Source organism: Bubalus kerabau, chromosome 12, assembly GCF_029407905.1.
Source record: "Bubalus kerabau isolate K-KA32 ecotype Philippines breed swamp buffalo chromosome 12, PCC_UOA_SB_1v2, whole genome shotgun sequence".
Classification (NCBI taxonomy): Eukaryota; Metazoa; Chordata; class Mammalia; order Artiodactyla; family Bovidae; genus Bubalus; species Bubalus kerabau.
This window is the reverse complement of record NC_073635.1, coordinates 18,816,960-19,105,317: the sequence shown is the minus strand read 5'-3', so window position 1 is coordinate 19,105,317 and position 288,358 is coordinate 18,816,960. Positions and strand designations below refer to the sequence as shown.

At 40.4% G+C, this 288,358-nt stretch overlaps 4 protein-coding genes across 16 annotated transcripts; 3 read left to right on the top strand and 1 right to left on the bottom strand.

Moving 5' to 3' along the window:
* Positions 1-101,229: 101,229 nt before the first annotated feature.
* Positions 101,230-144,139, top strand: RCBTB2 (RCC1 and BTB domain containing protein 2). Of its 9 annotated transcripts, XM_055542117.1 has the most exons (15): positions 101,775-102,560; positions 110,406-110,504; positions 115,050-115,132; positions 115,445-115,495; positions 121,478-121,633; positions 121,861-122,011; positions 123,037-123,203; positions 123,750-123,908; positions 124,037-124,144; positions 125,140-125,282; positions 130,491-130,681; positions 131,192-131,318; positions 132,945-133,084; positions 137,201-137,331; positions 142,886-144,139. In XM_055542117.1, exons 4-15 carry the CDS (start codon positions 115,445-115,447, stop codon positions 143,024-143,026), a joined length of 1,665 nt encoding a protein of 554 aa, XP_055398092.1. In that variant the 5' UTR covers positions 101,775-102,560; positions 110,406-110,504; positions 115,050-115,132; the 3' UTR covers positions 143,027-144,139. The 9 variants fall into 9 exon arrangements, with proteins under 9 accessions (XP_055398099.1, XP_055398096.1, XP_055398095.1 ...); XM_055542120.1 differs by lacking the exons at positions 101,775-102,560; positions 110,406-110,504 and adding an exon at positions 101,261-101,379; XM_055542118.1 differs by lacking the exon at positions 110,406-110,504.
* Positions 144,140-146,887: 2,748 nt separating this feature from the next.
* Positions 146,888-264,684, bottom strand: RB1 (RB transcriptional corepressor 1). Of its 5 annotated transcripts, none has more exons than XM_055542113.1 (27): positions 264,390-264,684; positions 261,504-261,630; positions 239,095-239,210; positions 236,664-236,783; positions 229,883-229,921; positions 228,809-228,876; positions 226,473-226,583; positions 223,953-224,095; positions 221,448-221,525; positions 218,918-219,027; positions 217,879-217,956; positions 215,431-215,518; positions 209,640-209,756; positions 208,153-208,209; positions 208,038-208,069; positions 207,876-207,952; positions 206,701-206,897; positions 165,051-165,169; positions 161,795-161,940; positions 160,165-160,310; positions 159,421-159,525; positions 158,828-158,941; positions 158,567-158,730; positions 156,429-156,459; positions 153,594-153,736; positions 153,031-153,080; positions 146,888-149,315 (listed from the first exon to the last, which is right to left on the bottom strand). In XM_055542113.1, exons 1-27 carry the CDS (start codon positions 264,524-264,526, stop codon positions 149,245-149,247), a joined length of 2,784 nt encoding a protein of 927 aa, XP_055398088.1. In that variant the 5' UTR covers positions 264,527-264,684; the 3' UTR covers positions 146,888-149,244. The 5 variants fall into 5 exon arrangements, with proteins under 5 accessions (XP_055398088.1, XP_055398084.1, XP_055398087.1 ...); XM_055542109.1 differs by having other exon boundaries at positions 146,888-149,284; positions 264,390-264,681; XM_055542112.1 differs by lacking the exon at positions 264,390-264,684 and adding an exon at positions 263,787-264,033 and having other exon boundaries at positions 146,888-149,284.
* On the top strand, positions 179,683-181,946 carry LPAR6 (lysophosphatidic acid receptor 6). The gene has a single exon (XM_055542115.1). The coding sequence runs from the start codon at positions 180,503-180,505 to the stop codon at positions 181,526-181,528; it is 1,026 nt and encodes a 341-aa protein (XP_055398090.1). The 5' UTR covers positions 179,683-180,502; the 3' UTR covers positions 181,529-181,946.
* LOC129624824 (caskin-1-like) lies at positions 264,525-278,314 on the top strand. Its single transcript, XM_055543113.1, has 4 exons — positions 264,525-264,529; positions 264,567-264,958; positions 265,902-266,027; positions 277,685-278,314. The coding sequence occupies exons 1-3, from the start codon at positions 264,525-264,527 to the stop codon at positions 265,949-265,951; spliced, it is 447 nt and encodes a 148-aa protein (XP_055399088.1). The 3' UTR covers positions 265,952-266,027; positions 277,685-278,314.
* Positions 278,315-288,358: the final 10,044 nt, after the last annotated feature.

Sequence of the window (288,358 nt, the reverse complement as noted above, 5' to 3'; positions counted from 1 at the left end):
TAAGCTATAACACGCACTTGCACCTTCCAAGCTAAAACATCAGTCATCTCCTTAAACAGATAAGGTTAATGGTTAGTCACCATCTCTGTGGCTATTCTATGGGCTATCCACAAAATAAGCACCAACTCATAGTTTTTCCTCTGTTGCTCCTAACTCTTACATGATCCAAGTTTCACTAACGTTCCCACCTCTTCACGCCAGACCACAATTCTGAGAAAAGCCCTCTACCTAAGTATTTCCAGAAAATCCCTGGGGGTGTTTCACAGAAGTTCAGGTCCCCTCAACTCTCTGCCACTTCTAGTCTCTTCATCAGTCTCAGCTCCCTCTGCTGGGCATTGCCGCGTCCTTGGGGCCAGCTGACCTGGGTGGACACCTCTGCCTTTTTCTTTCAGGAGTGGTCACCTAACCTTGAGGGGCTTAGCAGTATGGTTGACTGTAGCCAAGAAGTGGACAATATGTCTGTTTCTATACTTCTTTAGCATGCTTAGCTGTTCAGTCATGTCCAACTCTTTGCATACTATTTACAGACCCCATGGACTATAGTCAGCCAGGCTTCTCGGTCCAAGGGATTTTTCAGGCAAGAATATTGAAGTGGGTTGCCATTTTCTCCTCCAGGGGATCGTCCCAACCCAGTGATTGAACCTGAGACTCCTGTGTTGCCGGAGTCCAGCCCCGGTGGATCCAGGGAATTTGAAGAGGGGACAGCGTTGGCGAGGATCAGGAAACAATTGCTTAATTAAATGTTAATTAAGGATATAAAGAGTGGTTAAATAAGGATAGCTCATTGAGGAAATTCAGTGGAGAAAAGAGGCTGAATAATTCAGCCAGAAGGTGAAAGAAAGAACAACATGGGGAGACCAAGTTTTGGTGAACAAGGCCCGCACTTTATTTTCCAAAGTAGTTTTTGTACCTTAAGTTGTGCATAGAGGATAATGGGGGAAGGGGTAGAGTCAGCAGTAAGCCAGGCTTTCTTCCTGCAAACTTATCATATGCAAAAGTTTAGGTGATTTACATCATCTTCTGGCCCAGAGGCCTGTTAACATTTTAAGATCCTTTTTTCAGAAAACTTATTTTTCTCTAAAGGTGATTATTCTAAAGTCAGGCACCACCCTCCGAAAGCATTAGATAAAGTTGCATTCCTATAGGGCAAAGGTGTGGTGGACTATAACAAGAAAAAGAATTAACTCAAGGGTCCAAGGTTACAAACATTAAAGCTACTACTTACATTCCTATACACCAATTATATTAATCAATACACTGCCAGGGACACAGTAGGTAAGGGATATGGAAACTTGGCAGCAAACAGTGGCCCCACAAGTGAAAAACCCTTCACCAATACAATTTCTAATCAATCTTTCAACCGCTCAAAGGAATCTGTATTTAGACAGTTTAGAACATCTCATGCCCCTCACGGTTGTGAACTAAAACATTCTTGTCATACCCAGGAACTTTACTACCTGGAGCTGTAATTTAACTCTTTTTCAGTGAGAGGTGGTGGGGGACAGCCCCCCATAAAGTCAGAGGTGTTGGTGAGAGCACAAAGCAGTAAAGTAGGCAGACTCTGGTTTTGGGGGTAGATGCTCGAGAATTTCCAGGGGGACTCCTGAGGCTCGATCCCACCTTTGCGTATGCCGAGCCTCCTTCCTCATGACCTTTGCCAAGGGCAGAGTTCCTCACGCTGGCTCCTGGCACTGTGCCTCCTGCCTTGCGTGCAGATTCTTTACCCACTAAGCCATCAGGGAAGCCCATACTCCTTTAGAAGAACACCAAACAATGATGTTCATCCCCCAATATGGTAACATTTTCAGTGAAACAATTCTTTCTGTTGGCACTTAGTGTCCACCTCCTTTCCTGTCCTGCCTGCATCCCCATGATTCCTTCAGATCTGGACATGGGAAGCAGAGTCATGCACCATATTGGGAATTACACCTCCTTCCATGGATGTGGTCCGTGTGACTGAGGCAGACTCTCCTTGCCTGGGTCCTGGGGAATTCTTGCTGAGGAGGCTTGTCAAACCTCTTCGCAAATTAAATTTTTACTGTGCCTGTCTATCAGGTTTCCAAATGTGCTGGACCTTTTGTGACCCCCATTGGTGGATAGAACTTAGGATCCTGTAAATTCAAAGCACCCTGTAAAGTTGATCCCATGACTCTCTTCTCATAAATAATGGAACAGGCTTTGGGGAGATTAAGAGATTCATTCAAAGCTCTGTAGCCATGTCTTGATTAATTTAAAAAATCAATTAAGGGACTTCCCTGGTGGTCCAGAGGTTAAGAATCTACCTTGCAATGCAGGGGTCTAGGATTCAATCCCTGGTAGGGGAGCTAGGATTTCACATACCCAAGAGCAAGTAAGCCCACAGGCCACAAATAGAGAGTCCAGGTGCCACAGCGAAAGATCCTGTATGACACAAAGAAAATTCTGTGTGTTGCAGCTAAGACTGGATGCAGCCAAATAAATAACTGTGTTTAAACTTAGCAACTTAAATAAACAAATAATAAAATGCCAATAACAGGTCACATTTTCAGGCCTAATTAATCAGTCTGACTGGACTTCAGGCATTGGAATTAAAAAAAGCCGGATAATTAATTAATACAGCTTTTGCAGTAGAAGATTTTAAAACTGGTGACTGAGGGTCATTGTAGTAGGGGGTGCGACTTTAGAGATCTGGATGTTGACGTCAGTGGGGCAATTGTCTCGACTCCGTGTTTCCACAATCACACCAGATGCTTCTACGGCTGCCAAAGCTCGGGGAGAACTCCACTGGAGGAAACCTGGTTTGTTTTCCTCTTCATTTTCAGTACAAACACACTGCTCTGAGGAACCATTGTGAGACATTTGATTTAAGGCTGAAGATTAGGATGCAGGCCTGGTGTCCAACCATGGCTCCCCGGACCCCGGCGTGAATGAAGAGAGTGATTACTCTCAGGCAGCCTATGAGGACCAAGGCAATCCACAGTCCCAGAGTCTGCTTGGAAGTAACACAGATGGGAAATAGGAAACCTCATCACTCTGCTTCTTAGGGGAGGACGATAAAAGATGGGCGAGTAAAAGGAATTCCAGATGAAGAATGTTTAAGCTTGAAAGTGAGATCAATTACTCAAAATCTTTATGAGTGTACCAGTCCACTGTCTCGACTGCAAAAGAGAGAAACCAGCTTTAGAAGCTTAAGCAGAAGGGGATTCTGTCAGAAGTCCAGCTCCCATGGAGGACCTGAGAGAATTGTTAGGATGGCTAGAGAACCAGGCTTGGAAGAAGGGCGAGGAACAAAGGGCACCCAGCCACTCATCGCATCTGGGTCATTCAGGACTGCCTGGGCCGGGGGAAGCTGCTGCCGCTGCTGCCCCTGAACATCCCATGGCACCCCAGGCCTGCCCCCCAGCCCCCGCCACCACCAGATACTGGCCTCTCTTACTGCCCAAGGGCTGCTGGGCCCTGGACAAAGGGAGCCACTACCGCCACCAGAGCTGATTCCAAGCTGCTCTTGTTTGCATACCTCACTCCACCTTGGGCCAGACTTGGGCCATGCGCCCCCCTCGGTAGCTGCTGAAGAAGCAGGAAAAGCACCCACCTGCCTTTTCAGCTCGCCCACTAGTGGGTGGAACCCTGATTCCCAGCAACATTCACCCAGCACCTAGTTCCTTTGACCTGGGAGGGGGGTTCAGACCATTGGTACCCACTGTACTCCTGTCTGGGGCTTCCCAGGTGGCAGTATGGTAAAGAACAATGCGGGAGACATAAGAGACACAAGTTCAATCCCTGGGTCAGGAGGGTCCCCTGGAGGAAGGCTTGACAACCCACTCCAGTATTCTTGGCTGGAGAATCCCATGGGCAGAGGAACCTGGCGGGCTATGGTCCACGGGGATGCAAAGAGTCGGACATGACTCAAGTGACTTAACACGCACACACATGCTCAACTCTTAGGTCTGCCATACTAGAGTACCACAGATGTTGGCTTAAACAACACAGATTTTTTCTCAAAGTTCTGGAGGCTGAAAGCCCAAGATGAAGGTGTGGATGGGCTTGGTTTCTCCTGAGGCCTCTCTTTCTCTCTGGGAACTCACTGTGCTGTCTCTGTGTGCATTCACATTTCCTCTTCTTGGCACCCCTCTGGTGGTCCAGTGGCTAAGACTCCACACTCTCAGTGCAGGGGGCCTGGGTTCGATCCCTGATTAGGGAACTAGATCCCACATGACTCAACTAAGATTGAAGATTCCGCATGCCACAACTAATACCTGGTACATCCAAACAGAATTAAAATAAATAAATTTTTAAAAATAGAAAAAAGCATTAAAGGAAATAAAACAATTCTTCTCTTACAAGGACTTCAGTCAGATAGGGTCCTTCCTAATGACCTCATTTTAATTTAATCACAGCATTAATGGCTTGATCTCCAAACACAATCACATTCTGAGGCACTGGGTATTAGGCTTAAACACGTGAATTTGGGGGTGGACACATTTTGGCCAGCTGGAGAAGGAACTGGCTACCCACTTCAGTGTTCTTGCCTGCAAAATCCTGTGGCTAGAGGACTCTGGAGGGCTGCAGGCCATGCTGTCATAAAAAGAGTCGGACATGACTAAGTGACTAAGCAACAATAATTCAATCAGCACCCTCCCAAACCAAAAAATGTCTTAACTTTGTGAGTAAAAACAGAGACAATAAGTAGGAATGGGGTTGATATGGTGGCTCCCTGGTGACTCAGATATGGCTTCCCCAGTGGCTCAGACAATAAAGAATCCACCTGCAATGCAGGCAACCTGGGTTGGGAAGATCCCCTGGAGGAGGGCATGGCAACCACCCCAGTATTCTTGCCTGGAGAATCCCATGGACAGAGGAACCTGGCGGGCTACAGTCCATGGAGTCACACTTAGCACTGAAGCGACTTAGCACACACACACACACACACACACGCACAAATACTACCTAGGTTAGTGGTTATTACTTTTATTTCAGGAAAGGTAAAAGAGGTCCCATGACTTCCTTCTTGGTTTTCTTTTATCCTTAGAAAGAGTTAACATTCAAGGACAGAATTAATTCCCTAGGACCCATCCACATACCTAAAATTTTGGCCAGAATTTTAAGTATTCACACAAGTATTTTCAAACGGTACAAGCTTCTCCAGCTTTAGGACCAATTTTTGAAAGTGTTACAGCCTGGCTTGTGAATATACGTACATGTGAAAGTTGAGTTACTGGTTCAGTCAACTCCTAGCCTTCGAGAAGAAGACAGAGTCTTGAAAGCAGGAGAGAGAAAGAGAGATCAAGAAAGAGAGACTCTCAGATCAGGAGCCAAAGGGAAAAGACACTTGTTTTTGCTATATAAACAAACCAGAAACACAAATAATTACCCGCCTTTGGTTAGTAAGGAAGTTGCCCAGCAGCGCCTCCTACAAGGGTGAAGGAAACCTGAAAAGTGTAGACCACCAAGGTGGGTGAGGAGAGACCAGCCTGGCTTCCTGAAGCCTGAGGGCCTGCTGAGAACACAGCACATCTGGGTACCCTGTTCTCCAGCGCACAGCAAGGGCTGGGCACCGTCCCATCTGAGCTGCATGGAAGACGGGAAATGTTTTTGGTAGGGTTTGGTTTGGTTTGGTTTTCCTTGAGCTCTGGAACCTCAAGAGAATGGAAAAAGGCAAATCCAGAGTCAGGTATGTCCAGAACCAGAGGCTCTGGAAGGCGTGGAGGAGGCACCAGAGGCCGGGGGAGGAGGGAGCCACCGGCTCTCTCACAGATGGCCTGAATCTAGGGACGCTTCCCTGAGAGAACAGACTGCCTTTTCAGAAATGAGTCAGATTCATGGCCATCAAATAGAATTTCTAATTTTAGGCAAATTCCTAGGAAATGACCAAGTTGAATCTTCAGTGCTAATCATCATCTTCTCTGAAACTTTTGAAGTTTTTTTTTTCCCATTGTTTTCCTTAGAAATCTGCCTTGGTGTTCAGCTTAGGAAATGGATAAAATTTCCTTCTTTGGAACCGAGCTGAATAGCTTTGGGACAGAGACAACCCCCAGGTCACTTGATGCCACAATCCTGGTTCCACTGCAGGACCAGCTCTTATTTCTCTTTTGTTATATACTGACCTCAATGGCAGGTGAAGGAAGAAAGAAAAATACAATTTGAGGGAAAGTGACACCAAAGCCAGTTTCCCTCTGCCTGGAATGTCCCTCTTCCTGCTTGATTTCTTCTCATCCTTTAGAGCTTGGTTTAAATATCACCTGCCCAGGGGACTTCCCAATTGCCTGTCTACCATAGATATATCCCCATGACAGGTGATGGTGGGCCATGGTCTCCAGATATGGTCAAGCATCATTCTGGATGTGTTCAGTGAGGGTGTTCTCGGAGGAGATGCACATTTGGCCTATGACCAAAGCAGGTGGCTTCCCTAATGCAGGTGGACCTCAACCAGTCAAAGGCTTGAAAGAGACAAAGGCTGACCTCCCAGGAGCAATGGGGAATTCTGCCAGCAGATGGCCTCCAGACTTCATTGGCATCATCAGCTCCTCCCAGTTCTAGAGCAGACTCAGATTGCAGGTCTTTCCTGAATCTTCAGCCTGTTCCTCTCCGACCCCCGACTGCATTAAATTCTGGACTCCCCAAGCCTTCACAGTTGGGTTAGCCAATTCCTTAAAGTAAGTCTCTTTCTGTCTATGTGTGTGCTCAGTCGCTTCAGTCATGTCTGACTCTTGTGAACCTATGGACTGTAGCCTGCCAGGCTCCTCTGTCCATGGGATTCTCCAGGCAAGAATACTGGAGTGGGTTGCCATGCTCACCTCCAGGGGATTTTCCCAACACAGGGATCGAACCTGTGTCTCTCCCATCAAACTTGCATTGGCAAGTGGGTTCTTTACCACTAGTGCCACCTGGAGACCCCTTCTGTCTATATGCACACATCCTATTGGCTCTGTTTTTCTGGAGAACCCTGACCAATACACCCTCTGTGCACACACACACCCTTATTCTTTTCCTCAGTCTTTGTTCACGTCCTTCAGAAGCCCGCACCAACACGCAGCTGTGTTGTTCAGTGTTTCACCTGTTTCTTCAGTGTCTTTACCAGACAAAAGCTCCCCCAGGGCTGAACAGGTCTGCCTGCTCTCCCTGCCTTGTGAACACGTCTGCCTGCCCCCCCTGCCCTGTGAACAGGTCTGCCTGCCCCCCTGCCCTGTGAACAGATCTGCCTGCTCCCCCTGCCCTGTGAACAGGTCTGCCTGCCCCCCGTGCCCTGTGAACAGGTCTGCCTGCCCCCGCTGCCCTGTGAACAGGTCTGCCTGCCCCCCTGCCTTGTGAACAGGCCTGCCTGCCCCCCTGCCCTGTGAACAGGTCTGCCTGCTCACCCTGCCTTGTGTTCTCAGAAGTGCTGGGAACACAGCAGATGTAGCAGATCTTCATTGAATGAGTGGATGGTTAAGCTTATCTGATAGACTATGGGCTAGGGGAATTCCTATATGCAAATCCAAGTTCTAACATGTGTGGGAGTATTGTTTTAAAACTACAGTGCATATTCAATAAACTACATACCTAGGGGAAAAAAAAAATACAAGACCTCTGGTGGTCCAGCAGTTAAGACTCCATGCTTCCACTGCAGGGAGCACATAGTCCACCCGTGGTCAGGGAATGATGATCCCACATGCCATGCAGCATGGCAAAAATATATTTAAAAATTTTAAAAATGATCACAACCATAGTGAGGGGCCATTTCATACCCACAAGGATGGATGACTGTAGTCTCACATACACACAGAGCTAATAATAACAAGTGTTGGTTAGGAGATCAGAATGCCAATGGTGCAGCTACTGAAAAACAACTTTTCAGTTCCTTAGAAAGTTAAACATAGAGTGATCCTTTGACCAGAAATTCCATTTCTTGGCTATACCCAAGGGAGATGAAATTTATGCACAAATGTTCATAGCAGCCTTAGTCATAATGGCTAAAATCTGGAAAACAACTCTATGTCCATCAGCAGCTGAAAGGATAAACAAAATGTGGTATATCCATATTTGGACACATCGGTGATGGTTGTACAGCCTTGTATACTTACTAGATGTCCCTGAACTGCATACTTTTAAATGGTGAGTTTTATGGTATATTAAATGTCTCAGTTAAAATAATAAAAGGCAAAAAAAAAAAATGCTCTCAAGAGATGAGCTCTGTGGGATTCATGTGCAGAATGTAGCCTCAAGTGAAGTGGAAAGTACAGCATCCCAACCACTCCCTTAAGCCCCTCTACCGTGGGGATTCCCTGGTGGTCCAGTGGTTATGACTCTGCACCTCCACTGCAGGGAGCCTGGGTTCCATTCCTGGTCAGGGAACTGATATTCCTGAGAGCTTGGGGCACATTCAGAAACAAAAAAAGACCCTCCATTGTGTAAGCAAGGGCATCTCTAAAATGAGGGTTACACTTACTGGCATAAGGATGGTAATATTCATACGATTCTCTATTTCTCGTTTTGGCCTGTGAATACGCTTAGAGGTGAGTTGTCATTCTCAAGACTCAGCCATTATTTTTTAGATTCATTTATTTGTTTTTGGTTGTGATGGGTCTTCACTGCCATGTGCAGGCTTTCTCTGGTGAGCGGGGACTGCTCTTCGTTGCGGTGTGAGAGCCTCTCATTGAGGGACGTCTTGTTGCAGAGCAGGGGTTCTAGGAGCTGGGGCTTCAGGAGTTGCTGTACACAGGTTCAGTAGCTGAAGCTCAGGCGCCCTAGAGTGCAGGCTCAGGACTTGTGGTGCGTGGGCTTAGTAACTCTGAGCATGTGGGATCTTCCCAGACTAGGATTGAACCCGTGTCCCCTGCGTGGGGAGGCAGATTCCTATCCACTGTGTCACCAGGGAAGCCCTCACTTAGCCATTATTTAAGAAACTGTAGCTGTAGCCCGTTTGAAAACCACGAGTCAAAACCCACAAGCGAATGTAACAGTACCAAGTGTGGCTCTTGGGAAATAACGCTTTCGGCTGCCCACAAAAATAAAATGAAACTCCCCACTTTGTCAGCTTCCTGGAGGAGCACTGGAGACATTTATCACAAGTCCAACCTTGACCACAAAAGCCAGATTCCCTGCTTGTCCCCACCCTCTCCACTGCGTGCTCTGGCTACTTCCCGTTGCTAAGTCTGCCCCGTGGTACCCTGTCTGTAAAGGCAGTGGAAGACAAGCTGAGTGCAAGATTCAAATCCAAGTTTGTCTGAGGATAGGGTTGGAGAAATTGGGCACTGTGTTATTTAAGCTCACAAGTGTCTGTATTCATTTTGTAGCACTGTCCAAGGAAAGGACTTTTCATTTGGGGTACGTTTCTCAAAAACTATTACACTTCCAATGTTCTCTAATTTTGTGTCAAGCCCAAACATCTTGTTATTCCTAACTAACGATTACCCTCAACCCCTCATTTCTGACAGTGCGTCTGTGTTTCCCATAGGTGAATTTAAACCATTTTCTGTTCAGAAAGGAACACTTACCAAGCTATGACATCAGGACCCATCAGCCAGCGCTGGAGCAGATGACTGAGTGCTTGGACCCAAATAACCAGAGAAGAACAGCCTCTATCCTGGCTGAACCACCTGTCCCCAAGGCGATTCCACACCTCCAGGGCAGGTGTCAGAGCTTCAGGCCGCGGCCTCTTGGCCTGGGCTGTGGCTCTATGTTCTTTGGAGCCAATACAATGCAGCTGCACATGTTCACCAGGCACCTTTCCGTCTAGTCAACCCTGACCCTCCAGTCCCGGGCTGCACTGGACACTGCCTTCACCCTCCCTCGATGCCAGGACCTCTCATGGGGGACACAGCTAGATTTCTCAGTCTGACTTTGGCTGCTGGTTTGCCTTCACTTGACTCAGTGTTGGGTTTTCACTCACTGGTGACAGCAGCCAGCCCTTCCTTTCCCTCCACTCTCACTTCCACCCCTACTCCTTGCCTGTATACTTTTTAAGATGATAGTGATTAGCATTGTTATGACAACAGCCAACATTATTTGGTGTTAATAATGTGTTTTACATATGATTATTTCTCTAAGCCTCACGAAACTCAATCAGGTAGACATCACCTTTTTATAAGGAAATTTAAACAGAGAGAGACAACAAAAATCCCCAACGTCATATAGCTAATGGATGGAATTGTCAGAGCTTGAACCCAGGCATTTTCCCTCAAGGACTCGGGCTGCCGATCTGACTGGATTTCACCATGTACGCTCCCCTTCCCACACCCACCCCGCCCACCGACGACCCCAATTTTTCTTTGTGACAATAGATATAATGGCAAATATAACTGTTACCAATGGATGGCATCACTGACTCGATGGACATGAGTTTGAGCAAGCTCAGGGAGTTGGTGCTAGACAGGGAGGCCTGGCGTGCTGCAGTCCATGGGGTTGCAAAGAGTCGGACACGACTGAGTGACTGAACTGAACTGATCATTACAACCAGGAAATAGGTCACTACTTGTTTCTACTGCCCAACTCAAATTAGAGGCACAAGGCAAATTAAACTATATTCTGACTGTTGTGGATATAATCTACTCCTTCCTTCCTTCGTTCATCCCTTCATTCCTTCCATTTATCCTTCCAAATAATAGACTTGGGACAAGATGGTGACCTCACAAACATGGGGTCATGGGAGACTGTGTCACACAGCAAGCACAAGATCAGCTTTAGCATCTGCTCACTGACCAACTAGTCCAGATCTGGTGATTTACCAGTGGCGGATGCAGGCGAACACATCCTCAAAGGTCACTGATGGTGATGTTTCTTCACTTCTTTGGAAATGTCTAGGAAAAGTTGGTTCTCCTGTCATTCCAGTAAAATCATGCAACGTAGATTGGGACTTGAACCCATGGTCCTTTCATTGAGATCACACATCTGGTCTTAGGACTTAATGAAGCTCAGGTTCTTCATGTCTCATCACAGAAAGAATTCAGTGAGAGACAAAGTGGTAGGTAAGAAGTGGATTTATTTAGAAAGAAGCACACTCCACAGAGGAGAAGGCAATGGCAACCCACTCCAGTACTCTTGCCTGGAGAATCCCATGGACAGAGGAGCCTGGTGGGCTGCGGTCCATGAGGTCGCTGGGAGTCGGGCGTGACTGGGCAACTTCACTTTCACTTTTCACTTTCATGCATTGGAGAAGGAAATGGCAATCCACTCCGGTGTTCTTGCCTGGAGAATCCCAGGGACGGGGCAGCCTCGTGGGCTGCCATCTCTGGGGTCTCACAGAGTTGGACACGACTGAAGCGACTTAGCAGCAGCAGCAGCAGCACACTCCACAGACAGAGTGTGGGCCATCTCAGAAGATGAGAGGCCCTGAAATATGGCATGATTAGTTTTTATGGTGTGGGTAATTTCATAGGCTAATGAGTGGGAGGATTATTCCAACTATTTCAGGGAAGGGGTGCAATTTCCCAGAATTAGGCCACCACCTACTTTTTTGGCCTTTTATGATCAGCCTCGGGAAGATCCCCTGGAGAAGGGAATGGCAACCCACTCCAGTATTCTTGCCTAGAGAATTCCATGGACAGAAGAGCCTGGGGGGCTACCATCCAGGGCGTTGCAAAGAGTTGGACATCACTGAGCGACTAACGTTTTCATTTTCAGAACTGTTACGATGTTTATGAGTGTGTTATTTAGTATTTGCTGTATACTAAGGCTCAAGGTCTCCTGAAAGTTGAATCCTCCACCATCTTGAATATAGTTAATTCTAACCAGTTTTTGTCATGTCCTTTGGCCATGTCATTCTTTTAAAGGATGTTTTCTTGCACTCTTCCTGTTTCACCAATGGCTAGAATGGTCCTTAGCATTTCTATACTGGTTGGTCAACCACAAAGACAGGGTTGATAAAAGAGAGGGGGTGTGTGGTACATCTGGATAGATTACTACTCAAGACCAGTGTTTTATCCATTTTGGTTTCTATATATAACCAGTTTACCCACGAGTCTAAACTCGTGTGTCTAAAACATAAGATGATTCTATTTTTTCTAGGAATTTTGCCCAGCTGGCCTTGTCAAATTTTACCAATGGATAGCTCATTCTTTTGGGCTGCCTTTGTGGCTCAGCTGGTAAAGAATCCACCTGCAATGTGGGAGACCTGTGTTCAATCCCTGGGTTGGGAAGATTCCCTGGAGAAGGGAAAGGCTACCCATTCCAGTATTCTGGCCTAGAGAATTCCATGGACTGTATAGTCCATGGGGTCTCAAAGAGTCAGGCACGACTGAGGAACTTTCACTTTCAGCTCATCCTTTATTGATATCTTGGCTAAATTTTATAATTCTTCAGGGATTCTTGTTTTGAAGAAGTCTCATTTCAGCATTTGAAACTCACTTCTGTTCATTTCAAAATTTCTGTCTCAAAAGTCATTCCAAAAAGTCACTCAAAAAAAATTTTTTTTCCTCATCCTACTTGTACCGAATAAACCTGGCTTGGTTCTTGGGGTTTGTGAAGTTAAATGCAATTTTTACAACTGTGGTTGAGAGCAGGTTTGAGTCTCCCAGCAAGATCAGATTTTATTTATGAGACAATATTCCCAATCACGTGACCCTGTAAATTACATTAGTTCCCTCTTCTCCCTTCTCGTTGTCCCCATCCGCACCAAAGATCCATCCCATTACCTCTTGCTCCTGGGGTTCCTCTTTTCTGCAGGTTAAATGGCTTCAATCTGATATCAGTAACATGATTCAAATCTGGTGATTATCTCTAGAGTCTCTTTGTCCTACCAGAAACATATACATCTTTGCCTGGTCAAATAGTGGGTTTCTCTGGCAGTTCAGTTCAGTTCAGTTCAGTCGCTCAGTCGTATCTGACTCTTTGCGACCCCATAAGTTGCAGCACGCCAGGCCTCCCTGTCCATCACCAACTCCCAGAGTTCACTGAGACTCACATCCATTGAGTCAGTGATGCCATCCAGCCATCTCATCCTCTGTCGTCCCCTTCTCCTCCTGCCCCCAATCCCTCCCAGCATCAGAGTCTTTTCCAATGAGTCAACTCTTCACATGAGGTGGCCAAAGTAATGGAGTTTCAGCTTTAGCATCATTCCTTCCAAAGAAATCCCAGGGCTGATCTCCTTCAGAATGGACTGGTTGGATCTCCTTGCAGTCCAAGGGACTCTCAAGAGTCTTCTCCAACACCACAGTTCAAAAGCATCAATTCTTCGGCACTCAGCCTTCTTCACAGTCCAACTCTCACATCCATACATGACCAGTGGAAAAACCATAGCCTTGACTAGACGGACCTTTGTTGGCAAAGTAATGTCTCTGCTTTTGAATATGCTATCTAGGTTGGTCATAACTTTCTTTCCAAGGAGTAAGCGTCTTTTAATTTCATGGCTGCAGTCACCATCAGCAGTGATTTTGGAGCCCAAAAAAATAAAGTCTGACACTGTTTCAACTGTTTCCCCATCTATTTCCCATGCAGTTCAGTGGCAGAGAATCTGTCTGCCAATGCAGGATATGTGGGTTTGATCCCAGAGTCAGAAAGATGCCCTGGAGAAAGAAATGGCAATCCACTCCAGTATTCTTGCCTGGGAAATCTTATGGATGGGGGAGCCTGGCAGGCTACAGTCCATGGGGTCACAAAGAGTGGGACATGACTTTAAGCGACTAAACAACAACAACCCCTATACTCCCCAAACTCGTTGTTCTACTCTAATTTTTTCATCTTGCACCGCATCCTTTCACATATCATATAATTTACCAATCTATTATGTCTTCTCCCCAAGCTAGAATGTGGGTGCCTCAGAATGGGGGTTTCTGGCTGCTTTGTCCATGAAAGTTGACACACTGCTGCTACTCTACTGCTAAGTCACTTCAGTCGTGTCCAACTCTGTGTGAACCCAGAGACAGCAGCCCATCAGGCTCCCCCATCCCTGGGATTCTCCAGACAAGAACACTGGAGTGGGTTGTCATTTCCTTCTCCAATGATGAAAGTGAAGTAGCTCAGTTGTGTCCGACTCTTAGCGACCCCATGGACCGCAGCCTACTAGGCTCCTCTGTCCATGGGATTCTCCAGGCAAGAGTACTGGAGTGGGGTGCCATTGCCTTCTCCAAGTTGACACACAGAACTTAGTCAATACGTGCCGCATGAGAGGGTAAAAATGAATGAATGATTCTATTGGGACAAAACTGATTCCATAACAAGGCATTTTAGGGCAGATAATTCTCCTCCCAATGGCTTGTAAAGACTAAATTCTTTGGCCAATGTATTTTTAAGCTATATCTCCCAGATCCAATTTAAACCAGGATCTTTGCAAGTTAATCAAATGAGCCTTAAATTAGAAAATATATGTACATTCAGCTAACACTGTTCCTGGTGCAGAATAATTTCTAATAAATTAAGTTTCTAACCCCCGTTTCCTAGAAGCACCGGATTTTATTATCCTGAAGGAGGGTGGAGGGCCTCTTTAATTTGAGTCCTTCTCGTGACAAGGACAGATTTATGTGGGGCCATGGCATCAGATGGCTCCTGGCACTTACACCAGAGACTGCTCTTCCAGACTTGCTAGCCTGACAAGCTGACGACAAGAGTGAAGACATGACAGATGTTGACATGATGCAAAGGCAGAGCCATAGCTGTGATGTGTGCAAATTCTGGGTTCCTGCAGCAAAGAAGTTTTTTTCTTCCTCTTCTCCCCCTTAGGTTTTTTGTTTTTTTCCAAAAAATGCTTTATTATTTATTTATTTGGCTGTTCCAGGTCTAGTTGTAGCTTGTAGGATCTAGTTCCCTGTCCAGGGATTGAACCTGGGCCCCCTGTAGTGGGAACTCGGAGTCTTAGCCACTGGACCACCAGGGAAGTCCCTGCAACAGGCCTTCTTGCTCCACTGGGGGAATAATTTTCACTGTTAAAGACCTGGTCCTGGCCCCCCAGTGCCCTCTGGCATTTTGTGTCAATGCATGGCAGCAACATAGAGGACGCAGAGGAAAGAGACAGTGGTTGTATTCACCGCCATGTACTGACACAGTGAGGGCTGCTTGACACAGGCTCCCACCGTGGGACCCCCAGGTCCTGGGACTGACCTTTCCAGAAGGCAATGAAGTCATCCAACAATAACAGTCTTAGTGGAAGGAGATGTGTGTCTCTTGAAGGAGAGCTTAGGTACCTCACTTGTTCTGATTCATTCTTGTCTTTTCTTAGCGTTTTGCACTGAAATCATGTGAGATGTCATAGACTGTCCCTCTGAAGTTGTCCTCCATTTATGGTCACCATGTCAATAAAATATAAAACCATACCCTGGAACCCTTGAAAGCAGTACCGTACCTTGATGAAGCATTGAAATTCTTCTAGAGCTTCCCTGGTGGCTCAGATGGTGAAGAATCTGCCTGCAATGCAGGAGACCTGGGGTTCAATCAATCCCAGGGTTGGGAAGATCCCCTGGAGAAGGGAATGGCTACCTACTCCAGTACTTTTGCCTGAAAAATCCCATGGACAGAGGAGCCTGGTGGGGCTACAGTCCACGGAGTCACAAAGAGTCAGACAAGACTGAGCAACTAACGCTTTTGAACAGGAAAAAAGATATGTCAAATTAGTAAGACATCTCTCTCTAATGTGTATACATTATCTCACTCCATCTTCTCAGGCGGTGGGTATTACTATTTTATAGGTGAAAACAATGGACTGCATAAATTGAGAAAAAAGGCATGATTTTGATATATTAGCTTTTTAGTGCTCCATAGAAAATGGCCACAAACTTAGTGGTTGAAGACAACAGAGATGCATCCTCTGAATTGAGAGAGTAGCATTGACTTATATACAGCCGTTGCTATTGTTCAGTTGACAAGTTGTGTCTAACTCTTTGGGACCACACAGACTGTAGCATGCCAGGCCTCCCTGTCCCTCACCATCTCCTGGAGTTTGCTCAAGTTCATGTCCATTGCGTTGGTGATGCCATCCAACCATTTAATCCTCTGTCATCCCCTTCTCCTCCTGCTTTCAATCTTTCCCAGCATCAGGGTCTTTTCCATTGAATCGGCTGTTCGCATCAGGTGGTCAAAGTATTGGAGCTTCAGCATCAGTCTACTGCCATGTATAAAACAGAGAGCTAGTGGGAAGCTGCTGAATAGCACAGGGAGCTCAGCTCAGTCCTCTGTGATGACCGAGATGGATGGGATGGGGGAGATGGGAGGAGGCTCAAGAAGGAGGGAACACATGTATACTTATTGGCTGATTCATGTTGTATAGCAGAAACCGACACAATATTGTAAAGCAATTATCCTCCAATTAAAAAAGAAAGAAAGAAATGTATCTCCACCCAGATTGCAGGACTTCCAGAAGTCCTAAATCAAGGCATCAGCATGTTCTTTCTTGCAGCATCCAGGAAGGAACCCTTCCTTGCCTCCCTCCCAGCTTCCAGTGGCAAGAGCATCCTAAGCATTGCTTGACTTGTAGGTGCATCACTCCAGTCTCTACCTCCCTCTCCACAAGGCCTTCCCCTCTGTGTGTCTCTGCATCTGTTAAGTCTCCCTAGCCTTTCTCTCGGGACACCAGACTTTGGATTCACATCCCTCTTTGAGTTGGGATGGTTTCACCTCTAGATCCTTAATTTACTGACATCTGCATGTACTCGTACTCATGCTCAATTGCTCAGTTGTGTCTGACTCTTTGTGACCCCATAGACTGGAGCCCGCCAGGCTCCTCTGTCCATGGGAGTCTCCAGGCAAGAATACTGGAGTCGGTTGCCATTTCCTTCTCCAGGGGATCTTCCCGACCCAAAGATCGAACCTGTGTCTCCTGTGTCTCTCCTGCTTTGGCAGGTGGATTGTTTACCACTGAACAAGCAGAGGAAGACCTCATTTTTGAATAAGCTCATATTCACAGAAATCAGGGGTTAGGACTTGGACATATCTTTTCAGGGAGGACACAAATCAACCCATTATAGTCATGAAGAAGTGGCAAAGCCAAGACTCAAAACCAATTCTATATAAATTTAGCAATTCTGAGTCACATAGGCTTCTTCAGTGATTCAAGAGGAACTTGCATAAACCACTCTAGACTTACAGCTACACTTCAAGACAAGTTCCTTTTCTGGATTGTCTTCCTTTCCTAGAAAAAAAGTTTTCCTCTCTGCTTTTCCCATTACTTCAGTTCAGTTCAGTTCAGTTGCTCAGTTGTGTCTGACTCTTTGCGACCCCATGAATCACAGCACGCCAGGCCTCCCTGTCCATCACCAACTCCCGGAGTTCACTCAAACTCACATCCATCGAGTCAGTGATGCCATCCAGCCATCTCATCCTCTGTCGTCCCCTTCTCCTCCTGCCCCCAATCCCTCCCAGCATCAGAGTCTTTTCCAATGAGTCAACTCTTCACATGAGGTGGCCAAAGTACTGGAGTTTCAGCTTTAGCATCATTCCTTCCAAAGAACACCTAGGGCTGATCTCCTTCAGAATGGACTGGTTGGATCTCCTTGCAGTCCAAGGGACTCTCAAGAGTCTTCTCCAACACCACAGTTCAAAAGCATCAATTCTTCGGCACTCAGCTTTCTTCACAGTCCAATTCTCACATCCATACATGACCACTGGAAAAACCATAGCCTTCACTAGACCAACCTTTGTTGGCCAAGTCCCATTGCTTAGCTGGATTCAAGTGGAATATAATCTGAGTCAAGTCCTTCTGTGAATTTCTTGAGAAGTATGTGGGGGGTTATTCTAATGTTAAGTATGTTTGGCAGAATCTCTCCTCCTATAAGGAGCTGAAATTGTTCTGAGAAAGAATCTGGGTTCACACGACAACAGAGGCCCTGGCAGACACTGAACCAGGAGGGAAAAGACCTTATTTCCAAATAAAGTCTTACTGAATTTGTAAAGATGCTCCTGACATGGGAAGGAGTGCTTTAGAACTATCTGTTGTGTCTGATTTCTTTAACAACAAAAATTCATTTGGATGCTCTGCAATAAAGCAGGGGTCCCCAACCTCTGGGATCTAATGCCTGATGACCTGAGGTGGCGCTGATGTAATAATAATAGAAATAATAATAAATAAATAATAAATAAATAAATGTAACACATTTGAGTCATCCCCAAACCACCCCCTTCCACCTGCGGAAAAATTGTTTTCCATGAAAACTGTCCTTGGAGCCAAAAATGTTGGGGACTGTGCAGTAAAGGATTATTTCAGCAATTCTAGATTGTCCAAACCCTGCACATTTCAGAGACATTTCACTTCCAAGGTGGCGCTAAAAGAACCAGACTGCCAATGCAGGAGAATTAAGAGATGCAGGCTAGATCCCTGTGTTGGGAAGGTCCTCTGGAGGAGGGCATGGTGACCCACTCCCATATTCTTGCCTGGAGAATCTCATGGACAGAGGAGCCTGATGGGCTACAGTCTGTAGGGTCACAAAGGGTCAGACATGACTGAGGAGACTTCGCACGCGTGCAGCACACACACACCTCGGGTCTTCAGCCATGACAGATAGTTTATGCAAACAACTTGACTTAGGGAACCCTTGGGCCACATAGCATTAGCTTGGTCTCTGCAATTAGGTCAACCACACAAGCAGTCAGCCATGCCTCTGTGATAGAACCCCAATAACAACCCTGGACCCCAAAACTCAGGTGAGCTTCCCTTTTTGGTGATACTTCATGTCCACTGCCACACTTCGATGCCTAGAGAATTCAGTGTTCACGTGACCCCACTGGGAATGGACGACTGGAAGCGTATGCCTGGTCTCTCCAAGGATTCATCCTATGACCCTTTCTCTGTTGTCAATTTTAGCCTAGATCCTTTCACTGTAACAAGTCCCAGCCATGATTATAACAGCTTTGCTGATTTCTGTAAGCCCTTCTAGTGACCCACTGAACCTGATGCTGGGCCCCGGGAGTCTAAAGAGGACCCCCGAACACAGGAACTATTGTCTAATAAAAGTCCGTAATTTTTCAAATAGTGCATTGTTTCCTTTAACATTTTAGTTCTGTCAACGTCCTGCTAAATTACATCCGACACTCCATTACAGTGAGAATTTCTCCTTTTTCTGTTCATCTTTACATCTCCTTGTCCCCACAATACACATACAGAGCTTTGAATGTACTGTGTGTCCAATGAGAAGCGACTGGAAATGACGTGAAATCTGAGACCAGACTGAAGAAAGCTCTCCTATCACTGGAGCTGACTTGCAGGCCATAGGTGAGCATTGTTGTCAATACTGGGCTTCCCAGGTGGTTCAGTGGAAAAGAACACCCCTGCGAATGAAGGAGAGGCAGGAGACATGGGTTCAATCCCTGGTTAGGAAAGATCCCCTGGGGGAGGGAAAAGCAACCTACTCTAGTGTTCTTGCCTGGAGAAGGCAATTCTGGGAATAAGCAACTTCTTAAATTGCAGCCTTGAAACAGATGCCTTGATTCTTCAAGAAAAGCAGCAACGTCTTCAATGGATTTTTGTTTTACAACTAGAATTTTACTGGACTCTTTGAGGTTGGTCAAAAGTCTTAGAATAAATAAAACTGGTTGACTGAGGCAAATATTAAGTCTCTCTAGCCATCTAGAGCTAGCATACTTGTTAGGGGTCTCTGTTCTTTTGCTTTGAAAGAGAATAAAAAATTTTTAACACATAATGCCAAGTGGCAAACTGCCCAACAAATTGGGCAGTGGTCACTAAAACAGAAGGCTAGAAGCATTTTACATAGCGTGGAAGCTGTACTCTGCCATCCAGAAATACTCAGCATTGCTTCTTTGTTCATCTGTTTGTTTTTTCTCATAACAATATCTTCACTAGCAAAATTGTGGGTAAAACATTAACACAAAAGGGGTCGATTAACTGATTTTTGACAGGGACACCAAGACAATTAAAAGGGGAAAGAATAGTCTTCTCAGCAAATGGTGCTGGGGACAAATGGAAAGCCACATGCAAAGGAGTGGAGCTGGACCTTCACGCCTTCACTAACAAAAGCTAACTCAAAGGATCAATGTAAGACTAAAGCAAGACTTAAGAGTATAAAACTCTTAGAGGAAAATATAGTGGTTAACCTTTGTGACCCTGGATTAGGCAATGGTTTGTTAAATATGACACCAAAAACACAAGTGACATTCGGAAAAATTGACTCAGAAAAATAACAGCACCAAAATAAAAATTTTGTGCACCAAAGAACACCATAAAGGAAGCAAAAAGACAAGCTACAGGATGGGAGAAAATATTTGCAAGTCATACATCTGATAAGAGACTTGAATATATGCTATATAAAGAACTCTTACAACTTAATAATAAGAAGAGACAAGACCATTTTAAAATAGGAAAGGGACCTGAATAGACATTTCTGCAAAGAAGATATGCAAATAGCCAACAAACACATGCAAACATGCTCAACATCATTGGCCATCAGAGAACTGCAAATCAAAACCAGAATGAGATACCCCTTCATACCCACTAGGATGCCCAGAATCAAAAAGTCAGGTAATGCAAGTGCTGGCAAGTACATGAAGAAATTAGAATCCTCATGCACTATTGGGAACATAAAATGGTGTAGCTACTTTGGGAAATAGTCTGACAACTCTTCAAATGTTCAAAAATAGAGTTCTATGTCATATGATTTAGCAACTCCATCTCTAGATATAAACTCAAGGCAAATAAAAACATACTTTGGTCCATTTGGGTTTTTACAACAAAATCCCATAGCCTGGGTGATCTAGACAGCAAGCAAATCTATTTCTCACAGTTCTGGAGGCTGGAAGTCTGAGGTCAGGGCACCAGCATGGTTGGGTTCTGGCAAATGTTCTTTTTCTTATTTATAGATGGTATTTTCTTACTGTGGTCTCACATAGCAGAGAGAGAGAGAGCACGCGCTACAGTCTCTTCTTATAAGGGCACTAATTCCTTTAATGAGGCCCCATCCTATGGCATAATTACCTCCCAAAGGCCCCACATTCTAATACTATCACATTGGGAGTTAGAATTTCAACCATTGAATTTTGGGGGTACACCAACATTCAGTCCATAGCAACACACATCCACGCAAAAATTGGCATGCAAATGTTCATAGTGGCATGATTCTTAAAGGCCCCAAAGGAAGAACAACCCAAATTTACCATCTGATGAATCAATCAATAAAATGTGATCTATCCATATAATGGAATATTACTTGGAAATAAAAAGAAGTACTAATACATGTTGATGGCTCAGCCAGTAAAGAATCTGTCTGCAATGCAGGAGACGTAGGAGATGCAGGTATAATCCCTGGGTAGGGAAGATCCCCTGGCGAAGTTAATGACAACCCACTCTAGTATTCTTGCCCGAAAAACCCCATGGACAGAGGAGCCTGGCAGGCTACCATCTAATGGGCCACAAAGAGTCAGACACCACTGCAAAACTGAGCACTAATACACGTTAATGTACTAATACTAACACATGTGATATGGATGAACTTCAACAGCATCCCGAGTGAAAGAAAACAAAGGGCCTCATGTCATGTGCTTCCACTTACATGAAATGCCCAGAATAGACAGATCTACAGAAGTAGAAAAGAGACTAGAGGTGGTTGCCTAAGACTGGAGGCCATGGGGCAAGGGTGGGGGGTAGTGATGGCTAAGGGATGTGAAGTTTATTTTTTTGGGTAATGAAAAAATTCTGAAATTGATTTTTATCATGATGGATGCACAATTTTGTGAATATACTAAAAGTCATTAAGCCATGCACTCTAGACGGGTGAATGCTCAGAATGTGACTATTTCTCAAAAATATTTTTAAGTTGCCTATTAAAAAAATATGAAGGTTGAGAAAAATTTCAGAAACTGATGACATGCAAAAATATAAATAAATAAATCACATAGGTTAATCCCTCCTCCATATCTCCCAGCCCAGGAGAAAGGAAGCAGCTTTGCTGTGCCCATCATTGGTGCCAAACAAGTCTTGTAAGTCCGTCAAGATCACACAGCCAGTAATGGGGAGGGCAGGCCCCCTTGAGGAGGGACCTTTTTGTTGGTTTGTTTAGTTGCTAAGTCATGTCTGACTCTTTTCAACCCTATGGACTACAGTCCACCAGGCTTCTCTGTCAATGGAATTTCCCAGTCAAAAATACTGGAGTGGATTACCATTTCCTTCTCTAGGGAATCTCTGACCCAGGGGATAAACCCAAGTGTCCTGCATTGCATGTTGCTACACTGCTAAAAATGTATACTGTTCCTTTTTATCCCAGCTGTCTCCAAAGGGGTCTTTGGCTTTTTACTGAGTGACTGTGAACAGGGGAAAAGGAAATAACCAGACATTCAGGGGTCACTGGACACTCAGTTCACTTCAGTTCAGTCACTCAATAATGTCTGACTCTTTGCAACCCCATGAATCGCAGCACGCCAGGCCTCCCTGTCCATCACCAACACCCGGAGTTCACCCAGACTCAAGTCCATCGAGTCAGTGATGCCATCCAGCCATCTCATCCTCTGTCGTCCCCTTCTCCTCCTGCCCCCAATCCCTCCCAGCATCAGAGTCTTTTCCAATGAGTCAACTTTTCGAATGAGGTGGCCAAAGTATTGGAGTTTCAGCCTCAGCATCAGTCCTTCCGATGAACACCCAGGACTGGTGGACCCTAGCTCTCAGTTAACACTAATTCCGGGAGACCCAGCACCTCACTGTGGCTCACCAGTTAGAGTCAAGGCTTATGGAGGTCAGGTGATCAATGATATTTTAGCTCAGGTCTGTCTCACAGTGGGTCCCTGAACTCATCCTGTGGTCATCTCATTTTGAGGAAGCATAATTGCAATAGACGTACACAGCAGCTGAGGGAATCCCCATGGGAGTGGGAGCCCGCACTGAAATCTAGATTTGTTTGACTCCAGAATCTGTGTTCTCTCCACTCTGCCAGATGTCTGGAGGGCAAGACAGCAAATTATTAACAAGAGGCTCCAGCAGCCCTGGAATTTATGCCTACTTTCTGCATAATGGAGTTATGGCCGGTGATCTGGTTTGTCAACACAGAGCAGACTGAAGCAGCAAATTAGAAGGGATACAAATTAGGCAGAAATGTTCTGCTGACAGCCATGAGGGATGAAAGCCCTCAGTGGGAGACAGAAGCTGCAGAAAGGCGGGAAGAGCTCCTCTTGCAAAGGGCAAAGCAGTCGCTAGGTGTGGGGCAGACTGCAGCTCCGCTCCTCCCCACCCCGCCATGCCCCAAGAGCATCCTCATAGCAGCTCCTCTCAAACTTGAGTGAACTTCACAATCACCTAGGGGAGTTCTTGTTGTTGTTCAGTCACTCAGTTGTGTCTGACTCTTTGTGACCCCATGGACCGCAGTACATCAGGCTTCACTGTCCTTCACCATCTCCCAGAGTTTGCTCAAATTCATGTCCATTGAGTCGGTGATGCCATCCAACCATCTCATCCTCTGTTGTCCCCTTCTCCTCCTGCCTTCAATTGTTCTCAGCATCAGGGTCTTTTCCAATGAGTTGGTTCTTCACATCAGGTGGCCAAAGTGTTGGAGTTTCAGCTTCAGCATCAGTCCTTCTAATGAATATTCAGGACTGATTTCCTTTAGGATGGACTGGTTGGATCTTCTTTCAGTCCAAGGGACTCTCAAGAGTCTTCTCTAGCATCACAGTTCAAAAGGTGGGGAGGGTCAAAAAAAGTTTCCCAGACCCCACTCCTAGGATTTCAGATTCAGTGGGTCTCAGGGAGCTGAGAATGGGCCTTCCTAATGCATTCTGGGGTTGCTGAGGCTGCTGGTCCCAGGACAGACTTTGAGAACGGCCAACCTAAGTGTTCATTGGAAGGACTGATGCTGAAGCTGAAGCTCCAGTACTTTGGCCATCTGATGCAAAGGGTTGACTCACTGGAAAAGACCCTGATGCTTGGAAACACTGAGGGCAGGAGAAGGGGATAACAGAGAATGAGATGGTTGGATGGCATTATTGACTACTGACATGAGTTTGAGCAAACTCTGGGAGATAGTGAAGGACAGGGAAGCCTGGAATGCTGCAGTCCACATGGACACAAGGAGTCGGAAATGACTTAGTGACTGAACAACAGCAACAACCTAGAGACTAGCCCAGCTCATTACCAGGTGTTCCCAATAGTTGCATCTTTTAAAGAAAGATGTGATTATGCCAGGTTTCCGTGTTATAAAGCAGAGGTGTACAAAGCTTGTAAAATAATTTTGGTCAAAGCTAGTCAGAATAAAAACTGGGACATTTAAAGAGGTAAGGTTTGGAAATTGGGAAGATTCACTCCTCAGGAGCCCTGCACATGGATCCCCTGAGGAGGGGGAAAGACGTCCCTCATCCCTTTGGCCATCCTCTCCCCACCCCCACCCCCATCCTGCCATCCCTGGTCCCTGCTCCCCAACCTTGCTCTGCTTCATCTCAAAGCATCTCTCACAACTGGAAGCTGCATTGTGCATTTATTTGTTTACATGCTCATGGTCTTTCTCCCACAGAAAGCAAGATCCATTAAGCCAGTCTCATTTTATTCTGTTCACCAAGGGTCCCCAGAATCGAGAACAGGCCTGGAACCTGGCAGGCTCTTGTTGTTCAGTCACTCGGTCTTGTCTGACTCTTTGTGACCCCATGGACTGTAGCACACCAGGCTTCCCTATCCTTCACCATCTCCCGGAGTTTACTCAAACTCATGTCCATTGTGTCAATGATGCCATCCAACCGTCGCATCCTCTGTTGTCTCCTTCTCCTCCTGCTCTCAATCTTTCCCAGCATCAGCGTCTTTTCCAATGAGTCAGTTCTTCACATCAAGTAGCCAAAGTGTTGGAGCTTCAGCTCCAGCATCAGTCCTTCCAATGAATAGTCAGGTTTGATTTCCTTTAGGATTGACTGGTTTGATCTCCTTGCAGACAAAATAACTGTCAAGAATCTTCTCCAACACCACAATTTGAAAGCATTAATTCTTTGGCATTCAGCCTTCTTTATGATCCAACTCTCACATCCATACATGACTACTGGAAAAACCATAACTAACTAGATGGACCTTTGTTGGCAAAGTGATATCTCTGCTTTTTAATATGCTGTCTAAGTTTGTCATAGCTTTTCTTCCAAGGAGCAAGTATCTTCTAATCTCATGGCTACATTCACCATCCACAGTGATTTTGGAGCCCAGGAAAATAAAGTCTGTCACTGTTTCCATTTTTTCCCCATCTATTTGCCATGAAGTAATGGGACCAGATGCCATGATCTTAGTTTTTTGAATGTTGAGTTTTAAGCCAGCTTTTTCAGTCTCCTCTTTCACTTTCATCAAGAGGCTCTTTAGTTCCTCTTCAGTTTCTGCCATGAGGCAGGGTCTTAGTTAATAGTTATAATGAGGAAAACAATGTTTTGTGAAAATTTCGGCTAAAGGCAGGGTGTATGTGTGTATAATGTTTGTGGTGTGTGTGTGTGTGTATGTTTGTGGTGTGTGTGTGTATGTTTGTGGTGTGTGTGTGTATAATGTTTGTGGTGTGTGTTGGTGGTGCATTGTGTGTTTATGTGTATAGTGTGTAATATGTGTAGTGTGTGTGCATAATGTGTGTTGTGTGTGTGTGTGTATCATGTGTAGTATGTGTATACTGTGTGAAAAATATGTTTGTGGTGTGCAGTTTGTGTGTCTACATGTGAGTCTGCATGTCTTGAGAGGATCAGGGCCAGGAAGAGGTATAATTGTTGGGTGGCTACAAGTAAAGGAAAAGGACTCTCCTTTTTGCACCTCCTTTGAGAAAGTGACGTTTGAGGAGCGTGGGAAAGGAGTGGAGGGAAACCATGGATTGGGAAGAAGCTGTTTCTTTCTCCATCTGTTTTCTGAGAGCGAAGCCCAGCTGAAGAAGGGCAGGAACCCCTCGTAGGTTTTTCCTGGTGCTCCTCCTCCTCCCCAGGCCTGTAGTCAGGAATCTAACTCCTTTGCTCACTTTATCCATCACCCAGTTTATCCAACCCCGAGTCCAGCATCTGTTGGGGAAAAGAGAAGGTGTCTGAGACTGACTGTCAGCTCAGAGACTCCTCAGTGCAGCTGAGAAAAAAGCCAAGTGTCTGGTGGTAGAAAAATACAAAAAGAGAAATGCCCCGCACCACTCCTCCTCTCCCCTTGTCTTCCAAACAACATCCTGTTTTCCCTCGCTGTTACTCTCCAGAGGATCCCACACATACCTTCGACACAGAAAGTCAGGGGTCGGCCTTCTCTGACACAGAAGCGATCATAAAGGTCCAGGAAACAGAGGTCACTCTCCCAAGTCAGCCGCAGATCCAGGACCAGAATTCAACTCTGTCCATCAAGAGAGCTTTCTGCTACCCACCCTGTCACTGCAGACTTGGAGTGCCTGTGGAGAGAAACTGCCCCGTTCATCTGATGGGCACCATAGCTGGTACAAAATAGATCTCAAGAAGTAGCTAGGACCAAATAGGAGAAAACATACTATCTTTTCCTCCATATGCCCTGCAAGAGGCAGTGCGATTATGGATGACATAAGAAACATGTCTGGTGTGGTTAAAGAGAGAAAGGGACATGAGAGAGAAATCACAGGACATCCAAGCATCGAGTAGCTAAGGAAAATCAACAGGATGGGGTCAGCCTTTCCAGGCTCTTATACATTCTTTGTGTCTGGAAGCTCAATTTTGGGACCATCTCAAGCTAACAAAACTCACAAGAGACCAGAGGGCAGGTAATTCGTATTTAGTGTGCAGGAATGACTAGGTATCTGGATTAGTTCATCAACCGTTCTCTCCCTGTGGGAAGATTTAACTGGGAACCGTATCCCCTAGCTGTGTGTCCCAGTCCAACCCCTAGCACAGTGACTAATCACTTAAAATTATTCTTCCTGTTAAGTAAGGTCCGAGAGGCCAGGCATATTTGCCTTTCTTTCTTATCAGTGTATCCCAAGCACCTAAAAGAATGTCCATCACATAGCACATGATCAGTGAAGAGCTCTGTAATCAACACAAAATTAGGACAAGGAAATTTGCACTATTGGCAGCAAGAGGCTTATGTGGATACAGCCATGTCTGCTAAGAAAATACAGCTGCCAAGCAAACCCAATGGGTGTGTGTCCATGGGCATCTTCATTGAGGGTGTTGAAGACACTGATTAGCCCTAGCTCCCTGACCTCCCTTTACTCTGCAGATCTGCCTTTGGGGTGTCAGATTATTTCTTTGGACAAGGTATAAGCCAGTTCTCTCTTTCTTGATTACATCCACCTTCCAAGCACCTGCTGCTGCTGCTGCTGCTGCTAAGTCGCTTCAGTCGTGTCCGACTCTGTGCGACCCCATAGACCGCAGCCCACCAAGCTCCCCCATCCCTGGGATTCTCCAGGCAAGAACACTGGAGTGGGTTGCCATTTCCTTCTCCATCCAAGCACCTAGTGACTACATTTTGGCACCTGGCCACCTTGCTTGAAAGTGGGTTGAGGCTTTCTAGAATCTCCCCAACTGCTAATTTTTTCTCTTGGCAGGGAGTCAGTCCTTTTCATGTTAATTCATCCTTGTTTCCCCCAAAAAGGGCAACTGAGTTTCCAAGTTCAAAGCTCCCAGTGATCTAGCCATTGTCTGTAGCAAGTATTCAGAGGGAATCATGGGACAAGCCAGGAAATAAAAAACCCTCCAAACAAGAGATTCTCCTGAGCAACTAGCTGTCAGGTCTGCCATTCATTGTCAAGTATAATTAACCTGCTCATAATATCTTACAGTGTAACAACATTCTTATACATGATATCACTCTCATTTTTATTATTCAAGTATCACTGACACACACACACATGCACACACATCAATATCAATGTATATCATATATATAAGATGTTATGGAAAAAGTCAAATGAACATTTTGGCCAACCCAGTGTATATGGATAACCGAATCACTTTGCTGGACACTTGAAACTAACACAACATTGCAAATCAACTACAATTTTTAAATTTTAAGAAAAAAAATACAGTTGACTTACAATATTAGTTTTATGTGTAGAATATAGTAATTCTTTATTTTTATAGAGTGTACTCCATACCAAGTTATAAAATATTGGCTAGGGCTTCCCCGGTGGCTCTTTGATAAAGAACCCACCTGCCAATGTAGGAGACAAGGGTTTGATCTCTGATCTGGGAAGATCCACATGCTAAGCAGTAACTAAGCATGTGGGCCAGAATTACTGAGCCTGTGCTCTAGAGGCCCACATGCCGCAATACTGGGACCCCGGGTGCCCTAGAGATGCCACCGCAACAAGAAGCTCATGCACCCCAACTAGAGAGCAGCCCACGTGCCCCAAAACTAGAGAAAAGCCCATGTAGCAACCAAGGCCCAGCACAGCCAAAAGTGAATACATAAATAAAATACTTTACCAAAATAAAAAACAAAATAAAATACTGACTATGTTCCCTACACTGTATATTATATCTCTGAAACTTGTTTACTTGATACGTAGAAGTTTGTACCACTTAATCTCCTTCCCCGATTTTGCCCCTCCTCCCACCACTCTCCCCTCTGGGAACCACTCATTGGTTCTCTGTATACACGTGTTATCGCTTGATCTGATGCTCATATAACCACCTGTCATAGATACAGTCAGGATGGGTGAACCATTCCACAGAGGAAGACATGGCAGCAGCTTCACCGCCTGGTCTAAGCTGACTCTGCTACGGAAGAACAGAACTGGAGTCTGAGCTGACTTTGTAAGACCCCAGTCTAGCAATCTTCCTTTATGTCCTCTCCCTCTATAAATGGAGGATGTCATTAGGATGAGGGGAAGGTAGTGACTGAACCCAGCGGTATGTCCAGGTCCTAAGGAATAAAGAGACCAGCAAGATAGAAACTAAACTACCAGGTGCCCACAGTGCTGAAACCTCCATTCTGCCCCTACCCCCATCAGCATGCTCCCCCAGTCTTTGTTCTGAGAATCCCCCCAAAGTGATCGTCAAGGAATTTAAAAATTATAAATCCATGAGGATCAGGAGAACCCAAGAGGAAACAATGATAGACAAGAACTGCCCACCTAGTTTTAGAAGATGCTAAAAGATTGTGGAGATCCTGAGACTTTTATTTGTGTAGAACTTAGATCAACTTGGGCTTCCCTTGTGGCTCAGCTGGTAAAGAATCTGCCTGCAATGTGGGAGACCTGGGTTTGATCCCTGGGTTGGGAAGATCCCCTGGAGAAGGGAAAGGCTACCCACTCCAGGATTCTGGCCTGGAAAATTTCATGGACTGTATAGTCCACGGGGTCTCAAAGAGTCAGACAGTCGACTGAGCAACTTTCACTTTCACTTTAGATCAACTTAATATGATGACACAGAAAGTTGCATAATAAGACAAAGAGATATTTGAGAAGCGGTAAGAAAATTTGGTATCTGGTGGTATAATATCTGACTAATAGGACATGGGAGAAAGAAAGAACTGAGAAAACAGAGCAAGGAAATTTTAAGGAAAGAGAATAAAAACTTTTAACCAGGCTGAAGGATATAAGACTCTGGGCTGAAAGGAGCCCACTAAATATCCAACACAATAAGTTAAAAAGGACCCCCACAGCACAGCATCATGAAATTTCAAGAACTCTGGTATTAAGAGAACACCCTAAAAACCTCCAACCAAATATAAGTTCTAAGAATCAGAATGACTTTGGACTTCTCAACAACACAAGAAGCTAGGATACACTAAATATTTCAAAATTCTAGGAACTCAGTCTATCAATTGATACGTGGAATTGAGGCATTTTCAAATGCACAATGATGAGAAGTTTTGTGTCTCGTGTCTGCTTTCTCAAGAAGCTATCAATCAAAAGAGTAAATGTGAGAAGAAAGGGAAAGATGAATACAGGAAGAAAGGGCAAGGCCGTGGATACAGAAGACTAGCATCCCAGAGAGGAGAGCAGTCAGGAGGGGCACCCTGATGCTGACAGGGTGAGACCACCCCACTCCCAGCGGGGCTCCAGAGGAATAAAAGAAACAGATACATTCCCTTGTGGCTTTGATCATGCTCTACAGATTACTTGGCCGCTTTAGGAAGAATTAAAGAGTGGCACGAAAAGATAACCAAATAATAAACGGGAGACAAAGATTAACTCTGGACAATCTAAATACGTATAAGAAGAAATGCAACGGTTGGCTCAGCACGGGACGTTTACACAGCACTAATAAAGAACATTCTAAATATGTGTGTGCTCAGTTGCATCATTCGTGTTCAACTCTCTGTGACCCCATGGACTGCAGCCCTCCAGGCTCCTCTGTCCAGGGGATTCTCCAGGCAAAATACTGGAGTGAGTTGCCATGCCCTCCTCCAGGAGATCTTCCTGACCCAGGGATTGAACCCATGTCTCCTGTGTCTCCTGCAGTGCAGGTGAATTCTTTATCCACCGAGTCACCTCATAGCTAAAAACAAAACAAAAAGCTTATGATATAACCTAATTGACAGCGGGAGGGAGGAGGAGAAATAAGGTAGGGATGCCCGGCAGCTAAACCCTCATCGACTGCAACAGGACAACAATAGCTACCATCAGAAACTGACAAGTCGGGAAAGAGCTGTATATGTATATTCCTTAAAAATGTTCAGTTCAATAGCAGAAAACTAGAAGGGGCTTGGAAGGGTTGAAGGTCATGGCCTTCAAGGAGCAGAAATGGAGAGACAGAAAGACAGAAATGTGAAGTAGAGAGCCACTGGTATTTGTCTTAATCTCTTAGTACTACTGGACTTAATATGTGTGTATATATACCATGGATAAAAGTGAAAAAAGGCACAGAGATAGCTAGGGAATGTGGTGCATTATAAAGAAATTTCCTGTGAAAATGGCTGGAGTCAGCAAGCACCCATATAGAATTTAAGATGCAAGCTTCAGCTGTTTGAATAATGCCCGCTCAGGGCTTCCCTGGTGGTCCAGTGGTTAAGACTCCGAGCTTCCAATTCAGGGGCTGCTGATTAGATCCCTGGTCGGGGAACTAAGATGTCACATGCCACACAGTCCAGCCAATAAATAAATAGATAATATGAAAAATAAAAATGCTCACACCCAGTGCCCCTTGTGCCCCACACTGAGCCCAGCACTGTTACCACACGCCTAGCTCTCAGCACAAAATCTCCCCTCACACTCCACCTATTCAGTGAACAAACTGTTTGCTCTGCGAATCTGGGCAATAAGGGTTTTCTCCAGGAGATTTGTACTTTTCCATAGCAGATGAAGCATGTCTCCTACATACCCCTAAGGGGATATTTTGTTGACTCAGCCCTTCTGGTCTTTGCCAAGCATCCCAAACTGTCAGCCTGTGTGAGTTCTAGAACCTGTAGGACTGAGTTATGACTTTCATGGGCTCAAGGCACTTCACCTTTGTGGCCCCTTCCTCCATTAAAAAAAAAATATATATATATATATATATTTATTTATTTATTTATCACGCTAGTGTAAAGGTTAATATAAACAATCTAGATTCATTGTTACATGTGTTCATTAAGATTTTTTTTTTTTTTTTTTTTTTCTGATTTGAAGAGCAATGAAAACCATTTTCACTGGTCCTGAGAAATGGCAGGAAGGGATTAGCTGACCTCAACACTCTACCACCCTCTTCAGGTTCTGGGAGAAAAGTGTCAAAAGGAAATAAAAGACAAGCATCAGACGAGACAAAGTCATGGTCAAGTGTAAGCGGGTGTTTGTTAAGAAGTTATTATGTGTGTTGTGCTAAGCAATTTGCAGGCACATCTCTTTGAGGTCCCTCAGTCTTCCTGTGACATGGGCCCCATGTCCACTGATATCCCAGTGGCTCCTGAGGTTAGATTTTGTGCTTAAGTTCAACCACGCCATCAATGGTAGGCAGCCCAAGGTGTGTGGCCACCGAGTCTGCCTCTTCCCACCTTGCCTTCAACCTTTCTGGGGTGGTGCAGGTGGTGGGGGCCATGCACCTGCTCCTGTCACCCTCTGTCTGAGTCCTCCTTTCTCCACCATACACCTTACCTTGCATGGAAAAGAGAAATAAACATCAGTGTGCAGTAGGAGTGAAGCCAGAATCTGATATACTGGGAAACTCCATGAGTGCATGTTCCTTTGTATCTTCAGAGATCAGAATGTTGGTGACATTTTTTCCCCCCTCTCTATCTAAGATTCCTTATCAGCACCTTGTGTTCCCATTTCAGTCTGTATCATCAGCCGGCCTTGATGGTTGGTCACCTTTTGTGGTACCTGAATGGTAACAAGGCATTAGCACAAAAAGAGTTCCCCCTTACTCTGAGAGACAGTTTTAGATGAAGTCACAGCCAGCCAGTAATTCCAACTCCACCTTATTTTCGTTAGCTAGTACCCATGGAAGAGAAGCTATGACAAACCTAGACAGCGTATTAAAAAGCAGGGACATCACTTTGCCACCAAAGTCCATATAATCAAAGCTATGGATCTTCCAGTAGTCACATATGGATGTGAGAGTTGGATAATAAAGAAGGCTGAGTGCCAAAGAATTGATGCTTTCGAATTGTGGTGTTGGAGAAGACTCTTGAGAGTCTGTTGGGCTGCAAGGAGATCAAAGCAGTCAATCCTAAAAGAAATCAAACCTGAATATTCATTGGAAGGACTGATGCTGAAGCTGAAGCTTCAACATTTTGGCCACCTGATGCAAAGAGCCCACTTGTTAGAAAAGGCCCTGATACTGGGAAAGACTGAGGGCAGGAGGACAAGGGGGCAACAGAGGATGAGAGGGTTGGATGGCATCACTGACTTGATGGACATGAGTTTGAGCAAGCTCCAGGATATGGTGAAGGACAGGGAAGCCTGGCGTGCTGCAGTCCATGGGGTTGCAAAGAGCCGGACACTACTGAGTGACTGAACAACATTACCCATGTCTGTCTGTGAAAGGGACTCAGTGAGAAATGTGACAATTTGCATTTATATGGAATCCCAGCATTAATTAACCAGAACACTTAGCTACGTGATAAATCCTTCCCTGAAAGTCAGAAAGCTAAACCTTGTTTGAAAGAATGATTTGCGCTGCCACAGAATCTCACCACAGGACTCCTGAGCCTCACAACCTGAGGAAATCATTCTCTGTGGGAAAACCTGTCCATTTATTCCCACAAGGTGATGTTCCTTTCCACTCTGGCTACCCTCGTACCCACCTCTGTACCCACGCGCTAAGCAAAAACATTATGATTAAAAAGGAAAAAACGGGACTTCCCTGGTGGTCCAGTGGTTCGGTGGTTCAGTGGTCCTTCCAACGTAAGGGTTGAGGATTCAATCTCTGGTCAGGGAACTAAGATCCCACATGCCTCATAAACAAAAAAACAGAGCATAAAATAGAAGCAACATTGTAACAAGTTCAATAAAGACTTCAGGAGCTTCCCTGGTGGTTCAGTGGTAAAGAATCTGCCTGCCAGGCAGGAGACACTGATTTGATCCCTAACTGGAGAAGATCCCACATGACACGGAGCAACTAAGCCTGTGCTCTAGAGCCCGTGTTCAGCAACAAGAGAAGCCATCGCGATGAGAAACCCGCGCACCACAACCACAAAGTAGCCTCCGCTCCCTGAAACTAGAGAAAAGCCTGCGCAGCAACAGAGGTCGAGCACAGCCAACAAAAAAATTTTGAAAATTGTTTTAAAGAAGGAAAAAGATTTTTCCTAAAGTAAACAAGAAACCACAAGAGGGTAGGTTGAGTCACAGAACACCAGCGTGACGCCAGCTGCCACGACACACAGCGGAAAGCTGTGAGGAAATGACCAAGTGAAGGAAAGGCGGGCCTGAGGCAGAACCTTGGTAAGAGACAGAAAACTTCAAGAAATGAATCTCTGTGATGAACATTGGGGTTGAGCCCCAAACTGTTCACTGAGGGGTTACCTCAGAGAAATAGTTCAGAGATGGAGGCTGTTGGGGTTGCAGAAATCACTTCGTATTCTTCTGGAGGTTTGAAATATTTGTTAAACAAAGAGCATGTATAGGTTTGATTACTTTCAGCTTGGCTTCCCTGGTAGTTCAGCTGGTAAAGAATCCTCCTGGGTTCGGGAGGATTGGGTTTGATCCCTGGGTTGGGAGAAGGTAAGGACTACCCACTCCTGTATTCTGGTCTGGAGAATTCCACAGACTGTACAGTCCATGGGGTCGCAAAGAGTCGGACATGACTGAGTGACTTTCACTGTTAGCAGAATAGAAATAAAAGAAATTAAATGATAGCCATGGGAGGCCTCCAGGCCAAAAAAAAAAAAAAAAAAAAGAAGAAGAAGAACAGAGAAGCCGGAGACAAGGACTTGAATTCATCTTTCAGCTTTCTGCTTCTCAGAGTCTTCGTGTGAAAAATGCAGAAGTTATGGTACTTCTCTGCCAGGTTTACCACAGGAAGATTCCAGCAGGTGATAAGTGAAGAAAGCATAGGGTGTCTTTTCACGTAGCCCTTATCACTAACCCCCCTAAGTCTATGGAGGATGGAACATGCTATGTCCCCAAACACAATTTGCCAAGGATTTTCCTTCAGGCCGTGACTAGGCAATGTGAGGGTCCCAGCCTTGAGGAGCTGCCCAGCAGACATGAGATCCAGGCAACCTGTCAACCAGTAGCCAGGACAAAGCTCACAGACCCACGGACACGTCACCTACACAGGCGTGTACACACACTCACTGGTAGAGGCGAATGTGGAAACATCCCCTGACACCTTCATTAGGGCCCAGAGTGAGGCGACTGAGAGGTCAAAATGGGAGCCTCAAAGATACACAAAGAGGGGGCATGGTGCTTGGGGCGGGGGACAAGGTGTTGCCTAGAAGCAAAATTCAGCCACCAAACTATCCTGCAGAGAGAGGGTTCTCTCTGAATTCCGGGGGTCCAAGCAAAGTTGCCATTAAGCCCCAGGTTGCCCTTTTCCTTCCTTTCTCACCCCTCAGCTTCCCCAATGGCTCAGGGGTAAAGAATCCGCTTGCACTGCAGGATAACGCAGGAGACCCAGGTTCGATCCCTGGGTCAGGAAGATACCCTGGAGGAGGAAATGGCAACCCTCTCCAGTATTCTTGCTGGGAAAATGCCGTGAATGGAGGAGATGGGAAGGGCTACAGTCCATAGGGTCGCAAAAAGTCAGACATGACTGAGTGGCTGAGCACGCAGCACGCACCCCCAGCCATCCACACAGACTAAGAATCACCCCACATCTGGCTACCTCCTGAAGAGACGTAGAAGAGAGAGTTTGGGGGAAGAGAGATGGGGGTGGGGGGAGAAAGTCTAGAGTGGGGTGGTGGCGGAACCTTTCAGGCTTTCACCTAGAGCTCCGTGGGGAAATGATTTGCATCATTCCTGGTCACGCTAATGACCAGCGTTGCAGACGTCACTGGAATTTTTATTATACTCTTTGCTGCTCTGGAAAACTGTGTTTACCAGGCCTTGATATGTTGGTTCTTGGTGTTAAACCAAGTTGATTATTTAATCCTCCCCCTTGTGTAAGGAGAACAGATTGAGTAGCACATTCACGCTGTCAGGACACATTCTTCTCATCTGTAAAGGGGAAACTTCTCATAAATGAAGGCTCTGCCTTCCAAGATGGACAGGAACAAGCCAGACTGTGCTCAACATGTTCAGTCCAGGAGAAATAGTAAAAGCTGGGCAAAAATTCATAGGTTGTGTTTTGAGGTATTGCTGGCATAGAGGTTAAAAAGTTCTGACAAGTATTATTAGTATTCTAGCATCAAGGATGCTGGAAAATGTCAGGCTCTGTGGACCATCACTCAGTAAAACATCCTGAGGCTGCTTCCTCAGGTCCACATACCATGCCAGAAGCTCTGTGATAGAAATCCTCCTCATTGTGGCTTGTCTCAGGAGGTGCTGTGGAAAGCATAATGGCTGAGAAACAGCTGAAAAAGACTTCAAGAGACACCATCTGGGACAACTCCCTAACATCCAACAGACATGTGTTCTTGTCAGCGATTGTAAGTGAATGGTACCTGGGGCTGGAGAGGTGCAGTGACTCACCCAAGGTTACACGGCCAGTGATGGAGAAGCTAAGGTGAAAACTCTCATCTCTGCCTTCTGTGCATGCCCTTTCCCCTTCTCTGTGGCTTCCCTAGCCCAGAGAAAACTTGGGGGTGATTTCCTGGTCAGTGTGAATTGCTGCCACTCAGCCACTATCCACAGATTCATCCCATCCACCTACCCTCCGATCCATCCATCAACTTATCCATCCATCCACCCACCCATTCATCCATCCATCCATCCACCTACCCATTCATCTACCTATTTATCTACCCATCCATCCACTTATCTAGTTCAAGAAACATTTACTAAGGACCTACTCTGTCCCAGAGTCTGTATTCTCCAGCAGTTGGAGGTAGAAAAATAGGTAAAGAGGCATCTTCTTCCTTTGGGTGTCCGAGGCTCAGTGGGGAGGCCCACACATACTCACCCACCTGCCACACTTAGACTCAAGCTAATAAGAATAGAGGCTTGGATGAGGCAGACAAGATGGGGTGGATAAGGGAGGGGCGATGTATAAAGAGCTGGAAAGGAGAGGGCTTTCCTACTAGAGGCATGGGAAGAAAAAGCACCAGGAGTGGTCTGAGAACGCAAGAAGACCACGCTGTCTGGCTGGGTGGAGGATACAATAAGTAATCCGGGTTAACAGAAGCCCCAGTAAAGACAGATTCAACGCCCTGTGACCTCCTGGCTGACCCTGCTCCTTGGCAAGTAAGAGAAATGTGGGGGACAGGATGGGACATGAGGTTGGTGCTGGGCTATGTGGACCTTGAATGTTGGAGTTGGTCATCGAGACTTGATCCTGTGAGGGCGTCCCCTCTCCCTGTGTCGGAGTCATGAATCAATCCGGGGAGATCTGTGTGACTGATATCCTGTTCCTAAGTGCTTCTGAATTGTTCTTTCTACCTAGCTTGCTTCTAGTACTCCCCTGAGGAGGTGGGCAGGGGGCGGATTCTGCCTCCTTCATCCTTCATCCTTCACGTCTTCTGCCCCAGTGTGTACCCCTGATCACTTCCTGATTGTTGTTTACTCGTGGTTGTTTTTGAACATCGTGTGCGGCCAAGTTATAAATAACTTATTTCATTTAAGAAGTCTAAGTACGCTTATCCACCTCACTGATACACGCTTGTTTCTGATGGTACAAACACTCTCCTGTCATTATACCTTCCTGTTATGTATCCCCACGCAGCTAATCGGTGGCCCATTCTGCTGGTTCTGTTTCCTTGTGATTAGCTCCCTGTTGCCTCGCAGAGTGTGACCCCAGCTCGTGTTAGGCCAGCTAACCCAGAGTCTGTCAGCAGGTTCCAACACGGACTGCTGCAGACAGAGGCTGGCCATTGGCCGAACTCTTGGGGAGGGACTGCATGCAGCCTTCCTGTGGGCAGGAATGCTTGACAACACTTAGGGCAGAAGCCAGCCATGAAGACTTTGGTTATCTCTGATTTCAAAACCATGCCCCAGATAATTATGTTAAGTAAAGAAAAGGAAAATAAATTGCCTTCTCCAGATGCTTAAAAGGTGAGGGGCTAGGACTTCCCTGGCTGTTCAGTGGTTAAGACTCTGAGCTTCTACAGCAGGGAGTATGGGTTCGATCCCTGGTCAGGGACCTCAGATGCTGCATGCCAACTGACCCCAGAGCAGATATTACATAACACCAACAATAAACAGCCAGAGTATAAGCTACAAAAACAAAACAATACAAAAATGCAGCCGCTTGGAAACTGAAACTCTCTCTCCTAAATTTTGGATCAATGAGAAATCAAATATGTAATCACAGAACGTTTGGAAGAAAAAAAAAATTATATGAACATTTCATATTAAAACAAAGCAAACTGATAGCATTATTGTGTCATATTAAAAAACATAAAAAATAAATGTGAGGGCCACCTTTACTTCATACAAGCACCACTTAGCTACAGGGTCAATACCAAGTGGCTGTTCTATTCCTGGATTCAGACCTCATGGGATTCCATAGCTCACACAGATAAAGGGTTTGAGAACCAGTGTCCTTCACATCCCATGGCTGAAATAAAGGATTTTTTTTTATTTTTTTTTTAAGAAAGTGAGACAAGTGGGGACAGAGATGGAAGTGGGGTAAAGAGAGAAAGACAATCATTAGAGGAATTATGAGAGAAGAAAATCCACACACGTCAGGATTGTCACCAATGAGAAGTGGATCATGTGTTTTTGATAACTTCTGATGGAGGGAGAGCGCATGTTCTTTTTCGATAAGTGAAATATCTATGTACTTTATGTACATAGATACGGGTTATGTAGCCTTGTTTCCTGCTGTGAGAGAGAAACAGAATAAAAGAACGTTCCAGTGGTTATGAAAATTAGGACGGTTGAATACCCATAAGGGTTTCCAACAAGATGCCTCATTGTATTCACCTTCAGAAAAATAAGGAATAGGTTTTTTGTGTAAGTATATCCCAAATATTGTATATTTAAAATTTTTTTGTTGTTAATCTGAAATTAAAATGTAACCAGATATCCTGTATTTTCATCTGTTAAATCTGACAACCCTACTCTTGCATTAAGAATGAAAACTCTCAATAAGCTTGACATGAGAATGGTGTTTAGAATATAAGAGAAAGGTCAGCAAGAGGTCATCCGGGGAACACCACAAAGAGCTTTTATTCAGGATCTTGAATAAACACCCGGTAAACCGCGAGCTTCTTGCTCCTATGAAAGGCTGGTTCTGTTTCTTGGCAGGATGAAGGCTGCCCTCAGTAACCCCAGTTTATAGCCTGATTGGAAAACTCTCTCGGATTAGAACTGGTTTCCATGGGAACACCCTGGCTGCCCAATACTTAAGTGCCTGGCATGCATTGCTTATAGTAGGTGTTCGGGAAGAAGGGGAGGTTGGGTGAGAGAGCTGGTAGATGAATTCTCTCAACTTTAGCATCAGAAAAGTGGCTGACTTTTTAAAAAATAATTAAGCTTTATTGTAGTATAATTGCTTTACAATGCTGTGTTAGCACCTGCTGCACAGCAAAATGAATCAACCATACATGTACATATATCCCCTCCCTTTGGGGTTTCCCTTCTACTTAGGATGGGCTTCCCAGGTGGCTCAGCAGTAAACAATCCGCCTGCCAATGCAGGAGACACAGGTTTGATCCCTGAATCAGGAAGATCCCCTGGAGAAGGAAATGGCAACCCGCTCTAGTATTTTTGCTGGGAAATCCCATGGACAGAGGAGCCTGACAGGCTACATACAGTCCATGAGGTCTCAATAAAGTCAGATATGATTTAGCCACTAACAACAACCCATTAGGGACACCACAGTGCCTTAAGTAGAGTTCTCTGTGCTACACACTATATTGCCAACAGCCATGTATTTTGTACAAAGTATGTGTATTTTGCGGAGAAGGCAATGGCACCCCACTCCAGTACTCTTGCCTGGAAAATCCCATGGACGGAGGAGCCTGGAGGGCTGCAGTACATGGGGTCGCTGAGGGTCGGGCACAACTGAGCAACTTCACTTTCACTTTTCACTTTCATGCATTGGAGAAGGAAATAGCAACCCACTCCAGTGTTCTTGCCTAGAGAATCCCAGGGGCGGGGGAGCCTGGTGGGCTGCCGTCTATGGGGTTGCACAGAGTTGGACACAACTGAAGTGACTTAGCAGCATATGTATTTTGATAGTGTATATGTACCAGTTCCAGTCTCCCAGTTCCTCCCACTCCACCCCTTTCTTTCCTCCTGTGTGAGCGTGTGCTCAGTCGTGTCCAATTCTTTGCAGCTCCATGGACTGCAGCCCACCAGGTTCCTCTGTCCTTGGAATTTTCCTGGCAAGAATGCTACAGTGGGTTACCATTTCCTCCTCCAGGGGATCTTCCCAACCCAGGGACCCAACCCTTGGCTCTTGTGTCTCCTGCGTTGGTAGGAGGATTCTCTACCACTAGCGTCATCTGGGTAGCCCACCATTTCCTCCTTGGTGATTGTTTAGTAAGACTAATGAGCCATCCAAAATGTTTCTGTCTGCACTCACTGGCCAATGTTCAGTTTTTTAAGTATAAAAATGGGCAGATCTTCAGACCAGGTCACTCAGCAGCTTAGTGGCAGAGCTGGGACGAGAAGAAGAAACAATCGTGCTGTACCATATGCCTTGGCACATGTTTCCATTCAACAGTTTGCTTTCTTACTTGATAGCTAAGATTTTTCATCCTCATGGGGTCACATAAGACCACACTTTTCCATAGGCATTGTTCTTTACGCATCATGTGTAAGACAATTTACACAGCCTCCATTTTCTCAATTTTTGGCTTGTTTGGTTTGATTTATTTTGGAAAACCGTCACACGGTGGAACCATTCCAGCTACTCTTTTTATCTGCAGATTTATGAATATTTAAATGAGCTTGGTCCCTGCCAATTTAGATATGATTTAGGTAGAAATTTTTATCGCTTCTTCTAACTTCCATGTATCCAAACTCCATTAAGTGATGGTACATGACCATCATTTAAATCTAATTCACAAATTTAGTTGGGAGTTAGAATATGCTTAGGGAATTACCCTGAAGTTTGATTTTATTTATTTCATTTAATTAACTTATTTATTTGATTTTATTTATCTTATTATGTTTCTGTGACTTTGATAAAATTTAGAAGCATTCCCAGAAAACATTCATTTTTGGGTACTTAGCATGTTTCAAAATCTACATCAATAAATGAGTCTGAGTTTTGAGCAGAGTATCTCCTTGCTGTTCAGTCACTTAGTCGTGTCCAAATCTTTGCAACCCCTTGGACTGCAGCACACCAGGCTTCCTTGTCCTTCACCATCTCCCAGAGTTTGCTCTAACTCATGTCCGGTGAGTCAGTGATGCCATCCAGCCTTCTCATCCTTTGTTGCCCCCTTCTCCTTCTGCCTTCAACCTTTCCCAGCATCAAGGTCTTTTCAAATGAATCAGCTCTTCACATCAGGTGGCCAAAGTGTTGGAACTTCAGCTTCAGCATCAGTTCTTCCAATGAATATTCAGGTTTTATTTCCTTTAGGATTGACTGGTTTGATCTCCTTGCTGTCTAAAGGATTCTCAAGAGTCTTCTCCAGCACCACAGTTTGAATGCATCAATTCTTTGGTGCTCAGCCATTTTTGTTGTCCAGCTCTCACATCCATACATGACTACTGGAAAAACCATAGTTTTGACTATACAGACCTTTGTAGGCAAAGTAATGTCTCTGCTTTTTAATATGCTGTCTAGGTTTGTCATTGCTTTTCTTCCAAGTACCTCTTACAGGAGAGGAAAAAAGAAGATAAATCAGACTGAGCTTCCTGGTTTTCCCTTGAGGCACAGCCTTCCATCGCTCAACTCAGGTCTACAGACCTAGAAGCTCCAGGAAGGGCCTCACAAATGTCACCCAGAGGGTGTCATCATCATCCCTGACAAAATCCCTGATCACACTCACAACTACTTTACCTCACAGATGCCTTTGGCTGGAATTCCAGAAGAAACCACCAAGTTTCAGAACTTTTGTCATCCTTGAAATGTGTGATGAGAAGAAGTGCTTGCTTGGATCTGAGAAAACAGAATTGGGCATTTACGTGGAAGGTGTATTTTATAAACTCACACAGCAGTGGTGTGGGATGGCCCTGGGACCGGAAATACTTTCAGAGCCCATGCTCCATACCAGATATTGAGCTAGACATCTGGGAAATAGAAAGATGAATTTGTCTCTCTCTTCTCAAAGGATCATGAGACATATAGTTAATTAATTATAGCACAAGGCAAAATACAAGGCATGTCCTAAAAAAGCACAAAATATCATAGTATTAAGAGGAAGGAGAGGGACTGCCCTGGTGGTCCAGTGGCTAAGACTCCGTGCTCCCAATGCAGAGGCTCAAGGCTCAATCCCTGGTCAGAGAAATAGATCTTGCATGCCCCAACAAGGACCTTAAAAAAAAAAGTGAAAGTTGCTCAGTTAAGTCTGACTCTTTGCAACACCAATGGACCATAGCCTGCCAGGCTCCTCTGTCCATGGAATTCTCCAGGCCAGAATACTGGAGTTGGTGCAGCCAAATAAGATAAAAAATAAATAAATATTAAAATACATAAATAAAATTTAAAAAAAAAAGGAGGAAGGAGAGAGGATTGTACTGGGGAATAATCAGAAAACAGTATTTTAGCCTTGAAAGTGGCTTTTGATGACAAGACGAGGATCCAGGCAAGCTAATTTCTAACAGGGGACAGTATAGGGTGTGTGAGAAAGCACATTTCAGTCTTATCAGTAGGATGCAGAGGACAGTAGTAGCTGAGCCTAGAAAGGTAGGCTGGGGTCAGGTGGTGCCGGGCCTGGAATGGCTTAGTCTGGTGTTCAAGTTCCCTGAGGCAGAGAGTAGATTATCCTCACAATCTCACGCTCACCCAGGCCCTCTGGCTTCATCACCTATGTCCAGCCTAGGCTCTTGTCCCATACATATGTGCAGAGAAGTGCTGGACGGTGGCGTTAATTTTTGCTAACTAGCTAGAGACCAAAAGTTATCATCAAATCTTCGAGAGAGACAGAGAAGAAAGAGTTCCTTTCTAGAAACATAATCTTTAAACAGAGATATCAATCTACCAACAAAGGTCCATCTAGTCAAAACTATGAAAAACCATAGTCACGTACGGATAATAAGTTGGCTTGTAAAGAAGGCTGAACGCCAAAGAATTGATGATTTTGAACTGTGGTGTTGGAGAAGACTCTTGAGAGTCCTTTGGACTGCAAGGAGATCCAACCAGTCCATCCTAAAGGAAATCAGTCCTGAATATTCATTGGAAGAACTGATGCTGCATCTGAAGCTCCAACACTTTGGCCACAGATGTGAAGAACTGACTCATTGGAAAAAACCCTGATGTTGGGAGAGATTGAAGGCAGGAGGAGAAGGGGATGACAGAGGATGAGATGGTTGGATGGCATCACCGACTTGAAGGACATGAATTTGGGCAAGCTCTGGGAGATGGTGACAGACAGGGAAGCCTGGTGTGCTGCAGTCCATGGGGTCACAAAGAGTCAGACACGACTGAGCAATTGAACAACGACAACAGCTTTTAAACAATGACAGAGGCACATCACAAGCCTGCCCTCCAGGTGACCCCAAAGGAAAGCCATTGCCTGTAAAGGCCAGAGCAAGAGTGGAGGGAGAAGAGGAGCCAGTTGAATACGAGTGACTTCTTAGAGCCTGGCTGTGGTCAGAGTGTGGCTCTCCAGTGACTGTGCTCCTCAGGGGAATTAGGTCAACTGTCTGCACACTGGAGGACGTTACCCCTTGGGCCAGGCCACGGAAACTATTTCCCACATCCTCAACATCTCTGTTGTACTGCCCCAGAAGTAGATGTGGGAGCTCAGCCTGTGCCCTCACTCTTGTTTACGTCTCCTCGTCACCCTTCTCCCACTTAACAAAAGAGAGAGAGACACCGCCGACCATCCCACATGTCTTACCACATACATGGTCCCAGTGTGTGAAAGCATGCACCAAAAAAGCCAGCAAAAGGAAACTTCAGATCCGAGAGAGGAAAGTCCCATGAGAACAAAGCAGAAGGAGCTTTCTGGAAGGAAATTCTAGCCGGGCAGAGCAGCCACCAGCCTGCCCTCCCCAGCCGCTCACCTGCCTCGGTATCCAAGACAAGAGTGCCACGGTCACCATCACAAAACAGTTTCTTGAATGGAAAATGATTGAGTAAACTTTTTTTTTTCCTTGTCAGAATGCAATTTTAATTTGTCCACTGGCTTGACAGTGGGGGCTGACTTTGCCCATGAGGAGATTCAGGGGGCATTTTTTTATCCATTTTATTTTACTTTATTATTTCATTTCATTCATTTTTATTATTTCAAAATATATGTATTTTTAAAATGTTTGCCACCCTGCATGGGGTCTTAGTTTCCTGGCCAGGGTTGGAACCCATGCCACCTGCAGTGGAAGCGTAGAGGCTAAACGGCTGGACCAACAGGGAAGTCCCTAGATGTCAACCTTATAATGTGCAGGGGGCGCATAATTGCTCACAACTATTTTATGGAACGTAGAAAGGAAGCTTGAGGATCCCTGTGTTAGTCCCTCAGTCGTTGACCCCATGGACTGCAGCACGCCAGGCCTCCCCATCCATCGCCAACTCCCAGAGCTGCTCCAAGATGGAGGGAAGCCTGGCGTGCTGGAGTCCATAGGGTCACAAAGAGTCAGACATGACCTTGCAACTGAACTGAACTGAGGGATCTTCAGGATCTTCCCTGGTGGCTCGGATGGTAAAGAATCTGCATACAAAGCAGGAGACCAGGGTTGGATCCCTGGGTGGGGAAGATCCCCTGGAGAAGGGAATGGCTACCCACTCCAGTATTCTGGACTTGGGAATTCCATGGACAGAGGAGCCTGGCGGGCTACACTCCGTGGGGTCAAAAAGAGTCGGACATGACTGAGGGACTAACACAGGGATCCTCAAGCTTCCTTCCTAAGTCCCATAAAATAGTTGTGAGCTATTATGTGCCCCCTGCACATTTTAACGTTGACATCTAGGGACTTCCCTAGCTGTTTAGTCTCTACACTTCCACTGCAGGTGCCATGGGTCCAACCCTGTCCAAAGGACTAAGATCCCATGTGCAGTGCAGTGTGGCAAAAAAAAAAAAAAATTGAAATTGAAATAATAAAAATGAGTGAAATGAGATAAAATAGTAAAGTAAAATAAAATGGATAAAAATCTCAGTTTTAGTGATTTCTATAGATAAAGATCCCTAGACCTTCAAGTTCTCTTCAAACTAACCAGTGTTGGGAAATATATTAACATAAACTGCTGAGCTGAAATTCTAGTTTTATACTGAAGAGGGCAGCATTGCTAAAATGTTACAGAGCTGAAAAAATATTTTTCGTAATGGTTCTCTCTAAGCTAACTCATCCTGAAGGAGATCAGTCCTGAGTGTTCATTGGAAGGACTGATGTTGAAGCTGAAATACTTTGGCCACCTGAGGCGAAGAGCTGACTCATTTGAAAAGACCCTGATGCTGGGAAAGATTGAAGGCAGGAGAAGAAGGGGACGACAGAGGATGAAATGGTTGGATGACATCACCGACTCAATGGACATAGGTTTGGGTGAACTCCGGGAGTTGGCGATGGATAGGGAAGCCTGGCGTGCTCCAGTCCATGGGGTTACAAAGAGTCGGACATGACTGAGCAGCTGAGTTGAACTGAACTGAAGCTAACTCTCCTTATTTGCTTTCAGATAATAAGCATTTGAAGGCTTGAGGAGAGAGTAGCTGTCTTTTCAGAACAGAAAGGCGTCTGTGTCAAGCACATTTTTTCAAGACTGAAACAGTATTATTATTATTATTTTTTTTTTTGCTTTAAAAAATTTTTTTTCTTGAGTTCCAATAGCAAATAGGTGCTCAAAAAAGTGCTTCCTTGGTAGTTCAGCTGCTAAAGAATCTGCCCACAATGCAAGAGATCCCAGTTCGATTCCCGGGTCGAGAAGATCTCCTGAAGAAGGGTTGGGCTGCTCACTCCAGTATTCTTGGACTTCCCTGGTGGCTCAGATAGCAAAGAACCCACCTGCAATGATCCACCTGCAATGCAGGAGACCTGGGTTCAATTTTTGGGTTGGGAAGATCCCCTGGAGGACAGCATGGCAACCCACTCCAGTATTCTTGCCTGGAGAATCTCCATGGACAGCGGAGCCTGGCGGGCTACAGTCCATGGGGTTGCAGAGTTGGACACGACTGAGTGAATAAGCACAGCACAGCTCAAAAAAGTGTTTGATACTTGGATAGTCAGGCTACCTCCAACTCCAGGGAAGTTTTTGGTTAAACACGCAGGATAATTTTGTGTCGACATGACTCCCAGGCAAGGCTCACCCACGTCCTCAGAAAGCCCACCTCACTCAGATTGCTTGAGCCTAGCAGTGCCTGGAGAGGTCAGACACAGTGTGTAATTAAAGAGGACTTTGGCACTGGCTGACGTGCAATGGCTAAACATGATTACAGCTGCTTACAGTTCTCGATGTCTCCAGGAAATTGTGTTCTGATGTCATTTCACTAAGAAAATCATGTGGTTTCCTTATGGGGAGTTAATTATTGCCAGGTCTTGAATAAATTATGGTCGAAAATTTACACTGAAAGCACAGATAAAGCATGTAGACAGATAATCCATGGCTCACATTGAACACTGCCCTGTCAGGAACTGGAAGCTTCTTCAAAGATGAGACGGGGAAGCAAGATGAAGTTGAAAGAAAAAGCGTGAAGTAATGAGTTCCAACTCTCAGACTCTCAATTCCTCTTTTTTTAATTTTTATTTTTAATTGGAGGATAATTGTTTTGCAGGGTTGTGTTGGTTTCTTCTCAATTCCTTTCTCCAGTGATGCGTCCACTCCCAGCTAAGTGGCTACACACTTCTCGTTCTAGGTGTAAAAACTGCCTTCCGGCAAGTTTTAACTTGTGAGTGTTGGTTGCCTCCACTAGGGTATTTGAATATTAAATGGAACTGAATTAGATGATTTTGCTCCGAGTAGAAGGAATTCCAGCATCAGAGACAGGTGTGGGAGGTAGCTTTTCCAGAGGGTGAGTTCTGTTGCTGAGATGGCTGGGCAGGTGTGAAAGGAGCCCTCAGACTCCACGCAGCCCTTCAGACGTCTCATCAGCACCTTGGCACCGCCAAAACAGAATGTCAGGTCAAGGGATCTGCTGCTTTCAAGGCACTGAAAGTTTCAAATATAATCTACAACAATCAAACCACAAAACCAAAGGCGCAAGGTATGCATGCCTGTGTCTGTGTGTGTATATATGCGTATATATATGTATGTGTGTATATGTGCATGCATGCTCAGTCACTGAAGTCATGTCAGGTCCGTTTTGCAATGCCATGGACTGTAGCCCGCCATGCGCCTCTGTCCATGAAATTCTCCAGGCAAGAATATTGGAGTGGGTTGCCATTTCCTCCTCCAGGGGATCTTCCCAGACCAGGGACTGAGCCTGCGGCTCCTGTGACTCTTACATTGGCAGGCGGCTTCTTTACTACTGAGCCACCTAGAAACCCCTGAATGTATATATACACACGCATAAATATCATATCAATACTATATACGATATATTGGGTATACATATATTTAAGCACACAATTAATGCAAAACTATAATGCTTGCTATACCAGGAACTGTATATCCTACCAGGAAGGAATCTGTCATCACCACCACCAAAGGCAAACAGTTATTAATTAAACGTCCGTGTTCACATGGCATTTTTCTGAGCATACAAAACCTCCTGCAGCTCTCCCTGAGTTTACCATTGTGTTAAATACCAGTGTGGGCCCTTCCATAGAGGGAGAGGCAGACAGAAATGAACAACAAGGACCAGGAGTTGATCAAATTAATATAAACACATTCTGTGGTTGGTGGAGACAAGCGTGAGGACAGCATGACATCCTGGCCTTGGCTGGGCCCTATTTTTTCATTTAATACATACTACTTACGATCTTGGTTAACTGCTAACCTGACTTATTCAGGTCTTGGCTTATTCCAGACTAAACCACTGTTTTCCTGTTTCCAGATGTGTGTGTATGCTCAGTTGCTCAGTTGTGTCCAACTCTTTGCAATCCCATGGACTGTAGCCCACCAGGCTCCTCTATCCATAGAATTTCCCGTGCAAGAATACTGGAGTGGGTTGCCATTCCCTTCTCCAGGGGGTCTTCCTGACCCAGGGATCGAACTGGTGTCTCCTGAATCTCTTGCATTGGCAGACAGAGTCTTTACCATCAAGCCACCTGAGAAGGTGATGATCCAGATTTACTGGTAAGCTGGCTTATTCAGGTTCTGGCTTATTGCAGACTAAACCACTGGCTTCCTATTTCCAGATGGCAACATCAAATACACAGAATGAATATTTACGCTCTCCAAAAATTCTTGTGTTGAAATTCTAACCCTCAGGGTGTTGGTATTAGGACCTTTGAGAGATGGCATTTTTCTTGAAAGGTTATGAGAGTGGAGTCTTCGGGAAGGAGATTAGGAGGCTTATGAAAGAGACCCCTGGGAGCTGCCTCACCCCTTCTACCATGTGAGGACACAGCAAGAAGTTTTTCCATCTGTGAATAGGAAGTGAGCCATTGCTGGACATCAAATCTGCAAGGACCTTGATCTTGGACTTCCCAGACTCCAGAACTGTAAAAGACACATTTCTGTTGTTTAAGTCATGCAGTCTAAGGTATTTTTGTTATAGCAGCTTGAACAGACTAAGACCCAAGGTAAAGGCCATGTTTATTATGCATAGACTTCAGGCTCCCAGAAACTAGTATTGTCATCTGGGTACTGAAGAAAGGGACCCAGGAAACTGGTGAACTGGAAGTCTACTGGAAAATTGCTTCTAGTTTACCATTAACTGGAAAACTCAGTCCTAGCCCAGCTTAAATAGAGCTGTCGCCAGAGTGGTCTCTAAGTCAAGAGGGCAAGGGGAAGGAGGGAACAAAAGACATTATAGTCCCATTCTTCACCCTCAATAAGACTATTCCAGGGGATTAACCCCAGAGATGCCAGGAAGACAGCATCTCTGACTCTTAAGAGGGAACGTTCAAGGTTAAAAACCACATTCTAAACCTCAGCAGCATCAAGCCAGGCTCTACCCAGGATAACACATACCCCTAGGAAGAAGTGGGGGCTTCCCTGGTGGTTCAGATGATAAAGAATCCACCTGCAATGCGGGACACCTGGGTTTGATCCCTGCGCCAGGAAGATCCCCTGGAGAAGGGCATGGCAGCCCACTCCAGTATTCTTGCCTGGAGAATTCCATGGACAGAGGAACCTAGAGGGCTACAGTCCATGGGGTCACAAAGAGTCAGACACAATTGAGCAACTAACACTTTTTAACTTTTGGAAGAAGCATCGCTTGCCCCAGGAACCCAGGAGTCCACCCTTCCAGGCACTTCCTCCGTGACTCAGATCCTAGGATGTTTGGCGACCCTTGGGTGTGATAATGGCTTTGAAGCTTGTGAAAAATTAGTTGAAGAGGAAAGACGTCAGCCCCACACACCCCTCCCCACCACCCCAAAGAATGAAAGGTCTTAGAAAGGTCTCTAAAGAATACAATGACCAGACACAGAGCTAAAGAGCTTAGTGTTTTGATTCTTACTTTTTTTTCAAATAGTCATGGCTTCCTTTACAGTCTCAGAGGGAGTCTGAAATTCACCCAAATTCTTAAAATAAATACAATTTAACTTAGGAAAATTACTGTATGTCTGACATTTTCAGAAGAAGATAGGGAAGGATCTTTCTACACAAAATAACAATAATAAAATGATTGAATTCATTAAAAACCCTGTATCCGTTATTTATATGTATTATATATAGTGTATATCTATAGCTATATCTGGGCTTCTCTGGTGGCCCAATGTTAAAGAGTCCACCTGCAGTGCAGGAGACCCAGGTTTGATCCCTGGGTTGGAATGACCCCCTGGAGAAGGAAATGGCAATTCACTCCAGTATTCTTGCCTGGGAAATCCCATGGGCAGAGAAATCTGGCAGGCTATACCCCTTGGGGTAGCAAAGAGTTGCATAGGACTGAATGTCTAAACAGCAACAATAGGTATCTGTATCTGTCTAGCCTGAAGAGAAAGGATACTAATAAGCAGGACCCCAGTTATTCCTGCTAGGCATTTTGTAACATCACCTCCCTTAAACCTCCTAGACAATCACATGAGGAAACGAGGGGTTTGCCAAGATCCGGCAGCTGATGAAATCAGGTGGGATTAAATGTAGATCTGATGAGCCAGAAGCCAGTGTTCTTAGCTGACTCTGTTCCACCAACTTCCTGGTCATACTCAAAGTGGGAAAAAGAAAGGTTTCATGAAGATCTTCAGAAACAATAGAAGGCTATTGCATCTGATTGGTATCAGCCTTTGAAAGTAAGTATCACTGGTGCTTACCAGAGCTTCCCTTGTGGCTCAGATGGTAAAGAATCTGGCTGCAATGCAGTTGACCCAGGTTCAATCTCTGGCTTGGGAAGATCCTCTGGGGAAGGAAATGGCAATCCATTCCAATATTCTTGGTGGAGAATTCCACGGACAGAGGAGCCTAGTGGGCTACAGTCCATGGGGTTGCAAAGAGCCGGACACAACTGAGTGACTAACACTTACTTACTTACTATCACTGGTAAATACAATATCCATGGTTTATAGTTAACATTGTTTCCATCTGTGTCTTAAAAAAATTTTTTTTATTAATTAATTTGGCTGCACTGGGTGTTGGTTGGGGCACATGGGATCTAATTCCCTGACCAGGGATCAAACCCAGGCCCCCTGCCTTGAGAGCACAGAGTCTTAGCCACTGGACCACTAGGGAAGTCCCTCCAACTGTGTCTTAAAGGGAGGAATGGAATGGGAGAAGGAAAACGGGGAGGGGAGGCCAAGAGTTAAAGCAGCTTTGAAATCTTTGACGAGTCTACTCTTTGTCCCACTAGGCAAGTGGAGAGCACACTTTCTGGGAGAAAAGTCAAGTCATTCCCCACGGCACATCACTCCCCGAGAACAACTGGTTACCTCCTTCAGAGGGAGGCATGTGATTCCTGCTGGCAGGGTGAAGCACCTGGCTTCAGGAAGGATGAGACACTCGGAGATGTAATCCAGTTCATTCTAAAGACCTGGGAAGGGCAGCCTTTAGAAGGCCATTCCTTGCTCCACAAGCCCTGAGGATTTGAATGCCAGCCAGAATGACGCCAAGGAGCCTTCCTCTTTCCTGATGGCATGGCCGAGAAACCTCACTCCAGGGACCGGCTTCCTGGCCAGATGTTTGTCATCCACACCTGCAGACCTTAGGAAACCTAGGGTGACCTCAGTAGGTGCAGCCTTGACTTCCTTCCCACCACCACCCCTGAGATGTGGGAACTAAATGAAAATCCACACTGGGACCGTCCGCTCAAGCAAATGGGTCAGGGTGGAGAACTTCCTCGCTTTATGGCCAGTAAGGCAGGTGTTGGGCCGCCTCCTGGCACATCTGATCAAAGGACAAGACCATCCAGGCAGTGGGTCAGGCTGTTTTCTTGCAGGATGGTGTGGTGGGGCTTCTATTTTGTGGCTCATCCGGAAGCAGATAGTATTTATGTATTTATTTAGGCTGTTCCAGGTCTTTGTTGCAGCCTGTGGGGTTCTCTAGTTGTGGCTCAGTTGCCCTGAGACATGTGGGATCTTTCTGGACTAGGAATCGAACCTGTCCAATGCAGGGACTTCCAGTGTCCCCTGCATTGGAAGTCAGTTCTTAACCACTGGACTACCAGGGAAGTCCCAGATGGTTCTGATTCTCTAGTGATACTCCCAGAGCCTGTGCTAGAGCAAAGAAGCCACCCCGTTGAGTTCTTGGATGTTGGATTAAGCCAGACAATCAGACAGCCGCCTTTGTGCACTGTATTTTCTTAGCCTCTCCTAAAAGGACCATTTCTGAACTAGCCTTTCATAGACTGCCCCCTTTTGCTTTAGTGAAACTATGCCAGCTGTAGGACCATTTCTGTGATACCACTAAGTGCTAAGTCAGCTTAGTCATGTCCCACTCTTTGCAGTCTTATGGACTGTAGCCCACTAGGCCCCTCTGTCCATGAGATTCTCCAGGCACGAGTACTGGAGTAGGTTGCCATTTCTTCCTTGAGGCGATCTTCCCGACTCAGGGATCAAACCCACGTCTCTTATGTCTCCTACATCGGCAGGCAGGTGCTTTACCACTAATGCCACCTGGGAAGCTGGTGCTACTAAGGATGTGGCCCAATCCAGCTGACAGCATTGATCCCCTTTTTCAGGCCTGTTGAGAGAGATGCCTCTGGGTTTGAATAACCAGAAAAATGTGTGTTTCTCCTGAATGTGAGCTTGTTTTCTTTTCTGGGCATTATGAATCTGGTAACTTACAGAATTTCTCTCTTTACGTTGGATGTTGGGAAATTCAAAGCTAAATACGTTGCCTACTTCCAACAACTTGCACAGTCCCACAGGGCATGTATTGTCTGTATGCTCTTTGCACTTGTATTCATCCTGTTTTCCTACCCTTGCTTTCTTTTTGCCCTAATTGCTTCATCTCTTAGTTGTTGTTGATCACATTGGATATATCCTAAAGGTTCCCTGTATTAGTCAGAGTAGGCCTAACATCACAAATGGCTCCAAAATCTCAAAGCAGTAAGTGAGGATGACCTCTGACTTGGGCTTCACTGGTGGCTCAGTGGTAAAGAATCCACCTGATAAGGCAAGGAGACACAGGAGGCATGGCTTTGATCCCTGGGTGGGGAAGATCCCCCAGAGAAGGAAATGGCAACACACCCCAGTATTCTTGCCTGGGAAATCCCATAGGCAGAGGAGACCGGTAGGCTACAGTCCACGGGGTTACAGAGTGAGACACGACTGAGCAACTGGGCACACACACACGGCCTCTCACTTGACTTAAGTCTAATGCAGCTATTACGTGGTGATTCCCCTCCTCAGGAACCCAAGTCCTTTTCACCATGAGGTAGAAAGATAGGAAGCATATCAGAAAATTGACTGCTTTAACCTGGAAAGCACACACCATTTCTTTGCACTTTCCATTGGCCAACACTAGTCACACAGAGGCAAAATTTCTTGGAAATATATTTCCCAATTGGGCATGCTCTTCCTCCAAGCAACTCTATATGGGAAGGAACATGAATCCTTGATGGTCGGCTATCCTTTCTCTGCCACACTCCCTAAATTGTTCTTGGAATAAGAAAAGTAAACTAACTCAATAGACTCTAGATAAAAAGGAAATTTCTCCTTGCCAAAGAACCAATCACTCCAAAAGTAACCAGAATTGGTGAAGATCTATGGCTGGACTCTATGCTGGGTACTGTAGGTGACACAAAAAGATGAGTTAGACAGTTCTCGCCTTCAAGCGGATTGCAGTGTTTCGTGTACACCTTCTACACTTACCCTTCAATAGTTAGGAGATGTAGCCTCCCTCAAAATCGTTCTCTAGTAGAGATATCATTCTACCAGATATCCTGTCCTCATCAAACTCTGTAAAGAGAAGACTCAGACGCGACAAGGAGCTAGCTTGTTCTGCGGCATAAACCAAAGGCCTTCTGAAGCCACCTTTAGGGCAGCCAGTGAGAAGCAAGGAGGCGGGCACTCTTCATTTCTGGCCTTGGGTAAAGGGTTTAATTTCCTCTTGCCTGGATTCCTAACCTGTAAACTGGAGATAATGATGTTTGCCTACCTTGCCCTCAGAATTAATTAGTGGTTGTGTTGCGCTTTTTGTCTACAGATGAAAGGCTTTCATGTGAACATCATCATCATCATGACCATTATTACCCTGGGTCCTGAAGATAAAGTGATGGAATTCCCACACAAAGTTTCCAGGAGACTTGACCTTTCTAACCTTTCAGTCTCCTCCTCTACACTTTTAAAAAGAACTAACCCACTTTCCCCCTCTTTCTGACCTTGCTGTCAAGGACTGAGGAAATGAGAGCTAGTCCTCATTTCTTAGAGACCTGTGTTTCACACACCCCAATGACGATGACTTTCTCCCAGCAATCAAGACTATACCATTTCAACCACTCCCCGAATCCAGATGTAAGAGATAGATCAGAAGACAAGGGAAGGGAAAACACTTAAAGAAACTTTTTAAAACATCTTGGAACTCTTCAAAAAATTATTTCATTTTTTTTTTCCTCACAGGACATCTAACTACATATATTGACCTTTTCTATTTACTTGATGACATTATAAGAAAAGAGTATTATATCCTTTCTTCCACGTAGCTCAGTGGTAAAGAATCTGCCTGCCAATGCAGGAGAGGCGGGTTTGATCCCTGGGTCGGGGAGATCCCCTGGAGGAGGGCATGGCAACCCACTCCAGTATTCTTGCTTGGATAAACCCATGACAGAGAAGGCTGATAAGCTACAGTCCACGGGGTTGCAAAGAGCCAGACATGACTGGGCACGCATGCAGAGGCACAATTATTTCCTTTGAACTTAGTACCATGGGCTGGATCCCAAGTTCTAGAGAGCTTGTCTGTCTCTGAACTCAGTAAAAGGTCAAACTCTGATGTGAAAACTGGAGTCCTTCCAGGGAGATTGACAAGGCTTTGGACAACATCCTACTTTTGGAAGTGGGAGCTGGGAGCAGAGGTAGTATGGGTGAGGAAGTGATAGGAGCAGCACCAAGAAAATAGGGTTATCAGAGAAGAACCTGAAGTTTCCTTGGTACCTAGATTTAGTGTTCCTGAGCCAGTGCTGAGTTGGTATAACCCAATAGGGACTTATATACAGTCCCAGTTCCCAGGACTAGATTAGTCGGGGTCTTGATATTTCTGGGACACCAATAAAATAGAGTAGTTTGCTAAAGCAGTGTTAATCCTTTCACTTATCATCAGTGCTGGTACTTCCTCATTCTAAATGAGCCCTGAAATGTGAAAGCTGGTCGGGATTGGAAGAGCTGGAATGAGTCAGCTACCCCTGTGATTCCAGCCCCAGCTTGCCTTGTTTCCAGCGACAAGTTGCACAACGGGATTAAAGTTTTGATTCTGAGTTCTTGGTGACTCATATGCTTAGTCAGGCAGTAATAACCATAGCAAATATGTTTATGCCTCTTCCTGTGTGCTAGGCATTGTTCTACCCCCTTGGCATGAAATAAGTCATTTAAACCACCCTAGGAAGCAATTTCTATTATTACCCCTACTTTAGAGATAAGGAAACAGAGGCAGAAAGGGTTTAACTGTCTTATGCAAGCTTTCAAGGCCAGGCAGAGGCAGAGCCAGTCTTTGAAGCCAAGCTATCTATACTTGGAACCCCTAAAGTACAGTGACGCTGCTGCTGCTGCCGCTGCTACTGCTGCTGCTAAGTTGCTTCAGTCATGTCTGACTGTGCGACCCCGTAGACAGCAGTCCACCAGGCTCCTCTGTGCCTGGGATTCTCCAGGCGAGAATACTGGAGTGGGTTGCCATTTCCTTCTCTAATGCATGCATGCGTGCTTAGTCTCTTCAGTCGTGTCCGACTCTGTGCGACCCCATAGACGGCAGCACACCAGGCTCCTCTGTCCACAGGAGTCTCTAGGTAAGAATACTGGAGTGGGTTGCCATTTCCTTCTCCAACAGTGACTCTGTGAGTGTTCATTTCTGTGTTGTGAAGCATTTTTCTGCATCAGGAAGTCAGTCCCTATTCCTGGACTGAATTTAAACAATCTGTTTTTTTTCCACAAGTTGGAATTTTCATACCTACAGAAGACCTGCAAATACTGGGTTGGCCAAAATGTTTGATTCTTTGGCCAACCCAGTATGATCAACCACAAAGCAGGGAAAAGGTGGAGCCCAGCAGAATGGATGCCACTGAGTGACCACGCGGTACAGACAGAAACACACACTGGGGTGAAAGGAGGGTACTGAGGACACGGGTCCAGTCCTCCCATGGCCAAGACAGGGTTTTGTTTTGTTTTGTTTAAAAAAACACTCTAAACCAAGATGGAGATATCTGTTGCTGATGAGAAAATCTCTCAGAAAGTAGGAGAGACAAGAGGTCCTTTTAACAAATGGTGCTGGAATAACTGGAGATCCACAGGCAAAAAAATAACACCCCAAATTAATTTAAGCCTGCTGCTGCTGCTAAGTCACTTGAGTCGTGTCCGACTCTGTGAGACCCCATAGATGGCAGCCCACCAGGCTCCCCCGTCCCTGGGATTCTCCAGGCAAGAACACTGCAGTGGGTTGCCATTTTCTTCTCCAATGCATGAAAGTGAAAAGTGAAAGTGAAGTTGCTCAGTCGTGTCCAACTCCTAGCGAGCCCGTGGACTGCAGCCTACCAGGCTCCTCCTTCCATGGGATTTTCCAGGCAAGAGTACTGGAGTGGGGTGCCATTGCCTTCTCTGAATCTAAGTGTAGATTTTACACTTTTGGCAAAAATTAACCCCAGATGAGTCATAGACCTAAATGTATATGCAGAACTATAAAACTTCTAGAAGATAACACAGGAGAAAATCTAGGTGACCTTGGGTTTGGCATAACTTTTAAAATAGAACACCAAAGACACAATCCAAACCGATGTCAGACTTCATTAAAATCAATATCTTCTACTACACAAAAGACGTCGTTAAGGGAACGAGAAGACAAGTCGCAGATTGGGAGAAAATGTTTGCAAAATGTGTATCTGATAAAAGGACTTGTATTCAGAATATACAAAGAACTCAAACCCAACAATAAGAAAACAAACCACCCAATTTTAAAAAGTAAAAGGTGAACAGACACCGTACCAAAGAAGATATCCAGATGGCAAACATGAAAAGATGCCCCATATCATATGTGACTGGGGAACTGCAAATTAAAATAACTATGAGATACCACTGTACATTGATTAGGAATAGCTAGCATCAAAAAGAAAAAAAAAAAAAAAACCAACACCAGCAAATCTGGAAAAGATGCAGAACAACAGGACCCCCCATTTGTTTTCGTTGCTGGTTGGAAGGCAAAGTAGTACAGCCACTTTCAAAGACAGTTGGGCAGTATCTTAAAAAGCTAAGCACAGTTCATATGTCAGCTCTCTCTCAATAAAGCTGCGGGAGACAGTCTTGCCACAAGATTCAGCAATCATGTTCATGTTTACCCAAGTGAGTTGGAAACTTGTGTTGTACACAAAGACCTGTACACGAATGTTTATAGCAGGTTTATTTATAATCGCCAAAAATTGGAAGCAATCAAGATGTCCTTAAACAGATGAATAGATGAATAAACTGTGATCTATCCAGATAATGGAATATTATTCAGTGTTAAGAAATGAGTTATAGAGCCATAAACAGCTTTATAAGGCAGAACCTTTAATGCATATACTAAGTGAAAGAACAGAGAAGGCAATGGCACCCCACTCCAGTACTCTTGCCTGGAAAATCCCATGGACGGAGGAGCCTGGTAGGCTGCAGTCCATGGGCTCGCTAAGAGTCGGACACGACTGAGTGACTTCACTTTCACTTTTCACTTTCATGCATTGGAGAAGGAAATGGCACCCCACTCCAGTGTTCTTGCCTGGAGAATCCCAGGGACGGGGGAGCCTGGTGGGCTGCCGTCTATGGGGTCTCACAGAGTCGGACATGACTGAAGCGACTTAGCAGCAGCAGCAGCGGCAGCAAGTGAAAGAAGCCAATCTAAAAAGGCTACATACTATATGATTCCAACTATAAAACATTGTAGAACAAGGCAACACTAAAGATCTAATTTTAAAAAAAAATCAGTGCTTGTTGGAGGGAGAGAGGGATATAAATGGATCACAGGTGATTTTTAGGACAAACTATTCCTGGCACGCTGCGATTCATGGGGTCGCAAAGAGTCGGACACGACTGAGCGAATGAACTGAACTGAACTGATTCTGTATGATATGATAATGGTGGGTATATGGCACGTATTTGTCAAAACTCACAGGCCTGTACTACACAAAGAATGAACTCAGATGAAAGCTATGGACTCTAGTTAGCATGTCGGTTCATCAATTATAATAAATGTTTCACACTACTGAGAACTATTAACTATAGAGGAAAGTGAAACAGAGAGGAACAGGGAAGGTGGGTGCATATGGGAACCCTTTACACAATCTGCTTGATTTTTCAGTAACTAAATTGCTTTAAAAAGTAAAGTCAGGCTTCCCTGGTGGTCCAGTAGTTAGGAGTCAGCCTTGGCATGCAGGGGACACTGGTTCAATCTCTGGTGCAGTAAGATCCACACGCCACTTAACAACTAAGCTAATCTGCTACAGCTACTGAAGCCCATGTGCCTAGGGCCTGTGCTCCATAACAGAGAAAAGCCACGGACCACAATAAGAAACCTGCACACCACATCTAGAGAGCAGCCCCCACTCACCACAACTAGAGAAAAGCTCGTGCAGCAACAAAGACTCAGCACAGCCAAAAATATAAGTAAAAAAATAAAATGATGAAAGTTTTTTAAAAAGTAAAGTCTTGGGAATTCCCTGGTGATTAGGGCTCTGTGCTTCCACTGCAGGGGACACAGGTTTGATCCCTGGTGATTGGGTGCCTTGTTGTGTGGTCAAAAAAAAAAAAAAGAAGCGGGGGGGAGTCTTAATTATTAAAAGGGGGAAGTACAAATGATGAGAAAATTGAAGGATTAATTCAGAAAATTCAACATCTGGCCCACCATTATAAGGACGCAAGTTCAGCATTTGGAGAGATTTTGTCTCTTTGGTTCATTGTTATGTCCCAAGAGCCTAGAACTGATTCTGGTATACCAGAGCTAGGTATAAAACAATGCTGTATAAAATATATTTAATATATATTAAAATATATAAACAATGCTAGGTACTCCAGAAAGAAAAAGCAGAGAAAATGGAGAGGACAAATTTATTAAGGAAATAATACATTTCTCAGAACTGAAGTATCCTCTGAAACAGAAAAATGAGGGACCAGAGGGCCAACAAAGCATGTTACCTGCCACTTCAGAAAATCCACAATAAGAAAAGACCCTGAAAGTTTACAGAAAGGACTAAGAAAGATTTGGCATTGGGTTTCTCGACAACACCAAAATCTCCACGAGAATGGAGCGACGTCTTCCAAATTTTGAGGGAAATCTCCAACCTAGAAATCTCTGCCTTGTTAAAATATTAATTGAATATGAAGATAAAATAAAGTCTTTTTCACACCAGCAAGGGCTTCAAAATTTCTCTCCACCAGCTCCTTCTCGGGAGCTTCCCTGGTGGCTCAGCAGTAAAGAATCCACCTGCATGCAGGAGATGCGGGTTTGATCCCCTGGTGGAGAAGATCCCCTGGAGAAGGAAATGGCAACTCACTCCCGTATTCTTGCTTGGATAATCCCATGAGAGAGGAGGTTGACGATCTACAGTCCACGCAGTGGCAAAGAGTACCTCCTATTCAGAGAGTTCCAGAAGGATGTACTCCACCAAAGGAAGGAATTAAACCATGAAAAAGGAAGGCACAGATTTTAGGAAACAGAGGCTTCAACACAGAGTGTGGACAAAGGAAATTCCCCAGGTGCTGACGAAGAAAAGTCAAGTCACACTGGAGAGCAGACCCAGTGAGCAGCCAGTCCCAATCGGAGCCAGGACAGAGGGGTCTCTATCTTTTTCTAAGTATGTACATATTCATGGTCATGTAAATACAAAATGTTGATTTAACCCCAATTTCAGAAATGCCCATATAGGGAGGTAGAGAGTGAAAGTGGGAAGGTGGAAATGAACTAAAGTCTCTCTGCTGCTGCTACTGCTGCTAAGTCGCTTCAGTCGTGTTTGACTCGGTGCGACTCCATAGACGGCAGCCCACCAGGCTCCTCCATCCATGGGATTCTCCAGGCGAGAACACTTTAGTGGGTTGCCATTTCCTTCTCCAATGCACGAAAGTGAAAAGTGAAACTGAAATCGTTCAGTCGTGTCCGACTCTTTGCCACTCTGTGGACTGCAGCCCACCAGGCTCCTCCATCCATGGGATTCTCCAGGCAAAAGTACTGGAGTGGGGTGCCATTGCCTTCTCTCATTCTATAGTAAAAAGTCAACATGTAATGCTTATGATTGAAAAATTGATAAAAAGCCACACAGCCCATTTGGTTAAAATATGGAGGTTATTACTTTGAAAACACCATCAGTTTCCTGTAGAGAGGAGGCCTCTGGATGGGGAAGCTGTCTCTCATTAGAAAGAAATATTATGATGTTCTTTGTCTTTTGAAGCTATGACATGTGTTATATCTTCAAAACACAAATTCAGTTAAAAAAAAAAAAAAAAAAAGAGGAAGAAAAGTTGTAGTAGTAACTCCAAAAGGACTCAAACAGATATTTAAAATGGATAACCAACCAGGACCTACTGTACAGCACAGGGAACTCTGCTGAAGATTGTGCGGCAGCCTGGATGGGAGGCAAGTTTGGGGGAGAAATGGAAACATGTACATGTATTGCTGAATCCCTTTGTCATCTACCAGAAACTATGACAACATTGCTAATTGTCTATACTCTGAGTTCAGCTCAGTTACTCAGTTGTGTTCAGTTACTCTTTGCGACTCTATGGACTCTAGCACACCAGGCCTTCCTGTCCTTCACCATCTCCCAGAACTTGCTCAAACTCATGTCCATTGAGTCAGTGATGCCGTTGTCCCCCTTCTCCTCCTGCCTTCACTCTTTCCCAACATCAGGTTTTTTCCAGTGAGTCAGGTTTTTGCATCAGGTGGCCAAAGTATTGGAGCTTCAGCTTCAGCATCAGTCCTTCCAATGAATATTCAGGGCTGACTTCCTTTATGATTGATTGGTTGGATCTCCTTGCAATCCAAGGGACTCTCAAGAGTCCCTTCTCCAACACCACAGTTCAAAAGCATCAATTCTCTGGTGCTCAGCCTTTTTTATGGTCCAACTCTCACACCCATACATGACTACTGGAAAAACCATAGCTTTGACTATACAGACCTAAAATAAAGTAAACTTTTTTTTTTTAAGGACTCAAGCAGGGTCCTTTGGGCTGTCTGCTGATTATATGAGGATGGAGAGGTAGTGTACAGGTGACCTGTCCATCCCAAATTCCTTCTTTGGGACACAGAACCCAGATTGTATCTGGGGTCGAGTAGTAGGCTCATTTTGGTATATCAGCAACATCATTTTTGGTCTTTGCTCTCTGCCTCTCTGACTTTGAATCCTTCACAGGTTTGAAAATATTGCAATCATACCTTAGCAAGAGGGACAGATCCACATTTTATGGGACCTAAAACTTATATGACTTTGGAGATCCTTGCTAAGAAAAATAATACAAAGGAATATTTACTTATTATTATTTACAATGAGACAATATATCACAATTCAAAATGTTTAAAGCTGTTGAATACCCAAAGGCTAAAAATCCAGAGAAGTGATGTTACATTTATTAATTATCTCCCTGACACACCCTTAAAATAATTTTTTCCTATATTGTTTTGGATGCATAATCTTTGATCCCTATAACAAAATTTTATCATATTTTTATGGAGAGAATAGAAACATAATTCAGTCTTCTCTCTAGCAAGGTTGATTGAAATCTTTTTTTTTTTTTTTTACAATTGGTTGCTTAGAAAATGTTTTCTCTGGTATCTAAATCATTATTGGTAAAGCCATGTACACGTTTAATGTTGTCATCTTGAATATTGAAATGTCTTTTTGTTCTTTTTATTTATGAACTACTTCAGACACCTTACTTTTGTGGTATTACTTCAGACTTGTTGCCTGCAAACAAAGGAATTCTGATAAATGTTGTTGCATGCGATTTCCATCAATACAGGAAAGGGAAAAAAAAAAAAATATATATATATATATATATATATGGGCTTCCCTGGTAGCTCAGCTGGTAAAGAATCCACCTGCAATGCAGGAAACCCCGATTCAATTCCTGGGTGGGGAAGATCTTCTGGAGAAGGGATAGGCTACCCACTCCAGTATTCTTGGGCTTTTCTGGTGGCTCAGTGAAGAATTCGCCTGTAGTGCAGGAAACCTCGGTGTGGAAGATCCCATGGAGGAGGGCATAGAAACCCACTGCAGTATTCCTGCCTGGAGAATCCCCATGGACAGAGTTGCCTGATGGGCTACAGTCCACAGGGTTGCAAAAAGTCAGACATGACTGAGTGACTTAGTGTGCACAGCACATGAACACACACACACACACAGTGTATCATAATTCTCTATGCTGCATTTTCAAGTATATTCCTGACAAGAAAGAGCATGCATTTTGACTAAACTTGTTTGAGAGCTGAATCTTGCATTTACTGAAGATTGGAAGAATGTTCCCCATTTCATATCTTCCCAACTGAAGGATGTTTTTCAGTTCCAACCTTTCAAATCTTCTCCTTCACTGTTCTCATGCTTCCAGTGCCAAATGCCACAGGACTTTCCATGTCATGAAATGGCCTCTGTCCCCTGCATCTTACTGTCACGACTCCCAGCCAGTGAACAATAGGAGTAGCCCTTAGACATATTCAGCAGAGACCACAGCATTCAACAATATATATCACTAAACCCAAACTACATGTATCTCCAGCTCAACTTCCTCCACAAAGCCCAGGGAAAGCCACAATGTCCCCACCAGATGGGAAAGAATGATGGAAAGGAAATCAGAGAAGAAACAAGGTCTTTACTGACTGGTTAAAATATGCCTTGCAAATTTTATTGTTTTTAAAAACCATATGACCATGAGGCTCTATTTCTAGAGCCTTAGAAGGCCCAGTGCAAAGGATATGCCCTGTAGTTTAAGCTTCACTCCCTCTGACTGGCAATTAGGCAGAAAAATGGCCAGCACTCCAGTCCTTCTGCCTTGATATGAAATGTCACAGCTTCTGCCCTGAGGCCAAGGAATGGGGAGGTTTGGACTTGGGGCAGGTGAAGAGGTAGGGCTCATGCCTGGCTCACCTGAGCTGACCCTGGCTGTGTGGCTTAAGGGATGTGAGCAGAGGACAAAGGAGGTCACCCTGGAAGCACTTTCTCTGCCAGGTGGCAGGGGAGGAGGCAGGGTGGGGAGTGTTAAGGGAAGGCAGGAAAGAAAGGAAAACCTGGTCCCTAACAATCACTAGCAGGCACCAGAGAAAGTCTCTTCTGGCATTGGATCTTTGATTCACATCACTAGGATAATCAATTCATTGATTATTACCATTTTTTCTGAAGACAGCCATCTCTGCTGTATTTTTTTTTTTTTTTGGAAACAATATATTTAACTATATTTATTGTTCATGCCCCTTGAATTACTCTTTAAGGGGTAGAGCATATTTAAAAAAATATTTTATAATTTGTTTTTTTTAATTAATTTATTTATTTTGGTGAGTGAAGTTGCTCAGTCATGTCTGACTCTTTGCGACCCCATAGACTGTAGCCTACCAGGTTCCACCATCCATGGGATTTTCCAGTCAAGAATACTGGAGTGGGTTGCCATATTTATTTTAATTGGAAACTAATTACTTTACAATATTGTAGTGATTTTTGCCATACGTTGACATGAATCAGCCACGGATGTACATGTGTTCCCCATCCTGAACCCCCCGCTCCACCTCCCTCCCCATCCCATCCCTCAGGGTCATCCCAGTGCACCAGCCCTGAGCACCCTGTCTCATGCATCAAACCTGGACTGGCAGTCTATTTCACATATGATAATATACATGTTTCAATGCTATCCTCTCAAATCATCCCACACGTGCCTTCTCCCACAGAGCCCAAAAGTCTGTTCTTTACATCTGTGTCTCTTTTGCTATCTCGTATATAAGGTTGTTACCATCTTTCTAAATTCCATATTTATGTGTTAATATGCTATATTGGTGTTTTTCTTTCTGACTTACTTCACTCTGTATAATAGGCTCCAGTTTCATCCACCTCATTAGAACTGATTCAAATGCATTCTTTTTAATAGCTGAGTAATATTCCATTGTGTATATGTACCACTGCTTTCTTATCCATTCATCTGCTGATGGACATCTAGGTTGCTTCCATGTGTTGACTATTGTAAACAGTGCTGCAATGAACATTGGGGTTCACGTGTCTCTTTCAATTCTGGTTTCCTCAGTGTGTATGCCCAGCAGTGGGATTGCTGGGTCATATGGCAGCTCTATTTCCATTTTTTTTTAAGGAATCTTCACACTGTTCTCCATAGTGGCTGTACTAGTTTGCATTTCCACCAACAGTGTAAGAGGGTTCCCTTTTCTCCACACCCTCTCCAGCATTTATTGTTTGTAGACTTTTTGATAGCAGCCATTCTGACCGGCATGAGACTGTTCCTCCTTGTGGTTTTGATTTGCATTTCTCTGATAATGAGTATTGTCGAGCATCTTTTCATGTGTTTGTTAGCCATCTGTATGTCTTCTTTGGAGAAATTTCAGATTAGTTCTTTGGCCCATTTTTTTATTGGGTCATTTATTTTTCTGGAATTGAGCTGCAGGAGCTGCTTGTATATTTTTGAGATTAATTATTTGTCAGTTGTTTCATTTGCTATTATTTTCTCCCATTCTGAAGGCTGTCTTTTCACCTTGTTTATAGTTTCCTTCATTGTGCAAAAGCTTTTAAGTTTAATTAGGTCCCATTTGTTTATTTTTGCTTTTATTTCCATTACTCTAGGAGGTGGGTCATAGAGGATCCTGCTGTGATTTATGTCAGAGAGTGTTTTGCCTATGTTTTCTTCTAGGAGTATTATAGTTTCTGGTCTTATATTTAGCTCTTTAATCCATTTTGAGTTTATTTTTGTGTATGGTGTTAGAAAGTGTTATAGTTTCAATCTTTTACAAGTGGCTGACCAGTTTTCCTAGCACTACTTGTTAAAGAGATTGTCTTTTCTCCATTGTATATTCTTGCCTCCTTTGTCAAAGATAAGCTGTCTATAGGTGTGTGGATTTATCTCTGGGCTTTCTGTTTTGTTCCATTGATCTATATTTCTGTCTTTGTGCCAGTACCATACTGTCTTGATGACTGTAGCTTTGTAGTATAGTCTGAAGTCAGGCAACTTGATTCCTCCAGTTCCATTCTTCCTCAAGATTGCTTTGGCTATTCAAGGTTTTTTGTATTTCCATACAAATCATGAAATTAGTTATTCTAGTTCTCTGAAAAATACCGTTGGTAGCTTGACAGGGATTGCATTGAATCTATAGATTGCTTTGGGTAGTATACTCATTTTCACTATATTGATTCTTCTGATCCATGAACATGGTATATTCCTCCATCTTGGAGAAGACTCTTGAGAGTCCTTTGGACTGCAAGGAGATCCAACCAGTCCATTCTAAAGGAGATCAGCCCTGGGATTTCTTTGGAACGAATGATGCTGAAGCTGAAACTCCAGTACTTTGGCCACCTCATGCGAAGAGTTGACTCATTGGAAAAGACTCTGATGCTGGGAAGGATTGGGGGCAGGAGGAGAAGCAGACGACAAAGGATAAGATGGCTGGATGGCATCACTGACTCAATGGACGTGAGTCTCAGTGAACTCCGGGAGTTGGTGATGGATAGGGAGGCCTGGCGTGCTGTGATTCATGGGGTCGCAAAGAGTTGGACACGACTGAGTGACTGATCTGATCTGATCTGATTTGTGTCATCTTTGATTTCTTTCATCAGTGTTTTATAGTTTTCTATATATAGGTCTTTTGTTTCTTTAGGTAGATTTATTCCTAAGTATTTTATTCTTTTCATTGCAATGGCGAATGGAATTGTTTCCCTAATTTCTTTTTCTGTTTTCTCATTTTTAGTGTATAGGAATGCAAGGGATTTCTGTGTGTTAATTTTATATCCTGCAACTTTACTATATTCATTGATTAGCTCTAGTAATTTTCTGGTGGAGTCTTTAGGGTTTTCTACGTAGAGGATCATGTCATCTGCAAACAATGCATCTCTCCTGTATTTGGCTGAATGTGTTCATTCTGTGGACTGTGACAACAACAGCTTGCCATCAATTGTACTTTGGATCTGTCTCTCCTGTCATCAATTGTACGTGCAAAAGAAATATAAAAGGATATTACTGGTAGACCAAGGAAAATATAATGAAGAAGATGATTTCAGACAGAAGGTAATATATTCTACAGTCAAACAGATATTATTCTTGAAAGTCTGTTTATTTCTGGCTCTTGGAGGAACAAGGGGCTTCCCTGGTGGCTCAGTGGTAAAGAATCTGCCTCCCAGTGCAGGAGACATGGGTTCAATTCCTGGACCAGGAAGATCCCCTGGAGAAGGTAAATGGTACCCTACTCCAGTATTCTTGTCAGAAATCCCATGGATGAAAGAGCCTGGTGGGCTACAGTCCATGGGATTGCAAAAAGTCAGGCACAAATTAATGACTGAACATGCTCTTGGAGGAACAAACATTTTTAGAGGTTTAATTTGTGCCATTTGTATTATCTCCTTTAATCTCACAATAATCCTGAGAGGAGGTGCTATTAGTTGTATTTTGTAGAGAAGGACACAAGCCCACGGTAAAATTAAAATGTTTGGGGTCTGAACAAGATAACACAAAGGTTGTCTGACTCCCAGGCTGTGTTTTCCCACCACCTCACACTGATCACAGAAAACCACCCATAATATCAAGTCCCCGGGCTGGTCAGTGTCCTCCCCACTGAAGGGATTGGTGTCTAGGCCTGTCACGTTCTGAGCATCCGGACCCTGACCAAAGCAAAGAACCTATCTTGTCCTTTACAGGCCTGCTCAGAGCTTGCAGACTGATCCTGACAACTAACTGATAGATTTTATTCTTTTCCCTGAAGAATTACCCCTATTCTCAGAAGCAAGCCCTAGAACTAAGAAAGGTTGTATAAGACTTCTTTTATTAATAGAAATAGTTAAAAATTTCATTTTCAGATTGCAGATTAGGGAGTTTTGAAAGTTAATAATGCTGAGTTGGATGAGTTTTTTCAAAAAATCCTTTCATTTTGAAGCTATTGTAAATATTATAGAGACATATTTTCACTCTATATCCTGGGAAACTGTCAACCAAACACTGGCTTCCTTCTCTGAGTTCTGGTGTCTGAAACAAAAGCTGATATTTCTTGCTTGCGTGCCTGGTTGTTTTTCAAAACGAAACCAGAAGATTCTTAGCCTTCGGGCAGCGCTAGTAGCCACAGACAGCTGGCAATTCTGCAACCACAGTGAAGAGGTTAGGGGAAACTCCCACTAGGTCCCACACACAGATCCGCTGTGTATGCATGTTTATACATATTTTTTAGTGAAGCACAAAATGTAGACTCAGAGAAGCACAACTGCGGTTACACACTGAACTATCTTCCTGTCCTACTTTGTGATTCACTGGACAAGTGGTTTGGGGGCTGAGAGAGGAGGGGGCCAGGAGCGTGAGCCCTTTGATTACATCAAAGCTTTAGAGACGTTTCTGGAAGAATAAGCAGATTGTCTTCATTTTCTAAATATGTGTATATATATATATATATATATATATATATATATATATATGCTGCTGAGTCACTTCAGTCGTGTCCGACTCTGTGCGACCCCATAGACGGCAGCCCATCAGGCTCCCCCATCCCTGGGATTCTCCAGGCAAGAACACTGGAGTGGGGTGCCATTTCCTTCTCCAATGCATGAAAGTGAAAAGTGAAAGTGAAGTCGCTCAGTCGTGTCCGACCCTCAGCGACCCCAGGGACTGCAGCCTACCAGGCTCCTCCATCCATGGGATTTTCCAGGCAAGAGTACTGGAGTGGGGTGCCATTGCCTTCTCTGATATATATATATATATATATATATATATATATATATATAACATATGTCAGGCAATGGAGACTGTTGCTTTTTCCCACACAGTCGCATGTAGCTATTTCAGTCTCCATGGCAGGAAGAGGTCCTTGAAGACCTGTATGCCTTGTCCCATAAAAGAGTAGAAGCAATCATGATGCCAGATCCATGCTGGCAAACCTCAAATGACTTTTTAAGAAATTAATTAATTTAATTGGAGGATAATTACTTGACAACATTGTGATTTTTTTTTTTTGCCACATATCAACATGAATCAGCCACAGGCATACTTGTGTCCACTCCCACCTGAGCCCCCTACCCACCTCCCTCCCCATTCCGTCCCTCCAGGTTGTCAAAGAGCACCAGCTCTGGGATTTTCCACAGGACAACAGTTATCATCATGGGGACTTCCCTAGTGGTCCAGTGATTAAGGCTCCATGCTTCCACTGTAGGGGATGTGGGTTCCATCCCTGGTTGGAGAGCTAAGATCCTTTGTGCTGCACAGCATGGCCGAAAATAAGAAATAAATAAGTAAAAATTTTAAAGTAACATAGAAACTATTTTAAAAAATGATCATCATGTTTGGAGACATCTTTCTCATGGGGAGCCCAGTGAATGATAGCCCTGTCTTTGACCTTTCCCTCTGAGTCCCTAAATCTCACTAGCCACAGAACAGTGAGGCATCTGCTCCTAAGTCTCCCTCCCTAGGGCCCCCTCATCCCACTCGATGCCCCAAAACTCTCTGATGGCTCTGGGTTGCTCAGAACCCCCAAAGTGGGGCACAACTTTGCTATTCCCTGGCTAGCAATATTGGCCTCACCTGGGGGCTGGTCAGAAATGCAGCATCCTGTGACCTAGCCCTGACCTGCTGGATGGAGTCTGCATCCTAACAGGACCCTTGGTGACTTGTGGGCATGTGTGTTTGTAAAGGGCTGGTCTACACTATTTTCATAAGGGTACAGCTGAGCCTTGTTACCAACTCACATATGACCTGGGGCAGGTCAGGACATACCTCTGGGCCTCAGTTTTCTCATTTGTGAAATGAAGAAGTAAAACCATCCTCAGGTAGCTCCAGAGTCAGGCCAACCACTCACCTCTGGGTCAAATGAGTCAACCCCCCACAAGCCTTAGTCTGTGCTCAGTTGCTAAGTCAAGTCCGACTCTTTGCAACCCCATGGGACAGGCTCCTCTGTCTATTGGATTTCTCAGGCAAGAAGGCTGGAGTGGGTTGCCATTTCCTACCCCAGGGGATCTTCCCAACCCAGGGACTGAACCCACATCTCCTGTGTCTCCTGCATTGGCAGGCAGATTATTTAACACTGAACCACCAGGGAAGTCCTTAGTTTACTTATTTGCAAAATAGCAATATTAAGTTCCCATCTGATGGGGCTATTGTAGAGAGGGGGATGGATGAAAAAAATCTGTATTTTTTTCCTGTTGCTGCTGTAGTAAGTTATCCCAAAGTTAGTGGCTCAAGGAAAAAACACTTTTAAATTACAGTTCTAGAGATCAGAAGCCTGAAATGGATGTCACTGGGCCAAAACCAAGGTGATTACCCACCAGATAATCCAAAACAATCAACCCATCTCACTGTCAACTGATTAGTAACCTTAATTCCATCTGCAGCCTTGATTCTTCCTTTGCTGTCTAATGTAACATAATCACAGACTCCAGGGATTGGGACACAGACATCTTTAGGGGGCAAATTTTGGCCACCACATGGCATTAGGGAGTTATCACTGCCTGGCAAGTAGTCAGCACTCAATAAATGTTAGGTGTTTTTATCCTGTTTTATAGGAGCAGAGCAGTGGAGTGGCTGTGTTTTCATGATGAAGTTGAAACAGAGTAGGACCCTACGGGCCCTGTCCTCCACGTCCTCAGCCTGCCCTTTGTCTGTGAAAAACTCTAGCCAAAGAATAAGTTTAATCAGAGAAGTGAGAAAATGCAGAAGCAAAGGAAAACAGTCCAACAAGACTAAATAATAATAATAGTTTGGTCATTAAGCAAAGTCAAGGACCTTTGGTTCCTCCTCAAAGGCTATAGATAAGATTCTGAGCTATGTCCTATGAGCTGTCTTATAGATATTACTGAAACCCCCACCAGGTCAAAGAAGTTCACTACACAATGACCAGACTATAAGCCATGACATAAGTTGCCGCAGTTCTGAGAACTGGCCTCAAGGAAATGGGAACAAACCAACCCTGGAACTGAAGACTAACTGTACTTAAAACAATCAAGATGACACTGGCCAGACCACTGATGACCAATTTGAAGATGACTGTCGGAGCTGACGGTACTGTTTCTGCATGTAGCCCCCTCCCTGAGCCTATAAAAGCTTTTGCCCCCTGATTGTCAGGGTAGGGAATTGACCTTTGGACAGAAGTCTGCTGCTGCTGCTGCTAGGTCACTTCAGTTGTGTCCGACTCTGTGCGACCCCACAGACGGCAGTCCACCAGGCTCCACCATCGCTGGGATTCTCCAGGCAAGAACACTGGAGTGGGTTGCCATTTCCTTCTCCATCTCCTTAGTTGCCAGCGGCCAAAATAAACAAACTTTCCTTCCCACCAACCTGGGAAGGCTTTTGAGTGTTGAGCAGCCAGACCCCACTTCCTGTCACAAACTAACCAAGACTGTTTCCATAGATGTGTCTTCTGGTTCTGGCTTGTCTTATCTGCTACAACTTTGGCTCCTGTGGTTAGACACACATCCCTAACTAGGGGGCTCCCACACCCCCTGACGAGTCAGCCACATCCCATGTCTAAAGCTTGAGAAGCTTTCATGTATACGTGTGGATAATAAGTTACAGCTTCATGACAGTTACAGAGTTCCCTGAACCCATTATCTGAGTTTTCTCCTGCAGACCACCTATCCTCTATCATGTTCATTCATTTGAGAAATACTGAGTACCTCTCAGGGGCTTCCCTGGTGGCTCAGTGTTAAGGAGTCCACCTGCCAATTCAGGAGACACAAGAGACACAGGTTTGATCCCAGTGTCAGCAAGATCCCTTGGAAGAGGAAATGGCAACCCACTCCAGTATTCTTGCCTGGAAAATCCCATGGACAGAGGAACCTGGCAGGCTACAGTCCATGAGCTCACAGAGTTGGACACGACTTAACGACTGAGGATGCATGCACCAGTACCTTTCAGGTGCTGGGCACCAAAGCTAAAACAAGGTTGAGAGGGCTTATCTCCATTTGTCAATAGAAACCTATGTACCTACAGAGGTGACATGGGAGCTGCCAACAGGGTTCAGAGGGAATCTGGGAGGCCCTGGCTTCTCCGAGCCTCACTTCAACAGAGCAGCTTCACAAGAGACTCTATGGCCATCAGTGCAAAGACTTTAGACCAATTCTTTGTATTATACTTGGTTACCTCTCAGCTATATAACATCTGAGTGCAAATCATTGAACTCTTTAACAAAGTATTGTAGAGAATCAATCATAATTGTTTTGTTTTTTTTTTTTAAAAGCAGCTTCAATTTTTTTTCTGTTTCACACAGTGGAGTTCTGTGTAGTATTTTGTTTAAAAGCAGAGTCCGCTTTCCAGGACCTGGCACTCAGTGTACTCAGTTGCTCACTGTCCGATTCTTTGCGACCCCTTGGACTATAGACCACCAGACTCCTCTGTCCATGGAATTTCACAGGCAATAAAAGTGGAGTGGGTTGCCATTTCCTACTCCAGAAGATCTTCCTGACCCAGGGATCAAACCCACGACTCTTGCATCTCCTGTATTGGCAGGCAGATTCTTTACCACTGCACCACTTGGGAATCCCTTGGCACTCAGTGGACCCTTGCAAATAAGTAAAGCTCTGTGTGTCTGCAAACCACTAATCTAGGATATGGGGCCCCTTTCCAGCTGAGTCTCCTGGGTTGGCCCCTGGGTTTGCTAATGCTGACGCCCCAAGTTCTCTGGTCCTGAGCCTGGAAATGCCTTCTCACCTCAGCTCAGTTGCACAGCTTCCCCTGAGTGCCTTGAGCTGCTCTCCCTCCTTTGTCCTCACTAGTTTTGACTTCCTCTCTTTTCTTTCCATTTCTAGGCACCACCCTCCACCATCTTTTGGTCCACTTCTGGTATTTCTGGAGCACATGTCGCCCCTCTTACCATCTTTCTGTCTCCTGTCAGTTAAATCCTGGTTTATCATCATAGTAATCAGCTCAAACCCCCGGTAATATTTGTTGCCTTCTTCTAAAAGGGATTCAACCTGCCCTGCTTCCTGGGGGAGAGGAGAAATCACCCTCCTCCCCTTTCCAGCGCTGCCCTCTCCCCCCTCATCCATACTCCACACTCCCTCCCCCGCCTTACCATAGAGCAACAACAACCCTTACACAGGGCTTCCCCCGTGGCTCAGTGGTAAAGAATCCACCTGCCAATGCAGGAGACACAGGAGACTCGGGTTTGATCTCTGGGTTTGATCTAGGCAGATCCCCTGGAGGAGGGCACGGCAATGCACTCCAGTATTCTTGCCTGGAGAATCCCATGGACAGAGAAGCCTGGTGGGCTAAAGTCCGCAGGGTCACAAAGAATCAGACACGACTGAGGGACTAAACAACAACAACCCTCATACAGCTCTTCTCCGCCCCAGGGGATTTGAAATTACTTAAATTAAGCTGTTTCATCATTCCCTTCCAATCACTTCTAATAACACCTTATATTTATAGCTCTTTTGAGTTCACAAAGCTCTTTGACATTATCGCATTTAATTTGAGCCTCAGACGCCCGTATGAGGTAAGCAAGGCGGTGACTTTTTCTTCTCTTTTTGCAGAGAAGGAAACCGGCTCTGGGTGAAACAGTGCTTTGCTGAAACCGCTGCAGTAAAACCAGCTGCAAGTTGAGGTTTGCCCAAGCACAACCCTCTCTGCACTGTGTATTCAGCCTTGCATCCAAGAAGTAAGAAGGTTCAGGGCCTGTTTCATGTTTGTTTCGGAGGTGGAATTGGCAAAGGAGCAAGTTGCTCTTGATCCTGCCTGTGGCTGTTGGAAAACTTGCCTCACCCTCCTCACATTAGTTGCCTGTTGAATTTGGAACCTGAAACAAAGAAATCTTCCGTTTGCTTGTTTGCATTTTATATTGTTTCCTTTTTTGACTTCATAGAAAGGGAAGAAGCTGGAAACTTGCATTTATGTCATAGTTAGTCACTTTAATTAGGCCATGACACTTGAAAATTAAGCCAGCTTTGTCATGAAAAGCAAGTTTCACGAAGACACATAGTTTGGCAATATTCTGCACAGCACACCCTTGACCTGCCACAGAATAGAAGGGTAGTTAAGATACCATATCTGAATTATTCGGTAACAGAAATAAATTCTTCTGGTCTCAGGACTCCAAATACTAAGAAATACAAATGTAGGCTGTAAGGGATCACTAGACAGTCAGTTCCTGTCATTTCTGTTCCCTCTCCTCTGCCTTCCTTGGAGAAAGCTGTACAATTTGGGCTGTTCTCAGAACCTTGGAGACATGTGAAGTACTTTGTATTTTCAAACTTTTTTTTTTTTTTTGGTTAAAATTCATACTGAAAGAAACGACAGATTACACCTTCAGAGCCAGGCAAGAGGGGGTGGAAACTGTTGTATTCTGCTTGGGAAAAGTGGTCACCCTAAAAGCTAATCAGTTTTCAGATCAGCTTTCCTCTTACTGAGTCAGGCTGGGAGCAGAATAAGAAATAAATGGTTCCAAACTTGAATGCAAAACAAGAAATACCTCTGACTAGATGGTACTGAATTGAATGAATGAATGTAGAATGCTTTTCCATCAAAGGAAGAACCAGGTGGTTCTGGATTAGGAAGAGAGGAGTCAGTGTGATTCAGTCATGACTTAAATAAACATATATTATAATTTTCCCTGCTGAAGGGCCCTAGAAACAATGACACCTCAGTAACAATAAACACACCATGTGTCCAGATATTGGTTTCTAAATGTCATTCCCCTGGATTTGTAATGAAAAGGAACAGTTTCAGGGCTGGGGAAGGGAATACAAGAAAAGCCTTTGATATGCCAGAAAGTAGAAAAGCAAAGACTTGCAGGTATTCATAAAAAATATCATTCAGGGACTTCCCTGGCAGTCCAGTGGTTAAGACTCCATGCTTTCATTGCATAGGGCACAGGTTTGATTCCTGGTCAGGGAACTAAGATGACTCATGCGACACAGCTTGGCTGAGAAATTTCAAAAAAAAGAGACAAGATCATACAAAGACATTCATGAGTCTTAAATGCGTATTGGTCAGTGAAAGAAGTTGGTCTGAAAAGGCTACATACTGCATAAATACTGCATAATTACATTATGTAATATTCTGAAAAATGCAAAGCTATAGAGAGGCTAAACAGAGCAATCTAGGGTGGGGAAGATTGACTGAATAGGTGAAACACAGGGAAACTATTCTGAAAAGTAAAGAATTTTTTTACAACACAAAAAATCACTTTGAGACTTATCTGTTTTCCAACTTCAGACTTTACTGTATAGAATTTTCTAAAAGGAAAGAACACACAATATACTTACATATGTATGTATTATAGAATATATAGGAAAAACTGAAAACTGCAAGTGTTGATATGTAGGGTTTATAAATGCATGTAGGCAATATCTTGGGAGATAGAGTATAATAAAGTTTCAATACATATTGCAATTTGTTTAATAGACTGATTCATTTGATTCAGACATCACCTTAGGTTCCATGGAAAAGAGAAAGTGTTACTCGCTCAGTCATGTCTGACTCTTTGCAACCTCATGGACTGTAGCCTACCAGGTTCCTCTGTCCATGGGATTCTCCAGGCAAGAATACTGGAGTGGGTTGCTGTGCCCTTTTCCAGGGGATCTTCCTGACCCAGGGGTCTAACCTGGGTCTCCCATATGGCAGGCAGATTCTTTACGATCTAAGTCACCAGGGAAAGTTTCATACTAAATTGTAAATAGACTGAATGAAGTTTAATAACAAGTGCTGCTGCTGCTGCTATGTCGCTTCAGTCGTGTCCGACTCTGTGCGACCCCATAGACGGCAGCCTACCAGGCTCCCCCGTCCCTGGGATTCTCCAGGCAAGAACAAGTGCAACTGAATTAAAAACAGAGTTTCCCTCTCCATCATGTCCTACCCCACTGCTGCAAAAAAAAGTGTCATAAAACGTAAGGGACCTATATGTCACAGACCCTGGGGCATGAAAGGCCAGAATATCATTGATGAGGCTGTCACTCTGCTTGCACCTATTCAGAAATCTAGAACCCACCTGTAATGCCTCTGAGAAGGGGACATTTTTATTTACTGTGAAGTCAAATGGACCCTGTCAAATGAGCCCATCTTTCATGGTCCCAGTTGTAAAGGTGTCTACAGAAGATGTAGAGATGGACTATCACCTGAAACCTACAGAAATTCAAGCCTCACGCTGCTCCTGGGCTAAATCTCATGGTCCTCTGAAGAATAACTTCCTCACCAGTGTGCCTCATCTAGGGTACACACCCACACACCCTTACTCACATTTACACACACTCACATACGTTTCCCCCTTTTCTTCCCTGAATACTCATTTCCAAGGCAAACTCTGCATCGCACCATTTGTTTTCTTTCTTTCTTTCTTTCTTTCTTTTTTTGTCTATGTAAGGAGCATGGGGACAAGCTTACAGAGAACTGCAAACTTGTGCAGAGTCAGTATTTGTAAAACCTCTCAAAGTGACTCTTATCACTATCAAAATAGACTAGGTCAGCAGCCCGAAAAGGAAGTAAAACACAGAGGAAGAAAGATGATCTTCTTAAACCAGCATAAACATCCTTATTTATTTGTCGTGGCCTCTTATTATCATCACTTTTCTTTGCTGGAATAGCATGAATATTTTTTTCGTGAGCTGTTATCACCAATTAGCCCAGAAAAAGGATAGCACTTATTTATCACTCTTTCTACTTTCTGCCTTTCTTGTCACAACCATTTTCAATCTCTTTCCAAGATACTGGTTGGCACCATGTATCATGTCCTCCCTTGGACGCTTTTACCAGCAACACTAAGAGAATCTATTACTTTTGTCTTCCTGGCGAGTCACACAGTTTATTAAAAGCATCTCAGGGCCAGTGTGAGTGCAGTTGACTTAATAGTTGATGAAACACAGAGGAAGTTTTTTTTAATTAGGTGAAGGCACACATGTCTTTATGTTAAAATTCTTTTGGCCACTATCCCTGGTAGTTCAAGCGATGTTTAATATGACAATTACCCTTAAACAATTCAAGCAATTTGGGTTTGGCTGCAAAGGAAGGAACTGATCACTGGAAACTTTACAAAATAATCAGGGAAAAGATTACTCTCTCTCAGTTCTCTACAGAATTGGGGAGTGTTAGAGCAGGAAGGGACTTTGGGGGGTTGTCCATTTTAATTTAATTTGATTTAATTTTAGAGATGAGGAGGCTGGGGGCCAGGGAGTTCTGATTCCTCATTGAAGGCTAGCGATTAGCGGCTGGACAAAACAAATTTGACCCAGTGTTTTTCCATTAAACCATGGATTTGTATTAGTTTTGGACTTTCAGACAAGAAAGAAATATGTTTGTTAATTAAATTGCATCCATATTACAATCATAGTGCTGAATATCATAAAGGTCTATAGAAAAATGTAACCAAAGGGCATATGGCTCTAGGCCTTAAACACTGATTTCTGGGAATATTTAAGTGCCTTCAAGTTCAGTAAGGGATTCAGAAGAAATCATAGTCGACATTTTCTAATTTCTTTGAAGAATAGACAGCGATAGAAACTGTTTTGGTTAACAGATGTGTGTGTGTGTTCAGTCATGTCCAACTCTTTGTGGCCCCATGGACTGTAGCCCACCAGGGTTCTCTGTCCGTGGAATTTTCCAGGCAAGTTTACTGGAGTGGGTTGCCATTTCCTACTCCAAAGGATCTTCCTGACCCAGGGATCAAAACCGCCTCTCTTCATTTGTAGAAGGATTCTTGACCACTGTGGCTCAGCTGATAAAGAATCCGCCTGCAATGCGCAAGACCTGGGTTCAATCCCTGGGTTGGGAAGACCCCCTGGAGAAGGGAAAGGCTACCCACTCCAGTATTCTGGCCTGGAGAATTCCACGGACTGTATAGTCCATTGGTTCCCAGAGAGTCTGACATGACTGAGATACTTTCACTTCACTTCACTTCACTTCACTTCTTTACCACTAGCGCCACCTGGGAAGCCCCTTGGCCAAGAGAGGAGACAGTCAGGTATTGCTGGGAACTAAATGTTTTCTGCCAGTTGCTCTTAGTTTCAGTCATCTTGAGATGCCACTGAAAATGGGATCTATGGGAAGAATTAAAGGCATGGAGATCATTATGGTTGAGAGGTCAACCATTCTGGATAGGGATGGAAAATGATATTTCTTAATATCTAAGTCACTGGCAAGGCCAGGAACTGTGGTCAGGAGCCCTCATTCTGCACCCTCTGTATATTAACCTTACCTGTCTTCTCCTGTGTTATATTAATATATTAATTATTATATTAATACTACCATCATCAGGCTTCTCCTGTTATCCAAGTAAAAGGAACTGTTAGGTAGGTAGAATAGGGAAAAGGAGTCCAAAATGGCGGTGGCTAAAAGACAAGGAAGGTCAAAGGAAGGTCCAAGGACCAGAGTGAAGACTTCAGGCAGAACAAACAACACTCCTGGCTAAGCCCAATTTGCATAGGGCAGGCCCAGGTGGAGGAAAAAACATATAAAAGGAGGAGCCAAAGCGCTTTCTCACAGACTCTCTCTCCCGCATGCGTGCGCTCTTTTCTTTCTCTCTCTCTCTGTCTCACTCTCTCTCTCTCCTGCCATCTTCTAAATAAAATGGAGCTGTAACACTGATTTGCCTAAGAGCTGTAGCACGGTTTGTCCAAGATCCGAGAGCTGTGATGCGCCAAGGGCTTTAATGTCCGTTGCTCCAAATCTTTGTTGTGCCGAGACAAAGAACCGAGGAACATACGCTCGCGTGACAGAACCATTAAAAAATCATTTGGGGGAATTTCTTTGTGGTGCAATAGCTAAGACTTGGTGCTTTCCCTTGTAGGGACCCAGTTCATCCCTGATTGGGGAACTATGATCCAGTAAGCCACATGGTGCAGCCAAAAATAATTATTTTGGTGTTCTCCCATACTTTGTTAAAATTTGGGCATATAGGAAGCTCTTCATTTGTGTTTTACTTTTGTTATCAATTATTTAGTTGATTTGGAGAAATTGTACCAAGTTTGGGTCCACCAATTTGTAACCATAAGGTAGACCAGTTGACCACATTGCAGAATGGAAACCCACACCTGGAACCTCTCCAGGTAGTCTAAATGTGAAGCCACACTCCTTGTGAGTAACCACCTCTGAGGTTCACCCCTAGTTCTCACTGCCTCTTATTGAATCTCTCTCATGTATGTTTTCTCTTTGTTTTTCTCTCAGGTTAGTGGTGCTTCCTGTAGATAAGGCACTAAACATCTCAAGTCAGAGTATATCACTCTTTTTGCTTTACAGGTTACATTCAGCAAACAAGACATGCTGGTCAATATAAATGCCTCTTGCATTGGATTTGGCTTCTGATTTATCATTTTCAGTGTCAGGATAATTACGGATTTGCTTTCAACAGCAGATTCATCTATCCAGTGGGTCATTAACTCCATTTCAATGAACACTCACTAAACACCTTCATTGAGCTTACTGTTCTGACAGGCACTGTAGAAAACACGGTCTCTTCAGGCAATAGAATCTAATTTATTTAACTTGTCATATTATTGTAATTTAGATGTGCTTCCTGTAGTTTGCTCATTTTATCTTCCATTTCTCAGTTTTTTAAAACATCAGAGCAATAAGTAGGGCAATAGCTGCTTAGTAAATTTTTTTATGCACATTATTCTTCTGCTTCTGAATTTGTAAACTAATCAATTCATATACTAATCTGCTATGGATCTGTGTTATTTAATAAAAAATAAACCTGAAAATAGTACATTAATATTTATCAATGTTTAACTGACTAAAGTCAACCTTATATATATATTTAAATTAAGTATCACTGTAAACGATGGAACCATAAAAAATTCCTGAACATTTTGGGTCAGATTTTTCAAATCTGAAAGGAATGAAAAAGCTTGGGTTATCAGCAGTAATCTTTTAAAACTCAGGGTGCTTGAAGGACAGCCAAAATTATAATGAGCTTGAAGCAAATTATCTAATTAATCTTGGTTGATGCAATGACTGTCCTAGCTTGTGAAGCCACCTGTCTCCATTTGAAGATGTCAACATCAAAAGTGAAACATTTACTGAGAGCCTACAATGCTTCAGGCAGTGGAGAGGAAAGCAAAATGAAAGGACCTCACTTTAGTGAGCTTATAATTACAAGGGAAGTAATGGGGAGGGTATTTTAGGGGAGAAATAAATAGAAATAACAAGATAATACTGAGCAAGAAGAAAGTTTAGGATGAGCTCAGGAAAATAATTCCTATCAAAGTTCTCAGTGTAATCACTGGAGACATTATAGTGTATAATGTTGTTGGGGTTATTAATATTAATCATAGTAATCATCATTTCTTATGAGTGCAGCATACAGAACAATTCTGCAGTGGTAGGATGATGGAACAGATAGAGCTGAACAAGGAAGGCTGTGCGGTTTATGAATTCTAAGAACAGAAGGATTTACGTACTTCATTATCAGAGGTAAGTGCTGCCTGACCACATCCAAACACGTGTCTTCTTTGCAACTCTACTCTTTTAATTAAAGAAGATGATCCTTAATGTTACTGACTCACTTGAAAAAAACACTACATCCAAGAATGTTCAGTTATCATTAGTGGGGAGCATGTGTATCCATCTTCCTGTTTTCTTTCATCTTTAAGAAGTAATCAAAATACTTACAAAATAAGTTTCTCTTGTTATTGTGCATAATTATTTGCTTATCTTGCAACTATGTGCGAGATAAATCAGGTGAAGAATAAAGAATGGAACTTTAGTAGAAAAACTAAAGAAATTTAGATGACCAAATCATTTTTCATTGAATTTTTTATTTAAAAAATTGTAGATACACATACAATTATAACAAATAATACAGAAAGTATCTTCAACTCAGTTTCCCTCAACACTTTGCAAAACTGTAGTATAATATCACAACCAGGATATTGACATTGATACAATCCACTGACACTATTCATATTTTCCTAGCTTAACATGTATACTTAATGTGTACTTAATCTTATACAATTTAATTACATGTAGGTTCATGTGTCTATCACCACAGTCAACATGTAGAACATTCCATCATCACAAGGATCTCTCCTGTTGCTTTTTATTAGTAACATCCAACTTTCCTCTCACCCTGTTAATAACCCCTGGCAACCACTAATCTATGTCCTATTTCTAAAATGTTGTCATTTCAAAATTATTGTCTAAAGGAATCATACAGAATTACCTTTTGAGATTGGCTCTTTTCACTGAGCATAATTCCCTGGAGATATATCCAAGTTACTATTTGTATCAGTAGTTCATTGCTTTTGATTGCAAAGTAGTATGTCATGGTACGTATGAACCATAGTTTGTTTAACCACTCACCTGTTGAAGGACATTTGGGCTGTTTCCAGTTTTTAACTATTACAGAACACTGCTATGTACATTCATAAACAGGTGTTCATTATGTTTGTCCAAGAGTGCAATAGTTAGATCAGATGGTTACTGCATATTTAGACTTATAAGAAAACATCAAATTGTTTTCCAAGTGGCTGTACCATTTGTAATTCCCACCAACAATGTATCAGTGATCCAGTTTCTCTGCATCCTTGCCAGCACCTGGTGTTGTCAGTATTTTTAATTTTAGCCATTATTGTGGGCGTACAGTGATATCCCATCATGGTCTTAATGTGGATTTCTTGAATGGCAAGTGATGATGAACACCTTTATATTTATTTGCCAACTGTATGACCTCTTCAATAAAAGTGTCTTCATGGCTTTTATCAAAAATTATCATGACTGACAAGGGTTTATTCCAGGAATACAAGAATGGTTTAAGACATGAAACCCTATTAAGATAATTTTCCACCTTAATAAAATTTAAAATAAGGGATAATCTCTATATATGTTCTCCTCCAATTCAATAAGATTAGACATTTATCTATGATGTTTAAATAATTGAAAAGAATACTTTAGAAATTAGGAACAGAAAGAAAATTTCTTCAAGTGATAAAGGGTAATTATCAAAAATCTGCCACAATTATAATACTTAGTGAAACATTAGAAGCATTCTATTTAAAGTCAGGAAAATCACAGAGATATCACCATTACTATTTCCATTCAACTCAGTTCTAGAAGTCTTAGTCAGAGCTAAAAAAAAAGAAAGAAAGAAAAAGAAAGAAAATGGAAGGGGAAAAAAATCAGTTCCAAAGAACTTGATTGTTCAAACAGTGCATCCAAGAGAATCTACAAATTTTTCAAGCTAATAAGATGGTGTGTTACAAGAGCAGTATTAGAAAGTCAGTGGCATTCCAGGACACTAACAATGACCAATCAGATTATAATTAAAAAAAAAATGTCCATTTACAAAATGCAATAGGAATACAACTAACATGAAATATATGAAAAAAATATGAAAAACCTTATAATGTATTACCTAGAAACATAAAAAGACCTAAATAAATACGGAAATAGACCATGCTCATGATTTGGAAGACTCACCACAGTGATGTCAGTTTTTCCCCCAAATTAATCTACAGATTTAATGTTTTATCTTGGGCTTTGACAAGTTGAGCCTAAACGTCAGGGATCGAGTCCAGGTCTCCTGCATTGTGGGCAGATTCTTTACCATCTGAGCAACAAGACAAGGCTCTTCAGGACAGCTAAAAAAATTTGGAAGGAAAAAGTAGAAGAAAGGATAAAAATATGTAAAAAGATATCACCTTTTCAAATACCAACATTTATTATAAAACTATAGAAAGGAAAACAATGTACCATTGACAAAGGGGCAGAAAAATAGGCCAATTAATCAGAAAAAAAAATGTCCAGAAAAAGAGCTTGGCAAGTGTGCAAATTTGATAGCTAACAGAGGGAGCATTACAACTCAGTGTAGACAAGATGACTAATTAATAAAGGATGCAGGAACAATATGTTATTGTAGGGAGGGAAACGTTTAGAACTTCATCTCATTTTGTACACACGCTCAATTATAGACAGATTAAACACACCAAAGCCTTTGACTGTGTGGATCACAACAAACTGGAAAATTCTTCAAGAGATGGGAATACCAGACCACCTGACCTGCCTCCTGAGAAATTTGTATGCAGGTCAAGAAGCAACAGTTAGAACTGGACATGGAATAACAGACTGGTTCCAAATCAGGAAAGGGGTACATCAAGGCTGTACATTATCACCCTGCTTATTTAACTTATTTGCAAAGTACATCACGTGAAGTGCAGGGCTGGATGAAGCACAAGCTAGAATCAAGATTGCCAGGAGAAATATCAATAACCTCAGATAAGCAGATAACACCACCCTTATGGCAAAAAGAGGGAGGAGGCAATGGCACCCCATTGCAGTACTCTTGCCTGGAAAATCCCATGGATGGAGGAGCCTGGTAGGCTGCAGTCCATGGGGTCGCTAAGAGTCGGACACGACTGAGCGACTTCACTTTCACTTTTCACTTTCATGCATTGGAGGAGGAAATGGCAACCCACTCCAGTGTTCTTGCCTGGAGAATCCCAGGGATGGCGGGGCCTGGTGGGCTGCCGTCTATGGGGTCGCACAGAGTTGGACACGACTGAAGCAACTTAGCAGCAGCAGCAGCAGCATGGCAGAAAGAGAAGAAAAACTAGAGTTTCTTGATGAAAGTGAAAGAGGAGAGTGAAAAAGTTGGTTTAAAACTCAACATTCAGAAAACTAAGATCATGGCATCCAGTCCCATCACTTCATGGTAAATAGATGGGGAAACAATGGAAACAGTGAGAGACTTTATTTTTTGGGGCTCCAAAATCATTGCAGATGGTGACTGCAGCCATGAAATTAAAAGACGCTTACTCCTTGGAAGAAAAGCTATGACCAACCTAGATAGCATATTGAAAAGCAGAGACATTACTTTGCCAACAAAGGTCCGTCTAATCATGGCTATGGTTTTTCTAGTGGTCATGTATGGATGTGAGAGTTGGATTGTGAAGAAAGCTGAGTGCCGAAGAATTGATGCTTTTGAACTGTGGTGTTGGAGAAGACTCTTGAGAGTCCCTTGGACTGCAAGGAGATCCAACCAATCGTAAAGGAGATAAGTCCTGAATATTCATTGGAAGGACTGACGCTGAAGCTGAAACTCCAATACTTTGGCCACATGATGCAAAGAACTGACTCCTTGGAAAAGACCCTGATGCTGGAAAAGATTGAAGGTGGGAGGAAAAGGGGAAAACAGAAGATGAGATGGTTGGATGACATCATCGACTTGATGGACATGAGTCTGAGTAAGCTCCAGAAGTTGGTGATGGACAGGGAGCCCTGGTGTGCTGCAGTCCATGGGGTCGCGGAAAGTCAGACATGACTGAGCGACTGAACTGAACTGAAAGACTCTAATATGCAAAGTAAAGCTCTAAAACTTACAGAAGATAAATTAAGAGAACATCTTTGCGACCACAAGGTAAAATGTATTTCTATACAAGACTCAGAAACCACAAATCATAAAGGAAGTATAATTAAATCTGAATATTTTCAAATTTAAAACAAGATATTTAAATTTTAAAAATAAGTATAAATTAAATTTGAATATTTAAATTTAAATGTAACACATGATATTGAAAGGTCAGAGATTTGGAGAAGATACTTAAAATGCATGTCTAACAATAATTCAACAGTCAAACTGTGAAGAATTTCTAAAAATCAAGAGGAAAAGTCAAATAACAATTGGATAATTGGGGATGCTAAAAGAATAAATTCAAAGAAATGTATTAACATAAATACAAAAGGATGTTCCAACTGATCAGTAATCAAGGAAATGCATATTAGAACAAGGAAGTATCTTTTTAGATCTGTCAGATTGGCAAGAACTCTCAGAATATCAAGTGCTGGTCAAGATGAGGACATTTCATATAGTGTTGTCAAACTCATGAGAAACTGACGCAACCACTTTGAAAAATAATTTTGTGTTGTCTGATAAATTAAAGTTGTACATGCCATAAAGGTCTTCCCTGGTGGCTCAGATGGTAAAGAGTCTGCCTGTAATGCAAGAGACCTGGGTTTGATCCCTAGGTCCGGGAAATCCCCTGGAGAAGAAATGGCAACCCACTCCAGTAATGTTGCCTAGAGGATTCGACAGAGGAGCCTGGAGGGCTACAGTCCATGCGGTTGCAAAAAAGAAAGAGACGCACACGACTGAGCAACTAATACTTGCACTTCACTTTTTTCATGCACCGTAAATCCAGCAATCCTAGTTTTCAGTACATAACCATGAGGGAATCTTGCACAGTATTTAAGGAGGTATATAAATGGATTTTCATCACATCATTGTTTGTAATAATGCAGTATTGAAAATATTTAAATATTCATAATTGGAAAATAGATAATTGTGATATCTAGTTGAAGCACATGAAATTGCTGCTATTCAACCATTTGGATATTGTTCAACTTAATAAATTTATAAAACTGAGTATTATACAGGAGCTAAAATGAGTGAACTAAACCAATCTGATTCACCATGGATAAACCCCTAAAACAAAATACTAAGTCAAAAATTTATGCTATAGTATTTATGGTATGATCACAAGCACATTCAGGTAAAAATTATCATCTTTCAGATAGAGGATCTATGCATAAAAATAACTAGAAGTGTTTCAAAAATTCAGAGATTTTTGAAGATGGCGAAAGGGTTCATTGAGAACTGTGTGGTTTATGCTCATACTGAAAGTAGTGATTCCCCTGAAGGAAACCATAGCATTGTTAGACAAGAAAACAGGCTCTGTGTGGCCCCAAGTTACAAATGTTCACTGTACTCTTCTAGTCCCTTACTTTATTTCAGTTTATTTCATATTTACTAGTTGATCCATTACTGGATATTAATCCAAAGAGAAGACAGTAAATGATTCTATGTAGAAGACCGAAAAATCTCCAGTGGTAGAAAATAAATAGATGTTATTAATTGAAACAGAGAAGGAAATGGCAACCCACTCCAGTATTCTTGCCTTGGAAATCCCATGGACCAAGGAGACTGGCGGGCTACCGTCCATGAGATCGCAAAGAGTTGGACACAACTTAGGGACTAAACCACCAACTACCACCATTAACTGAAAATCTTTATGACAACATGCTCCACCTGTTTCTAGAAATTCCTATGTATATCATATCAATCCTAAACTTATTTTAAGTAAAGATTAAGATTGACAAATTCACTTTCATTGTTCCCCTTCTTTTCTTTGCTCACGAGATTAGTGATCCATACATGAGATTTTAAAAATAAGTCCTCTAGTTCTTAGTGATAAAGAGAAAATGCAACAATACCACAAATGTGAATGAATTTTATTTCGTCATATCTAAAATTCACTATGTGTTCCCTACCATATGTCACTTCAGCTGTGTTGACCCAGGGATTGGCAGGCAGATTCTTTACCACTACTACCACCGTGGAAGCCCATCAGAACAATCATCTCCAAGTCCCAAGTACTGAAACCAAAATAGGGAAGCTATGGGCTTTCTCAGGATTGTCTATTTGGGGCAGCAATTTCTCTGAGTTTTTAGGGAGACGTGGGAGGCATGTCTGAGCTGTGACCTAGTTTGAGTGGCCCCACTGTGGAAAGGAAAGGGAAGGAGGATTTGAGGTCAAGGGAACCAGGAAGACTGGTTAAACCAGGGCCTGACATTCTGATGAATTTAGTAGGTGACAGAGCTCGGTCACAGATGGAGGTCACAAGAGTCAGCTCTGCTGCCAGAAATGAGTGTTGAGACACCAAAAGGACCCTGAAGCCCAGAGCTGAGCCAGAGGAGAGCTACTGTCAAATCCTAATTAGAGAGAAGAGCGAAGAGATCGGAGTTAGAAGTGGGTTGAGGTGAGAAGGGAGTTTCCGAGATTACGGGCCACAGCCAGAGGCAGGCAGTATGCACCACAAATTCCTAGTTTCTTGATGTATCTCCTGCTTCTTTGGCACCCCTGTTGTTAACCACTGACTAACAACCGATTCCTAATTTGCCTAAAGCCTCACTGTTCATTTCTCCTTTCGTGTGTATTAGTCACTCAGTCGTGTCTGACTCTTTGCAACCCCAGGGACTGTAGCCTGCCAGGCTTCTCTGTCCATGGGATTTCCCAGGCAAGAATACTGGAGTGGGTTGCCATTCCCCTCTCCAGGGCATCTTCCCGACCCAAGGATCGAACCCGGATCTCCTGCGTTGCAGGAGTCCACTGGGGAAAGGACGGATTGCCATTTGGTTTGGTGATGTTGAGACTAGGGTTCAGAAATTCATCCATAACCCAGGCTTAGCAGATCCAGGGAACAGCGCCAGAATTTTCCTACAAACTTCTCTCCTAATTTTAATTTTAGGAACCCTGAAGGTGGCCTTATCACAGCCCATTACATGGGTAATTTTATTTCAATGTGCAAAAAGAGTCAGAAAATGGGTGAAGGGGGTCAGTTGTAGGGTGATGGATGGAAAGTAGACCTTTGGTAGTGATCTCTCTGTTATAGATACAGAATATAATCACAGTGGTGTACACCTGAGACTTATGTAATGGAATATTACCTATTTTCAATTTTTAAAAAAGCTAAAAAAAAAAAGAGAGACATTTCATTGTGTTCATTTCACTATGATATATTTGAGATCATCAGGTCAGACTATACTACCAAGCCTTGGAAATATCACACCAGGCCCTGCAAAATGAGATCATGAATTGGTTTCCAAGTTTTCTCTAGTGACTTGGATCTGAGGTCCCAAACCTGAGCTAGGAACTAGCACACTAGATAGAAATCTCAGAAGGGAAGGGGATTAAATAGACACTGGTACTAAATAATCCAGTCTCCACAACCTGACTTCTAGGTGGGACTCTTAAACTCTCCCACCACTGACCCATGCCTTATGTTTTTACCCGAGGGGATGGCATTCTTGACCCAAAGTAGACCTGAGATCCTAAATCCTGAATGGCTTGGCAGGAAGACAGTCTCAGCCTTTCCTCCAAATTTGCTACAATATTTCCTCCAGGGGCACATTGACTCTGACTGCTGTGGTAATGTCAGTTTTGAGTCCCTACCGTTTAAGCGTTGTTTGTTGTTTTAGTTGCTCAGTCCTGTCTGACTCTTTTGTGACCCCATGGACTGTAGCCACCAGACTCCTCTGTCCATGGGATTTCCCAGGCAAGAATACTGGAGTGGGTTGCCATTTCCTTCTCCAGGGGATCTTTCCTACCCAGGGATCCAGCTGGCGTCTCCTGCATTGGCAGGCGGATTTTTTACCGGTGAGTCACCAGGGAACCCCAGAAAAGCCTTAGGGAGGCCTTGTCTAACTTCTGACCAGATTTCAGAACAGCCTGTCCCCTAAAAGGCAAGTTGAGTGAAGAGCCAGTGGTATAGGAAGACCCCAGACAACCAGGCCCATCACGAAGCTATAAGAATGCTCCCAGGGGAGGGTATGAGCAATGTCACCTCACTGAAGACTCAGGGCAGGACAGGGAGAAGACACCAAGGCTATAATATGGTCCTTGGATAGATGGCCTGCTGTATTTGTCCTGGGGTCAGGGCCACATCCCTGTGTCTGTGGGGAGGTGAGTTCTACTGTCAATCATCAGGTGATGAGGTGGATCTATTGCAGATATTTGCAGGTAACCTGGCTCAGAGTTTCACCACTTCCATGCTGCCTGCCAGAAGAAAGCTGCTCCTCCTTTAGAGCTCCGACCTGAGGGTGGACAGAAAAATGCTTGCTCTCTGTTACCCTTCCCACAGATGAAGTAAATTCAGCTCTGCCAAAGGCTCCATGGTGTCGAGAGAGAACAAGGGAGAGATGACCCCAGAGACCATAGAATGTAAGTGTTTGCTTAATCCCTCTTTTCTCCTCTCCATCCCCAAATGACCTCTCAAATTCATGCTTGCATTGTCTCCTCTAGACTCCAGGGGCGCTTCTCAACTCGTCCCCCTGCATTTATCTGCCCCTTCATGCCATCGCCCAGACCATATCTGATCTCTGTTAAAAATTCACCTGTGACCTCAAGAAACTGCCTTTCTAGATTCACCTCCAGCTTGTCCCCCCGCATGCCTTTGTGGTGTGTCTGCACTAGCTCATGAGGTCTGTGAGAGCAAGGTTAGCTCGTTCACTGAATTTGCCACAGCATCTATGGTAACACAGGGCACACAGCACGTGGGTCATAGATACATGCTGATTCTATTTCCTTTGTCCACTGTCATAGTATGGCCCTGGCTCCCTGTGTTGAAGGCCTGGTGGAATCAGCCATGCAAAGGGTAATTAACTAAAGGAAAAAAGGTTCTTCTTCCATTTTACTCTGGAGGCCAAGAATATTCTTAAAGCCAAAAAGATTTTAACATCTTTTTGGCTTTAAGAATATGTAATTTCTTGGGAGAATTAAAGATGCCTAACAAATACACTAGACCATTCAGGTATGACCTAAATCAAATCCCTTATGATTATACAGTGGAAGTGAGAAATAGATTTACGGAACTAGATCTGATAGAGTGCCTGATGAACTATGGATGGAGGTTTGTGACATCGTACAGGAGACAGGGATCAAGACCATTCCCATGGAAAAGAAATGCAAAAAAGCAAAATGGCTGTCTGCGGAGGCCTTACAAATAGCTGTGAAAAGAAGAGAAGCAAAAAGCAAAGGAGAAAAGGAAAGATATAAGCATCTGAAAGCAGAGTTCCAAAGAATAGCAAGAAGAGAAAAGAAAGCCTTCCTCAGCGATCAATGCAAAGAAATAGAGGAAAACAACAGAATGGCAAAGACTAGAGATCTCTTCAAGAAAATTAGAGATACCAAGGGAACATTTCATGCAAAGATGGGCTCAATAAAGGACAGAAATGGTATGGACCTAACAGAAGCAGAAGATATTAAGAAGAGGTGGCAAGAATACACAGAAGAACTGTACAAAAAAGATCTTCATGACCAAGATAATCACGATGGTATGATCACTCACCTAGAGCCAGACATCCTGGAATGTGAAGTCAAGTGGGCCTTAGAAAGCATCACTACGAACAAAGCTAGTGGAGGTGATGGAATTCCTCTTGAGCTCTTTCAAATCCTGAAAGATGATGCTGTGAAAGTGCTGCACTCAATATGACAGCAAATTTGGAAAACTCAGCAGTGGCCACAGGACTGGAAAAGGTCAGTTTTCATTCCAATCCCTAAGAAAGGCAATGCCAAAGAATGATCAAACTACTGCACAATCACACTCATCTCACACGCTAGTAAGGTACTGCTCAAAATTCTCCAAGCCAGGCTTCAGCAATACGTGAACCGTGAACTTCCTGATGTTCAAGCTGGTTTTAGAAAAGGCAGAGGAACCAGAGATCAAATTGCCAACATCTGCTGGATCATCAAAAAAGCGAGAGAGTTCCAGAAAAACATCTATTTCTGCTTTATTGACTATGCCAAAGCCTTTGACTGTGTGGATCACAATAAACTGTGGAAAATTCTGAAAGAGATGGGAATACAAGGCCACCTGACCTGCCTCTTGAGAAACCTATATGCAGGTCAGGAAGCAACAGTTAGAACTGGACATGGAACAACAGACTGGTTCCAAATAGGGAAAGGAGTACGTCAAGGCTGTATATTGTCACCCTGCTTATTTAACTTATATGCAGAATACATCATGAGAAACGCTGGGCTGGAAGAAGCACAAGCTGGAATCAAGATTGCTGGGAGAAATATCAATAACTTCAGATAAGCAGATGATACCACCCTTATGGCAGAAAGTGAAGAGGAACTAAAAAGCCTCTTGATGAAAGTGAAAGAGGAGAGTGAAAAAGTTGGCTTAAAGCTCGACATTCAGAAAACGAAGATCATGGGATCTGGTCCCATCACTTCATGGGAAATAGATGGGAAAACAGTGGAAACAGTGTTAGATTTTATTTTGGGGGGGCTCCAAAATCACTGCAGATGGTGATTGTAGCCATGAAATTAAAAGACACTTACTCCCTGGAAGAAAAGCTATGACCAACCTAGATAGCATATTGAAAAGCAGAGACATTACTTTGCCAGCAAAGGTCCGTCTAGTCATGGCTATGGTTTTTCCAGTGGTCATGTATGGATGTGAGAGTTGGACTGTGAAGAAGGCTGAGCGCCAAAGAATTGATGCTTTTGAACTGTGGTGTTGGAGAAGACTCTTGAGAGTCCCTTGGACTGCAAGGAGATCCAACCAGTCCATTCTAAAAGAGATAAGCCCTGGGTGTTCTTTGGAAGGAATGGTGGTAAAGCTGAAACTCCAGTACTTTGGCCACCTCATGCGAAGAGTTGACTCCTTGGAAAAGACTCTGATGCTGGGAGGGATTGGGGGTAGGAGGAAAAGGGGACAACAGAGGATGAGATGGCTGGATGGCATCACTGACTCAATGGACGTGAGTTTGAGTGAACTCTGGGAGTTGGTGATGGACAGGGAGGCCTGGCATGCTGTGATTCATGGGGTCGCAAAGAGTCGGACACGACTGAGTGACTGAACTGAACCAAACTGAACAAATATAAATTTCTTACATGTAGGTTAACAGGAGACTACTTATTATTTTTACCACTAAGTGAAAATTGTGCCAATTTTATTCTCTTGGTAACTGGGAAATGTCTCTCTAATAAAACGCATGTTTTTCTCAAAGTTTTTTTTTTTTTTTTTCTTCAGCAGGATAACTATGTCCCCCTGGGCTACAGAGTATTGTTAATTATAATGATAAGATACACAAAGGAAAAAAAAAAGGTCAGGAAATGCTTAAAAGTCTCCAACAAATGTTTACCAGGAAATGTTATTCCAGAATCAAAACATTTCCTGTCCAATGATTATGCCATGGAGAAAAATCATGTGATGCCAGTTATGGGGTCTTATGAAAATAATTTTTCTGATGAGATATATTTATTTGTAGCAAAATCATTACAAATAACATGAGCTAAATGAGAGTTGGTCACTTTTTTAAAAAGTTTATTATTCACATCAAAATCTAAACCTCAAACCTTACAGAAATATATAAGGAATAAATTGGAAATTCACCATCTCACCACTCAGAGATAACCACTCTCAATATTTGTCTTAATATTTAAATGAACATAATTCCAAGTGTGTGAATGCTTAGTCACTCAGTCATGTCCATCTCTATTTGACCCCATGTACTTCAGCCCTCCAGGCTCCTCTGTCCATGGAATTTTCTAGGCAAGAATACTGGAGTGGGTTGCCATTTCCTCCTCCAGGGGATATTCCTTACCCAGGGATCGAACCCATGTTTCTTGAGTCTCCTGCATTGACAGAAAGATTCTTTACCACTGAGCCACCTGGGAAGTCCTTGGACTGAAAGAATATCAAACCAGTCAGTCCTGAAGGAAATCAACCTTGAATATTCATTGGAATGACTGATGCTAAAGCTGAAGCTCCAACACTTTGGCCACGTGATGCGAAGAGCTGACTCATTGGAAAAGACCTTGATGCTGGGAAAGATTGAAGGCAAAAGGAAAAGAGGGCAGTAAAGGATGAGATCGTTAAATAGCATCATCGACTCAACGGATGTGAATTTGAGCAAACTCCAGGAGATAGTGGAGGACAGAGGATCCTGGTGTGCCACAGAGATTCTTGAGTGTCTGTGTCAGGACTGACTGGGGCCAGGACCCTGAGAGGAGGAAGATGTGCAAAGAGGAGAGGTCAAGGTCATGAATCCAGGGGAGTTCAGGACAGAGGGAGAAAAGGGTCAGCCTGGGGCTGCCAGCCAGTCCCCTTCCTGTGCAGACAGAGTGTGATCAGAGCCCAGGCCACGGCGGAGAGTCCCAGAGCTCTGGGAGAGCAAACATTCCAGTCCATGGGGTCACAAAGAGTCAGACATGACTTAGTGACTGAACAACAACCAAGACCAGGTAGGTCTTGGTGTATATATATAATAATAGGTGTATCAGCAACATACATAGATATCTTTCCCTGTCAATAAGTCTATAACTGCAGTGTGTATTCATAAGCGTGCATGAATATCATATGTATCCATTGGGATGTTCCAAGCTTCAGCAGCAGCTCTTCAAACATCAAGTCCTCAGGTGACAATATGAGAAAAGCCTGAAGGGAAGAGGGGACAGCTGAGTGGGTGGAGAGGTCATTCTTTAATGTGAACTTTCTCATAAGTGTCTACATCCAGGATTAGCCACCTGCCCACCCTAAACACTGCCAATGAGAAGGCACTGATAAAATGTGCTCACAGAAGCCAAGATTTCTTCTCTGTGACTAATTGCATTGCTACCTAAATGAAACAGGGTTCTGTGAGCAAGAAAACACATGAGCAATGAAACACATGAAGCAAGCTTAAATCCATGAATTCACAATGATACCAACAGACAAACTCATTTGATCACCGTTGGAGACTGTGAGTGAAACAGCTCATTATTTTGCAAACTAGCAAATTAAGAAAAAGAATTAAATGCTTCCCTGGTCTTCCTGTATCACTCAGAAACCAACTCATTGAGGAAAGTAGTTTCCTTTTATAAAAGTGTTCCAACTAATAGATGGAAGAGAAATGATGGAGGTAGGATTATCACCATTTATAACACTAGATGCTAATCTAATCAGTAGATTGAATTCAGTATAGTATGGATATATACACTGAGCATCAACAGTTACTAACCTCAAACACCTCTTGATGGAAGGACACAACATTATCTAAGAAGTTATCTTGCTGGGAAAAAAAAAACCTGAATCTAACCAAGACTCTAGATCAGGGGTCCCCAGCCTCCCGGATCTAATGCCTGATGATCTGAGGTGGAGCTGATGTAATAATAAAGAAATAAAGTGCACAATAAATGTTAATGTGCTTGAATCATCCTGAAACCATCCCCTCTACCCATCTGTGAAATAACTGTTTTTCACAAAACTGGTCCCTGGTGCCAAAAAGGTTGGGGACTGCTGCTCTAGATTATCAGTGACCAATTTATGGGAAGTATGAAGAGTGCATTCAGGAAAATCCAGAATTTGGAAAATCTAGAGGACAAAAGGAGAAGGCAAAAGGAAAAGAGGGTAGTAGAGGATGAGATGGTTAGATAGCATCACTGACTCAGTGGACATGAATTTGAGCAAACTCCGGGAGACAAGGAAGGATGGGGAAGCCTGACCTGCTGCAGTGCATGGGGTCGCAAACAGTGACTGAACAACAGCAACAGCAACAGAGGACAAATAACTTAAAAATTTCAAGGAAATGAAAGTAACTGAAGAGGGAACCTGTGCATTAGAAGAGACAAGACGTATCAACCAATTGCAATGTGTAGACTTTGAGTCCTGTGTCACCCAAACTGTTAAAAAAGTATATAAGGCACTTGTGAGGTAATTAAAAATTTGAACTCCGAAAGGATGTCTTCTGATCAAGAAATCTGTGAAAGGAGGGTAATATTTCAGTTACAATTTTTTACAAAAGAGTTCTTATCGTTTAAGAACTTTTACATACTTATGTATTGAAATATTTAATATTCAAATTGAAATATTTACAGATGAAATGACAAGATGCTTCAAAATAATATGGTGATGGAGAGAAGTATTGATAAAACCCATTTTGGCTGTGGATTGCTAATTGATGAAGCTGAATGATGAATGCATGGGGGCTTATTAATCATTTTTTCCATTTTTGTACATGTTTGAAATTTTTCCTAGTACAAAGTGAAAGAAAGAAATGAGGAAAGAAAGAAAAAAAAGAAGGAAGGAAGGCAAGGTGGCTTTTAGGTAGGCCACCAATAGTATTCTTTTACTTTAATTTTTCTAATTAGGCTGTTTTTCCTTTGTGATGGACTTCCCCGGCGATCCAGTGGTTAAGATTCTGTGCTTCCATCAAAGGGGGTGGAGGTTTGATCCCTGGTGGGGGAATTAAGATTGCATATTCCACTGCCCACCCCTACCCAAATATTGTGATTTATAGCCATCTGCATACATCTTTTCACATTAACAGATTCCTACACACACTACACACACACTAAGTCACTTCAGTCGTGTCCGACTCTGTGCGACCCCAGAGACGGCAGCCTACCAGGCTCCCCCGTCCCTGGGATTCTCCAGGCAAGAACACTGGAGTGGGTTGCCAATTCCTTCTCCAGTGCATGACAGTGAAAAGTGAAAGTGAAGTCGTTCAGTCGTGTCTGACTCTTAGCAACCCCATGTTCTGCAGCCCACCAGGCTCCTCCGTCCATGGGATTTTACTGGAGTAGGGTGCCATTGCCTTCTCCCAACAGATTCCTAAAGGTGGGTTTATTAAGCCAAAAATAAATTTAATACATAAAGTCAAACTGCTTTCAAAAGGGCTCTGCCAAAATACACTTTCAAATGGATTTTTAAGTTATTTCAATGAAAATATTGAGACTTTTATTAGGATAGCATTAGACTTACGAATTAATTTTAGGAAAATTGACATCCTTACATTATTGGATCTTCCTCTCTAAAAACAATACAATATTCTTCTCTATTTTGCCTTCCTTGGTCTCAGTAGTTTTATAGTTTTCTAATTTATTTTTGTATATTGATTTTGTAACTGGCTATGTTGCTAAACTATTATTTCTAAAAGTTTTTCAGTTTCTATTCTTGGCTGTTCAAGATCTATTTCAGTTAAGCCAAAAGTATGAATGATTAAGGTGGTGTTTGACAAGGAGAACCATAAAAACTCAAATCCTTCTGAACCTGCTTTTCTTTAAGGTCCCCAAGAAGAGTACATGAGCACAGACACACAAAGAAAGCAGGGCACTGTTACACTCTGATGACTTTCGCCGGGAGCCCTGAACTCAAGCAGATTAGGCTACACTGTCACACTATGGGCTTCTCTGGTGGCTCAGATGGTGAAGAGTCTGCCTGCAATGCTGGAGACCTGGGTTTAATCCCTGGGTCAGGAAGAACCCCTAGAGAAGGAAATGGCAACCCACTGTATGTGCCGACATGACATAAACAAAACAGGCATGGAACCATGATCTTGGCTCTTGCCTCTGCAATGCAGGATTAACACAAGCCAGAGCACCTGGTCAAGAAAAGCATGTACTAGAGCATTAAAGCATTTGCTCCAATGCTTGGGGAGTTGGTGATGGACAGGGAGGCCTGCCATGCCACAGTCCATGGGGTCACAAAGAGTCAGACATGACTGAGCAAATGAACTGAACTGAACTGAATAGGGTAGGGAAAAGAGGCTGTGAGCATCCCTCAGCCAAAAAAATCTAACTTCATCATCAATAAATAATGATAAATTATCTGTATCCTGGGAATTCCGTGGCATCCAGTGGTTAAGACTTGGTGATTTCACTTCCAGGGTCTGGGTTGAATCCCTGGTAAGGGAACTATGATCCTGCAAGCTGTGAGACACATTTAAAAAAAAATTTTTTTTTCCTCTGTGTCCTTTTCAGTCTTCAGTTCCTTACTTTACTTTCTTATCTAATTGTAACCATTGTTTTATTACTATATTTAACGGACATGCTGTTAGGATTTCACCATTAAACATGAAGCTAGTTTTCAGTGTGTGCGTGTAGCCTTTTACTAAAATTTCTTTTTATCAAAAATGAATATCATGATTGAATTATATCAAAGATATTCTCAGCATCAATCAAAACATACCCTATTCCTTTAGCCTGTTTTTAAAATTGCACTACACCTTTATGATGCTTTTGCAGATACCTTGTTTTTTGTTTTTTTATAAATTGAAAGTTTGTGGCAACTCTGTGTTGAGCAACTCTTTTGGCACCACTTTTTTCTTCCCAGCAGCATTTGCTCATTTTGTGCCTCTGTGTCACATTTTGGTAATTCTCACAATATTTCAAACCCTCCACGAGAAACAGATTATGACTCACTGAAGGCTCAGATGAGATTTAGGAGTTTTTGTCCTTTTTTACCCACTCCAGTACTCTTGCCTGGAAAATCCCATGGATGGAGGAGCCTGGTAGGCTGCAGTCCATGGGGTCGCTAGGAGTCGGACACGACTGAGCGACTTCACTTTCACTTTTCACTTTCATGCATTGGAGAAGGAAATGGCAACCCACTCCAGTGTTCTTGCCTGGAGAATCCCAGGGACGGGGGAGCCTGGTGGGCTGCTGTCTCTGGGGTTGCACAGAGTCGGACACGACTGAAGCGACTTAGCAGCAGCAGCAGCAGCATTTAAGGTATGTACCTTTTTAGACATAATACTATTGCATGCTTAATAGACAACTGTATGGTACAAACACAACCCTTATATGCAATGAGAAACCAAAAAACATGCAACCCACCCAGGCATACCTTGGAAGTTGGCTCCCAGATCATCACAATAAAGCAAAAATTGCAATAAAGTGAGTCACATGCATTCCATGGTTTCCCAGTGCACAAAAAAGCCATGTTTACACTATACTGCAGTCTTTTGACCTATTATTATAGAGAAATAGGTTAACCAATATTTTCTCAAAATCTTCTCAAATTCATCTTTTCCTCTGTCTTTAAGCCCACCCCACTGTCACACTGAGTTCAACTCTTCTAACCAGACTGCTGGAAAAAACCTAAAGTTCTGAGAAAGTGAAAGTGTTAGTTACTCAGTCATGTCCAGCTCTTTGCGACTCCATGGACTCTAGCCCACCAAGCTCCTCTGTCCATGGTATTCTCCAGCCAAGAATATTGGAGTGGTTTGCCATTCCCTTCTCCGGGGGATCTTCCTGATCCAGGGATCGAATGTGCATCTCTTGTGTCTCCTGCATTGACAGGCAGATTCTTTACCATTGTGCCACTTAGAAGCCCATTTAAAATATTACACAGATTCAAAACACATGGTGAAATCAGATGCCTGCCTACAGCGCTAATGGTACTCTAAGGAAGTTGGTCTCTACATATTTAATCATTTTATTTATTCACTTTTGGCTGTGTTGGGTCTTCTTTTGGGCTTTTCTCTACTTGCGGCGAGCAGGAGCTACTCTCTAGTTGCAGAGTGCAGGCTTCTCTTTGTGGTGGCTTATCTTGTTGTGGAACACGGGGTCTAGGGTGCACAGGCTTCAGTAGTGTGGCACATGGGTTCAGTTGTTCTGCTGCATGTGGGATTTTCCCAGATCAGGGATTGAAGCTGTGTCTTCTGCATTGGAAGATAGATTCTTCACCACCGAGCCACCAAGGAAGCCCTCTACACGTTTTTGATCAGGTACCATGACCACCAAAAATAGGCACTATTGTCAATTTCCATGTTAAATACTAGTAAAGTTTGAGTTCTTAATTTAGACAAAAATAGAGGTATTCTAACAATTTCTTTCCGCAATCCAACTGCTCTATGTGTCAGATTTCTTGCAGGAAATTTCCTACTTTATATTCTAGGAATATATTCTATAATCAACACTTACTGAATTCTCTGTTCTAATCATTCTTGCAGTAATCTCATCTTAACATCAAATTCCTCATTAGCAATATATTTCAGTGGCTGAAATCACAGACGGTCTCTACTATATACTTTTATTTTTTCATCATTTAGGAATAATCTCAGGACTAAAATCTTCGGGACTTTAAAGACATATGTATCTTATTTTAAAAATACCCTATCTTTTAAAAATTAGTTACTAATTTGTCAGCAGTATTATTTCTGCAGAGAAAGGACTGTTATATAGGTTGATTTGTAAATTCTGTATGACATTCCGTATGAAAGTTTTTTTTTTAATTTTATAACTTTGCTTTCTAAACAGTGACTCAAATCCCTTGCATGAGTGCTAAATCGCTTCAGTCATGTCCGACTCTTTGCGACCCTATGGACTGTAGCCCACCAGGCTCCTGTGTCCGTGGGGATTCTCCAGGCAAGAATACTGGAGTGGGTTGCCAAGCGCTCCTCCAGGCGATCTTTCCCACCCAGGGATCGAACCTACTGCTAATCAAGTCTACCACACTAGCAGGTGGTTCTTTACCATTAGTGCCACCTGGGAAGTCCCTGAATCCCTTAAAATGCCTTAAATATAGTATGGATACAGGCATAAAGAGGCAGGAAATGGCGAGTGTTTGAGTAAGAAAGAATTCCTGTTTCATGAATCAACTCTAAACTTGTTTAATGATGAATTTTAGCTTTGGTGGTGATCAAAGGAAAAGTCCTTTCCTGAACAGAAAAATAAGTGATTTTTAATGAAGACTCAATGTTATGGTAATATGCGACAAGGAAAGCAGGAGGGAGAAAACTGGTTGACCAGGTATTAAAAACAAAACAAAACAAAACGTGACTTAAAGCCTTTTTGGATTAGTATCAATCACACTTAAGACTATGCCAAAGCCTTTGACTTTGTGGATCACTACAAACTGTGGAAAATTCTTCAAGAGATGGGAATACCAGACCATCTGACCTGCCTCCTGAGAAATCTGTATAGCAGGTCAAGAAGCAAGAGTTAAAACTGGACATGGAACAACAGACTGGTTCCAAATTGGGAAAGGAGTACATCAAGGCTGTATATTGACACCCTGCTTATTTAACTCATATGCAGAGTACATCATGTGAAATGCCAGGCTAGATGAAACACAAGCTGGAATCAAGATTGCCAGAAGAAATATCAATAACCTCAGATATGCAGATGATACCACCTTTATGGCAGAAAGCAAAAAAGAACCAAATAGCCTCTTGATGAAAGTGAAAGAGGAGAGTGAAAAAGTTGGTTTAAAACTCAACATTCGGAAAACTAAGACCATGGCATCCAGTCCCAACACTTCATGGCAAATAGATGGGGAAATAATGGAAACAGTGAGAGACTTTAGTTTTTTGGGCTCCAAAATCACTGCAGATGGTGACTGCAGCCATGAAATTAAAAGACAGTTGCTCCTTGGAAGAAAAGCTATGACCAACCTAGACACCATACTAAAAAGCAAAGACATAACTTTGCCAACAAAGGTCCATCTAGCCAAGGCTATGGTTTCTCCAGTAGTCATGTATGGATATGAGAGTTGGACTATAAACAAAGCTGAGCACTGAAGAATTGATGCTTTTGAACTGTGGTGTTGGAGAAGGCTCTTGAGAGTCCTTTGGACTGCAAGGAGACCCAACCAATCAATAGTAAAGGAAATCAGTCCTGAATATTCATTGGAAGGACTGATGCTGAAGCTGAAACTCTAATACTTTGGCCACCAGATGGAAGAACTGACTCATTGGAAAAGACCCTGATGGCGGGAAAGATTGAAGGTGGGAGAAGAAGGGGAAGACAGAGGATGAGATGGTTGGATGGCAGCACCGACTCGATGGACATGAGTCTGAGTAAGCTCCAGAAGTTGGTGATGGACAGGGAAGCCTGGTTTGCTGCAGTCCATGGGGTCACAAAGAGTTGGACACGACTGAACAACTGAACTGAACTGAACACTTAAGAGGTATGTCTAACCAGGCTATCAGGTCCAGGAGAACTGGCACAAACCATCCCAAATGAAAGTAGACTATGGATTCATGTTTATGTTTAGGTCTTTTCATGTAGTAGCAAAGCATATTTGAGGACCCAAAGGCACATACTGTGTTAGTCACTCAGTCGTGTCTGACTCTTTGGGACCCCATGAACTGTAGCCTGGCAGCCTTCTCCATCCATGGAATTCTCAGGGCAAGAATACTGGAGTGAATTGCCATTCCCTTCTCCAGAGGAACTTCCCAACTCAGGGATCAAACCCTGGTCTCCTGCCTTGCAGGAAGATTCTTTACCGTTTGAGCTACAGAGAAGTAAAAGGAACATAATCAAGGTTAATTTGATTCCACAAACAATTCTTAAGCATTTTGTGATACATACATAATAAGGCAAGATCTATCCCCTCAAGGGTGCTTCCCTGGTGGCTCAGACGGTAAAGCGTCTGCCTGCAATGCAGGAGACCTGGGTTCGATCCTTAAGTCAGGAAGATCCCCTGGAGAAGGAAATGGCAATCCACTCCAGCACTCTTGCCTGGAAAATTCCATGGATGGAGGAGCTTGGTGGGCTACAGTCCATGGGGTTGCAAAGAGTTGAACAAGACTGAGCAACTTTGCTTTCTTTCTTTCTTATGCCCTCAAGAGTTTCACAATCTAGTGAGATAGAAACATCACAAGTAATTGTATAAGGAAGGTAAGTTTAAGTGATAACCCCACCTCATCTGGCCACCCTCCCCCTTAGATAAACACTCTTGAAGGAGTTCCTTTTGATTATCCTTTTCAAATCAAAATTCCAAGCTGAACTTCCCCTTACAGTTTTATTAGTTTATATCAAAAGGCCAAAAGGGGGAATTCCCCAGCATTCCAGGGCATGGAATGTGGTTAGGCTGTTGGGCTTTCACTGCCAGGGCCTGGGTTCAACCTCTGGTCAGGGAACTAAAATACCACAAGCTGAGCAGTGCACCCAAAAAAAGCAAGCCAAAGGATAACTAGTTGTGTGGTGGGGTGGGGTGGGGGGACTTTGTCTTATGCAATGTCGTCACTTCTGCTCAGCTCATATCCCATAAAATCAAATAAATGCAAGCCCCGTGTGGCTCAGAGGACTATGATCTGATGATAGACATAATGCCTGCCAACTATAGCACCTGCCATAAAAGTGGTTAGATGTTCCAGAATGATGCTTCTTCAATGATATGACAAAAGCCAAACCACACAAAAGACTGACATGGTCATTCTGAGTTGAAATCTCAGTTACTCCATGAGGCTATGCTGCTTGTGGTAAATCATTTGAACTTCGAATCTGTGTCAAACATTTCTGATGTGTGCAGCAGTAAGTGGCAGCTTGCAAGCAAACAGCAGTGAGCGGTGGCTGGAAGCAAGGTCTTCGTTTCCCAAACCGGGAGCCCTAACCACCGGACCACAGAAGCCAGGAGTTAGGGCTAAAAGTCCCTAGTCTTGCCTGCCTAGTCAAGAACAAATTCAGATGAGGAGGCAGAAGGTAAAGAGTAAAGTAAAAAGTTTATTGAAAAGAAAAATACATGCGGAAAGGTACATGGGGAGCTGAGAGAAAGAATCACGCCTTTGGGAAGTTTAAATCCTTCATAAATGAGCAGTTTTCTGGGTCTCAGACCAGTCACATTGCTCTGCCCCCCTCTGATTATTTTGTCTCAGGACCCTCCCCTGGGGTGCCCATACACACCCTAGCTAAGATGGATTTCTGAAATGAAGGCTTCTGGGAGGAGCAAGGCTCATTATGGCCTTGAAGACTCATTAGCCTCTGACTTTTGACTACAAGGAGCCTTTCTGCACATGTGCAGTGTCTCCCTTATCAGATAGGGCTCCCTTATGAGACAGGGTTTGGTTGGTTTTTTTTTTTTTCCTTTCTTTGTCCTCGCAATGATTATTCCCCTGAGGTGAGAGACAAAGACTGGCTATGTATCCTGTTTTTGTTGGATGTGAATTCCTCAACTGGAGCCCATCTATCTCTTATCTCAAAAATTGTAAGCAGAAGAGTGACTGATTGTAAATTTCCAACCTGGAGCCCATCTATCTCCTACCTCAAAATCTGTGTTAAAAAACCAGTGTAAAAGAAACCAGTTTACTTCATAGGAACAGCTTAACAACATCAGTTACAGCGCATTTTATCAATACCAAAACCCACTTAGGCCCAAAGTCACTGTAGCAAGGTGGAAGAAATTATTGCACATTATAAAGCTGTGAACCTGGCTGCAGTGCAGGAGACCCGGGTTCAGTCCTTGGGTGGGGAAGATCCCCTGGAGAAGGGAATGGCAACCCACCCCAGTATTCTTGCCTGGAGAATCCCATGGACAGAGGAACCTGGCCGGCTGCAGTCCATGGGGTTGCAGAGTCGGAAACGACTGAGCGACTAACAACACACACATAAAGCTGTGATGCATTTTACGAAAATCTACGAAGACCAAGAGAAGTGCAGTGTAATACAAGAAATGACTGCAAATCAATAAACGGAGAGCACGGTTGTTCCAAAGGACCCAACGTAACCTTAACGTACCTAGGTCACCGCCTCAGCTCGCATCACTCATTATTTCGGCCTTTGGATTAGAAAGGTATAGGACTTCAGCCCCACAGCAGTGAAGGGAAAGCAGGGAAACCGTGTAGAAGTGATCTGAACTCCCTAATGGAGGGACCACCAGTCGAAAAGCCAGCTCTGGCTTGGGAAGAGGTTGCCCCAGCATCTTTTGTGCGCCTCATCCTTCCGGGTCAGGCATCTCCGAATTCCCAAGACTTTGGGGACCAGAAGCCTGGAGAAGGTGGGGTGTGTCCACAGGGGAATCCCTGAGAAAAGGGCAGAGGTGCACACAGCGGGGTAACCGGTGCCCAGTCCTAGGGGTCCGTTCACAGGCGAGAAAGGGGGCGGGGGCGGGGGCGGCAGGGGGGCAGCGGGGAGGAGGGGCGAGGCGCCATCGCCCGGCCCCCTCCCCTCCCCTCGGGTCCGCTCCCCTCCTCTTCCCTCCGCGATCGGGCATCCGGGTGCATCCCGCCGAGGCCCAGCTGCTTCTGGGGGAGGCGCCAGCTGGATGTTGCGCCGGTCCCCCAACCGAGCAGTAACGGCGACCCGGGAGGCCGAGCGGATGTGGTTTGGGCCTGCGTTGAGGTAAGGGCAGAGGGGAGGGCGCAGGAAGCCAGAAGGGGGCGCCGGGCTCGAATCCGGCCTCTCGCAGGTCCTCCCAGCGGGAAGCCACCTCTCCCCGCCCCCCGCTGCCCGACCTCGGGGCGCGGCAGCTGTGAGAGTAGCCCCTGGGGCGAGAGCCCCGCCCGAGGCCGCTTGCTTAGGCGTCTCTGCGCGTGCGCAAGTCCTCCGGCGAGGCCTGGGCGCGGGGCTCGGGGGCGACAGTCTTGCCCAGTACTAGGGCCCAGGTGCCGGCGCGCGTGCGCACAGCCGCGGGCGGTGGCAGGTCGCGCGCCCCTGGGATCGTACCCCGACCCAGGTCTCGTACCCCGACCCAGGTCTAGGATCGAGGCGGCGTGAGGTGCGCATGCGTGAGTCGCTGGCGGAAGTGGCGCGGCTCCGCGAGGGTCGCGTGTGGCGTCTCGCCAGGGCTCATCACCCGCCTGGAGGCTTTTCCTCCTTATGCCAGCGCGGGTGAGGCAACTGCCTCGGGGCTTCGCCTTCCTTTCCCGCTCTCCGCACCTCCTTGAAGCTGCGATTTTCGTTTCCGTCACCTCAATCTTGGGTTTCCGCCCTGTACATCTCTATTTCCCCCAGCTTCCGGCCCCGAACCGGCTCGCTAAACTTACTTTGCCTTCAATGTTCGGTCCTGATGTCAAGGGATAGTGCAGGAAGTCTGAGTAAAAGCTAGGCCAAGCTGTTTGGGAACTGCTGTGGGGGGGGTGGGGAGAAATAGCCTTCAGTCTTTATTTTAAACTGGAAGATACTTGCCCTGGAAGCAGAGATTTTTTGAGACGCTGAAAACTTTCCAAGTGCTCCGCCCAGGTGGAGAAAGAACTTCCTGCCCGAGTTGGAAGGCGAGTTCAAAGGGAACTTTTTGCTTTTTGTTCTTTGGGAAATTACATAATATGGCTGAACAGCTCGAGCACAGGACTGTAACAAAACGCATGTCGAAGAACTGACTGGTACTGCGCTTGGCGACTTAATCTTTGTCAGAGCTGAGTAAAAGGGAGTAGAGTTCTCAAACAGAGCTTTGCCACGAAGATCTTTCCCCCTGACTAGGAAGTGACAGTCACTGTTTGATGTTTATTGAGCCTCCTAGCTTTGCACCTTTCTAGTACTACGTTCCTACTTGGCTTTGCACCTTCCTGGGCAGTGGTACTTAGGTCAGTTTCATGACTCCTGTGTGTTCTTGGAATGATTTTTAACAATATTGCTGTGTGCCTTGTAATCTGATATGATGTGCTGATACAGCTATTTGGAGGCTGGAATAGAAGCATTTACTATCAGAGAATCTGAGTACTCCAGGTGAAATGTAATCTCTCTTTTCGAGGGCGTTAGGCGATACACGCGTTATTAAGTGTGGGTAAAAGCAATAGGGGGCTTCCCAGGTGGCGCTGGTGGTAAATAATCCATGTGCCAGTGCAGGAGACCTAGGAGACCCTGGTTCCATACCTGCGTGGGGAAGGAAAAGGAAATGGCAGTCCACTCCAGGATTCTTGCCTGGAGAATCCCATGGAAGGAGGAGCCTGGCTGGCTACAGTCCATAGGGTCGCAGAGTCTGACAGGACTGAAGGGACTTAGCACCCATGCACGCAAAAGTAATGGATACCACATTCTTGCACACTCCACTCATTCTGCACAGGCCTTACTGTTGTTTCTGGACTTACCAAATCTGCCTCCACCCTCAGCATTTTCTCCATACTCAAAGTTCACTTAACCCTTCTACCCAAATCTGCATGGCACCCAACTTCATTAATTGGATCTCAAATTAATTGCCATCACTTCAAAGGTGACTACCTCATCTACAAAGGCACTTCTGTCACTCACCATCCCCTAGGCTTTTTTTTTTAATCCTCTATTTGGCTTTGTAGCACTTATCACTCTTTTTTTTTTTTTTTTAACATTTATTTATTAGTTTATCTGCCCTGGGTCTTGGTTGTGGCACTCTGGATCGTCTGTCTTTGTTGCTGCATGTGAGATCTTTAGTTGCAAAATGTAATCTCTTAGTGGAGTTTTGTGAGATCTAGCTTCCTGACCAAGGATGGAACATGGGCCCCCTTCATCGAAAGCATGGACTCTTAGCCACTGGACCACTAGGGAAGTCCCAGTAGATTTTGTTAACTGTGCACATGAAATTGGTATTTAGCTTTAGAATATTTTATACTGAAGCCACAATGTAGATTCATTCATTCATTCAGAAAACATTTTCTGAGTGACTAGTTTGTATAAGATTGTCTTAGGTGTTTAGAGTATGTCAGTGAACAAAATAGACAAAGATCTCTTTCCTCTGGAGCTTAAATTCTAGCAGAAAATGATTAACAACAAACATTTAATTATTTATTGTGCTAGAAAATTTTAAGTGCTATAAAAAAATGAAAAAAAGGAGAGCAGAGAAAGGGAAGTGAGAATTTAGATGTGGGTTGCAATTTTAAACAGCGTGGTTATGCTAAGTCTGAAGGATAAACTGAAGGTGACGTTCATGGTGGAGAACTGATTTTTAGCATTGAATTATCCTTCTGGGAAAACTTTTTTCCCCCACCATTCTCTACTTAGTGTTTCATGGGACCACCACAGCATGTCCATTGTGGCTAATGTAACTGTCCTTTGTGATAGGTGAAAAAAAATCTTTTTCAAAAACTTCACAATATTCATGGTTTTACAGTTTAATGCAGCACATCAGATGAAGAGAGTGGGCTTCTTGAATGGATAAGATGAGCCAAACAAATACTACAGATGGGTGGAGGAAAAATGTGTATTCTCTTCACATTTTACTGCACTTTGCAATTGTTTTCTTGATGTCCCTCTGACTATGGATGACCAGGTGAAGTTGTTTTGTATGAATAGTCATTGATTTTCTTTATTTGAAACTGTGTTGAAGAGTCACCTGATATGACATCATGCTTTAAGGTACTAAATTATTGCTCTTAGAGGTTTCTCAGTGAACCAGACAAGCCTGGCCAAATTGCAGTACATAATTAAAGGATGCTTAGAGAAAGGCTGATGGAGAGGAACAGTTTTAGAAAGTGAAGTGTTTTTCCCTTTGGGTCCTTTACTTAAGTGGATTACAGACACTGTGTTTAAACATCAAAAGCTATTAATCTAAAACTATAAATGTAGAGTACCCAGGGGATTTGCTGATGACTCTAGGAGTTTGTCATATTTAATTTTGGATTTATCACATGGCTAAAGTGAAATTAAAATGCCCCTAGGATGCTGTTACCTTTGAGGTTTACTGAAATTGACTTCCTGTAAATCAGAATTGACCAGGAAAGATTTGAGAATCTCTTTGAAAGGGAATGGAATTATGGAATGGAATGATCAGGGTTGCAGTGTGACATCAGGGACTCCTGTTCAAAGCTGAACATGGAGGGCTGAATGAGGTGTTTTGTTTTTTTTTAAATATGTTTGCTTGTTTGTTTTTGACTGCACAGGTCTTCACTTTTGTGCAGGGGCTATTCTTTGTTACCATGCCCAGGCTTCTCACAGCCGTGGTTTCTCTTGCTAGGCACACAGGCTTCAGTAGTTGTGACGCACAGGCTGAGTTGCCCCGTGGCATGTGGGCTCTTCCCGGCCCAGGGATCAAACCTGTGTCCACTGCATTGGCAAGTGGATTCTTAACCACTGGGCCACCAGGGAAGCCCTAAATGAGGATATTTACTTAAAAGGAGCAGGTAAACTTCCTTCTCTGAAAGGGATAGTCATAGTGTCCTTCAATGGAAGGCTGGTAGGATCCTCCTTGCTTTCATTATTCAGAAGGGACGTTTGTCTGATTCACGTGGCGAGCTCATCTTAACATGAAAGTCTCCAGGGAATTTAAGACATAACAGTTTTTTTCAGCATTAATCTGACATTGGAGTGTACCTTTTATATATCTCAGCCTTGCTGATCTAACCTGAACTCATATCTAGTATGTATATGTCCCCATGGAAGACATTTTGAGCTGACATGTACCAGTGGATGATAGTATGTGAGTAAATCATGAATTGTGATCACATTATAATATATTCTGTATTATGCTGAGTGTATTTGACTGAACAGTGTGAATTGCAAATGGAAATGAGCCAAGGCCAAGGGTTGTTGGCCTTGTTGAAGGCCATGTTAAAGTTACATTGTGGGGCAGAGATCTTTAACAGGATCCTATTTAATAGGCATGTTAAAGGGCTTAAAAAAATTATATTAGATCTATAAGGATCTAAATTTCAAATGGATTTACAAATGTCTCAAGTACCTGTTCATTTTAGCTAGTGTGTGAAAGTGAAAGTGTTAGTTGCTCAGTTGTGTCCGACTCTGGTTCCTCTTTCCATGGTATTCTCCAAGCAAGAATACTGGAGTGGTAGTCATTCCCTTCTCCAGGAGGTCTTCCTGACCCAGAGATCAAACCCAGGTCTCCCGCATTGTGGGCAGATTCTTTACCGTCTTGAGCCGCAATCTAAAAATATTTGTATAGTTAATGTTGATGATTTTTCATATTTGAAAGTGGCACTTTTGCCGTGCTTCTCTGAAAAGATCAATGCTGATAAGCTCGGTAATCTCTTCCAACTAAATGCAACTTTGCTTTGGATTGAAGATCTGCTTCATCACTCTTTGTGAAATTTGGAAACTGTTTACAAATGAAATCATTAAAATGGCAACTGTGTTTCTGTGTTTCATAAGTCATTTTGCTGTTTATCTTAAACATGTGGCAATACCATTCCCTTTGAAGTTGTGCTTTGGTTTTAGTTAGGCCTTTAGTTTTTCAGTCTTGTCCATCCTGTCTATAATTGACCCACTTTAGTTGGCAGTTTTATAGGAGGGATCTTACTGTCATTTGTCATTGGTTTATGACACCTCATTCAAGTGGAGGTAAGTTATGCCTACCATTCTTTTTGGCAAGGGATAATTGGGATCATGTTTAATTATCTTATATTACATTTATACATTTTTATATTACTTCTAACTTTCAGAAGACATACCATTTAAGGACTCAGGTAAGCATGCAGGTGGGCACCATCGTTACTCCATTGACATTTACTTGGTCTGGAGCTCATTAACACACTGATTCTGTAAGCTGTATGTTGGTGTCCTAAAAGACATTGGTTTTCCTTCATGCCCTATTTCTTTGATTATAAAAGCATCATCAGCTGTGTTGCCCAGATAGGCAGATTTGTTGAAAAAGCGTTGAGCATTGTATTGCAAGAAAACTTTTTTATATATTAAGTTTCTCAAGCATAGCTTTAGAGTTGATTTCATACTGTGAAGTTGAATTTTGAAAATATATGACACTGGGCTTATTCTCAGTCGTGTCCGACTCTTTGTGACCCCCATGGACTTCTCCATGGAATTCTCCAGGCCAGAATACTGGAGTGGGTAGCCTTTCCCCTCTCCAGGGGATCTTCCCGACCCAGGAATCGAACCAGGGTCTCCTGCATTGCCGGCGGATTCTTTACCAACTGAGCTTTGAGGCTTTCTCTGCAAAAAAATAATTTTCTTATTTTTCATTTTTCTTCTGGGATCACTTCTAGAGAACAGGTACCGGCATTTAGGAGCTTCTAATTAACTGCACAATAACAATTTCCATGGAAAATGCATTCTCTGATAGATAGTGTGTCTAGTTTATTAGTGCTTAAGGCCCATGCTTACTACTGGGTTGGGGTAATATTGACACAGGCAGCTATGAGCTGGAGATCCTTTTGCTCCATGTTATTTTTATTTTTTTACATATTTGCTTTCAATTTAGTGCCTCCTGCAGGCACTAAATCAATATCTGTTGAATGAATTAGGCAAATGAATGTCCATTTATCAGTTTAATTAATTAGGTCAGAGGTATTATCAAGTAATATGATACAGTGCCATATTAACAAACACTGAATAATACTGATTACCAGTAATAACATGTAGAGATTGCTTATTATATGCTTTGTACAGAAAAATGAATTATTTGATCTGTTCTTCAAGAGGATTAGGAATGAGTATGTTTATTGTGTTCAGTTACTGAAAGACTGTCGTCCTGTCCACTGATCTTTAACTGTGTTATTATTAAAAGTACAAATAAAACTCTCAAAATACAGTATGTACAGGGAGGAGTTATCTGTCCCAAACAGGGATAGTTTAGAAATAAATTATTGAACTATGCAAGTTTAGAGAAACAGCCAAAGTAGGAAATGTCATGCAAAAGATTACCTAAGTTGATATATATTTGGTTTTGGAAGTTACTCTTGTGGGAATTCACTGGTGGTCTAGTGGTTAGGACTCTGTGCTTCCACTGCAGGGGCCATAGGTTCAATTCCTGGTCAGGGAGCTAAGACCCCACATGCCATGTGTTGTGGCAGAAAAAACGAAAATTACTCTTAAAAAACTTGGAACGTTGGCTCTTGAGTGTCTTGTTTGGAACCTCTGAAGGCAGATGTCAGTAGCAGGAGCTTCTGGCTGGAAAAGGTACTTATTCTTCTATTTCTTTTTATATTGCAAGGCAAAATATCAGTATGTTAAAATTCCATAATAACATTGTTCTTTCATTACATTTCAACAAAGTGAGGAAATGCATAAGAAACTATTTTTCAAAGCACAAGGCACTTTTTAATTTGAGTAATTCAGTAAATACATGAGCCAAGTTATATATCCCAAAGTACACATAAGGAGAAGGAGAAAACAGTAAAGCAGCATATATTGTGGGTATCATATGGGATGATCTTATGCCGTGACACTGTCACTGTGAAGAAGAGCTTCCCGGTGCAAATGCCAGCCTCTGCCCTGGGGCTCCCTCCTGTTCAGAAATGGGGGAAATTTGCAAGCAGAGTGAGAGCAGAAGTAAAATCACATTGTAATGCACTTTTTTCCTATTTCAGATCCTTCTTCCCTGGCATTTAAGATACTCTCCTTTTTCTATGTTATTGAGTTAATATCTTCCTGTGCTGTTGGTAGAATTTTATCTTATGATGAAAGAAATTGTGGTTTATGAATTGTCAGTATCAAGCCTTCATTGAATTCCTATGTTCATGGTAAAGACAGTATTAGAATGGTTTATTCTGATTCTACAATTTTGTTTTCCTTACTGTTGGGTAACCGTATCCTTCCTTCATACTCCGATGATTAACTTAAGCTTAAAATCTTAAAAATTTTCTTGTCAATTGGAAAAACCAAATTACACTAATTCATTGATAGAATTACATGGCAAATTTTGCCTTTGGCATTACCTCTGGTCTGAACTTTGTTATGAAAACATTTCCATCAAAGTCCAGCCATGGGTATGTCAATATCCATTACACATTAAAATAGTATTGTTTTCTGCATGTTTAAAACTTTATCAAATAGTGTATCATATGCATTATTCTATGACAGTGATTTTTGATCAGAATTGTTTTGGAGACTAATCTGTGTTGATTCTAGATAATTTAATTGTTGTGCAGTATGTACGTTTTGTAAATTTTGTTGATGGAGCCTGTTGATCAGTTCTATGCACTATTTCTAATGTTTTCCTATTGCAAACAATTTTGTATATGCTCTAGAGTTTCATCTAGGCTAATGTTTTCCAGGATGTGACTTATTAATGATCTTGAAGTTATCTTAGTGGGCTGAAACCAACATTGTAAAATTAAATAGAAAAGGATAAATTAGGGTAGGAGTAGAACTGTTGTCCAGTCGCTGAGTTGTATCCGACTCTTTGTGACCCTGTGAACTGTAGCATGCCAGACTTCCCTGTCCTTTACTATCTCCTGGAGCCCTTCACTATCTCCCAGGTAGAATAGAATAATGTAAAATAGAAAAAAATAGGAAAGAGGATATCCCTTAGTATCTCATGTAGCAAGGGTAAGAATTATTTTGTGAAACTTTTGTTTCAGGTACAGATATGTGTCAAAAAAGCTTGAAAGATACTGTTCTGGTCTAAATATTGTTGCTGCTGCTAAGTCGCTTCAGTCGTGTCCAACTCTGTGCAACCCCATAGATGGCAGCCCACCAGGCTTCCCTGTCCCTGGGATTCTCCAGGCAAGAACACTGGAGTGGGTTGCCATTTCCTTCTACAATGCATGAAAGTAAAAAGTGAAAGTCGTGTTCGACTCTTAGCGACCCCATGGACTGCAGTCTACCGGGCTCCTCCGTCCATGGATTTTCCAGGCAAGAGTACTGGAGTGGGGTGCCATTGCCTTCTCCGCTAAATATTGTTAAGTTGCTCTAAAAGTAATTGTACCAGTTTACATTCCTTCCAGTAATATGAGTAAAATGTGCCTTTTGATCTTTATCCTCACTAACACTGTGTATTATCCCCTTGAATTTTGCAGATCTGATTGGTGAGTTCTATCTCATTGTGATTACATTTCCATGATACATTCTGTGGAAATGTTTGTTAATTTCTTCTTCTGTGCATTGCCTCTGTCCTTTTCCCATTTCTAAATTGGATTGTTTCTCTTTCCTTTTCTGCTTTTGGGTATTCTTCATATATTATGGATACAAATTATTTGCCAGCTATCAGTTATATATGTTGAAAATATGTTTTCCAACTCTGTGGCATGTTTTTCCTTTTGTTCATTTTGTCTTTTATAATGCCAAAGTTTTAAGCTTTAGTGTGGTAAAATTTACCAGACTTTTCTTCGTGGTTTGTGCTTTTGTGTCTCAGTTAAGAAATCTTTCCCTGCCCTAAGGTTGTAAAGATACTTTCTATACCTTCTTCCAAAATTTGAAAAGTTTGCTTTTTTCCTTTTCCAGTTGGTTTCCCTTGCACTTTCTGTGTTGAAATACTGTAGCTTAAACTTTAAGTGTCTTTTGGTAAGTTTCAGTGTCCATATTGTTGAAGCCTTGTCCCCAAACTTATAATATCTGAAAGTTATATTTTATAATATTAATTCTTTTTATAATTGAGCACCTCAACTGCTGACTTTCTAATAGTAAATTTAACTGATACAATTTTTAAACTATATTTTTCTCAGATAAATACTGGCTTTTTGAAGCCAGTGGTATGTTCTATGCAAGATGGTATGTTCTTTTTCTTTTCTATTTTTCTGTAATAGAATTTATTTATGTATTTTTGTTTTCAGTCACATTAACCTTACTCTAGAAGACAACTTCACAAAAATCTAGAAGGAAGGGGATTAAAGATGACTGAATACTGGGCTCCAGAAATTTAAAACAATCAGGTACAAACATTTTTTGAGGGAATATTCCCAACCAGTCAGTACAAAATGAAACCATCTGTAATGTACACAAGAAAACTTAAAATATCCCTGCAGTACAGGGGAAAGTCCCAAGATCGAAGGCATTGAAATGAATCCTGGCTCCAACCCTGCCTGGCTGGTGACTGTTGGTCAAAGTATTGAAATATGTCTGTTAAACAGAGGCAATGATGATATCTGTTTCTTTTGGCTATTATAAAGATTAAATGAGATAAGGCACTTAGTGTTTGGCAATAGTTTGGGTAACTATTTATTTTAACTATTATTATTGTTCCTGTTATTTAGAATTCATATTTATCACATCATTGATGTGGTATTCTATATGTGTATTAATGAATTTTAAGATGTATATGTTGATATATTACTATAACATTGTTATTAATAATAGCCAGGTGAAATCAAATAGATAACAAGATGAGATGATTATAATCCTCACATATATTCCACAAACTGTATTCTTCAAGTAGTGTAAACTGAGGAAGCTAGTTTTCTCTATTATATTTATATCACATCGGAATAATGTTAAAAAACCAACCAGGGAATTCCCTGGTGGTCCAGTGGTTGCGACTCCACACACTGCCTTGGGTGTGCGTCCAATCCCTGATTAGAGAACTAAGATGCTGTAATATGCGACAAGACCAGAAAAAAGAAAAACAAAACCCATTTTCCACAGTGCTACAGATTTTGACATTTTTTTCATAGTACTGCATAATAGTAATTAATTGTGAACCATTTTTAAATCTTCAAAGGCATTCTGACAAAAATGAAGTTAATATTATATTTAGTGTTAATTGAATCTTACTGAATGTGATTTCTTTGAGTATGGTAATTTTCATCTGCCATACGTGTAATTATGTCTTAACCTGATTAGTCAAATAAATGGAATGGCCTGTTTTACACCATTCCAATTTTTAAAGAGTTAAGATAGTTGCAATTAATCAAAGACACTGAGAAGAGCTATTTTTTTGTTTCCTTGAGCACCCAGGATATGCTGGTGTTTAAAAATTTCTATTAGCTTATACAGAGTACTTTCCAGGATACATTGTTAGGTGAAAAAAATAGATCACAAAAGAGTATGTGAAGTATGCTATTTTTTGTATAAGGAGGAATTGGGAAATAAAAACACATAAATATATATACTTATTTTGCAAAAAGAAACAAATTGAAACATGTAAAATATCATGTATGAAAAGAAAAAAAAAAAAAAAAGAAACAGAAACAAACCAGAAACCAGTGAAATTAGTTATCTACAGTGGTGGAAGGATGTGGTGGGGAAACAAAACAAACCCCAGGATTACTGTGGCGTGATCTCAGCATATTAGCAGGATTTCCTTCTACTAGGAACAGAGGTGTCCCGAAGTCCAGCAAGAGGCAGTCACTTCTCTAATTAGATCCGGTTTCTTTCTCTTGTTTCTTTTTTTTGCCTTTGAATTCTCTTCCTCTGCTCTTCTCCTTTGTCTTCTCTTCCCTCACCTATCTTTTTATCTTTTATTCCAATAAACTGGGGGCAGCTATGGAAAAGATCTTTCCAGTTAGGATGAGGCAAAAAGAGAAGAAACTCCAGTATAGACTGTCTGCAGTCAACAAAAGGCTGTATTCAAAAGATGCTTTCAACAAATATCTTGTGTTTTCCTCTGAGCCGCGTGTTGTGGTGGTAACAGCAGTGGCTGGCTCATGATCCCCTCCCTTTTTTCTATTTAGTTATAACTTACCTGTTTATCTTTGGCTGTGCTGGATCTCCGTTGCTGCGCAGGCTTTTCTGTAGTTGCAGAGAGCAGGGGCTACTCTCTAGTTGCAGTGTGTGGGCTCATGGTCCCCTCTCGGAAGGAGCTTGCAGATTAATAGAGAAGACAGATGATATAGGAATAACTGCCACATGAAATGATTTTTTCCATATTGGCAGCCAGATCAAATTTTAGAAATTTATAAGTGAGGAAAGTCTAAGTGATCCTTTTCTCAACAAGTGTATTTTTTCCAAACATTAGAAGTAATGATTTGTATTATTGCCATTGTTTGAGTAACTATTATTCTGAAGGTATCATTTATTATTCCGTATATGCTAAGAGACCTTTTTACAGCTGAAGAATACATAATTTTACCAGTATCCTCAAGTGAATATAAAACATCGATAAGTACACTGTTAAGAGTTACTCTTATTTTGGTGATTGCTTTTATCTATTGCTAGGCTCTAACTGCTTGTAGGTAACAAACTTCAAGAAAGATGTTCTGATGTTAGCACTTGAATTCTGGGTTTTATCTGAGTAAATAGAAGCCAACCTAGTAAATCAGAGTGTCAACATTGTTTGACATGATTACATTAAATTGCTTTTAGGGGGAGAGAGAATATTTATTCCTATTTATTTTTAGTGATAATTGTGTAACAGTTTAACCAGATTCCAGACATTCTGCATATTTTGTGACAGGGCTGCTTCTGCTGTTACTTGTATGTGGTAGAAGGTAGTCATTGTGGAGACAGTTAATTAAGGCAAGAACATTCAGTGTGATGGCTACATGCTTGGCGGCTGTTTTTTCAGATTTTTTGTTAAGGTCTAAGGTAACACAGTCACATTTGTTCATTCATCCTTTCGTCCTTTTCATTCGTTCATTTTTTTCCCCCACTTAGCAAATCATATACTCTTCAGTGAAGCTGAGAATTGATAAGTTTGCTCTTCACAGAGATTTGGAACTTTCCAGTCCCAGAGGAAGTTTGACCAAGGTCCAAAATTTATTTTTTCTTATCTCTAGGAAGTAAACTCTGAAATGAAAATTTTCTACTCATTCCCTAGTAGATGTTTATCTTCTACTAGGGAATATATGTTTATCCTGGGATTATTTTACACACCTCTGCTGAAGGATTCTCATCAGAGAACAACAGTTAAAACATTTTTATGTTTTATAGCTGTTAACGCCCATGCCCCAAACTTAATTCCCTTCACTATATTTGAACTTAGCTTCTTTTCTCTGTTAACTAGAAAAGTGAAAAGTGAAAGTCACTCTGTCGTGTTTGACTCTTTGCGACCCCATGGCTGTATAGTCGATGAAACTCTGCAGGCCAGAATACTGGAGTGGGTAGCCTTTCCCTTCCCCCGGGGATCTTCCCAACCCAGGGATTGAACCCAGGTCTCCCATGTTGCAGGCGGATTCTTTACCAGCTGAGCCACAGGGGAAGCCCAAGAATACTGGAGTGGGTAGCCTGTCCCTTCTCCAGCAGAACTTCCCAACCCAGGAATCGAACTGGGGTCTCCTGCATTGCAGGTGGATTCTTTACTAACTGAACTATCAGGGAAGCATTAATTAGAAGTAAAGTAATTTTAACCTATCCAGTTTCACTCGACACATGGTATCCTGATTTTACTACATACTTTTTCCTCAGGGACTACACAGAACCATGGAGGACTATGTGGAAGATGAACTTTTCCTTCTCTATGTTCTCTATGGAAAAAGTGGCAAGGTTAGAAAAATCATGCCCGTGGAGCATGTATTTTCTGTCATGTAAAAGAAACTTTGTCAAACAGCTGTTGGTCATTCACTAGGAAGATCAGTGAGCTCGTGTCTTTCTTCGCGGGGCTCACAGTGTAGCGGCTGAGACGCTGGCAGGTCACTGTTGTGGGCGTGCAGAATGCCTGGGGCCAGCAGGGGATGTGGGGATTGTCCGAGGGTTAGAGGAGGGGTTCCCAGAGGTGGTGACGTTTGAGCTGGATGAGGAGGAGGCCACCCCTACTTCCACAGGTAATGCTGTTTAGTCTCTCAGTTGAGTCCAACTGTTTATAACCCCATGGACTGTAGCCCACCAGGCTCCTCTGTCCATGGGATTCTCCAGGCAAGTTCTCCTGGAGTGGGTTGCCACGTCCTTCTTTAGGGGATCTTTCTGACACAGGGATCGAACTCGCATCTCCTGCCTTGGCAGGTAAATTCTTTACTGCTGAATCACCAGGGAAACCCTCCACAGATAATGCTGTCCTACAGAAGGGTCTGGGTTGAACAATGTTTGCTCCACTGCCAGAGATTTAAAAAAATAATAATAAATTCAAAATAGTTAATCTTCAATGATACATCCTTAATTCATCGCAGATATTCTTTATTTCATTTCTGTCACAATCAACCAGCTTAACTCTCGTCAGTGTCCCAACTAACGTTGAAAGTTTCACATCTTTCAGCAGGCACATCCATCTCCATCTTGTGTTGATTTTATTAAATTTATGAAACATCTTTTCAGTGTTAACAGCTTAATGTTAACTGCCACCGTTAACTTTCATTTTTCTGTTTTCCACTTTTTAGAAAATATAGTCAAAATGCGGTAAAAGACGTAAATCATTATCACAGCCAGCATGGTGTACAAGACAGCACTGTGAGCCATAGACAGCAACCCCAGCCATAGTACTGCTGTGCGCTGAGTTGAAGTGCTCGTTTATGAGCTTCTGTAGGAGAGTAGCTTGAAAAGCAGTCTGTAGAACCTGAAAGTCTTACAGAATATTCATAGAAGATTTCTTTGTTGTTTTCTGGGAACAGATTTGGTGAAATAACAGGCTCACAGCATTAGCAACGAAATTACTTTATTACATGGTGTTATGCTGCCAGAAAATCCTTAAAGGGTGAGGTATCTGCTGTTATTTTTGAAGGTTTTTTTTTTTTTTTTGACTATGCATGCCTGCTATGTAATCTTAATTCTGTTTTTGTATGCTGTATTGTAAAATTGCATTGTGGCAACTTAATAATTGTCCATAGTTAAGTGTCATAATTCGCTTGTCCTTCGTATGCATGCAGGAGCAGAGTTAATACGGAGAGCACACACTCAAAGGAATAATAAAATGCATTTTGGTATCTAACTTTATGGAGATGTATTTCCTTAATTATGTTCTCCTTGAGCTAATAATAAAATTTCACCACTTTGCCTTTCCAAACAGATGCCCATGAAAGATGAGAGAGGTGACCTGGATGTGAGCAAAGTAGTGAAGGTGAGCTGGCCTAGGGTTAATTCTCACCTGTGTTGGTGAGTTGTGTGGGAAAAGGAGGGTCCAGGCCAGGATGCAGATTCCGGGGATGTGATCTTAATGATGTAAATGTCAAGCTTTCATGCCCTTGTAGTGTATTTTTCCCCTACAGATTTTTTAATTGCCCACTCTTGGCTCCTGCTCAGCCAATCCCTAACTTAACAGTTGGGTCCAGAGGTGGTTGGGTGCCTTCTGCAGAGATGCCTGCTGTCATGCAGGTTGGCCATGGTGTGATTGAGGCTCCTAAAGTGTGTGGATCCTTACGTACACTCTTACTGTATACAGTGTATGCGTGCATAGGTGCTAGGTCACTTTAGTTGTGTCCGACTCTGTGCGACCCTATGGGCTGCAGCCTGAAGTATGTGTGTGTATGTATATATATACACACACAGGGAATGGACTGCAGGAAACACAAACTGGAATCAAGATTGCCAGGAGAAATATCAATAACCTCAGATATGCAGATGATACCACCCTTATGGCAGAAAGTGAAGAGAAACTCAAAAGCCTCTTGATGAAAGTGAAAGTGGAGAGTGAAAAAGTTGGCTTAAAGCTCAACATTCAGAAAACGAAGATCATGGCATCCGGTCCCACCACTTCATGGGAAATAGATGCGAAAACAGTGGAAACAGTGTCAGACTTTATTTTTCTGGGCTCCAAAATCACTGCAGATGGTGACTGCAGCCATGAAATTAAAAGACGCTTACTCCTTGGAAGGAAAGTTATGACCAACCTAGATAGCATATTCAAAAGCAGAGACATTACTTTGCCAACAAAGGTTCATCTAGTCAAGGCTATGGTTTTTTCTGTGGTCATGTATGGATGTGAGAGTTGGACTGTGAAGAAGGCTGAGCACCAAAGAATTGATGCTTTTGAACTGTGGTGTTGGAGAAGACTCTTGCGAGTCCCTTGGACTGCAAGGAGATCCAACCAGTCCATTCTGAAGGAGATCAGCCCTGGGCGTTCTTTGGAAGGAATGATGCTAAAGCTGAAACTCCAGTACTTTGGCCACCTCATGTGAAGAGTTGACTCATTGGAAAAGACTCTGGTGCTGGGAGGGATTGGGGGCAGGAGGAGAAGGGGACGACAGAGAATGAGATGGCTGGATGGCATCACTGACTCGATGGACGTGAGTCTGAGTGAACTCCAGGAGTTGGTGATGGACAGGGAGGCCTGGCGTGCTGCGATTCATGGGGTCGCAAAGAGTCAGACACGACTGAGCAACTGATCTGATGTAACTATATATGCTCATGATTATGCCAGACAGAAGAATGTATTTTTCTTCAAAGAACAAAGCTGCTCAATTCCTTGAGAGTGAAGATAAACACTTACTTTAAAAAAGAATATTTAAAAAGTGCATATTATAAATTAAGTTATCAGTTTTCTATGAAAAAGTTTCCCCATAGAATTAGAAAAAAATGAATTTTGATGACTCACCTCCAGCAACCAGCCTTCTGGCAGAGATTTAAAAAGCAATATTCACATTTGTGTTGTATTTAGGTTATATTGTAATTATTTGTTGTCTATTAAGTTGTGAGCTCCATGAAGGGAATAACTACGTATTTTTGTCTTGGTATCTGATACTTGGTAAATGTTCATTGATACCATCAGACCCAATGTTCTCTCACCCAGTAGTCTTCTTTACCAAATGCAGGTACATCACTGCAGGTGATGTCCCAGATCCACGCACCGGAATCCCACTGGTCAGTAGAGTTATGGGTTGGGTACCATAGGTTTTGTAGAAGTGGGCCAGGAGGCAAGCTCAGAACTAATGATTTGTAGGTAAGTGTTAAAGAGCTGGCTGGATTGACAGCCAGATTCTAGGCTTCTAGTTCAGTTCAGCTCAGTTCAGTCGCTCAGTCGTGTCCAGCTCTTTGCGACCCCATGAACCGCAGCACACCAGGCCTCCCTTTCCATTACCAACTCCCGGAGTCTACCCAAACCCATGTCCATTGAGTCGGTGGTGCCATCCAACCATCTCATCCTCTGTCGTCCCCTTCTCCTCCTGTCCTCAATCTTTCGCAGCATCAGGGTCTTTTCAAATGAGTCAGCTCTTCGCATCAGGTGGCCAAAGTATTGGAGTTTCAGCTTCAACATCAGTCCTTCCAATGAACACCCAGGACTGATCCTTTAGGATGGATTGGTTGTATCTCCTTACAGTCCAAGGGACTCTCAAGAGTCTTCTCCAACACCACAGTTCAAAAGCATCAATTCTTTGGTGCTCAGCTTTCTTCACAGTCCAACTCTCACATCCATACATGACTACTGGAAAAATCATAGCTTTGACTAGACGGACCTTTGTTGACAAAGTAATGTCTCTGCTTTTTAATATGCTGTCTGGGCATCTAAGAAACCACTTGATTTTGTAGCAATCAAAATCCAAAAATCTGCTTGAAAGGAAAAAATGAGGTAGCAGTCAATCACTGTATACTACTTATGTTCTTGTTTTATGTCGCTGTCTGTCCTGTTCTTGGAAAGACAACCTGTGGTGGGCATTGCCTTGTTCACTAAAGACTTCATGAGCACAACAGCCCAGACCCTACAAGTGTGAGCAAACACTGGGTCTGCCAGGAGTGTCACTTTGTATGTGAACTTTTTACTCAGCCACAGATGATGTGTGGAAAGAAATCTGGTCCATCCACTCAAAAGCTAGTGATGTGGAGGATTTCTTAGTCCCTCTGACCCTCAGGCTCCTCCCACGTAACATGAGGACAGCGCTGTGTGTGTCCTTCACTTGTGAAGAAGAGGAGTATCAAGAATATGTAAGAACCCCTTTAACTAGCACATTAGCATGTCTCCATGAAATATTTCATGCCATATCCCAAACATTGTTCTTTCTGAAAATTAAAGACTTAAAAAGGAAAAAACATTAAAATGGAGGAAGTTAAGAGGAAGCTCATAGTAAATAAAATTCCGTCCTAGTATAATGAGGTGGGTAATTTAGAAGCTTAGATTCAAAGCTGACATATCAAGGTTCTGTCATTAGCGTCGCCGGGGCCCCAAAGATAATAGGAGACATCACTGTCCGGACAGGATCTTGCAGTTTGAGTGGCGTAGTGGAGAGCAGTGGCCAGATTGGCACTAGGGGAGGCTCTGCCGCTCGTGAGAGTGATGCTGCTGGCATTGACGAACTGCTTCCCCTCTGTGTTGGTTTCTTCACATTAGTTTCCGCCCTGACAAAGCACCACAATTCAGGTGTTTTAAAACAGCAGAAATCTATTCTCTGACAGTTCTGGGGGCTTGAAGTCTGAAATCATGGTGTCGGCAGGACCACGCTCTCTGAAGTCTCAAGGGAAGAAGTCCTCCCGCCTCCTCCCCCTTCTGCTGCCTCCTGGCACTCCCTGGTGTTCCAGGACTGTAACTGTACCACTCTGGTCTCTGCCTCTGTCTTCACATGGCCCTCTTCACCGTGTGTCTTCACACAGCTCACTATATGTGTCAACTTGAGTGGGCCCCTCGTGCCCAGGTTAAACATCATTTCTAGGTGTGTCTGTGAGGGTGTTTCCAGATGAGAATAGCACTTGAATTGGCAGACTTAGTAAATGGGTTGCCCTTCTCAGTGTGGGCGAGTTTCCTCCAGTGTGTTGAGAACCTGAATGGAACAGAAGGCAGAGGAAGGAAGAATTCATCCTTTTTTCCCTGCCTCCCTGATTTATCTGGGAGATATCATTTCATCCTCTGCCCTCGGGCTGGGGTTTACATGTTGTCTCTTCTGATTCTCAGGCTTTTGGACTTAGATTGAATTATGTCATCAGCTTTCCTGGGTCTTCAGTTTGCAAATGCAGATGTAGGACTTCTGCACCTCCATAATCTTGTGAGCCAAGTCCTTGTAATAAATAAATTAATTTCCCCTGACTCCTTTAGCTAGTCTGATCTTCTCTCTACTAGAACATATATCTGGTAAGATGGACTTAATATCTGATGGAAAAGACAGGCCTTAGAAAATTCTTTATTCCTTTAAAGGTAGAGTATGGTGATTATTGGGGCTTCCTGGGTGGCTCAGCTGGTAAAGAATCCTCCTGCAATGGTGGAGACCCTAGTTCGATTTCTGGATCAGGAAGTTCCCCTGGAGAAGGGATAGGCTACCCACTCCAGTATTCTTGGGCTTCCCTGGTGACTCAGACAGTAAAGAATCTGCCTGCAGTGAGGGAGACTGGGTTTGATCCCTGGGTTAGGAAAATCCCTTGGAGGAGGGCCTGGCAAACCACTCCAGTATTCTTGCCTGGAGAATCCCCATGGACAGAGAAGCCTGGTGGGCTACAGTCCATAGGGTCTCAAAGGGTCAGACGTGATTGAGCGACTAAGCACAGCACAGGACATGGTGATTATTGAGGGAAATGCCATTTGATAGCCCTGTTGGCCATTATGTAATTTTACTGTAATCTTAAACATTTTTGGAAGTTGAAAAGTGTGTAAGTGTATATATTTCCAGTATAACAAGTAGAGAAGGGCATGACAACCCACTCCAGTATTCTTGCCTGGAGAATCCCATAGACAGAGGAGCCTGGAGAACCACAGTCCATGGGCTCACACAGTGTCGGACATGACTGAAGTGATTACCACATAGCAAATATGTAAAAGCTCTCTTTAAGGAAGCTTCATCGTGTCCACATTGAATGCTCTTATGGGAGTGTGGCTGCTTGTAACCTTAATGGGTGCTGTGCTGGGTTTGATTTTATCCCCCCCAAATTCATATGCTAAAATCCTAACCCTCAAAGGTAATGGTTTTAATATTAGAAGGTGGGGCCTTTAGAAGTTGCTTAAGTCATGAGGGGCGAAACCTCCTGAATGGAATCAGTGCTTTATAAAAGGGGCTCCAGAGAGACCCCCAGCCCCTTCCACCACATGGGGACATAGTGAGAATACACGGGCTCTGAACTAGGAAGGGCACTTTCATCAGAACACAATCATGCCGGTGCCTTGATCTTGGACTTCCCAGTCTCCAGAACAGTAAAATACAAATTTTTGTTGTTTATAAGCTACTCATTCTATGATATTTTGGTTTAGCAGCCCAAAGGAACTAAGATACCTCATTATTCTGGAAGGTGACCTTATTTGGAAATGGGGTCACTGCAGATGTAAATCATTTAGTTAAGAGGAGGTCATGAGGGTGACCCAACTCAGTATGACTGGTGTCCTTATAAAAGGAGGGAAATTTAGACACAGAGAGAAAAAGACTTGGGGAAGATGATGTGAAAGATATTGGAAGATTCAGCCCTCTGCAGGCCTGGGGGAGAGGCCTGATAGATCTTCCCCTCACAACCCTTAGAAGGAACCAAGCCAGCTGATACCTTGACTTTGAATTTAGCCTCCAGAACTGTGAGAAAATAAAGTTCTGTTGTTTAAGCCCCTCAGTTCGTGGTTCTTTGTTACAGCAGTCATAGCAAGTGTATGCACATAGTTTCTGGGTGTTTCTTCCTACCAGCCCCCAGATCTGAGTAGGGGCTTGAGGGAACCCACCAACTGCTCCAGCTGAATGGTCAGAACTGACCCGTGAACTGAAACTTCTGGACATTTTCCTTGGTGTCACCTTTGGCATTGTCCTTTGCCAAGGGCTGCTTTTGCTAAGACTCAGGTAGCCAATGAAACAGCAGTATTCCCTCTTCTTTCCTGCTTTTACCCTCACCCTATTTTCCAAAGCTACATTAAAGACATAACTGCCACAGAAAGTACTTGCCAGGCATTCAGCTCCCCAGAGTTCAGCGTTGGATGGTTCCAGTGTCTTTGAGGAAAATTAATAGGTGAGATCTGATTCTATCCTGGGACTCTGGCTCTTGGTTGTTGTGAGAACAGTCCGAAGTGGTCGAACCTGTAAAAGCAATTCCCCAGAATAGACAGGGTTTGTTTCTTCTCACACCAGTACGCACTCTTACACAGAAGGGGGCAGAGAAAATGTGTTCTCTATGAATCATTTTTTTAATAATTAAAAAAAAAATTCTTTTTCAGCCAGTCCAGGCTACTCTGTCGTCTTTGAAGATGTTAGATGTGGGAAAGTGGCCAATTTTCTCCCTTTGTTCTGAGGCAGAACTGCAGTTAGTTCGTCAGGCCTGTGTCTTTGGCAGTGCCAGCAATGAGCTTCTGTATACTACGGTAAATGATGAGGTAATGTTGAAGAAAAATATTCAGCCACATATTTTTAGTAATGGGTTTGCTAAATTGAAGATCTTGGGGGAACTAAGGCATTAAGATTTTAAAAAATGCACAGAGTAGATCCTTATTTATTAAATAATGAAACAGTTTTCCTGTAAGGGGACTATGCCTGTTTTGAATGTAATTACAGGTTTGTCGGAAATAGAACTGCTTGAGCTAACGGTGGTTTTTCCCCACAGATTTTTGTGCTTGGCACAAACTGCTGTGGTTGTTTGGGATTAGGTGATGTCCAGAGCACCATTGAACCTCGGAGACTGGATTCTTTAAGTGGCAAAAAAATCGCCTGCCTCAGCTATGGAAGTGGGCCACACATTGTCCTTGCAACAACAGGTAACCTAGGAACAGGGTAGAATTTTAGCCATTGCTTCATTTGTTGAGGAGCAAGCCTGGGACCACCCCTTACACTGAGAACACACTGTTTGACTGGGCAAGGCTTTCTGCCTCTGCCCTGTGAACTCGTCTATGCTTTGGACTGTATGAAATATGAACATATCTGGATATCAGAGTAAGAAAAGGTAGCCGGTGGAATCTAGCAGTTATTGGCACTTTGGTTATCAGAATGACAGTGCTGTGAGCCTACTTTAGAAGTGTAATTATTTTGCATTAGAATGCTGAATCTCACTTTGGACATTTTGAACTTGAGATTCTTGATCTACAAACAAAGAGATTAAAGCTAGATTCTAAGATCCCCTCTGTCTCTTAACATTCTGTGATTCCGATGTTAAATAATGACTGATGGCTCCAGTTGGTGTCAGTAGTATAAGGACTTAAATATTCTCGTGGCTTTTTCATGCATTCAGACTGATAAGACATTATCATTAAAACATACCTTATTCAAAACAGTTCATAAAATATATATACAGTTTTATAAATAATTACAAAGTATGCGTCCATGTTCTGCCGCCCAGATCAAGAAGTAGAATCTTATGATTACCCCCAAAGCCCTGAATATGTATTGTACTGCACAATAAGTAATATAATAAAGATTTAAAAAATTAACTGGGTAACCATTTATAAATAAGGAAGTTAAGATTCAGAGAATCTTACAGTCTTGAATTTCAATCTGGGTTGTTCTTTTTTTTCTCTCTTGGTAGCCTTTTCTCTGTTATTTATCAAAAACCTATCTTCCAGTTATTTTAATTGCATCCATTTAAATTTCATCTTGTTGCTTTGAGGCAGAATGTAGTTTAACTTTCCAAATGTTTTCTTTTACAAAATGAGTTTTGTGGAATAGGGAAGTTGATTAACTTTCGCATGTGAATTTTTAGTTTCCATTTGTGGAAGTGTGTAATATATATACTTTCATATAATGAGTAGTTGTTTTGAAAGTCGGTTATGTTTCTTTTTGTTTTCAGAAGGAGAAGTCTTTACCTGGGGTCATAATGCTTACAGTCAGCTGGGCAACGGAACAACTAATGCTGGTCTAGTTCCCTATCATATCTCCACTAATCTGTCAAACAAGCAAGTCATTGAAGTGGCCTGTGGGTCTTACCATTCTTTGGTGCTAACATCTGATGGAGAGGTGAGAATAGTCAGCCTAAATCTCACTGATCATAAGGTTTCAATAAGATTATATAGATTCCTGTAGCAGACGTGGAACTATGATCATTTAATTAAAATAACCACCAACCTCACATTCATCTTATTCTTGTTAGCAGTTCATGGTCATGGTGTTTATATCATGACGTGTACCTGTATGTGGTAAGGATTTGTGTAGCTGCACAGTGTTGAAGGATGTATTGTTACTTCTCTGTTGCTATACTCAAGGGGGTTATTTGCAAAAAGTAAAATTCCCCAAATACTAGAAATTATGGCTGAGGCAAAATAGATCTTTTATAAGGATTATATGACATTTGATTATAATTATTGCTGTTTGTATAGATAATGCCAATAACCTAATTTTATAAAGTAATATATTTTATGAGAATGCATCCTGTGAAACTTCCCTGCCTAAGTTGTGAGAATTTATAGATATCAAGCACATGGAGGGCAAAGATGAGGCCAGAAGTACCACTGAGACACTCTGTATATTAGCGTGTTTCATTTACTGATCTCTTCTTTCAAATAGGTATTTGCGTGGGGTTATAATAACTCCGGGCAGGTAGGGTCTGGATCAACAGCCAATCAGCCGATCCCTCGAAGAGTCACCGGCTGCTTACAGAATAAAGTGGTTGTGAACATAGCCTGCGGGCAGATGTGCTCGATGGCAGTGGTGAACACCGGGGAGGTAAGAAAGGCATTTCATAGGTCGCTGCAAAAAGCCCTTCTGCCTTCTCAGTGTCCTGCTGACCTCACGACAGAGACCGTGACTGTTTTTCGGCTTTTGTGGGCATCGTGTCTCTCGTTTTCTCTCAGGTCTTTGTCTGGGGCTACAATGGAAACGGGCAGCTGGGACTCGGCAGCAGCGGCAACCAGCCCACCCCCTGCAGGGTAGCAGCTCTCCAAGGCATTCGTGTCCAGCGGGTACGTCCCCTTGGGTTTACGTGTGCCTGTTTTTAAACCTACGGTGGCAGACATACCAGTGTACTAAAATAAATCAGTTCTCTTAGCACGATGAAAAGTTGAAGTAGAAGTTAAAGTTCTTTTCCTGAATTTAGTTGTAATATTTATCAGAAAATTTTTATCTCCAATGCACTCTCACACGTAGCTCTTGGAATGTAAACTTTTATTGTCTTTTCCAAGGAAACTTTGGCAGTATGTATCAAGACCCTCAAAAATATTCACCCCCTTTGATCTGTAATTCTGCTCTTAGGGCATATATCCTAAGGCACCAAAGAGAAAGTGACTTAGAGAAGGTATAGTTCTTAGAGCAGACAAAACAAAAAAAAAAGAAAGAAAAAGAAAACAATGGTAAATAATAGATGTTGCATAATTTATCCAATCAGACGGTAAGTTAACGGTTAAATAAGTGATATAAATCTCTATTAACAAATGATGCTTACAAAGGATTTTAATAGTGCTATATGCACTGTTAAGTAAAAAGATACAGGACTACTTACACAGTATGATCATTTTTAAAAAAAGCTTTCAATGCATATTTCTATATATTTTTATAAATAAACAATCTTGACCTTGAGATGACTTTCATGATCTGATCTGATCTGATACCTTTTTCACATTGAATTTATGTTTTACTTTCCTAATAAAAAGAAAGTAATTCTTGAAACAGAGGAGTCTATTTCTTACTCCTTCCGCATGCCTTGATCTCTGTGAGCACGGGGAATGCCACAGGAAGGTGGCTGAACTGGGCTCCTGTCACTGCAGGGCTCCTGTTGGTCTCAGTGCAGTTTTCACTGCACGTGGGACCTAAGCTGCATCTGGAGGGGTGTTGGCTAACTTTAATGCCTGCCTCTCTGTCTGCCGTCTCCCCTTTTTCATTTTTGATTCTTAACCTGTCTTGTGGAAAGCGTGTTTCGCTCTGTTTGCGGCTTGAGTGGGTTTGGTTTTTCTCTTTCCAGGTTGCCTGTGGCTATGCACACACGTTAGTATTAACAGATGAAGGTCAAGTGTATGCTTGGGGCGCAAATTCTTACGGCCAGTTGGGTACTGGCAATAAAAGTAACCAGTCCTACCCTACCCCTGTCGTCGTGGAAAAGGACAGGTAATATGCGTATTTTCAAAATGAATTCAATGTTCTTCAGTGATTAAATAAAACTGAGGCATGATTCAGAATTATGGGCAATTTATTGCTAGTATTAAAATATTCCTGAACAAGACCATCCATTCCTTTTTAAAATTAGCTTTAGAATTTGGGAGAAGGTTGAGTGTATGTTAAATATTCTATTTTCGTCACCCATATTTCATCTATACCTGTAATAGTTACTCTCTACAAACTACAATGACTAGACCTCCAACAGCTCTTTGGCATTATTCTTCTCACTCAGAAATTTCCTTTCCCCCCATTCCCATTGTTCTCTGTTTCACCTTCCTAAGGAGTTGATAACATTTGAGGTCTGTCTTCTGAGGTTTAGGAAGATGAAAGTACCTCCGATGGGAGTATAATGCCATTCACCCAGCTGCTTATCAGATTTGCCAGTTGAAAAGGATAGGGCTGTTTCTCATGACCTCAACTCCTAGGCTCTCACTATGGGGAAGAGCGAAATGGTTATAAAATGAAAACTTAGTTTTGTGCACTTGTGTGTGTGGTTGTGTTAGTGAAGTGAAAGTCGCTCAGTCGTGTCTGACTCTTTGCAACCCCTTGGGACTGTAGCCTGCCAGGCCTCTCTGTCCATGGAATTCTCTGGGCCATACTAGTATGGGTAGCTGTTCCCTGCTCCAGGGGATCTTCCCAACCCAGGAATCAAACCCAGGTTTCCTGCATTGCAAGTGGATTCTTTACCACCCGAGCCACCCGGGAAGCCCAAGAATACTGGAGTGGGTGGCCTATCCCTTTTACAGAGGATCTACCAACCCAGGAATCGAACTGCAAAGTTGTGATGAGTGATTAGCATAACCCCAGAGTTTTTTCCCCAAATTATCCTACTATTTTTGAAGGTCTCTTGAACTTCTCAACCATGGCCTTATCACTGCCTTTTCACTCTTCATTTCTTGACAGAGAAGCATGGAACACGAACATTTCATCTTTTCTATTAAACCAGGGTTGAAATCATTGTAGAAATCAATATTGCTATTTTCATTTTTAGTATACATATAAATTTCTACAATATCTGATTTTTAAATATATGGATAAGTTATTTTGCATTTGTATGCAGTTCTTTTCTGTATTTCTGTTGGAATATTTAACAGTGAAAATGAAGAACCAGTCATTTTCAGTCCCTTGATTTTCATTTGAGTATTGTCCTCCCCGCCCCCCGCTGATCTTATCATAAGACCCTAGACTCCTTAAGAACTGGGGAGGATGGAGAAGGAAATGGCAAGCCACTCCAGTATTCTTGCTCGGGCAATCCCCTGGACAGAGGAGCCTGGTGGGTAAGGGTTGCAAAGAGAGTCAAACTAGACTTAGTGACTAAACAACACAGGGCGACAGAGACTGGCGGCAGACGGGGCGAGGGCCATGTGTGCGGGCACCCCGGGATCACAGCAGGCACCCCTGTCCTGCATCTGCATCGGCCTCCTGCAGCCTGATGGCTGAGGGGCCTTAGAGGGCCACTGGCGGGGGTCTGCTGCTGAGCTCGCAAGTGTACCTGGCATCACACCAGTGAGGGGGTCCACAGGAGGTGATCGGGATCTCCCCCTGCCCCATGCCTGCCCAGGACCAGGTGCTGGTTTCCAGTTGCTGCAGTGAACCATTCAAGCAGGAAAAAAAGCACAAAAAAGAACTGGGGAGGAGGGCAGATAACGAAGGTCCTGTGCTGAGAGGCACACAGCAAATGCAAGCAGCCGTGTCACTTTTATTTCTCTTAAAGGTAGTTCAGAGCCACTCAGTAAAAGGAGAAGAGACAGTCTTGAGGCTTTGAATAATCACAAAAGTGCCTCAGGCCAGCAAATCCAGTCACTTGGGACATTTAGTATTTAAACAACACAGCACAGAAGTGTGACAGGACCAGAGTTAGCATGGATAGAAAAACAAGCTATATCTGCATGGTGCTTTACCATTTTCCTCATGCTTCCTCGCTTCATATAAACTTGCACTCCTCTGTCCTTGGACTCATGGAATCGGCTGCCATGTGCCCACCAGCGATTTGCCCCACCTCGTGCCACTGGTCCTGATGGGCTCAGAGCGAGTGTCGGGTCTTCTCACTGTAGTCACTCTGGGACGGACAGAATATAGGGCGACTCAGTGGGAGAAAGCCAGAGAGAGGAGACGCAGGCATGGGAGTTACGTGAGTGTCCAGATACCTGGCACTGGAGAGTTACCTGTTCCTTCTTTTTAAAAAATCTTCACAACTTAAAAATATTTGTTTTTTTAAATTATATAGGTAAAAGTAGAAATTGCTAAACACGTCCATGCTTGATGTTGTCCACCTAAACATGATTTTGGCTAGAATATCAAGGATGAGTGTTTTGAATGAGATGTTCCTGCTTTTCTCAGTTTCCTGTGCTTGAATTTCGTGCGGTGATTTTGAGCCTGTGGGCTCTCTGTCGCACGAATATTGCAAGGGAGGAACCTCTAGGTTTGCTAGGACTTGTTCTGCACCTCCCCGTCCTTTTCAGTGACTGAAGCTTTGCCGGAACATTATGACTTACCTTTCAGGAACTCTTGACTCTTGGGGCTCATTGTGGGGAGGCTGAGCTAATTAGAAAGAACAGGGTTGAACTCGGGCCGGGATGGATCATCAGGTCTTGGTTGTGTGTTCCCAGAAGTGGAAAGTGAAAATCTGGCTACATGGTTTATTTGCTTAAATAACAACCCAAGAAAAACTGGATTAAAAAAATTTGTTTTCACAGAAGCCTATTTGTGATGAAGAATGCTAACATTTTATGTTCATAGAGAAGTGATTTTAATAGTTAAAATGATTCTCTTTAACTTAGTCACTCCCAGTCTTTCTGAATTTTCAATACTTTGATTTACCAGCATTTAAAGTTCCATAAAAAACATATTTTGGGTTAAATTGATTTCAAAACTCACTTTGCCTTGAATTTTTGTTAATTTGTAGCTTCTTGAGGTGTTAATTAATAGTGTGTTGGCCTCACAGAACCAGAATTGAGAAGCACTGCTCTGGATCTTGTAATGGTCATGATTTCTTCTCTGTTATTCTTCTTCTTCACAAATTACCTTATTTTCGCTCTTGGCTGTTTTCTGTTTTGCATTCTCTCACTGTCTGCTGTTTCAGTTCTAGTACCTCTTAGCCATTAAGCCATGCCATTGTGGTGGATCTAGTTTTATTGAGGTGACACCAAATCCATTTATTTTCAACATATAGTAATTTTTTTTCCAGTAAACATGGCTGGCTACAAAATAAAGTATGCAGTACTCCAGACCTCCTGGGCTTCCCTGGTGGCTCAGCAGTAAAGAATTCACCTGCCAATGCAGGAGACATGGGTTTTATCCCTAGGTCAGGAAGATTCCCCTGGAGAAGGAAATGGCAACCTACTCCAGTATTCTTGCCTGGAAAATCCCATGGACAGAGGAGCGTGGCACGCTAGTCTGTGGGGTCACTAAAGTGTCAGACACGACTTAGCGACTAAACAACAACAATGCCAGACCTCCTGACGGTAAACCTTAGCTCAGTTTATCGTCCACTGCATGTATGACTGGACAATTTGAACTTCCATGTTTGCTTCTTGGTATGAATCAGACGAAGGACAGATGACCTCAGACAAAGGCAGGGCACTTTGGCAGGTGCTGGAGTCCCAAGCCCAGACCTGAAGGTTCCCCTCAACTTTCTCCCTTCTCGTTGCTGCAGCAGCTGGTGCTGTCAGCCAAGCCCGAGCCCCACCCCTGACTTCCCTGGTGGCACTGGGTGTTCCAGGTAAACGCCCTAGCCATGCTCCGGGAGGGCCAGCCTTCCCAGCTTCTCTGTATCTTTAACCCCTGACTGTGGAAGCAGCATCCTGCCTCCTCGAATGAATGGCAGAGGCTGCTCCCCATTCTTGGAGGGTCATGGTAAGCATTTCCAAAGTGAATATAGGAGTGAAGTTATTTTGGTTTTCTGGTGTTGGGTAGTTTAGCACAGAAGTTCACGATTGTGTTCCAGTCAGTTACATTTTTCATGGAACGTTTGTTATCAGGGAAAAGAGAGGTCCACCAAAGAACATTCCTGACCGAGGACTTTGTGCATAGTGATATTGAGAGGCAGTGAGTACTTTCTGTTTGTTCAAACAGAGGGTATGTGGGCAAAGATGATATGACAAAAAGCTGGCCGTAGATGGTAGGCAGATTACAGGAGGCCTTAAGAACATGTGTCTGGATTTTGTCTTGTGGGAAGTCAGTGACGGGTTTGAAAGGAGTCATGAGAATGGGTTTTCAAGAGAATCATTAACTTGACAGCATTGTGCGATTTAGGTCAGAAGAGAGAGAAAGTCTAAGACAGGGAGACCAGGTATAGGGTGTGCTTGATGAGGCTCTGACAAGTGGGAGATATTACAAAGAAAGAATTTGTTGTCATTTTGCCAACTGGATATTCTGAAAAAAGTGCTAAGTGAGGAGGGAGGAGAAGTCAGAGATGACCCTAAAGTTCTGGGAATGCTGGTACCATTGCCTGAGGCAGAATCAAGATGCCACCTCACTTGGGGTAAAATACTATTTTAAGTCTGTGTGGTGGCTTGGTCTTAGAGAAGACAATTAGTTTGAAGTCAACAAAACAGTGGTTTCCATTAGGAAGTGTGCTGAGAACTATCTGCCTGTCAGCCATGAACTTACTGATGTCGGATCTAACATAATGTTTGGTCCCAGAAAACTGCTCTCTGGGGTTCTAGATGATACCATTCGGTGAGTCAGAACTACTGCACTTACTGCGTGCAGAGTGAGTTGGGGTGCCCCATAGCATGCTCCATGGAACCCTAAAATTGGTGAAGTTTTGATAAAAACGTTTATTGACCCTAGGTGGAGATGCCCCTCATCTTTTTGATTTGCTTTCGTAAGCAATGTTTTAAGAAAAAATTAAATTACCTTTTTTTTTTTTTTTTTTTGGTCTTTTAGTCTCTGTTCTCTTGGCTTGTACTTCAGTTTCAAAATAGGTGCATAATTTTATCGGCCTACTGGCTAGAATTGGTAACAAGAAGACCTTCATGATGTATAAGTGCTTAAATGAGACATTGCTTAAATGTAGATAACGGTTTGGTGCCTGAAAATTTACAAGTTTAGGCTTAATGAAGAGTTTGGTTTTTTTTAATCAGTTAATGCTAAGGGAAGGAAAAATCGACTTGTTTCTTCTCCTGTTTACTTGGTGTGTGTTTGTGAACCTAGAATTATAGAGATCGCGGCCTGCCACTCGGCGCACACGTCGGCCGCCAAGACGCAGGGCGGCCACGTGTACATGTGGGGCCAGTGCCGCGGCCAGTCGGTGACCCTGCCGCACCTCACGCACTTCTCCTCCACCGACGACGTGTTCGCCTGCTTCGCCACGCCTGCCGTCACGTGGCGCCTCCTGTCTGTGGGTGAGCTGGCTGCTGTCTGTCGGGTGATGGCCTGAGAGCTAGGAAGAAAACTCTGGTGCTGTTGGTTTTCAATAGTGAGGACTTTTGTTAAGTGCAGTATCAGGCAATTCACTTCCCTCTCACAGGCTCCTGTGAAAGAGAGCTCACCGGACCGATTCATTTTCCTTAAAAGTATCAGAAATCTCATACTAAAATTCAAAGAACTTCGGATGGCTTTTTGATATGACTGGGAAACCGTGGCTTTTATTTTTAGCGGGTATATTTACTCAGGCTTTCAACATGTTTATTTAGTGAGGTGGTTGGGGCTTTAGTTATTTTGCCAGATTTACAAGCAGATGTGTCTGAGGTTCTTAAGACAATTGCAGCAGCGGGAAATCTGTATTTAGGGAAAAAAGCACACTGCTCAGTTGGTCAGTTATTTTGGGAAATTGGTATTTTCATGAGTGTGAGCAAAGTGATGCTATATTTGGCCTGCATTTTCATTGGAAAACACTGGTGTCATTCCGTTAGAACCTGACGACCACCTTACAGTGGCCGAGTCCCTGAAGAGGGAATTTGACAATCCCAACACCGCAGACCTGAAATTTCTGGTGGATGGAAAGTACATTTATGTGCATAAAGTCCTTCTCAAAATCAGGTAAGGCATCATTTGAGAATTGAAATAAATATGTTTGTTATTTTCTAGTTGCAAAGACCTATGTCAGGCACTTCAGTGATTCTGAAAAAAATGTGAGGCTCTTTTCGCCCTTATGAGCAGACAGTACAGCAGGGAAAACACATTATATGTGAAAAAAGAAATCACAGAGGCCGTGGTGTGCAGTGGGTGGGGTGTGGTGCAGGGCATGCACAGTTGGCTTCCTCAGAGACTCTGTAGACAGCTTGTCCACCTTGGCACTGGAGAGCAGCCATCCGGCCAGCAGTGAACATCTATTGAGCCTTGTTCGGGCTGCTTGCCCTAAGTGAACCTCCCTGCCCAGGAGCTGAGTACAGCCCATGAGAGTCACTCTCCTTAGTCAGCTGTGGGATACTGCAGGTTTAGACCTCGAAAAAAGACAAGAGCAGCAAGGTTTGGGGTAAAACTAACAGGCAGACTTTTAAAAATTCACTTTTATTAATGGGTAATTTTTGAGCATCCATTTAAAATGTGCAGCCTGAGGCGTTTTGACATTTGTATATTCTCTGGAAACCACCATTCCACACCAGGATACAGAACGTTGGCATTGCCCCCCTCAAAGATCCCTCAGGCCCTGGCCCTGGGGCAAGCCATGATCTTCTTTCTATCAGTATAGATTAGTTAGCATTTTCTAGAAGTTGATGTAAATGTAATGATACAGTACGTATTCTTCTCTGACTGTCTTCTTTCTTCTAGCCTAATGATTTTGAAATTCATTTTGTTGTTATGTAACAGATATCCAAATCCTCCTGCAGTGAATCACAAACACAGTATAGTATTTCAGTCTCAAGTTCACTTCTTAGTAAGGCCAGGCTGTGCAATGTTTGCTCACTTCTACTGTTGTCCGTAAACCTTCATAAAAATGAGGAGGTTGTGGTTTGTTAGGGCTATTGTAACAAAGTTCTGTAGACTGATTGGTTTCAATAACAGAAATTTATTCTCTTATGGTTTTGGAGGCTAGAAATTCAAGATCTTGTTGAATGAATTGGATTGTCCCATCCTCCGTCCCACCTCTGGTGGTTTGCTGCCAGTTCTTTTGCCTCCTTGCCTTATGGCAGCATAACTCCAGTCTGCACGTGGCTTTCTCCCTGTGTCCAAACCCCCCTTTTTATAAGGACACCAGTCATGTCAGTTTAGGGCCCACCCTAATGACCTCCTTTTAATTTGATCCCTTCTCCAAATACAGTTATATTCTAAGGTTAGGACTTCAGTCTGTCAATTTGGGGATTCAATTCAACCCATAACAGGAGGAGAAGAAACAAAATTACTCAGAATTTTTAAAAATAAAGCCACCTGATTTCTGTAAATGCTGCTCCGTAGACATGGTGTGGGAGGGACCCATCTGTGGCCACAGAGGCGGCCGCCCCACAGCAGGCTAGCATTTGCAGCCTCCTCCAGTAAACCACTGTTTGCAGACTTCTGGCCAGCAGAGGAAGCGAGGGGCCCAGGCCAGGACATGAAGGTGTGTGGTGTGCGTTTTTCCTCTCTGCATGGTAGTTGTTTCCTCTTTAACCACTACGAGCACGTGCTCCTCGGGAAGGTGATTGGCTCTTGCCCAGAAGCCAGGACCTGACATCTTTCTTCCTTCAGGTGTGAGCATTTTCGCTCTTCACTGGAAGACAATGAGGGTGATACTGTAGACATGAGTGAATTTTCGTATCCCGTCTACCGAGCCTTCCTGGAGTACCTGTACACAGACAGCATCAGCCTGCCCCCCGAGGAGGCAGTAGGTAACTCCCACCTGACCTGACCAAGGGTTTGGCAAAACGGTGCTTTGTGTAGAGCCTGAAAGGAAGTCTCTATGAGGGTGGTCACAAAAGTAGTTCTGCTTTTATGTGCTGAACCCAAGCTCTCTTTCCTTCTTCCCACCTCATACAAAGGTTGACTTGGTGGAAAAAATGAGAGGTGGGTGAATTATCAACCCGTCGACACTGTGGGGTGGGTGCCATTCCTCCTGAATTGCTGGACACCGTACACAACTTTTTAGTTTCCACAACCTCCTGCCTTCAAGATATTTACATTATAAAAATGGTCAGATGCATGTAATAAGAAGCCCTGCTGGCCTCCATAAGTGTGACTGTCTCTTTGGGACAGATTGCCGTGGTCCAGCGCCTCACGGCACTTCAGGGTTACTGATGTTAAGAAAGCAGCACAGGGCATCCATTTGGACACAGGGTGAAACATATACTCGATTTCAGCTTACAGCTGTCAGTATCGTTGGCCAGTGGGACAGAAGAATTAAAGAATTGCTTCTGTAAGGAACCAAAGAGTTTAACCCTCAAATTTTTAAATTCGGTATTCATTTTACATGTGTAAAGCCAGTAACACTTTTTACCAGATCAGCATTTAATTTGCCTTGGGTGAACAGAAGTCTGATTTTCTAGTTTTCCTTCCTTTCTCCCACAGTGCTGGAGGGCCAGGGCCCATGGTGTGCCACGCTCCCCTTGGCACCTGTGGGGGAGACAGACCAAGCCCTGCCCCATGGAGCTGGTGCTCAGGGAAGGGAGGCCAGCCAGTAACAAGAAATCAAAGTGGTCAGTCAGGAGGTCAGAGAAAGCCTCCGTGAGGAAGTGTGCTGAGCAGAGAGCGGGGGGAAAGCAAGCAGACACCCAGGCGAAGAGCATGCTAAACGAGAGATGGTGTGACGGTCTGAGACAGGAGCATGGAGAGCGCGTGGAAGAGGAGGAGGGGGAGAGAGTGAGAGATGGGCAGTGGGGGTAACTGAGGCCAGGCAGCTGGGTCTGGCCAAGACCAGATGCGGCCTTGGAGGTCACGGTGAAGGGCTCGAGTTTTAGTCTTGATGTGATAGACAGCCTTGGAAGATTTTGACAATGGGGGTTGCTTATTTAGTTTTTGCTTTAATAGTAAAATGGAAAAAGGAAGTGGCTTAAACAAGGTGGTTTCTCTGTCTGTCACCCAGGGACACAGTGCAAGGCATCCTTACATGTGGCCCCTGGATTCATGGCCACGGCCACATCTGCACTGCAGACAGTGGGACAGAGGAAGGAACAGTGGCGAGGTGCCAGGGCAGACCCCGGTGTCTGTAGAGGAAGTCCCACTTCTTTTAAACCAGGGACCAGAGAGGACCAAGGCCTTAATTAGCTGCATAGGAAGTTGCAGGGAGTGGTCACTTCTAGATGGCCATGGCTCAGCCACATAGTCTAGGATTTGGGGAGAAAAGGAGGATGGGTTTGTGTATTTTATGGAGGGAGGAGGCACCCGCAGCTTTGACTCCAGGAGTGAAAAGATCAGGAGCTGTAATGGTTGAGATGTCAGGTGCTGGTGCCCTGGGTTAAGGTGGTCTAGCGTGGAGGTGTTGAAAGAGATCAGAGTCTGGACACATCTTTCATAGCGAGCTGACGGAATCTGTTGGCGGTGGTTGTGGGGTGTGAGGGAAAGAGAAGGACGGGGTGTTTGGCCCTGGTGTGGAGAGCACCAGGTTTTGCTCTAGAGTTTGAAAAATCAAAGGAGTTTGAGCTGCCTTTTAGACATCTGTGTGGCAGGTTTTCTATAGGCCCCTGGGCAAGAGTCTAAAGGAGGCCTACATACCACATGTCTAAAAATTTAAAGTTATGTGTCAAGCTAAAAGCATCACATAAAATGTGTTAAATCTTCATACCTTGAAAAATACATCTTCATTAAGAACTGAGAGGCCAGGGTGGCATTTCATCTGGAATTTAGAGTGGTAGGTCTCTTGGGGTTCCGTGCTAGGACACCACTGCATAGGAAGGCAGGCCCCTGGCCTCCAGCTTGGGCTCTGCCGCCTTTGTTTGCCCACCACCACTACCTCCTGCACCACAAGAGGTGTGCGGGCACCCAGGCTGCATCTCCACGCTCCGTCCATCCCGCCCAGCCACCCCTTGGGACTGGGGGTCTGTACCTTGGTGACAGGGTCGAGGGGAGGAAACACTTGCGTGTGTGGCCTCAGCTGATTAGGCAGGGAGTCCCAGGGTCCCTGGGGGCTCAGACGGTAAAGAATCCACTTGCAGTGCAGGAGACCCGGGTCAGGAGGATCCACTGGAGCAGGAAATGGCTGCTCACTCTAGTATTCTTGCCTGGAGAATTCCATGGACAGAGGAGCCTGGCGGGCTATAGTCCACAGGAGCTCAGAGTCGGACATGACTGAGTGGCTAGCACTTTCACACTTTGCCAGAGTCCCGGGTGCATGAAGCATGGTCTAGGAGCGGGCACATGGCTCGCTGGCCACTGTGGGGAGGGGCTGCCTGGAGCAGGTGCAGAGCTGGGCCCTCCTGAGCGGCGGATCCAGCCAGTACCTGTGAGCACACGCATATGTGAGTCTGGTGCCTGGGGTGTGGGGAGCTGTTGATGTGAATCTGAGAGTTGTTGAGAACTGACTAGAAACAATCAGGTCATTCGCAGCTCTCAAGATTTCAAAAGATTTCAGTTTATTTTCCCCAGTGGGCCATAGGCCTTTCTTCTACGATAATATTTGTCACGTTACAACGAAAGCAAGTTGCCAACTAAAATCTACCACATTGTGTAAAACTTACTGTACGGTTGAAGAAATCCTGGCTCTGTGTCCTTTGGGCCCTCCATGCAGTACCTTCCATGAAAAGGTTATCTTGAAGTAAGCATGACAACAGTCCAGTCAGGATTCAGCTGGCTTTTGATCAGGTGGCAACCAGGACTGAATTGGACCTAGCAAGTGTTCCATTCTTCCCAGGGTGTAGGACTGAGCCCATGGGGTGGATCCCATTCATGCAGGGGTGGAGGGGACTCTCACAGTATCTCTAGCTGAGTGACCTAACTCGAGTGCTGCTCACTTCACCAGTGACATACTTTATGCTAATTAACAAATCCTCAAATGGAGATTTAAATAACCATAATTGAAGCCATTTGACAAGGGCCTTTCAAATACTAACTGACTGACCATTCTTTTTTTTTTTTTTTTGGCTGCATTGCGCAGCATGTTGGATCTTAGTTCCCTGACTCGGAATTGGACCCTTGCCCCCTGCAGTCGAAGCTTGGAGCCTTAGGCACTGGATCACCAGGGAAATCCCCTGACTGACCATTCTAGATTAGAGTGCTTTTCATAGTATCCCTTGTGTGCATGTTCAGTCACTCAGTCGTGTACAACTCTTGGCGACCCCGTGGACTGTGGTCTGCCAGGCTCCTCTGTCCATGGGATTTCAGGCAAGAATACTGGACTGGGTTGCCATTTCCTTCTCCAGCAGTTAAACATCTAAATCACTCTACGTTGTATTATTTGAAAGTAGATGACAGATAATATAACAAGAATCATCAGGTTTTTCCAGACAGTATTAAAACTGTGAGGCTGGAGATCATTTAGGGAAATAAGTAAAATAAGAGTCTGAATATTGAACTCTGAGGCAATCGAGTACTCAGAAGTCAGGAAAAATGGTCCAGCCATGAGACTTAAGAGTAACTTCTGAAGGAGAAGAAAACCTGAGCAAGTGTTTGAAGAAGCTGGGTGCTCTCACAGCACGTGTGAATGCTGCTGGAGAAGGTGCTGATGCTTCGGGGGGAGGGACGACCAGAGGAAAAGACTCGAGCCGTTTTCACTTGCTGCTGCTTTCCCCACAGCTGCTTGTTTGTGTGTTGCATTTGCTCAGTGCAGCTGTGTTCTTAGATCGAGCCACACACTCAAGAGTGTGTAAGTCAGCCTGAGCTTCAATTCCCGCACCCCTTCGCTGAGGATTATATTGGGTTGGCCAAAAAGTTCGTTTGGGGTTTTCCATACAATGTTACAGACAAATCTGAACAGAAAGTTCTGGCCAACACAGTATTTAAAATAATCTCTGACGGGTTGAGTGAGTTTAAATCAGGATACTTGAAATCTCCTAATAAACATCTCTTTCTACCAGGATTGCTTGATTTGGCTACATTTTATAGAGAAAATCGTTTGAAAAAACTCTGCCAACAAACTATCAAGCAGGGAATCTGCGAGGAGAATGCCATCGCGCTGCTGTCGGCTGCTGTGAAGTATGAAGCTCAGGTAAGAAAAGCATCCTTTCAGCAAGCTCACCTTCTGGAAGAAACAGCTGTCTACTTCATGCCTTGCACTGAAAGTCTGCTTAAAGATTTAATTTAAATAAAGTACTAAAAGAAAAAATATATAAGGGAATTTTTATATAAAGTTAGGATGGACCTCAAGGGCAGAAACCATGAAGGAAAGGATTGATAGATCTGATCTCAAAAAATTAAAATGTTTACACACACGCACGCACACACACACACACACGCAAATAGAAAGTAAATGACACCGGAAAAGTGTCTTTAACACAGTGAGGCAAGTTTACCATCAGTTCAGTTCCGTCGCTCAGTCGTGTCCGACTCTGCGACCCCATGAACCGCAGCACGGGGTTTATTTTTTTGGGCTCCAAAATCACTGCAGATGGTGACTGCAGCCATGAAATTAAAAGACACTTACTCCTTGGAAGGAAAGTTATGACCAACCTAGATAGCATATCGAAAAGCAGAGATATTACTTTGCCAACAAAGGTCCATCTAGTCAAGGCTATGTTTTTTCCAGTGGTCATGTATGGATGTGAAAGTTGGACCGTGAAGAAAACAGCACCGATGAACTGGGACAACTGTTCATCACCAACTCCGGAGTTCACCCAGACTCATGTGCATCAAGTCGGTGATGCCATCCAGCCGTCTCACCCTCTGTCGTCCCCTTCTCCTCCTGCCCCCAGTCCCTCCCAGCATCAGGGTCTTTTCCAGTGAGTCAGCTCTGCATGAGGGGCCAAAGTATTGGAGTTTCAGCTTCAACATCAGTCCTTCCAATGAACACCCAGGACTGATCTCTTTTAGGATGGACTGGTTGGATCTCCTTGTAGTCCAAGGGCCTCGCAAGAGTCTTCTCCAACACCACAGTTCAAAAGCATCAGTTCTTCGGTGCTGTTTTCTTCACGGTCCAACTTTCACATCCATACATGACCACTGGAAAAAACATAGCCTTGACTAGATGGACCTTTGTTGGCAAAGTAATATCTCTGCTTTTCGATATGCTATCTAGGTTGGTCATAACTTTCCTTCCAAGGAGTAAGCGTCTTTTAATTTCATGGCTGCAGTCACCATCTGCAGTGATTTTGGAGCCCAGAAAAATAAAGTCTGCCACTGTTTCCACTGTTTCCCCATCTATTTCCCAAGAAGTGATGGGACCGGATGCCATGATCTTAGTTTTTGAATGTTGAACTTTAAGCCAACTTTTTCACTCTCCTCTTTCACTTTCATCAAGAGGCTTTTTAGTTCCTCTTCACTTTCTGCCATAGTTAATGTATAATTCTTTAAAAAAATGATAATATGAGCAGTTTGATGGAAAAAAAATGGACCAAATGGATTTATGAACAAATGAAAACTGAGAATGAAAATAAAGTATAATTTTTCAGTTGTCAATAGGGAAATCTATTTTTAGAAATAGTACAGGCTCAGGATAATGGGTATTCTCCTAAATTGCTGAGGAGAATGCAAATTAGTGTAATCAGTTGGGGCAGTTTGGTATAATATGTAATAAAAGCTTTAAAAATTTAATTCTTTTAGGAATTCACTTGTAGAAAGTTATCTTAAGAAAGTAATCATGGATTCAAAGATTTAGCTTCAAAGACATTTCCTGCAGTGTTGTTTATAATTTAAAAAAATTTTAAAAATTCAGCATAAATATATCAGTTCTCAGTTCAGTCGCTCGGTTGTTTCTGACTCTTTGCGACCCCATGGACTGCAGCATGCCAGGCCCCCCTGTTCATCACTAACTCCCAGAGCTTACTCAAACTTGTATCCATCAAGTCGGGGTTGCCATCCAACCACCTCATCTTCTGTCGTCTCCTTCTCCTCCTGCCTTCAATCTTTCCCAGCATCAGGGTCTTTTCCAATAAGTCAAGTCTTCGCATCAGGTGGCCAAAGGGTTGGAGCTTCAGCTTCAGCATCAGTCCTTCCAATGAATATTCAGGACTGATTTCCTTTAGGATTGATCTCCTTGTAGTCCAAAAAGAGCCTTCTCCAACACCATAAACACAGCATAAAGGTAGGAGAAAATTGTTTAAAAAATGGTATAGTCTTTGGGGTCACAAAGAGTTGGACACAACTTAGCAACTGAACAACAACCTCAGATATGCAGATGACACCACCCTTATGGCAGAAAGTGAAGAACTAAAGAGCCTCTTGATGAAAGTGAAAGAGGAGAGTGAAAAACTTGGCTTAAAGCTCAACATTCATAAAACTAAGATCATGGCATCCGGTCCTATCACTTCATGGCAAATAGATGGAGAAACAGTGGAAACAGTGGCAGACTTTATTTTTTTGGGCTCCAAAATCACTGCAGATGGTGACTGCAGCCATGAAATTAAAAGACGCTTACTCCTTGGAAGGAAAGTTATGACCAACCTAGACAGCATATCGAAAAGCAGACATATTACTTTGCCAACAAAGGTGTGTCTAGTCAAGGCTATGATTTTTCCAGTAGTTGTGTACGGATGTGAGAGTTGGACTATAAAGAAAGCTGAGCGCCGAAAAATTGATGCTTTTGAACTGTGGTGTTGGAGGACTCTTGAGTCCCTTGGACTGCAAGGAGATTCAATCAGTCCATCCTAAAGGAGATCAGCCTTGGGTGTTCATTGGAAGGACTACTGTTGAAGCTGAAACTCCAATACGTTAGCTACCTGATGCGAAGAGCTGACTCATTTGAAAAGACCCTGATGCTGGGAAAGATTGAAGGCAGGAGGAGTAGGGGACAACAGAGGATGAGACGGTTGGATGGCATTACCGACTCAATGGACATGAGTTTGGGTGAACTCCGGGAGTTGGTGATGGACAGGGAGGCCTGGCGTGCTGCAGTCCTTGGGGTCGCAAAGAGTCAGACACGACTTAGGGACTGAACTGAACTGAACTGAACAACAACAATGTTAATACCATTCAAGATATATCGCTGACTGAAAAACTATGGTCCTGTTTTTTAATATTTGTTAAATAAAAATATTTTAAAATTTTAAGTATAAATAGCTAAATTGAAAAAGACCAAAATTTATTATCTACATAGAATAAAAGACTGAAAAATATAGTCAGTGGTTATCTTTGAATTGGTGGGATTGTAGATGATTTTCATTTTGTTATGTTTGCTAGTTTTTCCTGAATTTTCTATAGTGACCATGTATTGTTTTGATAATAAAGAAAACTTGTCTTGGAGTTAAATCTTGAGGAAACAGGCCAGACTCCTTGGAGTCAATTTCCTTAAGGATATCCTTTCCTTTGTCAAAGAACAGGGACATTTTAGCAGTGAGCAGAAAAAAGCCTATAACTTCTTTTCTGCTTATGTAAGTAATAATATGCTTATTAAAGAAAATTCAGAAAATACGAAAAGTAAGAGGAAGGAAATGCCTCATCAACCAGAGGACACAAACATTTCATACAGCTCCTTCTGATTTTTCCCCTAGGTTATGTGTATATCTCTAAATACTAGGTTTTTTTCACTTAATATTAAAAAAAAAAAAAAAACTTCCCTGCCTTGAAGCATGGACATTTAAAAGCATAGTGAATATTTGTCTTTCATCAAGGTAATAATACTCTGGGCACTTACAACATGCAGAATGCTTCATGGCCAAATAGTAGCTATGTGCTTGGTTTCAAGAGTTTGTTACAGTCACGGCAATAATACTGGACTCTTGTGAACTGCGTCAAATCATGAGATGGCAGGCACATACTGCTTCCCTCTGAACTAGGCTTAATTTGCAAGACTTCTTCACATTTCCTATTTATGTGAATTATTTGAATGCTTACCATCCAGCCCTCTGTTTTCTAGAAAGCAAGCTCCTTGAGGAATGGCAAGGACTTTGTTCTGCCAGACCCCTAGTGCCTAGGATAGTGCCCGACACATAGTAGGTGCTCGCTAAATGTCTGTTTAATGAACGTCCAACTTTGCCTGTAGAGGTAGGCTGACTAACTGTTGTGCCCTAAATTAGCACAACAGACCACAAATAAAATTGACTCAGTGCATATGTCACATAAAAGTTTTTATAAAGAACAGTGCATTTGATGTGACTAGTAGTCTTACTTGCTGACTCTAGTAAGCAAGAAATGGACAAAAAAAGAAATGGACCTTTTCAGCAAATTATTCCTCATGCTTGACTGTACTTAATACATAATTAATACAAGCCAGGGATTGTTCGAAGCACAGTTCATATCGTGCTTAATTCTCAAAAGAACCTGATAAGAATATAGGTATTATTTTTCTAATTTACAAGTGAGGGAGCTTGAATCTGAGAGATTAAATTCTTAGTAAGCTATTAATAATAATTTTAAAGGTGAAATGCAATCCCAGATTGGACCAATTTCAAAAGCACACGTTCTACCACAATTCTCTATTGTCTCCATATTTTAAAATCAGCAGTGTTTATGCACTGGCTCAGCAGATATCCACTGAGTGCCCATTAAATGCCTGACAGCGTTCTAGGCACTTGAGGGTCCAAGAAGTGAACAAAACAGACCAAAATCTCTGCCCTCATGGCACTTTCAGGTGGTGAGGCAATAGATAAACTAATACAATATGCGTTCTGTTAGGTGGTGATAGTGATATAAAAAGTAAGTTAGGGAAGGGCAGTGGGAGGAGGCCAGACTGAGATGGAATCTGAAGGTTTAAATCTGAAGGAAGGAAGGGAGGTCTCATCACCAAGCAGAGCTGAGCACGTGAAGGAGACGCGGCAGGCTGTGCAGCCCGGGCCCGAGGCCGTCAGCGTCTCCAGGCCGGCCTTCCTTTCGCTCTCAGTTCTCTGGGGCTGGAAGTGTGTCCAGCCGCCTGATTTCTGAGTCTCAAGTTTGCAGATCTAATCAAGGGAATCACTCTGGGACTATATATATATTTTTTTTGGCCTGGCGTACATTACAGTAAGGCAGAAATCACCAATCTGTGGAGTTTCTCTCAGCAGAAAGTTGTGATTTCTTCCAAGCACTTTCCCACTTCAGACTACTGAAGCTCTGTGTGATCCGATGAAGCCTAACCATCCCAGCCTGTCTTCTTGTGAAGGAGAAAGAGCAGTGGTCTGTTCTTGACCTCAGAGCAGCAGTTCCCCAGATGACTCTTTCATGGCATACGCTTTCCTCACAAATTCTTTACAGGTAGAACTATTTAAGCCCCAGAGGAATATAAAAGAGGAGTGTTGGGCTCAACATAAAGAAAATCTCTTAATCAATTTACTCTATGCATTCACATAATAAAGAAATATTACACAAACAAAAAAGAGTGTTGTACTCTGAATAAATAGTGAAAGAGGAATGAACAGTACACACCGGTGCCTATCTCGGGGAAGAAAAAGTCTCGTTTTTTGTATTGGTTACTGTGGATGAACGTGAATGCTTCCGTTACTTACATTTTTCCAAGCATAGACTCACACCAGCTGTAGAGTTTTACAGCTGTTCTTTAGGTACTGCTGTCCCAGCATTTCTCTGTTGGCCGTCAAATCCTCTTTCCTCACCTGTGTGTTTTAGGAACTTTTGTGCTGTGTTGCATTGCATCAGGATATGCGAATTTGCTAAAACGTTTCTGTTGTCGTCCCTAGGACTTGGAAGAATTCTGTTTCCGGTTTTGCATAAACCATTTGACTGTAGTAACACAGACTTCGGGCTTTGCAGAAATGGACCATGATCTCTTGAAGAACTTTATCAGCAAAGCAAGCAGAGTTGGAGCCTTTAAAAACTGACCCTCACCTGCAGGAAAGAATTTCTACTGTTTCCACTCTCCGTGCAACAGCCAGAGAATAACTTCTCCTTAATAGTGTTGATGATGAGCTACATTTGGGCTGAAAATGTTCTGTCAAAACAAGGGGATGGTGGTGAGTCTTCCACACCTTCTGAAATCCAGTCTACAAGAGAAGGCATTAAGTGCTCTGTTCAGATGGGACTAAGCTCAAGGGGAAAAAATTGAAATGTCTTAATATATTTACCATTTCCTCTTACGAGTCACTTAAGTTGGAGACTTTTGGTACAGGGCTCTAAGTGTATGCTATTCTGGCCAAATTTCCATATTCAACAGGCTGGTGCCACACGGATAAGCGTGACCAGGGGCTGCCTCTAGCACACTTGCAGCGTCCAGCGCACTGCCTTGCGTATAGTAGGCACTCAACTCACTATCAAGTTTAATTATGCCTGAACAGCTTTTATTTATGGGACACTGGATGCAGGAATAACTTAGGCAAAACAGATGTAAAACAACTGAGGTTCCCGTTTTATGGTACATTGTTCTGAGGAATAGTGGCTACTTTAGAGCGTTAATTAGAATTCACAAAAGGCCTTGGCAATTAAATTGTTGAAGACCCAAGGGCTAATTTTAATTCTCTGTCTTACTCTGAGTCATTAATTTCTCGTATGAAATTACTGAGTATGAGATGCTGTCTGTGAGTGAGTGTGATTCCTGGGCTCATTTGCCTTTCCTGATTGCATGTCCTTCTACTTTTGTGTGAAGAGATTTGCCTCTGTAAGTAAAAATGGTTTTCTCTTGTAGTTGACTTTTATGTCACCACAAAACAGGTCTTTTAACTTGGCACAGTGTGATTATAAAAGTAGCAGCCAAAAAGGAACTAATACTTACATTTCATGGGCAGCACTAGCAAGAATGAGGTAAATTTATACTTTTTAGATCAAGTTACCCAACTGCGAATGAGAAACTGAAACAGGATGTAGGCTGCAGCGTCAGGCTCCTAACCTGTATTTCACAACATGATACGATGTGAAGAAACCTTTTTTGGAGTTAGAAACCTTGTTCTGATGCTGAACTGTTTGATAATAAAGTGCTCATTTGTAGGTAACAGAACAAATGTGTGTGTTTTTTAATTCATCAGAAGCAGCAAGATTCTACCAGCCTTATGTCTCTTAGATACACACAAGATTGTTTCATATAAGCTAATTTTTTAAAGCAGTCACTTAGATAAGGCATCATAGCAAAGCCTACCCTAAAACATAGATGACTTCTAAACAGTTTAATTACTATTCATCCACTTACCTACGAGTGAATGGTCTTTACTGGTGAGGTCACTCGAATCCTTGTTTGTTTTTATTTATGTTTTCGCAGACCTGGTCTGGTAGAGGCCAAGGAGTCCGGATGTCTCTAATTAAGGCAGAATCCCATTTTTGGAACTATACAGTATGGGTTATTTTAAAACAGCCTCACCCCATGCGTCTGAATGTTCTGGTAGGTTTACTGTTCTCTCCAGCAAAGAAACATCGAGGCTTGGGTGTTACCAGTCAGCTTCAGTTCTCACAGTCAGATGTCCACAGGCTTCACTCACTTCCGACTTCTCCTTACCCTGCTATGCTTGCTGTCACTGACCAAAAGCCTTTATGTTTTACAATGTCTTCCCGAACCTTCTCTTCCTCTTTCTTGCCCTTTTTGGACAGTCTTCTGAAGTTCCTCAGTGCCTTTTTCTTTTATGAACTCATTTCGTGGAAACATTGGACCACCCAGAGAGAAAAACAGGTAAGTTTATTTAGGGATGAAAAATAGATTACCCTTCATGAGGCTCCATAGTGGGGTCACCACTCTGCCAGAGTACATGTTAGTAAGAAGGGGTGGATGGAGTTCTAGCTAGATTTCCTCCAGAGAGGGAGAGACTACGATTTGTTTCCATATACTTGGAAAACATACCTTCTGTGCTGCCACCCCCCGCCCCCCACATATGGACTTCTGGATGCTAGAACTACAGTAGTGGGCGAGACCAGTCAGGTTGGTCCCAGGATGGGTAAACAAGCAATAGGCAAGCTGAGTAAGGTCATTTCTGATGGTGGTGATGCTGTTACACTTTCAAAGGAGAGCGGCACAGTACAGAGGAAGGATTTTTAGCTTGGGTGTCAAGGAAGACTTCTGAGCTGAGAGCCCTGAAAGATAAGAAACAAGCTAAACAAAACTGGGGGGGAAGATCACTCATGGACAGAAGGAACAGCAAATGTGAAAGCCCACGGCAGGGACGGGCTTGGCATCACAAGACAAAAAGGCCAGTGTGGGCAAAGCAGAGTGAGCATGAGGAGGAGGCAGTGACCCCCAGTGTGAGTGCCCCTAGGAGAGGAGCGCGGCCAATCCATTTACACTTTATTTTTTAATTTAAATTTATTTTAATTGGAGGCTAATTGCTTTACAATATTGTATTGGTTTTGCCATACATCAACATGAATCCGCCACGGGTGTACATGTGTTCCCCATCCTGAACCCCCTCCCACCTCCCTCCCCATACCATCCCTCTGGGTCATCCCGGTGCACCAGCCCCAAGCATCCTGTATCCTGCATCGAACCTGGACTGGCAATTCATTTCACACATGATATTATACAGGTTTCAATGCCATTCTCCCAAATCATCCCACCCTCACCCTCTCCCAGAGTCCAAAAGACTGTTCTATACATCTGTGGCTCTTTTGCTGTCTCGCATACAGGGTTATCGTTACCATCTTTCTAAATTCCATATATATGCATTAGTATACTGTATTGGTGTTTTTCTTTCTGGCTTACTTCACTTTGTATAAATCGGCTCCAGTTTCATCCACCTCATTAGAACTGATTCAAATGTATTCTTTTTAATGGCTGAGTAATACTCCATTGTGTATATGTACCACAGCTTTCTTATCCATTCATCTGCTGATGGACATCTAGGTTGCTTCCAGGTCCTGGCTATTATAAACAGTGCTGCGATGAACATTGGGGTACACGTGTCTCTTTCAATTCTGGTTTCCTCGGTGTGTATGCCCAGCAGTGGGATTGCTGGGTCATAAGGCAGTTCTATTTCCAGTTTTTTAAGGAATCTCCACACTGTTCTCCATAGTGGCTGTACCAGTTTGCATTCCCACCAATAGTGTAAGAGGGTTCCCTTTTCTCCACACCCTCTCCAGCATTTATTGTTTGTAGACTTTTGGATAGCAGCCATTCTGACTGGCGTGAAATGGTACCTCATTGTGGTTTTGATTTGCATTTCTCTGATAATGAGTGATGTTGAGCATCTTTTCATGTGTTTGTTAGCCATCTGTATGTCTTCTTTGGAGAAATGTCTGCTTAGTTCTTTGGCCCATTTTTTGATTGGGTCGTTTATTTTTCTGGAATTGAGCTGCAGGAGTTGCTTGTATATTTTTGACATTAGTTGTTTGTCAGTTGCTTCATTTGCTAGTATTTTCTCACTTTAAAAGGATCACTTTCACTCTTCAAGGAGTAGAAAGGTGAGGAGGGAGGCAGAGACCAGTTAGAAGTCTCTAAGAGTGGTCCAGACATGAGCTATCAGAAGACAGGTTTTTATCTTGAGCAAGTATGTGTTTAGTAAAATGGGGAAAAACCAGGGTAGAAACAAGGTGTTTTTGTTTGTTTGATTTTGGTTTACATTTTGAGAAACTGGGTGGGGTAGGAATTGAGTTCTTTTGGCAGTGAGAGCTCTGACTTCTATGAAGAGGTCAGGGCTGAGAAATAAATTTGGGATTCATCAGCATACAAAGCCCATCAAATGCTAAGAATAGATGAGCTACTAGGAGAGAATTTAGATACAGAAGAGACTGTTACTGCACCTAATACAAAGACCACATTGGACCACTGAGACTCTTAACTAATTTATTGAAAAATAGACAAACTATTGTTAATTGTAGAAAATAGTAATGTAGCAATTTCAAATGTACAGTTTTAACCAATACAAAAAGCAATAAAGCAGTATCTGAAGTCTTATGTAAGAAATCTCAATACACGATCTCTGAAGTTCCTTAAATTCTGACACTAATTCTAACATGAACTTATTAGCAAAAGACCCAGTAATGTGGTAAGCCCTTGACCTAAAAGCTAACTGATTTGTATGATATTCATGCAAAAATGAATGAGGAAGTGAGATAAAGCTTTCTAGTGCCTGTGTTACCAAGATAACTGTCAAAAAATAAAATTGCAACTTAATTGAGCACAAAATAAAATTTTGCTTTCTAACAAATAAGACCAGATTTCTTTTTAAAAAGAACTCTCAGTTTAAACAAAGTAATTTTCTAAAAGCTAGTAGATGCTACCTTAAATACCACCTATTTTAAATTATACCATCTCTAAATAAGTTAATCACACAAGATAGTTTAAATTACACCTTTAGGTGTCAGGGGGAGGGGGAAAGCGCCTCTTTTTCTACTGTAGCTATTTTAATTTGAAGCTTCTGCACAAAATCAGAGAGAGAAACATTAATACCTAACCCAAAGACCTCTCATCACCTGCACTGTGGCCTAGAAATAATGTGGCTTTGAATGTGCCAGTGTAAGACCATGCTGAAGTTAAAAAAAAAAAAAAAAAAAAAAGACAACTGCTAGTTCAAAAGATACATGGAAGACATGTACCATTCCAGGAAAAAAAAAAAAGCCCTCTTCCCAAATTCAGGAGAGGAGAATCATTGGTGAAATGCAATTAGGAAGCTCTCTAAGAAAAAAAATTAAGGCTCCTATAGTTAACAGTCTGTTTGTAGAGTAAAATTACTTTGTATCTTGATTCTCTGGGACCCAGAAAAGTGTCCTTGGGATGTACTGGATCCGGATCCTCGACAGCAAAGCTCTAGTTGAACACTTTATTTTCCAAGTACTAGACAGGTACTTAATGAATTCAGTGATCTGAATGGTATAAAAACCAAAAGTACTATTAATAACTTTATTTTTAAAGCATGAGTTGGATAAAGAAAAGGATCAATAAACTCTTACAAGTCCTGAGGTATGAAACCTATATCAGTAGTATGACAGTATCTCAGGTTTATACTTTTGTTTTCTGTTTGCATTTTAAAACTAAAATTTATAAAACAAACACACAGTACACCCATTTAGTTTCCTTTAGTAAACTAAACTCTAATGTGTAAAAAAATCATTTTCTCCTAAGTTTCTAGCATCTGTTTTAGCGCAAGAGTTCAGGGTCATTTGGGTGAATGGGGGCAGTCAGCCAAATTGCATTTGGAAGACAAGACGCATTTTCTAAGGGTATTCATGTTAAATTAAAAAAATAAATATAAATTAATAAAAATAACAGCAAACATCACATACGTGCCACAAGAGAAGACAAAGTACTCGGATAGGCACAGGTTGTGAGACTCACTCCTGGGGGATCCTGCCACCATTTGTAAAGCAGAACAATTATTAAGTAAGACCCCTACGTATCAACGAGTTCCATTCCAAGAGCACGTTCTTAAGTCCAATTTGTTCATAAGTCCAACAAAGTTAGCCTAGGTACCCAACGAACACATTGGCTATATAGTACTGTACTATAGTAGGCTTATAATACTTTTCACACAAATAATACATTAAAAAAACACATAAAAATAAAACATTTTCAGTCTTACAGTACAGTACCTTGAAAACTACAGTAGTACAGTACAACAGCGGGCACACAGGCTGGCACTGAGTGAACAGCAAGAAGAGTTACTGATGGCGAAGGGACAGGAGGAGGGAGACGGCAGAGCTGAAGGGTCGTCAGCAACAGGAGACGGAAGGCGAGCTGCAACTTCGTGCCTGATACTGACGGCACAGGTTCTGGTTCCTCGCTGGATTCAATTGTTCACATCTTTGAAAGTTCACATCTTGAAGGTTTGTACGTAGGGGCCTTACTGTACTTTGGAAATAGAAACATCTGGTACAGCTTTTCAATGGCAGGATCGACATAAGATTTGATCGACAGACACAAGATTTTCAATCTTGTACAATAACAATGCATGTTCTAGTGAGTACAATGTTGCCAGTGGCTTAGGAATCCCCTGCACAAATACTCAACTGTGCTATCCACAAAAAGATATGTATCATCTTCTTCACTAACTGTGGCTGTAAACAGAACCTGGGAGAGTCCTACAAGCAGATCTGTAGGAGACAAAGACAATGAAGCCGGACGTGTGTAGGCTCCCCACCAAGGTCGTGGGGTCCTCACTTTTCTTCCCTGTTTGAGGTATCCATGCTCTCATTCATTTTCTGCTTTTGCATTCGTGTTCGAGTAGATGCTAAAAAAAGGATGAAGAAATGTTAACAGCGCTGATGGTGTGGGGTACGTTGGCAAAGGGCTACCCTATTTGTTACGCTCACACCAAACTGATGGAGCCCAGGACCTCACAAGCTGTGCTTTCCAGTTTTTTAAATCATATACCCCTATCAGCCAGCTTTCTCCCAAAATATGTACCATTAAAGTATGTATGTATTTATGTAATGTGTATAAATTATAAAACACATATACCCCAAACATTAAAAATCAATGCGATAAAGATAAATAAGCATTCTAATATTGTCTTATGTATCTCCACAAGGTGATCTTACACACACTCAAGTGTGCCCAACTTTGTAGAGCACTGCTCTAGAGGTGACGTGGTTAAGTCTGGCATCTGAGCAAAGCAGAATCCTGGGCTGGTCCAGAATCTGCTGGGGTGAGTGTTATCCTTCATGAAGTTCAGCATTCCCTTGTGTTTGGAGATGCACTGCAAGTACTGCAAACACGTCAGCTCACAGCTGATTTTTTTTTAATTTAATTAATTAATTTGGCTGCTGCTGCTGCTGCTAAGTCGCTTCAGTCGTGTCTGACTCTATGCGACCCCATAGACGGCAGCCCACCAGGCTCCCCCGTCCCTGGGATTCTCCAGGCAAGAACACTGGAGTGGGTTGCCATTTCCTTCTCCAATGCATGAAAGGGAAAAGTCAAAGTGAAGTCGCTCAGTCGTGTCCGAGTCTTTGAGACCCCATGGACTGCAGCCTACCAGGCTCCTCTGTCCATGGGATTTTCCAGGCAAAAGTACTGGAGTGGGGTGCCATTGCCTTCTCTGAATTAATTTGGCTGCACTGGGTCTACTGCTGCGAGGGCTTTCTGCAGTTGCAGTAAGCGGGGACCACTCTAGCTGCAGCGCGCAGGCTTCTCACCGCAGTGGCCCCCGTGTGGCAGAGCACAGGCTCTAGGTGCCTGGGCTGCTAGTTGCGGTGCGAGGTCTCTAGAGGATGGGCTCAGCAGTTGCGGGGCACGGGCTTCCTTGCTCCTCACCATGTGGGATCTTCTCAGACCAGGGATCACACTTATGTCCCCTGCATTGGCAGGCAGACTCTTAACGGCCAGAACACCAGCTAAGTCCAGTTTATAGCTCATTTAATTTGGACGTGGACATTTTAAAATACATTATTAATTACAACATAGACAAAAACAGAAAGCTTCTTTTAAATTATTTCAAAATTCTTAACTTGATTTTAGAGGTGGGCAAGAGTTCTTTATAAAGAAGCACAAAGAACATTCACTTGGTAAAGAACAGAAAGAGTGACTCTCAGTCTCCTCTTCTGGTCCTTCTACTCTGAGCAGTCCAGCACTGTGTGATGATCTGTTTCTGAGGAAAGCTGAGGAGCAACCTGGAGAATTCCTTACCCTTATGGGTTAAAACTCCTGCCACTTCTCCATTTTCTAGCTGTACGAAGGCCCTGAACTTCAGCCTGGCAGAGGGAATTCACAGTCATTGCTAAGTGTGTCCGTGTGAAATGGACTGACCAGAGCAACTGAGCTCCTCTCTAAGAAAATACACATATTTTTACATCTTTCTACTCCTTTTAAAATGCATATCTGTGGGCTCCAAAAGGCTTCCACATGTTTTTAAGGCCTGATTTTGGTTATAAGCTTCATGTCTATTTTCATGCACTGGGGAGGAAAAGCTACAAAAAACAGTAGTATATTAATTGATGTAAAATCCAAAAAGAGATTCATTTATAAGCAAAGAACTTAAACTTTTGTTACATTTAGTTTCAATAGTATCTTCAAATAATATACATTGAAAAATGGTTTAAAATCAAAAGTAATTTTAAAAACTTTGTATCTCAATGTTAGTATACACAGAGATGTACTGAGAGAAAGCTTCTTTTTAAAAAGTCACATTTTAATTGGTATTGTTCTTATCCATATGTCCCATGACCTAAGGATGACAGTTTTAATTCTTATTATCTCTTAAATATTTGTCTTCTTTCCAAGCCCTGGCTTTGTTTCCTGTTAATAGATCTGGCACCAGATTATCAGGAAATGTCACCTTTTCCTGGTGACATTTTGTGCCTACCTCTCTATGACAGTACAATAACAGTCTGTGCTTTCCTGGTGCCTCAGTGGTCAAGAACTCATCTGCCAATGCAGGAGACCCCGGTTCGATCCCTTGGTTGGGAAGATTCCCTGGAGGAGGAAATGGCAACCCAGTCCAGGATTCCTGCCTGGAGAATTCCATGGACAGAGGAGCCTGGTAGGCTCAAAGTGTCAGACATGACTTGGCAACTAAACAACAACAAACAATTTATGTACACTGATCTTTTTCCTTTTTTTTTTTTTTTTTAATGTGGACCAGTTTTAAAAGTCTTTATTGAATTTGTTATTGTTTCTGTTTTATGTTTTGGTTTTTTGGCTGTGAGGCATGTGGGATCTTAGCTCCCACACCCCCTGCACTTGAGGGGTGTGACCTCATTGATTGAGAAGGTGCTGTCTCAATCACAGGACCACCAGGGCAGTCCCCTGATCTTTTTCTTAATGTGCTGTCTATCTAACTCTACTTGGGTTAATCTTTCACAATCTCAGATTAGGAGAGAATTCCATTTGCCTTAACATTCCAATGGAAACAGTGACAGACTTTATTTTTTTGGGCTCCAAAATCACTGCAGATGGTGGCTGCAGCCATGAAATTAAAAGACGCTTGCCCCTTGGAAGAAAAGTGATGACCAACCTAGATAGCATATTGAAAAGCAGAGACATTACTTTGCCAACAAAGGTGTGTCTAGTCAAAGCTGTGGTTTTCCCAGTGGTCATGTATGGATGTGAGAGTTGGACCATAAAGAAAGCTGAGTGCCAAAGAATCGATGCTTTTGAACTGTGGTGTTGGAGAAGACTGTTGAGAGTCCCTTGGACTGCAAGGAGATCCAACCAGTCCATCCTAAAGGAGATCAGTCCTGAATATTCACTGGAAGGACTGATGCTAAAGCTGAAACTGCAATACTTTGGCCACCTGATGTGAAGAACTGATTCACTGGAAAAGACCCTGATGCTGGGAAAGACTGAAGGTGGGAGGAGAAGGGGACAACAGAGGATGACATGGTTGGATGGCATCACCAACTTGATGGACATGAGTGTGAGCAAGCTTCGGGAGATGGTGATGGACAGGGAAGCCTGGTGTGTTGCAGTCCATGGGGTCACAAAGAGTCAGACACGACAGAGTGACTGAACTGAACTAACATTCCAAACTTACATCAGTCTAACTTGGAAAATGATTTAGTATTCTTTATCAAAATTCTGATTTCTAGTAATGGAAAACTTTTGTTTGAAATCCAGTTCTAAAACTTGCAAATTAGGAAAGGTCGGTAATAGCAGAATAAAAGATTATTCTTTAAGTAAGGCTGATGGTATTTATATATGCTAAGTTTCTAACACCCTCCCTATATCCAGCACTCAGAGAGTTCCTCATTATAGTTCTGCTATCCCAAAATATTTTCTAGCCACAGCCATCCGTAATGAAGATGTGGTTTCACTTCTTGGTCTTCCTGCTGCACAGTAGATGTTGGGATGGATGAAGATGACCTGCACTTTGCATCATACATTTAATCCACAGATACTTGTAAATAACATATTGTTGACTGAATTATATTTTAAACGCATAAAAGTCTGTTATTCTATCAATTTATCCTTTTATAATGAAAAGGCTTTTTGCAATGTAAACAATTGTTCATTTACTTACTTACTCAAATAAGTACTTACTCATTTCTGCCAGTTTCTGTTGAAATTTGGATTCCCCTGGGAGATGTTTACTGCAGATTTAAAAATTCAAAATATTTCATATGTATATGTATAAATGAAAAACTCAAATTTCCAAAAACTATGGCATTTTCATTGACTATTTATGCTCTTTAGTAAATAGCTTTTATTGTCAAAGGATTATAAATCAAACATCTAAAATACAAATGTCATAAATTTATGAGCCTAGATATTTTATCAGTGGTTCTTATAAAGTAGGGTAGCGTTTTTCAAGAGTGAGCATTTTAAACTCTAATGTTAATCAAAACTAACAAAATTCTATCCATGGCATTGTAAAGCCTGATTAGATTTGTAAACATCTGATATTTTCAATGAATTTCAGTAGATTTACGTGGTGCTTTTTTAACTTTGGGATGCAGTCACATCTTTTATTTTGAGCAAGCCTCATAATTTCCAAAATATTATTGGCATGAGAGAGACTGGCAGAAGCCAGGAGCAGAGCAGCCACTCTGGGTTCTCCCGACGACCAGCTCAGCTCCTGACACATGTGCTAACACTGTCCCTACCTTCCATCTGCTTCATCGGATCCTTCGATGTCAAAACGCAGTTTTTTCAGTGGTTTAGGAGGGTTGCTTCCTTCAGCACTTCTTTTGAGCACACGGTCACTGTTACACACCATTTGATTTATTTTCTGGAACTTCTCGGAAGTCTACAAATTATGGAATTCTTTATTTTAGATCATTTTGTAGTTAGCAACCCCAAATTGTAGGTTTGAGGTGGGTCAAAAATCAGGCAGAGGTAATATCTGCATTTAACTTCCTGCTTTTTTGGACCAAACGGGAGATATGAAAAATGTTAAAATCAGACTAACTGCACCTAACTCTGCCCCAATAAATACCCGCTCTTCTCACACCCTCCTGTGTCTTCCCAACAACTCTGACCACTACTCCGAAAGTCCTGGTTCCTCATTTTCAGAACTTACTCAAGCACAAAACCAGGGCTATTTCTCAGAAGCATGCAAAGCTGGAAGAGCTTTCTGGAACATTTTTTTTTTTTTTTTTAAAGCACAGCATAACTGGAGCAAATGTTACAAGAATTCAATAAGAGGTGTCTAGTGAAGAATAATTTTGGACTCACTTTATGAATATCATGCTGACAAGTTATACAGCTTATAAATTTGAAATCATCATTGATGTAGTATTTGTTGATATTCCTAACTCTTAAAGGTTTAAAATAAAATATTAAATATTAAAAAATAAATATTAAATTAAATAAAAATAAAAATATTAAAATAAAAATAAAATAAATATTAAAAAAAATTAAAATTGAAAAAAATCAAAGTATTTGAGTCCTTCCAAGTACTATTAGAGATACTTTGATTTATATATCTCCTGAGGAAGAATCCTTTCACAGTAAAGAAAACTCTGGTAAAAAATGCTGAAGAGGGCACAATACCTTATTTTATCCAAAGGACAAACACACGGAAAAACCGTGTCTTATCTATTTCAGAACGAGACTGAGGTGATTATCTCAGTGATGTGTATTAACATGCTTATTTGGATTCCAGAATGAAATCAGACCTTCCAATAGAAGTTAAATCTGATTTGACTGATTTGACACTGAGGATTAGCTTTGCTAATTACGCAAAGCTAATTTTCATTACCTAATTTACCAAAAATTAAATAAACTAAGTTTCCAAAAATTAAATGCAAAACCAGATTTTGATGGAAAATATATTTAGAGCACATGTATAATATGATAGAAATGAAATTCTGTACAGCTATTAAATGGATTTCCAGTTATCAGCTTTAAAATATTGAAGTATGTATAACATTCTTTCAACTCTTTCAGAGTTTATGGCAAGCAAAACAGTTTGAAGACCACTACTCTATACTTTACTTTCCTGGTGGCTCAGATGGTAAAGCATCTGCCTACAATGCGGGAGACCTGGGTTCGATCCCTGGGTCACAAAGATCACCTGGAGAAGGAAATGGCAACCCACTCCAGTACTCTTGCCTGGAAAATCCCGAGTCGGACATGACTGAGCGACTTCACTTTCTTTCTTTCACTCTATACTTTATCTGGATCCAATCCTATTTATGTGGTCCCCATCACCTTTGTAAAGCCTGACAGCTGTAGCCTGTGTTGAGCTAAATGTCTTCGCATTTACCATTTGTAACACACATGTTAACATTTGGTCTTTTAGTATACAACATGTATCTCTCTCTAGTTATTTCATTGGAGGGGCAGTGCGTAGGCAGACGTTAGAACAGCTTTCAATAATTGTCTCCTTGAATGTGGGGCTGGACCTAGTGTTGTCCTGCTTCTGACAAAATAATGCAGCAAAAGTGATGGCAAGTCACTTCCAATATGACAAGAAGACTGACTTCAATTTTGCTTATCTCCCTCTTCCCCTCCCCTCCTCTCTGTTGTGAGAAGCCACTCGAGGGAGAAGCCCGGGTGTCAAGGAACTGATGTTGGCTTGAGCCAACAGCCATCGAGGATCAGCCAACAGCCATACGAGTGAGTCTGAGTGAGAAAGGTGGTCCTCCAGGTGAACCTGGAGATAACTGCAGATCCAGCTGACATGCTGACTTCAGCCTCGTACCGACAGACCCTGGACCCGGCTGAGCCAGGCCTGCTCAATGACCCACAAGGAATGAGATTAAAAAAGGTTTAAATGCCTAAGTCTGGGGGTGGTTTGTTACGCAGCAATAAATAACAAACATAGGTGGGGGGTCGGGAGGTGAAACATTCAGTATGCTCACTGCATATGGACTGTGAATTAGTGACGGTAAGGAAAGGCCAGCTAGAGTAGTGGGCTCCCAGACGAGAATAACCATTTCCAAGCTTAACTTCCCCTGGATTCCTCTGCAACAAAGACCACCACATAGCCTGTCACTTACACTAGGGCATGTAACCAATTCCTAATCAAATTACCAGGGAAGAATATCCTAGAAGTTGGAGAAGAAGGAAAAGCAGAAGTGTATATAGGTACAGAAAGAGACCACTAGGCACTGGCTGGTGACAAGGGGGCATGGTGACTACATTCTGGAGTATTTTAAATCATACTCCCAATTAGTGAAATTCAAAGCTGTTTTTTAAAACATTCCTTTGAGACTGTATAATGCACATATATATTTGTATGTATATACATTAATGTATACACACATATAAGCTCAAAGGTGTTTAGAAAGCAGTTTTGAAATACACCAATTATGAATATGATTTAAAATTAAACCTGATTTGAAAATAAATCTAATATATATCTTCTAAATTTTATGCAACATGCTTGAATGAGGTACTTGAATAGTAGCATTTATAAATTCAATTACAGAAAATTTCAAATTCTTTTATAATTATGGTATCATGCTATAGTAATTCACAGAAAAAATACTCACCCCAAATGATTCACCAATTGATACTAAGATTCTGTCAAGTTAATATAAAATACAAATTAGTAATGTAAATCATATACAACTATGCAGAGATGAACATACACACGTCATTCTGAACTCAGAGGAAGACCAAATCAAAAGTTTCTTCTACCCCTACAACCACTGACGAATTATACTCACTAAAGGCTAATTTTGGTAGTGCTAGTCTAGTCACACAATAAGCTCATTCCTTAGATTTTTAAAGCAAGACCTGTATGTCTACAAGAATATATTTTGCCATTGCTCACAAGGAAAGAGGGTAAAAAAAAATTTTAAGTTTACTCATACTTAATTCTTCATAAATCAATGAGTAAGGAAACAATTCAAATTTATTTCACATTTTCTCATTAAAATTTCAAGTTATATTTGGTAAAACTGTATAAGCGATCATCTGAATTCTATTTAGGATCTATACTGATATATGGTAAAGGCTATTTAACATGTGGGCTTCCCAGGTGTCTCAGTGACAAAGAATCCTCTGCCAATGCAGGAGACGCGGGTTCGATCCCTGGGTTGGGAAGATCTTCTGGAGAAGGAAAGGGCAATCCACTATAGTATACTTGTCTGGGAAATCCCATGGACAGAGGAGCCTGGTGAGCTACAGTCCATGGCATCACAAAACAGTCAGACATGACTCAGCAACTAAAACAACATTTAACACATATCCTAGAATCAGAAATCTCTTAAGTTTGTCCCTGTTTGAATCATATAATTTATGTACTTGATAATAAAGCTGAAGAACAACATTAGCCTGATATGACAAAGATTTGATCATATGCACATGGAATCAATAGATATATGGATTTTATTGTTCTCCAATTCTTTGATAAGTAGCCATCGTTCTATATGATTTACTGAAATACGGTGAATATGGAGAGTGTTAAGATGCTCTCTTAATAGCTGATCAGGATTTTCAGAATGTGACTTTTTTGCTAAACAATTCCAACCCAGAAGTGAATTAACTAAGATCAGCAAGTAGCTATCATTATCAGCATAATATGGGTTAATTATCATCATTAAAAATTTACCTAAGTATACATTTTCCTGTAGCAATGTATAAATTAGACATGGTGTGCACCTCAGCAGCTTAGAATGTAAATTGTAGATATGAGTACATAGATACTCAACCATAAAAACACCAAATATATAGAAAATAACACAGGGGCACATGAGAGCATTGATATCATTTGCCAGTTATTGTCTACTTTTCTTTTACTGTACAGTTTGAAATTTTTATGTGTGCATTGCTTATATAAGTAAACACACTATACTAATGTTTTCACAGGATTACTATATCCCCTTCTCCTTGTCTGTTTTTCTTGCCCATTAAGTGCAACTATATGGGCTAAATTTCTGAGATGAGACTACATTAACTTTACTAATTAATCTGCCTCCACTATTCAAATAAAGTCAGTTTCAAATAGCCCATGATAGCATATAATAAGTCCGCTGAAGTACTTCAAAGCCAGAGGGCACCCAGTGTTGAGTGCGGAAGATAACATAATGATTTGTAGGTGCACAGAGCCTTTCATCTAGAATTTAAAACAGCTTCACTCGCATCATTTACCTGAGCCACAGCAGCCTTCTGAAGCAGAGACCTGCCAAGGTAATACAAGGAGGCCGCGGGCAGAAGTAGGGATGGGCTTCTAAAGACTTCATTTACCATCATCTACATTTACTCACTCATCTACATTTCATAAGCAAGATGAACAGATCCACAAAAAGAGTTCACAGGACATTCAATAAATTCTAGAATAAAATTTCTTAACAAAAGGAATCTACTTTGTTTAGCAGGGTAGCTACTTAAAAAACTCCGCGAGTGATCTGAAACTTAGGATCAAACTAGTACTCAGATTGCTTACAAAAGACCCAAGAAGCCAGGAAAGTTGATGACTAAATTTGCAAACTCATCTAAGTGAACAGATGATCTCACCCCCAACATCCCCGATTTTTATTTTTTATCATATCACTTACTATAAATTAGGAAATTAGGGACTGGCTTGTAGTAAATGAAGAAAGCTTTATGGTTTTATGCTTGGATTAAAAAAAAAAAAAAAAAACCCTCTCATTCTTTACCGCTTTCCTAAAAAGAAAACACAAACCTTGATCTTGGAGTCATTTTTGTTGGTGTCGGCAGACCTTCTGAAATTTTATATGGATTCTTTAGGGGTGATATATAGATGTTCCCCCCAGGAATCCGTAAAGGTGAACTAGAAAACTTGTAAGGGCTTCGAGGAATGTGAGGAATCGGTGACAAGGTAGGGGGCTACAGCAAAAACAAAAGCAGGAGGTTACTTAACACTTTAGTGAGATCCACTGCTTTATAAGCAGATTTGCCCAAATAAAGGACGCCTTCAACATACCCTGGTGGAAGCGTACTGCAAAATATTTGTTTTCAGTCTCTGCATGAAGACCGAATTATAGAATACGATAATGGAATCATACTCCTCTTCTCTGATCAAAACACGTTTGAATGTCTGAGGAAGAAGAGCAAAAGTACTTGTTAAATGAATTTGGGAATTTATCTCTTTAGAGTTTCTATTGTAATAGTTCATGATACTTTTTAACAGTAAAAAGAAACATTATTTTATAGGAAAAAACAATCTAAAGAAGCCATTTTAGGCTTGGGTTATAGCTATTCTACTGGAAGTGAAAAGTCAAACATATATACTGTATGTGTTTTGTATATATATATATATATATATAAAAGTTTATTACAAATGCTCTGCTTATTGGCACAATACAGTGTTCCCTATTTATTTTATAATATGAATTTGAATATTAAATTGTTAGCTTCCCAATTACCTTTTAACTACAAATAATAATATGAAAATAAAAAGTAGATATGTAAATATATACAAATCAGTCAGAACATATGGTACAATTAATGACTAAAGTTATCCATATTATAGATATGGATATATTTTGAAAATTCTTATCATGGAAAATTACCTACCTCCTGAACAGCATGAGGAAGATCTTTGTATGCTGTGACAATGATTTTGAATTTAAGGTCTATATTCTTCACTTTGCATATGCCATACATGGAACACATCATAATCTAGTAAATAAATGTGATACAAAAACAGTCAGGGTTTTGTTACACGGTTGTGCTCAGAGAATGAGATGGTTGGATGGCATCACCGACTCAATGGATATGATGAGTGTGAGTGAACTCTGGGGGTTGGTGATGGACAGGGAGGCCTGGTGTGCTGCAGTCCATGGGGTCGCAAAGAGTCGGATACGACTGAGCGACTGAACTGAACTGTGCTCTAAAATGCACTGTTATCTTTCTTTTAGTTAAAAAAAAAAAAAAAGGAAATTTAATCTCCTACAGAATTATCTTTTCCTATCCTGAGCTCATTTGGCACTGTTTTAGATCAACTATTCTTATGTCTCATGCTTTTTCCACACTAAATGAATTCTAGTTTACAACAACACAGAAAACGCCTATGATAAAGTTTCTTCAGTGGTTTCTGCAACAAGAACTTTCATGTCATTAAATAAGTAAATACTGAAATATTCTCAAACTCTAAAGCTCTCATTTGTAAAAAATACAGCAAAAATATAAAGGGTAGCCAGTAAGCAAATATATGTTAACTAAATTGATGCAGCTTCTCATTTGAATCCAAACTTTTCTTAAGAAATCAGTACATAGTTAACAAGTAAGCAGGAGAAGAGAAGTGCATAACTTCCTTACCTGGTCCAAATGCCTGTCTCTCATGAGTTCATACTCATTTTGCAGTGTGTGCTGGAAAAGGGTCCAGATGATATGCTCTAGTTCTGGGTGGTCAGACAGAAGGCGTGCACACAGGGTGTTCAGTCGAAGATATGCTAGTCGATACACTGGAAAAATAAGGGGAATTAATCATATTTACTCTTAATTTTGTATCACAGGTAGATATTTTCAAAATATTAAACTGTTATAACGAAATGCTGTTAAATAGCATTTAACATTAACTTCATTTCTCCCACTATTTTCCTTATGATTTCTAGTCTTAGGATTGTCCTACATACATAGAAGGCAAAACAAGACTTTGCTGAAAATACTATTCAGCAAAAATAATTATTTTGCTGAATTATTATAGCATAAAGTTGAGGCAGAGGTGAAAATTAGAGGAAGAAAGATCCTAAGATATTGTGTAATTAGACAACCCAAATACGGTTTGTTTCAGTTTCACTGGTAATCACGCATCACAGATGTTGAATATTCTATCAATACTCAAGAGAGTAATTATTTTTTAAAATAACAGAATTTCTGAACTCCCTTAATTTTTTCAATCCTGAAAACAAAAAACAAATAGTGTATTTTTCTATAAAAATGCTAGACTTGTAGATTACCTAAGTGGTAATATGACTGTGATATTAAACATATTGAGCAAGTTTATTTAAAAATACTACTGGCACACAGGTTGGAGAAAAGTAATCCACAAAATTGAATTTTCTTCCATCTGGTTTAAATGCACCTGTCAAAGACTTGCATAAAATAATCAGAATTTTTTAGTTAATAATTTATCCCACTGGTCTTCAACTCTGGCTTACATCAGACTTGCACTGAGGACTTGTTAAAACAAGGATTTTTTCCTCATCCTACTAGAGTTTCTGATTGAGTAGTTCTAGCACTGGGGCTCAAACAAAAATTCTCCTATCTGCAACTTATCAAGTGAGGTGGATTCTGCTGGTTGGGGACCACACTTTGGAACCACTGCTCTAATTTAAGGACTTATATCATGCCTATAAGGACTTATATCATGCCTATAAAGCTCAGTATATTCACTTTATTCAAGTCAGAAATAAGATTTATCACAGAGGAATCTGGCCTTCTACTTTTCTTCAAAGAGATTCAAGTGGGTGTGCCCTTGCGTGTACATGCACAGACACCCAAATGACCTCCCCACCCCATCACACACACAATCAGAAAATGCTGTACAACCTGGTCACCAGGAAATGCATCTGCATTAGGCCACAGCCCATTGTATAATCTCAACTTACACACCTCAAGAGAAGAAGTAATGTTAGGGGCAAATATTTCCAAGCATAAATTTGAAAGCGTAACAGTAAGCAGCAACAATAACAACATCTGACACTTTTTGAGTGCTTACTATGTGCTAGACACTCTTGGAAGCATTTTATGTATTCATTCATTTAATTATCTCAAAACCCAAATAAGGTAGGTTATTATTATTTCCATCTTACGGATGAGGAAACTGAGACATAGAACTTTTCAAGTGACTTGCCCAAAGTCATACCTAGTAAGCCGAAGAGCCAAGATTTGAATCCAGTCAGCCTCGTTTCAGAGTCCACGCTCATGAAAGTAATCATCTACTAACCTTTTTTGTAGAAGAGTGAAAGGGAGGTAGATTTCAATGGCTTCTGAGTCTGGAAGGCTGAGGTTGCTTGTGCCTCTGAATTTGGAGTAGAATTTACACGTGGACTTGACCCTTTTTTCTTTGGGGATCTTACAGGAGAAAGATACCTAGATATATTCAAAGTAAAAGTCTTCATGTGAAGTTTTCTCAGAATCTCTCTCTTTCATAGATACACAAACACACACAGCTGTACACATGCATCCAAACACATCTTGTCTATTTAATCTACTGTTTTACACCAAAGTCCTATTTAAATACAAGTTGGAAAAGAGAGCTTAAGAGGAAAACTAGGCTTGTTGTTATCATTTCTAACCCTATTTTAATAAACGGCGTTTCCTAGAAATTACTGCCTTATTGAAAAAATAGCTATATATGTTTATATGTTCAATTTTAATAATTAAAGTGAGATTGAGATAATAAAAATGACTCCAGCTTAAAAGAACAAGCCATTGATATTAAAATATCAATTTCTCTGATTCTTCTCTTAAAAATGTTTCACTGATAACTACGGTTCATTTACATAAGACTTAAGTTACATACACATACATCTTCCTAAATTATATAGTACAGAATTATATGAATTAATATTTCAGGTAACATTATCAAGGCAGGTTTACACCCATATACTAAACATGTAAGGCATAAATCGAGACAGAGATATTAGTACATATGAACTCTCAGTTTCTGACCTATCACTGCTCTGTGTTGCCCTTTATTTCAGAGGACAGTCCAGGTCTACCTTCTGTTTTAGTATCAGACAGTAAAAGAATCCACTTGCAGTGTGGGAGACCTGGGTTCGACCCCTGGGTTGGGAAGATCCCCTGGAGAAGGGCATGGCAACCCACTCCAGTACTCTTGCCTGGAGAACCCCATGGACAGAGGAGTCTGGCAGGCTACAGTCCATGGGGTCGCAAAGAGTCAGACATGACTGAGTGACTCAGTACAGCTGAGAAATAATTCTGAGCAGGAAGTAGGATTTGTACCTTACTATGGATGTTTCTACTACATGTAATATATTAACTAGAACACTAGAAAAAGGGAACCAGTATTATGATTTTATAAGTACCAGGGTCTAATCTATCACCCTTGAATTTCCCTTCAATTCACTAGCAATACTGTAGACCGACTTAACTTGGGTAGAAGTTAGTCTCCCTCGAATTCCAGGTGAAAATATTACCTGCTGGATAATAGGTAATAACTATAATCTAAGCAGGATAATACTTCGTTTCCTGAATCTCAGACTTAAGAAGGCCAAAGTGGAGCTCTTCATTTCTCCATTTTTCCAATCTCAAGAAATGGCTCTGTATTACAACCAGTTTTTTAAATCAAAAACTTAGGAGATATTTTAAATTTTTTCCTTTTCCCAATCTTCAAACTCAATGGAAAAGAAAGTTCTCCCTCTAGAAACATACCCCAGATATTTTCCATTTCTTTGTATCTCTACTGACATATCTTAGACCAACTCATTTATTTACATCTCTCATTTGGGCTATTGAAATTGTCTCCAAACTGGGTCTTTCTATTTTCTCCCTTGCCCTGTTCTTTTCTCTCCTCCTACCCCCTCTGTACTTCAAATGGCAGCCAAAAAGTGGCCCTTTAAAAATACAAATTATAGCAAGCTGCCCCTCTGCTTAAAACCTTAATGTTTTCCCACAGCTTTTTAAAATCTGAACTCCTCTCTGTGAGTCTCCTCTCTGATGAGACTCTACAAGATCTAGCCGCAGTCTGCCTTTCCAGCCTCATCTTGCATTGCTCTCCTCTTGTTTGCTTTGGGATTTCTTTCTGTTCCTAAGACCAGGTAAGTGTGATCACCCAGGGACACTGCACTCACTGTTTGCTCTGCCTGGAATGCATACCATACAGATTTTGCCAGGCCAGCATCCGTTTGTTCTTGAAGTCTCAGGTCAAACACCATTTCAATAGAGAAAGCTTCCCTAAACATTCTATCACTTTCTCAGCTTCTCTCTTTCACATCATTCTGTGTATTTCCATTACAGAACTTACTATACTCTAAGATCAACTTATATATTAGTTTCCTTGTTCACTGTTCATTTCCTTTCTTCAGAATATAAGTTCTGTGAAGGGAAGGACCTAATCCATCTTACTTGCCTTTGTATTCCCAGTGCCTAAAACGCCTCCTGGCACCCAAAAGTCAGCTGCTTATTGAATTAAAGAAAAAGATAAGGCTTGACATATTTATATTAACGTATTACCTAGCAAGCTAAGTTATACATGAAGGCAGAGGTTCCACACACTAGAAATCCTCTGGATACAAATTAGCATGGAAATGGCACCTCTGGAAAACAGCCCCTGCACTCATCACAGAGCTCTGTAATGTCAATTCTTACACAGAACAACAGAAACATAACATTACACACATTCCTGTGAAAAGCAATGTAGCTGGAATGTTTCAGAGCGTGGGCTTTGGGGTCAGACCGCTTGGATCTGATTTCTGTTGGCTTTTGGTAAGTTACCTTATTTCTCTAATTCCTTTTTCATAGATAATGAAGGCTGCTACAATGTCTGTTGCCTTACAGGGCTGTTTGGTAATTCTCCAGCACTGAGTGGGCCCTCAATAAAGGTTAGTGATTGCGTTCTTCTTCTAGCACGTCATCAGGCACTCATCAACCATTTTAGTCTCCTATTTGCACTGCGTACTCCCTATGCCCATCCCATGGTGGTTTTAGTCGCTCAGTCGTGTCCAACTGTTTGCGACCCCACGGACTGTAGCCACCAGACTCCTCTGCCCATGGGGTTTCCCAGGCAAGAATACAGGAGTGGGCTGCCAGTTCCTTCTGCAGGGGATCTTCCCAGCCCATCCTATGCTGCATTACGAAGGCACTGAGCTGCACTTCTGAAAAATGTTTTCTGCTCTCCCGGCTGTTGTACTTTGAGGTTCATGCTCTTTCTGTCTTCTTCGTCCTCTCCCTCCTCTCTGGTTTCCATGTTGAAATCCTAGTCTACCTCTGAGGACTATCTAAATCATCATCCCTGCATGAAAACTGTCCTCATGACACTAAACTGGAGTGATTTCAGTAGCACTCTGTACCGCTGTATATGACCTTTATTTGGGTCTTGTATCTTATATTCCTGATTCTTGAAAGCAGGAACAACGTCTTATGCAAAATTCTATTCCCTGCAGCTTTTGCATAACAGCTTGTATCACACTATGCTCAGAGTCCTTTTGTGAGCTGGATGGACAACAGATTTCACTCACATATCTGCTGCAGTGTGATTATTCTGGAGAGGAAGGTTGAGAGTACAGGCAGGTTCAAAGTGATCAACTGGTCCTTCTCGGTCCTTTGCTTGTTTAATCAGATCAAATAAAGGTGAATCCTACATGAAACAAGATGACATTAAAATAACACTGGTAAGCGTGACCTTCTTATATATGTATCAAAATCATAATGTTTGACATGGTGAGCATTATTAATATAGTCGTAATTGACAATGGCAATTCTGAAGTCAGAATAAGGTTCTTGTTTCCATTTTGAAAATGATTGCCAATTTTTGTACTATGCACAAAATAAATTAGGAATATGTATAACTTCAAATGCTTATATTAGAAAAGAAATTAAAAGTTAGAGAAAGAGATACAGAAAAGACCCAAAGAAAGTAGAAGGAAGAAAACAATAGAGATATGAGCAGGAGTTAATGAAACTGAAAACAAAGATAAAATACACGGTCTGATAAACAAAGCTAATAACTGCTTCTTTGAAAGAACTAATAAAATTAAATAAACCTCCAGTCATACTGAGAAAGGAAGAGACAGATAAATAATATTAGGAACAAAAATGGGGCCACCATTACAAAGATCAGAAAGATAATAGGGGACAGTTATAAATAATTTTATGTCAATAAACTGGAAAATGTAGACCAAGTGGAAAATTCCACAAAAATAAAAATTAACAGAACTCAATAAGAAATAAACCTCAATAGTCCTATAAAGTATTAAAGAATTTGAAACGGTAATTAAAAGTCTCCCCACAAAGAAACGGCAACCCACTCCGGTACCCTTGCCTGGAAAATCCCACAGATGGAGGAGCCCGGTAGGCTACAGTCCATGGGGTCGCAGAGTCAGACACAACTGAGCGACTTCACTTCACTTCACTTCACTTCACTTCCACAAAGAAAACATTCAAGTACCTCTGGTTTTACCAGTAAATTCTACCAAACATTCAAGGAATAGATAATTCCACTTTTACTTCAACTCTTCTGAGAATGGAAAAAGTAAGAACATTCTCTGATTTTTGAGGCTAGTACAACACTGATACTAAAAACTGTCAAGGACATTACAAAAAGAAAAATTATAGCCCATTCTCACTCATAAACAGAGATATAAAAATTCTAAAATTAGCAATCCAAATCAGCAATGTTAAAAACAGAGTATGTCATTTACCAAGATGAGTTTATCCAGGTTGCAAGATTAGTTCAATGTTAGAAAATCTATAATGCAATTCACCTTACTAATAAATCTAAGGGGAAAAATATTGTCAAAATCAATGCAGAAAAAGCTCTCATTTAAAACCCCATTTATTATGTTAAAAAAGAAGAAAAGTCTTAATAAATCAGAAACAGAAGGGCACTCCTAATTTGATAAATGGCATCTACAAATAAACAAAAAACCCACAGCAAACATCATGTGTAATGGTGAAACATTAAAAGCATTCCCCTTAAAAAATCGGAGATAAGAGAAGGATGTCCCATTATCAGGCTTTCCAGTCAGTTCAAAAGATAAAGAAAAGAAATTAAAGATCAAAAGACCAGGAAGGAAAAAAGAACAAAAATACCATTATTCGCAAATGATTTATGTCAATAAGGTGGCTCAGTGGTAAAGAATCTGCCTGCCACTGCAGGAGATGCGGGTTCAATCCCTGGGCCTGGAAGATCCCCTGGAGGAGGAAATGGCAACCCACTCTAGTGTTCTTGCCTGGAGAATCCCATGGACAGAGGAACCTGGCAGGCTCCAGTCCATGGGGTCAGGAAAGAGTTGGATACAACAAAGAAAACTCAAAAGGATCTACAGAGAAATTATTAGAATGAAAGAGATTAGCAAGGTCTCAGTACTGCTATAAAACCAATACAAAATATATTTTCATATATCAAGCAGGAAGTTTAAAATGCATAATTTAAAAATCATTTATAAAAATGTAAGACCAGAAGTAAGAGCCATTAAAATAATTGATTCAAAAATTGTAACTTTTTGGAGGTGACACCTTGCAAGACCATAAAACCTGGGGACATACTTATTTCACTCTTTTAGTGCTTGAACTAAGAAAGAAAGGAAAGCAGACAAACTGCCAAGATGATAGGTTTATGTAAAAAGGAAAAGTGGTGCATCTGTAAATAAAAATACAAAACACTGTAGAATGTAGATTTTGCGAAAATATGAAGATGTCTATTCAATAAAATGTGTTTGAAAAATTAGCTAACAATTTGAAAAAAAAGGCTATTATACTTTCACAATTATAAAAATTCAATTACATTAAAAAACAAAATTTAAGTATTAGAAATACAAAAGAATATCTTTATACTTCTTTTTTAAAATCTTTTTTCACCTTTATTGAAGTATAATTGACAAAAACCATATATATTTAAGGTGTACTATGTGATGGTTTCATAGAAACACACATTGTGAAATAATCACCACAATCAAGCTAGTTAGCATTCATTACCTCAGAGTTACCTTTTGTTCTCTTTGCATCCCTTCCTCTCCTTTATAACTTCTTGATAAGGAAGGGCCTTTCTAGGTTTGACCAAAACCCAGAAGTCGTAAAGAAAAACACAAAACAACCCCACTACATAAAAAGCCTGAAAACCTCTGTGTGACTAAAACAGCAATAAACTAAGTTAAACAAAATCTTTAAAAAGTAAACAGTACTGATTTATTCTAATTGTACTAATTCCTATTGTCAAGTCATTCTTTCCTATATTCACTAGGGGCACTCTGAAGTGCAACCTCAGTAATGGCTTTCAGCTGAGTAAAGTAAGGCTGACCGTGAAAACCAGCTAATGCTCGCACGCCATAGTCAGTGTTTTACATTTTCTAGTCATTGATGAACTGAACATCTTTTCATATGGGATGAATCTACATATATTCAGCAGGAGTGGCCTTATCCCATTCTTTTCTCAAACAAAGACCTTTCAGAAGACCTTGAGACTCACAGAGATATGCAGGTAACCTTGAGCCTTTAATAGGACATAGGTATGTGGCTGATTTTTCTCTTCAAATATGGTTTAAACCCATAGATGGTTTACCTGGTTGAATTATCACAATAGGATTATACCAAAGTGAATTCTTCTTCTAAGAAGTGCCATTCTACTCACCAACGGTCTTCATGTTTCACCCAAGTATCACTTTTATTACTCCATCTCTCCCAACCCGACTGACACAGAGGTATATAGAGAATGAAGTATGCCATGAGAATAATAATAAGTATGGCGCAATGCACAGTAGCACAGACCCTGGAGTCACATCACAGGTGTTCAAGTCTTGACCATGTACTGGCTGCCTGACCTTGGAGAGAGTCGCTTGACCTTGTTATGATTCACTTTTCTATACTGTAAAGTGGAGATACTAATGACAATAATGCCTAGTTATCATGCATCCATCCACCCACTGTTTGCCATACGTCTGCTCTGTAACAGGTGCTATATTAGGAAGTAGGAACATAACAGTAAGCAATCCTCCAGATGTCAGCTACTGATAGGGTCACTTCAGAAGCCTCTGTCCTCTTCTGCCTTACTCAACATATTCATCTGAAATAAACTTTAATCATCTTCTACCACAAAAACCTCCCACTCCTAGCCAGTTTCCCCCATATCATTATCACTTATATACAGTTGTCCAAAGCAAAAAGAAATCACCTACATTATTCTTTCTCTCACTTTCCACTGGAATCCAATCCACGAAAGTTATATTGGCTCAAACTTCAAAATATATCCCAAGTCTAACTTCTTCTCCAGGTGGGACTTTTAGAGAGTTCTTAAAATCCCAGTGCCAAGCATTTAGTGGACACTCAATAAATATTTCTAGAATGTTATATGACAAAACCCTATCATGGGTTTAATTAAATACAGCAAAGCATAAAGATGAAAGTGGATGATAGGATTTGCTTTCTAATTGATAACTAAATATCAACTGTAGCAGCTGGCTTCCAAGATAATCCCATTAATTCCTCCTTCTGGGTATTTACACCCTTGTACACTTGTACACTGTACCTGGGGTAGTCTGTGTGGTCCATGGCATACAGCAGAAGTGATGGCATGCCAGGTCTGAGATTAGCTTATGAAAACCCTGCAGTTTCTATCTTAGGTTCTCTCTCACGGATCTCCTTGTGCTCTAGGGGAAAGCAGCTGCCATGGACCAAGCAACCGTATAGGGAAGTCTACGTGGCAAACAAATGAAGCCTCTGGCCAGCAACAAGTAAAGGAATGAGGGCTACTAATAACCATGTGAGTGAACTTGGGGATGGATTTTCCAACTCCAGGAAAGACCAAACCTGATGGCAGCCTTGGTTGATACCTTGAACAACTCTCCTGAAAGAACTGGAGCCAAAACTACATAGATAAACCACTCCCAGATTCCTGACTTTCAGAAATTATATGCGAAGTAAATCATTAGTTCTTTCATTAAACTGTTAAGCTGTGGGATAATTTCTTACACAGCAATGGATATCTAATACAGAATCTGACTTTTTTAATCTAAAGAAAATATTTAATGGGATATTTAACTTTTGAAAATTTATGTATTTGTATCTATAGCACTGCTTGCATTCAGGATTCAGAAGTTTACTCTTGGGTTTCAGGTAAGCTGTTTTATGTCACTGCTAACCTACTTAAATTAACTCTTAGCATAATCACTCTCTGGACATTTCACTCCATTTTGCCACTTAATCATGTGAAGGAAACCAGATTCTCCCTGTCAGCAAGATTAGTATAAATCCCACTTAATAAGTAATATGGATAGAAAAAGTAGAAGCTGTAAGTCTATTCTACCTGATCTTTCATATTAACATACATCTAAAGCAAGAGTGAACGTCTCCAGAGAGTAAAGGACTTCAAGGCTATCAGGTCAAGGTATTCCTAAAAGAGATTCTGATTATCCAAGTAAGTACAAGGTCTCCAGTGCTAGTAGAAAAGTTAACAATAGGGGAAGTGGAAGACAGGAATTGCTATTGTTTTCTGGGCATTTTAAGAAATATTATTGGCCCTACATTACAGGAAATGTTTTTGTACTATCCTAAGCCAAATCATTATAAGACCATTTTACCTTGCAAAAGGAAATTAGAATACAAAACACAAAATTGAGGGCAGGCCTTGACCTGACAGTTCTTTCCCATTTAACTTCACTACTTCTTTAACACTGATATTTTTCAGGATTCTTCTGCTAATATATATGCTGGCTGAGCCATGATCATGACTTTAGTTCTATCTCTGCTTACTCCTAAATCTATTAATACATTTCTGACTAAAACTACTCTTTCAAATTCCAGATCTAGTGCTTCCAACTAAACACCTCAGATGTCCGCATATATATGTGGCAAGTATCTCAAATGCCAACATGTTCAAATATTAACATGAACGTATTACTTTCACCACCAATCAGCTAAGACTTCTTCCATATCCTCTTTGGTTATCTGTTATCAATCACCTAATTACCCACAGAACAAGTCTTAGAATTACCCTCAGTGCCATCTCTGCACTTATCCTTTTGATTCATGTCAATTTTAACATATTTACACCTTCATATTTAAAACTGGTTTCTTGTAGATAGCAAAGGGCTAGGTCTTGTTTTTTATCCATTCTGAGAATCTCTGCCTTTTAATTGGAGTTTGGACTATTTACACTTAATGTAGTCATTGACATGGTTAGTTTAAATTCTACATCTATTTGTCCCATTTGTTCTTTATTGCCTTTTGACAAATGTGCAAAAGCAAATCAATGGAAAAAGAATGAACTTTGACCTAAATCTCAAATTTGTAAAAACAAACTGGAAATGGATCACCTAAATATTAAATATGAAGCTATAAAACTTTTAAAACATAAGGGAAAACCTTGGGGATCTAGGTTCTTAGGACTTGACAACAAAATCATGATCCACAAAATAAAAAACTGATAAACAGCACTTTCATCAAAATTTAAAATTTTTGCCTTGAGAAAGACCACGTGAAGGGAAGAGTCTACAGAAACTTTGAGAAATTATTTATAAGCCACATATCCCACAAAAGACTAGAATCTAGAATATTTATATATTCTAGAACTCTCAATGGTAAAAAACAAACAAACCAACCCACAATTCAATTAGAAAATGGGCAAAGACCTGAAGAGATACTTCACCAGAGGGAAAACACAGATCACAAGTAAACAGAAAAAGATATTCAACACTATTAGCCATCATCCTGATGGGCAATGTAAATTATAACGTCAATGAGCTATCCTTACATGATCAGAATGGCTAAAAGAAAACTGAGACAATACCAAAAAATGGCAAGGATGCCAAGAAACTGGATCACCCATGTATTGTTGATGGTAATTCAAAATGGTACAACTGTTCTGGAAAATATTTGGGAGTCCATACAACACAATAATTACATGACTTTGCAATTGCACTCTTTGAGTATTTATCCAAAACAGTGAAAACTCATATGTTTATATAAAACCTGTACACAAAAGTTTATGGCAGCCTTACTTGTAATAGTCAAAAAGTAGAATCAGCCCAGATATTCTCTAATATGTGTACAGTTAAAGAAACTGCAGTACATTCATACTATGAAATATTAGCAATAAAAAAGTATGAACTATTGATATATACAATATCTTAAATGAATCTCCAGAGAATCTGGCTGAGAAGATAATCCTATTTGATTTCATTTATATAACATTTTGAAATAAGAAAAATTTTAGACATAAAGGACAGATTAATAATGGCCAGGGGTTAGGGCAGGTATAGTCAGGCTAGAGAAATATGAATATAGTTCCTTGTGTGATGGAACTGTTCAGTTTCTTGTCTGTGAGGGTGATTATGTGAATCAGCACATCGTCCCCAGACAGGCTGCCAGGTAACTCTTAGTTGAGGGCTTTATGGTAAGTGAAATAAGTCAGACAAAGACAAATACATCTTCCATATCAGGGGATGTGGAACCTGTGGATATAGACGGTTGATTGGGCTATGCCATTTTATATAAGGGACTTGAGCATCCACAGATTTTGGTATCTGCAGGAGTGCTGGAGCCAATCCCTTGCAGACAAGGGTCGACTCTACAGTACAATCTCACTTATATGTGCACTAAAAACAAGAGCTCACAGACACAGAGAACAGATTGAGGGTTGCCAGAGGCAGAGGGTGGGCAAAAAAGGGGAAGGGGGTCAAAAAGTAAAAACTTCTAGTTATAAAATAGTCATGATAGAAGATACAGCAGAGTGAGTATAGTTAATAACACTGCAGTGAATATTTGAAAGTTGCTAAAAGAGTAAATCTTGAAAGTTCTTATCACAAGAAAAAAATTCTAACTACATTTGGTGATGTGACTCACTGTGGTGACCACTTCACAATATATACAAATATTGGATCATTACGTTATACACCTGAAACTAATACACTGTGATAGGGAAACTGTATCTCAATTAAAAAACATTTTTTAACCTGGAAAATTATAAACAGCTGATTAGAATAGTAGAGTTATATCATCTGTTCACTTTTAAGCTTTTTATTATTGCTAAGAACCTTAATAATATCTTTCCTACATTATAAATAAAAAATGTATTCCGAAAAAAACCTTAAACCTCACAGAATGATATCACATGTGTTTAGAAAGTAGCAGAGTTTAGAGAAAACTGAAGTCATGATTCCAGGTACAAGTAGGGATGGATAATGGTCATATGTCAGAAAATGACAGTAAGGCCAAGACTTGACTGTGAAGGACAGACATGGTAACCAGAATCTGAAGGTAGATTCAAACTTAGGGTACTATGTTATCAAGGAAAAAAAGACAAGTGGGATAGAACTACCTTTAAGATCCCAGATGCTCATTCAACCATACGTAGGATAATTAACAGAAGTCAAGAAAGCTAACCTAGTTGTGCCTACTTCAAAACACACAAACAAACAAAAGCACAACGTTAGAGTCAAGCTTATTTAGTATCTTACTGAGGACTGTAGGCTGGAAGAGGTAACGGGGGAGGTCGGTATGTACGTGCATTTGGTGAAGGTGAATCTTGCAACCAAGCATCCATCTGGGTAGAAGGTTAGTAGTGTCAGTGCTTTTCTAAGCACGGAAAGATGCAAGAATCCAGGTTCATAAAAAAATTTCTCCTGAAAATGCCTATCAGAAGGCCTCTTCTGCCAGTTTTCCCAGAACACATTCTGCCCTGAAGTCCTTTCAGGGGGTGCTAACGTTCAGCGACTGCACTGACCAAGGACTTAATTCTTGCAGAAACTGCTAGCAAGAGACATTTTTTAGTTGGCATTTGTATCAACAAATTAATACAGGTTGTCAAATGTCGCTGCTTTATTGGAAAACTGAACTCAGCAGAAGAAAATTCAGTCCCTTGAGGTAACAGGGTACTAGCCAAAGCACGAAGAGAAAAAGATAAAATAACAACTGCACAGGGACACAGAAGTCAGGGTAGATCTGACTTGAAACTGAACTACTGACCTGGGGCTCTTCTGATAGTTAAGTCTCCTAGAAGCATTTAGCTTGAAGAACACTTTCAAGTAGCCACAACCAAAACAATACAAAGCTCCCAGTTTATGATGTGCCATGCCAAACAAAAATCAGAAGCAGACGCACAGAATTTCGTCAAATTTAAACACTATCTAGAGATTTCCAATTGCCATGAAAACCTTGGGGACAGGAACTTGGTGAGTAAAGTCATGGAAGATAAAGCTGGGAAATAGAGACTGAGGAGAGCTTTTTATAAGATTGTTTCTCTTAATTCTCCCTCCAACACAGCATTGTAAAGCAGTTATCTTCCAGTTAAAAATAAATTTAAAAAAGAGATTGTTTAATAGTTAAAGGGTAATTCTTTAAGACAGCTATGTGATTTATTCTTCACTTCTTTCAAGTGTTCCTTCAAATGCCCCCTCATCAATGAGCCCTTCCTAAAACTCTCTACATAGAACCTCCTTTTTCCTAATAAAGGTAGTTTTTTTTTTCAGACAACTTATCACTGTATGTCCTACCCTTCCTATAACTCTCTACTAGAACCTCCTTTTTCCTAATAAATGTAGGGGTTTTTTTCCAGAGAACTTACTACCATATGTCCAACCATACAACTGTTTGCTTATTGATTGCCTGTATTCCCACAGTAAAATATAAGCCCAGGAATTCTCTTTCATTTGCTGCTATACTCCCAACACCTAGAAGAGCTCTTGGCACACAGTTTGCACTCAGTAAATATCTGTTCCTGAATAAACAAATAAATACAGCATACCAGAGATAAAGATAGCATAACCAGGAAAAATAATTTAAATGTGCTTATCCTAGCTCCCTATCCATATATCCAGGACAATAATCCAGCAATCTTGTTTTGATCAGCCTGAAACAGTTCGTTCTTATTTAACTGAAAACAACAACAAAACAAAAGGTTTGGCTTTAAAGGGGGCCCTTTTGTAGTCAGTCCTTCCGGTCTTTTGTTTGTAACCTTTCTGAGGCAGCACTGGTAACAGCTGGTATTGACAGGAAGTCCTCAAAATTCCCAAGAATGTGAAATCAGCTGATTAAAATGAACACACTGGCAAACCAATAAAAAGAAGTGACCATGAAAATTTTGTTCTGGGAATGGATTAGTAGTGGCTTAGAATCTTAGTGATTAATTCTTCCATATGCCTTTGCATTTAATATATGTTAAAGAGAAAATCTTTTCCTTTGAATTTTGGCTTGGTTAGGCTAGGTTAAAAGCAAAACATCAACATAAATGCTTAAAGTCAAATGTATTTCTGCTTTTAAATGTATTTGCAATCGTGATCACAGTATTAGATCTTAAAAATACATCATTCGTTAAAAAAAGGAAGGAAAGAAATGAAATCTATATATTCATTGCCCTTCTAGGAATTTAGAATGAAACTAGTTATGAGGCATTCTTCAGAGAACTGAGGAGACAATCACTCAAATTATCTTCTGTGTTTTTGGTTGAGAAAGACATGACTATACTAGTGAGACTATTGCTGTTTTTGTTGTTTTAGTCACTAAGTCACATCCAACTCTCTTGCAACCCCATGGACTACACTAAGACATTATCATCAGGCATGGCTCTAGTCATTAAGTCTTGAAATTTGAAACTTATTCAACTTTAAAGGCTAGCCTTCTCTAGACATCATCTGCTCTAGATGCCCTTTAACTGACTTGATTGACTCTCATCTCCATACTGTACAAAAGCTATTGTTATACTCTATATTACAAGTATTTCCTTGTTTTTTTTAAACCTAATTCAGTTATATGAATATAGTTTAAAAGTGAGACACTTTAAGTATCCTGGAAGTAGAGAAGAGGAATTGATGAGATCGAAAGGTCTCACAGAAAAATGGGATAAAGTTTTAAGAGGGGCAGATGAAGGAATGGGGAGCAGGAAGATAGGAAAAAAAGAGGAAGGGAACAACTCAAGTGTTAACAGTGATAAACATGCTCACCCAAGTAAAGTCTTACACCACATTCTTGTTTCTCTTTACTTCATCTCTTTGCTTGAACCTGCTACAACCATCATTCTTGTACACTTTTACTTTCTTATAAATCACCATCCATTAGCTTTTAAATCTTTCTTCTAATCCCACCCATCCCTACAAGCTGGTTGCACCGTTTGAACTTGCGTAGATGACTCTTGCTCCAGTAAAGAGTAACATAAAGTGTTATGTGTCTGCAGTAATAACAGAAAGGTAAATCATTTTCAAATGATATCAATTATCACAAATTTAACAAATGTTCCTGTTAGGCTAAAATATTTTTTATATAAAACAAATATATTCTATCAACATACATTATAAATGTTCTTTTTTCAAAGTGAGGAAGTTTTGCTTCTAAATCCAAATAGAAACTTTATCATGGAAAAATCTAAAATGAGAAAACTTTGGCTTTTTTCATAGGTGTAAATTTTAGATGGAAAAGGACCCTGAAGAATAACTTCTCATCAAGGCAAACATTTCTTGTATTCAAAATGAATAAAATAAATTTAGAATGTTTTTCTTACATTTAAAAACTTCACTGTTTCACACTCTTTTAAACTTGAATATATTTATTTCACATACTTTCTCATTCAATTTTTTGCATATATTTGGACTATCTTAATCTTCCAACAAATAATACATTTTCCCAGAACCAAAATTTGACATTGGGTGGTTTTCCCAAATTGAAAGCCAACAAGAATGGGATACCTTCTACCATTAGATCATGATTTGAAGTGGTTCATGTGTAAAGATTCACAATGTATTTCTGAGATAAAGCAAATTTCTTTCTTTGACACCCTGGAATGTTTTCTTTCACTAAATGGAAACTACGCAATCTACTTTATTTTCCTTTTCTCCCTTGTGCAAAATGCAGCAGCTCCCCCTCGCCTAGATTTTTCTGCCCTTCCCATTTTTCTCTTTCCCATGGTGTATTATTTTTTATTCTTTTACTAATGTGTTCAAAAATTTATGTTTTAAGATTTTTATTTTTTGCTTTTTGCAAACATTTATTGCATTCAAAAGGAATAATTTTTAGAATGGATATGACTAATATTCAGAATAATTTCTCTCACCTTTCTCACATTTAAAAACTTTTAACTGTGCCACACCAACTCCCTTTTTAAACTTTTAAAATGTAGGTATAATTTACATAAAATAAAAATCTTAAATATATGGTTCCATCAGTTTTGACAGTTTTAAAATTATAGCCTGCTTTAAGTCCTTTTTGGATGAAATGAAAGGTATAAATGAATAAATAATTAGTTGATTCATTCATGACTTGATCTATAACTTTCTGGCAGGGTAAACTGGTAGGACTGGAAATAAGACAAGTAAGACACTACAACAACCATATAGATAAGAGCAGCAGGGTCAGTTTAAGAAGACAGCAGTGAGAATAAAGAAGGTACAAGATAAAACTGATATTACTATTAAGGCTAGAAATAACCAATATGAAAAAACAGAAAGGAAGAATAGCTGAGGAGCCCACTTTACACATTATTTGTTTATAGCGGTGTTCAAGAAAGCCTATTTTGAATCAGGCATGAAAAAGTAGAAGACCCCTTGGAGAAGGAAGGGGCAACCCACTCCAGAATTCTAGCCTGGGAAATCCCATAGACAGAGGAGCCTGGTGGGCTACAGTCCACGGGGTCACAAAAGAGTCGGATATGACTTAGCAACTAAACAACAACATTAAAAAGTCAGATTTCTTGTCTTCTCACAACCACAGTTATGGCAGAAATTTAGTCAAGAACTCAAAAGTTACTCAAATCCTTACAAGTTAACAGAATTCTCTCTCAAACTGATAACAAAAAAAAAATAGTTACACAACTAAAACACAACTATATCATTACTAGAGTGATAAATAAAATATATACTTTGAAGGCTAGCTAGTTACTGACCTGACTTCTTCATAAAATAAAAATTTGAAAAGTGATGAGAAAAGTGAAAGGTAATGAGATTCATGAAACTTCAAATCAGCTCTTAAAAAACCCATAGAAGAAACCAAGAGATTCCCAGATTTAACTTTGAGAAGTCTGTTACTGTTCAGTTGCCCAGCTGTGTCCAGCTCTTTGCTAACCCACGGACGGCAGCACACCAGGCCTCCCTTCAGAAGCATACAGATCTCATAATAAACTGTTTGGTCTCCTAAGTCTGTCAAAACAAAAGCACCTATTAAATATACTCGAGTACTTAGACTTATTTAACTGCCTTTGTAAGTAGTTATTTCACAATTTTCATATCTTAATCTAAGGAATTTTAAAGTTATCTAATTTCACTTTGATTCCTTAATTAGAAGTCAAATTAAATATTTTGAAACATCTAGCATTCAATGATCTTCCCATTCAGTCATTCTGCTGTTGCTCTTCCTCAGTAGAAACAATTCTCAATAAATACCAGTTTATCAGTATAATTCATGCCTCAGTAAATATGTGAGTATCTACTAAGGGCCAAGCACTGTGTAAAACTTGGAAATACAAACATATACTAATATACTGATAATAACAGAAAGTTTAATTCAATGAATAGTGATCTATCCATTTCTAAGCAAATGAAACATGAAAAAACTATAAATGAACAGTTAACTGAATATTAAGTCAAGTGAATAACATCAGTATGTGGAAGAATATTCCAATGTCTCATTAGTTCATTTTATCGGACAATGCTATATTCAAAATGAAAGGAAAAGCAAACAAGATCAGGGCATATAACTGATTATATTTCATTATTTAACGATATACCTAAAGAGATTGTCAATTTGAAAGTAGATTACTGAGAAACTGTAACAGAAATTTTTCCCCAATGAGAATACAAACTTATTAACTACTCTCCTTATTACTGTTCACTCTAAGTTTCTACCTGTCTTCTTTTATGAACACATACTGCCTCTCTTCCATACCAACGTGATACAAAGAAATTCAGCCTTCTAAAGTTCTAAGTTTATTGAGTGCAAGTAATATTCCTATTTTTTTGTGTGTCACGATTATAAATTTCCTAGTCAAAACAACAAAAACAGACTATAATTCAGGGGATATTCATCAACAAACAACAAAAGTTGCTGATCTTGGTGAGAGTGCAGTCCAAATTAAAAAGGTTAAAAATCAGCATAAAACATACTGCAAAACATCAGTTTTAAATTAGCTATGTAATTCATGAAAGAAAAATAAATTGCTCTTAAATTTCCTTCACTGATACCCTAAAGGAAGAATTTCAGCCCTTCTACATCTAGTAAAAATGGTAATATAAAATAAGAAAAAATAAGAAAATGTGTCCATAGATTTCGTGATATCATCACTCTTTGAGGAAGTAACATCTATATTCAACTACCCCTTTCCCACATATACTTTTTTCTGATTTCTTTGGGCTTTAAAAATGAGTACACTTTAAATATACAGCGAGAAAACACTCACAGGAGCTTTTAAATGAAAACAAAATCTGACCTATAGTCCAATATATAGTTAATGTCATAAGAAATGGGGTAGAGGGAGGGCTGGGGGGGGCGGGGGAAGGTGCTTAAAATAAAATTCTGAACCTAAAATTTAGCCAAGTAGTGTAACTTTTATTTTCCAAAATTTATTTCAAGCAATATAGGGAAAAAATATCTTTGTTTACAAAGATGCAATTTTGTTCTATAAGATTAATACTACTACACCAAACAGAAACATTTTAAAATTTATTCTTCAGTAAAAGTGATTATTAAAAAAAAGGAAGTGCTATAAAATATTAATTTAAGTTTCTAGAAAAGAGGAAAGAATGTGAGAAAATTGTTTATGAAAAAGTAAAGAGATTCAGGATTGGAGCCATTCACAACCATGGCAATTAAATTAAATCTTGAGGAGCAATTATGGAAAACAGAAGCCAAGGGTGACAAAATTTGGGTCTCTCAACTCAAATCCTTTTTACGACTAAAGATGAAATTTCTCTCTTTTACAGCCAACAGATTTTTTAACGTTATATTAAGTTACCACCAACAATTTCAATCTATAAATATACCTACACATTTTAGTTCCCTCCAGCCCCCCAAAAATCTAATCCCAAACACAGAAGCAATCACATACAGATTTTTTCCCTCTCTCTCGATTACTACCAAAAAGAAAGAAAGAATTTTTTTAAAAAAAACCTCCTTGAGAGGTAGCCAACATTCCAGAAGGCAATTCTGCAAAAAAGGAGTTAAAGGGCAGACTGCTTAATTAAACAGTCAGAGGCCCTTTGCAAGCCTCCTAGGTATATCCCCAGCAGATATGGTATCAGATTAAAGGAACTGCAAACAAACTGGGCAGAAACCTTTCTTTGTTCAAGCCCAGCCTCTTCTTCCTGTGATGTCATATTACAAATCGAGCAAGCCTTTCTTTTTCTCTTCAGAGAAAGCCCGTCTTACAACACAGCTGGCAACTGAGGAAAAGGCCTCCAACTCAGCAGGAGCGAACACGCTTAGGAATTTATTTCGGAACCTTTGAAAGACTCCTCTGCTTACCCCTATCTGGGATCCACTGCAGGAATACCGAAAAGGAAAACTTCATTTAAAGTGAGATTGAACTGGGAATGTTTAAGTCTCAGAAACTTTGCACTGAAAAGCAAAATGTGATTGTTAACTTCAGCTTAAACATTCTGCAGCATAAAGAAACTTTCATTTTGGAATATTCATCTTGACCACGGAAACAGAAGTTTACAGGATGAGGAGTTTTACTCTGTGTCAGAACACAGTTTTTATTTAAACTTTATAATCCAATGGATTGGCTTCATTGTGTTTTTAATACGAAGCCCTGGGATCACAGATCTTCTGGAAACTCGAAAATGAACATTTTTTCTTGTTGAAGAATCAAGTGGAAACTTTATAGCAACAAACTTCATGTTTCTTTTGGAAGAAAAAGAAATATTTGTAAAACCTTGCAAAGATCCAAAGGATTTGCAAATACATTGGAGGTTACAAAGTAGTCACGATCTGAATATCAAAGGAGACTGTTGCTGACCAAAGGACTTCAACACTGTAAACTGGACGTGCCTTTATAATGGTAAGCAATAACAGCTCTGACTGCATATATAATGACTCCTTTAAGTACACCTTGTATGGGTGCATGTTCAGTATGGTGTTTGTGCTTGGGTTAATATCCAACTGTGTCGCCATATATATTTTCATCTGTACTCTCAAAGTGCGGAATGAAACAACAACATACATGATTAACCTGGCAATGTCAGACTTGCTTTTCGTTTTTACTTTACCCTTCAGGATATTTTACTTTGCAACAAGGAACTGGCCCTTTGGGGATTTACTTTGTAAGATTTCAGTGATGTCCTTTTATACCAACATGTATGGAAGCATTCTGTTCTTAACCTGTATTAGTGCTGATCGGTTTCTGGCCATCGTCTACCCATTTAAGTCGAAGACGCTGAGAACCAAACGAAATGCAAAAATCGTTTGTATTGCTGTGTGGTTAACTGTGATGGGAGGAAGTGCACCAGCAGTTTTTGTTCCATCTCCAGGCAGCAATACTTCAGCAACCTGCTTTGAAAATTTTCCAGCAGCTACATGGAAAACCTTTCTCTCAAGGATTGTAATTTTCATAGAAATAGTGGGGTTTTTTATTCCTCTCATTTTAAACGTAACTTGTTCTAGTATGGTGCTGAGAACTTTAAATAAACCTGTAACATTAAGTAGAAGTAAAATAAATAAAACTAAGGTTTTAAGAATGATATTTGTACATTTGGTTATATTCTGTTTCTGTTTCGTGCCTTACAATATCAACCTTATTTTATATTCTCTTATGAGAACACAGACATTTGTCAATTGCTCAGCAGCAATAGCAGTAAGGACCATGTACCCAATCACTCTCTGCATTGCCGTTTTAAACTGTTGCTTTGACCCTATCATTTACTACTTCACGTCGGACACGATTCAGAATTCAATAAAAATGAAAAACTGGTCTACCAGGAGAAGTGACTCCAGATTCTCTGAAGTTCAAGGCACAGAGAACTTTATTCAACATAACCTACAGACGTTGAAAAATAAGATACCTGATAATGAATCTACAATATAAGCTGTCTGAAATAAGAACACCAGGACTTTACTGGGACAGAACCTCCAAGGTCCTTCAACTGTGAAAAGTGTTTTCCTGGACAACAATTTTTCCACCTCAGAAAGAAAATAAACATGTGGACATTTTAAAGTTTTTAGTATTAAAAAAGTATTTGATGTGTTAAGCATTAAAATGTATTCTGTTCTTGTATACACTCAGTTTTATTTTTCTGAGCCACTTTGATTTGTACCTTTCTCTTCATTAGAAAAACAAATCTCTAGAAAAGTTGTTCAAAACATAAAAGTAATCATGATTTAAGTCATGTGATAACCATCTGTATGGTCTTTGAATATCACAGTGATTTTATACTAAATAATTAACAAATATTAAAATGTTCATTTAAGTGTTTAATACCTTTATTCAATATACATCTAATTTTGATTTCAGTCTTAACTGAAACTACTAATCATGTTTCTTAAACTATAATAACATAAATGAGAAAGTCATTTAAAGAATCTGTAAGTGTCTTTAGAGTATTTTTCAGAAAAGCAGTAAAACGTCCTCTGTGGAATGACACACCGACGCCGCTGGAGGACGCCCAGCCTACAGATAGCATTCAGGGTTTGGCCTTGCTGTGCAACTTGTAAGAAGCAGATACTGTATATATAGAACAGTGCACTTTAAAATTACTCTTTTGGTTCATTTTCTTCATTTAACAGCACTCAATTTAAAAAACGATATATGCCACAAAAAGTGATGTGGAAACCAACAACATGTTATTTTGCTAAGTAAATTTTAAAAAATACTACTACAGGTATATTTTAAAGGCATATTTATGTCACAATAAGTAACTTGTTTTTTAAGTATTTTAGATCAGAGAAATAACATATAATACTTGACACTTAAGAGAGTGCTCAGTACATATGTTTTGATCATTTAAGCCAAACAAATTTTTAAATGTCTAGAAATTTGTATTTTCCCTTTACAGTCAATTAGAACTTTTCTCCATATAGAATTCTAGGTTTACAATCATTATCTTTCTGAACTTTGGAGGCCTTGATCCATCTTTCTTTAAATTGCAAGGTTGTTAAGTCAAATATTGAATAGCTGAAGAATATTATTTCAAGTAGACAAGATGTTATTGTATGTCAAAATAACTTGTGAAGTAAGGACATAGGTCCTTCCATAAAAAGCAGCAAAACTAGAGGGTCAAATAACTAAGTACAATTACATCTTCATTTTACTAAACATAAATAAGGTATCGCGTTGAGCTAAAATTTAGATATGGAGCACTATCTACACTGAAATGCTTTCATTTTCCAACATATCTTTTCTTTCCCCAAATTCAAGCAGTTTTCCAAAGTTAACTAAAAAAATTATTTATTAGCATTCAATCTATCTGATTTTCACATTTTCAATCTTTCAAGTCCTGAATACAAATTTGGATAAACAAAACACTCTTTGATTTAAGGTTTAAGTTTGAATTTTGCTGTTCTCTGGGTTTGAGTTGCAATGTTTCAAATAAATCATAGAAGCTAAATATACCCATTTCAAAAAAAATAACAGTGGAGGATTTTCTTGTTAGTGAGTATAGTCTCCTTTAAATGAACCTACAACAAAATAAACCCTTAAAAAAGAAAACTAGTGAGGAAATTAAACATAGCTCTTTATATGCCAAGAGAAGTATATATGTTATAAAGATGTTTTCTTCAATTGACCCTGAAGTGCCTTTATTTGATACCATTCTTCAGAAAAAAACAAATATATTTAGCACTCTAAACATATATTTTTGAGTTGGAAAGCAACTAACAATTTAATAATACAGAAGAAAGGTGCAGAGTTTGTAACTGAGATTTCTCAGTTTTCTTGGATTAAGTATCTGTGAGCAAGACCTCAAAAGCATTCATATTATTTTAAAATATAAGCAAAAATAGTCATCAGATAGTTGTTACTACTGGAGAAATTTTTGTTGCCTGCTTGTCAACAGGAAGATGAATCAAAAAATTTATAAGATTCTTCTTGAATAATAACAGACAAATATTAGTTTTCCTCAACTACAGCTTCAAATCCTAGGTAAATCTTAACTACAGGGACCAAGAGGGTACAAAAGTTATTTTTCCCTGTTGGTTTTGCATTTTTAAGTAAATTATACATTCAGAGGGTTATCTCTTTCCCTTTTACCCAGAAAATCTGTATTAAGAAAACTCAGAATTTACTTTTTGTTTCCTTAGAATGACAATACTAGCCCCTCTCTCCCCCCAAACTGCCCACTGTTTTTTACATCTTTATAAAAGAGTAGATGATTTATCTAATCTTCCTTTCCGGATTAAAGTAAAAGAAGTAAGATGAAAAGTTTTGAAGTGTGTAAAACCACTTTCCAGCATCCTAAGGATTGATTTCGAACTTAGAAGTGATCTTTTCTAAGCAAATCAACCAAGTAGCTTGTTTAACAAAAGAATGTATGAAAATATATGTATTATATCCACAGAAAATACACAGAATCCACAGAAAAAGGAATTTAAGGCACTATTTTATCAAGGAGTTTTATCTTCATATCCTGCATTCAAAATACTGAGAGTCAATCTGACGTATAAACCTTAATTACGGGATTGGTATTTAAAGAATTAGTGACTCACTTGAGGAATAGAAAATGGAACATCAGCAAATTTCATAAACCCAACTGAGAAACATTTAACTTATAACTGGTATGCAGCTAGCAAGAATCTGAGGCAACTGCAATTTTAGACCTCTGATGAACAAGGTACCCAGTCTTTCATCACTGTATTAACTCCTGCCCTGCGGACTGATCTTTATTTACTATCTCCCAACACTCAAGACTTCCCTGGTGGCTCAGAGGTTAAAGCGTCTGCCTGAAATTCATGAAACCTGGGTTTGATCCCTGGGTAGGGAAGATCCCCTGGAGAAGGAAATGGCACCCCACTTCAGTACTCTTGCCTGGAGAACCCCATGGAGGAAGGAGCCTGGTAGGCTACAGTCCATGGGGTCACAAAGAGTCGGACACGACTGAGCGACTTCACTTTCACTTTCACTTTCAACACTCAAGAACTTTTTAATACCTGCATGCCACATCCAACCCCAGATATCACAAATGAGGGAAGATATGACCCTTTTATATATAACATTTTAAAAACAGTGCCTACTAGTAGATGAATCTTAAGGAAATCCTAAGGGAAATTATTTTTAAAAAGTTATTTTGAGCTGTCCTGAAAACCAAATAATCCACTTATGACTTCTAAAAAATAAGCTCCAAATTTAAAAGAATGAATGGATAAATGTAAAGACACAACATATTTAAATCAACCAGAGTATTTAATGATCAACAATATTTCTTAAATAGCAACATTTTCCAGAGGTCAACATTACACTATCCTAAAATCACTAGTTCTTAAATTTCTTTTATCTCTTTCATTTTTTTCATGATGTCTGCTACCAATTTTTTTGACAGTCAATTTTATAAAAGTATAAAGAATGTCACTTAAACAGGGCAATAAACCAGTATAATAAAAGAATATGAAATTAACTCCAGGCAAACTTTTCTAACAAGTCTTTCTCCTTCTTCCATCTCTTAAAAAGATTTATTTCAGTAACTCCTTAAAGGAGAGCAAAATTACCAGTGCTAAAAGCAGTGGCCAAAACAGAATTCAAGATGCAGGACCCCAGAAGCAGAGATAATTCACAAATTTAATTAATGGTTTTCAAACTCAAAATTTGCTTTATATAGATTCAAGCAATACTTTATGAAAATAATTGACATATTTATGGCCAGTAGGAATGTGAAAATATATTCAACATCTCTAATTAAAACAACAATGAGATATTACTGCATACCTGTTAGAAGGACTATTCTCAAGAAGAGAAGGACTAACAGTGTTGGTGAGTATGAGAAGAAAAGAGAACCCTCCCACAGTGCTGCTGGGAATGTAAATTAGTACAACTGTGGAAAACAGCATGAGATGCCTCAAAAAATTATGAATGGAACTACCGCATGATCTAGCTGTTCCGCTTCTGAGTATTTATCTGAAGAATATGAAAACATTAACTAGAAAAGATATATACATTCCTATGGTCATTGTACCATTATTTTTAATAGCTAAGATATGGAAACCACCTAACAGCCCATCATCAGATGAATGAATAAAGAGTCTGTTATATATTTGTTTGAATAAATGGTACTCAGTCATAAAAAAAAAAACAAAACCTTGCCATTTTCAACAACATGGATAGATCCAGGAGGCATTATGCTAAATGAAATAAGTCAGATGAAAAATAGCAAATGATTTCACTTGTGTAGAATCTAAAAAAACAAAGCAAATGAATTTAAAAAACAAAAACTTGTAGATACCGAGAACAGATAGTGATTACTAGAACATAAGAGCTGAGGGGTAGGTGAATTGGTGAAGGGCATCTATTGTATGGTGATCAATGGTTTTTGGTGATGATCTCTTTTTTCATAGTGTATACAGCTGTCAGACTGCAGTGGGGCACACATGAAATTTATATAATGTTATATACCAATTTTACCTAAATAAAAATAGGAATAACCTATGGAAATAAAATAGAATGAGAAACAAATATGTGCTTTTATGGCCACGTTACAGTTATTAGTCATAGGGTGAATGTGTTGAGTTTCATTATGTTCCTATCAAAATGACTGGTGGGAAATTCATAATTTAAAACTGAAAGAGTCCAGGGGTCATTTATACAACTTATTTATCTTAGGTAGAAGAAATGGAAGAAGTAAAAGGCCAAGTAACTTCATAAGGTCACATAACAAGTTAAGGTAGAGTCAGGTAAGAGTTTTTTTTTTGACTTGTCTACTCCTTTAATGGTGGTAAAGGGAGTAGCAGATGCAAAGGCCTCCTTGGAGAGAACCTGGTATGTTGAAAGGATTAAACCAAATCCACAGTGTCTGGAGATGGAGGGCTGAGATCCCTCATAAGCCATGATACAGCCATGGCAAGCTCTGAGGAGACGGGGGGCATGCTGAAGGATTCCAAGTAGAAGGAAAGACACGAGTATGCATTTCGAAAAACTCCCATCCCTCTGATTATAGTAAAGAGATGCATTTAACCTCAGGAAAAAGAAAAAAACAATCACAATAGGAGCTATATTTATTTCATTTAATTTTAAAGAGATTCTCTTATCCTCTATTTTGATTATGTCCTTTCCCCCTTATTAAAATGCTTTCTTTTTGAAATGATGGTGATGATGAGTAGGAAGACTATTTTAATGTGTGTTACTTGGAAAAATTAAGTTAGCAGTCCTGTGGAGAAATTGATAACATTCATATACTGCTGGTGGGAAATAAAACGGTGTAACGCTAATGGGTGGGAATTTGGTGCACGCACACGCACACACACTCACTCACTCACTCTTATCCTTTAACACAGCATTCTGATTTCTAGGTATTTACCTTGAAGACATACTTTCATATAATAATATAAATATACATTTTATTCATATATTCATATGAATATATTATTATATATGAATATATATTATTTATATTCATATATTAATATGACTATATTCATAATATAAAATACATATATATGTACATGATGCAGTATTATTTGAAACTGGAAAACACTGAAAATTCCCTAGATGTCCAAGCAGAGAAAATTGGTTGAATAAATTACAACACATATACACAGTGCAGTATGTTAGTTTTTGAGAATTCTTAAAGAGTATAATAAAAATCTTAAAGAGAAATTATCTGTTGTAACTTAATGGAGGCTGAAACTGAGCAAGAACAATAAAAAAATTTTTTTTGAAAGAGTGAGACACAAAACACAGCTGTTTCCTATTTTAAGTTTTCTTATCGTGTTCTAAATCTAGCATGTACAGGAAGACACCAAAAACACCTTTGATATTTTTCTATTTCTGACAGTAGCAGAAAAGATTAAGAACCAATATGCAAATTAATACAGCCACATATGCAAAGGCCACTTGAATTCATTTTAAAACAGACTAGGTTGTGACAGTTTAGTTTTTAAAACATGACATAAAAATCTGGAAAAGATAGATGTCAAAAAGTTGGTTCTATTTTTTAATTAAAAGTAACTGAACTTACACGGTTTAAGAACAATTGCCCTAGAGTGGTTCTAAAATTTTATTAAACTCACTATTAATAACAGCTTCTGATTTTGCTGGAGGAATTCAGAAACTACACTAAATAGAACTGAGATCTCATAAGATACCTCTATTTTTGTGTTCCTTGCACATCCAGATTCCAGAGTCCTTCCTCACTATTACAGTTAGGATATGACATGACACTAGTTTAGAGACTGAAAATTCTTGGACTATATTCAGGTAATTTTCTAACATCATGACCTTATAGAAGACTCTCTGAACAAGAGTACAAGTGCTTCCCTTTCAACAGGTTAAGTACAGAGGATATTTCCAAGCTATTCTTTTACAATTGCCATTTCTCTTGTTTGTACTTGACTACTGAGCACTGACCTCAGGGTAATTAGTGACATGATTCACAACTAAAGCAGCACAACAAACTCCAACGGCAGTGTAACAGAGAACACTGCCCACATTTAACAATGCTGGAGTTCAGTTACACCTCTTTTTCCCTGAACTTATTCCATCCTGAGAAGGCAGTGAGAGAGACAGAGGTACGTCAGAAGAGAAAATTTCTACATACTTGTAAGCCAGGACAAACAGATCCAATACTGTTTAACTGTGTTCTCAGTCCTCTGTTCTTAGGAAATCACTGTATAGTAGAGAAAATGAACTAAAGAAAACTAATGATTAATTGTGATATTTCTAAAAGGTACCATTCTCATAAATGTACATTTATTCCTCATGGCAACCCTGATAAGTATTATCATGCCCATTTTACAGATGAGGAAAATACAGTCTGAGCTACAGGCACATAACTTGCTGAGAATCACACCAAGAAAGTTATATGGCATCTCTGAATGAACCTCAGCTTTTTCTTGTCTGTCAAACAGGAACAGCAATGTTTATCTTCTGGGAAGATTAAATGGGATATGGTGACACCAAAATCCAGACAGAAGGATCTGCTATAGCACAGTGACACAAACACAGATAAAACATGAATAAAGAAACTAATCACAACAGTGCATACACCTGGTGGTAAATTAATATACACCACGAGGCAGCACAAAGGTTAAAAGTACAGTCTCTGGGACCAAGACAGTTTGAGTCAAAATTCTAGCTCTGCTATCAACTTAGTTTTGTGGATAGGGGAAACGTTCTTAATCTCTCTGTGCCTCCAATTTTTCATCCATGAAGTGGTGATAATGAGAGTATCTACTTCATACATTTGTGCAAAGTAAATGAGTGAACACATTTCAGCACTTTTAACAGTGCTGAATGTTACCTATCATCACTTCTACACTAGAATGCAATATGCATAAGTGAGGGTCATTTTGATGTAGGTCTGCATGATGATCAGATTCCAAAGAAGCTAGTGATGAGCTTCTTACAAGCACTGCTTCCTAAAGTAAGTTTCTGTGAGCTACCTAAGGGACATTTCTGAGTTTGAGATGTTTTATGTTCTTGAATTTCTTTAGTCCTTTGTGCCAATTCATGAACAAGGAGAATGTGTCATATGGATAATGGGGGAGGGGAAGGGAGACATGAATGGACAAGTCATGAATACTTTTCCTCCACAGTGAACTCGAGCAGTTTCTCACGTGTGTCAGGGTGTTACAAAGATTAAAAAAAGAGACCAGTGCCTAGAGAAAAGAACACACTGAGGAGTCAAGCCCCAGGCTCAAGACAAGATGGCACTTGAACAAAGGTCTAGATATGGAAAAAATTTTATGTTTAAAACCATAAACAGATCTGGATCAAGAACTCAGGTTCACATAAACATTCAATACAGGAGAAGATGTGGAACAATTTATAACAGTTATCTATCTCAGTTTCTTTGGGTTTTCTGTTTGTTGTTTTTTAACATATAAAGAACCACATAAATAAACCATTTAATGCCTCACTGCTTCTTCAATGGTTCAATTATGAAGAAGTTCTTTTATTAAATTGAGCTTACTTAGAGCTTTATAAAGCAATCACTTATTCGCATTTCAGTGGATAATTGTTCATATGAACTAAGTAACTATCCTTATTTTTGTGCTTTTTCTGTATATCTGTATTTTTTTTAACTTCTCTCTAGACTACTTCACTAGTAGAACACAAGGTCCCTATCAAAAATTTTATTTCTAAGATATTGCCTTTCTTTATTTTTCATTCTTGGACTTTACATTTTTTCATTCTTACAGAAGATGTTAGGCATACCTGAAATTTTTCATTTAAAACTCAGAAAGAACTCAGTTTTAACATTTCAATCTATAAAGAGATCTAGTTTTCCATTTCACCTCACTCTCACCCTTCCCTTCAATGTCCCTGAGAGTTGATTCAAATATTTAATTTTCTCAACCCTAAACTATATATATAACTGCAGATTTAAAAAATACTTATATTACTATATTAAAATATCATTCAGAGAGTTACATAAATGAAACATACACATGCACTAGTAACTTCTTTTTCTTTAAATCTCGTTTTCTCCTTTTGTAAAGTCTTCTAATCTTTTCTTCTGAGGAATCTAGTAGATCAACAGTGACAGCACACCACACAAAGGAGGGCCTCACAAGGGCTGCATTTTCTCCCGTTTCCAGTACCGACTAGCTCCAAGGCAAAACAGTCACCTTGTTACTCGAGATAAAAAACGTACATGCTATTTTTTTCATTTAGAATAAAATTTTATACTGTCTCCTATGCTGGACTATGGAGAAGGCAATGGCACCCCACTCCAATGTTCTTGCCTGGAGAATCCCAGGGATGGGGAGCGTGTGGGCTGCCGTCTATGGGGTCGCACAGAGTCTGACACGACTGAAGCGACTTAGCAGCAGCAGCAGCAGCAGCATGCTGGACTACATGCTACAGTGGTAATAAAAACAGTGTGAATGAATAAACAGAAATAATGTGGTACAATGAAAGGAGAACTTTACTAGACTAACACGGAATTTGGAATCAAACCAATCTGGGTTCATATGCCAAGTGGGTGACTCTAGACAAACTGCTTAACTTTCCTGAGCCTGCTTCCACTTTTGAAAAATGAAAACAGTATTAACAACATCACAGGATTATTATGACAATTAAATTAGACAAACACTTTTGATGCACAGCACACTGCAACTAGTCAAGGAGTATTAGCTGCCTTCCATCTATGGCTAATGAGCTGCTAGCTGGGACACAGATTCCTAGGTTCCTCCTCATATGGGAAATTAGACTCACGCCTATACCTACTTTGTGGAGTCAGTGTAAAGAACCAACAGAGTACTTCACTTTAAAGTCAAAATCATGTAAAGTCATCTAGGATTTGGCCACTCTAAAGAGTGGTCCATGGGCTAGCAACATCAGAACCAGCTGGGGGCCTGTAAGAAATGCTGAATCTCAAGTCCTGCCCTAGAACCACGTGATAAGAAAATTTATTTTAATAAGACCTCCATGCATAATAAAGTTTGAAAAACACTCCTAAGAAAATAATCCTCCACCTGGAAGGAAGAAAAGAACTTTATCAATATCAACTGTGCCAAAAACCCAAAAGCACAAAGGGCATTTACAATAGAACATACTGATTTAATTAGCTCAGGAGAGGAAGTTAGAGAAAACAGGCATTACGGATTGAAAGAATCTGAAATTGTGAGAAATACAGAATAATTCACAAGGAAAGGGAGGGGTAAGGCAGGAAAAAAAAAATTAAAACACTGGGTAAAGAGCACAAAATTTTCCAGCAGCAAATGGCACTCTCACCCATGAATAATACAGTAATGTCTATAATGATGTCCCTAGCTCAAAAAGTAAAATTACTTTAAATATACTCTGCCAAAGAAGACAAGAAAGCATATATATTCTCTTTCAAAATTATTTCCCTCAAAAAACCTGTGTGTTTACACACATGCACACATATACACACATATATTTTAAAGTGTGCATAAAAACAATTGAACCCTGAATATTCATTGGAAGGACTAATGCTAAAGTTGAACTCTACTTCGGCCACCTGATTGGAAGAACTGACTCACTGGAAAAGACCCTGATGCTGGGAAAGATTGAGGGCACAAGGAGAAGGGAGCAACGGAGGATGAGATGACTGGATGGCATCACTGACTCAATGGACATGAATCTGTGCAAACTCCAGGAGATAGTGAAGGACAGGGAAGCTTGGTGTGCTGCAATCCATGGGGTTGCAAAGAGTCAGACACGACTTAGTGATTGAACAACAACAAAATTATCTTGTATATTCACTTTTGTACAATATCTCATTTACCGAGAAAAGAGGGGAGAGGGGTGGAGGAAAAAAAAAAAATCTCATTTACCAAGAGAGCTAGCTCTTCACTTTTAAAGGATTAAAAACAGACTTTTGAGACTAATTTACTAGTCTTAAATCAGGACTCATGTACCATTGCCAATGTGGTTCATAATTTTCCCCCAAATATCCTTCCACATTTCCACACCCAGTTTAAGTTTTTTCCCATCCACTTACAATTGATCACTCCTTCCTTTGACCCTCATGGCTTATTTTATTTCACAGTATATCACAATGATTTATTTTCCTATAGGTTCCAAGCCTCTTTAAGGGTAGGGGCTATTTCCCATGTCATTAGACACCTCGCTGGGGCAAGTATAATTCCTTTCAAATAACTGATATACAAGTATCAGATACAATCCAAAGAGAATTGGGAAAAACTGAGGTAAAGGAGAGCAGGGAAATGAGACCTCTCTGTTATCCTTTTTTGAAAAATGTTTCTTCAACATTTTATACATTGTGAAGCAATCTAAAGTAGTGGCACACCTTCAGCAGTGGCAAATAATTCTCAACATTTAAATAGTTTTGTAGAATCATAAAATATTTGAGCTAGAAATACTAAAATCTTTTTGGTCTGTCTCAATTTACAAAGCAAGAAACTAAGTCAAAGACATTAACTTACACGTGGAAGAGCTGGGCTCTAAATGTCAGGTCTTCTGATTCCCACATTAGGCCATACTCATTCTCACTATGTCAATGTGGTTTGCTCCAGAGACCAAAGAACTCTCTGAACACAGTGTTTCACCATGTTGCAAAGGAAGGATACTCCAATAAAAAAAAAATAAGAAAAACAAACCAAAACAACAATAAACATAGGGAGTGCTTGAAGAATAGCAGAAGGCTAGAGCAGGGTCCGGAGAAGGCACTGGCGACCCACTCCAGTGCTCTTGCCTGGAAAATCCCATGGACGGAGGAGCCTGGTGGGCTGCAGTCCATGGGGTCACTAAGAGTTGGACACGACTGAGCGACTTCACTTTGACTTTTCACTTTCATGCACTGGAGAAGGAAATGGCAACCCACTCCAGTGTTCTTGCCTGGAGAATCCCAGGGACAGGGGAGCCTGGTGGGCTGCCGTCTATGGGGTGGCAGAGTCGGACACGACTGACGCAACATAGCAGAAGCAGCAGAGCAAGGTCCAATTATCAGAGTAAAGAGGCTGCATTTATCTAATGGCAATGGGGAGCTACTATGGGTTTCTGAACAGGAATATTGCATGAAAAAGCATTTAAGAATATTTACTCAGCACCAAACTATAGAATGCAGGGTAGTACCAAAGCTGGGAGACCAGGCAGGAGTCTATAATAGCATGGTCAAGGTAAGAAGGTAATGATATGATCTAGGAAAATGTAAATGAAAATAGATATTTAACATACTAAATAAATACGACACATGGTAATTTTTGTTTGTTTTTGTATTTATAATTACTGATCAACTTTAACTGATGCTTTTGAACTGTGGTTAGAGAACTTCTTAGAGAAGACTCTTGAGAGTCCCTTGGAAAGCAAGATCAAACCAGTCAATCCTAAAGGAAATCAACGGTGAATAATCTTGTGGAAGGAAAGATGCTGAAGTTACAGCTCCAATACGTGGGCCACCTGATGTAAACAGTTGACTCACTGGAAAAGACTCTGATGCTGGGAAAAACTGATGGCAGAAGGAGAAGAGGGCAACAGAAAATGAGATGGTTGGATGGTATCACTGATTCAATGGACATGAACTTGGGCAAACTCCAAGAGACGGTGAGGGACAGGAAAGCCTGACGTGCTGCAGTCCATGGAGTTGCAAAGAGTTGCACACGACTTGGCGACTGAACAGCAACATTTTATATTAAGACTCTATAAAACTACAGAGAAAAATAAGAAAAAAAATGTTCAGTATTCAAGCCTCGATGACTTGAAAAGTAAAATGTAAAAATACAAATATTGGGAAGCACAGGTATATGTAGAACAAAATAATTTTAGCTTTGAAAGGTAAAGTCAAATATTCTAAATCACTTGAAAGCACCTACTTAAACAAGGGAATTAAGGGCAAGAAATTAGGAGTATGCTGGGTCAGAATGAGAAACATTATAAAACCACAGTGATGTTTTCAGAAAGAATCAAATTTTTAAAAACTAAAATGTTTTACTGGAAAAAATATAAATATATGCTTACTTAAAAAAAAACTCATGAGGAGCTTTTAAAAAACCCAACATAAAGCATTTTTCATTATAGTAGCATGGTTGCTATATAAATATAGTATATGACATCATATTACCTCACCATCCTTTTTTTTTTAAGTGTTAAATACAGCTTAATCATTGTCTTACAATTCATTTGCCTTCCTGAGACATTGCTCTTCGTAAAATATAACTGTTGAAAAAAACTAACGTCTAATGGTAAATACTAAAACCATTGTGCAAAGTGCACCAGAGGTTAATGATCTACCATCCAAATACACAACAGATATCCTTTTTGGCTTTTTCAGAGCCACAGGCTTTTCTCCCTTTTGTGTTCATTTCCTGTCAAGTTTGACATTTCAAAAGAATACCAAAGAAGCTTAAAAATTTGTTTACAAGTGTGTCATTAAATCAGGACTCTAAAAATAAAAGCTATTCACTGCAACTGTACTGATGTATAAAAGAGACCTTCATTTAAATTTTGGAAAAATAATGAAAAAGGAAACATTTCTAATCTTTTCTTATATAAAAGTGCTCTGGTCCAATATTTTTGCAACTGAATGAAGAAACTTGCTGATGTGTAGTGACTGCAAAAAAAAAAAAAAAAAAAATAGAATCCAATTTAATGAGTCAGCTATATTTGACAACATTTAGAGGAGGCTCAGCTTTCTTATGACTTATTAAAATTTAATACAACAATTAATTACTAATACTTTTACATTCTCCGTGTAATAAGTATCCTCTGAAATACTATTATTCAGAAGATGTGATGCATTTAATACAGGAAAATAGAAATGAAACCCTAAATATTCTTTAAGTATACATATTCAAAAATCTTTATCAATCACTAAATACTATACATAACTCTTTTGGCTGTGATAAAGGAACAGAGACCAGATTTGTCTTAACTACAAAATCAAACAACATAAATAATAGTTTTCAGACACTGAGTACAGGCTAGTAATAGGACAAGCAGTATAAGACAGTAATTCCTGGGGTTGGGGGAAGCAAATGCTTAAGCTCCACCTTTGCCTGGAGAGAGTTCCCAGGTTACAAGTCAGGGAGGAGAAACGGAAATAGACCTCAGTGGTCTCCCTGCTAGAAGAAACAGAATTGAGAATTCAAGACAGAGAAATTAGGAAAATTAGCAGGACAGAGTAGCAGAGGAGAGACTTACACAGAAAAGAGAGCTGCAAAGAGAGCGCTCCAGGAGTCTGCAGAGAGTTACTCTCGGTCTTCACCCCAGTCCTGATCAACGCATGCAAACTACCAGAGGCCAGGAAAAGAAGCATGGGAAGAGGCAGAACCACTCCAGGAGCTGTACCAGGGCCAAGAAGAGTTCTGATTTCCACCAGCCAGTCTGGAAAAACCTTGGAATGTATGAGACATCAGGTAAAGCACCTAGAAGGGGATTGCCTCAAGAGTGGGGGGAAAATTAGTCATAAGATTAAAGACCGGCTTTGTCTAGAAACAAGAAAAGCCTTTAAAGGATCAAACGCTCCCAAGTAACTACATTGTGTCCCAAGACACAAGAATAGTGAAAGGAATATGAAAATATCCAGGACCACTAAGGTAAAATTCACAAGGCCTGGCATCCAATAAAAAGTTACCAAGCAGCCAAAAAAAAAAAAAGACCATTCAAAAGAGAAGTATCAGTCAATAGACAGTACTAAAAAGACATAGATGTAAGAATTAGTGGACAGGGACTTTAAAATAATTATTATAACTATATTCCAGATGTTGAATGTAAAGGAAAGCACAGACATGCTGAAGAGACATATGAACGATTTAGAAAAGGATTCAAATCAGAGTCTAGAGATGAAAAATCTAATACCTAAGATTAAAAGCAGAGTAGATGGAATTAATAGCAAATAAGACATTTCAGAAGAAAAAAATTAATGAAGACATAGGTGTAATAGAAACAATTTCAAGTGAAACAGAAATAAAACATTTGGGACAACAACCAGAGCATCAGGGAGCAATGGGACAATTTTAAGTGACCTAATACATGTGTGACCAGAATCCCTGCAGGAAGGGGTGAGAGGAGTCAACAAAAACATTTTGAGAAAATAACGGCCCCAGATTTGATGAAATCTATAAGCCCACATTTCAAAGTAGAACGCCAAGCAAGAGAAACAGGAAAAAAACTGAATTAAGGCACATCTTAATCAAATTGCTTAAAACTAGAGATAAAGAGCTGCTCTGTAAGAAGGGCAACTACTTTAAAACCAAAAATGCTAAGCTGCTGCTGCTAAGTCACTTCAGTCGAATGCTATGAGATGCACCGTTTCTCATATGAGAACTCAGGAGGATAAGATGAGGAGGGGAAAAAAAAGAAAGGAAGGGAGAGGTCAGCACTTACCAGGCAGGAGCAAGGTCCTAGACTTCTAAGAAACATTTTAGTAGTGAATCTTGCCCCAGACACCAGCTGACTCCACATGGTCTGGGAGGAACTGTCCAGTCTAACTCTTCCCAGATTCCTGACCCACAGAATCATAAGCAAAATAAAATGATTGTTTTAAGCCACTAATGTGCCATTCAGCAATAGATAACTCGTCTCTATCAACATTTAATCCTTCCTTTCCCATCTTGAAAAATAATTATCCCGCTGCCTCACATACCTCCAGCTATACCTTTACTTTCCTTTACAGATAAAACTGGTAGAAACTATTTATAACCACTGTCTCCACGTTATCTCTCACTCATACCTCAGACAAATTCCACTGAGATCTACTCCTGCTCCCACATCACTTCTTCTGACAGCCCTTGCTACCTTCACCAGCGGCTTCCTTGTTGCCAAAACTAATAGCCACTCTTCAGTTGCCACTGACTTTTCCCACAGTATCGGAAATAGCAAGCACTCAGACCTTTTCATTCTCTCTTTATGACACCACTTCTGATATTTCTCCTTAGTGACAGGAGGATTCCTTGATTTGATCTCTTTTGTAGGCTTCTGTTTTCTGTCTATCCCTTAACTGTTGGTGCTCCTTATGATTCTGTCCTAAATTACGTTCTCTTTTTGTACTACACTCTCCTGTTAAGTGACCTTATTCTATTTCTTAAACTTTAGTCATTTGGTAAAACACAGGGATTTATAGTTTTGGAGCCAGAGAGACCTGTGTTCAAGCCCTAAGCTCCGCTGTTTAGCTTATATGGTTTAGGGCAAGTTATTAAACTTCTCTAAGCATTATTTCTCTCATTTAGAATAATAATACCTCATGGATTATTATAAAAGTCAAATGAGATGATAAGTACTCACCATAGTGTGGGCGACACAAGATAAATTGTCAATAAAAGGTGGTAATGTCTGTTATTACATATGTGCCAGCAGCTCTCGGGTTTCTATTCCTGGCCTAGAATTTCTTTCCTAAACTCCAGACACACATACCCAACTGCCTCTTGACACCTTTACTTGATGATCTACAGGCAAACTCAACATAATCAAATTTCACCTCCTAAGGAAATCTCATTCAATTCCGGCTATCTTTAATGAATGACACTACCTTAATGTCATAAGTTGACCCTTTCTCTGTCCTTCATTCTCACTCCTGTAATTAACTGCCATATTTTATAATACAAAGCCAGAGATGCTGTTCCAAGTGCTTTTCCCATACATTCACTCATTTAAAATGAAACACACACATGTAATAAGATACAAAGTTTATAAATGACCAGGAAGTAGTATTGATCAACACTGTAAGACTGCAAAGGAGGAAAGAATGATTATAGACTTAGGATGGTCTCAAAAGGCAAAGTGGAAGTAGACCTGAAAATGTGGTAAATAAAAAGGGGAAAGCATTTCAGGTGGAGCCTATGAAGTAAACAAAGACTCAGAGACAGGCAGAGACAAACACGGATGTGTGAGTAATAGTAAACAGAGAAGTCAGAATCGAGAAAAGAATATAAGGAAAGTATTCTCAAAATATTTTGGACTCAGCGTCTTGTAACATTCTTAAATTATTGAGGACCCAAAAGTTTTTGTTCATGTGAGTGTGTCTATCAGTATTTGAGAACCCCTGGGACAGAAGAGCCTGGTGGGTTACAGTCCATAGAGTCACAAAATGTTGGACACCACTGAAATGACTTAGTACACATGCAATATAACTGTGCTAATAATTAAATCTTAATTTAAAGTTAATTAAGAAAACTCAGATGATGGCATCTGGTCCCATCGCCTCATGGGAAATAGATGGGGAAACAGTGGAAACAGTGTCAGACTTTATTTTGGGGGGCTCTAAAATCACTGCAGATGGTGACTGCAGCCATGAAATTAAAAGACGCTTACTCCTTGGAAGAAAAGTTATGACCAACCTAGATAGCATATTCAAAAGCAGAGACATTATTTTGCCAACAAAGGTCCGTCTAGTCAAGGCTATGGTTTTTTCCAGTGGTCATATATGGATGTGAGAGTTGGACTATAAAGAAAGCTGAGCACTGAAGAATTGATGCTTTTGAACTGTGGTGTTGGACAAGACTCTTGAGAGTCCCTTGGACTGCAAGGAGATCCAACTAGTCCATCCTAAAGGAGATCAGTCCTGGATGTTCACTGGAAGGACTGATGCTGAAGCTGAAACTCCAATACTTTGGCCACCTCATGCGAAGAGTTGACTCATTGGAAAAGACCCTGATGCTGGGAGGGATTGAGGGCAGGAGGAGAAGGGGGTGACAGAGGATGAGATGGCTGGATGGCATCACCGACTCGATGGACATGAGTTTGGGTGAACTCCGGGAGTTGGTGATGGACAGGGAGGCCCGGCATGCTGCGATTCATGGGGTCGCAAAGAGTCGGACACAACTGAGAGACGGAACTGAACTCAAGTGTAATTAAAACTGAAAAAATTTAAGAAGGCAATTTATCTGAAATAACCAAAATAAGCTTGCTATGGACATGAGTTTGAGGAAGCTCTAGGAATTGGTGATGGACAGGGAGGCCTGGAGTGCTGCAGTCCAGTGCTGCAGAGTCAGATGTGCCTGAGCGACTGACCTGAAGTGAACTGAAGCTTTCTATGTGTTAACAGAGCTAACATTTTCATGAAGCCTAACTCTACTTCCCTAAATAAACAAAAAATTACAACAGTGGCAGAGGTTACAATCCTGCAAATCCCTTTAATATCTAGCCTATAGAAGAGACCTGAATTCTCATATCTGCTTCTGTATTTGCTTCACTGAAATGTGTTGTCTGTTTGAAGTATAAGAATATCTGGCCTCACACAATATGTAGTCGAAAAAAGGAGAAGTATTTTAATAGACTTTTCAGATAATAAGGGGTACTCTTTTTTGACACTACCCTAAAACTCAACAAGCAGTAGTTTCTTAAAGGTTAACTGCAATGTGAAACTGGAAGCAATTTTCATGAATTTTAATTTTCACTGAATTTTAAGTTTCATGAATTTTAATTCATGAATTAAACCACATTCTGAGACCTTAAAAACCATTGATCTATCTATCAAAGACCTTAAACTCTGAATAAACTTCTTACTCATAAATGATTTTATAGCATGATGCACTGGTCATTTGGAAACAACAGTTCACTGAATTACATAGATCTTACAATGCTGATGAATCTCTTTGTGTAATGTTAAACAATCACATGTACTAATACTACCACTGAATTCATCAGAAAAGTCTTTGATGTATTGGGAAGCTAGTCTGCTTACAGTGAATACAAGATTATCAAAATTCTAATTTTCCCTTGAGAACTCAAAACTTATCATTGGCAACATTTATTGTTAGTTGCTTTCAACCACACTGTACTTGAGAATAGAGATTATATAAAATAAATACTTTTAACTGGCTCATCATTGATGTTTTTAAATGACAACAGGCATGTTTTGCTTTGTTCTTTTTAACTGGGAGTTTGTGGTGGTGAAGAATACAGTGACCACAAGCCTGGAGGGGAGGGGACTTTGGGGCAGAATGGATACAAGCATATGTGTGGCTGATCACCAGAACCCCTTCGCTGTTCACCAGAAACTACCACAACATTGTTAATCAGCTATACCCAAACACAAAATAAAAAGCTGAAGAAAAAAAAAAACAACCCACAAACACTTTGATGCTACTGCTCTAATCCGGTGCAAAGGTTCCAAAAGTTTTGCAATAAATGTCATTGGCATAAATGTCAACAGAGTGAAAAAGAGATATAACATCTAACAGTAATATGAGAATAGCTTTCACATTCCAGATCCCCTAAAATGCTTTCCGGGATCACCAGGGGATCACAGACCACACTTTAAACTGCTGATAAGAAAAAAGGAAGAGACAAAGCTTCTAAAAGAGAGCCTTGCAGGCATCAAATAATTACTTAAAATTCCCACACTAAAAACATACATTTGATTCCTTTGACCCTCTTTGCATGCTGGATAATTACAGAACTGTATCCTGAACACCGTAAATGTTTAAGTTGTAAAGATTCTGGATTCTGCTATTTTTCTCAAATGAGTATTTTTTGTTTCTTTGTCTTAAAGCAGGTGATTATTTTTACTGAACTTGAGCTGTAAACTGTTTATTCACCAGCAGCTTCTGTTTCAAGTCACATCTTTTGCCTTTCACTAAAGCCACTTTGAGACAGGCTTCCTGGTTGTTCAGTCAGTAAAGAATCTGCCTGCAATTCAGGAGAGCTGGGTTCAATGTCTGGGTCAGGAAGATCCCCCAGAGAAAGGAATGGCAACCCATACCAGTAACTTTGCCTGGAGAATTCCATGGACAGAGGAGCCTGGCAGGCAACAGTCCATGATTGTTTCAATTTTCCAGTTTCCCTAGTCAGAAAGCCTGAGATTTTCCCACTGGCACTCAGTTAAGTTCAATTCAGTCACTCAGTCCTTTCCGACTCTTTGTGACCCTATGAACCACAGCATGCCAGGCCTCCCTGTCCATCACCAACTCCCGGAGTTCATCCAAACCTATGTCCATTGTGTCGGTGATGCCATCCAACCATCTCATCCTCTATCGTCTCCTTCTCCTGCCCTCAATCTTTCTCAGCATCAGGGTCTTTTCAAATGAGCCAGCTCTTTGCATCAGGTGGCCAAAGTATTGGAGCTTCAGCATCAGTCCCTCAAATGAACACCCAGGACTGATCTTCTTTAGGATGGACTGGTTGGATCTCCTTGCAGTCCAAGGGACTCTCAAGAGTCTTGTCCAACACCACAGTTCAAAAGCATCAATTCTTCAGTGCTCAGCTTTCTTTATAGTCCGACTCTCACATCCATACATGACTATTGGAAAAACCATAGCCTTGACTAGACGGATTTTTGTTGGCAAAGTAATGTCTCTGCTTTTTAATATGCTGTCTAGGTTGGTCATAACTTTCCTTTCAAGGAGTAAGCGTCTTTTAATTTCATGGCTGCAATCACCATCCGCAGTGCTTTTGGAGCCAAGAAAAATAAAGTCAGCCACTGTTTCCACTGTTTCCCCATCTATTTGTCATGAAGTGATGAGACTGGATGCCATGATCTTAGTTTTCTGAATGTTGAGCTTTAAGGCAACTTTTTCACTCTCCTCTTTCACTTTCATCAAGAGGCTCTTTAGTTCTTCTTCACTTTCTGCCATAAGGGTGGTATCATCTGCATATCTGAGGTTATTGATATTCCTCCTGGCAATCTTGATTCCAGCTTGTGCTTCCTCCAGCTTAGCATTTTTCATGATGTACTCTGCATATAAGTTAAATAAGCAGGGTGACAATATACAGCCTTGACATACTCCGTTTCCTATTTGGAACCAGTCTGTTGTTCCATGTCCCGTTCTAACTGTTGCTTCCTGACCTGCTTACAGGTTTCTCAAGAGGCAGGTCAGGTGGCCTGGTATTCCCATCTCTTTCAGAATTTTCCACCATTTGTTGTGATCCACACAGTCAAAGGCTTTGGCATAGTCAATAAAGCAGAAATAGATGTTTTTCTGGAACTCTCTTGCTTTTTCAATGATCCAGCAGATGTTGGCAATTTGATCTCTGGTTCCTCTGCCTTTTCTAAAACCAGCTTGAACATATGGAAGTTCACAGGTCACTTATTGCTGAAGCCTGGCTTGGAGAATTTTGAGCATTACTTTACTAGCATGTGTGATGAGTGCAATTGTGCAGTAGTTTGAGCATTCTTTGGCATTGCCTTTCTCTGGGATTGGAATGAAGACTGACCTTTTCCAGTCCTGTGGCTACTGCTGAGTCTTCCAAATTTGCTGACATATTGCGTGCAGCACTTTCACAGAATCATCTTTTAGGATTTGAAATAGCTCAACTGGAATTCCATCACTTCCACTAGCTTTGTTCGTAGTGATGTTTCCTAAGGCCCACCTGATTTCACATTCCAGGATGTCCGGCTCTAGCTAAGTGTGAGTGATCACATCTTTGTGATTATCTGGATCGTGAAGATCTTTTTTGTACAGTTCTTCTGTGTATTCTTGCCCCCTCTTCTTACTATCTTCTGCTTCTGTTAGGTCCCTACCATTTCTGTCCTTTATTGAGCCCATCTTTGCATGAAATATTCCCTTGGTATCTCTAATTTTCTTGAAGAGATCTCTAGTCTTTCCCATTCTGTTGTTTTCCTCTATTTCTTTGCACTGATCGCTGAGGAAGGCTTTCTTATCTCTCCTTGCTATTCTTTGGAACTCTGCATTCAAATGGGTATATCTTTCCTTTTCTCCTTTGCTTTGCCTCTCTTCTTTCACAGCTATTTGTAAGGCCTCCTCAGGCAGCCATTTTGTTTCCCCCTATACCTCCCAGCCCTAGGCTAAAAGCTTCCTACCCAGGCCCACAGCACCCCTACTCCATTTCTTAACTAGGCTGTCTGCTCTAAAAGGTCAGTGACTTCAGGCAATTCCTTTGGTAGCTCAGTGGAAGAGAATCTGCCTGCAAATTGGGAGACATAGAAGCTGTGGGTTCGAACCCTGGATCAGGAAGATCCCCTGAAGAAGAAAATGGCAACCCACTCCAGTATTTTTGTCTGGAAAATCTAATGGACAGAGGAGCCTGGTAGGCTACAGTCCATGGGGTCTCAAAGAGTCAGGCACAACTGAGTGTGCACAGGTTTTATAGTTGTATTTTTTTGTGAGGAGTCATATGGTATGGTCTCCCTCCATATTACCAGAGGCACAGGTCCCCTACAAAAGATTTTTCATCTGAGGAATTAGCATCATGAGAGTTGTTCTGCATTTATAAAAAAATTTCTCTGGTGGCTGTGAGAGAAACAGTATTAAGGTAGCCACAGAAGTGGGTAGATCAAGAGGAAAAATCCACAGAAGTCCACAAAAGAGACCATTTAGAGAATAAACTACCTGGTCTATTTCGGTTGACAAAGATTTTACTGAAAAAAAATCCAACACAGTCTGAATATACTGAAAGTAAAATATCCAAATCTCACCTCATCATCTACTGGCATGATAAACTGCTTAACAGATTTAAGAGGCCTAAACGTCTGTGAGTCTTTTGGTCCAATCCTTAGGCATGGTTCATTTTAAACCACACCTAATCTTCCAGATTTCCAGAGGACAAGATTTCACTAGGTTTTTCAATAGATTGTTTAGCATTTTATATTCATATATCGCCTGTTAATCTCTCTGGGATTAAAAAAAAAAAACAGAAGTGTGCTTATGCCTTCTTAAAGTTATTCTGTTCTTGATTTAGTATTTCTCAAGACTGTGCAATAAAGGTACTCAACCCTTTCCCCATTCAAAATACAACTCCTGCAGCTCAATTCCAGAAAAATAAACGACCCAATAAAAAAATGGGCCAAAGAACTAAATAGACATTTCTCCAAAGAAGACATACAGATGGCCAATAAACACATGAAAAGATGCTCAACATCACTCATTATCAGAGAAATGCAAATCAAAACCACAATGAGGTACCATTTCGCACCAGTCAGAATGGCTGCTATCCAAAAGTCTACAAGCAATAAATGCTGGAGAGGGTGTGGAGAAAAGGGAACCCTCTTACACTGTTGGTGGGAATGCAAACTAGTACAGCCACTATGGAGAACAGTGTGGAGATTCCTTAAAAAACTGGAAATAGAACTGCCTTATGACCCAGCAATCCCACTGCTGGGCATACACACCAAGGAAACCGGAATTGAAAGAGACACGAGTACCCCAATGTTCATCGCAGCACTGTTTATAATAGCCAGGACATGGAAGCAACCTAGATGTCCATCAGCAGATGAATGGATAAGAAAGCTGTGGTACATATACACAATGGAGTATTACTCAGCCATTAAAAAGAATACATTTGAATCAGTTCTAATGCGGTGGATGAAACTGGAGCTGATTATACAGAGTGAAGTAAGCCAGAAAGAGAAACACCAATACAGTATACTAATGCGTATAAATGGAATTTAGAAAGATGGTAACGATAACCCTGTAAGCGAGACAGCAAAAGAGACACAGATGTACAGAACAGTCTTTTGGACTCTGTGGGAGAGGGAGTGGGGGGAGGATTTGGGAGAATGGCATTAAAACATGTATAATATCATATAAGAATGCCAGTCCATGTTTGATGCAGGATACAGGAGGCTTGGGGCTGGTCCACTGGGATGACCCAGAGGGATGGTACGGGGAGGGAGGTGGGAGGGGGAGGGGAGTTCAGGATTGGGAACACGTGTACACCCATGGTGGATTCATGTTGATGTATGGCAAAACCAATACAATATTGTAAAGTAAAAAAATAAACAAAATACAATATGTTCTTTCTTTCATTAAATTACCAATGAGTAAAGTAAGTAGTATCTCACTTGATGTTTCCCTGTGAGTATGTTCTCATAAATACCTTCAGTTCAAGGAGAGATTCTGACTGTAATACAGAATCAAAAAACCAAGCAGGTTTGCTCTGATTCTTGATCTGGATTTTGGTATCATAGGTGTGCTCAATTGCTCTGATTCTTGATCTATATATTTAGTAACGTGGGTACATTCTATCTGTAAAAAATCCTTTGTACTATAACTTGTGATATATGCTTTTCTGTATATACGTTATACTTCAATAAAGAAAAAAATCCAAGTCTGTGAAAGCTCAAATTTATCTATAGTATGCCTACTCTCTAAAATGTTAATTATTCTCACAGGAAAGACTCACATATTATGTTGTGTGGCATGACTTATGTTCATAGTTACCCACCACCACTCTGTTCTGTTTATGATTAAAACAGCAGTCTGTATTGATTTTTTGAAAATTTAACCAAAAGTAGCCTATAATCTCATCCCCTAGAAATACCAAAGTTAGAATTTAAATTCAGAGGCTTATGAAGTCCACACTACTCTATTATTAAAAAACTGTACCCTTGACCAGACTTTGTATATGTTACTTTTCCTCCAAAAATTCTCAAAAATAAAAGAATATTGTTTAGAATCCTAGAATACCAGTAACTGAACTAAACAGGCTTGAACACAAGGAATTTTCAACAGTAAATTTCTACTACTTCCTCCATAATTTTCAGAGCTCGTGTCTTTTCTATATCCTCACAATATCTACCTCAATGCTTGGCATATAGCAGATGTGTATCGATAGAAATAAAGTCCTATAAAAGAAATAAGAATAGTCACTTTCAGATGATACAGTCATGTCTTGATTTCAATTTCTAGGAAAAGCGGCATGGCATCCTCTGAAAAGTACTCTATCTATTTATTTTGTTTATTGATCTATGTATTTATTTTTGCTACTTTCATTGAACCCCCAGATTCTGAGAGTTTTCTCCTAACTACTCCTTTTTTTTTTTTAACAAAGCAGAAGCTTTTGTATAAAAGACTTACCCAATTCAATCATAGCAATACAATGTCTATCAACTTCCCCTACTTCTCTCCTTTTCTATCCACTCTGTCTATACAGCAATACAAGAAAAGCATGAAGAAACAAGTTATCTCTTAGCCATTACATTTTTAAAATATAAAAAAATTTAAAACTATGATTACATGAAGATTAAGATTCTAATATAACTAAAGCCTTAATTTTTTCACTGTCATTTCCATATGCTGATGTAAATGAAAAGATGTAAGCTTAGCATGCAACAGTTTCAAAAGAAACCAACTGTATATCAATCTACAAACCTGATGATTAACAAAGTATTGCCCAACTATGAAGATTTAAAGAGCATAACAGAAGAACTGCATATAAATGTTTTATTATTACTATATAGGAGATATAATCTTTATTTAAATAAAGCTTTATCAATAGCTTATATGCTATAAATAGACTACCTAGAATATTCTTTTTGTCCATACAATGCTATAAGCAATAACTACACCTGTGTAGATTTTAGATTATCTTTAATGATGGGACCAAAAAAAATCAAATTAAATTGAAATAAAAATCTGCACTTTTAAATCATCTCAATAGCCTGTCAATTTTTTTTTTAATTATTCTGTTGAAATTTAAGACCAGACACTTAAATTTTCAAACCTGACACTCCTACTTTAAATAAAGTTCCCAAATACTTTACAGAATTCTGCTTTGTTTTGAAGTGCCAAGCTTTAAGAAAAGCAATTCATAATAAATTCCTATATGAGATAGTCTGGAGAGCTCAAAGACAGCATTCTATTGATAATATTCCACTTGATTCTTGGGCTCTACTTGGAAATCATATTATTCATTAAATCGCATATTTGCTCGAGGTAAATTTTAACAAATATATCTCACTAACAGATAACTGTTATCCATATGCATATGAATATCTTTAACTAGTTACTTACTGAGAGCCATGCAAGGGACTCCATGATTCGATGTTCACATCGTTCTAAATGTTTAATCATTTCTCTGGTCAGGTTGGCTTCCGCTTTGATGAAACTTTCAATCACTTTGTAAAAATCAAAAGCTTTTAAGTTAAATACATTCAGAATCCATGGGAAGGATAGATCTGTTCCAGTATCCAGGCTCTGAGACATACTTCCTAAAAATGAAAGAAAAATAACTTAGGAATGAAACAGTAAGTCTTGAATTACATTATTTTTCAATTCAAAGGTTTTATTAAACAAAAAATTAAAACACAGTAGAAAGGCTAAACAAAAAAAATTTACTTAAAACAGAATTTTTTATTTTGGGGTCCACAGACTCCTAGGAAATAGGCTTCCCAAGTCTGAGGGCATATGCATGTATGTCTCTTTTAGACAGAAGGCTCATAGCTTATATCAAATTTTCAAAGGTTTAAATATTCTAAACTTGTATCAGGGACAGGTTTAACATCCAACCAGTAATGCACTGGCATATCCATTTTAACTATCTCATTAATCGTTGATTAAGAGGGGAAGTGATTGTTTAGATTTTGATAATTTGGTTAGAAAAATCTGTTTCAATTGTGTATTTCTTGGTTATATTAGTTATGTAATATATTTGTATCCTTAGACAAATTTTTTCTTTTGTTTTTTACAAACAAAACTTTTTTGACAGTCGCAAGATTATTTGCAAAGTAATAATACATGTTGAAAATTGTATTTTAAAAAACCACTATTGGTGCCTCTGTTCCATTTATCTGGCAGATTTCAGTTCCAACCTTTGGTCTCATAACCACTGAATATATATATGTGGCAGTGCTTCCTTATCAGTGGAAGCTGCTCAATGGTACTTCTCAGGGATTTTACAATCTCCTAAGTCTTTTAAGGGGGTTAACAGGTACATTTCCTGGATTCAGTATAGACCAAAATAGAGACCTTGTGAAAGTATTCCCAAGATGATTTGAAACAATCCAAGTTCACAAGCCGTTCTAAGGTGACCAATTACATTCTTTTATATATAATGATCTAAAATATGCATTTCTTCTCCTTAACTTCTCCATCTCTGACCCCCCTAAAAAAACCCACATAACACCTCAGATAAGTTTTTTTAAACTTTAAATTGAACTAGAATGTTTATTTACTAAAATTTAACTTACTGCTATAGGTAGCCATTACAACCTCAAGAGCGCATGCCAACAAAGACATATGAAAGATGTTGTCATTCAGGAGTTTGCTAAAGGAAAAAAAGAATGATTTTTGTAACATTTACTTTTATTAAAAAAAAAAAAAGAAATTGTTTTACTAAAACAAAAATTTACCTAAAATTTTGAATGGATAATCGTTCTTCTTCCTAAAACAGATTTAAAAAATTAACAGAAGCCTTCTTTGCATTAGCAATGAATTTTTTTTTCTATTATATTCTTTTAAACTTACTGATTTAAGCATGGATTCCATTACTCGGTAATACAATCGGACTCCAAGTTTGTATCGCTACAAACAAACAAATAAAAAAAAAATCAGATCCCACTATTTTAGAAAACATAACAATTACTAATTTTTAAAAAGTTTTGCCCTGAGACACATCTCTGACCCTTCTTAGAAATATGGCTACCAAGAGAGCACAAAAGCTAGCTTGTCTAAAACTGAGGAAACTGAAAGTGTTGGTCACTCAGTTGAGTCCGACTCTCTGCGACCCCATATAAAATGATGGTTTTCACATTCCCGATAAATTTTCAAGAGGAGGGGTCCAGTATATGGTTTTCCTACATTCCTACTTCAGTCTACATCATAACAGATATATATGTACTAAGAATATATTATATGTTAGTGTTAGTTGCTCAGTCGTGTCCAACTCTTTACCACACCATGCACTGTAGCCCACCAGGTTCCTCTGTCCAGGGGATTCTCCAGGCAAGAATACTGGAGTGGGTAGCCATTCCCTTCTCCAGGGGATCTTCCCAAGCCAGGGACTGAACCTGGGTCCACTGTATTGCACACTGATTCTTTACCATCTGAGCCAATGGGGAACCTGGTACTGTTCTAACCATTTTACACATGAATGTAACACTTCTGTGACATGTATTTAAGATAGCTCTCCAGGATTAAGAGAATAGTACCTTTCCATAAAGCTGGCAAAGGCAAAAATCCGATCTAAAGGATCTTATCAGCAAAAAGTTTTAATCAAATAACTAGTTTCCATTAGTTTAAAAGACAGTCTAATTTTAAATACACACAAATATACACCATAATCCTTCATTCCAAATTATGACCAAAAGAACTTTTAAATATAATTGTTTAAAATACAGATGGTATCAAAATATAACCTCACTACACTAAAGTAAATGTGTATAGTAGATTACAGTTTTCAATTTTATGTATTACCTCAGTAATGCCACAAAGTAAAGCAAATATAGAAACCTGACAGTTCATATATGAAAGAGCCAGATATGAAACCAGGGCTTGGATCCAGAGCCCATTCTCTTGCCAAATATTAGTTTTAGATTTTCTGAAATAATAACAGCAATAGTAAAAGTAACATCATTCAATAATACCACTAATAAATGGCATGTATAATATTCCATTCATATAAGTATGTGCATACATAGTATTTCATATGTGTAAAAGTTAAAGAATACACACCAAAAACTTAATATCAACAAGATTTTGATTTTTTTTTACTTGTACTTTCTAAAATTTACACAAGTTTTCCAAAATTTTCTGCATGTTTCCTTTTGGTTTCCGTATAGAGTAAGGAAAGCTAGCCCATCAAGTTTTTTCCAAATAGCATCATACACAGCCGACTAGGATTTGGTAGCTGCCAAAATTTTATACTAGTAGATAGCATTTACACAACTTGGACAGATACTGCATTTGAAATTATTTACTATACAGTGGTACTCATTAAAATGAGTTCAAGTTACCTGTGATCCAATTTCCATACATCCTTGTCCCACAGCTTTAGCAAATTTCTCTTTAAAGACGTCCCCAATATCCTTCACTCTTTTCAGGATACTTTCCTTTGGATTCACTGTGCAATTCTTTAAGAAGGAAAAATAGAAATTAAGATAGAGGATACTGTCTAACCAGAGAATTAACACTTTCTGTTCTATAACAGCATGACTTATTACTTTCAATTTTTATACTGTGAAAACACTTCACAATAAATAAGTAAATACAACTACTGAAAATATGAGAAATATAAAGCATTCCATTCTGGGATGGTAGGGACCAGAAACTACTTGACTACAACTAAAAAACCCCTATTATCTAAATTTTCTGCTGGCAAGTTAGGAAAGATTTGTTAGCCCTTCCCTTAGCCATCAAAAAACAGCCTCATAGATTTTACAACTGATACCAAAGAAAAACAGCTCATCATAAAAGATACAAATGAAAGTACTGCATGCTCAAGGAAATTAATATTGTTAAAATATTCACACTACTCAAAGCAATCTACAGATTCAAAAAATTCCTGTCAAAATTTCAAGGTATTTAACAGAGTAGAGCAGCTGTATGTAGAACCACAGAAGACCCCAAAGAGCCAAAGCAATCTTGAGAAAGAAGAACAAAGCTGGAGGCATCAAACTATACTGCAAAGCTACAGTAATCAAAACAGTTAGCTTTGGCATAAAAACATAGATCAATGGAACAGAAGAGAGAGCTCCAAAATAAACCCATGCATATGATCAATTAATTACCACAAAAGAGTCAATAATACAAAATATAAAGTAAGGAATGGGACAATTTCTTTAATAACTGTGCTGCTAAAACTGGAAAACCAGTTTCAAAAAACTGAAATTCCACTATCTTACTCAACACACAAAAATTAACACAAAATGGATTAAAGACTTGAACATAAGACCTGAAACCATGAAACTCTTGGAAGAAAACATGGATGGTAAACTCCCTATCTTTAGTCTTGGAGATATTTTGGTATTGACTCCCAAAAAAAAGGTAACAAAAGCAAAATAAACAAGTGGAACTATTTCAAAGCAAAAAGCTTCTGCAAAGTAAAGGAAACTATCAACAAAAAGAAAAGGCCACCTATAGGATAAGAGAAGATATTTGCAAAAGATATATCTGATAAAGGGTTAATAGCCAAACATACAAAGAACTCATACAACTCAATATCAAACAAACAAAACAAAAAACTAGCTGATTAAAAAAGAGGCAGAGAACTGAATACACATCTTTCCAAAGAAGACATACAAATGGCCAACAATCACAAGAGAAGATGCTTAACAACTCTAATCATTCCCTGGAGGAGGGCAGGTAATCTACTCCAGTATTTGTACCTGGAGAATATCATGGACACAGGAGCCTGGAGGGCTACAGTCCATGGGGTCTCAAAGAGAAATGGCTAATCATCAGAGAATGCAAATCAAAACCATAATGAGATATCGCCTCACACCTGTCTAATGGTTATTATCGAAAACAGAACAAATAATTAAGTGTTGGTGAGGATATAAAGAAAAGGTAACCCTTGTACACTACTGGTGGGAATCTAAATTGGTGCAACCACTATAGAAAACAATTTGGAGACCAAAAATTAAAAACAGAAATACCATAAAATCCAGCAACTTCACTTCCGGGTATTTATATGAAGAAAATGAAAACACTAATTTGAAAAAATATTATGCACCCTTATGTTCACTGAAGCATTATTTACAATAACCAAGAATGAAAGCAACCTAGGTGCCCATCAATAGATGAATAGATAAAGATGTGGTATACAGATATTCCAAATAGGGAAAGGAGTACGTCAAGGCTGTATATTGTCACCCTGGTTATTTAACTTCTATGCAGAGTACATCATGAGAAACGCTGGGCTGGAAGAAGCACAAGCTGGAATCAAGATTGCTGGAAGAAATATCAATAACCTCAGATATGCAGATGACACCACCCTTATGACAGAAAGCAAAGAAAGAGACTCTTGATGAAAGCGAAAGAGGAGAGTGAAAAAGTTGGCTTAAAACAGCATTCAGAAAACTAAGATCATGGCATCTGGTCCCATCACTTCACGGCAAATAGATGGGGAAACAGGAGAAACAGTGGCAGACTTTATTTTCTGGGGCTCCAAAATCACTGCAGATGGTGACTACAGCCATGAAATTAAAAGACACTTGTTCCTTGGAAGAAAAGTTATGACCAACCTAGACAGCATATTAAAAAGCAGAGATATTACTTTGCCAACAAAGCTCCGTCTAGTCAAGGCTATGGTTTTTCCAGTATTCACACATGGATGTGAGAGTTGGACTATAAAGAAAGCTGAGCACCAAAGAATTGACGCTTTTGAACTGTGCTGTTGGAGAAGACTCTTGAGAGTCCCGTGGACTGCAAGGAGATCCAACCAGTCTATCCTAAAGGAAGTCAGTCCTGAATATTCATTGGAAGGGCTGATGCTGAAGCTGAACTCCAATACTTTGGCCACCTGATGCAAAGAACTGACTCATTGGAAAGACCCTGATGCTGGGAAAGATTGAAGGCAGGAGAAGGGGGTGACAGAGGATGAGATGGTTGGATGGCATCACTGACTTGATGGACGTGAGTTTGAGTAAGCTCTGGGAGTTGGTGATGGACAGTGAAGCCTGGCATGCTGCAGTCCATGGGGTTGCAAAGTGTCAGACACAACTGAGCAACTGAACTGAACGGAACTGAACTGATACAGGTGTATGGGCTTCCCTGGTAGTTCGGCTGGTAAAAGAACCCACCTGTAATACAGGAGACCCTGGTTTAATTTCTGGATGGGGAAGATCCCCTGGAGAAGGGATAGGCTACCCATTTCAGTATTCTTGGACTTCCCTGGTGGCTCAGATTGTAAAGAATCTGCCTGCTGGAGAATCCCCTTGGACAGAGGAGTCTGGCGGGCTATATCTATGGGGTCACAAAGAGTCAGACATGACTGAGCAACTAAGCATAGGACAGCACATATAAGTATGTGTATGTGTGTGTGTGTGTGTGTGTGTGTGTGTGTATATATATATATACACACACACACAATGGAATATTATTTGGTGGTAGTTTAGTCCCTAAGTTGTGTCCAACTCTTGCAACCCCATGGACTGTAGCCTGCCAGGTTCTTCTGTCCATGGGATTCTCCATGCAAGAATACTAGAGTGGGTTGCCATTTCCTTCTCCAGGGGATCTTCCTGACCCAGGAATCAAACCCAGGTCTCCTATATTGCAGGCAGATTCTTTACCAACTGAGCTATGAGGGATGACCCATTCCCTATGAGGGGATATTATTTGGCCATAGAGAAAAAAGAAATCTTGCCATTTGTGACAACAAGTATGGATGTAGAGAATATTATGCTAAATGAAGTAGATCAGACAAAGAAAGCAAATATTATATGATTTCACTTATATATGAAATCTAAAAAACAAAACAAATGAACAAATGTAACAAAACAAAAACAATCATAGACATAGAGAACGAACAGAAGGGAGGGCGTGGGTAAAGAGAGAAACATGTGAGGAAGATTAAGAGGCACAAACTTCGAGTTACAAAATACATGAGTTATGGGTATGAAATGTACAGTGTGGGGTATACAGCCAATAATTATGTAATACCTTTGTATGGAGACAAAAGGTAACTAGATTTACTGTGGTGATCATTTTGCAATGTACAGCAATACTGAATCACTCTACTGTGCACCAGAAACTAACGAAGTCTTGTAGGTCAATTACACTTCAAAAGACAAACAACCTCATAGAAAAAAGATCACATTTGTAGTTACTAGAGGCAGGGGATGGTGGGAGGGGGAACTGGATGAAGGCAGACAAAAGGTACAAACTTCCAGTTATAAGATAAATAAGCACGAGGGATGTAACACACAATACGATAAATATAATTAACACTGCTGTATGTTATACATGAAAGTTGTTAAAGTAAATCCAAAGAGTTCTCGTTACAAGGAAAAGAATTTTCTTCAGTTTCTTTTATTTTGTATCCAAATGAGATGATGGATGTTAACTAAACTTATTGAGGTCATCATTTCATGATGTATGTAAGTCAAATCACTATGCTGTATGCATAAACTTATACAGAGCAATATGTCAATCATATCTCAATAAAATTGGTAAGAAAAAATGTCTATAGCTTCTAATATTTTACTTATACAAGGAAGGAAAAATGGCACTGATTTTTAAAATGAAGAAACCAAGAAACAAATTCAAAGAAAAACTTAATGATTTTCAAGATATGCCCCCTCTGAGACAGGCAATTTGTAGTATACGCAAAACTTTGCACTTAAACTGTTGCACTCCATTTAATGTTAAACTTTAAACTAAGTTCTGGAAAATATCTCTGAGACAGAATTTTCTGCTCAATAGACATAGTTTAAAATAAAAAAGAGGTCCTACATACTTTAAATGTTGGAGGAAATACCAAAAACAATATTTAAGGAAACAGAGATTATCGTTCTTTTTACTTATATCATTATCCCTTCTAAAAGTTCTAAGTAACTGAGTACCTATGTTTGGGAACCATTGTTGTGCTACAAATTATCCAGAAATAAAAACAACCTTATGCAAACTGGACAAAGAAAATCAGTTCTGAGCCAACACAGTTATGACTATGATGACAGAAGAATACTTTGTTAATCCCTGGGGGGGCATATAAGCAAGAAGACGACAAAACCACAGGCAGCTTACGATATTAAACAGGATGTTAACTAAACAAAGCACACAGTTACTGGATAAGCCAAACTTTAATAAGTCTTCAAGCCTCATCCAGCTTCCACAGAGGAGCCTTTCAGTCAGCCCCAAGCCTCATCTAATTTTAAAGGAGGAAAGGAACAAGCATGCAATACAGATACTAGCTTTCATTCTCTTTCTTTCTCACTCCCTTTTTTTAAGGGGAGGGAGGGTAGCAGGTGCCTTTCAGATATCAAACTCAGGGTCTATCAGGAGTATATACTGTAATGCACACAGGGCCATACAGTAAAAATAAATGAAAATGGGCTAAATAAAAAAGACTGCAGAGATATGTATGACAAATATTAAATCCTATCTAATGTCGCATTCAAAGAAAGTATCTTAACAGCAGCCAGAGGGAAAAGACAGATTAACTGTAAAGAAACAACAGCTGAATTGACAGAAAACTTCTTACTAGCAACAATGAGAGTCAGGAAGTAGTAAAGTAATACCTTCAAACTACTAAGGGAAAGTAAAGGTCAACCTAAAATAGATGATCCAGGTAAACCGCCTCACAAAAAATAAGAATAAAGATATTTTAAGACAAGAAATAAAACACAAAGCTTGTAAACTCATATTAAACTAACTCTCACTAAAGGAATTATTAAAAGATGTATGGGGGCATGGAAGCTCAAGAGGGAGGCGATATACATATAGTTATGACTGACTCACATTGTTGTTCAGCAGAAATCAACACAACATTGTAAAGCAATTATCCTCCAATTAAAAAAAAATGATGTATCTGAAGAAAGAAGAAAATAAAAATGGAAGAGAGGTCTAAGCTGCAAGAAAAAATGGTGAGCAAGACAAACAGTGCACATGAGAAAATCTGAAAATAACACTGTCCAAATAAAACAATACTACTACTAATATCTAATTTGGAGAGTTAAAAAGGAAAGCAAGAAATAAGATAATAGACAACTTATTGGGAAATGGGTGTTTAAAAAAACAGTATTTTAACTTCTAATTTCAAATTTGTTTGCCAAGATATCATAATAAAGTGTTTCACATATGGCTTACATTAAAATAGGAAATCAGATTTTCCGATGGTTGATCACTTGCTGAATTTAAGATCATCATTAATTGTTGGATAGTATTCATGACAGTTCTAGAAAAAAATATGAAGAAATGTTAAGAAATGAAGTAACAAAAAGAACAAATGAAGTATATCTATGTCATAAGTTACACTTATCTTCAATCTCATTGTCTCTTGTTAATCTTTAAGTTCTCTGAAATAAGACTTTACAAATCCCTTAGTGTACTATTGTTTATAAGGAATTAACATTTTAGTTAGATCTTTAAGAATTGATATGTTCATAATATGTTTATAATTAAAAAACATATGCTTATTTACTAATAAAACTATGTATCAATAAAACAATTGATAAAAGTAATGACATGGTTTTAAGTACAAAAGGGCATCAAAATGGTAATATTTTAAGCAAAACATTATTACAATTAAATATTAAAACTAGTCAAATAAAGACTAAGATATTTAATAACTCAAGTAAAGAACCAAGTGACTCTCTTTTACAGAGATCTTCAAGATGAAGGCATACATGATTTTAGAAGTCATCATTACTAAAACGTAAACGTAAGTCAATCTCTTATAATTTTGTGTGTATGGGGGGGTACGTGGTAAATATTAACAATCCAATTTTGGAGTAGAACTACATTGCTACTCTGTATGCACTGTAGAATGCTGTAGAATGTTTATGGCCAAAAGGTTCCTTAAATATTATTTAATAATCCATGTTTGGTTCTCAGCCAAGCCTCTCGAAACTGATAGCTACAATTCCACGACTTTTAAATATAACGCTTCTATGACATGTTGTACTAATTTCTTAAGCCACAGTGACTAAAGTCATAAATGACCAACTGCTAAAACCAAAAGATCTTTCTTATTCGGTCTGATACTTGATTTTCTTGAGACATCTCACACTCTTAAACACGCTCTTTTCTGAAACTCCCTTGGCTTCTTTGGCTCCACTCTCTGGCCTCCCCAATCACACCTCTCATTCTTTTTAATCTAACTTCTATCTAGTCCTTAAATTCTAGCACTCTTAGTGTTCAGTCCTTAGTCATCCATCCTTGTTATTATAATCCTCACTTCAGAAAACCTCATCTGTTTTTCTGGTTTTAACTCTTCCTGATGATTCCCCAATCTATTATGTAAGATCCTTATGTCCTACTACTTATTACATTATCTTCTTCATGTCCCATAAATTCCTTAAGAATAATATTCTAAATTTGAATTCATCAACTATTTATCAAATCTCTTCTTGCTCTTTCATTCCCACTACCTATCTTTTGGTTTAGATCTTCAGCATCTCTCAAGTGAATTACTGCAATGCAGGATTTTGACAGGGATTTTGACTCACTATGTCTATGGCAGCAGGATCAAGGCATATGTACTTTGGGGGGAAAAAAGCTCCTCGGGGTATCTAATTTGCATCCATGGTTAAGAACCACTGTGACAGATTGATAGGTCTATTTCTCACCACACCCTCCTCAGTCCCTCTCTTCACAGGTGACTATCATGTAAATTTTCAAAAACCAAGTCTGACTTTATCCTACCCCTGCTTAATCCATGTATAGCATCGGACTATATCCTGCACAAGGTGAAGTCCAAACTTCTGAGTATGGAATAATAATAAGGCCCTTCATGACCTAGTCCCCAACCTCCTCTTCTGCCATTTCATCTTCCCATTTAGTCCGTCAGTACAAAGCTGCTTACAGCTCCCCTGACACATTGGGCTGTTTCATATGTCCATTCCTCTGCACATGCTGTTGGTCTTCTGTGACACAAACTTACACATTTCAAAATTCAGTTCAAACATCACTTCATAAAGTCCCTTCTGTGCCAAGTCTAAGTCTATTACTGTATTCAAACAAGAATGCATTTGTATATGTGTATGTAGTCATTTGAAAAAATTAATGATTGGTAACTATGTATCAAGTATTATCTTAGGTCCTAATTATTTAATTTAAGGTGAACAAAAAAGTCATGCTCCATTGCAGTATAAAGTTAAAGGTTATTATGGGTATTGACAGAAACAAGTAAATACACAGATGCATTCATAATTATAAATTGTGATACACACTATGAAGGGAAGAACGTGATGCTGTGAAAAATAATAATTCCAGAGAGAAAGACATCTGCATTATATATTTGTATATACATGTAACAGGTATATATTGAGTGCTCTTTGTGTGCCAGATGTACTACTAATTGCCAATGATATGATTATTAGACACAGGTCTGTCTGCCCTTAAGGAGTATAACCTAGAATGAGAATGTGTTCCATTTTAGTAAATAAAAGAAAAGTGTTATCATTTGCTCTGTATATATCCCAGAAGGACTAGAACCATTTTTAATGTCTTTCCCTCACAAATGATTAAACCTGAAGCACTATAAAGCACTGATTAAATAATTATAATGAAAATCAAAAGTAAAAAAAGTCATACCTAACTGGAGTCTGTGGAAGAATCATATTCACCTCTTCATCAGGGTTACTTTTTCGTGGTGTTCTTTGCATTTCAAAACTAAATAGTGATAAGCAAAGTAATTCAGACTGAAAATTTACAACTTGGGCTTTATGAGTCAAAAAAGCAGTATAATACCTTCTGTTGCCTCATGACATCATACAAAATGGTTAAGTAAATAACAGAAGTTAAAGGAAATAGATGATTCAAAAGCTGCTTACACAAATAAAATTTCTTTTTTTCATCATCTTTTTAAAGTTAGGTTTCTTTCCACTAGGTTTACAGACAAACAGGTGTGCAATCATTAAGAATTTTTCTGAAAGTGGAAGTTAGATGCTTGTTTCCTCTATAATGTTAGATGTTGATGATATTACTAGCCAAGTTGTTCAGTATTAAAAAACATTAAAGCTCAAGTTTTTCAATCATTATGCCTTCCAAAATTTACTGGCTTAAATAAAATTAGAAACATTTTACCTGTGTTTAATTTCCAAATTATATATACATATATGTATTTTAGCTAATATTAAATGATTTCATGCTTAATGACATAAAATTAATCATACAATCATTCAAAATTTTTGTACAAGCATATCCCATTTTACTGCACTTTGCTTTATTGTGATTCACAGAATTGGTTTTTTAAAACATTGAAGGCTTATAATCCTGCATTGTCAGATGATAGTTACCATTTTTAGCAATAAGGTGTTCTTAAATTAAGGTATGTACATCATTTTTTGGATATAATGCTATTGCACATTCAACAGACTATAGTACAATCTAAGTGTAACTCTTACATGCACTGGGAAACTAAAAATATTTGTGTGACTTGCTTTATTATGGTATTTGCTTTATTGCAATGATGTAGAATGAAACCCATAATATCTCATAGATTTGTCTGCAGTTATCTTAACCATTCCTATTTTACGATTCTATACAACAATTCAAGAGAATATACTTTGGTATTATTAAGTTTTTAAAAAATGAACTAGCATATCAACAAATAATATATCATGTGTAATACCTGTCTGTAGGATCAGCCTGAAGAGTTTTGTCATGATCCAGAAATAATCTTGCATCTAGATCTTTGTTTTTAAGGTAAATTTCTTCATATTGTTTAGAGAGATTTTCCACCTCAAAAACCAAAAAATATTGATGATTATCCTTTTCATGCCATTATATCTCAGTATACATATTTAAACAATTTTTGTACCTAGAATATCACCTAGTTCTACATTACATAGACTTCACATGCAATATAAACAAAGGCATATATCTAAAAGTGAAGTATTTTAGTGCAAAAATTGCACACTTTTTTCAACTCTAATTTTAAATCTTGTTTTATGGATATATCCCATACTTTATCTAGACAAGAATCACCAATGCTACAAAACAATACTGAGATGGAAATGTAGATAAAAATAGAAATATAACCACTTAATTGCCAAGATCCTCCATTCTATACATCTTTCACTTTTAATCTTCTACACTTATCAATATAAAATAATTTTTCAAACACTAACAAATCTTGCCTATCTTTTCTAAATCCTTTGGTTTACTCACGCTTTCTTTAGTAACATATCTTGGGCATATAACCTCAATTAATTAGCCTAATTAACATACGTGCACAATTTATTTCCAATCTCAGACACTTCCAAATGCTAGAATCAATAATTTTTTATCAGTCCTGGGTTCATAATTTTCCAATCATAATATAAAAACCAATGCCTGATAGATAATTATTTAACATGCCTTCTCCTGTGACTTTCTAATCTGAGAGCGCTAAAACCGCATTCTAAAAGGAGTAGTAGGAAGAAATTCATTTAAATGTAAACTTTGTGCTTGCCTGCATAAGCTTTTTAGGCAAAGCAGGCATTTCTATTTGTTTAATCATTGTTCCTGCCCTGTCTCAGTGAGGCACTAAATATCAACAGGTTACTGACTAGTAGCTGTTAGTGCTACATAATGTAAAGTTTATCTTGAATTTTCTAACCCTGTAATCCTTTCAAAGGGAAAAAAATTACAAATGCCTAAGATTCTTTAGCGGACAAGGAAATGGCAACCCACTCCAGTGTTCTTGCCTGGAGAATCCCAGGGACGGGGAAGCCTGGTGGGCTGCCGTCTATGGGGTCGCACAGAGTTGGACACGACTGAAGCGACGCAGCAGCAGCAGCAGCAAGATTCTTTAGAGTTGTAAATACCTTATTTTTTGATATATAAGTTGGTAACAGGACTCAGTAATACACCATCCGGCTCCTTCTTGCTTCTTTAGTACCATGTCTTAACCAGTTCCTGTTCTGTATCCCAACTTTAAGGAGTTAGTTGGAGTTCACTGAACAGACAATACTATCACATATCATTGTGCCCTTGAATCTATAATTTCCAACTCCTGGAGATACTACTTCTCATAAATCTTACTCCACTCAGAAATCACATCACCTCCAAAGAATTTTGTGCAAAATCTACCTGGCCCAATTTGAATTAGGTAGCCCTCCTCTGAGATGTCACCACACCCTCTGTACACATCTATTAAACTCTTGTAGACTCCTATTAGTAATGTTCTCTGTATGTCTCTCTCGTCCACTAGCATCATAAGAACGATGACTATGAGTTAAACCTCTACAATGACGACATGTAGCACGATGCCTGGCACAGGTTAAGCACTCACTGAGTAACTGCTGAATTAATTCAAGGACTAGCTATCAACTCAGGTCACAGAATCAGCAATCTAGCTATCTGATTTCATGTCTTTTGGTCTTGGTGACTGATGCTAGGTGTGTCTAAAACACTGCTTCACCATTGAGAACTTGCTCTTCATCATTTAGGCATCCTTTTCTCCACAAGTTACCACATAAAGTTCTCAGCTGTTCTGTTCTCACTGAAGAGCAAGACATTTGAGGCAAAATGGGAAAAGAAATAGATGGATGGCAAACCACTAAGTTAAAACATGTCTACAATATAATCACAGTCATTTCAACCAAAGCTATTTCTAATTAAGTAGCCAAAAGAGGAAATTCCCTGGCAGTCCAGTAGTTCAGATTTGGTGCTTTCACCACTGGGGCCCAGATCTGATCCCTGGTTGGGGAACTAAGATCCTGCAAACCGCATGGTACAGCCAAGGAAAAAAATACTCAAAAGGATGTTCCAAAATTCAGTAATGCCAATAATGTTGATAGCATAAATCAAGGCTTCTATGTTTAAAGAAGCATAATAAAGCAAATCAGAATAAATTAGATTGCAGAAATTTAGTTTAAATATTTAAGGCATTTAGAAGTTCAAAAGCCTGTATTTTGATTTTTGAAAAATTTCAGTACAAATCAATGTCTAGTGCAAATGTTAAAATGCTGTTTATATATATACATTAGAGCATATATTACAAAGGGTTTTTCTGTTACTATATAAAGTTGATTCACCACAATTCTACTTATATTCTTTCCTTGAGTGAAAAATATTTAATATATAGTAAAGTAACCTTATGAAATTTAGACAACTCTTCTTCCCTCCCCAAAGTCCCGAAACATATTAACTTTTTATTACGTTTTCTTTCAGATTACCTCTGGAAGTCCATTAGAAGCTACAATTCCAAGAGAATTCATAAAAGGTATAAAATTTTTGAAATAAACATTTTTCACCTGAAAAAGATAAAGTTACAACATGACCATTGAAATTTTTAAAAACTGGTTTTTTAACTGCTTTTGACTGGTTTTTTGACTGTCGTTATTAATACTAGAATGAGTGAACTGACATTTTGATCAATAAGTTACATTCAACTCAGTGTGATGTTTATTTATAATTAATACAATTATTCACTTTTTAATTTATGTGAGGCAGATTCCAGGTCCTAAAATGGAGGTGCAGGGGGGAGTTGTTAATGAAATGAGATTTACAAGAAGAAAATCCATTGAAACCAACTTCAAAATCCCATATTTAACAAGTGGTGAAAAGATCGGAGGCTCAAAAAAATTAAGCAACTTGACCAAAGTTACATAGCTAGTAAGCGACAGAGATGGAATTGAAACCCAGTCTGCCTAGCATCAAAGCCAAGGCTCTTTAACTTCTCTACACTGCTCTGATTTCTCCCCAAAGAGTATTTTTGGGCCATTTCATACACATATCAAACTTAATGTATATTGAGTCAATTATTTTAGCACAAATTTAGGAAAAGGACCTGCTTTTATAAGAAAATAATTTCACATACATATACCTAACAATTCTCTTCAAAACTTAATGAAAATGCTTTGTTTGGGACTTACACAGTTTCATACAAACCCCCCCCCCTACATTTAACAAGGATAATAAAGACCATATTTGGAAAACTTGGAATTGTATCTCTGACTATTCTATACTGAAAAACTGTCACAGAATTGTAAGCAACTTACTTTTCTTCATGTAACTTCCTTTTCCAACTTTGGAGTCTACATTTGTTAAGGTAGAAATAATTTAAAATATGCCTATTAATAAGTTCCTATCTTCTACTTCACAAATAAGCTATAAGAATTAAGCTTCTATAATACTTATTAATAGTATTGTTTTCCAATTAATTCCCACTTAACTGGAATAATTATAAGATGGGTAGTTCTATTTAACCAATTAGTATGAGTAACCAATAATGATATGACCATAAATATAACTAACCAACAGTTATATAATCATAAATGCTATATGCAAATAATATTACATATTTTAATATATAAAGTATCAAATTAATTAATATAAATTACCAAAGCTATTGATCACCTACACTTTATAAGTCACTGTTACATCATAAATTATGAAAGAATTATTTAAAATAAAAAGGAAAAACATGATTTATTCCTGATTTTTGGCAAGCAATTATATAAGTAGTTCTGAAATCCAGAGATTTAACCACCAGGAATTAGAAAGCTGTCTTTATTTATATTCTTTATCTTGAAGGACTAAACAGCAGACTGGAGTTAAAAAGAAAAAATTTCAACTACATTTGTCACCTTATTAGTGAAGATAAAATGTTATTCTAGAAAAGTAAAAGAGTATATTATATGGGTAAAGTTGATACATCTACATGTCTATATCTATATATTTGATGAAATTAACAAAACTCATAGTGCCAAAATTCAGACTTGATAAATCACTCCAATACTTATTAAACTAGATTTTGATATCATACCCCCATTCTTTCCCAGAGTTGACAGAGAAATTTCAAAGATGCAACATTTCATACAGTGAATTGTGGACAATATAACAATCTATGAGAGAAAGAGCATGGCACAGTGAAAGCAGCACTGGTAGCAGATGTTCCAAAGCACAGACTTTGTTAGTAATCAGCCATCAGTCTCTAGAAGCTTGTCTGCTCATTAGTAAAAGGAGGCCGAGTACATTAATTCTAAGATTCCTTCCAGTTCTAACATTCCAGATTTTATTAACAAGATAAGTAATTCCTGGGTGTTCTACCAGTCATTAGCATCTGGTGTGATACTTGGAGTAATTATACAAGACTGAACAGAAATTTGGGCTTCCCTGGTGGCTAGCAATAAAGAATCTGCCTGCCAGTGCAGGAGACGCAGGTTTGATCCCTAAGTTGGGAAGATCCCCTGGAGAGGGGAATGGCAACCCACTCCAGTATTCTTGCCTGGAGAATCCCATGGACAGAGGAGCCTAGTGGGCTACAGTCCACAGGGTCGCAAAGAGTTGGATACAACTTAGCGACTAAACAACAAACAGAAATTTAATCTTGGTATCACTTATCACTAAAATCAGAACAACAGGGTTTTCTTAGTAGCTTACTCTAAAACATTAGGAGTATCAATAACCACAGAAGAATTAAAGAACAAATATATTTGATAACTACTGCCTTAATGATGTACATTTCAGGGATTCCAGAATGAGGGAGCTATTATTCTCTTTAAAATCAAAGTAGCTGAATATGAAAATTAAACTTTTTCTAAATATTTTGCTACTGCAAAAGAGTTGGCACTAATTACAAAAAAGCAAGCTCATCATGAAAGAATTATATATTGTTAGGAAGAACTTACATCTAAATCTACTGTAACTATTTTAAAGAAATCATGAAGTTAAATTACCTCATCTATATTACATTCATGTTCTTTACAGAGAACTTCAATAATTCTTGTATCATTTTCTAGTTGTTTTGCTATCCGTGCACTCCTGTTCTGACCTCGCCTTGGTGTTCGAGGTGAACCATTAATAGGTATTACAGCTGTTTCTGTAAAAATGGTAAATTAGATAAGAACAATTGCACATTCCACTGTATAAAATAATGAAGTATTCTAATTATAACTTGGAAGGTTGGAAATAATCTTGGTAACATTCTGCTACTTTTACTTATTAGGCTTCATGAAAAAGCTAACAGCTTCATCTATTTACTGAATATCTATTGTAAATTATATACTGGTAATAGTTTTTGCCATCCCTATTCTCTTCTGCCCCCAGCTGGTCCAAAAAGAAACCTAAAACTCCATGGACAAATATGAAAAAGGCAAGGGAAATAGCCAACTTATAAACTAATTTTAAGTGTATTTTACTCAGTTGGTAAGGGAGGGGGAAAATATTTCTTATCTTAAAAGAGTCTTCAGAATGTTAAGCATGATTTATGGATTCACTTTTGAGGTAAAGTATAAAAATAAGTTTTAAAAATTTTAGCAAATACCATATAAATTATGATGATTTAAAAAAAATAAGCATACAAATATAATAATGTGACACTAAATTGTGATTTTAGAAAAAAAATCCCCTGGATTATTTTGAGCATTTTCAATTCAAACTGAATGTGGATTGAGCTATTAAAGAGATTACAGATGACTAAGTATAAAAAATATTAACTGCCTCTAGGCCCAGCAAGAAACTGAGAGGACAGAGGAACATGTTAGACTACACCATAGGATGCAATCAGTAAAAATTAAACCATGGAAAAGTCAACAGGAAAGACCACCTGATTATTTAATAAATAAATTACAAGACAAAAAAGAGAAAGATAGATGGAGGAGGAATATTTTAAGTCTTAAAGTCATATCAATCAATCACAAAGTATAGATGTTATTTAGATTCTGATTTAGTCAACCTACAAACATTTTTAATTACTTTTATAAAACAATTGAAAACATGGGCACCTACTAGATATTTGGTGGAATTAAGGAATCACTATTAAAACTGGTTTTTAGGTGTGAGAATGGTATTGTCATTATACTTTTCAAAAAGACTTTATCTTTCAGGGATATATATTGAAATTTATAAGGATGAAATGGTATGCAAAAATGTGCTTCAAAATAATATTGCCAGTAGAACTGGGCAGTAGATAGGACTATGAGTTGATCAAAAGTTATACACTGAGGGCAGGTGATAAATACATGGGGGCTTATTATATGATTTAATTATGTTCATGGAAATTCTTAATAAAAAGCTAATTAAAAGTTTACCATAGACATTAATTCGATACCTTATCCTGGTTTCTCCTTTAACATGGCACTTGGAGAATTAACTGAACATCTGAATTATCCAAAAGCACAAAAGCTGTCAACCTAAAATTACATTCTTCATCAACTTATTACAGTTATAACATATTTTAAAAGTGAGGAAAAGGCATATAAAGGAAATTTTTAAAGATTCGGGAAGTTTTTGAATATATTATTTTGTATTTTTTTCATGTAGCATGTGGTTTCTGCTAAATGACCTGCCTTTTCTGTCAAATCATGTTCAACACATTTTCAAAATTCTGCTCCAGACTTCATTTTTCCATGAAGTTATTGCTCATGTAGATTAGTTAGGCTTCAGCTTTTCAATCACTCCAACAATACTTTGAGACTTACATGTTTTGATCTGTCCTCTATTATTTTTAGTATTATTAATACTTTTATCATTTTAGGAGCAAGGAATCAGTTAAGCCTAAGTTAAGTTCACATTTTTCTGTAGTATAACAAGTGTTTTTTAAATCCTACTCTATATGCCACCAAAAGAAGCAATTTCATTCTAAGAGGAGTATACTTATCTTTGCTTAATGCTATCTAATTATTTCAGTAATAGTTATTATTTAACTACACTTTCCATCTCATTACCCTCTGAAGTGGATCAATTACAGTTCACATGCCAAAAAACAAAAATCAGTCACATAATCATTATAGCATCCAATAAAAAAATGTAGTTAATCTGTTCCTGTAGGATGGGCCACCCTTTTCCATACAGTTTAGTTCATATCTGTTCCTTGCCTATTGATTTTCTCTTTATTGGGCATGCCCTCCCTGAACTTACCACAACCCTCAAACCCTAACTACCACTTCAACACTCAACTCAAATGCCACCACTTTGAAATGGTCTTCCTTGGTCTTTCTCAGCTGGGAAAACTTTCTCATCTCCTAAACTCTCATAGTATTTTCTGTATTTTGGCCCAGACCACTTTCAACCATATACTCTAAAAACCTGCTTACTTGTCTAATCTCTTCTTCCATATCTTATGCTACTTAAGAGCAGAGGCTATGTCTGACTTCTTTTTTATTATTCCTTTGGCTCTAGAACTGTTTTGGATCTAGGAGAAGTCAATAAACAACTTTGAATGATGAAGTAGGAGGGGTATAAATTAAAATACTCACTATATGGTTCTTTGAGCAATGCAGGAGGTGAGAGTTTGATAAAATAGTCAAGGACACACAGCATTAATTGAAATGAGATCACCAGATCATCTTCCATTTGTAATACTTGTCCTGAAAACAAAAATGGTCCACATTTTAAGGTAGAGATTGAGATATTAAGTCAGGAAAAATTGTGGACATGAGTGTATCCATATACTCATGATTCAACAATCACTAGGAGCATATTAAAAATCATTTTCTATATCCCTAGGTATGGTGCAAAAATTTGTTTATAATACACTTAGAAGTTGTTAAGAAATGCCATAGAGGTAAAAAATATCAAGGACCTCTAGCTAAAGATAGTAGAGTGAGGTCAGATCAAAGAATCTCTCTTCCAATACCTAACAAAATGAAAAGAAAAATATGTACTGGTTAAGTGCTAATAACAATACCAAATTTGAGAGATAATGACTCGGAGCATCCTTATCTTTCCCCTCTTTTTACTTAGAGGGAATAGGTATCACTGATGAGAGAGGGAAAAACGGAGGAAGTAAACAGCTACAGCAACTCTGACAAGCATAAAGACTCCAGTATAACATGCTGAATTAGGGGACAATCTGAATCCTAATACACTCCTTTTATGCAAACAGGACAAGTGCCTGTTTTACAGGTCATTTTAACCAAAGTCTCAGAACAATGACTCGTATCATTCCAGATGAGGTCCTGACTTTCTCCCTCATCCTCTGAATAAAAGTAAGTATAATTTTTTTAAAAAGACTGCTTTCATACAATAGCTCTTTGGGGAACACAGTAAGTCACAGATGAAGTGCAAAGTGAGTTAAGGGAAATGCATTCACACTACATCAAAGAAAACAGAACATCAGGTCAGAGAGGCCCAAAGTCCTAGCAACAAGGTGGATGGAAAGAGGGTGGGAAGCACAGTAGTTACGCAAACATAAGAGAGAAAATAAAAAAGAAAATTAAAAAATAGAATCACGATATAAGAAGGGGGAAAACCGGGTAGAGAACCCCATCTTGAAGATAATCAATCTATCAGAAGAAAATGTCCTGAGTCCTTGCACTGAGAACTCAAAAGAACACGAATTACATAAAACAAGGAGCTAGACAAGGTAAGGAAAAACTCAAGACCAAGTAACAATTACAAACATAGTTTAGCTCAAAACAGAAGAAAAGTTTGAAATAAAAATAGTACATAAGAAAAAGACCAAAGGTTAAAATAACATTAGAGAAGACAATAAATAGGGAGGACAAAATCAATCTAAGTAAGACAATGGATGTTCTCAAAATGTAACAGAATAATATCTTAAAATATAGCATGCTAAGATTTCCCTGAAATGAAGAGCAGAATCTTCAGGACATGATTCATAAACAGGCCAAACATAGAAAACATGGCATCAAAAAGCTTGTTTGAAAAACTCCATGGTAAAATCTAGACAGCTAAGGATAGATCAAAATAAAGAACTCAGAAATGGAGAAGCTATGATATAGGAGTGACAAAAAGCTTAGAATTCATTTAAACACATAAATGAGATAAAACAAGTGTGATAACTATAATTACAGAACAGAATATAATCTTGGATAATGTAATGATGATAAAAAAAAAATAAGCAAAAGAGAAAGGAGGAAACAGGAAGGTGACATGGAGAGGATTCTTTTTCTTCAGAGCAGACTAATATATATCGCTTTAACTTATAACACAAAGGTATATAAAGTAGACTCTAACCTCTTAAATGTTTTCATAATGCTTGAGAAATATTTGAGAAAATAATATTGCTTAAATGATAAAACATTCAGATAAATTTAAGCAATTCCTTCCATTTCTGTTTATTTTCTTCTATAAAATTTGAGTAAAATTAATTTTTACATTTTAAATAGCACAACAATATGATCTTATTTTTAGAAAATTATATCTCTTTGTGAATGCACTCATCCACCCATCTATTTTAATCAGAATGTCATTTTAGATGTATTTTGTGCATACACATAATTTTGATTATTATTTTAGGTGGGTTCTCGGTAAATTTTCTATTTTTCTTTGCATTTCACTGTATTATTGAATTCTTTATCATGAGTACACATCATTTTTATAAAAACAGTAACATTATTCTTAAAAATAGGAAAGTAGGAAAGAATGAAAAAATATTAGAAAAAGAAGTGAAATGAGACATTTTCAAGGTTGCTTCCAGTACCAGAATTATGAATTTGCTAACAGTTAAAAAAATCACAAGAATTGGAGGTAAGGAGGAGCAACATTGAACTGAATTAAAATTTTGAGCTTACTCAAAAGAAGGATCAATTATTACATTTGAAACATTATCATGTAACAATGACTTTACCTTTAGCTAATAAAAATGTGATCCAAGAAACTTTTAGCACCAACATAGAATTTATTTCAGTAGATATCCTAGTAAAGAAAAAAAAAATTAGCTTTGTAAATATACCTTTTTCCCCATGTTTTACAATTACAGACTACAGTTGACTGCATAATAGAATACAGCCCATTTTAAATGCACAATTTACACATGAATTCAATTTTGTCTCAATTTAGTTTGTGTTTTTACCAAGTTACTTATATTTTCCCACAGAGTAGTATACGTTTTCTAAAGAAAATACTGAATACCTTCTATTGTAATCTAAAAATATGCACAGGAAGTGCTATAATATGACATACTTGGTTTCCAATTAATTCTTTTCTGCTGTTTTCTAATTAAAATCAATTTTATGTAAGCAGAAAATATAGAGGTCTGGGTGACTCTAGTTTACCAGTTTAACACTATGCCCTCATAAACTTTAAATTGTTCACTTGGTGGAGTTAACAAGTGGAATTAGATTAATAGAGTTAATTAATAAATATACAATTTCTCTTTGTATCAATTGTCTCCAATATCATTATTTCACTGGGGCAGAAAATCTCATATATTACTCATTATGTTTTTTTTCAGTTTTTTCTGAAAAAACAAACTGTAGAGCTCTTACAATGTTATACTGCTGGAACATGTATCATACATTTAAAAAGACTATTTGGAAATTTAAATATAGACATTCATGTTTATTCTTACAGAAAAATTATGCTTTAAGCCTTAGTTAATAAAATGTCTGTAATACACTCTCAATAAAGATTCTGTCAACGAATTAGCATTTTTCTCAGAGTTGGTAAAAAAAACTGCTCTGAATCAACTTCTCCCTTTAGTTTCCAATTAGTTCTCCCTTATAGAAAAAGGCCAGTATTTCATACCACTTTCTTTGTGAAAAAATAAATAATCTGCACAGGGCTTAAATCTATGACCTTAATTTATGAAGTAGTGTGAAATAAGCAATCAAACCAACCCTGAAATTATCAATGTGTTTGGGATTATTTCATATATTAAAAAACCCAAAAAGTGAAAAATAACATGCTCTGAGGTACTTACGAACTGCTGGGTTGTGTCAAATATATAAGCTCACATGTCCTGAAAGGAAGAAATAATTATGTTAACATCATGGCTTTTTTGAAAGTTACTTTTAAATTTTTTTCATAATTTAGAAGTCAATTTTATAATGCTTTATTCATTCTATTTTAAGAAGGGTATGTTTTTTAAGTACAGCATTATAAAACAAAGTTAAAGTAGATGTTTCCAATTTATGCCATTTCATACATCCCTGTAATATCTAGTTACAAAACGACTGGACTCCATGTGTGCATTTGTAACTTGGAATACATTCAGTAATTGAATCTTGATCTGGTTACAATCTCACACCAGGTCATAAAAGCTTATTTAATAAAGTCTTGCTGAAATAACACAACTGAAAAGTACTACTTAACTGAAACCTACTTATTTAGGGCAGTGACTTCTGGAATGGTGGGTAGAGTAAGGATCTTTACAGACCTGTTCCCTAAAATAAAAGTTATAATTGGTAAAAACTATTTCTGAAAAACCATTTAAAGTCTCTGGAAATTTTTCTAAGGGCATACAACAAAAAAGGGAACATATCCTCAAGAAAATCTTGATGAGAACAATGAGTCCGAGGAATTCAATGCAAAACTCATTTCTTTCTCCTCTCCAGTTCAGCATAAGGAAGCTCTATGCCTGACAGGTGTAGCCAAGACACAGGGCTCTTCTCTCCAGCTCTCAGCCTGGAACTCTCTCTGGGGAGAGCAGGCTATCAGTGTTTCTCATCTCCCACAGGTCTATGTTGCAGAAGGTCTAGCCCAGGCAAGAGGAGCTGAGTGGCATGGGGCTCCTGTCCTCCACTTTGCACCCACTCATAGGGTAAAGTTTTATTCCAGGCACACAGCACATCAAAATACTGATTTGTCTTGTCTCAGCTGGCTCATGGGACAGAGTTCCAGCCAAGAGAGGCGATCTGGGAAGACTAGGGCTAAGACTGTCTCTCCTCAGTGCCCTACTCTTAAAGCAGAGGTATCCCTGCAAGAGACGAGACCACTGTCATCTTGCTCTCTCTACCACCAGCACAGAAGTGGCAGCTAGGGGAGAAGCAGGTCTCAAGAACACAGAGCCTTGAGCTCTCCCTAGGGGAATTAACTTCACCCAGAATGCTGTGGGGGTGTTAAAGAATAACAGCACGGTTGAAGGCAACGCAGATTTTGGTAAAGGCAGATAAAAAAGAAAACCAACAGATGTTATGAGAGCAAAAAGCTAAATCCTAGATCATTGAGAGGAGAACCAGGGAAAGAAACAGCTAGGAATAACTCTCCTGACATCAAAGACTACTCCTGCAAAGGGAGCCAAATTTAATTGGATTAAACTGTGAAGCAATTTGTGACTCAGAGCGTTGTGAAAAACAAGAAAGTAATCAGCAATAAATGAGAGGTAACAATTAAGTGTGATATTAACAGAGGCAGTTAGCTTAACAACAGGGGGAAAGATGGTTAAAGAGAGAAAAACCACTGTCAGCTCAGTGACTGTGCACCTGTCCAAGGCTACACTGAGGAGCAAATCAGAGGTAGCACATTGGGAGAAAAGACTTCACTGAAATAGTACCTTCCATGTCATGGATATGCCTGTTCTGGACAGATCATATAATAAAAGTATGTGGCCTTTTGTATCTGGTATCTTTCACTTAGCTCAATGATTTCAAGGTTCATCCACACTGTAGTATATATCAATACTTTATGCCCTTTTATGGCTGAACAGTATTCTACCATAAGGATATGTGTGTCAGTTGCTCAGTCGTGTCTGACTCTTTGCAATGCCAAGGACTGTAGCCTGCCAGGCTCCTCCAGGCAAGAATACTGGAGTGAACTGCTGTTTCCTTCTCCAGGAGATCTTCCCAGCCCAAGGATCGAACCCAGGTCTCCTGCATTGCAGGCAGATTCTTTACCATCTGAGCTGCCAGGGAAGCCCTCTAATATGGATAGTTCACATTTTGTTTATCCTTTCATCAGCTGATGGATATTTGGGATGTTTCCATTTTTTGGCTAATACAAATAACACAGCCATGAACACCTGTACACAAGTTCTGGATGAATGATACATATCAAAATTTGATGTTTTGGGATATATGAGTTAAATAAAATGCTAAAATTAATTTCACTTGTTTATACTTGTCATGCAGCTACTATTTAAAATATATGGCTTGCATTTTTATATTTCTAGGTAACAGCACTAATGTAGTTAGTAATAGCTTTAAAAGCTACTGTTTATTAAGCATTTAGTATGTGCTAGGAGGTGAGGTAACCAGTAATATTATCTTACTTAATTGTTACAATTACTCTGCAAGGAGAGCATTATTAGCTCTATCTTACAGATTGAAATTGAGGTTTAAAGATGTTAAGTATCTTTCTCTAGCTTACAAAGTCGGTAAATGACAAAATTAATATTCATATCTAGATCTGTTTAGCTTTTTAAAAGTTATCCTAATCACTACAGCACACTCCCATATACATACATATAGTGAACCCAGAAATAAACAGGCTTTGGCAGGTCTGTTTTGAGTGACTTTCACTTTTGGTATCACAGCTAATTTTCCCAACAGTTCTTCAGAAGAAGGTACACATAAGATAGAAAAAAAAAAATCCTGATTCACTTCAAGACCAATAAACATTAAATTATCTCATAAACTAGTCAATAAAAATTCCAAATCCCTTTAACAAAGGCCTGAGTGATCTTTTACAGGCCAAATTAGACTCTGTCACTTGCTAGCTTAAAATCAATGACTCCATCGCCTGCTGGGCAAAGTTCAAGCTCACTATCAATCTCATCCCCTCCTATCTTTTAGCCATTAGCAGTATCCAAAGTACTTTATGGTACTGCTTTGGCTCTGTACACATGCTGATCACTCTGCCTAGGATGCTCAGTCCCGGTCTCCACATATTTTGCTTGGTGAGTTTCTAATTATCCTTTAAACTCTACTCAGACATTGCCTTCTTCTACAGTTTTTTCACCCCATAATTATTCTTATTACCTTAAAAATACACAGTATTGTTACCCACTACATAATTTCTGCTTCTTACAAACAACCCTCTACAATAGGACATCAAACAATTACTGCACGTAATTTTATTAAAATATATAATTTACTTATTTAAACTTCTTGATGATCACAGTATCATATGATTTCATATTATGAGCATCTAACACATCAGATCAGATCAGATCAGTTGCTCAGTTGTGTCCGACTCTTTGCGACCCCATGAATCGCAGCACGCCAGGCCTCCCTGTGCATCACCAACTCCCGGGGTTCACTGAGACTCAGTCTATCGAGTCAGTGATGCCATCCAGCCATCTCATCCTCTGTCGTCCCCTTCTCCTCCTGCCCCCAATCAATAGTCATGTCATTAATGCCTGTGTAGTTTCTTAATTTATATGCACTAAACAGCTGATAGCCTAAAGTTTCTTAAAGGATATTGACCAAAAAAACTACTTCCTCTAAACCACCATTAATATACAAGTCATAACTTGGTAGTAAGGCCACCACTCAGTTCAGTTCAGTTCAATTCAGTTGCTCAGTCGTGTCCAACTCTTTGTGATCCCATGGACTGCAGCACGCCAGGCCTCCCTGTCCATCACCAACTCATGGAGTTTACTCAAACTCAATCCATTGAGTCGGTGATGCCATCCAACCATCTGATCCTCTGTCATCCCTTTCTCCTCTCGCCATCAATCTTTCCCAGCATCAGGGTCTTTTCAAATGAGTCAGCTCTTCGCATCAGGTGGCCAAAGTACTGGAGCTTCAGCTTCAACATCAGTCCTTCCAATGAATATTCAGGACTGATCTCCTTTAGGATGGACTGGTTGGATCTCCTTGCAGCCCAAGGGACTCGCAAGAGTCTTCTCCAACACCACAGGTCAAAAGCATCAATTCTTCGGTGCTCATCTTTGTTTATAGTCCAACTCTCACATACTCTCTGACTACTGGAAAAACCAGGGCCTTGACTAGATGGACCTTTGTTGGCAAAGTAATGTCTCTGCTTTTTAATATGCTGTCTAGGTTGGTCATAACTTTCCTTCCAAGGAGTAAGCGTCTTTTAATTTCATGGCTGCAGTCACCATCTGCAGTGATTTTAGAGCCACCAAAAATAAAGTCTGCCACTATTTCCACTGTTTCTCCATCTATTTGTCATGAAGTGATGGGACCAGATGCCATGATCTTAGTTTTCTGAATGTTGAGCTTTAAGCCAACTTTTTCACTCTCCTCTTTCACTTTCATCAAGAGGATCTTTAGCTCTTCTTTGCTTTCTGCCATAGGGGTGGTGTCATCTGCATAACTGAGGTTACTGACATTTCTCCCAGCAATCTGGATTCCAGCTTGTGCTTCATCTAGCCCAGCGTTAATATTAAGTTAAATAAGTGAACTTATAGTCACTTAAATATAAGTGACTATAAGTTAAATAAGCAGGGTGATAATATACAGCCTTTACGTACTCCTTTTCCTATTTGGAACCAGTCTGTTGTTCCATGTCCAGTTCTAACTGTTGCTTCCTGACCTGCATACAGGTTTCTCAAGAGGTAGGTCAGGTGGTCTGGTATTCCCATCTCTTTCAGACTTTTCCACAGTTTGTTGTGATCCACATAGTCAAAGGTTTTGGCATAGTCAATAAAGCAGAAATAGATGTTTTTCTGGAACTCTCTTGCTTTTTCTATGATCCAGTGGATGTTGGCAATTTGATCTCTGGTTCCTCTGCCTTTTCTAAATCTAGCTTGAACATCTGGAAGTTCACAGTTCACGTATTGTTGAAGCCTGGCTTGGAGATTTTGAGCATTACTTTGCTAGCATGTGAGATGAGTGCAATTGTGCAGTAGTTTGCACATTCTTTGGCATTGCCTTTCTTAGGCATTGGGACGAAAACTGACCTTTTCCAGTTCTGTGGCCACAGCTGAGTTTTCCAAATCTGCTGGCATATTGAGTGCAGCACTTTCACAGCATCATCTTTTAGGATTTGAAATAGCTCAACTAGAATTCCATCATCTCCACTAGCTTTGTTCATAGTGATGCTTCCTAAGGCCCACTTGACTTCACATTCCAGGATGTCTGGCTCTAGGTGAGTGATCAGACCATCATGATTATCTGGGTCGTGAAGATCTTTTTTCTACAGTTCTTCTGTGTATTCTTGCCACCTCTTAAGATCTTCTGCTTTTGTTTGGTCCATACCATTTCTGTCCTTTATTTAGCCCATCTTTGCATGAAATGTTCCCTTGGTATCTTTACTTTTCTTGAAGAGACCTCTAGTCTTTCCCATTCTATTGTTTTCCACTATTTCTTTGCACTAATCACTGAGGAAGGCTTTCTTACCTCTCCTTGCTATTCTTTGGAACTCTGCATTCAAATGGGTATATCTTTCCTTTTCTCCTTTGCTTTTCACTTCTCTTCTTTTCACAGCTATTTGTAAGGCCTCCCCAGACAGCCATTTTGCTTTCTTGTATTTCTTTTTCTTGGGGATGGTCTTGATCCCTGTCTCCTGTACAAAGTCACGAACCTCATTCCATAGTTCATCACTCTATCAGATCTAGTCCCTTAAATCTATTTCTCACTTCCACTGTATAATCATAAGGGATTTGATTTAGGTCATACCTGAATGGTCCGGTGGTTTTCCCTACTTTCTTCAATTTAAGTCTGAATTTGGCAATAAGGAGTTCATGATCTGAGCCACAGTCAGCTCCCGGTCTTGTTTTTGCTGACAGTATAGAGCTTCTCCATCTTTGGCTGCAAAGAATATAATCAATCTGATTTCGGTGTTGGCCATCTGGTGATGTCCATGTGTGGAGTCTTCTCTTGTGTTGTTGGAAGAGGGTGTTTGCTATGACCAGTTCATTCTCTTGGCAGGACTCTATTAGCCTTTGCCCTGCTTCATTCTGTACTCCAAGGCCAAATTTGCCTGTTACTCCAGGTGTTTCTTGACTTTCTACTTTTGCATTCCAGTCCCCTATAATGAAAAGGACATCTGTTTTGGGTGTTAGTTCTAGAAGGTCTTGTAGGTCTCCATAGCACCATTCAACTTCAGCTTCTTCAGCATTACTGGTCAGGGCATAGACTTGGATTACCATAATATTGAATGGTTTGCCTTGGAAACAAACAGAGATCATTCTGTCATTTTTGAAATTGCATCCAAGTACTGCATTTCAGACTCTTTGGCTGACTATGATGGCTACTCCATTTCTTCTAAGGGATTCTTGGCCCACAGGAGTAGATATAATGGTCATCTGAGTTAAATTCACCCATTCCAGTCCATTTTAGTTCACTGATTCCTAAAATGTTGACATTCACTCTTGCCATTTCATGTTTGATCACTTCCAATTTGCACTGATTCATGGAGCTAACATTCCAGGTTCCTATGCAATATTTCTCTTTACAGCATAGGACCTTGCTTCCATCACCAGTCACATCCACAACTGGGTGTTGTCTTTGCTTTGGCTCCGCCTCTTCATTCTCTCTGGAGTAAGGTCACCACTAGGAAGAATCTTAAATTTAGATGACTCTTCCATTCAGAACTACAAGTCTTCTGGCAGAGAAGGCTAAAGTGGAAACAAAGTTCATTAAAACAAGTAAAACATGAATAAAACAAATAATTTTGGAAGAAACATTCAGAATGTATATGACTGGACAAATAAGAAAGTCAAGACTATTAATGGGACAAATCTAAGGCGCAATACTTAACAATTTTACTAAGTATTTAAGAGTTCCCAGATGGAATCTAATATGAACAGTGACATGAAAATGAAGGGTGCAATCCTAATAAAATTTTTACTTTACCTTTCTAATTTGCTGTAGAGCGCACACAACACATTATACTTCTTCAACAGTCTTGACATAGCATTATCAACTTTGGTACTAGTATCGATTTCTTTTAGTAAATCAAAGAATTTATAGACACTGCAAAAGAAAGAATAGAAAAAAGTGAATCCACAATTTTAGAAATTCATTTTTTTTCATTTTCAAAGCATAGACATTTCAATTTAAAAGGCCTGTTAGCTCTGTACCAAATCACTATTATATCCTTTGGAAGGAATTAGTTTTTGCATTTTACTAGAATTTAAAGGGAAAAAAAATCAACTAGTCTCAACCTATATCCCTATATCTATACACCTAAGCCTACATCTATTTATCAACAAGAACACAGAAAAAATAAGGGTTATTACAGACATATACAAATATTTAGTTCTATATCTAGCTATATGTTTTAAAAATCCTAAGTTCACATCCATTTATCCAACACAAAAACTACCTGTTTCATTCCCATGTTTTCCTTTACATATTTATAACTCTTCTTTGACAGTGAGAAACCTGGGATCCACTTACCTCTAACTTACTCATTTAATCAATCCCCCTGTAACGACCAAGCTACCCACTCCTCCATGTTGGCACCCTCCTCTCCTGCTCGGACTGACTCCCCCACCCTGAACTGCCCTCACCCCTCCACGTACGGATCTGACCGCTCATCCCAGACAGCTCTTACCTCACATGTGCTGTGACTCCCTACACCAGCTGTCCACACACCTGCTTGGTCTGCCCTTGCACACCAAGCAGCCCGTGTCAAGAAGCCCCCCACACCCTTGGGGGATGACCTCCTCATCCCACTTTGGCTCTAACAGCCTTCTCAGGGAGCCATGGCTCTCCCTCACCACAGATGCACACACCTTCTCCCTTTACCCCACCAATGGTTTTAGGGGAAGGAAAAAGTAAATAGCTGGGAACTCAGATGGTAAAGAATTGGCCTACAATGCAGGAGACCTGGGTTTGACTCCTGGATCAGGAAGATTCCCTGGAGAAGGGAGTGGCAATCCACTCCACTGTTCTTGCCTGGGAAATCCCATGGACAGAGGAGCTTGACAGGCTACAGTCCATGGGGTCGCAAAGTGTAGAACATGACTGAGTGACTGACACTAATAATTTTTATTTCACAGGAAAGGAAAGGAACCCGAGACTTAATAAGGATAAGCAATCTATTTCAAGTCATATACCTTGTAAAATATACCCAGTCTATCTTAACCCAAATATTGATTCTCTTTCCAATCCTCTGAGGTAACTAAAACATTTGCTGATATAAAAATTTACCTCTATATTCAGATTGTTTTCAGCTATATAAAACCTATTTTGTAGTGATTTTATTTAATAAAGTTAAACTTTGAAATCTCTGAGAGGTAAACAACTTCTAATTTAATCAGTTAAATATGAACATAGAAGGTCTTTGTTTCCACATTTTATTTAGAGGTAGTAAGAAAGTTACTAAAATGTGAAACAATTTTATCTCATTTACACAAAACACCAATTATGTTTAACTCTGCTGCTGCTGCTGCTAAGTCGCTTTAGTCGTGTGGACTCTATGCAACCCCATAGAGGACAGCCCACCAGGCTCCCCCGTCCCTGGGATTCTCCAGGCAAGAACACTGGAGTGGGTGGCCATTTCCTTCTTCAATGCATGAAAGTGAAAAGTGAAAGTGAAGTCTCTCAGTCGTGTCCAACTCTTAGCGACCCCAAGTCACCTCAGTCATGTCCAACTCTGTGCGACCCCATAGACAGCAGCCCACCAGGCTTCCCCATCCCAGATGGCTTTATCTAAGAAGAAACATACTACTATCTTTTTGGCAAATTATTTACTGTTAGATATTGTAAATATACTGCAAAAGAAATGACTAGAAGAAATGACCAGAAGGCTTCTCTTGAGTTGTTGGAAACAATTAGTAAACTCTCATTAGGCTTATAAACTCAATACAGACATTAAGTAATTATAGGGGCAAGTATTATAATAGATACATTACTGAACACACAATCTCAAAACATATATAATAAAAGTCTTAAACTTTAATAAATCAACTAAATTCCTTGAAGATGGGCTCATACTACTTTTACAAAGGTTTTAATATATAATAAAGCCTATTTAATAAATCTGCCTATTTTGTCCACTGTATCAACAGCTACAATTAAGAAAGTTAACACAGTGAGAGATACAATGAAGATTTTCCCAGGACACAGACTGCTACATTTTAAAGAAAGTGCAGCATAAAGACATTAAGGGCCCCAACAGAGTAGGAGAGTTCACTAGTTGACCCAAGTTCTCTATGTTTTAGTTAATTTTGGCATTTCCCACCAATTCCCTGAAGTCTATTAAAATGATAGTCCAGGAATGGTTGTGTTTGTTTTTTTTTTTAATGGCAGAGGCCTACATTAATGCAAGAAATTTTACCTTGTTTCAATGTTTTTCTGTAGTTCAGTGAAAGTGAACGGCATCTCATCTAAGTCAACTGCTGCGATAAAGATACAGATTCCCCACAGTTCCTTTTTCTTTTGAACATAACCTTCCTGCAAACAAAACAAAACAAAACAAAAAGGTTCAAGTAATTCGTTGAATCATTTACACATAAAAACTGTGTTAAAACTATACTAGGCAACTTTTTTCTTATTGAGCATAACAAAATAAATTTGTTCCTAAGTCTTTATAAGAGTATTTAATTCTAGGCTAGTACAAACTAGTTACAAAATTAGTAACTAAATTTTATGTTGTAAAGCAAAAAAAATTACCAGATAGGTCAAAAAGTTAAACTACAACTTTTTATAAGAAATCTAGAAGCCAGTCAGTTCTCTGAGGTAAACATTTTCAGTTCTCAATAACACAACATCATCCAAGCCAAGGTGAAAGATTTTACTTCATAACATAAATTGTTTTTAAAAAACAAGCCCCTTTTCTCACTTGATTATCCTCCTTTTGCTCTAATTCACTTGTTCTTTTACCAATCTATTGATTCAAGTATTTTTTTAACCTTATGAAATTTATATCTCTCAGTGCTCTGCCTTCCTTGTAAAATGGAAATAATAATACTTACCTCACTTTGTAAGAATTAAATAAGACTTTATATAAAGCCCTTACCACAATGCCTAGCATTTAATTAGTACTCAATGAATGACAGCTATCATTATCATTAGAATATTTTTTCATTATCATTAGAATACTTTTTCCCCTAAAAATATATCTTTATTTAAATACGTGTTTTATAGGTAAAATTGGATTATATTAAATTAAAAACAAAAAAAATAACAAATTATCTAATGTTCTATCAAAGAGTTGGAACTACTTGCTTACTCTTAATTGTAGAGTACAATGGGGCTGAAAAGTATGTGATACAATTTTACATTGTTTTGAAATCTCAATTACATTAAAGTTTTAGGAAAAAGAATTATTCTAGATTATCAAATTTTAGGGATAATACAAAGCTTATCACTATCCAACTCTAAACTTTTCCTTAATTTTAAAAATCATATGTTTATCTTCATACAGTTTTATCTCTTCCAATTTGTTTTTTTAGTATCTTCTAAAATTGGACATATCTAATAATTTAGATCACCGACTCAATGGACATGAATTTGGGTAAACTCCAGGAATTGGTGATGGACAGAGAGGCCTGGCATGCTGTGGTTCATGGGGTTGCAAAGAGTGGGACACGACTGAGTGACTGAACTGAACTGAATAATTTTTAAAGAAATAATCATTATGCAACTAACACAGTTTTGTCACTTTGGGGATTCAGTGATGAAAACAGAACAAACAAAAAAATTCCCTGTCTCCCTGGGAGTTACACTTCTATTTAAGTTAAAAACATGAATTTTTGTGTCAAACATTCAAGACTTTGAACACATACCCTAGTTGTATAACTGTAAGCAACTGATTAAATCTAATTAAACCTCAGTTTTTACTAAAATAGAAATATAACAGTATCCTATCTGGGTCACTATAAAATTTAACAGTGAGGATGCTCTTAAGTAATCAGCACAGTGCCAGGCATTATACTCATTCAATAATAAACAGCAGCAGCACTATTATCAGTGAATCTAGCACTCATTCCTCTACATCATATCTGTCTCAAAAACTGTCTACAACCCAATCTTCTCCACACCAAAAATATTCATCCCTGGGAATGCTGAGGAATACTGGAGTTTTGTGTGTTAGAAATCATTTTTATTGACTTCTAGCCCCTGGCAATCACTGATCTGATTTCAATTCCTTCTCTAGAATGTCATACAAATGGAATTATATAGGCTGTAGCCTTTTTTGTCTGGCTTCTTTCACTTAGCATAATGCTTCTGAGAACTCATCCATATTGTTGTACCTATTAGTATTTATCCCTTTTATTTGTTGAGTAGCACTCCACTGTATGAATATACCACACTTTGTTTATCGATTCCAATAGCTGAATACACTGCTATGAATAAGGCTATTAAGCTTAGCCTTAAATATTCAACTACAGATCTTTAAGTGGATGCATATTTTCATTTCTCTCGGGTGAACACCTCATTGGGGAATGCTAAGTTCTGTATTAAATGTAAGTTTAAGTTTGTAAGAAACTGGTAAACTGTTTTCCAACGTGGCTGTAATGCTTTGCACCCCCGCCAGCTACAAATGAGAGTTCACGTTTCTTCACATCCTCACCAGCACTTAGTTTCTGTTCGTCTGTTTTCCAGTCATCCCAGTAGGTATGTCGTGGTACGTTTTCCCAAGGACTAACAACACTGAGTACTTTTTCAAATCTCACTTAGCATCTGGATCTCTTCTTTTGCCAATTTTCTATTCAGTTGTTTGTCTTATAAAGTTGTTAAGAGTTACTTAAACATGCTGGATTCAAACTCCTTAACAGGTATGTGTTTTGCAAAAACCTTCAACTGATCTGTAGCTTTTCACTTTCTTAAATAGTGTATTTCAAAGGGCATAAGTTTTTAATTTTGATGGAGCTCAATTTATTACTTTTATAGATGATGCCCTTGCTGGTACTATCCATGAAATCTTTGTTTAATCCAAGGTCACAAAGGTTTTCTCCTTGGTCATCTTCTGGAAGTTTATATCTATGCTTCATTTGAATTAATTTTTATGATTGGTGCAACAAAGGGACTAAAGTTCATTTTTTTGCATATGGATGTCGAATTGCTCCAGTATCATTTGTTGAGAGGAACTCCTTTCTCCATTAAACACGTATGTGTGAATTCTATTTTCTGATTCTCTGTTCTGTTCCACTGACCTACTTGTCTTTCTTTCCACCAATACTACAATGACTTGATTACTACAGCTATGTTTTGTTCTTTTTTTAGTTCAGTTTGATTCAAGACTTTTAAATCCGTAAAACGACATTTGATTCAGTTCTCATTGTGCAGATTAAGAAACTGAAGATTAGAGCGTGGAGACTTGCCCAACACAGCCTATCAATGCCACAGGCCTATAAAACCCAAGTTTCCTAACACTCAAATTAGTCTTCTTCCCTTTATTTAAGAGTATCTCCTTACTAGATTTCTACATTGATTTCCTAACATTTTCACTATTGAAATCCTTAATCTCACCACCCCACTAAGAGTCCTGTACTCTTAACTATTTTACTGTTCTGTACTCTTCATTTTTATTTTGTTTAGAAGGTTTAGAGAATCACAATTCCAAAGGCCTCAACATGTTTCTCCACATCAAATAATTTCTAATTACCATATACTCCCAATGTCCCTGCATCTAGCTTCAGGTCCTTCTTCTCTTCTGACTTTGACAAATGAACATCCTCCTCCACTCTCAAATCAGTAAATCTACTCCCTCACTTCTTCCCACTTTGTATCACCTCCTTCAAGACCTAGTTTATTAATTCCTCCCTCTGTCTTACATAATTTATCTTACAGTTCTTTCTAAACATGTGCTTCTCTTTAGCTACAAACAAGCTTGTGCTGTGGTGTGCTAAGTCACTCAGTTGTGTCTGACTTTTTGGGATCCCATGGACTGTAGCCCACCAGGGTCCTCTGTCCATGGGAATTCTCCAGGCAAGAATACTGGAGTGGGTTGCCATGCCCTCCTCCAGGCAGGGGATCTTCCCAACCAGGTCACTCCTGCATTGCAGGCAGATTCTTTACCATGTGAGCCACCACGGAAACCCAAGAATACTGGAGTGGGTAGCCTATCCCTTCCCCAGGGGATCTTTCCGACCCAGGAATTGAACCGAGGTCTCCTGCATTGCAGTCAAATTCTTTACCAGCCGAGCTATCAGGGAAGCCCCACAAACAAACTTACATCACTTAAAAAAAAAAAAAAAAAGCTATCCTTCTATCCCTGGACTTTATCAAGCCACTGTTCAAACCACACATACAAACCTCTCACTATTCACACACACACTCACCAGATACACTCTCCCAGTACACATCTACTGCACCCACTGAACACATACTTCTACTATGTAAGCGCTATTCTACTGAGGCTATTGTCTAAGTCTCGAAAGAGCTCTCTCTAAACTGAACAGACTTTTCTTTGGTTTCATCTACAAAGACCTCTATACGACATCTGACACCACTGTAATGAAACTTTTCTCCTCAGCTTTTCAAACACAATCAACATCCTCATTCTCGTTTTTATCTCTATCAACTTTTGCAGAGTTTCCTAATTCCAAAGACTTTTCCCCACCACCTTCTTTTTCCTTCTGCCGTCTGCAGCTTCATCCACTTCTACAGCAGCCCCAACTCCTCAATACAGCTGTTTCACATGACTCATCCTGCTTTCCGGCCCTCACTGCTGTCTCAAGATCTAGGCCCTATTTTCCAACGGCAATTACAACCCAAAATTTGTAACTGATTTGTTTCCTCAAAAATTTAGTTGAGAATTATGTAATGGGCTCGGAATAGCACCTTTGAAACCATTAAAACAGAGGAAAAGCAAGTTTTACTCAGCCAAAAGAATCACAAAAAAATAAATGAAAGAAGAAAAATATGAGGAAAGGATAAGAAAAAGCATTTTACATAAGAAAAAGACAGTAATTTCCAATAAACATATTTTGAATATAAGAACCTCAGAAGAGTGTTAATTGAAGGACGTTTTGCTAATTTGCATCAAGAACCTTAAGAGTTCAGTTTTATCTCTATGGATTTATCCAATGAAAATAATTACTGAGTAAGATTTAGTATGATAAATGTTCAAAGAATTACTTACAACAGCAAAAATAGTGGGAAACATTTAAACATCTTTAAATAGAATAGTTAAATAAATTATGATAGAGCTGTATCAAGAGCTACATAAAACTCTTAGAAAACATTTCAAAGATTATAAGGACATGGGGAAAAAACCAAAGACACATTACGAGAAAAAAACATCAGAATACAAAATTCTGTGTATATTTTGACTCCAATTTGTTGAAAAAATTTAAAAGAAAGGATATGCAAAAATATATCAAAATGTTAACTATTATCTCTAGGTGGTAGGATTACAAATGGTTTTCATTAATCCTAGATATATTTTCTAAATTACCTACAATTATAAAATAGAGGGGAAAGTAAGTCAATTAAGAAGTACTAAATTTATATAAAACAGGTGAGAGGAAAAATTATGAATATTCTTGAGAAAAATCTTTTTTAAAATAGTCAAACTTTAATTACATATACTACAGTTTAAATCATAATCTATAATCAACACTTAAGAGACTACTCATTTAAGCTATCATTTAGTTTAGTTTACTTAAATCACCCAACTGGTAACCCTGAGTTAGTGATATGACTTCTACTGGGTTAACCAAAAAGTTTGTTGAGTTTTTTTCTCCATGATATTTTATGGAAAATACTGAACAAAGTTTTTGGCCAATCCAACACTTGTTCTTTTACAATGCACTAACTTATAAAAGAGCTCCCCCAAGTGGTAACATAAATCATCTTAGAAACATCTGAAAAGTAGGTTATCTTACTGAAAAGTAGGTTAACATAACTAGCATGAATTTAACCTGAAATTTTAAAAGTTAAAAACACTACTCTCTCTTATCTTTACTTTTTAAGATATCAACCATGAAAATGATGGAAATAAGCCATAGTAAACATGCTCTTTATCTCAGGGTCAAAAGGATACATCCTTACACCAGATTCATGAGACTGTAATGAGTGATTAGCAATAAAGTTACAAGCTAAATGTATTACAGAAGTAGAGGGGCTAAGACCTGCCTTTATATCTTCCCCTTGGGGATTTCATTACCAAGGTTATATGTAAGAACAAAAGAAATAACATGCTAATATGCCAGAAAATCCTCCCTCTCACTTGCATAATATTAGCTGACAGCAGTGAGTGCTAAAGAAATTCTTGATGTGCTCACAAGAACCAGAAGGCAACAGTAGCACAGCCAAGAATACAAAAGCTAACTTTACTTGTGCTCGATCATATTTTTGATTCAACATGCAGAGGTAAACACCAACTGAATTAGCCATCCAGTTACACAATGCCTTTGTGGGGAAAGAGTTGACTCTGCTCCCAGAAAAATATGTTCTTGGCAAATTCAGATTCATCTAGTCTTCTGCCCAAGAGATGAGTACTTGGAGCTAAGAACTTCTACAGAATTCAGTGGTTAGGACTATTTAAGCACCTAACTAAACTCAATTCAGTTTACTAGATTGTTCAGTTGTCCCTATCTCAACTAGTTTGTAAGCATTTTGAAGGCATAATCACACTAAGTACACTGCTGAACCCCCAAGAACCTAGTACAATGGCCAGCACTAACTTGACATTAAATGTGTATATTTTTTAAAAGCAGCATCAATAGTCATACCCCAGTATAGGATAGAATGACTTTTTTTGACTTTCTCGTTTTTCCCCCTAGTAGGCTCAGAGAACTAAGCAGCAACTGAATCATGAGTAAAAAGTTTTAAGGTGAGAATATTGGTCCTACCACAATTTCTTTATCTCCTGATCACATACACATTGATCAGCTACTGAGGATCAGCAGGATTAATTCACACAAAGAAATGAATTACAGTCTTCACTTCCTAAACTTGTAATAACATAACTGACCTGGAATTTAGTTTCTAGTCAAGCTCTCTGCTTTACTGCATCAAAGGCCCAAAAAATGATCCCCAAGAAGACAGAGCCATAGAGCAGTGAAAACGGCCACCATATTAAAACAACTACTAATTAACTGGTGTCCACCCATCTTAGAAACCAAGAGTCAATTACTACAACTCAGATTTAATTATGTGTATAAATGGTATTTTTCAAAGTTAGCATGTCCATTCATTCCACCAATATCATCTGAAAAAAAGAAAACATAACTACTGAATAAATGAGTTGGCATTAGAATAAAAGAATCTCAGTTGGAAGGGAAAATGAAAGAGATTATTGATCACTGAAGTCCTGTGGTCTGGGAGTCTCTAGGGTTCAAATCATAAAATGATAATCCTTGGCAAATTTGCTTAAATTTTTAAAAACTTAAGCGAACCCATATGTTTACTTTCAATAATGCCTCAGTAACTAAAGTAGAAAGTGTTTCACTTTTGCTAGAAATCAATGCAGCAAGGTAACACAATTTACCTTTATACTGATAAAAAACAATGGCTGTCAGGCTTGAATAAAATTAGGAAAAATTATTATTTAATAAACAAAGTTTGATACACTTTCTAAAAGAGATCCAAGGTGGGGGAAAGTTTGGTGGTTTCTGACTGCAATATAAATCTGATTCAACTTATTTTAAAAATGGTTTGCAGAATGAGAAAAATCAAGGCACGTACTGAAAAGAGGTAAAACAGAAAAGGAACAGGCATTTTTGACAAAATAACTCACTTCAAAACTCTCTTAAATATCTAGGTCTCATATAAACTTGACTACTTGTTTATAGCTGAACATGTAATAGAAATAACTACCAATCTGAACATCAGTAATTATGAATGTCAGGCCTCTAAAATTATAATGTACATAAGGAAAAAAACTGATTCACTGAGAGAGTATTTATAATCATTTCTTTCAAAGCAACACCTGTTGTATCTAAATTATATAGGGCATAAAGATGTTTAAAGTACAGAAAAACAAACAGTCCTATTAAATTGAGGTTGAAGATACCCTAGCAAACCTGGAAGCCTGTAACTCTCCACAGTCATTTCAATCCGATGGGGAAAAGGTGCTATACAGTATGTGATATATTCTTCTGGTACCTACCATCCTTCTGTTATCTACTTCTAACATGAAGAATAAAGAGAGGTGAATGAATAAAGAAGATGTGGTATATATAACCAACTAAATGTCACTCAGCCATATAAAAGAAGGAAATCATTAATGCCATTTGCAGCAACATGGATGGACCTAATCATACAAAGTTAAGTCAAAGACAAATATCATATAATATCACTTATGTGTGGAATCTAAAAAACAATACAAATGAACTCACAGACAAAACAGAAAAAGACTCACATACAGAGAAAACAAACTTATGGGTTACTAAAAGGGAAAGAGCTTGGGAGAAACAAGATATTCAGTATCTTGTTATAACCCATAATGGAAAAGAATTTGAAAAAGAATATACACATATAACTGAATCACTTTGCTGTACACCAGAAACCAACACAACACTGTGAACTTCAATTAAACAAAAAAGCAGGGAAAGGTGAAGAGAAAATCTGAGGGAGAAGTAGGGCAGAGTACAGGTACAGTATTAAACAGTGCTAGGCCTTATTGGAAAAGTGAGATATCAGCAAAGTTTTATCCTATGAGCAAAGACATAATCTATTAAATTTTGTAAGTGTGAATATCTTCTGACCCAGTGGTTTCACTTCTAGGAACCAACATTACAAAAGTACTCTGTGCACTAAATGTATATATAAAGCTATTCACTGCAACAGTTTGTAGTATCAAATGTTCAAAAATAAACTAAATGTTTGTTAACAGGGGAATATATAAATAAATTACACGTCCATACAATGGAAAATACATCCACTAAAAAGATTAAGCTAAACACAGAAGGAGAGGCACTCTTCACTACATGAAAAAAGCAAGGTACAGAAAAACACAAAAACTAGAAATTTTTATTAGCTGCCTATGGAGGAGAAGTGGGTAACTTAGGGGAAAGAATGAGAGAGGTTTTCATTGCTTACATTTTTCTTTCTTTTGAATCTTAAACCATCTGAATCTATTGCCTATTCCAAAAGCATCAATAATTACTTAAATTGGTTAAAAAGTGTAAATAAATAATAAAACCTCAGTGGGAAAAAAAAAATCCTGTGTGTGTGTGTGTGTGTGTGTGTGTGTGTGAAGGGGGAAATGAGGAAGGGTTGGAGGGGCAGAATGAACAAAAATTTATCAGTGGTTATTTCTATAGAGGTGGGAATACAAAGAGAGCAATGGATATTCACTTCTCACTTTAATACTATAAAAAATTATAAAAACAAGTATATTTGAGTTTCGAATATATATGTGTGTTTATATATAAATATACATTTATATATGCATGTTCATATGTAAATATATATTTCTTTGAAGTACTGAAAGGGAAATATAGAAAAGTGGGAAAAAATGACAAGAAAGATGTTAGTGAGAAAAACTACATGCTATGCCTTGAAAGTTGGCATTCAAATCCGTAAACAGTTACAAGAGTCATAATGGCCACAAAATAAAATAAAATTGGTTCTCAGAAGCCTAGCTAGTATTCATTCAGAGATTAGAGTAAAATTCCTTCCATGGGTCCTCAGAAAAAAGAAAATATGCTGCAGTAAAAATAGCAGTCAAATTATATATTATTATAACAATTATAAATAATTACATGTTAGATATATCTGAGTAGTTCATGATGAAAGCTCATGATGAACTTTAATAAAATGCTATCTGACATATATATTAAGTTTAAGACACTAAATGGTGAAGAGGGAAGAAATGGTTTGATTAAATTTAGAGAGTATAAAAGTAGAGAAAAATCAATAAAACCAAAAATTGGTTTTTTGAAAAAAAGATAAGAGAAACTTTTAGTTAGATTGATCAAGAAAAAAGATTCAAATTAGTTAAAATTAGAAATGACATGAGGATATTAAGACCAACCTTATAGAAATTTTAAAACGAATCATAACAGGAATGCTATGAGCCACTGCATGCTGACATATCAGATAATTTAGATTAAATGGACAAACTTCTAAAAAGACAGAGATGACCAAACCAACACAAAAAGAAACTGACAATTTGAAAAGACCTGTAACAAAGTTAAGAGACTAGACTAGTAATTTTAAAATCTCTACACAGAGAAAAGTCGAGGCTCAGTTGGTTTCATTGATGAATTCTACCAAACATTTAAAGCAGAATTAGTATCAATTCACCAAGTGAACGGAGAAGGCGATGGCATCCCACTCCAGTACTCTTGCCTGGAAAATCCCATGGACCGAGGAGCCTGGTAGGCTGCAGTCCATGGGGTCGCTAAGAGTCGGACACAACTGAGCGACTTCACTTTCACTTTTCACTTTCATGCATTGGAGAAAGAAATGGCAACCCACTCCAGTGTTCTTGCCTGGAGAATCCCAGGGACGGCGGAGCCTGGTGGGCTGCCGTCTACGGGGTCACACAGAGTCGGACACTACTGAAGTGACTTAGCAGCAGCAGCAGCACCAAGTGAAAGTGAAGTCGCTCAGTCATGTCCTACTCTTTGTGACCCCATGGACTGTAGCCTATCAGGCTCCTCCGTCCATGGGATTTTCCAGGCAAGAGTACTGGAGTGGGTTGCCATTTCCTTCTCCAGGGTATCTTCCCAATCCAGGGATCGAACCCTGGTCTCCTGCACTGCAGACAGACACTTTACCATCTGAGCCACTAGGGAAGCCCATCAATTAACCAAAATGCCCCATAAAAGCTGAAGATCGAAGGAAACATTTCCCATCTCCTTCAGCAGTCAGTACTACCTTGACACTAAAATCAGACAAAAACACTGCAAGGAAAGAAAATAGAGACCAAAATCTCTTATGAACAAATGCATAAAAATGCTGAACAAAATACAAGGAAACCAAATTTAAATATATATATATAAGAATAATTACTCACCATAAACAAGTGAAACTTATCCTAGAAACACAATGTTGGTTTAAAATCTCAGAAGAATATAATACATTATAATAAGGAGAAAAAACATACAGTTGTCTCAATAGATGCAGAAAAAAATCATTTGACAAAATCCCAAACCATTTGACAAAATACTCAACACAACTGGAATAAAAGGGAAGTTCCTCAACCTGACAAAAGGCATCTCCAGAAAGCCCATATCATAGGTAACAGTAAGACTGAATGTTCTCCCACTAAGATCAGGAAAAAGGTAACAATGTATTGGAGGTTCTAGCCAGGGCAATCAGCTAAGAAAAAGAAATAAAGGGCATCCATCTCAATTCCAAAGAAAGGCAATGCCAAAGAATGCTCAAACTACTGCACAATTGCACTCATCCCACATGCTAGCAAAGTAATGCTCAAAATTCTCCAAGCCAGGCTTCAGCAATACGCGAACCGTGAACTTCCAGATGTTCAAGCTGGTTTTAGAAAAGGCAGAAGAACCGGAGATCAAATTGCCAACATCTGCTGGATCATTGAAAAAGCAAGAGAGTTCCAGAAAAACATCTATTTCTGCTTTATTGACTATGCCAAAGTCTTGGACTTTGTGTGGATCACAATAAACTGTGGAAAATTCTGAAAGAGATGGGAATACCACACCACCTGACCTGCCTCTTGAGAAACCTGTATGCAGGTCAGGAAGCAACAGTTAGAACTGGACATGGGACAACAGACTGGTTCCAAATAGGAAAAGGAGTACGTCAAGGCTGTATATTGCCACCCTGCCTATTTAACTTTTATGCACATTACATCATGAGAAACACTGGACTGGAAGAAGCACAAGCTGGAATCAAGATTGCCCGGAGAAATATCAATAACCTCAGATATGTAGATGATACCACCCTTATGGCAGAAAGTGAAGAAGAACTAAATAGCCTCTTGATGAAAGTGAAAGAGGAGAGTGAAAAAGTTGGCTTAAAGTTCAACATTCAGGAAACTAAGATCATGGCATCTGGTCCCATCACTTCATGGGAAATAGATGGGGAAACAGTGGAAAGAGTGGCTGACTTTATTTTTTGGGGCTCCAAAATCACTGCAGATGGTGATTGCAGCCATGAAATTAAAAGACCCTTACTCCTTGGAAGAAAAGCTATGACCAACCTAGATAGCATATTAAAAAGCAAAGACATTACTTTGTCAACAAAGGTCCGTCTAGTCAAGGCTATAGTTCTTCCAGTGGTCATGTATGGATGTGAGAGTTGAACTATAAAGAAAGTTGAGTGCTGAAGAACTGATGAAGAAAAGATAGAAAAGATATTACTATTACAATAATAGTGTATAACTCCACATTTTGTTTCTATATAATTTAAGAGACTGATCCATTACAAAATCATTAGTTTATGTTTTTGGACTCTCGATATAAAAAGGCATACTTTTGTGACATCAATAACTGAAAGGAGTGTGGACAGGGCTAATGAAGTATAATTCTCTATATTATTGAAGTTAAGCTTGAAAAAATTCAAATTAGAGTATAAAACTTTAAGATGCTAAATGTAATCCCCAGGGTAATGACAAAGAAAACAAAGAATAGACACAAAAGGAAATAAGAAAGGAATTTAAACATTTCAAAACAAAAGGTCAGCTAAATACAAAAGAGTCACTGAAAATAGAAAATCAACAGAAAAACCAAGGAAATCAAAAGCTGATACTTTAAAAAGATCAATAAAATTAAAAACGCCTACAGTCAGACTCTTTTAAAAAGAGAGTGAAGGAGAAGACACATTACTATAATAGAAATGCATGTGCCTCTTTTCTCCTTGCTGCCTTTTGAATTCTCTTTAACTTTCGCCATTTTACTGAGGATATGCCCTGGGTTCATACTGTCTGTGACTGTGTTTCCTGCACCTGGATGTCTGTTTCCTGTCTATGTTTGGGAAGTTTTCAGCCATAATTTCATGAGATAAATTTTCTACCTCTTTCTCCCTCTCTTCTCCTTCTGGAACCCCTATTAATGTGATTTTCAGTGCACCTAATGTTGTACTCAAAGTCCCTTCAACAATTCTCATTAAAAATTTTTTTTCTTTTTGCTGTTGGGACCAGGTGATTTCCATTATTCTATCAGATACCTCATGCATTCTTCTGTATCACCTAACCTGCTGTTCTCTCTAGTGTTTTTCATTTCAGTTATCCTGTTTTCTAGCTCTGACTGGTTCTTTTTTAATGTGTTTTCTAATCCCTTGTTAAAATTCTGTGTTCATCTATTCTTTTCCCCAGTTCAGTTAGCATTCTTATTACTATTGGATTCTTTATAAGGTATTTACCTCCGTTTCATCAGAGATTTTTTTCAGGGGTTTCTTCTTGCCTTTTCATTTGAAATATACTCCTCAGTCTTCTCATTTTGTTCAGCCTTCTCCGTCACCATGAAATCAGGTGAAAGTTACCTATTCCAGTCTTGGAGACATGGCCTCATGGCGGTGGGGGTGGGGGGGGGGTGTCCCAATAAAGTCTGCATATGCCCAGTGGCTCTGGTCTGCGAGCTGCTGGATCAGAAGCGAGCGAGCGCAGGCTCTCGTCCCCCGGGCTGTGCGGGCAGCCATCGTTCTGATGGGTTGAAGTTGGAGCAGCTACAGTCCGAACTGGGGCTTCTCTGCACAAGGGCGGTCTCCACCCTATAAGGGGTGGGGGCGGGGCTCCAGCGGCTGGAACAAGAGTACTGAGGCAAGTGGGTTTCTGCTAGGAGGAAAGTGGGTTTCTGACAGGAGTCCCTGTCTAGGTATGGGGCGCGTCCAGTGCTGAGGACACGGGGCTGAACTTCTGTGCTGGTTTCTCTCCCTCCCCAACCCCTGGCGTGCATGCCTTGGTTAGAGGCCGGGTCAGGACTTGAGCTGTCGCCCGCGCTCACTGACCCGGTTTCACTCCGTTCCAGATGTGCGCAGGGACACACAAGCCTGCAATGGCAGGCCCCACCCTAGAGCTAGTTTTACTCCCCCTCAAGTGTGTGCAAGGTCGGCCTACCAAGTGACAACATTCTCCGCCTGGGATGCGGCTTTGCTTCCTCCAGGGTGTACACTCTGACACCCAGGCTGGCAATGTCTGCCTCCACACTGGTCAGAGTCAGGGGCAGGGTGCAAGCAGGCTCGCAGCCCTCCAGGTGTGCGCACTCTCAGGAGCAGCCCGCGCCTCAGTAGGTGCAGCGCCAGGGCAAGAGGCGCTGGAGCAGGAGCCCTGAGCAGGCTGCGGGATACACTGGGATGGTCCTGGTAAGCCGGCCAGGGCCCAAGGAAGTTTTCCATCTGCTGACTCTGTGCTGTGACCGGGAGGAGGCAAGTCTGTGCATGTCCTTCATGGGCCGAGTCTTGGTTTCTTAGAGCCCTCCGGTAAGCCCCAGTGGTTTCCAAACCAGCTAAAGGGGTCGTCTTCCCAGGGTTGGACCCGTGGGCTAGGTTGCCTAATACGTGGGCTAGGTTGCCTAATACGTGGGCTAGGTTGCCTAATACGTGGCTCAAATCCCTTACGCCCCCAGGGAAAATCCCCAAGCCTGTGCCATCTCCCTCCCCTTCGGTACCCTCCACTAGCGGGTGCAGGTCCCAACCAGACCAGACTGCTTCTCCTCCCTTCCTGCCAGCCTTTGTGTAGTTCTTCCTTTACAGCCTTGGTTGTGAAAGAGCCATCTGGCTAGTTCCCAAATCAATTTTACCAAGCACCGCTCTATATGTAGTTGTGGTTTTGATGTGTTGGTGAGTGAAGGTCTACTCCATCTTGATCTCTCCTCCCCAGGTATGGTTTTTCACAGTGGACGCACCAATATACATTCTTAGGAACAATGTACGGTTCCCTTTTCTCTATATTGTCACCAACGCTTGTTACTTCTTGTCTTTTTGATAATAACCATTCTAACAGATGGGAGTGGTATTTTACTGTGGTTTTGATGTGCATTTCCCTGGTGATTTGAGAGGTTAAGCACCATGTACTTGTTAGCCATCTGTGTGTCTTCCATGGAAAAATACCTATTCAGTCCCTCAGCCCATTTTTTTTTTTAAACTGGATTATTTGTTCTTTAAGTATTTTGGATATTAACTCCTTATTAGATACAAGATTTGCAAATATTTTCTCCCAATTGGTAGGTTGCCTTTTCATTTTGTCAATGTTTCCTTTCCCATCAGAAGCTTTTTATTTTGATGTAGTTCTACTTGTTTATTTTTGCTTTTGTTCGCTCTGCTTTTGGTGTCAAATTCAAAAAATCATCACTGTCAAATTAAAAAAATCATCACCAAGACGGTGGTCAAGGAGCTTGCACCTATGTTTTCTTCTAGGAGTTTATGGTTTCTTATGTTCAAGTCTCTTAATCCAATATGAGTTTATTTTTATCTATAGTGTGAGACACTGGTCCAGTTTTCCCAGAACCCTTTACTGAAGAGATGGTCTTATCACCATTGAATATTCTTGGCTTCTTCTATCATAAATTAACTGACCATATATGTGTAGGGGTTTATTTCTGGGCTCTCTTTTTCTCTTGATCTATGTGTCTGTCTGAATGCTAAATCCCATTCTATTCTGATGACTACAGCTGTGTAATAGTTTGAAATCAGGAAGTGTGATGGCAATGATAATGATACAATACCAAAGGCATGTTTCATAAAAGAAAAAATTTATAACCTAGACTTTATTAAAATTATTTCTGCTCGCCGAAAGACACTGTCAAGAAAATGAGAAGTTAAGCCAGAGAATGGGAGAAAATACTGGCAAAAGGAATATCTAAAGAGGACTGTTTTCTAAAACACACAAACTCCTCCTAAAACTCAACAATGAGTAAATAAACAACAGATTAAAAAATTGGCCCAAGGTGTCAACACCTCTCCAAAGAAGATGTACAGATGGCAAATAAGCATATGAAAAGATGTTCAGCATCATATGCCGTTAAGAGAATTACAAATTAAAACAGTGAGATATCACACCTATTAGAATGGCCAAAATGCAAGACAGTGACAACACCAAATGCTCGCAAAAATATCAAAGCAGCAGTGCTTTCTTGAATGGTACCACCACTCTGGACACATTTTGGAGGTTTCCTACAAAAATGAACATATTCTTACCACGGGATCCAACAACAACACTCCTTGGTGTTTAAAGAGTGGAAAACTGATGTCCACAATAAAAATATATAACAAATGATATAGATATAGAAGCTTCATTCATAGCAGCTAAAACCTACAAACAACACAGCCACCTTTCAATAAGTGAATGGTTAAACAAAACTGTGGTCCAGCCATACCATGGAATACTACCAAAAAATAACAAAGAAACAAACTATTTTCAATGAGCTGGACTGTGTTCCCTCCACAAAATTCCTATGTTGAAGCCGGAGCCCTAAGTATCTGAGAACATAACTGTGTTTGGAGATAGGGTCTCAAGTGGTACATAAGTTAAAATGAGGACAGAAGTGTAAACCTAATTGAATCTGATTAGCATCCTTACATGAACAGGAAATCTGGACACCCAAAAGGGCACCAGGGATTTGTGCACAGGAAAACCATTCCAGAAGACAAGGAGAAGGCAGCCATCTGCAAACCAAGGAGGGAGGCCGCAGAAGAAACCAAACCTGCCCATAATTTATCTCGGACTTCCAGCCTCCAGAACTGTGAGAAAACACATTTCTGTTGTCTAACCCACTCAGTCTGTGGTATTTTTTATGGCACCCTTAGCAAACAAATATAATGACATTTAACATCAATGTGTCTCCAGGGAATTATGCTTGGAAAAAAAAAGACAATCCCTAAGGTTAAATACTACATGATCTGATTTCCATTTCATTCTTGAAATTACAAAATACAGCTGACTCTTGAAGAATATGGCTGCAAACTGTGTGTTATATATATTTTTTCAATAGTAAAGGCTACTGTTGTTTTCCAGTCGCTAAGTTGTGTCCAACTCTTTGCGACCCCACGGACTGCAGCACGCCAGGCTTCCTTGTCCTTCACTATCTCCTAGAATTTGCTCAAATTCATGTCCATTGAGTTGGTGATGCTATCTAACCGTCTCATCCTCTGCTGCCGCCCGGCCCCCCTTGCCTTCTATCTTTTTCAGCATCAAGGTCTTTTCCAGTGAGTCAGCTCTTTTGCAAGACTATAGTACTACACTGTAGGCATTTTTTTTTCCAATAGTAAATATTATAGTACTACATGAGCTGAGATTGGCTAAACTCTCAGATGTGCAACTGCAGAAATGGAGGAAGCATGTATATGAAGAAACTGTGTATACAGAGGGTCAACCATAAGTAATACAGACCGTCGACCGTGTGGAGGTTTGCTGCCCCTAACCCCAGCACTATTCAAGGATCACCGGAATGTTATTTTTGAGTAAAGATCTTATTAAATGTCTATGTATAGTCAAACTGGTCTATTGGTATTATAAGATAATATTAATACTTGAAAAGATGATTATAATCATTGGTCACTTTTGGGGAATGTTATGAGACAAACTCATCAGCTTGAAAACTAGTCAATAAACACAAAGAATAAAGCACTTATCCTACCTTTCCTGAATGATCTATACTTCAGAATAAACACAGTTGATGGAGGAAAGTTTCTATTTACAGAAGAATTACAACTAATAATTGAAAAGGGAAAGATTAGTTCCTCTAATGGCTCCAGTCAATGGTCATCAATAATAGCTTACATTAAAAGAGAGAGAACAAGACATTATGTGTCTACCAATAGGCATACACAACAACATCTCTGAAGCATTTCTTCTGAAAAATATCAAACCAGGATCTGATCAGGCCTCTAGAATCATTTCTAGAAAACACAGAGAATTAGGAAATATGTTAAACAATGAAGGAGGTACAATCTGTAAAATACACACAGTAAAAAATCTCACAGGATAAAAACTCCAGTTTCTTCAACAAATACATTGAAAAAAAAATTAGAAAGGAAAAGGGGGAGGGAAGGAAAAGGCAAAATCTACAGACTGAAAGAGATTTAAGACACAAATCAACCAATCACACTGTATAGGCCTTATTTAAATCCTGAACTTACTGAAAAGAATTTCTGAAACAAGATAATTCAAACAATGGATATTTGATATTAAGGAATTTTCATTAATTTTATCAGGTGTGATGAACTGTGGTGCTTCTGTGTTTGGAGGGGATTGTCTTCTGGTGCAGCTTGTAGGATCTTAGTTTCCAAATCGGGGATTCAGTCCATGACCCCTGCAGTGGAAGTGTGGAATCCTGATCAGAGGAACACCAGGAAATTTCTTGTGGTCATTTTTTTAAAGAGTTCTTTTTTTCCCCCCATACATACTGAAATATGTATAGATGAAATATCATATCTTGGATTTACTTTAAAATAATCTGGAGTCAGGGAGAAACAGAGTTTGGCCATGACTGATACTACTGAAGCTGGTTAAGAGTTATGTGAGAGTTCATACTATTTTCCTTTACCTACTTATATAAATATCTGAAACTCTCCAAAATAAAATGTCTTTAGAAATTAATCTTAGAAGTAGAATCAGAAATAAAAGAACCTGCAGATATCCTACATCTGTAATACAAATGTAACACTCACGTCCATGTTCTTTAGCAGTTCACAGTCCATAGGGTCGAAGAGAGTCAGACGCGGCTGACGACACACACACAAACATGTTCTTAAATGTATTTTGCTCAGCAAAACCCACAAGCAATCAGAATATAAGCACCATCTTCAAGTAGATAGGGTGTATATATAACTAAGGACTAAAAAATTACAGGTAAAGAAATTTTTCATTACACATAATTTTAAAATATATATTCTGCTAAGGTTATTAAGAAACCTCTTCATATTTTTGCAGCACAGCTTAAATAGAATGCCTAGTTTTACTCTAATTCCAAACTATTCTCTTCAATATCTTTCTAAATGTAATTACCTCTAAAATGCTTCTATCAAGGGTAATATATTTCAAAGCCCTTGAATATATACACACAAATAAACATACAAACATACAAATACACACACACCCCCCTATGCAAAAGCCTAAAAGGATGATATTCAGACATCATTTCTGTTTTTCAGATGAGCAAACTGAGACTGGGATTAACCAATTTGCCTAAAATCATATAGCTACATTACAACTACAATAAGAGTTTTTTGCCCTGAGGTTTATTTCTTCTCTGCCACACTGTCATTCAAGATGCAGAAAGAGAACCAATATTCCAACAACTGATTTATCATAAGTCACAGTATGAGAAGGACATCTGACCAATTTCTTCTTTTATTCATATGCTGTAAGCAGCATGAACACAATTTAATCATATGACAGCAACCACATATTACACACTTACTAAACATTTATACAAAAAGGAGAAATTTCTAGACAAAATACCACAAACCTTTCCTTTAAAAGGATTAATATATGCTTTCCTGCACGTATAAACAACTTTTTTTTACTCTCAAGAACCTAAAAATGTGAATTTTAATGAAAGTGCCACATCAGAATCACTATACATCCATTTAAAACTTAAACCATTTTAACTGATCCTTAAATTCTTTTAAAAAATATTAATATAAAATTTTCTGCAGTAGCTCATTAGTCATGATCAAATATAAGCACTCATTTACACTAATAAATGCTTTATATGCATGAATTTAATCTACCAAATAACTCCAAGACCCAGAAATTATTGTTAGTTCCATTTACAAATAAGATAATTGAGACTTGGAGATTTTAGGTACCTTTTCAAGATCACAAAGGCAGTAAATGGTAGATTTGAAACTTGAGTTAGTCCAGTCTCATGACAAATTCTTGCTCTTAACCCATCCTTTGTTTCAATAAACATTACCTATTTTCAGTTGCCAAAAATTGCCCTGAGTTACCACATTCTTCTTGTTTCAAAGAAGATGGCCAAGTACAACTAGAATGGCCGCATCAGAAACAGGTTCATTTTGTCACTCTCTGGCTTCTCAGCACTCACTGTGTCACATTCTCCCTTAGAAATTACTGTATAAATGAAGATTAAATTATCAGGCCAACTCTCAAAAACTTAACTATCACTGAAAATAACATTTCTATGGGAGAGTCTGGTGAACTGTAACAGAAAAATACAACATCATCCTGTCGTACCCAACGAAAAGATGCCCCAAATTCCAACTGTAACATGAAATTCCTTTCTTATTTTCCTCAGCACACAACCAGGAATGACTTCTCATCTCTTAGTCCCCATCAAAAGCATCATCAGGAGATGAGTTTTAAACTATGCCAGTTCCCATGGAAGGTAGGGACAAAGCCAGGAGAAAGAAAAGGGTAGGATAAAAAGCAGTAACATTTGTTTGTTTATATATGTATATATGAAGGTCCAAAGCCCAAAACTATTACTGCTAGAATTCAGTCTTTTTAAAAAAGTTTCCTGTGAACTAGCCTGCAAATCTAACTACATTATTATACTTACTAAGAGATCTGGATTCCTGGGTCAGGAAGATCTGCTGGAGAAGGGATAGGCTACCCACTCCAGTATTCTTGGGCTTCCCTTGTGGCTCAGCTGGTTAACAATCCACCTGTAACGTGGGAGACCTGGGTTTGGAAGATCCCCTGGAGAAGGGAAACGCTACCCACTCCAGTATTCTGGCCTGGAGAATTCCACAGATCAGAGTTCCATATAACTGAGTGACTTTCACTTTCACTTTCAAGAGAGCTGGAACACAACTCACTTAAAAACTGGCAACTATCTGCACTTACCAATACTGTCTATAATCAACTACCCCCTCTAAACTTTCTGAAAAGTAAAAGCCTAGTATTTATGGAAGATAGAGAAGTGAAGGAGTGATGACTCTCTTTAACAGCACACGCAAAGGAACGGCTTTGTACATGATGTACCCAAATCAGTGGAAATATATATTAGGTGCTTTGGGATGATAAAACCAAAGTCATTCATCCAAGATACTTCAAGAATGCCTTTTTAGTATGCAGTTCTAGAATATGTTCAAATCTTTGGAAACTGTGAGGTTTGTTTTCTCTTTTTTTTATTACCAGATGCTGAAGCTGAAACTCCAATACTCTGGCCACCTCATGTGAAGAGTTGACTCACTGGAAAAGACCCTGATGCTGGGAGGGATTGGGGGCAGGAGGAGAAGGGGATGACAGAGGATGGAGATGGCTGGATGGCATCACTGACTCGATGGACATGAGTTTGAGTGAACTCTGGGAGTTGGTGATGGACAGGGAGGCCTGGCGTGCTGCAATTCATGGGGTCACAAAGAGTCGGACACGACTGAGCGACTGAACTGACAGACCGAATGCTTGTGTTCCCCTCAAATTCAGATGCTGAAAACCTGATGCCCAACAAGATGATATCAGGAGGTAGAGCCTTCACGAGTGATTAGGTCAGTAAGGAAGGGCCCTCATGAATGGAATCAGTGCCCTTCTGAAAGAGGCCAGCAAAAGCTCCCACCAGTTCTGCCAACTGAGGCCAGTGACAAGGCACTATCTGTGAATTCCCTGTGAATAAAGAAGTGTGCCTTTACTAGACCCAGAATCTGCCTGCACCATGATCTTGGACTTCCCAGCTCCAGAACAGTGAGAAATAAATGTCTATTGTTTATAAGCTATCCAGTCTAAGGTATTTATTTTAATAGTCCAAACAGACTAAAACACTAGAGATTTTTTTTTAACAGTTATAAATAGTATTTTTATGGGATGTATATAAACATATTTTGCTGCGTTGATCGGATCAGTAAAAAAACAAGTCAGCAGTGTACTCTAATACAATGCTGAATGAAAACGTAAACTCATTAAAAGTGATTAGAGTGCAATTTAATTTAGCAAAAATTACCAATAGTTTTATAAATGCACATAGCTTCTGACTCAGTAATTCAAATTGTAAGAATTTATCCTAATAATCAGAGATTCATTCATTAATCCATTTAATAAATAATTGAAGACTTAATTTGTGCCAGGTATCACTCTTACAAATAAGGATGTTTATCACATTGTGTATACAGCTCCAAAAAGTTGGGGGGAAAATGTCAAATAACAGAAAGCTAACAAATCAGAATACATCTAATGGATAAAATATAACACCACTGGAAATGACATTATCAAATATATCAAAAAATATTTAACAACATAAAATGCTCATGTTAAGAAAAAAATTTTTTTTAATTTTACAAAACTACATGTAATTACATATATATGTATGATCCCAAATCTGTGTTTTAGATCTTATTAGTCAAGATCCTTAGTTAAGTTACTCAATCTCACTCAGCTTCAGTATCCTCATTTATAAAATGAAGATTTTACATTTTACATGTAAAATAAGGATTTTATACTTCACATCTTAAAGGCTTGTCAGATGAGTTACTTGCAAAGTGCTTACAATATTCTCCAGTACATACAAAGTGTCAATAATTATTTGCTAGTGATATTATTATATACATAGATGTTGAATATATATGCATATGTATTCAAGAAAAAAATGGAATATCAAAATATTATCAAAGATTCTGAATTCTAAATAAATAATTATAAGGCAATCAGGAAATTTCAATACTGATTATGCATTATGATCTTAAAATTATTTTATGAGTCATTTTTTGTTTTTCAAAAAGTCTTTATAGCATAGTGAACTATTTATGAATAAAATATGAAACCTAACATTTGCTTTAAAATACTTTGGTGAGGGGCTTACATGGAGAGATGGGTTTTTAAAAAATTTTTAATGTTATCAGAAATAAACTACCTCTGGGTAATAGGATTATTAGTAGCTTTGCTTTATAATTTTCCACTTTCCAAATTTTCTATAGTGATTAAAAATTATTTCTGCAATTAAGAAAATGTTTTCAAAAAATTTTGACATTCCTTACCAATACTCCATCCACAGATGAAACTTTTTCCCAAGTTAACCAAGCTCTTTCTCTGACATGATCTGGTAGCTTTAATTTCTGACATAATGCAGTAAAATCAGGTTCTTCAGTTTCTTCAAACTCAAGCCTACCAAATGAAAAAATATATAAGAGGCACATATTTCAATCAAATTAATCATATAAATATTTGTTTCAATAGTTTGCACAGAATAGCACTATCCTGAAAGGCAGCATCACTAAATACTTTAGAATCTTATTTATCTTTGAAAAAAATTACACTTAGAATTTAAACATATATTCATCTTTTTCAGTCTTTCCAGAATGGTAATACCACACAATGAAAAATGTTTGCTGGTCTGGTGAATCACATACTTCAGAGCAGCAAAGTAGCTTAAAGTAAGTACAAGAGCTAAAACTGTTTGGGAAAGTTGGGTTAGTTAACAGCAAGAGGAAAGCAATAGATAATATTACAAAACCAATTTAATATCATTAACTTTTGCTAAAATGTGGTCTACCCTTCACAGTGTTTTATTTAATCTACTTACTAGTAGTTCTTAGATGAGGATTAAATTCAGCCTTTTCTTCCTGATTTTCCTTAACCAAGACAGGCAGTCAAAAAATTCTTCTTGGCTAATTCTTTTTCAATCAGTTAATGTCTACTTGACCTCTAACAATAATAGTAGTAGTACAAGGAATAGCTAATAATTTTTTAGTATTTATTATGATCCCACACAAAGTACCTTAGATGAAGGTAGACTGAATCCCCACATCAGCCTATTAAGTAAGTCCTCTTACCCTGTTTTACAGATAAATACCAAATCAGAGAAGTTAAAGCACTCACTTGAAATCACAGACAGTATGTCAGAAACCCTGATAGAAACCCAATAATCTAACTCTATAATCCTTGCCCTTGAGCACTATTCCAGACTGCCAACCCTTCTCTGAAACATAATTAAGTTTTGGTTATCTCAAGAATGAAGATGGTGTGCTGTTTCCCTTAAGTAAACTTTCAATTCTCAAAGTAGACATGGGCTCCATCACTGGAAATGCAGTTGGACTGGGCCCTGAACCCACCCGAGGTAAAATTCTTGGCTTCAGACTGCCAGGCAGTGGTTCTATCTCTGTTAAGTAGTTAACCCATAGTTTGATAGCCCATAAGGACACATTTTATGGGTAAGAATAATCAAGAACAGAGTTTATCTTGCATGGTTCTGACTTAAAGAATTTGTGATAGTTTCATCATTTAAAAGTATATAAAATGAAATGTTGGAAAATAGAAGGATAAAAGACTTTCTTTTCCCAGGTGATGGTCAGAACTTCAGTATTTCTGGTTACTCTACAATATTTAAGAATGCGTCCAAGCTCTGTGGATAACATAGGGTTCTTTGCAGTAGACTTCACTGCTCTTACCAAAGGGAAACTGGAAAATACTGGACATACCAGAGTTTAATCAGAAACTAATGTCTTCTCCTAGAACATCCCTGGGCTTTCTTTTTTTTTGCCCCCCACTAGTGAGAATGATTTTTAATTGATAAGACAATCATATATGAATTTCTAATAGCCTTTCACAAGCCATTTCCAAAAGCTTTTCCCAATCTTTAACAATTTGTCCCGAATTCTCTTAGTGCAGGGGGAGGTGAGAGAAATAGGACCTGCTGATGGGCTAGAACTGTGGGAAGGAGACAGAAAGGAGTCCCATTTCCCTGTAATTGATGTGCAGTCTCAAAGCAGGGCCAACTCTGACAATAATAATGGATAATTATACTCGTTCAATTTTTGGTTCTAACCATAAAGCATCACAATCAAGAAAAATAAGATGTTGCAATACATTATCTCCCTTGTCAAGTTCCACTGCATTATCGTAGACTTGCTTAAATTTAGAATCCACTTACGAGAAGAAAAATAATTCCACGTGAGCACAAAAACACTCGTTTTGTACTCCAACAAACGAAACAAACAAACAAACAAAAAACAAGGACACCAGGATCCTTGCTGGCTCAAAGCCGAAAGGCAAAATGGAAGAAATAACGAGGCACGTTGAAGCCAATGAAAATACGCAAGAAGAGTTCTAGAAAACAAGAGAAAAGTTTAGGAACTTTTAAGCTCTTGGGCTAAACGTCTCACAATATTTTTGCCCAGGCAAGAGTTCTTTCTAAAGAGTTACGTTCCACCAGTCACTACCGATGGCCGTGAATCCTCAAGAACGAAAACCCCCTTCTAAGAGAACGCCACAAGGCGCCTCAGCCGAGCTTCCTGGGGGATAACTGACACTCAGGACCCTACCCTTCACGTCCGCGGGCATCTCTGCCGCCGCATCCCAGGCTTTTCTGGCTGTCTCTCCCAGGACTAGGCTTCAGATACAGCTGCGCGCCCAGAGGGGGTGGAAAAAAAAAAAAAAAACACCAAACACTTCCAACTGTTGCATCGTTAGAGACCAAAAGAGAAAGTCAAAAGACCACTGGAGGACTACGCATCTCAACGGGGAGAAAAACCTGTCCAGCAGACACCAGTTAGTTCTTTTCTTTTTTTCTCTTTTGCGTGTGATGGGGTCTCGCAATCACCCGCCGGATGCGCAGGGCCGTCTCGCGGAGCAAAGGCGGCACCTGTCACTTCGCTCAGCGACCCGAGCCCCACCCGCCCGACACCTGTCAAGCTGGAGCCGAGACCCCCTCCCGGCCGCCCTCCTCTGGCGGCGCCCGCACCCAGACCCCTGTCAGCTCCCTCCGGGCGCTCCGCCGCGAGGGGTGGTGGAGGGGGGACCGTCCTCCCGCCCGGACCGGCGCCCCGCGGGGACGCGCCCCCGCCTAGACGCCGCGGCGCCCGCCGACGCAGCCTCGGGGCGCCCTCCCCGCTCGCCGCCCGCCGCCGGTGGCTCGGCCCGCTCACCTGGCCAGAGGCAGGTCCTCGGAGCCGCTGTCCTGCTCGGGGTCCTCCTCAGGGGGCGGCGGCAGGGGCGGCGGCGGGGGCTCCGCGGCGGCGGCGGCGGCGGCGGCGGCTGCTCTCCGGGGGGTTTTGGGCGGCATGACGCGCTAGCAGGGCAGGCGCCGGCGGGCGCTGGAGGAGGGCCGGGGAAAGGAGAGGACGCGCGCACCTCGGGCACGCCCCGTCCTCGGCCGACTCCCGTTACAAAAATAATTTGAACGTTCCCCTGAGAAAAAAACCGGGCCGGCCCTCCCCCGCCCGGCAACCGAGCGCCGCGGCCAACCGCGGGAAAACGTCACTTCCGCCCGCGGCGTCACGTCCGCGAGGCTCCCGGGCCCGCCGGCGTCGGCAGGGCACCGGGGTGCTGGGCGAGGCGAGGCGAGGCGCGGGCCGGGCGGGCGGGGAGCCCCGGGCCCGCAACCCAGGCGCCTGCCCGGAGGCAGCGGCCGCCGCCGCTGCCTCAGCCTGCCTCTCCTCGAAACTCGCCCCTGCGGGCGTGAGTGGCCGAGTAAGGGCGCTGCCCGGCCCGGTGGGTACGCGCGGGCTCCCTCGCTATAGCCGGGTGGATCCGGGGCTGCAGCCGAGGCCCCCGCCGGGGAGTATCGGGCGAGCGCACCCGGGGCGGGCACGCCCCTCTCCTCCGTGGGCGGCGCCCTCCCGCTCGCCCGCGCTTCTCCCGCTCAATCCGTTAAGCGAAGTCAGCCAAAACAAAAACAAACACCCTCAGGGACACCTATGAGGAGCTGGCTATTGCCCACTACTAGCGGAGACCAAGTATGGGACGACGAACCTGGCCTTTTGAGAGTTCTTTGAGGGAAGAGGGGTGGGGGCTGCGGGCAAAGAACTGATGACAAGGTGCTGCGCGGTTTTAATAGTAGCGTAAAACCAGGAAGCACCATCGAAACGTCGAAAGGACATCTTCAGAGGAGCAGGGGCATTTGAATAGAAGTTTGCCAGACGGACCTCACCTCTAAGGAGGACTTACTATGTGCGCAGGGGATTGTTCTGGTCATTTTACCTCATTATCTTACCGAATCCTCAGAAACAGCCCTTTAAAATAAGTTGTAGTCGTATTACACTTTGGATAGGGAAAACAGGCTCAGAAGAGTTAATTCATTTGCCCAGTACTCCAGTATTCTGGCCTGGAGAATTCCATGGACAGAGGAGCTGACAGGCTACAGTCCATGGGGTCGCTAAGAATCAGATACGACTGAGTGACTTACACACACACACACAGAGCCGATGGGTTTAGAGGTTTTGAACCCAGATTTATTTGACTCTACTAATCCATTACGTTGTGTTAAAGAAAACACCCAGAGGAGAGAAATAGCATGTGCAAGGCACAAAGACATCAGAAAAGAGTTTGCAGGAATTACTGTGGTCAAACATTGACTTAGAAACTGTTTCCTGTCTCTTGGTATTTACTTATGCTAATAGATTGCCTAGTTTGAGTACCTGCTTTTGTCTCACTGGCAGATGCTATGGGTTGCCCGCTCGGAGCTTCGAAACTGAGGTGCTATGAATAAAATACAGCTGTGCTCTGATGTGAATTCCCTCATCCTTGGAACAGCTGAGAAGGGCTGAGGCAGCCAACGCCTTCAGGCAAGTGGTAGCTCTTGGGTTTATCCCTGTGGGCCATACAATGGATTATCATTTTCTGTGTATATTATGGTGTATGCCAGAATGTGAAAAGGGGTTAGCAGTTATTGGCCTACTCAACAACAAGTTCTAAGTTCAGAAACTCTCTCTTGTGGACTCAAAAGTTTATCAGGAGTTAGGGTCCATGCCCAGACCCAACTTCAGAGGCCAAATACCATCACAGCGGTAATTCCACTCATTTTTCCCAGGATTCAAGTAGGGTAGTAAGGAACACAGGGTACAGTTTTGGTTTTTGTAAGATGCAGTTTTGGTTTTTGCAAGATCAAAGACAGTCAGCTGGGAGCCTCTAAAATGAGATACAGATGACATAGTTCTACCCCTTAATTATTTTGAGAATGTGTCACTTGCAGTTGCTGCAGCCATAGTGACTTAAGACAAGCTGACCTGAGGATGAGGCAGAAAGCTCAGTAGTAATATCAGAAAATCTGGGTCTTTGGTGACGTGACTGAGCCTCTGATTTGACTGGCCCTGGAGCTGACCTTGATGGAGCTGGGGTTTTCAGTTGTTTCCACCAAAAAGCGTCAAAACCAATAATTTTGCTCCAGTGAACTCCTTCCATATAGAGAACAGTCATTAATGTAGCCTGAGTACCTAGCATGGTGTTGAGCACACAATAAATGCTTCTTTGCTAAAACTCGGGATTGAGTGAAAGTAGAGGAAAGTCTGGGAACTGAAGTAAACTCTCTTCATATATAGATATGACTTACTTTATTAAACCCATTTTGTCAATACCCAAGTTTACTGTAATTATGATAGCTCAGAGATTTCTCACTTTACAAAAGGATGTGTATCTTACCATGGATACATTTAAAGTCCTGGGAATTCCCAGTGGTTAAGTCTCGGAGCATTAAATCCAGTGGATAAGACTCTGCGCTTCCAAAGCAGGGGGCACAGGTTTGAGCCTTGGTTGGGGAACTAAGGTCATGCACACTGTTTGATGCAGCCAAAATAAAGTCTTTATACAAAACTCGGGAGAAATTGAGTCAATTAAAATCCCTGTATTCCTCCCACAGCTTTCTGTTGCATTGCCAAAGAAGTGTTAGAAAGTCTACAGATTCTCCAAGGAAGTTCCCCCCGATCTTTCTGCACCTTCATAGTAGTTTTAAGATTACTGTAAAACCAAAAAAAAAAATTTCTTTCTTAGATTTTCTACCTGGAGACAGAACTCTCTTCAGTTTGAGGCCCCTTCAGTGATATCAGAATTTTTTTTTTAAGCCTTCCGTAGTCTAAGTCTGCCTTTGACTTTTTCTTTGATTTTTTTTTTTTTTGGCTGTGCTGGTTCTTTGTCCTGACGCACAGCCTCTTCATTGTGGAGCGTGAGCCTTCTCTGGTTGCAGGGCACCAGCTCTAGAGTTGGAGGGCTTAGTAGTTGCAGCAACAGGCCACCTGCCCCATGGCATGCGGGATCTTAGTTCCAGGACCAGGGATCAAACCCTTGTCCCCCGCATTGGAAGGCAGATTCTTAACCACATTGGCCCATCAGGGAAGCCCCTCGACCTCCTTGTAAACTGCCACACTGTCTCCATTTCTTTCCCATCTAGCTTCTTGAAAGGGTCGTCCCCGTGTGCGCTTCTCTCGCAGCTCCTCAGCCTGCTAGTGTTGCCTCCAGCGCTCCACTGAAACCACTCTCTCAAAGGTTACCAGTGTCCTAATTGTCAACTCATGGCTTCCTTTTGGTCTCAACCTACTTGACCTTTATTGCAGTTAACACAGTGAACTACTTCCTCTTAAAGCTTCCATAGTCTTCCACAAATTTGTGGTCTCCTTGTTCCCCTCCTCTCTTCTGTTACTTCATAAACTCCTCTACTAGTTCTTCTCCTCGCAGTGCTGCTTAAAGTGTGGTTCTTGGACCAGTGCCAGTCTGCAAACTACTTGTGTTTGGTACACAAGGAAATAAGGACAGAAGTTAAGAGTAAACGTTTCAGGCTTCCCTGCTGGCTAAGACAGTAAATAATCTGCCTGCAAAGCAGGAGACCTGGGTTCGATCCCTGGGTTGGGACAATCCCCTGGAGAAGGGAAAGGCTACCCACTCCAGTACTCTTGCCTGGAAAATTCCATGAAAAGAGGAGCCTGGTGGACTACAGTCCATGAGGGTCACAAAAATATAATTAGCATTCTATAAACATGAAAAAAAAAGAGTAAATGTTTCACAGCATTTATAGTTTAACATTTCAGCAGTATCCAAGCATGTGATCATTGGACACCTCTGGTTAAACAGAGTATAGAGTGGTTCAGATTTCTCCAACTTGTGTGACAAGTAGTAGGTGCGTGGCACAAATTGTAGGTCTGTGTCCTTGTCACGTGCTAAAGGACCACATTAGTGAAAGAGTGAAATTTTTAAGGTTAGTTTGTCAACTGTAAGCCAAAAGTGAATAAAAATATGTGGAAATGTAAAATTTTCCATTTACAACTAGTTATTTTTACAGTCATTTTATTTTTACAGCCATTTTCATTTTTAATCAAGCCTGTTTTTGAAATTCACAGCTAAAGTTGGGAAATAAAATTTGTGTCATTTATTTTTAACCCTAAATTACAGATGGTGAAATAAGCCTTTTCTGTCTTGTCAAGAAAAGACATGTCAGTAGTGGGTTAGTAATGATAGTAGTAAACTGAATAATAACCAGAGAAGTAATTCCAAAGAATTAAATATTTGAGTGTTTGTATTAACTTTGCTTAGAAGTGAAATTCCCTATCTACTGAGTTCACAACCATATCTCATAGCAAAGTACTGAAAGTATGAACTGACTGATGAAGCAAGAAGGCCATCAAATTTCAGTGGCATTTATACATAAAATATAAAAAAAACTATGAATTTGAGAAAACATTTTGAATTTTTATTTTATATGAAAATAGACACACATACTGCTAAGTCACTTCAGTCGTGTCCGACTCTGTGCGACCCCATAGACGGCAGCCCAGCAGGCTCCCCCGTCCCTGGGATTCTCCAGGCAAGAACACTGGAGTGGGTTGCCATTTCCTTCTCCAATGCATGAAAGTGAAAAGTGAAAGTGAAGTCGCTCAGTCGTGTCCGACTCTTAGTGGCCCCATGGACTGCAGCCTACCAGGCTCCTCCGTCCGTGGGATTTTCCAGGCAAGAGTACTGGAGTGGGTGCCATTGCCTTAGGGAATTCATAAATCCAGAATCTATTTCTTTCATTGAAAGATAATTTAAATGTAACTATTAACGTAATAGGATAAATCTTCGGAACGGCTACTGATGAAGAATTGAAAATTAATTTTTAAAATAAAGCATCATTTGCTTCATTTGGAGTAAAAGTTAAGAATGAATATCTAAGCTTACTGAATTTGCTTTAAAATCTCAGTGGTTAGGACCCAGCACTTTTGCTTCCAGGGCCCAGTTTCTATCCCTCCTTGGGGAACTAATATCCCACAAGCCTCGTGGCAAAAAAAAAAAAAAGTAAAGTCTTTTCTTCCATATCCTTAAACATACCTTTATGAGACTGATTGCTCTGCTATTAGTGTTCTTAAATACAACACAGAAACAGTTTAGGGACTTCTGTAGTGGTCCAGCAGTTAAGACTCCTCGCTTCCACTGCAGTGGGTGTGAGTTTGAACCCTGATCAGGGAACTAAGATCCCAACTGCCCAACAGTGTGGCCAAAAAATAAAAACAACGGAAAATAGCAACAACAACAACAACAAAATAGAAACAATTTAAATATACATTTTGCTAGTGGCATTGTCAGCAACCAAGCTACGTTAGAGGACTTAACAAGGAAGAAACACATCCATTTATCATGTTAAAAATTTTAAATGTTAACAGAGTTAAAATATTAAATATTGTTATAGTATTTAACATAGGAAATTGTCACTTCACTGCCAACCTTTTGTTTAGACCATGGAATGATGGAAAATTAAGGGTGTATTAGCTATTCTCTGGAGAAGGCAATGGCACCCCACTCTAGTACTCTTGCCTGGAAAATCCCATGGACGGAGGAGCCTGGAGGGCTGCAGTCCATGGGGTCGAGAAGAGTCGGACACGACTGAGCGACTTCACTTTGACTTTTCACTTTCATGCATTGGAGAAGGAAATGGCAACCCACTCCAGTGTTCTTGCCTGGAGAATCCCAGGGACGGGGGAGCCTGGTGGGCTGCCGTCTAGGGGGTCGCACAGAGTCGGACATGACTGAAGCGACTTAGCAGCAGCAGCTATTCTCTATATTGATCACCTGTCTGTACACTTTCAGTGAACAAAGTGCAGTTGTTATAGTTTTTTCCTTTTATCTTATGTTATTTTTTGTTTTAATTCTGTTTTTCGAAATGCAGTTTTATGTCTCTTTGAAATACTTGACAGTGTGAGTGAGCTTGTGTTTGGTGTGCCACTTTTGTTTTCATTTCATTTTTCTACTGCTTTTCCATATTTTACTTTCCAAAAATTTATTTTTCACAAAACATTAAAATTAGAAAGTTCATTCCTTTATGGGTAGTGTGAGATAGCACTGCCTAGAAGATCTTCATCTCTCTTCTATTCTTGCTCTATTTCATTCCCATGATTTAAGTCACCTCCCACATGTGTGTGCTTAGATACTTTCTGATTTCAAGAAATAGAAACCTACTCAGTTTACCTGAATTATTCAGGGTTTAGAAAGGCAATGCCAAAGAATGCTCAAACTACTGCACAATTGCACTCATCACACACGCTAGTAAAGTAATGCTCAAAATTCTCCAAGCCAGGCTTCAGCAATACGTGAACTGTGAACTTCCAGATGTTCAAGCTGGTTTTAGAAAAGGCAAAGAAACCAGAGATCAAATTGCCAACATCCGTTGGATCATTGAAAAGGCAAGAGAGTTCCAGAAAAACATCTATATCTGCTTTATTGACTATGCCAAAGCCTTTGAATGTGTGGATCACAATAAACTGTGGAAAATTCTGAAAGACATGGGAATACCAGACCACCTGACCTGCCTCTTGAGAAACCTATATGCAGGTCAGAAAGCAACATTTAGAACTGGACATGGGACAACAGACTGGTTCCAAATAGGAAAAAGAGTACATCAAGGCTGTATATTGTCACCCTGCTTATTTAACGTCTGTGGGTCGCACAGAGTCGGACACGACTGAAGCGACTTAGCAGCAGCAGCAGAGTACATCATGAGAAACGCTGGGCTGGAAGAAACACAAACTGAAATCAAGATTGCCAGGAGAAATATCAATAACCTCAGATATGCAGATGACACCACCCTTATGGCAGAAAGTGAAGAGGAACTAAAAAGCCTCTTAATGAAAGTGAAAGAGGAGAGTGAAAAAGTTGGCTTAAAGCTCAACATTCAGAAAATGAAGATCATGGCATCTGGTCCCATCACTTCATGGCAAAGAGATGGGGAAACAGTGGAAACAGTGTCAGACTTTTTTTGGGGGGCTCCAAAATCACTGCAGATGGTGATTGCAGCCATGAAATTAAAAGACGCTTACTCCTTGGAAGAAAAGTTATGACCAACCTAGACAGCATATTCAAAAGCAGAGACATTACTTTGCCAACAAAGGTCCATCTAGTCAAGGCTATGGTTTTTCCGGTGGTCGTGTATGGATGTGAGAGTTGAACTATGAAGAAGGCTGTGCGCCGAAGAATTGATGCTTTTGAATTGTGGTGCTGGAGAAGACTGTTGAGAGTCCCTTGGACTGCAAGGAGATCCAACCAGTCCATCCTAACGGAGATCAGTCCTGGTTGTTCATTGGAAGGACTGATGCTGAAGCTGAAACTCCAATATTTTGGCCACCTCATGCAAAGAGTTGACTCACTGGAAAAGACCCTGATGCTGGGAGGGATTGGGGGCAGGAGGAGAAGGGGACGACAGAGGATGAGATGGTTGGATGGCATCACCAACCCAATGGACGTGAGTTTGGGTGAACTCCGGGAGTTGGTGATGGACAGGGAGGCCTGGCATGCTGCGATTCATGGGGTCACAAATAGCTGGACATGACTGAGCGACTGAACTGAACTGATGATTATTTAGGGGGGAAAAGTGCAGAAGACCAAAAAAAGATTCCTTGCTGCTGCATCCATGTATTTTGTCATCCATCTTGCAGCAGGCACTGTGAACACTGCTATTCTTCATCTCTTTGTTCTGTTCTCCTGCCACAAGAACCTTCTCTCCATGCCACCAATTCACACTCTTCAGGAGAGAAAACGTGATCAATTTCCCTACTAAACTGTAATTTATATTAACAGGATCAGATAACATAATTCATGGAGCTCAGTGTCAAATGAAAATGTAGAGCCTATTGTTGGAAAATTATTGAGACTTCCAAGATGGTGACAGCAGAGCTTTAAATCAAGCTCAAGGCCCTTCTAACGTGGAGTGTTACACAGCTGCATGGTCTACATGCCCCAAAGCCAGGTCTGTCCGTGAGGGTAGATCTGGGTCTGTTCTGCTAACTAGCATATCCGCATGCCTAGCATGTGCCCACAACACTGAGCAGTCAGTTGGGTAGCCAGTTTAGTACTACACTATTATACTGGGTTGACCAAAAAGTTTGTTTGGATTTTTCCATAAGATCTTCCAAACAAACTTTTTGGCAACCCAGTATTAGTTTCCCCTCCTCTCCTGCCCATTCCCTTGTCTTCACTCCTTTTTCTTTCAAATGGCCCTCAGGCTCTATTTTCTAGAGAATCCAAGCTAAAAGACTTGGCACCAGGCTAAACTCCAGTTAGAATGGGGACCAATGGGGTTTTGACTCAACACCACATTCTGTGGTAAGTCACTGGAAAACAGAATGTGGATGGATCTAAGGGAATGAGAATAAAGCATTTCTATCTTTGTGTCTCATGTTCATTTTCACCAAAGAGCATCTACCACAGCAGAGGTCCTCAGGCACCAGGTGAACAAGATAATTGTGGTATCAGCTAGCACAAAGAGCCTGTGATAGAAAGGTCATGATGGCGGGGATGAAAGTCTTGCATGGGTCCAAAAATACGGTCTCCTCACCAGTTCTGTTCTAGCTAGATTACTAGTTTGTGCCATTGCTGAACTCCCAACTTGCTATTTGCGGAGACCAAAACTGAGCCTTTGATGAGGCATTACTCTTTGAGAAGACTGTCTGCCACTTGATGGCAGATTGATTACACTGAGAAGGAGGAGATAGTGATTCATCCTTAAAGGAGGCAGTGATTCATCTTTATCAGAACTGGTGACTAAAGTGGTTATGAGCTTGCCTTCCTGGCCCTCAGTGCCTCTGCCAGCACCACAACTCAATTTATGGAAGCCTAATATACTGACCAGTTCATCCTAAAGGAAATCAACCCTGAATATTCATTGGAAGAACTGATGGTGAAGCTGAAATTCCAATTCTTTGGCCACCTGATGTGAAGAACTGACTCATTGGAAAAGACCCTAATGCTGGGAAAGATTGAAGGTGGGAGGAGAAGGGGACGACAGAGGATGAGATGGTTGGGTATCACCGACCCAGTGGACAGGAATTTAAGCAAAGTCCAGGGAACACTGGAGGACAGAGGAGCCTGGCATGCTGCACTTCATGGGGTCACAGAGTCAGACACAACTTAGCAACTGAAGAACAACAATATATTGACATGATTTCTCTCATAATAATGGCTCAGATCAAAGAATCCATTTTATGACAAAAGAGGAGAAACAATGAACACATGACCAGGGGCCCCTCTGGTTTTACTGTGGGACACATCTATATTAGATAGATCTTATTGCATTAACAGAACACTCCAGACTTAGCACATTCCAGACTGCAGGAACCTCCCTGCAAAATACAGTATAAGCACCAAACCAACTGATCATATATGATGCTGTGGCCCCCAACAACTAAAATATAAGGGTACAAGAAAGAAAGAATGGAGATAGAATTAGCCCCTTGTGATGGATGGATGGGGCTTCTCTGGTGGCTCAGATGGTAAAGAATCTGCCTGCAATCCAAGAGACCCAGGTTTGATCCCTGGGTTGGGATGATCCCCTGGAGAAGGGAATGGCTACCCACTCCAGTATCCTTGCCTAGAGAATTCTAAGGACAGAGGAGCCTGGTGGGCTACAGTCCATGGGGTGAGGTGGATGGATGCTGTTGGTGCTTTGTTTAAATCTCCTTTCTCTACTGGCACTCATCCCCCAGCTAATGTGAGTGTTGACTGGGGATTGTCCTCAGCCAAATGGGAGTTGCCTCGTCTATGACATCTATAGTCCCTGACCCCTCATCTATGACATCTGTACTCCCTGATCTTAGTTCCCTGAACAGGGATGGAACCCATGATCCTGCATTGGAAGAGCGGGGTCTTAACCTTTGGACAGCCCAGCAAGTTCTGGTCCCAGAGTTTTTCAGTTGGCAATGAGGAATGAGATGTTGAGGGACCAGACAACACCTAGACATGCATAACCCAGAAATGTGGGAGATTTAATGTCTGAGGAGAAAAATTTTATCTCTTATTTATCTATTTTATGTATCAAACAAGGGAAAAAACAAGGGGATTTAACAGATTTTTTTTTCTTTTTTATCCTTTGACCACACCAAGAGGCATGTGGGTTCTTAGTTCCCTGACCAGTGAGCAAACCTGTGTGCCCTGCCTTGGAAGTATGGAGTGTTAACCACTGGATTGCCAGGGAAATCCCTAACATAAATTCTTTGTCTTCTTTTTCCCAGAAGTTTGTTCTGAGATTAGGGTCATTTATATTGTCTTTTGAAAGATGCTCTCATAAGACTGAGCAGTTATTACCAGTTGTGTTTAATATACAGTGATGTCAAGTTCAGGCTTCCCTGGTGGCTCAGTGATGAAGAATCCACCTGCCAGTGCAGGAAACAAGGTTTGATCCCTGAAAAAGAAAATGGCAACCCACTCCAGTATTCTTGCCTGGGAAATCCCATGGACAGAGGAGCCTGGCAGACTACAGTCTATGGGATTGCAAAAGTCAGACATGACTTAGCAACTGAGCACAAACACTCACACAATGTCCAGTTCATAGAAGAAGCGATAAAGTGCATATATTAATACATGTAGGATGAACAATAATGTGTAGACACAGGTTATCTCTCTTCATTCATTTTATTTTTATACAATAAGTTTAGACTTGTGCAATTCTATGTATGGTGTTCTATGATAAGAAAAAACTATAGTTTTAATTTACAAATCTATACAATCATTATTGTGAGATTCTTGCATTATATGTAAAGTTGTATAATATTAGTTCATCAGAGTACATATTATAATCGCAGAGCAATCAATCTCCAAAAACTGAAAAAAAAGACATAACTGAAAAAGAAATATACTTCAATTAGAAAGCAGGATACAAAAGCAAGACATGACAATATGCTTTTTATTAATATGTGAAAGTGAAAGTTGCTCAGTCGTGTCTGACTCTTTGCAATCCCATGGACTATGCAGTCCATGGAATTCTCCAGGCCAGAATACTGGAGTAGGTAGCCTTTCCCTTCTCCAGGGTATCTTCCCAACCCAGGGATCGAACTCAGGTGTCCCACATTGCAGGTGGAATTTTTACCAGCTGAGCCACAAGGGAAGTAATATAAGAGATTTACTTTAAATATGAAGACACGACTAAGTTAAAGTGATGGACATAAATATGCCATAAAAATATTAATCATAAGTTAGAGCTTCTATTTTAATATAAAAGAAAGTAGACTGGGGCTTTCTGATGGTCCAGGGGCGACAACTCTGCAGTACTAATGCAGGGGGCCCGGGTTCAATCCCTGGTCAGGGGACTAGGTCCCACATGCTGCAACTAAGAGTTCACACACTGCAAGTAAAGATCCTGCGTGCCACAACGAAGACTTGGTGTAGCCAAATAAAAACAAATATTAGGAAAAAAAGGAAGTAGGCTTCATAACAAGGAGTTTTACCAGAGATGAAAAGGATATTTCATATTGATAAAAGAATCACTCAAGAAGATATAATACTTTTAAATATGCATATGTCAAATATAACTTCAAATTCATGATGTAAGAATTGACAGAACTTAAGGAAAAGACCGTGATGCTGGGAGGGATTGGGGGCAGGAGGAGAAGGGGACGACAGAGGATGAGATGGCTGGATGGCATCACCAACTTGATGGACATGAGTCTGAGTAAACTCTGGGAGTTGGTGATGGACAGGGAGGCCTGGCGTGCTGCAATTCATGGGGTTGCAAAGAGTCGGACACGACTGAGCAACTGAACTGAACTGAACTGAAGGGAGAAATAGACAAATCCTTAGTTGTAGTTAGTGATCATAGCACTTATTTCACAGGAATTGATAAAAACAAGTACACAAAAATAATTGAGCATTTTCTAGATTTTTTTGTATTGATCTCTAATTTGAATCTGCTAAGCTCAAAAAACATACTGTTTGATTTCAGTCATTTGAGATTTATTCAGACTCGTATTATGGCCCAACCTATGGACTGTCTTGGGAAATCTTCTATGTGTCTTTTAAAAGATGTGTATTCTGTAGTTGATGGGTATAATAGTCTAAATATCAATTAGCTTAATTTTTATATAGTGTGATGTAGGAGTGATGGCTCATTTTTTCCATATAAAGGCTCAGTCATTTCAGTACTATTTGTGAGAATCTTTGTGAACAGAATGTATAAAGAACTCTTCCAACTGAACAATAAAAAGACAAACAACCCAACTTTTTAAATGGGCAAAATACTTGAAAAGACATTTGCCAAAGGAAGATATATGAGTGATCAATAAGCACATGGAGAAATGTTCAGTATATTAGACATTGCTGCTGCTGCTAAGTCGCTTCAGTCGTGTCCGACTCTGTGTGACCCCAGAGATGGCAGCCCACCAGGCTTCTCCGTCCCTGGGATTCTCCAGGCAAGAACACTGGAGTGGGTTGCCATTTCCTTCTCCAATGCATGAAAGTGAAAAGTGAAAGGGAAGTCACTCAGTCGTGTCGGACTCTTAGCGCCCCCATGGACTGCAGCCTACCAGGCTCCTCCATGCATGGGATTTTCCAGGCAAGAGTACTGGAGTGGGTTGCCATAGGGAAACTCAAAACCATACTCTCCAACAACTAAAATGCCTCGAATTTAAAAGAAGGCAACACCAAATGCTGACAAAGATAGGAAGCAACCGAAACTCTCATTCATTTATGGTGGGAGAATGCAGTCCACACACTCCTAAGGTGGCCCTCTGTGATCCCTACCCCTTAGTATCCCTGCCCTGTGTTCCCCACCTCCTCTTGAGGGTGAGTGGAACTTGTAATGGAATATGGCAATAGAATGTGACAAAGGAGATGGGATATGCTATGCTATGCTATGCTATGCTAAGTCAGTTCAGTCATGTCCGACTCTGTGTGACCCCATAGAGGGCAGCCCACCAGGCTCCCCCGTCCCTGGGATTTTCCAGGCAAGAACACTGGAGTGGGTTGCCATTTCCTTCTCCAATGCGTGAAGGTGAAAAGTGAAAGTGAAGTCGCTCAGTCGTGTCCGACTCTTAGCAACCCCATGGACTGCAGCCTACCAGGCTCCTCCGTCCATGGGATTTTCCAGGCAAGAGTACTGGAGTGGGGTGCCATTGCCTTCTCCGAGGAGATGGGATAGACGTGGTTAAATGTATTTGATTACTTGATTATGTAGTATAAGATTGTAGCACTCATCTTGCTGAGGTCTCTTGCTCCTTAGTTGGCCTTGAGGAAGCAGCTGACCATTTAAGGAACCCCACATAAGGAACTGCATGCAGCCTCTAGAAACTGAGGGCAACCTGCAGCTAAGAGCCAGGAAGAAAATGAAGCCCTCGATCCTGCAACCAAAAGGACATGAATTCTACTGACAACCACATGAGTCTGGAAGCAGGTCCTTTTCCAGTTGAGCCACCATATGAGAAACTAGTCTTGTTCAACACCTTGATTGCAGCCTTCCTTGCAAATGATCAGCTAAGCTGTAATTCTTGACCCACAGAAACTGGGAGATAATAAATGTGTTTTGCTTTAAGCTGTTATGTTCATGGTAATATTGTTAAGCAATAATAGATAACTAATACAGACTATAAAATGGCACAACCACTTTGGGAGATGGATTGGTATTTTCTTACAACATTAAACAGAAACCCACCATAAAACGCACATATTCTACAATCAAGAGAAACATCATAAGTCCTCAAAAAAGACCCATATACAAATATTCATAACTTCATTCATAATAGCCAAAATTCAGGAAAAACAAATTTCCATCCATACAAATGTAGATTAAGAAATTGTGTGTGTTGATACAATACAATGAATACTACTCAGCAATAAAATGAAATAAACTTTTGATGGACATAAAACATGCATGAATCTCAAAAATATTGTGCTAAGCTAAAGAAACAAGACACAAATGAGTATAAACTGTAAGATTCTGCCTATGTGAAGTGCTAGACAGGCAAATCTAATCATGGTGAAAGCAACTGAACCAATGATTGTCTCTGGGGGTTCAAGGGCAGGCATTGACTTGAAAAGGGCATGAGATCATCTTCTGCCCTGATGGACATACTGGCTGTCTTGATGGATTAGGCTTCCATGGTAGCTCAGCTGATGAAGAATCCACCTGCAATGCAGGCATGCCTTGTTCGATTCCTGTGTTGGGAAGATCCCCTGGAGAAGAGATAGACTACCCACTCTAGTACTCACGGGCATCCCTGTTTGCTCAGATGGTAAAGAAGCTGCCTGCAATGCAGGGAACCTGGGTTCGATCCCTGGGTTGGGAAATCCCCTGAAGGAGGGCATGGCAACCCACTCCAGTATTCTTGCCTGGAGAATACACATGGACAGAAGAGCCTGGTGGGCTACAGTTCGTGGGGTCACAAAGAGTTGGACACGACTGAGCAACTAAGCATAGCACAGCATATATTTGTTTTGAATTGTATACATAAGATCTGTGCTTATCACTATATGTAAATTATACTTTAATTTGAAAAAAGTAAACAAAGCAAAATGGAAATACCTGTTTAGTAAAGATAGTGCATATGGCAACAAATTACCCCAAGATGCTTGCAAAGATAAAGAAAAATATATAGACCATCTGCTGTGTGTAGTCTGTAAGAACATAGGTTTTCAGAGGAAAAGGCACCTGCTGATTGGTTCTGTCTTCTCAGTTGATATTTGTGTCTGGAGCTTCCTTGACTCAAACCACCCAAAGAATACCATCCCACCCAATGAATGCCATGAACTCTACAGCCCATATATAATCAATGCTGCTGCTGCTGCTAAGTCACTTCAGTCGTGTCCGACTCTGTGTGAGCCCATAGACAGCAGCCCACCAGGCTCCCCCGTCCCTGGGATTCTCCAGGCAAGAATGCTGGAGTGGGTTGCCATTTCCTTCTCCAATGCACAAAAGTGAAAAGTGAAAGTGAAGTCGCTCAGTCGTGTCCAACTCTTCGTTACCCCATGGACTGCTGCCTACCACGCTCCTCCATCCATGGGATTCTCCAGGTAAGAGTAAGAGTACTGGAGTGAGTTGCCATTGCCTTCTCCTTGGTAAGTGCAATAAAGGGAAAAAAACAGAGTATACTTTTTTTTCTTTTTCAAGTGTTAGTCACTCAGTCATGTCCAATTTTTTGTGACCCCATGGACTGTAGCCCACCAGGCTCCTCTGTCCCTGGGATTCTCCAGGCAAGAACGCTAGAGTGGGTTGCCATTTCCTTCCACAGTGCGTGAAAGTGAAAAGTGAAAGTGAAGTCACTCAGTCGTGTCCGACTCACAGCGACCCCATGGACTGCAGCCTACCAGGCTCCTCCATCCATGGGATTTTCTAGGCAAGAGTACTGGAGTGGTTTGCCATTGCCTTCTCTGATATAATCAATGAGTACTCATAATATAATCTATGCACAAACAAGTCTCCTGAAATAACTTTATCATGTGGTTACTTCAGACAGGATCTGACTTTCACCCAGTATCAAAGGTAATACTTAATTCAAAATAATATTTATTGTGGTGCTCTGCCAAGCTATATACAGAGTTAAGTTATCAAAAGACCTAGAAGCAAAAACCTATCAAGGATATCAAAAACAAGAGAAGTCTGAGAATCTGGCATCATCTAAGGAGCTTAAGGAGAAATAACAACTAAATGTAATTTCATATCCCAGATGGGATCTTAGAATAGAAAAAGGATGTTAGGTTAAAAACCAAAGAAGTCTAAATAAAGTACGGACTTCATTAATAGTAATCTGTCAATATTGGTTCATTGATTGTAAAAAATGTACTAGTATAAGATGTTAATAATTAGAGAAACTGTGTGTAGGGGTGAAAGGCTATATGGGATCTCTCTGTACTAGTTTCTCAATTTTTCTGTAAATGTAAAACTGCACTAAAAAATAAAATCTATTAAAAAGAAAAAAGCCATGAGAATGGAGTTTTGTATCATGATAGGATCTGGGAAACAAGCACTGTAAGAGACTGATCACATACAGAAGATTAGAAGACATGGGGTCAGAGGAATGGGGTAGCACCCCAGGAATAGAACAGTGGTTTTGAGTCTGTTACATTTTCTTTCCTCCAAATTGTTGCTTCGGTTGTAGTCAGCGTCAACCAGCCTCTTCTCTAGCACCTGCTGTGATTTCTGTTTTTATCCCCTGCCAATCTGGATATGCAACATCTGCATGTTCCCCCAGATAAATTACTGGCATAAAAATATTAACAAGAAATGTGGTTGTGTTTGGTGATTTCATAGGGAAAATGGAGAAGGCACTTATGTTGAACACAGCAAACAGTTTTTAAATCCCCTTTAAATTGGAGATTTAGAAGGATGTTTTTGGGATAATGGGGGAAATGTTTGTGTGTACTGAATATTAGATATTTTATTGTATCAAGTTTAAATTCCCGAGTGGAAAAATTATACTGTGGTCATATAGGAGAATGGTTTCATTCTTAGGAGACACATACAGAAGTATTTCCTGGTGAAGTTTCATGATGTCTACCTACAACTTTCAAATGTTTCAGAAAAGTGTATATATATATATATATATATATATATATATATATATATTTCTCTCTGTATCTACTTTTTATCTAACTATATTCAAAATTTGTGAATACATATATTTATAAAATGTACTCTTTGTCTCTATACATGTAGATGCAGTGGATATACTACATTGTACTATTTTTGTAACTTTTCTAAAAGTTTGGTCTTTTTCAAAATAAAACATTGGTGGGAATCTCCTTTAATATATCTGTTCTCCAAAATCCACACTTGGCTCCCCACTTCAATGGATCTCTCTCACATACTCTTTCCCCAGTCCTGCCCTATCCTTTTGATGGCTCTAGTGTTTTATCCAAGATTTCTTTCTCCCTCCCACTTCAAATATGTTTCTTCTTACTTACCTCTGCTTGGCTTCTAGTCTCAAATTCACAATCCTAAACCCATCACAATTTCCAGTGAAACCTAGGGGTCTCTAGTTGATAAGGCCTACCTTCCCTAAAAGACAGTCTAGCAACCATCGTATGCAACTGAGCATGTGTTTTTGAGCTGTCTTCCCTACCCCAGGTAGCACAATGAAATAGTCCCACTAAGTGCTACTTTGAAAGAAATCTGGGGAATGGAATTTTCATCTCATGTCGCAACTAGAGGATTCCAACACTGCACCAAATTAGGAAGACCGCATCTGTTTCTAAACTTACGGCATGTCATCCAACCTCATGTTCAGCTTTCAGAGTAAGAACAAAAGTTTTCACATATAAGTGCTGAGCTTCCAGAGATGTCTCAAAGGAAGAACAACTAGTTGAGCTAATAGCAGGGGCTTTCATGCTAAAGACTGTAACTGAGAAGGATTTCCAGTGGTTGAAAAGATTAACTCTTGGTTTCTAAAGCCCCAATTCCTGTTAAATTTCTTACACTGAAAGCTTGAGAAGTGATTGTCCTATTCCAAAACTATAAGACAGGACAATGTACCATATATTAACTGTCAGTAGATCTCTAAAATGAATGGGCAAGAGACTCTGACAGGTACTCCTGAGTAAAGAGTTTGATGTAATTACTGAACTTCAAGTCAGGATACCTGGGTTTGCCTCTGATGCCCATATAACTCCTCTCCTTTTTTCTCCTCTTCTGGACCACGTTTTTCCAGTAAACCTGATTTCTTCGTGTTGAACTATCTGTTCAGAGACTCCAAAATAGCGTGTGCCGTCTACACCTGTACACTTCTTTCCCCATTGTCACCTCCCCTGCAAAATCATACCCCATGGGGTCCAGTTTTTACCACTGTTACAAAGCTCTTTTAAAAATGTTGTATTTGTGTTTGTTTGTTTGCTTGCCCAGGTCTTAGCTGCTTCAGGCAGGATATTCAGTTGCATCATCTGAACTCTTAGTTGCAGCATGTGGGATCTAGTTCCCCTTGGAGGGATCAAACCTGGGCCCCGTGCTTTGGTAGTACAGAGTCCTAGCCACTGCACCACTAGGGAAGCCCCACAAAGCTCTTTCATGTATAGTGACTCACTTCTCTCAATAATTCAATGCTATGTGTTTTATTAAACCCTTTATACAGTTGATTTGAGGGCTCCCCTGGTGGCTCAAAAAACTGCCTTCGATACAGGTGACCTGGGTTCGATCCCTGGGTTGAGAAGATCCTCTGGGGAAGAAATGGCAACCCACTATAGTATTCTTGCCTGGAGAATGCCATGGACAGAGGAGCCTGATGGGCTACAGTCCATGGGGTTGCAAAGAGTCAGACAAGACTGAGTGACTAACACTTACAGTTGATTTGAAACTGAATTTGAAGAGGTTAAGAGATTGTCCAGGGTCACACATCTATTTATGGCAAAGCCAGAAATTCAACCTGGATTGTGATATCATATCTAACATTCTTGTTTTCTCACCTCAGATAAAATTCCAGTTTCAGTCATCTAGGTTAAAGTGTCCTTCCTGAATATGCTAGAAAAACAGGAAATCCCATGGAGTCAGTATGAATATCATAATGAAAACAAAAGAGATGTTGGATATTCATCTATTTTCTTTCTTTTTCCTCTTGACTCTCTCTTCCAGTTAGAAAGAGGATTTCTCAACCCTTCTTTCCTATTTCCTTTTTTCTTCCCCCAAACATCTTTTATTCTCCTGCTAGTTCAGTAGAGACCCACATCTCACTCAGATCTGCTTCTCAACTGCAAAACTAGGTTAGGGGATACTATTAATAAAAGTAATGGTTTCACTTTTAGCTCCCAAACCCAGCTGTGTTAGAAATAGTAACTTTATTTTCCTCTGAACTATTTTCTACTTAGAGTTCCCACCCTCTAAGTGGCAAAAATTTAAATTTAGTCAACATACATCCAAGACATATATCTAATTTCTGGGGTGCATGTGGAGTGTCAAAGCATTGGGTGTTGTGACATCTTTGGCTTGGCTTCCATTTAGCCATCCATCATCTGGTTTCATCTTTGTTTACTGGACATACAAGGCGATCACTGCATCATCCCCATGAGCCCATTAAAAAGGCCCCTGCAGGTTTGACAATTATTCTTTTAACTTCTATACAGACTCTAGGGTGCAAAAAAACTCATTCCAGTGCCAGGCTGAGTCACGGAAACTGTGGGGTGCTCCCTGAAACCCCATCCACTCCTGTGGCACTCTCAGGCCACGGAACCAGCCATCTACCACACTGCATCAGATGGGACTCTGTAAGCTGTCCCACACTTTAGACTTGTCACACAGCCCTTCAGCCTCTGAAATCTTGGGTCTTCTTGGGCCTCTTTCTAAGAACACATGTAGATTGCCTCTCCTCTTGGATCCCATAAACTTACCCGATGTTTCTGTCATTCTGCTCCTCCCCACTGGGAACAGGATCAGTCTGTCTTCAGTGACCCATAGAGCAAGTTCTCCTCTTGTTCTATTTGCCATCTGGACTTTCCCTTTCCTCTCAACCCAAACGATCTTTAATTTTCTCTGATTCATTATCTGAAGCTTTTCTCTGATTCATTATCTTCTTCTACTTAATTGCTTATGCCCTGAGTCCTCTCAGGGTTTATGAAGATTCCATGAGATAAGTAAAAAAGTGTTAACTGGGAAAATGAGTTGGGACTTCCCTGGTGGTTCAGCGGCTAAGACGCTGCACTCCCAGTGTGAGAGGCCTGGGTTCAAAACCTGGGCAGGGAACCAGATCCCACATTTACCCTTGAAAGATTCCACATGTGGAAGGAGGTCCCACATGTGGCAGAGCACAGCCCATGTGCCACAACTAAGACCCAGTGCAGCCAAACAAGTTTTTTTTAAAACATGAGTTAAAATTGGCCATAATAGAAGGTTAAGTCATAGGACTTTTTAAAAATTAATGTTAATTTTTTTTAAATTTGTATTATTTTATTTTAGCTGCCCTGAGCAGCACCTGGGATCTTACTTCACGGCCCAGGGGTTGACTTGTACTTCTTGCAGTGGATGCGCAGAGTCCTAACTACCAGGAAGTACTCCCTCACGGACTTTTTAATCCAGAGAAGCTTTCGAAAATAATTTTCCATCAAAAAGGTGCTTCCTGAATCTGTCATCTTTCCATTCTGAATAGTAACTTTTATTTACTTTATTACTCTATTTAGTCACAGTTAGCATGGCTTTTATTTCTACTAGCTAGAGTACAGCTTTACCTTCTTGTTACAGCCTTCATTTTCCTTTGTCATGTCAAGAAATATAATTTTAGAATGTACAGTTTTGTAATAACTTCTCCTAAGGGTTAGTTCATTTTCTTTCCCTTTTCAATTTAACTTCTCTTTCTGAAAGCAATTGAGAAAAAATTTGTTAAGTCCCTCTTTATGCACAGGTATGGGAAGAATATAAAGAAGAAAACCTATAAACTCTCTCCTCAAGCAGCTTATATTCTTTTAATAAAGCAAAATCCAGACATAAGTGAAAGTTAAAGAGCAAGAGAAGGGTATGAGTGAAAAACATGCCTTTAGAAGATTGTTCCAAGTTGTCTGAGTTTTTATTAGAATCTCTAGGAATTAGACTTTTGAGAAATTTACAACTCTTAAAGAAGGGCTACATTATTTTTTGATTGACATTTTTTAACAGAAGGGGCTAGTTAACAGATCTCACTAAATAAAGAAATAAGGAGGGAAAAGTATTTTTGTATATTTCAAGAAGCCAAAGTTCTAAACCTACCTTTACCATCTGTATGCTGTGTGTATGAATACGTGTGTGTGCGTGTGTGTGTGTGTGTCCACGCTTGCTTTGGTATTTTGAGTGGGCCAGAGGGGAAAAGAGAGAGACTTAAGAGAAAGAACTGGAGGAGAAGCCAGGCACCCACTCCTGCAGCTGTCTAGTATCTGCATGTCATATGCAAGAAAAAATTCATCACAAATGTGATAGAACTGTGTATTCACCAGCTGGTGAGGCCTTCAATAGTAACTTTCCCATATTTTTTTTGTTAATTTATTCATCCAGTAAATATTTACCAAGCCCCTACCATGTGGATACTCAGGGGGGGAGCCTTTATAGGCCGAGATTCTGCCTTCATGAATCTTACCAGCTGATTGGGAGGAAGACATTAAAAATTACTCAGATTTATAATTACAGACTAGGAAGGAATGGGATGTAGGGTAAAAGGTAAAATGAGGGAATTCATCGGGGGACTCAAGGGCAGCTTCCCTGAGAAAGTCACATTTGAACTGAGCTCTGAAAGATGAATGGGAATCAATAAATTAAAGAATCAAAGAGAATGGCATGTGGAAAGCCCTCAAGGCAGGAGGGAGGGTGGCATATGAAGAACTAAAAGAAAATTGGAGCACAGCACAGGAGGAAGGTGGTGTGGGATAGAATTGGAGAGGTTGGCACGGGTGTACAGGGCCTTTGCAGGCCACAGTGTGGGAGACAGGAAGGGATTTTAAATAAAGGAAGGACACAGTCAAATTTCCTGACTGCTGGGTGGAGACTTGAAAAGAGGAAAATAACAGACAGGAGGAGGTCATTTAGGAAGTCATTGCATTAGTGCCTGATGTGATAAGAGCATCCTACTGTTCTTTTGTCTGGGCCTCCAAGCTCAAGGCCTGAATGAAAGAGGAGAAGCCTTTCAGAAGATCCTTCCATCCCCAGGTCAGTCCTTGTCCACAAGTCTTTCAAGACAGTGAAGTCCCCTAGTGCACCCAGACCTCTGATGATCTGTGTGGGGCAAGAGTTCTGCAAATGGATTGCAGGAAGCACAGTGCCAAAGACAGAATGGTTCGAGGTAAGAGAGACAGGGAGCTCTGCCTTTGGAGCTAGAGCCATTTAATAGAGACAGACTGAGCCTCCTGTGGATGAATGGGCTGCATTCACTCACTCCTGGGTGTCAGATTTAGGGGAAAGAATCCTCAGAGATGGAGGGGTAGGGATGTCAGGCTTGAGTACTTGAGATCAGGATAAAGGAAACTTGAACTGATGTCAGGCTTTCACTGCAGCTGGTTTTATTGCCGGGTTCAATTAGGGAAGTTGCTGCCACTGCTGTGGGTGAGATCCATGAATCACTCCTTTGCCTTTCTTTTTTAGTATTATTTTAATTGGAGAAGAATTGTTTTACAGTGTTGTTTTAGTTTCTGCTGTACAACAACGTGGATCAGCTATCATAAATTAATCTTGAAACTACTCACATAGTAAAGTCTGTGGTAATCTCTTTTTGCGTCTGGGAGATGAAAGTTATAGAACTGTAGTGAATAGAAGCCTGGAATGTTTACCAGCTCTGATGGATCACTAAACTCCTGAAAACCCTATGTAAAGGGCTCTATCGGGAACTCTAGTTATTTCATAGGAAACCAACAGTCTTCATTTCACTCCAACAAAAGGCTGATTGTGAGACTTTGACCACAGCTGTAGGATGCAGGGCCACCTGTCAGCTAAATAAAGGAATCTGGGAGTGGCAAACTGCTCAAGACTCTACATAAGGTTTGGCTGATGGCAAAACAGCCAAGAAGTCTTGCATCAGAACTGTGGGGCCTGCGGACAAGTCTTTTCTTTGTGCCAACATGGAATTTTTCCAGCCTGTATGGTGGCTAGATATGTGATTAGCTTCTCCATTATTTTAGTGGGGAGAAACCTAGGAGTTGGTAGCGTAAGTCCTAGGAAGAAGCAGGAGCTGGCAGCATGGAAGGCAAGTATCACAGACAGAGGCAAGTAGCAAGTTCAGTCTATTGTCCAAGAAGCAGAGGAGATAAGTAGTGCAGAATGCTCTGGGCAAAGGTCAATAATCAACACAGAGCTATGCCAATTTTCCATAGTCATTCCAAGTGCAACCGAATTAAGCACTTTAACAGTAGGCATTTTGAAAAATAAAACACATCAGGGCCTCCCTGGTGGTCCAGTGGTTAAGACTCCCTCTTGCAATGTAGAGGACACAGTTTCATCCCTGCTTGGAGAAATAAGATCCTACATGCCGTGGAGCAACTAAGCCTAACTGTTGAACCTGAGCTCTGGAGCCTACACTCCCCACCTAAGGAGTCCAGAAGATCCTGCAGCAAAAAATTCCGCATGAAGCAACTAAGACCTGACCCAGCCAAATAAGTAATAAATAAGTAAAAATTTTAAAAATAGAACAGATCCATTTAGTGGCTATTTAGACAAAACTCAAAATCTAGGCAAGAGATCAAAACCTTTCTAATATCCCACACACTAGCATTACTCTGCTAGCATATGAGATGAGTGCAATTGTGCGGTAGTTTGAACATTTTTTGGAGAAGGAAACGGCAACCCACTCCAGTATTCATGCCTGGAAAATCCCATGGACCGAGGAGCCTGGTGGGCTACAATCCATGGGGTCGCAAAGAGTTGGACACGACTGAGCGACTTCTGTGTGTGTGTGTTGAACATTTTTTGGCATTGCCTTTGTTTGGGATTGGAATGAAAGCTAGAATGCGAAGTCAAGTGGGCCTTAGGAAGCATCACTAGGAAAAAAGTTAGTGGAGGTGATGGAATTCCAGTTGAGCTATTTCAAATCCTAAAAGATGATGCAGTGAAAGTACTGCACTCAATATGCCAGCAAATTTGGAAAACTCAGCAGTGGCCACAGGACTGGAAAAGGTCAGTTCTCATTCCAATCCCAAAGAAAGGCAATGCCAAAGAATGCTCAAATTACTGTACAATTGCACGCATCTCACACGCTAGTAAAATAATGCTCAAAATTCTCCAAGCCAGGCTTCAACAATATGTGAACCGTGAACTTCCAGATGTTCAAGCTGGTTTTAGAAAAGGCAGAGGAACCAGAGATCAAATTGCCAACATCTGTTGGATCATCGAAGCAGCAACAGAGTTCCAGAAAAACATCTGCTGCTGCTTTATTGACTATGCCAAAGCCTTTGACTGTTTGGATCACAACAGACTGTGGAAAATTCTTCAAGAGATGGGAATACCAGACCACCTGACCAGCCTCCAGAG

What these genes read in the sequence shown, in the direction of transcription:
- RCBTB2 (XM_055542121.1), top strand. Translation starts at nt 115,445, where the DNA reads ATGCCCATGAAAGATGAGAGAGGTGACCTGGATGTGAGCAAAGTAGTG. An exon ending in CATTGTCCTTGCAACAACAG is followed by an intron (nt 122,012 to 123,036) that starts GTAACCTAGGAA and finishes TTTTGTTTTCAG; the next exon opens with AAGGAGAAGTCTTTACCTGG. An exon ending in AAGGCATTCGTGTCCAGCGG is followed by an intron (nt 124,145 to 125,139) that starts GTACGTCCCCTT and finishes TTCTCTTTCCAG; the next exon opens with GTTGCCTGTGGCTATGCACA.
- LPAR6 (XM_055542115.1), top strand. Translation starts at nt 180,503, where the DNA reads ATGGTAAGCAATAACAGCTCTGACTGCATATATAATGACTCCTTTAAG.
- LOC129624824 (XM_055543113.1), top strand. An exon ending in GGCGCTGCCCGGCCCGGTGG is followed by an intron (nt 264,959 to 265,901) that starts GTACGCGCGGGC and finishes TCTCACTGGCAG; the next exon opens with ATGCTATGGGTTGCCCGCTC.
- RB1 (XM_055542109.1), bottom strand. Translation starts at nt 264,526, where the DNA reads ATGCCGCCCAAAACCCCCCGGAGAGCAGCCGCCGCCGCCGCCGCCGCC. An exon ending in GTATGGAAATTGGATCACAG is followed by an intron (nt 208,210 to 209,639) that starts GTAACTTGAACT and finishes GTTTGTTTGTAG; the next exon opens with CGATACAAACTTGGAGTCCG. An exon ending in ACAGAAACTGGCAGAAATGA is followed by an intron (nt 149,285 to 153,030) that starts GTAAGTACTTAT and finishes TCCTTTTTTTAG; the next exon opens with CATCTACTCGAACACGAATG.